This window comes from Haematobia irritans, chromosome 5 (genome assembly GCF_050003625.1).
Source record: "Haematobia irritans isolate KBUSLIRL chromosome 5, ASM5000362v1, whole genome shotgun sequence".
Taxonomy (NCBI): Eukaryota; Metazoa; Arthropoda; class Insecta; order Diptera; family Muscidae; genus Haematobia; species Haematobia irritans.
In genome coordinates, this window is record NC_134401.1 from 115,520,838 (window position 1) to 115,764,630 (window position 243,793).

The 243,793-nt window shown below is 32.6% G+C and overlaps 5 protein-coding genes across 5 annotated transcripts; 2 read left to right on the forward strand and 3 right to left on the reverse strand.

The window, feature by feature from the left end:
- Positions 1 to 2,899: 2,899 nt before the first annotated feature.
- On the reverse strand, positions 2,900 to 11,620 carry LOC142237842 (electron transfer flavoprotein-ubiquinone oxidoreductase, mitochondrial-like). Its single transcript, XM_075309284.1, has 7 exons — positions 11,513 to 11,620; positions 10,994 to 11,101; positions 5,089 to 5,202; positions 4,326 to 5,010; positions 3,894 to 4,255; positions 3,725 to 3,812; positions 2,900 to 3,653 (listed from the first exon to the last, which is right to left on the reverse strand). Exons 2-7 carry the CDS (start codon positions 11,028 to 11,030, stop codon positions 3,116 to 3,118), a joined length of 1,824 nt encoding a protein of 607 aa, XP_075165399.1. The 5' UTR covers positions 11,031 to 11,101; positions 11,513 to 11,620; the 3' UTR covers positions 2,900 to 3,115.
- Positions 11,621 to 24,400: 12,780 nt separating this feature from the next.
- LOC142241299 (uncharacterized) lies at positions 24,401 to 63,592 on the reverse strand. The gene is made up of 2 exons (XM_075313059.1): positions 63,362 to 63,592; positions 24,401 to 26,183 (listed from the first exon to the last, which is right to left on the reverse strand). Exon 2 carries the CDS (start codon positions 26,168 to 26,170, stop codon positions 24,812 to 24,814), a length of 1,359 nt encoding a protein of 452 aa, XP_075169174.1. The 5' UTR covers positions 26,171 to 26,183; positions 63,362 to 63,592; the 3' UTR covers positions 24,401 to 24,811.
- Positions 63,593 to 116,087: 52,495 nt separating this feature from the next.
- Positions 116,088 to 154,513, forward strand: LOC142240204 (putative fatty acyl-CoA reductase CG5065). The gene is made up of 7 exons (XM_075311905.1): positions 116,088 to 116,295; positions 144,796 to 145,034; positions 145,101 to 145,194; positions 148,106 to 148,269; positions 148,337 to 149,125; positions 152,625 to 152,882; positions 154,217 to 154,513. Exons 2-7 carry the CDS (start codon positions 144,865 to 144,867, stop codon positions 154,311 to 154,313), a joined length of 1,572 nt encoding a protein of 523 aa, XP_075168020.1. The 5' UTR covers positions 116,088 to 116,295; positions 144,796 to 144,864; the 3' UTR covers positions 154,314 to 154,513.
- A 3,579-nt stretch (positions 154,514 to 158,092) lies between these two features.
- Positions 158,093 to 243,506, forward strand: LOC142237669 (oxysterol-binding protein-related protein 9-like). The gene is made up of 15 exons (XM_075309063.1): positions 158,093 to 159,236; positions 179,585 to 179,713; positions 185,374 to 185,592; positions 185,655 to 185,732; positions 197,244 to 197,454; positions 207,723 to 207,849; positions 232,377 to 232,895; positions 232,985 to 233,136; positions 234,847 to 234,948; positions 235,016 to 235,190; positions 235,244 to 235,379; positions 235,451 to 235,537; positions 238,342 to 238,463; positions 242,088 to 242,193; positions 242,278 to 243,506. Exons 1-15 carry the CDS (start codon positions 159,069 to 159,071, stop codon positions 242,362 to 242,364), a joined length of 2,418 nt encoding a protein of 805 aa, XP_075165178.1. The 5' UTR covers positions 158,093 to 159,068; the 3' UTR covers positions 242,365 to 243,506.
- On the reverse strand, positions 169,139 to 179,287 carry LOC142237670 (very long chain fatty acid elongase 4-like). Its single transcript, XM_075309064.1, has 5 exons — positions 179,152 to 179,287; positions 178,987 to 179,080; positions 174,411 to 174,504; positions 169,612 to 169,855; positions 169,139 to 169,486 (listed from the first exon to the last, which is right to left on the reverse strand). Exons 1-5 carry the CDS (start codon positions 179,177 to 179,179, stop codon positions 169,170 to 169,172), a joined length of 777 nt encoding a protein of 258 aa, XP_075165179.1. The 5' UTR covers positions 179,180 to 179,287; the 3' UTR covers positions 169,139 to 169,169.
- Positions 243,507 to 243,793: the final 287 nt, after the last annotated feature.

A 243,793-nucleotide genomic window follows, 5' to 3' on the forward strand; every position in this document is an offset into this window, starting at 1 on the left:
TTTTTGGCTCTAGTGGCAACCATGATTATGAACCGATATGGACCAATTTTTGTGTGATTGGGCCAATTTTGGTATGGTTGTTAGCGACCATATACTAACACCACGTTCCTAATTTGAATCGGATCGGATGAATTTTGCTCCTCCAAGAGGCTCCGGAGGTCAAATCTGGAGAACGATTTATATGGGGGCTATATATAATTAAGGGCCGATATGGACCAATTTTTGCATGGTTGTTAGAGACCATATACCAACACCATGTACCAAATTTCAGCCGGATCGGATGAAATATGCTTCTCTTAGAGGCTCCACAAACCAAATCTGAGGGTCCCTTTATATGGGGGCTATACGTAAAAGTGGACCGATATGGCCCATTTTCAATACCATCCGACCTACATCTATAACAACTACTTGTGCCAAGTTTCAAGTCGATAGCTTGTTTCGTTCGCAAGTTAGCGTGATTTCAACAGACGGACGGACATGCTTCGATCGACTCAGAATTTCACCACGACCCAGAATATATATACTTTATGGGGTCTTAGAGCAATATTTCGATGTGTTACAAACGGAATGACAAAGTTAATATACCCCCATCCTATGATGGAGGGTATAAAAAAATCACTTATCCCATCCGATAGTACTCGATGAGAGGGGAAAAGTAAAAGTAAGCAAAATTGAGCCTCTATAGATTTTCCGCCAAATTCGATTTGAGCACTTTTTTGCAATTTTCTTCCATTTTTCGGAGGGCCATAACTTGGAAAATGCTGTGGATTTTTTTTTTTTTTTGATACATTCAGCGAAGTTGAAACTCTTGACCCGACAAACAACGATGCTGAATATATTAAGTCGAAAATTTTTCATCTTTATCCTCAAACCCCCACAACGTCGAAAAAATTAACACGCTGGGGTTCACCACAGCGCACAGTGGGGCAAAATCACAAAAAATTTAGATTAATTGAAAAATGATTTTTTTTTTTTTTGAAAAATACATAGTATCCGATTAAAGTATATAAAATTTTACATCACTACTGAAAATTTCAATGTCATATGTTGTTTAGTTGTCAAGCTGCATTGTGTTAAATCGCTACAAAATCTATAGAATCAAAATTTAAGTCGGCTAATGCACTAGGGTGGAACACAATGTTAGTAAAAAAATATGGGAAATATTTAAATCTGAAGCAATTTTAAGGAAACTTCGCAAAATTTTATTTATGATTTATCGCTCGATATATATGTATTAGAAGTTTAGGAAAATTAGAGTCATTTTTACAACTTTTCGACTAAGCAGTGGCGATTTTACAAGGTAAATGTTGGCATTTTGACCACTTTTGTCGAAATCAGAAAAACATATATATGGGAGCTATATCTAAAACTGAACCGATTTCACGGATAGCTACAATGCTAATTCTACTCCCTGTGCAAAATTTCAACTAAATCGGAGTTAAAAATTGGCCTCTGTGGTCATATGAGTGTAAATCGGGCGAAAGCTATATATGGGAGCTATATCTAAATCTGAACCGATTTCAACCAAATTTGGCACGCATAGCTACAATGCTAATTCTACTCCCTGTGCAAAATTTAAACTAAATCGGAGTAACAGATTGGCCACTGTGGTCATATGAGTGTAAATCGGGCGAACGATATATATGGGAGCTATATCTAAATCTGAACCGATTTCAATCAAATTTCGCACACTTGACTACACTACTAATTGTACTCCTAGTGCAAAATTTCAACCAAATTGGGTTAAAACTCTGGCTTCTGGGACCGTATTAGTCAATATCGGGCGAAAGATATATATGGGAGCTATATCTAAATCTGAACCGATTTCAATAAAATTTAGCACACTTGACTACAGTACTAATTGTTTTTCTTGTGCAAAATTTTAAGCAAATTAGGGTAACACTCTGGCTTCTGGGGCCATATAAGTCCATATCGGACGAAATATATATGGGATCTATTTCTGAATCCGAACCGATTTCTTCCAAAATCAATAGGGTTCTATTCTGAGCCAAAACACATACTTGTGCCAAATTTCTATAGAAAATTTTGTCAAAATTTTATTTTTGCAGAAAATGTTCTCAAAATTTTATTTCTATGGAAAATTTTGTCAAAATTTTATTTCTGTAGAAAATTTTATCAATATTTTATTTCTATAGAAAATTTTCTCCAAATTTTATTTCTACAGAATGTTTTGACAAAATCTTATTTCTATAGAAAATTTTGACAAAATTTTATTTTATTTCTATAGAAAATTTTATTTCTATAGAAAATTTTGTCAAAATATTATTTCTATAGAAAATTGTGTCAAAATATTTTGCAAAAACTACAAAAAACATCTACCAAACAGTAAAACATCCACCATTTTTGGTAGTATTCTACCAACTGAGGCAACCGTGTTTGCAGTCCTTGGACAGAGTTGAAAACCCTGTGTCCGCCCCGGGCCGTATGAATTCTGCAATGAGAGCGGATATTTGTTTTATTGTTGTTGTTGTTATTGTAACCATTTGGAGTTGTTTGTATTTTCGAGGTTTTCAGGAAGTAAACATACTCCAAATAGGGGTTTGCAGTCCTTGAACAGAGTTCAAAACCCTTTTTCAATATTCATATTTAGATAAAAGTCTCTACATTAAATTAACAGAAATCAATTGAAACAAAGGGAGAGTTCAGATTATGGGATTGTTTTTGAATGTTTCGGTAGTCTAAAGATTAATCTCTTCGGCACGCACAACCGGATTTACAAACTGATTAAAATGCGTACACAAATATAGAAACGCTATATTCCATTAATTAAATAATAGTTAACAGAATGGAGATATTTCAAATCATAAGAAGCAATTACTAAAAATTAAGGCATTTATATATTGTCTGAGATTCCTAATACAATAAAACACAGTGAAAATTTGAAAAAAATACAATTCTATAAAACTTTATTTATGCTAATTTTTTAAAACATTATTACAATAATATTTTTCTCAAAAATCTCGTTAATATAATTGGTTTTTATTACTTAGATCTAAAAGAAATGCAGCTGGTTTTTTGATTTTTTGTTAAAATTTCAAAGAAAACTTTCAAAGTTTTTCTAGACACCACCGTTCATATTTTCAACAAACACATTTTACATACCATTATAAGCTGGACCGCCACCACCCTCAGGTACAACCCAGTTAATATTTTGTTTGGGATCTTTAATATCACAGGTCTTGCAATGAATACAATTTTGGGCATTGATTTGTAGCTTCATATTTCCACCCTCATCGTTGGGAACATATTCATAGACACCGGCAGGACAGAAACGTTGTTCGGGACCTTCGTAAATGGCCAAATTGTGGTCAACAGGAACGCGATCATCTTTTAGAGTCAAATGAGCCGGTTGATCACCTTCATGGTTAGTGCCGGTCAAGGCTACCGAAGACAACAAATCAAAAGAGATTTTGCCATCAGGTTTGGGGTAGACAATTTGTTGACATTGGCTGGCTGGTTTCAATGACTTATTATCAGGTCCAGCATGTTTCAAAGTCCATGGTTCACGACCACCCATGAATATGGAGAAACCGCTGAGAACAAGACCACCATAAAGACCCAAGGGATTATGGAAACAAGGACGAACATTTCGTATTTTATGCAAATCGCTCCAGATAAAGGAATTTTTGATTCTTCAAAAAAAAAAAAAAAGAATAATTAGAACACTCGCCTTGATGAAAACAATTCTCTCCGAAGTACTTACTTATCTGGATAAGATTTTGGTGTATAACCGGCAGTCTCTTGAGATTCACCCATAATAGATTCCATAGCACTTTCAGCAGCCAGCATACCTTTGGAAATTGAAACGAATAATGAAGATCTTTGAGTACAAACATTCGTCTATGCCTGCTTCTTTGTGTTCCCTAACTTACCACTCTTCATGGCATAGTGAGATCCTTTGATTTTAGGCACATTAAGAAAACCGGCACTGCAACCAATTAAACAGCCACCGGGGAAAGTTAATTTACTGGGTAAACTTTGAATGCCACCCTCGTTAATAGCACGTGCTCCATAGGCAATACGAGTAGCACCTTCAAATGTTTCCCTCACCTTGGGATGGGTTTTAAAACGTTGGAACTCTTGGAAGGGACTAATCCAAGGATTTTGATAATCCAAACCAACAACAAATCCAACAGCAACGGTGGGTGTGGGTTCATTTAAATGATACAAGAAGGAACCACCATAAGTGAATTTATCCAAAGGCCAGCCAATTGTATGCTCAACTAATCCGGGTCTAAAAACAGTTTTGAAATTTCGATTAATTAAATTTCCTAGAGTAAATTTGTATGCTTTTGCCAACTCACTGGTGTTTCTCGGGTTGAATTTCCCAAATTTCCTTGAGACCAATGCCATACGTTTGGGGCTGGCTACCTTCGTTGAGATTGAATTTTTCCATTATCTGCTTACTCAGATGACCACGGCAACCTTCAGCGAAAATTGTTGTTTTGGCATGTAATTCCATACCACGGGCAAATGTGTCCTTTGGTGAGCCGTCCTTAGCAATACCTACATCATTGGTGGCAACGCCTTTAACACTACCATCTTCATGGAATAGAACCTCCGAAGCAGCACATCCTGGATAGATTTCCACACCCAAAGCTTCGGCTTGTTCTCCTAGCCACTTTACCAGGTGACCCAATCTTACCACATAGTTACCATGATTATCCATTGGCCACCCCTTGAAAATGGGAATAGACAAACGGCCAGTTTCCGTAAGGAAAGAGAATTTATCTGTAGTAACGGGAGTATTTAAAGGGGCGCCCATTTCTTTCCAATCAGGAAAGAGTTCATTCAAGGATATTGGATCCATAACGGCACCCGACAAAATATGACCACCAACTTCAGCAGCCTTCTCAACTACACAGACTCGAATTTCCTTTTCTTGTTCGGCAGCTAATTGTTTAGCTCTTATGGCAGCTGACATACCTGCTGGCCCTCCGCCCACAATAACAATGTCAACTTCATCGACGAAACGTTCCATATCGACTTCTATTTAAGGGATATTTTTATGGATAATGATGTTTGAAAATGTGAATTGTAGGTTTTGCATGAAAATAATATTATTACCTTTCCATCGCTCATCCTTTTCGCGGGGGCACACAGTGTAATGTGTGGTAATTTTTGGATATTTAGCAGCATCGGAAGCATTGCGTATTACAGCCGGTGTAAAGAGTTTTTGAACTGTAATGTGATTTGACATTTAATTTACAGTATAGACTAATGCGTGCAATGAACGTGTTGGATGTGAATGATATGGTGATGAAATATCTACTACAGAGCTCAATGAAATGTTTAAAACAAATCCCTGAATATTTTCTTGATGGAACTGTAACTTAACAGCTAATCTCAGATTTTTGCATAATACCACAATTCTAGCATCCTTTGTGAACTCCTTTATAGTGAAATTTTGCCATTTTGCAGAATCGAAATTTGGACGCCGGAGAATTGAGTGTTTGTGTCCAACCCTGTGATTTGATTTCATAACTGGAAAAATTTTTTTTAACTTTAAAAGACACCAAATTTCCGGAAGATTGCAGCAAAAATTGTTATACACCTATTCGAGGTGGTACAAAAGAACATCCGTCGGAAATTTTGCTTTCTTTCTATCAGTACACAAAGCTATCCTTTAAGACTTTTGAAACACTTGTCTAACACTAAAATCCAAAAAAACAAGTCATAGTTCTAATCGACCTTTATTTGCGTTATATTGCATCAAATTATATTTTTGAGAGACCGAATAGAAAAGAATTCTAAATTTAGTATTATTCCATAGAAACTATGCGTAGAGAACAGCTCAAAATATAGAAGGTAATCCGATATTAACTTAGCCTACCAAAAATTAAACAAATACATTGACAATGTGACAAATTAGGTTTCAACATAGTCTTCTTCTATCCCCATAAAGCAGCAGCAATGATCCAACTTTGATAACACCTCTAGAAATGCGTTTTCTGGAAGCCTGCAAAATATGCCTCCATGGCAGCGATAACTTTCACATTAAAATGATTCTACACCGAGTGACGTTTTAGTTTGGAAACAAAATCGCAATATACTAAATTGGGAGAATACGGTAAAAGGAGCAGAAGTTCGCAGCCTAATTCGGTCAACTTCACAATTCAGTTCACAGACAGAAGTGGAAAGATTCTATGAAAGGACAGTGAAGTGGAGCCTTTATTGCTTCATATAACTTTGAATCCACGTAATAATTCGGCATAGTTTTAATTTTATTTTGGTTATCAATGTGGATCACACCTTCGAGAAAACGACTGCAAACGCCTTTCCGATCAATGGAACAACTTTTTCGCTTTCTTCTGAATTCATACGTTGGGTGCAGGCAATAATTAGTTTTGACTTTTCCTTGGTCTCCTGTGTTTCCCAGTCGTTGCGATATAGGTTTTTTGACTTGCCTCGCAATGAGAGGATCTCTGCGAACCCTGGGTATTGCAACGAATAAATGACATATGAAATCTACCACCAAATGCCGGTCCTGGTTCCTCATGCTTAACGATTTGTGCAGGATATGATACACTTTACTCTAAATTATACGCACCAATGATGCCTTAGTATATATTTCAGTATGTAAATCGTTTTTGCAGTGGATCCAGGAGTCTATCCAGCTTTCTCATACCTATCGGTTACACTTCCAATTAGTGGTCTGCCAGTATGTGATCTTGGAGTTTGGTCCTTTATCCTCACTTTCATCGGGACAAGAATTATCTTCTCATGACCCAATGGTTAGAACAGAACAATTTTATCGACATTTTTAGACCTTTGTTCCGCCAGATCTATTGTGCCACAATTGCACTTTATACTTCGCCGTTGTCCTTTCGATTACATTATGAGTGAATAGGACGTTGCTTTTACGGAATCTATCAAAAGTAACAGTGTCATTGACATATGATTAGATTTCCAATGTCTCCGAGGGCTTCTTTTGTTTGTATTGATACACGATCGAAAATGGTAAGCCGCATATCCTGTATTTTGGGAAGGATTTGTTCGTCGATGTCCTAAGTCCCCGCTGCGAAATAACTTTTTACTTCAGTATCACGTGGTTTTAATATATGTATATAGTCAATCCTAAACCCTGCAAAAGATGACAAGCAAACTGGTGACGCGTGTCATCTGTCCCCTGGTTGCATATGTGACACATGTCTGTTAAGCAGTTACCAATCAGTGATAGGTAAGAATTGAGGCGGCTGTATTTGTCTGATCTTAATTGGGCCAAAACTGCCTTGCCGCGGCAGGTCTCTTTCCTGCAGTGCTATGGACGGTGTAGAAATCTGAGAACGGGATTAACCTTGTAGCTTCTCAAAGCTTCATGAATCTTGGTCAGACGTGGCTAGAATGCTGTCTGATCTAGAGGCTCTCTTTAAACGGTGAATATCACCCCTTACATCCCTATGTTGTGGTTTCCTATCCACAAGATGGTAATTTGGATGGTTATTGCGATAACAATAATATAATGTACAATAGGCCTTTATTAAATAAATAATTAAATACATAAAATAACAACACAAGAGATTCTGCTTTGACAACATATAATTGTGTCTACTGATAATCTTGTTCTCCACATAAAAGTGACCCAGAGGTGCACTATAGAGACCCCTGTCGCAGTTTTAAGCCATCTTCGGACAGGTCGATATGTTATTCCACTGTTTATCGCTTGTTTGAGGTGTCCACATTGACGCTGCATAGTATCCCACTGACCAGAGAATGAAGCCGGCAAGCCGAGCCGCTGATTTTAGCCGCCGACCATTTTTTGGCAGTCGACGGCACCGCCGAATATGACGGCTCATCTTGACTCAAATTTAGCCGCCAATTTAATCAAATATATTTATGAAAAATATAAAAATGTGCTAATAAATTCTGTAGTTTTTGCCAATATTTTGTACATTCGATCCACAATTATTCAATATTAGGTTCCTATATTTCGTAAAAATCTTGCTCAAAAGATTTGAATGATATGTAAATTTGACTGTAAGATAGGTTATACAACCAATTTCATAATCATTCGGATAACTTCAATTTGATTTTATAATGGATAAATGTCCACCGCCGAATATACAAATTTTTATCGGCTTAGCCGTGAAGCCGCCGTCGGAGGGAAAATTTTAGTATCATCCGCCGCCGATAAAAATGGGTCGGCTTCATTATCTGCCACTGACCGACCAACCGGCCTTATATGTAGTCAACAAGGTTTCTTTGTCCGCACCCCAAGTGCTGCCGGCAAACGAACACTTCCTCGGATTATTTATATCTATATTGAAGACCCCTACTATAAATCCAAAACCAGAATTTTGTTCCAGCCGGTAGTTCGAGCTATCGCTGTGCTTTACTGCGGAATCGATGTTAATTTCTAAAAATTTTAAAATTCTCCATTCTAGGGAGCAGTACTGTTTCAAGCAGGGTGAATGCAGCCAATGTGGTACAGGCTGGTTGTTGTTGTAACAGTTTTTAATGTAGTTTCATCCATTTTGTTCTATGCTTGTGTATTTCAGCTGGTAGCCAGATCAAGGAACTCTGCGACAAGCATGGGGTGTGTCCAGAGTGATCTGGTAGTGAGACGAGTAGGCTTAGCTGGGCAAGCAAAAAGGTGACGAGTGTCATGTGGCCATTGATTACAGATGGGACACACGTCAGCTACGCTGCTATCAATCACTGATAAGTATGAATTGAGGCGGCTGCACTTGCCTGATCTTAGTTGGCCCAAAACTACCCTGGTCTGCCGTGTGAAGTCTCTCTCCTCCGGTGCCATGGGCGGCAGTCGGACTCCGAGAACAAGATTAACCTTGTAGCTTCTCACCGCTTCAGCTACAGTATCCTCATAAATCCTGTTCAGACCTGTCTGGTATGCTGCCTGATCTAGAAGCTCTCTTTTGTAACGCTGGATCTCGGGCTCTAGAAGGTGAAGATCAACCCTTACATTCCTGGGTGGAGGTTGTCTACACAAGATTCGGATGACAACTTCGATGGCAACCCACGAGGTACTGCTTTGACAACATGTAATTGTGTCGATGCACTGGGATGATCTTGGTCTCCGAATAAAGGTGATCCAGGGGTGTACTGCGGAGACATCCTGTTGCGGTTCTAAGGGTAGCGTTCTGGCAGGTTTGTATGTTATTCCACTGCGTATCGCTCGTTTGAGGTGTCCACATTGGCGCTACATAGTTTACCACTGACCGGCCAATTGCCTTATATGTATTTAACAAGGTTTCTTTGTCCGCACCCCAAGTGCTGCCGGCAAGCGACTTGAGGACCTTGTTTCTACCGCGGAGCTTATCACAAATTGCAGTGGCATGGGCGGACGACTTAAAACGGCTGTCGAATGTGATCTTGGGGTAATTTGTCGTCGGAATTGTTTCGGCATCGACTCTTACATTCAACTGCCTGCGTACTTCCGCCGTCCATGTAGCGAACAATTTGGCTGATTTGGTGGGAGATATCCTCAAATTTCTTGCAGTGAAATAACTGGTAAGATCAGGCAGCTAATGTGGTCTAGTAGCATTATTTTCTATCTAATAACATAACGAATAACTAAATCAAGTTGAATAGATTGTGGCTTGTCAGAAAATGAAGCATGAAGTTTGATTTTTGCAACTCTTTCTTTGTGCCAGTTGAAAGAATTCAAATTTACCCGTGCGGTTTTTTTGCGGTTCCTAATCATTTCGTTTTGTGTGAAGGTATATTTTCAATTTATTAATTTTCGGATGTAAATAACTGCCGAGTACTAAAAATCTTTACAGAGAAAAAAATCTACATTATGGTTTACCATATTACCTGCACAATTTATGATTTCGTGCTTAATGTGTTTTTTAATAAATTTGCAAATATATCCGAAATTATGGGTTTCTTATTTTTCGCTCATAGTTGCGTGGATGGCTAACACTAGTAAAATGAATGTGTTAAAATCTTAACCTCGTTAGAGGAAAACAACAAATTTGGAACATTTGCTGCACCCAACCTATATTGACTACAGGTAAGACAAAAAGAGATGCCCACGTATGGTAGATTAAACTATCGGCAATTTTAATATATCATCCCACTGCCACAGTCTGTTGTAATCCACTGAAAATTCTACTCATACCAGCAGGATATTTTCACGTTATCTGATATTGAATGGCTCAATATCAGATAATGTTTCAGATGAAATATCCTCATATATGAAACGAATACTTTATCAAACATAACTATTGTAAACACGGCCGATCATAGAAACACAAGGCAATGCACATTACCATTTTAAACGTTCTTTAAGTTCCTAAATTAAATCAAAGACACACCTGTCCGCTCAACTTTGGAATACGACCTTTACCCGATGGTCCAAATTTTCGATGACGCTGACACAAAAATGAGGTTCCATCAATGCACCACTTTATGTTGGAGGTTAAATTCTTTAATTTCCTAAAATAAATCATAGACGCACCTGTCCGCTCAACTTTGGAATACGGCCTTTACCCGATGGTCCAAATTTTCGATGACACTGACACAAAAATGAGGTTCTATTCAGTCAATGCACCATTTTTTTATTGGAGGCCCGGTCTTGCATAAGCAAAAAGGTATAATACCAATTTCATTTAAGACTCGGAACCGACATTTCTGTAATAGTACCTTTTGACTTAGAAAAGTACTTTTTCGAAACCGAATTAGAACAATTTCAACTATGCTATTTATTACCATTGTTTTATTATAATTCTCTTTTTGTTTCTAAACAATCTATAGTTGAATTTTCCAAAGGTTGGATAATTTCCACATATCTCTACTATAAAGAAACTCTACCTCCACATAAGAGAATATTTGTTATTATTCTTGAAGACGATTGTCTTTCTTTTGTTTTATCAGTAGACAGTATTTCTTCACAAAATTATTTTATGAGTTATGTAATGAAGCAATGAAAATATAAATTAATTAAAATTCGCTGATAATGAATTATTTCTTGACGATGATCAGTGATCAATGGCCATAGCTGACTTACCTCTCGTTAATCTGCCCAATTTCAACAAAGCCGACATCGTTGCAGTCTAAACAAATCTTCCAATAAAATTTTATACTTCTTCACACATACACACAGTACAGTGGAAAACTGCAATATGAAATATTCTTGTTTAAATCACACAAGAAATATATGGAAATAATTTTACAAAAACGAAGTGTTGCTACTGTGCAGCCCCCACTTCACCGTATAAACACTATTGCCAGACTAAATACGATTGATAAAGAGACAATCGCGAGCATACACACACACACGTACGCACACTTTCATTCAAAACAGCATAATAGAAAGAAAGTAAACTAAGAAAAGCTAAACAAATACAATATGGGGGAAATGAGATTTTGGACTTTAGACTGGTTTCATTTGTCGCTAAGAGATTTTCCCATTCTTGTTCTTATTTGTTTTCTGCAGTTACATTTATGTTATTTTTATACCGACACCACACACATCATAAAAAAAAAGTTGTTCTTATACTTTATATCGATGCACTTTTTCTCTTACTTGTTTTGTTTCGATACAGAATCAAATGCAATTTAACCTTGATTTGCTTCCACTCTGCACTGTGCAACGACACGTTTCAAGCAATGACAAAATCAGCTGTTTAATGTGTTTGACATTTGCCGCATTAGACCTAAATGAAAGCAGCCGCAGACCAAAAGAATTATGAAGAATATAATGCATTTAATTTTAATTTATTTAGCATCTATGATCTTTGAATATAAATCAAATAATATATATAAATGTAAAAATAAAATAATGCAATTTTTTTGTGCTAAACTACATCATTTTTCATACCATTTAAATGCTTTAATATTAATTTGCTTATTAGGTAAAGGTCTATTCTACACTATTGTTGACTAAGCCACCTGTTGCATGTGAACTATTACCCGATAGATGGCTCTCATAGATGGTAGTTATTTAGTGGGTCATCTGTTGTAGGACCAACTATTAGCCAATAGATGGCACAAATACACCGTAACTTCTATTGTATGGGAAATTCTTTAGCAATACAGAACGCACAATTTGCCACAACCCCTATAAGAGCCGGTTTAGTAGGCGTTACCAGTTTGGTCCGATTGGTCGGACCAAATTGTCTATTGCGGTCCATTTTTTCAATTTGTTTCCGTTTGTTTAGTATTTTGAGTCACCATTTCAATTATCCACCAACTGAAATTTTCGAGCAATAAGCCGAGAATTCGGCTTATCAAACGTGTGTTTTCATAAGGTTGAGTTCTTGATTCGTCACTTTTAGACATACAGTCAAAATATAAAATACCTTAATGTAAAACTGATTTGAGATGTACTTTATCAGTAATAGTACCAAATATTAAAAATCGCAAAGCAAATTGGGTTGGGAAGCTCTGCCCTAAACCATATAGTTGTTAAGGGGGTATAATAACTTTTATCTGCCAAAAAATGATTTTAGAACTTTGATCTGCCAAAAAATGATTTTAGACCCCATACAATATATACCGATCGACTCAGAATCCTGAGTCGATGTCCTTCCATCCATGTTGGTGTTCGCAGGATTCCGGCCGCATTTATTAACCGATTTTGAGGAAATTTGGTACACGGTGTTTTTTTTTTTTGCACAAGGACGAACGCTATTGAATTTGCAAAAAATCAAATCAATTAAATTTAGATAAAGCTCCCAAATAGGGTCACATTGTGTTTTTTTTTTACTATCCGATCGTCGTCAAATTTGGCACAAAGTAATCTTATTCGCCATCGTTGAAGTGTGCTATATTAGGATAGGTTATGTGGCAGCCCGATGTATCAGGCTCACTTAGACTATTCAGTCCATTGTCATACCACAGTGGTGAACTTCTCTCTGAACTTCTAACTGAGTGCTGCCCGATTCCATTTTAAGCTGAATGAGAAGGGACCTCCTTTTTATAGCCGAGTCCGAACGGCGTTCCACATTCCAGTGAAACCACTTAGAGAAGCTTTGAAACCATCAGAAATGTCACCGCTGAAAAACTTTTTGGTGTTCGGTCGAAGCAGGAATCGAACCCACGACCTTGTGTATGCAAGGTGGGCATGCTAACCATTACACCAAGGTGGCTCCCGCCATTTTGCAGTATCAACATTTGAAAACCATTTCAGGCGCCGGAGAATTGAGTGTTTAGTCAACTATGTGAAACACAAAGCCGAGTCCGAACGGCGTTCCACATTGCAGTGAAACCACGTTGAGAAGCTTTGAAACCCTCAGAAATGTCACCAGCATTACTGAGGTGGGATAATCCACCGCTGAAAAACTTTTTGGTGTTCGGTCGAAGCAGGAATCGGACCCACGACCTTGTGTATGCAAGGCGGGCATGCTAACCATTGCACCACGGTGGCTCCCAAGTGTGCAATATTACATCGAAATCAGTTCATATGTATATATAGCTTCCATATATACATATCGCCCGATTTTCTCAAATTTGACCATAATAGGGATCTATAGTACAAACCAATAATCGATTTTTCGACGTTTCGATTATTGACTATTTGCTATAGTCTTGCCATTTATACTGGTGGGCATATTCATTTGTCATGCTCAAACTGAAATGTTTTGAAAACTGGTTTCGATGACTTCAACTTTACCACAAAAAAATATTTCAATCCTATTATTTTGCATAAACATAGAATTTTCATTTGAAAAATAAAGATCGAAAAAGCACAAAAATCATAAAAGTAAACAAAAACCTTTTTAAAAAGCTCTTTCGAAATTATACGACAAGATTTTTTAGAAAGGCCCCTGGCGAGAAGACTATGTCGCCTCCAGAAATTTGTATTTATTTGCTTGTTATTATGAAAAAAAAAAAACTGTTAGTAATAGATGGGAAGCGGATCTACACGAATGAAAATTCAATCAAAGGGAAGCGTCCTATTTTTATCACTAGCATTGTAGATTTTGTTGGCAGTCTTCTATTTTCAACGGAGTTTCAGAATATCTGCTTGATGCTCTGTATATCCTCGGCTTTCTATTTTTTGAGTCAAATTCGCCAAAATGCCTATAACCCTGCCAGCATTTCATAGTTCCATTTCATCTTCATCGCTACCACAGACTCGTAAATGTCACTACAACCATCCTACTGTGATGGGGGGCAGCATATCATAAAGTACAAAATGTACTTCATACATGTATTTTGCCATCACTACTTTTACAAAAGTCATTTTATTTTTTGTGAAACGCCAAGCGCAACCAGCTTGTTATATTTTATTTGAATAAAAACGAAAATAAAGTTCTGAAAACATAGATTTTACGCTTAAAATTGTGAAAGGTATATTGGTGAACAATTTTTGATTTTCCAAATGGAATAAAGTGATTGTTTTTCAAATATTTTACAGACACGCTGCCTCCATCGAAATAGACGCTGCAACATCTAACTCTACATCATCATTAATGCAAAAAATTATGTTAAATGTGATGTGATAGTGGCATAAATGTTATATTTTTAAGAATTTGTAAATGATTAATCAAATAAATATCTCAACAAACGTGTTTTACTCGACCACAATGATTCTTTTACCACTATCTTAAAATGAGCTTTTTCTGATTGTTTGGAGGGTCTCTTATTGGCGTCGTTCTAAATTGGTCTATAAAGGCACCTAATAATTGCACTCATGCGAAACCTTTTTGTAGTAACTTGGCGTGGTACAACTTCTCAATAGTGACGGCGCTTTTCCGACGAGTTTTTGATATCGTATATGATTGTTTTCGACGTACTGGGGATTCTCAGAAGCGCCCCCAAATTCAAAAAATGTTGGCAGGGAAATCGGCAAAATTGGCAGCACTGGTCTTAAATTTGTTATACTATGTAAATATTGTAAAGAATGTAATAAAATAAAAATAACCCATCTTCGAATTTGATGTGCATTATAAAGGAGAACAAAACCCAAAATTGCGAGTGAGAAAAGTAGAGCTCAACTTTATACTCTCTTTCGATAAAAAAAGAGAACAAACATACATTGAGAGAGCTTCCGTTACCATCAATATGAGTTGCACGCGTTTAATATCCGCTTACACTCCTTGCTCAACAGGTTATTTTATTATCATCTAAAAACTAAACTAACAGTTCGGTTTTTATGTTCGTACCGTATAGTTCGTGTTGTGTGTTATTATAATGTGCTATTTTTGTAGTGTTGTGTGTGTGTGTGTTTTTCTTATTTCTTCTGTGGACTATATAACAGTGTTAAAAAAAAAAACTATACCCATGACAAACATACTCGCCAAATAATTTTAATAAATCCAATTGTAAGTTTGTTTACTGTTAAAAGTTTTTAAAATGCTTACGTGCTGTACTTTTGTGGAAGTAGTTTTACTGAGTATGAAATTTTGCGTTATTTACTAGAAATAAAACATCAACCAATCTTCATACATATAAGCTTACACTAAATATGAGCATACATTGCTTGTGGTCTACCCTTCAACTCAATTCACCATTCCTTAACAGTGTTCTCCACAAAAAAAATTGTGGTGGATAAAGCAGAGGATTGATTAACAAAGCATCAACATCGTTGACAAAGCAAGAGCGGCAAAATAAATCTACAATGGTGTGGTGCAGGGATGGAAAATACAATTTTTAAGAAAGTACAAGAAACGGTATTTTTTGAACGAAAAATTACTTTTCATAAAATTTCAACAAAAAATCCATTGGAAGATTATCGCTTTAGACTAAATTTTAAAGAAAATAAAATTTTGTTTGTCAACTCCTCGATTTTAAATATAGATAAATAAAAATTCATTTTTGACAAAATTTTCTAAAAAAAAATAAATTTTTGAGAAAATTTTCTATAGAATTAAAAGTTTGAGAAAATTTTCTATAGAAATAAAGAAATAAAATTTTGCGGAAATTTTCTAAAGAATTACAATTTTGAGAAAATTTTCTATAGAAATAAAATTTTTACAAAATTTTCTATAGAAATAAAATTTTGACAAAATTTTCTATAGAAATAAGATTTTGACAAAATTTTCTGAAGAAATAAAATTTTGACAAAATTTTCTGAAGAAATAAAATTTTGACAAAAGTTTCTGAAGAACAGCGTTGCCAGAATTGTTTCACCAAAAACCGCTAGATTTGCCCAAAAAAATAGCTAAAAAAACTAAAAAATGCTAAAAAATAGCTAGAAAAAAAGCTAAATTTGTTTGTATCAAAAGTCACATTTTTGATTGAAATTTAACAAACTTAAAGGCTTTATTTCACTTACAATGCATATTATTTTCATTTGCATTGCATATTAGCTCTGTTTGCGTATTCGATACATTTTGATTACTACCACAAATTTTTTACTGGAAGTCCTTCGTTTTGTGGGAGCTACCTTCCCAACACCTCTATTTTATTTACTTGTTATTTTAAAATATTAAATGATCCAAGCATGCTTTGGATTTGGTAAAAAAATGATTTGTCATTTTTTTAAATAAAATTTTAGTTTGGTTTTGAAATTGTGAAAAATTCGAAATACGTTACTTTTATTTAAATTGTAGAAAATACCTATAGTTTACATTTCCCAGTAAAAACATTTTCCTTTTCTTCATGAGCTATCAAAGTGCTTTAAAAACGTGCTAACGCCAACTTAAATTTCCAAATTCAGACTCGACTTCAAGTAGAAATTATTGTATATATACATTTTTAAAATAAAGTGTTGAAAAACATCTATTTTTGAACGCTATTTTGGTTTGTGGTTAAGATGCAAAAACTCCTCACATTTAAAGACTATTTCATTAATTCTTCCTTCTTTCATGAAAACATACCAATTTTTAAATTGAATCACTTAATTATAAGGACAAAACGACTTTATCGTCTTTTGGACAAGGAAAACAGTTTATATAAAAGAAATTCACAAATGCTATTATAACCAAAATTCGCGTTCGTATTTTAAGGAGACGACAATATTTTTTCAGTGCACAAAGCTATTCACATCTACTATTTTAATTTAGTAATATCGTAATAACTTTAGAATATTATAATAACATAAAAAGGATAAACGAGTCAAATGATAATATTCCCAATAATTTACTGACAGTTTATCTAACAAATTTGTATGGTAATAGTAGATTTAAAGTTTACAATAACTTTTATGTATATAAAGAAAAAACTTTACAACAAGGTGTATTTGCTACAAAAATGCCCGCATTATGGCTGGACTCATTATTAATGTTTCAACTGAGCTTTGAAATATGTGGAAACCCTTATACTTGCAGCAAGGCTTAGATAAAAACGCCGATTTATCCATATTTCAATAGAAACATGTCGAAAATAAAAAAGCCACAAATAGCTCAAAGGGTCATGAAAAAAAGCCAGAAAAAAGCTAAATGCATTTTTTTCCCGCTAAACGTCTTCAAAAAAAAGCCAAATCTAGCGGGAAAAAAGCTAAATTGGCAACGCTGCTGAAGATATAAAATTTTGCCAAAATTTTCTATAGAAATAAAATTTTGACAAAATTTTCAAAAGAAATAAAATTTTGACAAAATTTTCCATAGAAATAAAATTTTCTATAGAAATAAAATTTTGACAAAATTTTCTATAGAAATAAAATGTTGACAATATTTTCTATAGAAATAAGATTTTGACAAAATGTTCTATAGAAATAACATTTTTACAAAATTTTCTATAGAAATAACATTTTGACAAAATTTTCTAAAGAAATAAAATTTTGAGAAAATTTTCTAAGGAAATAAAATTTTGGGAAAATTTTCTATAGAAATACAATTTTGACAAAATTTTCTATAGAAATAAAATTTTGACAAATTTATCTATAGAAATAAGAGTTGACAAAATTGTCTGATGAAATAAAATTTTGACAACATTTTCTGAAGAAATAAAATTTTGACAAGATTTTCTGAAGAAATAAAATTTTGACAAAATTTTCTATAGAAAACAATTTTGAAAAAATTTTCTATAGAAATAAAATTTTGACAAAATTTTCCATAGAAATCAAATTTTGACAAAATTTTCTATAGAAATAAAATTTTGACAAAATTTTCTATAGAAATAAAATTTTGACAAAATTTTCTATAGAAATAAAATTTTGACAAAATTTTCTATTGAAATAAAATTTTGACAAAATTTTCTATAGAAATAAAATTTTATTATTGTTTTTTTGTTTTTTGATCTCAGCTTAAAGCCATGCATTGACTAAACTACAAGTGTAGCTTAACCAACAGAGGAAAAGTATGCTTGTCAAATTTATTTGGGCAAAGCCCTAAAGACTGCAAGATGGTTGGATGTAAAGTAGAGGATGCTGATGAGGAATGTGGTAATTCCGAAACAGCTGTACATCCAACCATCTTGCAGTCTATAGGGCTTTGCCCAAATAAATTTGACAAGCATACTTTTCCTCTGTTGGTTAAGCTACACTTGTAGTTTAGTCAATGCATGGCTTTAAGCTGAGATCAAAAAACAAAAAAACAACAATAACGATTGAAGAGAAGCCAACAATAACAAACAAAACGAATGAAATAAAATTTTGACAAAATTTTCTATAGAAATAAAATGTTGACAATATTTTCTATAGAAATAAGATTTTGACAAAATGTTCTATAGAAATAAAATTTTTACAAAATTTTCTATAGAAATAACATTTTGACAAAATTTTCTAAAGAAATAAAATTTTGAGAAAATTTTCTAAGGAAATAAAATTTTGGGAAAATTTTCTATAGAAATACAATTTTGACAAAATTTTCTATAGAAATAAAATTTTGACAAATTTATCTATAGAAATAAGAGTTGACAAAATTGTCTGAAGAAATAAAAATTTGAAAAAATTTTCTGATGAAATGAAATTTTGACAAAATTTTCTGAAGAAATAAAATTTTGACAAGATTTTCTGAAGAAATAAAATTTTGACAAAATTTTCTATAGAAAAAAAATTTTGAAAAAATTTTCTATAGAAATAAAATTTTGACAAAATTTTCTACAGAAATAAAATTTTGACAAAATTTTCTACAGAAATAAAAATTTCTATAGAAATAAAAATTTGACAAAATTTTTAAAATTTTCAGAAATAAATTTTTGTAAAATAATATTTTTTTGGTAAGATTTGCTCCAAATGTTGGTGGTAGATAATTTTTGTCTCAAGTTTCAACCGTGACTGTAATAGTTCGCATTATGTAAGTACTCGATCGATAAGTTTTTATCTAGAAGGTGTTCGTGTGGAAGCGTAATAATGATTCCCATGCTTTTTCCGACCAAAGCTCTGACTTTTACAAAACCGAGATTTTCTTCCCGCATGAATTGGTCCTGTTTTGACAAATTTGTAACAGACTATTAGCAAATAAGTTTTTTAAAGACTTTCTCAAAATGTTTGTACAATAAATCTGATATCGGCACAAAACTGTATACACAAAAGGTACTAAATCATTCGCGGGGGTACTACGGTACTGACCGGGTGAAGAAGTATTGAAAAAAGTACTATAATACTGCATTTTCCATCCCTGATTTGAAGTGCATTATAAAAGAGAGCAAAACCCAAAATTGCGAGTGAGAAAAGTAGAGCTCAACTTTATACTCTCTTTCGATAAAAAAAAAAGAAAACAAGCATACATTGAGAGAGCTTCCGTTACCATCAATATGAGTTGCATAGGTCTAATATCCGCTTCCTCTCCTTGCTCAATAGGTTATTTTATTATCATCCAAAAACTAAACTAACAGTTCGGTATTTATGCTCGTACCGTACAGTTCGTGTTGTGTGTTATGATAAAGTGCTATTTTTGTAGTGTTGTGTGTGTGCGTGTGTGTGTTTTTCTTATTTCTTCTGTGGTCTATATAACAGTGTTAAAAAAATTTGCCCATGACAAACATACTCGCCAAATAATTTTAATAAATGCAATTGTAAGTTTGTTTACTGTTAAAAGTTTTTAAAATGCTTACATAGATTTGTTGTTAGATCACTTACGTGCTGTACTTTTGTGGAAGTAGTTTTAGTGAGTATGAAATTTCGCGTTATTTACTAGAAATACAACATCAACCAATCTTCACACACATAAGCTTACACTAAATATGAACATACATTGCTTGTGGTCTACCCTTCAATTCAATTCACCATCCCTTAACAGTGTTATCCACAAAAAAAAATTGTGGTGAATAAAGCAGAGGATTGATTAACAAAGCATCAACATCATTGACAAAGGAAGAGCGGCAAAATAAATCTACAACGGTGTGGTGCAGGGATGGAAAATACAATTTTTAAGAAAGTACAAGAAATCGTATTTTTTGAGCGAAAATGTACTTTTCACTAAATTTCAACAAAAACTCCATTGGAAGATTATTGTTAACAACTCATTTAGCCTAAATTTTAAAGAAAATAAAATTTTGTTTGTCAACTCCTCGATTTTAAATATAGATAAATAAAAATTCATTTTTGACAAAATTTTCTAAAAAAATAAATTTTTGAGAAAATTTTCTATAGAAATAAAGAAATAAAATTTTGCGGAAATTTTCTAAAGAATTACAATTTTGAGAAAATTTTCTATAGAAATAAAATTTTTACAAAATTTTCTGAAGAAATAAAATTTTGACAAAGTTTTCTATAGAAATAAAATTTTGACAAAATTTTCTGAGGAAAAAAAATTTTAACAAAATTTTCTATAGAAAACAAAATTTTGACAAAAATTTCTATAGAAATAAGATTTTGACAAAATTTTCTATAAAAATAAGATTTTGACAAAAATTTTCTATAAAAATAAGACTTTAACAAAATTTTCTATAGAAATAAAATTTTCACAAAATTTTCTATAGAAATAAAAATAACATTTTGACAAAGTTTTCTATAGAAATAAAATTTTGACAAAATTTTCTATAGAAATAAAATTTTGACAAAATTTTTTATAGAAATAAAATTTTGACAAAATTTTTTATAGAAATAAAATTTTGACAAAATTTTCTATAGAAATAAAACTTTGACAAAATTTTCTATAGAAATAAAATTTTGACAAAATTTTCTACAGAAATAAAATGTTGACAAAATTTTCTATAGAATTAAAATTTTGACAAAATGCTCTATAGAAAAAAAATGTTGACAAAATTTTCTATAGAAATAAGAATTGACAAAATATTCTAAAGAAATAAATTTTTGAGAAAATTTTATATAGAAATAAAAGTTTGAGAAAATTTTCTATAGAAATAAAATTTTGACAAAATTTTCTATAGAAATAAAATGTTGACAATACTTTCCATAGAAATAAGATTTTGACAAAATGTTCTATAGAAATAAAATTTTTACAAAATTTTCTATAGAAATAACATTTTGACAAAATTTTCTAACGAAATAAAATTTTGAGAAAATTTTCTAAGGAAATAAAATTTTGGGAAAATTTTCTATAGAAATACAATTTTGACAAAATTTTCTATAGAAATAAAATTTTGACAAATTTATCTATAGAAATAAGAGTTGACAAAATTGTCTGAAGAAATAAAAATTTGAAAAAATTTTCTGATGAAATAAAATTTTGACAAAATTTTCTGAAGAAATAAAATTTTGACAAGATTTTCTGAAGAAATAAAATTTTGACAAATTTTTCTATAGAAAAAAAATTTTGAAAAAATTTTCTATAGAAATAAAATTTTGACAAAATTTTCTACAGAAATAAAATTTTGACAAAATTTTCTACAGAAATAAAAATTTCTATAGAAATAAAAATTTGACAAAATTTTTAAAATTTTCAGAAATAAATTTTTGTAAAATAATATTTTTTTGGTAAGATTTTCTCCAAATGTTGGTGGTAGATTTTGAAAAATTTGCCCCTAATAACCTTATGTTTGACCAAAGAGGCCTCATTTTCCCGAATTTTGATTATAGATATATACAAACTCTCTAGGTGCAAAATCAACTACAGTTACAACCAGGGCTTTGGAGTCGAGCCAATTTTGCTCGACTCCGACTTCAGCATTTTTCATCACCTCGACTCGACTCCGGGTAATATAACTAAATCTCATTTTAATACCACTAATTTGTAGTTCTATTGTGGGGGTACCGTAAGTGGATCGATATAAAGTATCGTATTTATTTATGTGTGCAAACAAAGGTCTTAATTTCACATTAGATGCCAATTGAACTCTATATTTCAAATTTAGGGCAATGTCTAATAAATAAAATAATGATATAAATACCCATCATAATATGTGAAGATACCAACAGTATATGTATTTGTGGACCAAAATTATTGATACTATCTCAAATCCTTTAAATTTGTTGCGAGCTATATAAAGGTTTATATTCCCATATGCATGAATTTGAATCTGAATCGATTTAGACAAAATTGTGTATACTTCTACAAAATCTATGTATTTAAAATTTAAATCTAACGTTATGGGACGTAACACAATTTTAACAAAAAATAAAAATGCAAGGAAAGTCTAAAGTCGGGCGGGCCGATTATAATATACTCTGCACAACTTTGTATTTAGATCTACATTTTGATAAAATCTCAAATCAGACTTCTACAAAATCTCGGGCAATATTTGGGAAATATTTATAATTGTTTAGACAATTTCGCAAAAATGCATTTATGATTCATTCATTGAAAAATTTAAAAATTTGAGTTATTTCTACAAGTTTTTGACTAAGCAGTGAGTATCAGTGAGCATACAGTTTTGGAAAAATGTTTGTCTAGTAAAAAAAAAATTTTCTACAGAAACAAAATTTTGACTAAATTTTCTATAGAAATAAAATTTTGAATAAAATTTTTATAGAAATCAAATTTTGATTATATATATATAGAAATAAAATTTTGAATAAAATTTTTATAGAAATAAAATTTGGCAAAATTTTTTTATAGAAATAAAAGTTTGAAAAAATTATCAATAGAAATACAATTAAAAAAAAAAATTGTGTAGCAAACAAAATTTTGCAAAATTTTCTATAGAAATAAAATTTTGCAAAATATTCTATAGAAACAAAGTTTTGACTAAATTTTCTATAGAAATAAAATGTTGACTAAATTTTATAAAGAAAAAAATATTTTTATATTAATAAAATTTTGAATACATTTTTTATAGCAGTGAGTATCAGTGAGCATCAGTAAGAAAAAAATTTTGAGAAAATTTGCCAATTTTTTTTTTATAGAAATACAATTTTGAAAAAATTATCAATAAAAATACAATTTTAGAAAAATTTTTGTGTAGTAAATAAAATTCTGCAAAATATTCTACAGAAACAAAATTTCGACTAAATTTTCTATAGAAATAAAATTTTGACTAAATTTTCTATAGAAATAACATTTTGACAAAATTTTCTATAGAAATAAAATTTTGACCAAATTTTCTAATAAAAAAATCTATTACTATAAAATGTTGGCAAAAATTTCTATAGAAATAAAATTTTGACTTAAATTTTTATAGAAATAAAATTATCAATAGAAATAAAATTTTGAAAAAATTTTTGTGTAACAAACAAAATTTTGTAAAATTGTCTATAGAAATAAAATTTTGCAAAATATTCTATAGAAACAAAATTTTGACCAAATTTTCTAATAAAAAAGTCTATTACTATAAAATTTTGGCAACATTTTCTATAGAAATAAAATTTTGACTTAAATTTATAGAAATAAAGTTATCAATAGAAATAAAATTTTGAAAAACTTTTTGTGTAACAAACCAAATTTTGCAAAATTTTCTAAAGAAATAAAATTTTGACAAGACTTTTTATAGAAATAACATTTTGACAAATTTTTCTATAAAAAACAACTTTGAAAAAAATTTTCTGTCAATATTCCACATATGTATATGGCCTTAAAATAAAATTAAAAAAAAAATAATTTCGATTGTTCGAAATATTTCAAATAAATTGATACAGACATTAAAATGGATCGATCCAGCCCATCTGCTAGTCTAACATTCTAGGAAACATAAAAAGATAGTCGTAATTGGGAGTTGATTTTCATTTACAATCATGATGTACATTGGTCGAATGAATAACGCAATGGAAACTAATTTGCGTAAAAACTTGCTTAGTTACAAAAATGTGAAGTGTTTTAAAAAATTTGGTTTAGCCGGAGTAGAGCAAAATTTTTACGACTCCGACTCCAGCAAAATCTTGAGACTCCGACTCCAAGACTCCGACTCCGGCTCCACAGCCCTGGTTACAACTATATAATATCAGACATTTCTGCTCAGAGTGTGCCAAAACTCCCTTAACCAAAGTTATCCCAGAAATTCTAATCTTTTCTAATTCAGTAGGGGTGGTATAGGGTATGATATAGTCGGCCCCGCCCGACTTTCTGCTTTACTTACATGTTTTTTTTTTTTTTTTAATTTTTTTTTTATTTTTTTATATAGAAATAACATTTTGTAGATATAACATTTGTGCTCAAATTTTCTATTGAAACAAAATTTTGCAAAAAAAAAAAAATTCTGAGGAAAAATATGTTTGAATAATGGCTCGGTTTAAATGAAAGTCATAAAATTGCTTTTGGAAATATCAACTTAATTTCTTCAATTTTATTTATAATATTTTTTTCTGGTTAATAGTGTAAAGTATACAATGTTAAACATTTACATAATGTATAATTAAAATATGATCTGTTTTGAACATTAAAGTGAATTTTTTTTATCCAGCCCTGTTGAAAAAATTCACCCATTTTTGGGGATTTGTTTGTTCAAACATATTTAATGGAATTAAAATATTTCATTTTAAAATATCCATAAAAGTTTTTTTTTTTTGGTAATCTCTTCTACATTACATTTGCTATATATCAAGATTAGTTATTTATATAAAATATTTGTGATTTTTTATTTTTTTTCTATTATTTACAAAGGATCCCTAGTAGAGTAGATTCGGTTTTTTTTTTGTCATATTCTCCTGTTGCGGTGCCTATTAATTTGTCATTTTAAAAAAGTAATCCAATTCGGTATTCTGATCATCTGAAGGTCCTTCATGTTGTGTAGAATCGGCCGATTGTTCGTCATCATTATCGAAATGCTGCATTTGGTCGTTGCTTTGTTGTTCATGTTTATCGAAGAGCACTTTCATGGCTTTATCGACGGGGTTCTCATTATCGGCATTCTTATCAGCTTCATGTATGAGTTTAACTGCCTGTTTTAATTCGCTTTTTCCCAACTGCTGTTTTAATTGATTTGACACGGTGTTATTCTCGGATTTCGAAAGACTTTTGCCGAAACGCATGAAATCTGAATTTTGTAATGGGGTACGGCCGAAACGCATAAAGTTGTCGGGCCTACTGTAACGATCAAAATAACCTTTTTGAAGATCCGATGGAGAACTACGACCAAAACGCATAAAATCTTGCGGTGATGGAGCTCGGCCAAATCTCATAAAATCTTGAGCAGATGGTGTACGACCAAATCTCATAAAATCTTTAGACGATGGTGTGCGGCCAAATCTCATGAAATCTTGCTGTCCTGTCGCTGTTCTTCCAAATCGCATAAAATCTTGTCCTGCTGCCGCTCTTCCGAATCGCATAAAATCTTGCCCTGCTGCTGCTCGACCAAATCTCATGAAGTCATGGCCTGGTGCTCGACCAAATCTCATAAAATTATCTTGATTACCTCTTCCGAAACGCATAAAGTCTTGATTTGCAGCTCGTCCAAAGCGCATAAAATCATTGTTTCCACCCGAAGCTCGTCCGAAACGCATGAAATTATCATCGCCATTGCCATTGTTACCCACCGAACGACCAAATCGCATAAAATTATCACCCCTTGAGTCACGTACTACCTGATGACTATGGTGATAATCCATGCGTGTTGCTCCGGAGTTGCCAAATTCATTTCTCGACACCGGATAGTTCTCGTAAGATCGCTTGCCCCATCGTATAATATTTTCCTGTAGTGATCGCAGCCTTTTGATTTCTTCAGGGTCGAGTTTATTGTTGATTTTAGTTTGTTTGGGATTTTGAAATTTCAATAGTATGGCATTACGCAAATTGTTCAGAGTCACCCATTGAATGGGTTTGGGAAATTGCAACTCTTCAGTTTCATCATCTACAGATTGGATCACGGGAAAGTTATCGCCTCTTTCAGCAGCATTATTTTCCATATCTCCATCACTAGCGATATCTCCCAGTTCGTTTGCCAATTCATTATTATGGTTAGGAAAGAAGTCTGTATGTAGAGGATCGTCATCGTATTGTGGAGGTAAATTCGTAATGGAATTCGCCACTGTAGCTGTGTGACATAGTTGAAAAGCCAGTAAAAGAAACAGGAATGCCGTCATGCTTTGATATTACCTGCAATGATAAAATCATATAAATATTATTTCAGAGGCAATGATAAGAAACTTCTGCCGAAACTGAAAATTTAAAATTATTGAGGTTTAGAGAACAATTTCTTTGTTAAATAGTCCCTCCCTTATTTTGTTAAGATTTTTCGTGAAAGTATTGTGCATTCTTGCTTTAAAACTTCTTTGATATGAGGCAAAATTTGTTGAAAGTTTTCAAAATTTGCATCAAAAGTTTATCTCTCGTGAACTGTTCTAGCGTATTCCTCTTACATGCCGATAAAGCAGTTTTTCCATGTGTTTCTTATTCCCTTATTTTGTTAAGATTTTTCGTGAAAGTATTTTGCGTTCATGCTTTAAAACTTCTTTGATATGAGGCAAAATTTGTTGAAAGTTTTCAAAATTTGCATCAAAAGTTTATCTCTCGTGAACTGTTCTAGCGTATTCCTCTTACATGCCGATAAAGCAGTTTTTCCATGTGTTTCTTATGGGCGAAAATGTAAACAAGCTATAACATCGTCTTCTTGAACTGATTTTCGCGAGTGGTGCAAATTGTTTAATAAATATTACATGCTGATAATGCAGTACACATAGGTAGGTTCAGTTTTGAAGTTGAAAACCAGCTAATTTTCATGGTTACTTTTTTTAATCAATTAATTTAGAAATATTAAATGTTTCGCAATCTATATATTCTATATTTTCCATCCACAATTTGACAAGACTAGATAAAAATTTAATCGTCTTCATATATATTTTTTCACTTTTAATTTAATGTTTTGGTGAAAAGACCGAACATCTTCTCCCTAGAAATTCTACTGAACTACTAACATAAAAAATAGCAATAATTTTTTTTTTTGCAAAATTGAGTTACAATCGATTACATATGTTTTCTCCTTATAAAGCTGGATTCTAGATCACGATTGCCACTCGTGACATAAAAAATCTATCAAATTTAAAAAATTTAATTTATAAGGCTTTGATCAAAATTTTACCAAAATATTATTTCTATAGAAAATTTTGTCAAAATTTTATTTCTATAGAAAATATTGCAAAAATTTTATTTATATAGAAGGTTAGGTTAGGTTAGGTATAATGGCAGCCCACAGTGGTGAAATTCTCTCTTATCACTGAGTGCTGCCCGATTCCATGTTAAGCTCAATGACAAGGGACCTCCTTTTTATTGCCGAGTGCGAACGGCGTTCCACATAGAAGTGAAACCACTGAAAAGCTGAAACACACTAAGAAATATCATCAGCATTACTGAGGTGGGATAATCCACCCCTGAAAACTCTTTGGTGTGTGGTCGAAACTGGGTTCGAATCCGCGACCCTGTGTATGCAAAGCGGCCATTGCACCACGGTGGCTCCCATTTCTATAGAAAATTTTGCCAAAATTTTATTTCTATAGAAAATGTTGTCAAGATTGTATTTCTATAAAAAAATTTGTCAAAATTTTAGTTCGATAGAAAATTTTGTCAAAATTTTATTTCTATAGAAAATTGTGCCAAAATTGGATTTCTATAGAAAATTTTGCCAAAATTTTATTTCTATAGGAAATTTGGCCAAAATTTTTTTTCTATAGAAAATTTTGTTAAAATTTTATTTCTATATGAAATTTTGTAAACATTTTATTTCTATAGAAAATTGGGCCAAAATTGTATTTCTATAGAAAATTTTGCCAAAATTTTATTTCTATAGGAAATTTGGCCAAAATGTTATTTCTATAGGAAATTTTTTCAAAATTTTATTTCTATAGAAAATTGTGCCAACATTTTATTTCTATAGAAAATTTTGCCAAAATTTTATTTCTATATAAAATTTTGCCAAAATTTTATTTCTATAGAAAATTTTGTCAAAATTTTATTTCTATTGAAAATTTTGTCAAAATTTTATTTCTATCGACAATTTTGTCAAAATTTTATTTCTATCGAAAAATTTATCAAGATTTTCTTTCAATCGAAAATATTGTCAAATTTTTATTTCTATAGAACATTTCGCCTAAATTTTATTTCTATAGAAAATTTTGTCAAAACTTTATTCCTATAGAAATTTTGTCAATATTGTATTTCTATAGAAAATTTTGTTAAAATTTTATTTCTATAGAAAATTTTGTCAAAATTTTATTTCTATAGAAAATTTTGCCAAAGTTTTAATTCTTTAGAAAATTTTGTCAAAATTTTATTTATTTAGAAAATTTTGTCAAAATTTTATTTCTTTAGAAAATTTTGTCAAAATTAAAAAAACAACATCTTATTTCTATACAAAATTTTGGCAAAATTTTAAAATTTACGGGTTCCCGTTTACACTGATATGTAAGTCATGGTTAGGAATCCATGCGGGTCTTAAATCATATAAACTCTGCCTATTTTCAACTTAAAGTCCGGTATATCGCCTTTCCAATAATGTACTTATGCTTTCTTATGAGAGCTAAATTTAAACAATAGATAATATCGTCTTAGAGAAGGAATTCAATCATTGTTACAGTGCGATAAAATCATTTGTAAACCTCTATTTATTGTGATTGGGTAAGTAATTTATTATAAGATGGAACAGTTCGAGCTGAGATACTCAATACAATGAATACAATGAATACAATGATTTTTTCTCCAAGATTGGACCAAAATTCGTACCAGCGGACAATTTTTCCAAATTAAATTAATAGCATTAAAAAGTTAAAATTTTTCCAAAATTATACGTCAATAGAAAATTTTTTCAAATTTTTATTTTTATTCAAAATGTTTATTTCCATAGAAAATTTTGGCAAAATTTTATTTCTATAGAAAATTTGGGCAAAATTTTATTTTTATAGAAAAATTGGTATAAATTTCATTTCTATAGAAAATTTTATCACAATTTTATTTCTATAGAAAATTTTGTCAAAATTTTGTTTCCATAGAAAGATATTGCAAAATTTTATTTCTATATAAAATTTTTACAAAATTGTCGCATAATTTTGTTTCTATACAAAATTCTTTTAAAGTTTATTTTTGTACAAAATTTGGTCAAAATTTTATTTCTATAGAAAATTTTGTCAAAGTTGTATTTCTATTGAAAATTTTGTCACAATTTCATTTCTATAGAAAATTTTGTGAATAGTTTATTTCTATAGAAAATTTTGTCAACATTTTATTTCTAAAGAAAATTTTGTCAAAATTGTATTTCTATAGAAAGATATCGCAAAGTTTTATTTCTATACAAAATGTTTACAACATTTTCGCATAATTTTGTATCTACACAAAATTCTTTTAAAGTTTATTTTTGTACAAAATTTTGGCAAAATTTTATTTCTATAGAAAATTTTGTATTTTGTCACAATTTTATTTCTATAGAAAATTTTGTCAAAATTTTATTTCTACAGAAAATTTTGTCACAATTTTATTTTTATAGAACATTTTGTCAAAATTTTATTTTTATAGAAAATTTTGTCAAAATTTTATTTCTATAGAAAATTTTGTCAAAATTTTATTTCTATAGAAAGATATCGCAAAATTGTATTTCTATATAAAATTTTTACAAAATTTTCGTATAATTTTGTATCTATACAAAATTCTTTTAAAGTTTATGTTTGTACAAAATTTTGGCAACATTTTATTTCTATAGAAAATTTGGTAAAAATTTTATTTCTATAGAAAGATATCGGAAAATGTTATTTCTATATAAAACTTTTACAAAATTTTCGCATAATTTTGTATCTATACAAAATTCTTTTAAAGTTTATTTTTGTACAAAATGTTGTCAAAATTTTATTTCTATAGAAAATTTTGTCACAATTTTATTTCTATAGGAAAATTTGTCAAAATTTTATTTCTATAGAAATTTTTTTCAACATTTTATATCTAAAGAAAATTTTGCCAAAATCTTATTTCTAAAGAAAATTTTGACAAAATTGTATTCCTATAGAAAATTTTGTTATAGTTTAATTTCTATAGAAAATTTTGTCAAAATTTTATTTCTATAGAAAAATATCGTAAAATTTTATTTCTATATAAAATTTGTACAAAATTTTCGTATAATTTTGTATCTATACAAAATTCTTTTAAAGTTTTTTTTTTTGTACAAAATTTTGCAAAATTTTATTCGTATAGAAAATATTGTTAAAATTTAATTTCTATAGAAAATTTTGTCAAAATTTTATTTCTATAGAAAAATTTGTCAAAATTTTATTTCTATAGAACATTTTTTCAACATTTTATATCTAAAGAAAATTTTGTGAAAATTTTATTTCTAAAGAAAATTTTGTCAAAATTGTATTTCTATAGAAAATTTTGTTATAGTTTAATTTCTATAGAAAATTTTGTCAAAATTTTATTTCTATAGAAAGATATCGCAACATTTTATTTCTATATAAATTTTTTACAAAATTTTCGCATAATTTTGTATCTATACAAATTCTTTTAAAGTTTTTTTTTTGTACAAAATTTTGACAAAATTTTATTCCTATAGAAAATATTGTTAAAATTTTATTTCTATAGAAAATTTTGTCAAAATTTTATTTCTATAGAAAAATTTGTCAAAATTTTATTTCTATAGAACATTTTTGCAACATTTTATATCCAAAAAATTTTGTCTAAATTTTATTTCTAAAGAAAATGTTGTAAAATTGTATTTCTATAGAAAATTTTGTTATAGTTTAATTTCTATAGAAAATTTTGTCAAAATTTTATTTCTATAGAAAGATATCGCAAAATTTTATTTCTATATAAAACTTTTACAAAATTTTATTTCTATATAAAACTTTTACAAAATTTTATTTCTATATAAAATTTTTACAAAATTTTCGCATAATTTTGTATCTATACAAAATTCTTTTAATGTTTGTTTTTGTACAAAATTTTGGCAAAATTGTATTCCTATAGAAAATATTGTTAAAATTTTATTTCTATAGAAAATTTTGTCAACATTTTATTTCTATAGAAAATTTTTTCAACATTATATTTCTATAGAAAATTTTGTCAAAATTTTATTTCTATATAAAATTTTGAAAAAATTATCGATTTGACGAAAATGGACCAAAATCAACCAAATTCCATTTGGTCCGACCATTGGACCAAATTTAAAAATTAATACGTTTTTGGACCAATTTTGATCCGATCGGACCAAAATGGCAACCCTGGGGAAGATGCAATTATCCAGAAAAGTTTTTTTTGAGTTAGTCTTTATGAAATTGATTTAATATCCTGTAAAAGAATCAACGTTTATCACATAATAGTACACTGAAAAAAATATTGACCTAATATGGAAGATTATGCAACTTAAATTTTAGGATTCGAAATTTACGCATTGTTAAGGACAAAATTCTTTAAAATAGTGACATTTTAATTAAAAGAAACTTTATAATCCTTGCTTAAAAAAATTTTTTTTCAATAAATTTAGGACACAAATCTTGTATATTTGCGTCTCTCTGCTGAAGTTGTAGATCTTTGAAGTAAAGCAAATTTTCCTTAAAATAAAGAAAAAATTTTAATTTAAAGAAATCTTCTTTAACTCAACTGACATATTGAATTTTTAAATTTAAGATAAAAATGCTTTAAATATAGGCTAAGACTTATGTTAAGGATTTGCATCTTTGGTTTATAGTTTTTTTTTTAGCATTAAGAAAACTGTTTTTACTTTGATAATTGGTATTTTGAAATTGGAATTTGTTTGTACATAAATACCTTTATTAATATATCGCAAAAATAGAATAAAAATTCGATGAATGAGATCTGTATCCAATTTTTATTTTATTAATCCTAGAGCTAAAGCCAGGGAGGTCCGTAAAACTGTCTTTATTTTAAAGAAGCCGCATCTTTGGCTCGGAATCAATACCAAAATCCTTAAGGGAAGGTCAAAATCTTTGGATCAAAGTAAACTTTTTTTTTGAGTGTATATACTTTTCTTCCAAATAAACTTCCTTACAGCGAATAGCAAATGGGAAACAATATTTGTTTGTCTAAAATGTCTTTTGGAAGGAAAAAAAATTTTTTTTTGCATGTAAAACATCTCAAATTGTAAAGCATAAGCGTATGTTGTTTTAATTTGTTTTAGTGTAATTTCGTGTTTTTTTTTTAACTATGAACTTAAATGGCCTTACAAACTAAACAGTTGTTTTTATTAGTTAACAAAAACCAACCATTATCTTCAATTGTATACAAAGAAACCTTAATGGTTACCTTACATTAATAACTTCTCTATGTTTAATTTCTTGAATTTGTGTCAATAATTTTATTGTCATTGCAGGTAATGGTTAGTTGCCGAATTGTTTTCAAAAGCAAACACCAGTAGATTGAAATTGACACCAGTCACTTCAAAAATTCATATTTGTCAAGTCGTAAATTCAAATAGGCCGAATTTTATGACATTTACAACATTACACATCATAAATGTAAGTGGACGTGTCATAATTTATTTCAGTTTTTGCAAATGAAAATACACGTAATCCCAGTATGTATGACAATGTCTGAGGTTTTATAAAGAAGCCACCCAAAGAAGAGTTTTGTCCATTTTAATGCGTTTAGCAATTCATAATCGTCAGTGAATAATCTTCCATTACATACAAAGGTTATTTGATATTTGGCCTCACCAGCAGATTGAAGGGTAGGTTAGGTTAGGTTAGTCCATTGTGATACCACATTAACTACCCAGCAAACAAAATTGGAAGTTGTTACACAAACATTTCTTTTAAAGCGCATCCCGGAATTCGCCATCAAGTTTTTTCCACTTCCGATGCAGTCGTATTGGACAAGTCCACAAACATTTATTTTAAAGCTCATCCCAGGATCTCCTATCGAATTTTTTTTTAACTTCCAATGCAGTCCTTTTGGACAAGTCTTAAGCTACGGTCAGACTAGTCAAATATTTGATCAGAACTGTCAAATTTTTCTTTGCCATAGTCTGACCAACAAACTTTTGTTTGAAGCAAACAACAAAACAGCTGATTTTCGGCAAAGAAAGATGTTTGACATCAAATAAATATTTACCATGTTTGATCATAGTGTGACCACCATATGGCAAATATTTGCGCCACATTCCGTCAAATATTTATTTGATCTTACAAAAATTTTGCAAGAGCAAACACGGTCAAACAAAAATATAAGTTGTTTTATTTTAATGGAAAAGATGCATGTTTTTGATAAAAGATTAATGGTTATGCTCTATATGTGGAAGGCAACGATTCGTGGAATCAATCCCATATGGGTAAAATGTGGGTGATAGGAGTATTTATGTGAATATTTGACGGTTCATTGATATAGGAGATATGATTGAAATTTTGTACGTCCAGGAGCAGATTTTATTTAAGGTGTGTACGTGACACCAAATTGTTGTTACCTACGTAAATTGAGCTTATGGCAACAGCTTGAGTGTGTGTGATTAAAGGTCATGCGTGAGTGTGAGTCACGCAAATAATCTATTTGTGAGTGTGCGTGAGTAATAAAGAAATGCACTCACGCTTACCAATTGAATTCGCTTACAATTTTAGCCACACATATGTTATTAAAAGCTTAGTAACAATCTCGATTTCAATGCTTACGTTGTCAGCCAGAATCACCAGCTAAATTATTCTGACAAGAATATGATTGACCATAAAACTAATAACGTCTATTTCTTTTGTGAGGCGATAATTTCTAAGTCGAGAGAATTTTCTTGAGCCACGAGTATGTATGAGACTTTACAGAGATTTCGTGAATAACGACATTTCTGATCGTGAGTATGCGTGAATAAAATTTTTACACTTGTGGGTGTGCGGACGTGAGCCTTTAAAAGATTTGCCTGAGTGAGGGTTCGTGAAAGTGACTCGTACCAAAAATATCGTGCGTGAGTAAAAATCTTTCGTCCTAGATGTTCGTGACCATGAGTAAAATATTGCACACCTCTACACGCAAAGAAAAAAACGTTTGGAAAACGTGTACCGAAAACGTTTTTCTTTTGTTAGAGTTTTTTGAATTGCTTCGAAAAGTATACACTTTTATCACCAAAAAAATTCGTTTGTTACAAAATGTTAATTTTTTTAATAAAAAAGGTTATTTTTGAACCAACAACACAGTCCATTTCGTTTATATCAAACACTGTTCTTTTCTGACTTTAGGTCTTTAATAAGACACATTTTACAGTTTAAAATTTAATATACTACAATGTAATGTTGAACATTTTTTCGGAATATTCCTAACATATCTGGAATATATGTAAAAAAAAAACTTTGGTCGAAGCAGGGATCGAACCCACCACCCTTGGCATGCAAGTCAGACGTAGCAACCACTGCTCCATGGTGCCCAACTAAATGTATTTTTCTGTGAAATAAACTTTGTTTAATCGGCTCGTGGGCGCCGAAAGCTATGCTATATAAATATAATCTTATGTGGGTAATTGTCTATCGATGACAATAACGGCTACATAGCTCAGTGGATAGTGTGTTGGCGTACAAATTGCATGGTCCGCGGTTCCATTCTCCGTCCAGGCGAAAGGTAAAAAAAAATTTTAAAAATTTATAAAATCGTATAATTTCTTCTACATTGTTTGTATTACAGAAAAAGGTGCTAAAGAACTAAAAAAACTTCGTGGAAGTGAGAAAGATGTGAGGGAAAATGCAATTAGCCAGAAAAATTTTTTTTTCAGTTAGTCTTTATGAAATTGTTTTTACATCCTGGAAAAGAATAAACGTTTATCACAAAAAGTATATACTTTTCTTCCAAATACACTTCCTTTCATCGAAAAGCAAATGAGAAACGAACTTTGTCTAAAATTTCGTTTGGGAGGAAAGAATTATTTTTTTTGCGTGTACAATTTGTGCAGTTTAATATTTACCACTGTGTTGTAAAAAAGTATTTTTATTTTCTTACACCCTGCGACAAACAGGCTATTATAAATTAGTGCATATGGAAGGAGAAGAGATAGACACATAGAGTCTTTTACAATATTGCTCAGTGTCGGAATCTGAGCCGATCTAACCATGTGCGATTGTCTGTGAACACATTTTTGTAATTAAAGTCTAGGTCACAGGTTAAATCCAATCTATTTGAAATTTTGCACAAGTGTGTTTTGGAAGAAATCAGTTCAGATTTAGATATATCTCCCACATATATCCATATCGGTTCAGATTTAGCTAAAGACCCAATATATATGTTCTTCAAATAAGACCAAAATACTACGATTTTCCTTGTAAAATCACCACAATAATGACTCAAAATTTCCTATATCTCTAATATGTATGTATCGACCGATAAATCACAAATGCACTTTTACGAAATTGCATAAAAATGCTTTGTTTTCTAACATTGTGCTCCGCCCCAAGACATTAGCTAAAGCTTTTTCATAAATGAAATATTTTTTATTGGAATAAAGTATTTATTTAATTTCGTTGTAATTTTTCTTAATGTACACTTGGATATCGATATTTGAATTAGTTCCGCCTTATTCCCAATTAACTAGCTTTATTTATGTCACATCAGTGCTCAAAAACATTTGGTCAAACAAAATTATCCATTTTTATGGTTTGATCAAACTTTTGTTGCAAGAAAATATTTGCCATAGTGTGAACACAGGTCAAACTTGTTTTCCCTAACTTTTATTTGAACGTGTTTGATCAAATAAAAACTGTCAAATATTTGAACGCAGTGTGACCGCAAATAAAACTTTGTGTCAAACAAGTTCTGTTTGAAACAAATTCGATCAAACACATTCGTGTCAAATATTTGACTAGTCTGACCGTAGCTTTAGAAAGTACGGAATTATACCGTTTCAAGTGAAAATTTAAGTTATGGACAATTACATTTCGAAAAAAACAATAGAAAATCAATAAAAAGTAACAAAATAATAAAAAAAAAAAACAAGTAAGTAAAGTAGAAAGTCGGGCGGGGCCGACTATATCATACCCTAAACCACCATTACAGAATTAGTAATCATAAGCATTTGTGGGGTAACATATAGGTCTGGGAGATAAACCGCAGTTGCATATTTAAGAAAATTAAGGGGTACATGCACTGTTAGAAAAATATGTTTTTCATATGTTCCGATATAAACAAAATGTGTTTCGGGCACAATTTTTAAACACAATATATTTAAGTGCAAACATGTAATGTTCCTAAACTAACACAAATTGTTGGGACACATATGTTAATATGTTAGAATATATTATGTTTGGGGCATGAATGTTTCATAAAAATAATATGCGTGAATGTAAACATATATAAATTTACAAATTTCGAGTAAACATATATATGTTGTGATACTTTATTCAGAGAGCGACAGAGAGAGAGAGAGAGAGAGAGAGAGAGTTAGTATAGAGAAAGAAATATAGATGGAAACCGGGAGGGTTGAATAAAAAGATATCAACATAACACAGCGAGAGAATGAAATGAGAGCAATTTCTGTGAAACCGCTTGTATGTTGTTTCGGAAAACTGGCCAAAAATTTGGTATGCTTAAATCTAAATATTATTTAATTTGAATAGTAGATTGAGTATTCGGAATAAAGAGAATAGACATTCGGAACCAAGAAAATAGACATTTGAAAAAAACAGCATATTTGTATTACAGAAAAAGATGCGAAGAACTCAAAAATTTCGTGGAAGTTAAAAATATGTGAGGGAATGAACACAATCTTCTTTGGGGAATTATTCCAAGCATATACTATTTTTGGACTCAAAATGCTTCCAAACATATAATATGCTCACATAAAACAAACATATTAATGTTTCGGCGGTATCCAATAATATATGTGCTTCCTGCAAAATATGTTTGGAACATATGTTAGAGAAGCGATTTTTTTTAGGGTGTGTCTGTGGGTGCTTTGTGTCAATCTGACTATAGCTCATAGTCAATGTTGCCGGGGAAAATGTTCTGTTTACCCTACAAGGGCAAAAAAAGTTCCCTACTTTCCCATACATTCCCAAACAATTTTCCCTACTATATTTTTCGTTAAATTTAAAAAATTTTACAAAACAAAAATGGTTCTAAGTACTTTATTATCATAAAACATGAATATGCAACGTATATAACTTAGAATATAAATTTGTATTACCACCACGGTTGCCACAGTTAGTAGAATTCTACCCAAATCAGTATTTTTTTTTTTGTCAAATCTCTATAAAAATAAAATTTTGGAAAAAGTTTCTATAAACAAATTTTTGTGAGAAATTTTTCTATAGAAATAAAATTTTGACAATAAATTCTATAGAAATAAAATTTTGAGAAAAAATTCCACAGAAATAAAATTTTGAGAAAATTTTTTATAGAAATAATATTTTGAAAAAAATTTCTATATAAATACAACTTTGACAAAATGTTCTATAGAATTAAAATGTTGACAAAATTTTCTACAGGAATAAAGTTTACCACACATTGTTAAAGATCAAGCCTTGCCGGCTTCTAATTTCCTCCTCTAGAGCCACCAAAATGTAAAAATTATTACAAATTGTGTTGAGTGAAAATGTCCTACATTGTGGCCCTACGTTCCTACAAGACGCTAAATATTAGAAAAACCCTACATATAGGGAATTTCCCCTACTTCTAGCAACACTGGCTGTGTTGATATTGGGCGTACGGAGTTAGTATGCCACTAATATTGAACCCATTATTAAAAAAGAGAAAATCGTTAAATTAGTGTGGGTAATAAATACAAATTTGTAAAAATCGAGCAATATTCTTATGTAAGAGCTACAAGTACGTATAAGTACGATCGGCTAGTACATCAAAATTTGAAATTTGAGTAACATTGGTTAATAAATAAGAGTACTATGGCCAAATTTGGGAAAATCGAGCGATGCATATATATGGAAGCTATATCTAAATCTGAACCAATTTGCATAACATTTTGCGGGTTTGATTAATACCACAAAAGGTTACCTTGTGCAAGATTTGAGTAAGATCAGTTACGAAATGAGGCCTGTATGGTCAAACATAAGGTTATAAGGGCGAATTTTTCAAAATTCAATATGGGAGCTATATCTAAATTTGAACCGATTTCGATGAAATTTTGCACATATAGTTAGTACTATAGAGGACTGGATCTAGCCAACTCTTAGTAAGATCGGTTAATAAATAAGGGTTCTATGGCCAAATTTGGAAAAATTGGGCTATACATATATATGGGAGCTATATCTAAATCTGAACCGATTTCGATGATTTTTTGCACATATAGTTAGTGCTATAGAAGACTATATTTAGCCAAATTTGGGTAAGATCGGTCGATAAATAAGGGTTTTATGGGCAAATTTGGAAAAATCGGGCTATACATATATATGGGAGCTATATCTAAATCTGAACCGATTTGGATGAAATTTTGCAGACTTGAAGGGCGATGAAAAAGATTACCTTTTGCCAAATTTGGTGACGATCCGTTTGAAAAAACGCGCAATGTGACCCCCTTTGTCGAAATCGGGCGATACATATATATGGGAGCTATATCTAAATTTGATCCGATTTCTTCCAAACTCAATAGCGTTCGTCCTTGTGCCCAAAAAACTCCCTGTACCAAATTTCATCAAAATCGGTTAATAATTGCGACCGGAATCCTGTGAACAACAAATACATGGACAGACGGACGGACGGACACCAAGCGCTAGATCGACTCAGGAGGTGATTCTGAGTCGATCGGTATATATTTTATGGGGTCTAAAATCAATATTTCTGGTAGGCACATTTTTTGGCCGATCAAACTTATTATACCCTGACCACTATGTGGTTTAGGGTATAGAAATAATTCCCGCTGGGATTTGAATCTGTGCCGTTTCACTTTTTCACTTCCATAGAGGTTCTTTTGAGAAGACATGGACTTGTCATAGGACAGAAGGTTAAGATAGGTTAGGTGGCAGCCCGATTTATCAGGTTCACTATTCAGTCCATTGTGATACCACATTGGTGAACTTCTCTCTTATCACTGAGTGCTGCCCGATTCCATGTTAAGCTCATTGACAAGGGACCTCCTTTTTATAGCCTAGTCCGAACGGCGTTCCACATTGCAGTGAAACCACTTTGAGAAGCTGTGAAACCCTCAGAAATGTCACCAGCATTACTGAAGTGGGATAATCAACCGCTGAAAAAACTTGTGTTCGGTCGAAGCAGGAATCGAACCAACGACCTTGTGTATGCAAGGCGCGCATGCTAACCATTGCACCACGGTGGCTTCCGGACAGCCGTTGCACTGAATTTGCATCACTTTTTAAGGTGTGATCCGAATTCAGTTTTTATACCCTCCACCATAGGATGGGGGGTATATTAACTTTGTCATTCCGTTTGTAACACATCGAAATATTGCTCAAAGACCCCATAAAGTATATATATTCTGGGTCGTTGTGAAATTCTGAGTCGATCTAAGCATGTCCGTCCGTCTGTTGAAATCACGTTAACTTCCGAACGAAGCAAGCTATCGACTTGAAACTTGGCACAAGTACTTGTTATTGATGTAGTAGGTCGGATGGTATTGCAAATGGGCCATGTCGGTCCACTTTTACGTATAGCCCCCCATATAAACGGACCCTAAGATTTGGCTTGCGGAGCCTCAAAGAGAAGCAAATTTCATCCGATCCGGCTGAAATTTGGTATATGATGTTTGGTATATAGTCTCTAAAAACCATGCAAAAATTGGTCCACATCGGTTCATAATTATATATAGCCCCCATATAAACCGATCCCCAGATTTGGCTTGCGGAGGCTCTAAGAGAAGCAGATTTCATCCGACCCGGCTGAAATTTGGTACATGGTGTTAGTATGTGGTCTTTAACCATGCAAAAATTGGTCCACATCGGTCCATAATTATATATAGCCCCCATATAAACGGACCCCCAAATTTGGCTTGCGATTGCTCTAAGAGAAACAAATTTCATCCGATCCGGCTGAAATTTGGTACATGGTGTTAGTATATGGTCTCTAACAACCACGCAAAAATTGGTCCACATCGCTCCATAATTATATATAGCCCCCATATAAACCGATCCACCGATTTGGCTTGCGGAGCCTCTAAGAGAACCAAATTTCATCCGATCCGGCTGAAATTTGGTACATGGTGTTAGTATATGATCTCTAACAACCATGCAAAAATTGGTCCACATCGGTCCATAATTAAATATAGCCCCAATATAAACCAATCCAACGATGTGGCTTGCGGAGCCTCTAAGAGAAGCAAATTTCATCCGATCCGGCTGAAATTTGGTACATGGTATTGGTATATGTTCTCTAATGACCACGCAAAAATTGGTCCACATCGGTCCATAATTATATATAGCCCCCATATGAATCGATCCGCCGATTTGGCTTGCGAGCGTCTAAGAAACGAAAATTTCATCCGATCCGGCTGAAATTTGGTACATGGTGTTGGTATATGTTATCTAATGACCATGCAAAAATTGGTCCATATCTGTCCATAATTATATATAGCCCCCATATAAATCGATTCCCAGATTTGTCCTCCGGAGCCTCTTGGAGGAGCAAAATTCATCCGATCCGGTTGAAATTTGCAACGTGGTGTTAGTATAAGGCCGCTAATATCCATGCAAAATTGGTCCATATCGGTCTATAGTTATATATAGCCGATCCCCAATCACACAAAAATTGGTCCATATCGGTTCATATTCATGGTTCCCACTCGAGCCAAAAATAATCTACCAAAATTTTATTTTTATGGAAAACATTGTCGAAATGTTATTTCTATAGAAAATTTTGTCAAAATTTTATTTCTACAGAAAATTTTGTCAAAATTTTATTTCTTTAGACAATTTTGTAAAAATTTTATTTCTATAGAAAATTTTGTCAAAATTTTATTTCTATAGAAAATTTTGTCAAAATGTTATTTCTATAGAAAATTTTTTCCAAATTTTATTTATATAGAAAATTTTTTCCAAATTTTACTTCTATAGAAAATGTTGTCAAAATTTTATTTCTATAGAAAATTTTTTCCAAATTTTATTTCTATAGAAAATTTTTTCCAAATTTTACTTCTATAGAAAATGTTGTCAAAATTTTATTTCTATAGAAACTTTAAACTTAATTATATACGTATTTATTCGGCCTTTTTTAGTTTAATGTATACTACGTATGGACTACCTTGTAATTTAGAAGACGGTGTTAGGAAGTTTTAAAATACCTTGCCATCGGCAAATGTTACCGCAACCCAAATAATTCGATTGTGGATGACAGTCTTCAGTAGAAGTTTCTACGCAATCCATGGTGGAGGGTACATAAGCATCGGCCTGGCCGAACTTACGGTCGTATATACTTGTTTTTTAGTAAAATTGTGCACTATATTTGTATACAACTTTCTTATTTTTATTTCACGTCATTAAAGTTAGCAAAAAATAATTCAAATAAGGAACATTTACTCATATTGTGCAAAATTTAACTAAAATCAACTAATCTTCATGAACTAAAATAAAGCTTAGTTGGCATTAGAGCCCCTTTTTTCTGGATGTATGTTTAGTTCAATGAACATGTCAAATATGGAATAGAATTTCCTTAAATCTTCGCTCCTTTTTCGTTAATTTTTCAGTGTATTTCAGTATACTTTTTTCCCCTTAAACTATCGTTAATGTTGGATACCGTGCTTTTGGTTTAAAATGGATGACTAGGATCTAGTTAAGTTTTTCTTCAAGTGTAGCATAAATAGTATGAAATTTTGTTTTTGAGATTATAGGTCCATTAGTTTCAATACGGAAGTCATTATCCAGTGGATATGCAGGACCATATAAGCACATCACACACATATACAAATAGATACCATTAAAGACATAATAATTTCATATTTCCGGTGAGTACAACAGCGTTATTCTCTCTCGTACCCACAAATAAACTCACACAAATGCACCGCTATAAGGCAACCTATAAACAATCGTCTTGTATACGGTTGAAATAATAATACCCCTGGTGCAGGGTTACATTTTCGTTTTCTATAGAACATACGGTTGGTTGGTTGGATGGTTCGTTGGCGTGTAGGATTTTTATTAAAGTGCTAAATATTAATTAATTATCACAAATAATATTGTTATTATATGACGCCGCTATTGCCGTTGTTAGTAGACGGAATATGGACATAATGGTATGGTAAAGTCATAAAATGTGGGTGGTCGGTGGGTGAAACTCAAATGCAGATCTTCTTTACAATGTAAATTAGTTCAATGTGAATATGAGAAGTCTCTGCAGTTAATGCTAAAGAATTTCAAATTAATTTACATAATTTGTGTGTTATTCTCAGCAATGGGATGCATTAAGATGTCTGGGTGGGTAGCTTATTTTGGGTAGAGGTTATATATAAACTAATTTTGTCTAATCGTAAAACTATGTCAAGGACAGGGTCAATATAGTAGCACGAAATTCTGAAACCAGAATCTTAAGGTGTTCAAATAGGCCAATTTTATCACCTCATACTTTACATATTTTTGGCAACAAAATAAAGAAAACCGTGCGATGGGATATTTCCTGTGCTACAGTGAATAGAGATGGGACAAGCAGCCATCAATCTGGTTAGTGTTTTATTTCAAGCTAATCATTTAATTGACGTCACAAGCAGACTAAAAATTAAAAGCCCCAAAAAAAAACAAGTAAGGAAAGTCTAAAGTCGGGCGGGGCCGACTATATTATACCCTGCACCATTTTGTAGATCTAAATTTTCGATACCATATCACATCCGTCAAATGTGTTGGGTGCTATATATAAAGGTTTGTCCCAAATACATACATTTAAATATCACTCGATTTGGACAGAATTTGATAGACTTTTACAAAATCTATAGACTCAAAATATAAGTTGGCTAATACACTAGGGTGGAACACAATTTTAGTAAACAAATATGAGAAACATTTAAATCTGAAGTAATTTTAAGGAAACTTCGCAAAAGTTTATTTATGATTTATCGCTCGATATTTATGTATTAGAAGTTTAGGAAAATTAGAGTCATTTTTAAAACTTTTCGACTAAGCAGTGGCGATTTTACAAGGAAAATGTTGGTATTTTGACCATTTTTGTTGAAATCAGAAAAACATATATATGGGAGCTATATCTAAATCTGAACCGATTTCAACCAAATGCTAATTCTACTCCCTGTGCAAAATTTCAACTAAATCGGAGCAAAAAATTGGCCTCTGTGGTCATATGAGTGTAAATCGGGCGAAAGCTATATATGGGAGATATATCAAAATCTGAACCGATTTCAACCAAATTTGGCACGCATAGTTACAATGCTAATTCTACTCCCTATGCAAAATTTCAACTAAATCGGAGCAAAAAATTGGCCTCTGTGGACAAATGAGTGTAAATCGGGCGAAAGCCATATATGGAAGCTATATCTAAATCTGAACCGATTTGGCTGATATTTTGCAAGTTTTTCGAGACTCATAAAATATTCGGATGTACGGAATTTGAGGAAGATCGGTTGATATACACGCCAATTATGACCAGATCGGTGAAAAATATATATGACAGCTATATCTAAATCTGAACCGATTTTTTCCAAAATCAATAGGGATTGTCTTTGAGCCGAAACAGGACTCTATACCAAATTTTAGGATAATCGGACTAAAACTGCGAGCTGTACTTTGCACACAAAAATACATCAACAGACAGACAGGCAGACAGACAGACAGACGGACATCGCTAAATCGACTCAGAATTTAATTCTAAGCCGATCCGTATACTAAAAGGTTGGTCTATGATTACTCCTTCTTGGCGTTCCATACAAATGCACAAACTTATTATACCCTGTACCACAGTATTAGTGAAGTGAAGTGAAGAAATATGATCTCCTCTACAATAATTGAAGGGTATAATGTTACTTATTCATACACGCAAAAAAATAATTCTTTCCTCCCAAACGAAATTTTAGACAAACAAAGTTCCTTTCTCATTTGCTATTCGCTGTAAGGAAGTTTATTTGGAAGAAAAGTATATAATTTTTGTGATAAAGTTTATTCTTATCCAGGATGTAAAAACTATTTCAAAAAATAATAACTCAAAAAAAAAAAAAACAATCTTTTCTGGCTAATTGCATTTTCCCACACATCTTTCTCACTTTCACGAGGTTTTTATACCCTCCACCATAGGATGGGAGTATATTAACTTTGTCATTCCGTTTGTAACACATCGAAATATTGCTCTAAGACCCCATAAAGTATATATATGTTATTCTGGGTCGTGGTGAAATTCTGAGTCGATCTGAGCATGTCCGTCTGTTGAAATCACGCTAACTTCCGAACGAAACAAGCTATCGATTTGAAACTTGGCACAAGTAGTTGCTATTGGTGTAGGTCGGATGGTATTGTAAATTGGCCATATCGGTCGACTTTTACGTATAGCCCCCATATAAACGGACTCCCAAATTTGGCTTGGGGATCTTCTAAGAGAAGCAAATTTCATCCGATCCGGCTGAAATTTGGTACATGGTGTTCGTATATGGTCTCTAACAACTATGCAAAACTTAGTCCATATCGGTCCATAATTATATATAGCCCCCATATAAACCGATCTCCCGATTTGGCTTGCGGAGCCTCTAAGAGAAGCAAATTTCATCCGATCCGGCTGAAATTCGGTACATGGTGTTAGTATTTGATCTCTAATGACCATGCAAAAATTGGTCGAAATCGGTCCATAATTATATATAGCCTCCATATAAAACGATCCCCAGATTTGACCTCCGGTGCCTTTTGGAGAAGCAAAATTCATCCGATCAGGTTTAAATTTGGTACGTGGTGTTAGTATATTGTATCCAACAACCATGCAGGAATTGGTTCATATCAGTCCATAATTATATATAGCCCCCATATAAACCGATCCCCAGATTTGACCTCCGGTGCCTTTTGGAGAAGCAAAATTCTTCCGATCTGGTTGACATTTGGTACGTGGTGGTATTATATGATATTTAACAACCATGCCAAAAGTGGTCCATATCAGTCCATAATCATATATAGCCCCCATATAAACAGATCCCGAGATTAGGTTTTGGAGCCACTTGGAGGAGCAAATTTCATCCGAGTTGTGCTAGTATATGGCCGTTAACAACCATGCCTAACTAGGTCCATATCGGTCTATAGTTATATATAGCCCTCAGATAAATCGATCCGCAATCACACAAAAATTGGTCCATGTCAAGTTCACAATTGTATATAGCCCCCATATAAGCGACCCCCATATTTCAATTCTGGCTCTCGACGTACGTTATCGTGCAAAAAATCCATATCGATTCGTAATTATTTGTAGACTAACCTATACATAACTTTTTTGTCTAATATATACCACGAACTCTGAATTTAGAAAACGATGTTAAGAAATTTTAAAATACCACAACCCAAGTAATTCGATTGTGGATGACAGTCTTTCGTAGAAGTTTCTATCTTACACAATCCATGGTGGAGGGTACATAATATTCGGCCTGGCCGAACTTACGGTCGTATATACTTGTTAAATTATGACTTTAAGTCGATAAGGATATCAAATCGGTACAACCATCTATAAAAGGCCCATGTATTCTGTCCATACAAAACGAAAACTGAATTCAAAATTTGATTACACCAGACAGACGTACAAATTTATATCGTCTTTGAGTTATCAACATCAAACTGTCACATTACTGGTTGTTAGAAATTCGTGTAAGTCTTGTGTAGTCATCAAAGTGGTCCAATTATGTATATTTCCAATTGATGTCGTCACTTTCATATGTATTCCATTCTCAAATTATGACAACGCGTATATGAACCTTTTTAAAAGGAATGTTGAATATCGAAAAGAGAGAACATGGTAATCTAATATCTTTTCTTAATTTGGCTTTAAATAAATAAACCTACTAAAATATGAATATCAATAACAAGAAAGCAAGGTGTGTAGAGTAATTGATATCATATAAAATCTGGACAAAAAAACAATCAATAAACATAACAAGAATGTTGCGATTCGGTTTTCTTTGAAGTGAAAATGTGATCCTTTAAAAACGCCTTAATGACGCAAGCAAAGAAAATCGAAATTCATTAAGGATATATATTCTAAAATTCATAAAGTAAAAAAAGATAAAGAAATTGTGTGTGAACGATTACAGCAAATTTGGATTTCTCAAATATCAATGGAAAAAACATATATGGTTATCGTATCACATTTATTGTTTTAAATGCATAAAGTATTGGTAACGTTAGCTTGTATACTTCATCTTACCCCGATCATTTTATTGCTTTACAGGGGTATTCTAATTTCAGCATTGACAGGAAGGTGGTCTTGCGATTTTCTTTAGAAGCAATCTAAGAGCAAATTACGCAACATAAAGCCTCTAAACCCACTGAAAAAATAGAATACGTGTTCGTAGTCATGCTAGGTGGAAGCTCTTTATAATTCCAGCCTTGCTAGAAGATTTTCGGATGCGTAGAAAGTTGGTAAATGATTCCATTAGAATGGCTAAATGTAATTACTAATCAACAGAATACCAAAAATAAACTACCAAAATTTTAAGAAAATTTTACCAAATATCCACCAAATTTAAAAAATCATATAAAATTTTATTTCTATAAAAAATGTTGGCAAACTTTCGTCAAAATTTTATTTGTATAGAAAATATTGTCAAAACTTCATTTCTATAGAAAAATTTTGTTAAAATTTTATTTCTATAGAAAATTTTGTCAAAATTTCATTTCTATAGAAAATTTTGATAAAATTTTATTTTTATAGAAAATTTTGTCAAAATTTCATTTTTATAGAAAATTTTGTCAAAATTTTATTTCTATAGCAAATATTGTAGAAATTTTATTTCTATAGAAAATTTTGTCAACATTTTATTTATATAGAAAATTTTATCAGAATTTTATTTCTATAGAAAATTTTATAAAAATTTTATCTATATAGAAAATTTTGTCAAAATTTTATTTCTATAGAAAATTTTGTCAAAATTTTATTTCTATAGAAAATTTTGTCAAAATTTTATTTCTATATAAAATTTTGTCAAAATTTTATTTCTATAGAAAATATTGTCAAAATTTTATTTCTATAGAAAATTTTGTCAAAATTTTATTTCTATAGAAATTTTGTCAAAATTTTATTTCTATAGAAAATGTTGACAAAATTTTATTTCTATGGAAAGTTTTATTGAAATTTTATTTCTATAGAAAATTTTGTCAATATTTTATTTCTATAGAAAAATTTTGTCAACATTTTATTTCTATAGAAAATTTTATAAAAATTTTATCTCTATAGAAAATTTTGTCAAAATGTTATTTCTATAGAAAATTTTATAAAAATTTTATCTCTATAGAAAATTTTGTCAAAATTTTATCTCTATAGAAAATTTTGTCAAAATGTTATTTCTATAGACAATTTCGTCAAAATTTTATTTCTATAGACAATTTTGTCAACATTTCATTTTTATAGAACATTTTATAAAATTTTTATCTCTATAGAAAATTTTGTAAAAATTTTATCTCTATAGAAAAATTTGTCAACATGTTATTTCTATAGAAAATTTTGTCAAAATTTTATTTCTATAGAAAATTTTGTAAAAATTTTATCTATATAGAAAATTTTGTCAAAATTTTATCTCTATACAAAATTTTGTAAAAATTTTATCTATATAGAAAATTTTGTCAAAATTTTATCTCTATACAAAATTTTGTCAAAATTTTATCTCTACAGAAAATTTTGTCAAAATTTTATCTCAATAGAAAATTTTGTCAAAATTTTATCTCTATAGAAAATTTTGTCAAAATTTTATCTCTATAGAAAATTTTGTCAAAATTTTATCTCTATAGAAAATTTTGTCAAAATTTTATCTCTATAGAAAATTTTGTCAAAATTTTATCTCTATAGAAAATTTTGTCAAAATTTTATCTCTATAGAAAATTTTGTCAAAATTTTATCTCTATAGAAAATTTTGTCAAAATTTTATCTCTATAGAAAATTTTGTCAAAATTTTATCTCTATAGAAAATTTTGTCAAAATTTTATTTCTATAGAAAATTTTGTCAAAATGTTATTTCTATAGAAAATGTCGTCAAAATTTTATTTCTAGAGGAAATTTAGTCAACATTTCATTTCTATAGGAAATTTAATGAAAATTTTATTTTGTATAAGAAATTTTGTCAAAATTTCATTTCTATAGGAAACTTTGTCAAAATCTTATTTTTATAGAAAATTTTATCAAAATGTCGTTTCTATAGAACATTTTATCAAAATTTTATCTCTATAGAAAATTTTGTCAAAATTTTATCTCTATAGAAAATTTTGTCAAAATTTTATCTCTATAGAAAATTTTATCAAAATTTTATCTCTATAGAAAATTTTGTCAAAATCTTATTTCTATAGAAAATTTTATCAAAATGTTATTTCTATAGAAAATTTTGTCAAAATTTTATTTCTAGAGGAAATTTTGTCAAAATTTTATTTTGTATAAGAAATTTTGTCAAAATTTCATTTCTATAGGAAACTTTGTCAAAATCTTATTTTTGTAGAAAATTTTATCAAAATGTCATTTCTATAGAAAATTATGTCAAAATTTTATTTCTATAGAAAATTTTGTCAAAATTTAATTTCTATAGAAAATTTTGTCAAAATTTCATTTCTATAGAAAATGTTGTCTAAGTTTTATTTCTGTAGAAAATTTTGTCAAAATTTTATTTCTACAAAAAATTGTGTTGAAATTTCATCTATAGAAAATGTTGTCAAAATTTTATCTTTGTAGAGAATTTTGTCAAAATTTTATATCTATAGAAAATTTTATAAACATTTTATATTTATAGAACATTTTGTCAAAATTTTATTTCTAAAGAAAATTTTCTAAAAATTTTATTTCTATAGAAAATTTTGTCAACATTTTTTTTCTAATTTTATGTTAGCCTGATATCAACGCAAGCTGGTTTTTCGTCCAAATCAATTACTTTATGTTACATATTATTACAATTTTTAAATGCGAGCGAATTGGACATGAAAATTAAGGAATTGATATTATTATGCTATTGAAAAGAAAATGCCAGATACCCATCTTTCAAGCCTGACTATATGTTACATATGTTTCAGTGTCGGCCAAACCACATTTCCATAGTCTCTAGTAAGATCTAGAAAATTTTGTCAACATTTTATTTCTACAGAAAAATTAGTCAAAATTTTATTTCTATGAAAAATTTTCTCAAAATTTTATTTCTATGAAAAATTTTCTCAAAATTTTATTTCCATAGAAAGTTTTGTCAAAATTTTATTTCTATTGAAAATTTTGTCAAAATTTTATTTCTATACAAATTTTTGCCAACTTTTTATTTCTATAGAAATTTTTGTCAACTTTTTATTTCTGTAGAAATTTTTTTCAAAATTTTATTTCTATAAAAAACTTTATCGAAATTTTATTTCTATAAAAAACTTAGTCGAAATTTTATTTTTATAGACAATTTTGTCAAAATTTTATATCTATGTTATAGAAATTTGTTCAAAATTTTATATCTAGAAAATTTTGTAAAAAAATTATTTCTCCAAAAAATGGTGTCAAAACGCTATTTCTATAGAAAATTTTGTCAAAATTTTATTTCTATGGAAAATTTTATTGAAATTTTATTTCTATAGAAAATTTTGTCAACATTTTATTTCTATAGAAAGATTTTGTCAAAATTTTACTTTTTGGAGAAAAATTTGTCAAAATATTATCAAAATTTTATTTCTATAGAAAATTTTTGTCAAAATTGTATTTCTATAGAAAATTTTATCAAAATTTTTTTCTTATAGAAAATTTCGTCAAAATTTTATTCCTATAGAAAATTGTGTCAAAATTTATTCGTATAGAAAGTTTTGTCAAAAGTGTATTTCTACAGAAAATTTTGTCAAAATTTTATTTTTGGGCGCGATGTAACTGTCAGAATAATAGCAACCTAAAGGTTGCAATACATATCTCCCACCCTGTATTTTGCTTTTAACGTTGCAAGAAAAAAATAAAAAACACATTTACGCAGTAAAGTTTTAATCATAATTCTTAATTTTGTGTGTTTGTTTCGATTTGAATTATTCATCAATTATTCGCAATGCTTTAGCGAAAAACTGTATTTCGGTCATAACCACTATAGTTGGATGTCATACAGATGAAGTGTCTCTGTGATGATGTGATGCGACTGTTAGTTTTCGTTTTTTGTCACCTTTGAAAAATATGACGGAAATTGTGCCAGAGAATGTGAAAATAGACCACCTGATTGATGATGGTCACACAGGTAGGTGAATGTGCATTGGCTAACATCTGTCCAGGAATATCATACACAACAATATCTCTATGTAATCCAATGTCAGGATAATTTTGATGCATATGTGTGAAGTTTGCCAGTTTCTCGTTGAATCTTCTCCATAATCTTTCAACATGAGAGCGAAATAAATCAACCATTAGCCGCCTAGTCTTTAGAATCACAAACAAATGACTGTTGAATATTTTGCCAGCATTAAACTGTTGCGAAAATCTTAATAAATTGTTGTAGCGAATAAAACATGGCAGCCAGATGATATATTACGAGTTTCGAGGCAAGAAAAGAATCTCAAGATAGAATTTTATGATTTAAATGGTTTTTGGGGATTTTGTGCTGTGGTGCAGTGATGAAAAGGATTATCTTAGATAAAGTGTGATTTTTTTAAGAATTATAGGGAGTTAAAAAAACATACAGAAAATTTATATATTTATTTCCATATAATTTATGTCCATATAATTTAACGTTTAAAAATTATTGAGGTCCCTCTCTCACGAATAAATACTACAAGGCTGTCTTTCAATGCTTCAATTGAAGCGGGCGTGCCTTTATAGACATGAGCTTGAACATAGTTTCACACAAATAGTATAAAGGCGTTAAATCGCATGCAATAAAAAAGTCTTTTTATTTGCGGAAAACAACCTTAGGTCTGATAGCTTAATTAGATGGGAAAATTTTTGAAACTAATAAACGGACCAAAAATAATAATCAAAAAAAAGTGAAATAAAATGTTCAGCAAACTCGGTTCTCATAACTGAAACCACAAATCGTGCAAGTCAAGCTCTTGCATTTTAAAAAAATTTGCAGTGCTAGTAGTATTTGCACTGCTTCTGAATTTTAGCCAATATCAAAAGTTGATTTGGGTCTACTTTCAAAAATATCAAAAGTCGAATTTGAAGATTACAAATAGTCGACATCGACAAAAAGTCGATTACTCGAAAAGTTGATTTTCGATTTTGTATCCATTTTTCGAATTGTCAAGACATAACATTGTTTTTCTGTTATGTCTTGACAATCCGAATCTTATATTGCTAGTATCAACCTTGAAAGCAGTTATGTTGAGTAAAAAATAAAGAGTTTTGCAAAAAAAAAAAAAAAAATAAACTAACAAGTATATACGGCCGTAAGTTCGGCCAGGCCGAATCTGATGTACCCTCCACCATGGATTGCATAGAAACTTGTACTAAAGACTGTCATCCACAATCGAATTACTTGGGTTACGGTAACACTTGCCGATGGCAAGGTATCTTAAAACTTCTTAACACCGTCTTCTCAATTGTAAGTTAGTCCATACGCGGTATAATTAAACAAAAAAACTGGCCGATTAAATTCGTATATAATTCAGTTTGACAAAGTTTTCTATAGAAAAAAAATATTGAAAAATTTTCTATAGAAATAAAACTTTGAAAATTTTCTATAGAAATACAATTTTGACAAAATTTTCTATAGTAATAAAATTTTGACAAAATTTTCTATAGTAATAACATTTTGACAAAATCTTCTATAGGAATAACATTTTGGTAGATTATTTTTGGGGATCGGCTATATATAACTATACACAGATATGGACCAATTTTGGCATGGTTTTAGCGGACATATACTAGCGCAATGTACCAAAGTTCACCACGTACCGAATTTGAACCGAATCGGATGAAGTTTGCTCACCCATGAGGCTCCAGAGGTCAAATCTGGGGATCGGTTTATATGGGGGCTATATGTTATATAATTATGGACCGATGTGGACCAATTGTTCATGGTTGTTGGAGACCATATACTAACACAATGTATTACATTTCCGCCGGATCGGATGAAATTTGCTCCTCTTAGAGGCTCCGCAAGCCAAATCGGGGGTCGGTTGCTATGGGGGCTATATATAATTATGGACCGATGTGTACCAATTTTTGCGTAGTTGTTAGAGACCAAATACTTACACCATGTACCAAATTTCAGCCGAATCGTATGAAATTTGCTTCTTTTAGAGGCTCCGCAATCCAAATCTGTGGATCGGTTTATATGGGAGATATATATAATAGGGACCGATATGGACCAATTCCTGCATGTTTGTTAAATACCATATATTAACACCATGTACCAAATTTCAGCCGTATCGGGTGAAATTTGCTTCTCTTAGAGGCTCCGCAAGCCAAATCGGGGGATCGGTTTATATAGGGGCTAAATATAATTATTGACCGATATAGACCCCTTTTTGCATAGTTATTAGAAACCATATACTAACACCATGTACCAAATTTCAGCCGCATCGAATGAAATTTGCTTCTCTCAGAGGCTCCGCAAGCCAAATCGGGGGTCAGTTGATATGGGGGCTATATATAATTATGGACCGAAGTGTACCAATTTTTGCGTAGTTGTTAGAGACCATATACTTACACCATGTACCAAATTTCAGCCGGATCGGATGAAATTTGCTTCTTTTAGAGGCTCCGCAAGCCAAATCGGGGGATCGGTTTATATGGGGGCTATATATAATAGGGACCGATGTAGACCAATTTTTGCATGATTATTAGAGACCATATAACATAAAGGGTGATACGGTCAAAATTTGGTCAAGGGAAAACGGGTGTAAATCGGTGAAATCATTTATTTAAAAATCAAATTAAATTTCTTTTTCAAGTTCAATTAATATAAAATTCAGGAAAAATATTCAGTTAGGCTTTCGCTTTTCCAAATCCGAATTGCCGGGACTCACGCTTGACACCTGCCATCAGATTTTGTACAGCCACCTTGTCCACCTTCTTCGCCGCAGAAAGCCAGTTTGCCTTGAACTGCTGCTCGTCCTTAGCAGTTTTTTTGGTCTTCTTTAGGTTCCGCTTGACAATAGCCCAGTATTTCTCAATTGGGCGGAGCTCTGGCGTGTTGGGAGGGTTCATGTCCTTGGGAACCACCTGCACGTTGTTGGCGGCGTAACACTCCATGGCCTTTTTACCGTAATGGCAAGATGCCAAATCCGGCCAAAACAGTACGGATCAACCGTGTTTCTTCAGGAAAGGCAGAAGACGTTTATTCAAACACTCTTTCACGTAAATTTCTTGGTTGACAGTCCCGGAAACTATGAAAATGCTGCTTTTCAAGCCATAGGTACAGATGGCTTGCCAAACCAGATATTTCTTTGCGAACTTTGACAGTTTTATGTCCTCCATTACCACGCAGTCAAACTTCGTCAGCATCGTCGTGTACAGCCTCCGGGATCGCGCTTTGGCCGTCGTATTTTGTTTATCATCGCGATTTGGAGTCACTACCTTCTTGTAAGTCGATAGTCCGGCTCGTTTTTTGGCTCGATGCACGGTTGTAGACGATACACCCAGCTTATTTGCGGCATCTCGGAGAGAGAGGTTAGGGTTTCGCTTGAAACTACCGGCAACTCTCTTTGTCGTCTCAGCGGCTTCCGGTTTTCGATTTCCCCCCGATCCAGACTTCCTGGCTGTCGACAACCGTTCCCCAAACACTTTAAGTACATTTGTAACGGTTGATTTGGCAACTTTTAGCGATTTTGCCAGCTTTGCGTGCGAGTAGCTCGGATTTTCGCGATGCGCGAGCAAAATTTTGATGCGCTGCTCTTCTTGCTTGGACGGCATTTTGACAACTGAAGAGTGAATTCCAAAATCAAAATAGGAGCAACATTCTACATACACACACCTTCAAAACGAGGGGTGTTCAAGGGTTTTAAATGCAAAATTGAAAGAAATACGTTAAGTTTATATTGACCAAATTTTGACCGTATCACCCTTTACTAACATCATGTACCAAATTTCAGCCGCATCGAATGAAATTTGCTTCTCTTAGAGGCTCCGCAAGCCAAATCTGTGGATCGGTTTTTATGGGGACTATATATAATTATGGACCGATATGGACCAATTCCTGCATGTTTGTTAAAGACCATATATTAACACCATGTACCAAATTTCAACCGGATCGGGTGAAATTTGCTTCTCTTAGAGGCTCCCCAAGCCAAATCGGGGGATCGGTTTATATAGGGGCTATATAAAATTATTGACCGATATAGACCCCTTTTTGCATAGTTATTAGAGACCATATACTAACACCATGTACCAAATTTCAGCCGGATCGGATGAAATTTTCTTCTCTTAGAGGCTCCGCAAGCCAAATTTGGGGATCAGTTTATATGGGAGCTATATAATTATGGACAGATGTGGACCAATTTTTGCATGGTTTTTAAAGACCATATACTAACACCATGTACCAACTTTCAGGCAGATCGGGTGAAATTTGCTTCTCTTAGAGGCTCCGAAAGCCAAATCGGGGGATAGGTTTATATGGGAGCTATATATAATTATGGACCGATGTGGACCAATTTTTGCATGGTTGTTAAAGACCATATACTAACACCATGTACCAACTTTCAGGCGGATCGGGTGAAATTTGCTTCTCTTAGAGGATCTGCAAGCCAAATTTGGGGGTCCGTTTATATGGGGGCTATACGTAAAAATGGACCGATATGGCCCATTTGCAATACCATCCGATCACATCAATAGCAACTACTTGTGGCAAGTTTCAAGTCGATAGCTTGTTTCGTTCGGAAGTTAGCGTGATTTCAACAGACGGACGGACGGACATGCTCAGATCGACTCAGAATTTCACCACGACCCAGAATATATATACTTTATGAGGTCTTAGAGCAATATTTCGATGTGTTACAAACGGAATGACAAAGTTAATATACCCCCATCCTATGGTGGAGGGTATAATTATAGCAACTCACTTCACATTTATTATTGTAATTATGCTCGCTATGTTAAACACGCTCGCTAATCTAATCATCTACATTGGTATGCCGGTGAATCATTTATTATTTGTATTCACTTATGGTTCGTGAGTTGCGAAAATGTTCATTAGTGCCGACTACACCCAGACAATGAATATGATCACCTCAAACATGATCTAAGAGCAAATTGTTATTTTTGGGTGGTGACCATGTAACATGGTTTTCATGTTATTTTCTCGGAAATCATGTATCTGATTTCGGCAAGCAGGTTATATTTGACGAGAAAATAACATTTTAGTGACAAACATGTTACTTGGTGACCATACAAAAATAACATTTTGCTCTTGAAACATGTTTGAGGTGATCATATTCCCTCTCTGCTTGTAGGAAAAATTGCCGTCACGAAATTGGTCGTGAGTCCCAAGAATTTTTAAGTAGTTCTGAGGGATACCAGTATTGTTGCGAGACATGATAATTATCGTGAAGTGCTAAAACATTTATGTTATTTAAAATTAGCGTGTAAGTACGATTTTTCATTCCATAAGTTCGTATGAGCCTGCATTTCTAACATACCACACTTGAGCACAGACATTTTCCTTCCCGAGTGTGTACTCACGAGCTCATCCCTAATAGTTTTAATGGTAGCTTTCACATACAACAACATATAACAATGGATATGTATTTCTATGCTCAGGATAGTAGTTATAGTTTTTTTCTCTTGCCAATGTTTATTCAGTTTCAGTATAAAAGCTCTCTCTAAGTCAATTATATCAGAATTAGATGGTATTGATGATAATTGAACTATAAACAACGATTCAATTTTTCTACAGTTCTAATTGTTTGTGATTTTTAATTAGAGCTCTTACACTAGGTAAAAGGACACATATACGGGAAGAAAAAAAATCGTAAAGATACACAGAAAGTTAGGTAAACTAACTCCAAATTTAACTTATTTTTATTGCAAAAAAATTATTTGTTTGTAGTTCAATTTTATTATTTTTGGCGAAATTTTCCACAGTCCCATGAATTTTCTTTTAATGTCTCAAACATTTTATGAACTAAATGCGAGTATAAAGTTCAATGACCGTAGACATAAGTTAATTTTTAACTAAAGAAAATGAACATTTTCGTACGATTCCCAAAAATAGTAAGAATGAACTACTGTATGGTTAAAATGGTCATGATTTGGCGCCAATGATTTTCGTATTTACTTTTAGTTAATTTTTTCTTCAATGAGAGGGAGTAATTTCAAGAACAACAGTTAAAAAGTACAACATGGTACTAAATTTTCCTGGTTTTAACAACACTTCGTGGAAATCTCAAACCATGGAGTACAAAATAGTTCAATTTTCGCTCGAGGTAGTTCATTCTTCCTATAAAACAGTTTACTTTTTTTTCGGTGTACAAACGATTGAAGAGGATTGTAATGAGATCTAAAAAGTCGACAATACGTATTATAGATATTTTTTATTTTTAATTTGAAAAATTATATTAAAATTTTTATAATTTGGAACTTTGTACTTTTCTTTACTTTTTACTTTGGACTTTTAAAATTTTTGTAAAATCCTGCACAAAAAAATATTGACCTACACAGTAAAGAAAAGTAAACTACATTATGGGAAAAATGAACTATCTCGTGCGCAAATTGAACTAAATTGTATTCCAACTTTTGAGGTTCATTAAATTAACGAAAATTTTCTGACATTTTTGGAGTTTTAATTACCATTTACAAAATGCGAAAAAATGAACTAAAAATAATGAAAAATCTTAGATGCCAGATCATTCCCATTTTAACCACGCTGTGGTTCATTCTTACTATTTTTGAGAAGTGTACGAAGAACTTCTTCTGTTTTAGTTAGAATTGAACTAATTTGTATGTCATTGAAATTTTACTGCCATTTAGTTCATACAATTTTTGAGACATACTTGGAATCAAGAAAAAATCGTTGACTGGGGAAAATTTCTTACAAAATTTCAAACAAAATAAAAATTTTGCAATAAATATTAGTTCATTTTATCATCAGGTTTACAACAGACCTTTTTCTGTGTAATGTGAAAGATTGTTCAACCTAAATTTTAGGACACACAATTAACACAATATCAAGGACAAATTTCTTAAAAAAATGGAATTTGAATTAAAAGAAAGTTCATAGCATTTGGTTCAAAAAATGTTTCATTAAATTTAGGACACGACCCAGCAAAAAAAGCGTCGCCAAAAAGTAATGAAAATGTTCTTTTTGGATCCGGAAGTGGTGCAAAATTGATGCAGAAGCGATGAATTTAACATGGGCTTGTCATAGGATGGAAGTCCTCCATTTCAACAGCCGCTGCACTGAATTTGCATCACATCTTTAGGTGCACTGAAAAAAATATTGTCGTGAGGTCAAAGATTTCATGTCTTTAAAATACGAATACAAATTTTGCTTAGCATAGAAGACGCATTTCTCTAAAATAAAGTTAATTTCCTTGTCCACAAGTCGATAAACTTTTCAATGAAGTCGTATTGTCCTTATAATTAAGTGATTTGACTTAAAAATGGGTATCTTAACATGAAAGAAAAAACTTATAGGCTAAGGTCAACTTGACTTTAATAATTCAGAAAAATTCTTTAGATTTAATTAAATTGTCTTTAAATTTGTTGTAAAGTTGCCGTTAACTCGTTTTTAAAGGACTTTGATAGCATATGAAGAAAAAAAGCTGAGAAAGCGAAAAATTAAAATTTGCTTCCTAGAAGCAAGTACACAAAACCTAAATTTAAAAGGGAATTGTGTCTTAAAAGTATCCTTACTTGTATTCTCCGCTTCTTTGGCTCGGAATCAATACCAAATTTTTTAAAGTAAAGACAAAATCTTTGGAACCGAGTATGCTTTTTTTTCAGTGTGTGATCCGAATTCAATGTTTTGGATGTAAATTAAAAAATGCTGTGATATTTTGTCAAATAAATAATTTTTATAATTTGTTATAATTTTTAATGGATTCTACCTCTTGTCGGTAACGTTTGACCTCAAAAATTTTCAAAAATTCAGAATTTTTTCAGATTGGATTTAGCATTTTTTTTTCGACAAAATTTAAATGATTTGTACCATTCTATGAATTCTTACTCTGTTTTTAACCTATTTGAAACAAAAAAGTTTAAATTACCCATTAAAATTATGAAAAAACCAAGTTATAGAAAATTTAATTAAAAGAACTTCTTGGGTAGTTAAAATAAAGGACATCATTGGGAGTGCATCTTCTGGAAGGGCTTTTAAAGTTGTGCCTTTGAAAGAACTTCCAAATTTTTTTGCTGGGGAATATTGGAAATTTGCGTTCCTCCGTTAACAACAAAAAACACAGAGACAAAACCCTTCAAATATATGCTAAGATTTATTTTGAGGAATTTGCCTATTTGCCTCCTTGCCTCTTTTTTGGTATTAAGAAAACATTTTTTACTTTGACGTATATAATATTACTAGGATTTTTAAACTGACATTTATTAGTACGCGAATAGATATATTAATGAAACGCAAAAAAAGGAATACAAATTCAATAAATTAGACCTGTATCCTAATTTTAATTTTATGAAGACTAGATTTAAGGCTAGATAGGTCCCTAAAAATTTCTAAAAAATTGCACCTTTGGCTCGGAATCAATATCAAAATCCTTAAGGTAATGTCCAATTTTTTGAATCCAACCAAACATTTTTTAGTGTGGAAGAGATATCCACAATATAAACGAAGCTAGATTTGTGTGTCACAGAATCTCCATTCCCTATTTTCCAACATATAGCGAAATATAAAAAATATAAAATTATAAAATCTATATCATATATTATTACTAACAATGATGAGAATTAAATAAATCAATGGGAAATGAGGGACCTATTAGTCAGAAAACTCAAATGGTGTGAGTCGTCATTAAATTGTTTTCACACAACCTAATACCCCAGAATCTCTACGATACAGTATAACAAGATATTTTGTAGCATAGCTATGCAAAAATGCTCAACTGAATTTTAGTTTTTGTGAAGTTTAAATTACATCTAATTTACCTCCCAGGAGAGGGACAAAGCAGCACATTGATTTATGGAAAATTTTGCAGTTGATTAATTGAATATGGTTGGCTGACAGGAAGTGTTATATTTAATAATTTAATTATATATATTTTTTTCATGATGACCTTTTCCAATATTGTCAATCAAAATTAATTAATAGATATTTACGTATTTGAGATTATAAAATATTGTTTAAATTTTATACTTAATCCCAGTATTCAAAATATTTTACAAACAGGAATTTGTGTGGTAAAAAGAGGCTTAATGTGTTTAAATTTTAAGATTAAATCATCATTTAAAACCATAGCTGGTATTAAATGTGAATTGTAATCACGATTGCCACAGTTGGTAGAATTCTACCAAATATGGTAGGTTTTTTTGTACTGTTGGGTAGAATGTAGAATAGAACATCAAGATGTTTTGGTAGATTTTGCAAAGTATACCTCTCCAACTAAGAGCTACATTAATTTTCTATAGAAAAAATTGAAAAAATTTTCTATAAAAATTAAATTTTTATAAAATTTTCTATAGAAATAACATTTTGACAACATTTTCAATAGAAAAAAATTTTGACAAAATTTCCTGTAGAAAAAAAAAAGTTTGATAAAACATTCCGTAGCAATAAAATTTTAACAAAATTTCCTATAGAAATAAAATTTTTACAAATTTTTCTGTAGAAATAAAATTGTCATAAAATTTTCTATAGAAAAAAAATTTACAAAAATTTCTAAAGAAATAAAATTTTGACAAAATTTTGTATAGAAATACAATTTTGACAAAATTTTCTAAAGGAATAAAATTTTGACGAAAATTTTTTATAGAAATAAAATTTTGACAAAATTTTCTATAGAAATAAAATTTTGAGAAAATTTTTTATAGAAATAAAATTTTGAGAAAATTTTATTTCTATAAAAACAAAATTTTCTATAGAAATACAATTTTGACAAAATTTTCTATAGAAATAAAATTTTGACAAAATTTCCTAAAGAAATAAAATTGTGATTAAATTTTCTATAGAAATAAAATTGACAAAATTTTTTAAAGAAATAAAATGTAAACACAATTTTCTATAGAAATAAAATTTGAAAAAATTTTCTATAAAAATAAAATTTTGATAAAATTTTCTATAGAAATAAAAAATTGACAAAATTTTCTATAGAAATAAAATTTTGACATAATTTTCTATAGAAATAAAATTTTGACAAAAGTTTCTATAGATATAAAATTATGACAAAATTTCTATAGAAATAAAATTTTGACACAATTTTCTATAGAAGTAAAATTTTGACAAAATTTTCTATAGAATTAAAATTTGACAAAATTTTCTATAGAAATAAAATTTTGACAAAATTTTCTATAGAAATAAAATTTTGACAAAATTTTCTATAGAAATAAAATTTTGACAAAATTTTTATAGAAATAAAATTTGACAAAATTTTCTATAGAAATAAAATTTTGACAAAATTTTCTATAGAAATAAAATTTTGATAAAATTTTCTATAGAAATAAAATTTTGACAAAATTTTCTATAGAAATACAATTTTCACAAATTTTTCTATAGAAAAAAATTTTGACAAAACATTCTGTAGAAAAAAATTTTAATAAAATTTTCTATAGAAATAAAATTTTGACAAAATTTTCTATAGAAATACAATTTTCACAAATTTTTCTATAGAAAAAAATTTTGACAAAACATTCTGTAGAAAAAAATTTTAATAAAATTTTCTATATAAATAAAATTTTGTCAACATTTTCTATAGAAATAATATTTTAGGAAAATTTTCTATAGAAATAAAATTTTGATAAAATTTTCTAAAGAAATAAAATTTTGACAAAATTTTCTATAGAAATAAAATTTTGACAAAATTTTCTATAGAAATAACATTATGACAAACTTTTCTATAGAAATAAAATTTTGACAACATTTTCTAAAGGTATAAAATTTTCACAAAAATTTTCACAAAATTTTCTATAAATACAAAATTTTGACAAAAATTTCTATAAAAAAAATTTTTTTGATAAAACATTCTGCAGAAAAAAATTTAATAAAATTTTCTATATAAATAAAATTTTGTCGACATTTTCTACAGAAATAAAATTTTGAAAAAATTTTCTATAGAAATAAAATTTTGGCAAGCTTTAAAATATTTTTTTTAATTTGGTAGATTTTTTTTTCTTTTTTTTTTTGAGAAATTGTGGTAGATTGATTTTGGCGCGAGTGGCAATCATGATTGTAATACAATCTTTGCAATTAGTGTAGTCCATTTCCATTTTTGAGATATTTTCAAGTATTTTAAAAGAATTCAGTTACAAATTTCTATATTTGCTAGACGCAAAAGAAATATAAAATGCCGAAAATGGGTCTCACAAATGATTCCTTTGTTACATGTTTCGGGTTTTCTTCAAATAGTTAGGTTAAAGGTTAAAGTGGCAGCCCGATTAAGATTCAGGCTCACTTAGACTATTCAGTCCATTGTGATAATTCTTCAAATAGTTGAAAAATCTAAAAAAATGTGCTGTTACAACCAGGGCTGAGTCAAGCTAATTTCAATTTTATCATTTTTTTCGAAATTTTCTACAGCTTAATGAAATCTGACTTTTTTTAAGTATGTCTCAAAAATTTTATGAACTAAACGTAGCTATAAAGTTCAATGACCGTACACATAAGTTCTATATGAACTAAAGCAAACGAAGATTTTCGTACGATTCCCAAAAATAGTAAGAATGAACTACTGTATGGTTAAAATGGTGATGATTTGACGCCAATGATTTTCTTCTTTATTATTAGTTAATTTTTTCTTCTATGAGAGGATGTAATTTCGTGAACTGCAGTTAAAAAGTACAACAGGACATTAAATTTTCCTGGTTTTAACAACGCTTTGTGGAAATCTCCAAATGTGGAGCAAAATTTAGTTCAATTTTCGTGCGAGATAGTTCATTCTTCCTATAAAACAGTTCACTTTTTTTTCGGTGTATATGGGGGCTATACGTAAAAGAGATCCGATATGGCCCATTTGCAATACCATCCGATCTACATGAATAACAACTACTTGTGCCAAGTTTCAAGTCGATAGCTTGTTTCGTTCGGAAGTTAGCGTGATTTCAACAGACGGACGGACATGCTTAGATCGACTCCGAATTTCACCACGACCCAGAATATATATACTTTATGGGGTTTTAGAGCAATATTTCGAAGTGTTACAAACGGAATGACAAAGATAATATACCCCCATTCTATGGTGGAGGGTATAAAAATGTAAATATTTGATGATTTTTATCTTTAATCCAAGCATTCAATATATCAGTTAATTTAAATTTTATTTCTATAAATCAAAAGTTTATAGAATTTTCTTTATTTTAAGGAACATTTAACTTACTTCAATGACATTAACCTTCTTACTTCATCAACATACCCCTTTTACTTTCAAAAAAAAAAAATTAAACACACGTTGTAAACTGTATTTGGTTTATTTTAAAGAAATTTATCTGTAATATTGTGAAAATTGCATGTCCTTAAATTTAATGGGAAATATTCGAAAACAAAAATCGTAAACTCATTTACAATTTAAATTAAGAGAATATATATAAAAAAAAAAATTAGGTACTAACAAAGAAGGCTTTTGACCTAAGATTGTAAACTTTCTTTGATTTAACATTTATTTATTAAAAAAAATTGTCGTTAATATTGTGTAAATTGTATGTTCTTGAAGTTAGGTTGTACAACCTTTCGTATTAGGTCAATATTTTTTGAGTGTAAGATATTTATATTAAAGAAGCCTCGGCGTTTGCTCGGAATCAATACCAAAACCCTTTAGTGAAATTCAAAGGGATATTGAATTTTTAAGTCATAATTTTATTTGAATGTATTTTGTATATCATGTGCCCATGTAATAGAAATCATTTACAAATTAAAAAGAAATAAAATTTTCCTCTTTATGACTCCATTTTTTTAATGTATACATTTTGCCTGATACACTTTCGATATATACCGATGTAATGTTTTTAAATTCCGAAGTTTTTATTTTGCGATGGTGGTTTTATATTATTTTTATTTTTTTATATATTTCCCCTTGGAGACATTATAAAATAGATTTTTTGTAATATTTTCCTTTGGATAATTTTTAAAAAAGTTTTTTTTTGTTATGTCCTTGGATATTTTACAATATATATTTTTTTAATATTTCTTTTTGGATAATTTATAAGTTTTTTTTTGTTGTTTATTTTATAACACTATTATTGATTTTTTCTATTTAGTAGCTTTTATCACATGAACTTACCTAGCTATGATTGCACAAAGAAATTTAAAAAAAAATAGTTTTTTAATTGTCCAAATAACAAACACTTTCAAACTAAATTTCAATAATTTTCTGTTTTTAAATCCGAAGCAATGAGAAGACAATTCCCCAAAATAATTTTGAAAATTAGGAAAATCCGTTACAACGATAATTCAAATAAACAAGATCCGGAAAATCAATATCCGGGAAATGCCGACACTTGTTGACTGTGGTGAGACGTTGCAACTTCTGTGAATGCTGTGTAAACAAACAGGTCTTTTTATATGTGGCATAGGATAAGCCAATACCACCAACAACAGCATCCAACACTAACACCAACATAAGCACTCTGACAGACAACAGAAGGAACAGCTGTAGCAGGACTAACACCAATGACAATGATGATGGTGATGATGCTGGTGACGAAGACACCAACACGAATATCCTGTAATACCGTAATCATCATGGTGTTTATCAAACTTTGCGTTCAATGTTTTGTGTGTGTGTGTGCGTGGGGGTATAAGGTAACATTATCCTCTGAGTTGCAAATGGACCACCGAAATGTTTGCACACACAGCCATATAAAGAATGTTAAAATCATTTCGAAAACCAATGGACTTTTTTTAGATTTATGTGGGTATGTGTGGAGAAAAGTATGGAGGAAATCAGGAATTGAAAACTTTTAAAATATTATTTTTTGATTAAATTCTTCGTGTAATTGGGCCTAAGTATTTATTTATTTATTACAAGATTTACAATCATAAAAAATTATGAAAATAAATATAAAAAAATTAGGCCTAAGTAATAAATCTCAATTAGTAAAAAATAATTTGTGAATTTAAAAATTAAGGTTGTTTATATTTTTTCCCAATTTGAAGATGTTCATTTAAAAGAGATTATTTTTAATGTGTTAATAGCTCTGTTCGCGTAACCGATAATGTTTGATAATTATCACAATTTTTTTGTTTATGTCGATCGTTTACACAGTGTTGCCAGGATTTTTGCTGGCTCTTGTCCCCAAATTATGAAGATTTTATCCCCAAAGATCTCGAATTTAAACTTAAATTCCTCACAAAAATCCTCAATACATTTTTGACATGTCTTCTTTTTTCTTGACATGGCTCTGCGGTAGAAAATCAGTAATAATTTAAAAATTAAAATTTTGCAAATCCAACAAACTGCAATAAGATCATCATGGTGATCGTCTTCCAAACGCTGGAGATATGAAAATAGCAGTTCGGTCTCCTTGTATTTATGAACGAAAATTTACTCCTAAATATTCAAGTAGTAAAATTGAATGGTAGACACGTTGCCAAGTTGGTAGAATTCTACCACAAATGGTACATTTTTTATTGTTTGGTAGATTGGTAGTATTTTTGATGTTTTGGTAGATTTTGCAAAGAGATACTTCATAAATTTTCTATAGAAATAAACTTCTGACGAAATTTTCTATATATTAATACAATTTTGACAAAATTTTCTATAGAAATAAAATTTTGCAAAAAATGTATACAGAAATAACATTTTGACAACATTTTCTACATAAAAATAAAATTTTGATAAAATTTTCTATATAATAATAAAAGTTTGACAAAATTTTCTAAAGAAATACAATTTTTACAAAATTTTCTGTGGAAAGAAAATTTTGACAAAATTTTCTATAGAAATAAAATTTATAACGAAACAAATTATCAAGCTCGAGGTCTGATAAATTATTTCATTATATATTAATAAAGGTCGAATAAAAAGAAAATTAATAAATGAAATAAAATTTTGACAAAATTTTCTATCGAAATAAAAATTTTGACAAAATTGTCTATAGAAATTAAATTTTGACAAAATTTTCTATCGACATAAAAATTTTGACAAAATTGTCTATAGAAATAAAATTTGGACAACATTTTCTATAGAAAAAAAAATTTTGAGAAAATTATCTATAGACATAGAATTTGGACAAAATTTCTTATAGAAATAAAATTTTGTGTAAAAGAAGATTAAAACGATTTTTCGAAAAGATCCCCAAATAATAGAAATAATATTTTGAAATTTTTTTTTATGGAAAATGGACAAAATTTTCTATAGAAATAATATTTTGGAAAATTTTTTATAGAAATAAAATTTTGACAAAATTTTCTATATAAATAAAATTTTTACAAAATTTTCTATGGAAAAAAAATGAGAAAATTATCTATAGAAATAGAATTTTGACAAAATTTCCTATAGAAATAAAATTTTGTGTAAAAGAAGATTAAACCGATTTTTTGAAAAAAAAAGTTCTTATAGAAATAAAATTTTGTGAAAAAAAATTTGAGAAAATTATCTATAGAAATAGAATTTTGACAAAATTTCCTATAGAAATAAAACTTTGTGTAAAAGAAGATTAAACCGATTTTTCGAAAAAAAAGTTCTTATAGAAATAAAATTTTGTGAAAAAAAAATTGAGAAAATTATCTATAGAAATAGAATTTTGACAAAATTTCCTATAGAAATAAATTTTTCCTATAGAAATAAAAGATTAAACCGATTTTTCGAAAAAAAATCCCCAAATAATGGACAAAATTTTCTATAGAAATAATATTTTGATAAATAATGTTTTGGAAAATTTTTTATAGAAAAAAAAATTTTGAGAAAATTATCTATAGAAATAGAATTTTGACAAAATTTCCTATCGAAATAAAATTTTGTTAAAATAAGATTAAACCAATACTCGAAACAATCCCCAAATAATGGACAAAGTTTTCTATAGAAATAATATTTTGAAAAAAATTTTATAGAAATAAAATTTATCTATAGAAATCGAATTTTGACAAAATTTCCTATAGAAATAAAATTTTGTGTAAAAGGAGATTAAACTGATTTTTCGAAAAAAAATCCCCAAATAATAGACAAAGTTTTCTATAGAAATAATATTTTGAAAAAAATTTTATAGATATAAAATTTTGACAAAATTTTCTATAGAAAAAAATTGAGAAAATTATCTATATAAATAGAATTTTGACAAAATATCCTATAGAAATAAAATTTTGTTAAAAAAGATTAAACCGATTTCACGAAAAAATCCCCAAATAATAGCAACACTGCTTTTACAGCAAAAAACCGACAAAAGAGAGCACACCCAGAGAAGGAATATGATCACCTCAAACATGTTTTAAGAGCAAAATGTTATTTCTGGGTGGTGACCATGTAACATGGTTTTCGCAACCATGTTATTTTTTCGGAAATCATGTATCTGATTTCGGCAAGCAGGTTATATTTGACGAGAAAATAACATTTTAGTGACAAACATGTTACATGGTCACCATACAAAAATAATATTTTGCTCTTGAAACATGTTTGAGGTGATCATATTCCTTCTCTGCGTGCAAGAGAGAGATAGGTTAGGTTAGGTCAGGTTAGGTGGCAGCCCGATGTATCAGGCTCACTTAGACTATTCAGTCCATTGTGATACCACATTGGTGAACTTCTCTCTTATCACTGAGTGCTGCCCGATTCTATGTTAAGCTCAATGACAAGGGACCTCCTTTTTATAGCCGAGTCCGAACGACGTACCACATTGCAGTGAAACCACTTAGAGAAGCTTTGAAACCCTCAGAAATGTCACCAGCCTTACTGGGGTGGGATAATCCACCGCTGAAAAACTTTTTGGTGTTCGGTCGAAGCAGGAATCGAACCCACGACCTTGTGTATGCCAGGCGGGCATGCGAGCCAAAAATAATCTACCACAATTTGGAGAAAATTCTACCAAAAAACTACCAAAGAAAACAAAAATTTCTATAGAAAATGTTGTCAAAATTTTATTTCTATAGTTTTTTTTATCAAAATGTTATTTCTTTAGAATTTATTGTCAAAATTTTATTTCTATTGAAAATTTTGTCAAAATTTAGTTCTATAGAATTTTTTGTCAAAATTTAATTTTTAAAGAAAATTTTGTAAAATTTTTTTTAAAGAAAATTTTGTCAACATTTTATTGTTATTTTTTATTATGGTATTAATTTCGAGCCAAAGAAGCGAAGAATTGAAGTGAGGATACTTTTAAGACAGAATTCTCTTTTAAATTTAAAATTCTCTTTTAAATTTAACGCCAATATAAATTTTCAAATTCAGACTCCACTTCAAGTAGAAATTATGCTATGTCTCAAGTAAAAATCGTCTTTAAAATAAAGTGTTTAAAAACGTCTCCTATTTTTAAAGCTTTTTTGCTTTGTTGTCAAGATGCAAAAAGACAACAAATTTAAAGACAATTTCTTTAATATTGTAGATTTTTTCACAATTATTAAAGACAAGTTGACCTTAGCCAAACTAAATTTTCTTTCATTTTAAGATACCCTTTTAAAATTTGAATTACTTAATTATAAGGAAAAAACGACTTTATAAAAAAGTTCATCGCCTTTCGGGGAAGAAAAAAAAACCTTCTATTAGAGAAATGCGTCTTCTATGCTAAGCAAAAAACGCATTCGTATTTTAAGGACGTGAAATTTTTTCCCTCACGACAATATTTTTTCAGTGTATAGAAAATTTTGTCAAAATTTTATTTCTATAGAAAATGTTGTCAAAATTTTATTTCTACAGAAAATTTTGTTAAAATCGTACACGCAGAGAAGGAATATGATCACCTCAAACATGTTTCAAGAGCAAAATGTTATTTTTGTAGGGTGACCATGTAACATGTTTGTCACTAAAATGTTATTTTATCGTCAAATATAACCTGCTTGATGAAATCAGATACATGATTTCCGAGAAAATAACATGGTTGCGAAAACCATGTTACTGGTCACCACCCAAAAATAACATTTTGCTCTTAAAACATGTTTGAGGTGTATTTCTTCATAAAATTTTGTCAAAATTTTATTTTTATAGAAAATGTTCTCAAAATTTTATTTCTATAGAAAATTTTGTCGAAATCTTCCAAGACATCAAGAAATCTACCAAACAGTAAAAATATACCATTTTTGGTAGAATTCTACCAACTATGACAATCGTGCCAGACACACAGACGAAAAAGACTGTTTTTCATATGTTTGTGTGTAAAAATTATATATTTGGAACTCAAATTTGTTAACACAATATTTTTAAGTGCAAGTATATAATGTTTATAAATTAGCATAATATGTTTGGGACATATATGATAATATGTTACAACATATTATGTTTGGGACATAAAATGTTTGTAAATATAATATGCTTAGATGCAAACATACATTATATTAGAAATAGCCTACAAACATATATGTGTTTAGAAAGAGATTATGCTGCAAGTAAAATAATGGAAGTGACCAATTGGCGCCTTAGAAATATATCCACACAAAGAAAATTGCATTAAAATTTGTTTCTACCAGTGTATGCTCTAAGGTGAAACATAATATGTTTAAATAATACAAACAATATTCTGTTTGGACCAATCCTGAAAATATATATCCTTGAAGCAAAATGTGTTTGGGGTAACAGGTTGGCTGATAAGTCCCCGGTCTGACACATAGATGGCGTCGCTAGTATTAAATGCATATTATTTTTATAAATTACCAACCTTCAAATGATTCGTGTCAAAATTTGACGTCTGTAAGTCAATTAGTTTGTGAGATAGAGCGTCTTTTGTGAAGCAACTTTTTTTATTGTGAAAAAAAATGGATAAAAAAGGAATTTAGTGTTTTGATAAAATACTGTTTTCTCAAGGGAAAAAATACGGTGGAAGCAAAAACTTGGCTTGATAATGAGTTTCCGGACTCTGGCCCAGGGAAATCAATTGATTGGTATGCAAAATTCAAGCGTGGTGAAATGAGCACGGAGGACTGTGAACGCAGTGGACGCCCGAAAGAGGTGGTTACCGACGAAAACATAAAAAAAAATCCACAAAATGATTTTGAATGACCGTAAAATGAAGTTGATCGAGATAGCAGAGGCCTTAAATATATCAAAGGAACGTGTTGGTCATATCATTCATCAATATTTGGATATGCGGAAGCTCTGTGCAAAATGGGTGCCGCGCGAGCTCACATTTGACCAAAAACAACAACGTGTTGATGATTCTGAGCGGTGTTTGAAGCTGTTAACTCGTAATACACCCGAGTTTTTCCGTAGATATGTGACAATGGATGAAACATGGCTCCATCACTACACTCCTGAATCCAATCGACAGTCGGCTGAGTGGACAGCGACCCGTGAACCGTCTCCGAAGCGTGGAAAGACTCAAAAGTCCGCTGGCAAAGTAATGGCCTCTGTTTTTTGGGATGCGCATGGAATAATTTTTATCGATTATCCTGAGAAGGGAAAAACCATCAACAGTGACTATTATATGGAGTTATTGGAGCGTTTGAAGGTCGAAATCGCGGCAAAACGGCCCCATATGAAAAAGAAAAAAGTGTTGTTCCACCAAGACAACGCACCGTGCCACAAATCATTGAGAACGATGGCAAAAATTCACGAATTGGGCTTCGAATTGCTTCCCCACCCACCGCATTCTCCAGATCTGGCCCACAGTGACTTTTTCTTGTTCTCAGACCTCAAAACGAAGAGGTGATCGCCGAAACTGAGGCCTATTTTGAGGCAAAACCGAAGGAGTACTACCAAAATGGTATCAAAAAATTGTAAGGTCGTTATAATCGTTGTATCGCTCTTGAATGGAACAATGTTGAATAATAAAAACGAATTTTGACAAAAAAAATGTGTTTTTCTTTGTTAGACCGGGGACTTATCAGCCAAACTGTTATATGCTACAGAAGCAAAATTTTTTGAGGGTGCATACAATTTTGCACCAAGTAATGACTTTCCCTTGGTGGACATGGACAAGGCCATGTAAAAGTAATCACCATTTCGATTTAATATTAAGTATTTTTGATATAATTTACCACCAAAATTACTTGGTAATGAGAGTTTTTGCAGGGAGGCTTCTTTGGCCTAATTCACCTTTGGTCGCGGATTTTATTTCACACTTCTTAAAAACTAAAACTATATATTTTTGCCCGTCAACATTGGAATGTTTCTAAACATGTCATCCCTCAACATTTGATGTTTCTGAACATTTACTTAAATGTGACCACAATCTAATATAATAGATATTCTCTTGCCTTTTTTACCATTTTGATTATCCCCATGACTTATAATCTTTGGGGAGTGTTAACGCCTTTTTTACCCATATGATGACAGTACTTTGTTATTAAAAACCATAATCACATAGCAAAGAAGGACAATAACTGTGGCTACTTTGTGTTATCAAGTTTAACAACTGCTTGCTAATATACTCGTACTCGTTTGCAGAGAAAGCCAAGAAATCTAAACGCCTTATGTATCATTTTAGAGCTTAATATGACCATAAACACAGCTCTATGTTCATGTCATGGCCAAGGACGGTGAAAAGTTCTTTACATACCAAATTAGCTACCCTTGCTGTCTTCTTGCATGCATATCATCTTAGACATGGCATCATGCTACATTTTGTACATTTCATTCATTGTTTGTTATGAGTCTTTCCTTTGGAAAAAAAGGACCACGAGCGAATTTCCTCATTTTTTTTTCTCTGGGAGAAACGGGCCATATAAGTAATCCATAATCTATGCACGCTCACAAAAAATCGCTTCTGTAACATATACTCCCAAACATATTTTGCTTCAAGCATATACATTTTTGGGTATTGCCCAAACATTTATTTGTTTGATCTCTTCCAATATATAATATGTTTGAAAGCATATTGGTCTAAACAATATATGTTTGGGTAGTCTAAGTTCCAAATATTTTGTATTTTTGCATCCAAATTCAATAATGTTGTCTTCCAAAAAACAATATGTTATTATATGAACATATAATATGTTTGGAAGCATTTTGCACCCAAAATTATTATATGCTTAAAAAAAAATTCTCAAAATTTTATTTATTTATTTTTATATTTACAATCATAATGAATTATGAAAATAAACAGGTAATATAGGTGCTAACAACATAGGTTTTCGACCTGAATGCTCAAAATTTTGTTTCTGCCCAATTGTATATTCCCCCACATCTTTCTCACTTCCACGAGATTTTTTAGTTCTTAGTACCTTTTTCTGTAATACAAACATTGTAGAAGAAATTATTCAATTGTATGATTTTTTTTTATTTTAATTTTACCTTTTGCCGGACGGGGATTCGAACAGCGGACTACACAGTTTGTAAGGATCAAAGAAGTAGCTGATCAATTGCCCAAGGAAAAATAAAATGTTAATTTTGTAATAACAAGCAACAACCACCAACTTAATTCAATATCGCTCCCTGTTAAATAGCGCTCCAAGCTACTAAACACATATATGTTTATAGGCTATTTCTAAATTAATATATGTTTGCATCCAAGCATATTATATTTACAAACATTTTATGTCCCAAACATAATATGTTCTAACATATTAACATATATGTCCCAAACATGTTATGCTATTTTATGAACATTATATGCTTGAACTCAAAAATATTGTGTTTAAAAATTTGTGTTCCAAACATATAATGTTTATAGCCAAACATATGAGAAACAGTCTTTTTCATCCGTGTGGCTGGAGACATATGGAGCGATGTGGTACCGTTCGAGATAGGTGTCCCAAAACGAAGCAAGACCACACGGATAGAATATATGTTTTTTATACACAAAAAAAAAATATTGACCCAATATGAAAGATAAGGCAACTTAAATTTTAGGACACGCAATTTTCACAATATTGAGAACAAATTTCTTTAAAATAATGAAAAATGAAATCAAAAAATTTTGTCATTGAATTTAGTACACGAATCTTGAAAATGTGCATTCCTTCGCTAAAGTCTACGTCTTCGAACCAAGGAAAATTGTTCTAAAAATAAAGAAAAACATTTTTGCTTTAAATAAATCGTTTTGTAAATTAACTGATATATTGAATCTTTAGATTTAAGATATAAAGGCTTCAAATATAGGATAAGACTTATTTTGAGGATTTTGCATCTTTGGTTTAAAGTTGTTTTGGATTTAAGAAAGGATTTGTTACTTGGAAGAATCCGTCTTCTAAGTAACAAATCTTTTCTTTTGGATTTAAATATACAATATGTTAAATGGTAATAAAAGAACATCAGCACACCACTGTTTTATACCCACCGCCAAAGAATGGTGACGAGGGTATAAGAAGTTTGTCATTCCGTTTGTAACACATCGAAATATCGATTTCCGACTATATAAAGTATATATATTCTTGATCAGGGAGAAATTCTAAGACGATATAAGCATTTCCGTCTGCCTGTCTGGCTGTCTGTTGTAATCACGCTACAGTCTTCAATAATGAAGCAATCGTGCTGAAATTTCGCACAAACTTTTGTCTGCAGGCAGGTCAAGTTCGAAGATGAGCTATATCGGTCCAGGTTTTAATATAATTCCCATATAAACCGACCTCCCGATTTGGGGTCTTGGGCTTATAAAAACTGTAGTTACTATCCAATTTGCCTGAAATTGGAAATCTAGAGGTATTTTAGGACCATAAAGAGGCATGCCGAAAATAGTGAGTATCGGTCCATGTTTTGGTATATCCCTCATATAGACCGATCTCCCGATTTTACTTCTTGGGCTTATAGAAACCGTAGTTTTTATCCAATTTGCCTGAAATTATAAATCTATGGGTATTTTAGGACCATAAAGATGTATGCCGAAAATAGTGAGGATCAGTCCAAGTTTTGATATAGCGCCCATATAGACCGATCTCCAAATTTTACTTCTCTGGCTTATAGAAACCGTAGTTTTTATCCTATTTGACTGAAATTCGAAATCTAGAGGTATTTTAGGACCATAAAGAGGTGTGCCGAAAATGGTGAGTATAGGTTCATGTTTTGGTATATCGCCCATATAGACCGATCTCCCGATTTTATTTCTTGGGCTTATAGAAACCGTAGTTTCTATCCAATTTACATTAAATTCGAAATCTTGAATTATTTTAGGACCATAAAGAGATGCGCCGAAAATGGTGAGTATCGATCAATGTTGTAGTATAGAACCCGTATAGACCGATCTCCCGATTTTACTTTTTGGGTTTGTAGAAACCATAGTTTTTATACAATTTGCCTGAAATTGGAAATCTAGAATTATTTTAGGACCATAAAGAGGTGTGCCGAAAACGGTGAGTATCGGTCCATGTTTTAGTATAACCCCCATAAGAACGATCTCCCGATTTCACTCATTGGGTTTCTAGCCGTAGTTTTTATCCGATCTGCCTGAAATTGAAAATATACTGGTATTTTAGGCTCACAAAAACGTGTATCGGATTAAATTTTTATCGGTCCATTTGGTAAGGCCTCCATATAGACCGATTTTACTTCTTTTGAGGGTATAGAAGGCGCACTGACCATGAAAATTGCTTGAAACTAAATGTAAAATTTCCAGATTTTACTTTTCGTAATCATTTAATTAAATGGGGATAAAAATTTACAGATTTTATATTTCAAATCAAGGCGTTATTTCATCATTTTCTTGCACACCTACAAGAGATGTTAATGATTCCTCTAAAACACAAACAAAAATTAGAGTAGCACATTGCAATTCGTTACTTTGGCCTTTTAAAGGCTTTGAATTGCTTAAATAAATGGAAATAAATGGTTCTTATAAATCCAGAATCTGAAATAGTCTTCATACACACAAAAAAAATTTCTGATTCAATCACCAAATTAATTGATCCAATTAATTTTTTAATTGAAATGTCTTCAATCACGAAAATGATAGTATCAATCACAGTTTTAATTGGGCATAGAAACAATTCTTGATTAAAAAATTAATTGATTTATTCAGCAAATTTCAATTAATTTTTTAATTGATTCAATTAAAAATTTAATTGATGTTGATTGCAAAACTCAATTAATTTATTAATTAAAAAAGGTAAATATTTTTAATTACTCTTTGAATTGGCTTAGAGTTTTTATTTGGATTAACAAATGATTGTTTGAAAAAAATCAGCACTTTTTTAACTGAATTAGTCTTCCGAATTTGATTAAAAAGTTAATTGTATCAATTAATTTTTTTATTAAAAATTTTAAAATTTTCAATCATTGACTTAATTAACTTAATGTTTCTATCATGATTAAAATGTTAATTGTATCAATTAATTTATTAACTGACAAAATTTTCAACTTCAATTAACTTTTTAATTGGAAATATTTTGGTGATATTTTTTTCTGTGTAGGTAAAATTTTTAGATTTATCTTCGGAAAGTGTACTAGTTGAACTGCTCTATTTAGGAGAATATCTGTCATCGAACCCCCCTGAAATATTAAAGAAAACTATAATATTTGATTCATGGTGGTGGGTTTTTAAGATTCGGCCCGGCCGAACTTACTGCTGTATACACTTTTTTTTTTTTTTTTTTTTTTTTAAATAAGAAGAAAATTATGTGTTTTTTTAATAGTGGTTGAATTTTAATAAATACAGTGCGCATTAAACTAAGTTGTTTTTTTTCAAGTAAACAATTCGATTTAAGTAGAGAATATAGAATATTTATTATTTATTTTTTTTAACAACATTACTTTCATCTCTGGCAAATATTATTTAACTTCCAATTTGTAGTTTTTTGAATTTTTTGTCAAAATTTGATTTTCAAGTTTGACTGCAGATTACTCAGTATTACTACAAATTTTCCGGAAAATCACATTTTTAGAAATAGCGTGATGATGTTCTAAATGCAACACACTGAATTTCATAGAATTCGGTCAAATTTTTAAGGGTTAATATATCGCAAAGTGTGAATGAAAATTTCAAAAATGAGATCTGTGTCCTAAGTTCCTCGATTCATTTCTATAGCATAATGGCCACCAAAATCTCCGAAATATGGAGAGTGGAGTTGACACTACAACCCAGCAACAAATACTTCAGCATTAAGAGTTTAGTTACGCTTTTGGGCAGTGTTGCCAGTATTGGGGATTTTTTCCTCAAATCGGGGATATTTTTTCGTGAATGGGGACGAAGTTTCTGAGTTGGGGACTTGAGGATTTGGTGGGGAATTTCCATAAAATTGGGGATTTTTGTGGGGATTTTTACAAGAAATCGGTTTAATCTTTTTAAAAAATTTTATTTCTATAGAAAATTTTGTTTCTTTAGAAAATTTTGTCAAAATTCCATTTCTATAGAAAATTTTGTCAAAATTCTTTTTCTATAGAAAATTTTATTTCTATGTAGAAAATTTTCTCAACATTTTTTTCCATATACAAAATTTTCTCAAAATTTTATTTCTATAGAAAATTTTGAAGTACCTCTGCAAAATCTACCAAAACATCAAAAATCCTACCAATCTACCAAACAATAAAAAATCTACCATTTCTGGTAGAATTCTACCAACTTTGGCAACGTGTTTACTACACACAAAAAAATCACGAAATTTTTTCCAATTAAAATTTTAATTGAGTTTTAAAAAATATTCAATTAAAAATTTAATTGATTCAACAAATTTTTTAATTGAAACAAAAATCATACATTGAAATATTAAAGGAAACTATAATATTTGATTCATGGTGGTGGGTTTTTACGATTCGGCCCGGCCGAACTTACTGCTGTATACACTTGTTTTTTTTTCTTTTTTAAATAAGAAGAAAATTATGTGTTTTTTTAATAGTGGTTGAATTTTAATAAATATAGTGCGCATTAAACTAAGTTTTTTTTTTCAAATAAACAATTCGATTTAAGTAGAGAATATAGAATATTTATTATTTATTTTTTTAACAACATTACTTTCATCTCTGGCAAATATTATTTAACTTCCAATTTGTAGTTTTTTGAATTTTTGTCAAAATTTCATTTTCAAGTTTGACTGCACATTTTTAGAAATAGCGTGATGATGTTCTAAATGCAACACACTGAATTTCATAGAATTCGGTCAAATTTTTAAGGGTTAATATATCGCAAAGTGTGAATGAAAATTTCGAAAATGAGATCTGTGTCCTAAGTTCCTCGATTCATTTCTATAGCATAATGGCCACCAAAATCTCCGAAATATGGAGAGTGGAGTTGACACTACAACCCAGCAACAAATACTTCAGCATTAAGAGTTTAGTTACGCTTTTGGGCAGTGTTGCCAGTATTGGGGATTTTTTCCCCAAATCGGGGATATTTTTTCGTGAATGGGGACGAAGTTTCTGAGTTGGGGACTTGAGGATTTGGTGGGGAATTTCCATAAAATTGGGGATTTTTTATGGGGATTTTTACAAGAAATCGGTTTAATCTTTTTAAAAAATTTTATTTCTATAGAAAATTTTGTCAAAATTCTATTTCTATAGAAAATTTTGTCAAAATTTTGTTGCTATAGAAAATTTTGTCAAAATTTTATTTCTATAGAAAATTTTGTCAAAATTCTATTTCTATAGAAAATTTTGTCAAAATTCTTTTTCTATAGAAAATTTTGTCAAAATTTTGTTGCTATAGAAAATTTTGTCAAAATTTTATTTCTATAGAAAATTTTGTCAAAATTCTATTTCTATAGAAAATTTTGTCAAAATTCTTTTACTATAGAAAATTTTGTGAAAATTTTATTTCTATGTAGAAAATTTTCTCAACATTTTTTCCATATACAAAATTTTCTCAAAATTTTATTTCTATAGAAAATTTTGAAGTACCTCTGCAAAATCTACCAAAACATCAAAAATCCTACCAAACAATAAAAAATCTACCATTTCTGGTAGAATTCTACCAACTTTGGCAACGTGTTTACTACACACAAAAAAAATCACGAAATTTTTTCCAATTAAAATTTTAATTGAGTTTTAAAAAATATTCAATTAAAAATTTAATTGATTCAACAAATTTTTTAATTGAAACAAAAATCAGACATTGAAATATTAAAGGAAACTATAATATTTGATTCATGGTGGTGGGTTTTTACGATTCGGCCCGGCCGAACTTACTGCTGTATACACTTGTTTTTTTTTTTAAATAAGAAGAAAATTATGTGTTTTTTTAATAGTGGTTGAATTTTAATAAATATAGTGCGCATTAAACTAAGTTTTTTTTTTTCAAATAAACAATTCGATTTAAGTAGAGAATATAGAATATTTATTATTTATTTTTTTAACAACATTACTTTCATCTCTGGCAAATATTATTTAACTTCCAATTTGTAGTTTTTTGAATTTTTTGTCAAAATTTCATTTTCAAGTTTGACTGCACATTTTTAGAAATAGCGTGATGATGTTCTAAATGCAACACACTGAATTTCATAGAATTCGGTCAAATTTTTAAGGGTTAATATATAGCAAAGTGTGAATGAAAATTTCAAAAATGAGATCTGTGTCCTAAGTTCCTCGATTCATTTCTATAGCATAATGGCCACCAAAATCTTCGAAATATGGAGAGTGGAGTTGACACTACAACCCAGCAACAAATACTTCAGCATTAAGAGTTTAATTACGCTTTTGGGCAGTGTTGCCAGTATTGGGGATTTTTTCCCCAAATCGGGGATATTTTTTCGTGAATGGGGACGAAGTTTCTGAGTTGGGGACTTGAGGATTTGGTGGGGAATTTCCATAAAATTGGGGATTTTTTATGGGGATTTTTACAAGAAATCGGTTTAATCTTTTTAAAAAATTTTATTTCTATAGAAAATTTTGTCAAAATTCTATTTCTATAGAAAATTTTGTCAAAATTTTGTTTCGTTAGAAAATTTTGTCAAAATTCTATTTCTATAGAAAATTTTGTCAAAATTCTATTTCTATAGAAAATTTTGTCAAAATTGTTTTTCTATAGAAAATTTTGTGAAAATTATATTTCTATGTAGAAAATTTTCTCAACATTTTTTTCCATATACAAAATTTTCTCAAAATTTTATTTCTATAAAAAATTTTGAAGTACCTCTGCAAAATCTACCAAAACATCAAAAATCCTACCAATCTACCAAACAATAAAAAATCTACCATTTCTGGTAGAATTCTACCAACTTTGGCAACGTGTTTACTACACACAAAAAAAATCACGAAATTTTTTCCAATTAAAATTTTAATTGAGTTTTAAAAAATATTCAATTAAAAATTTAATTGATTCAACAAATTTTTTAATTGAAACAAAAATCATACACAAAAATAATAGTATCAATTAATTTTTTAATTGGATTAATAAACTTTTTAATTGACCTTCAATTAATTTTTTAATTGATACTATCATTTCTGATATTGAAGACATTTCAATTAAAAATTGGATCAATTAATTTCGTGATTGAATCAGAAAAAATTTTTTGTGTGTACCCAAATTTACTCCTTGAATATTTAGAAGCAAATTTTCGTTCATAAATACAAGGTGCCCGAATTCATATCTCCAGCATTGGGAAGACGATTACCAGTCTCTTGATGTTGTGGTCCGGAATCTTGATTTTATTGCAGCTTGCTGGATTTGACAAAATTTTAATTTTTATTCCTGATTTCCTACAGCAGGGCCTTTTGCTTTATTTTTTTATTATTTTTTTTTTAATGTCAAAAATGTATTGGGGATTTTTGGGGACGAAAACATCATAATTTGGGGACAAGAGCCAGAAAAAACTGGCAACACTGCTTTTGGGTATACAATAAAGTAAGCAGTGCATCCACATTGCATGAATCGGTGGCAATAACGTAAACAAGTATTCAAACCAGTTTATGATCATTCGTTTACGTTATTGCAACCAATTCATGCAGAGTAGATGCATGAAAGGTAGTGCTGCTTTCCTTCATACCAACAATGCTATAAAAAAGGAAACTCAGGATTATATATCATTTCTGAGTAATATTGCTATTAAAATAAGCAATTATATCAGCTCTATGTTGAAGCTGTTCTAAATTGGGACATCGTGCACAAACATCAGTGCTGATTCGGTTGTTTTGTAAACAGTTGGTACTGCCTCTCTCCCTTACATTCCTCCTGAAATAGTGCTCCATTTTTTGCTGGGAAAATACCAAAGTGTCAAATATCTCAAGACGACGATTCGGCCGTTTCAAGGTCATAATTTATGCCAAAGGTAGATCATTCGAACAATTCCAAACTGTTTCTAAAATTTGATGTTTGATATTATTTCCGACATTTTTTGCTTTTGAACAATATAATTAAAAACAAGTATATACGGCCGTAAGTTCGGCCAGGCCGAAGCTTATGTACCCTCCATCATGGATTGCGTAGAAACTTCTTCTAAACACTGCCACTCACAATCGAATTACTTAAGTTGCGGTAACGCTTGCCGATGGCAAGGTATCTTTAAACCTCCTACCACCATCTTCTAAATTGTAAGTCCATACGTGGTATATATTAAATCAAAAAAGATCGATCCAATACGTATATAATTCAGTTTGACAAAGTAGACATAAAATTTTGACAAAATTTTCTACAGAAATAAAATTTTAACAAAATTTTCTATAGAAATAAAATTTTCACAAAATTTTCTATAGAAATAAACATTTTCACAAAATTTTCTATAGGAAGAAAATTTTGACAAAAATGTCTGCAGAAATAAAATTTTAACAAAATTTTCTGTAGAAATAAACTTTTGAAAAAATTTTCTATAGAAATAAAATCTTGAACCGAATAAAATTTGAACAAAATTTTCTATAGAAATAAAATTTTGACAATGATGAACCGAATAAAATTTTAACAAAATTGTCTCTAGAAATAAAATTTTGACAAAATTTTCTATAGAAATAAAATTTGAACAAAATTTTCTATAGAAATAAAATTTTGGTAGATTATTTTTGGCGCTAGTGGCAACCATTATTATGAACCGATATGGACCAATTTTTGTGTGATTGGACCAATTTTGGTATGGTTGTTAGCGACCATATACTAACACCACGTTCCTAATTTGAACCGGATCGGATGAATTTTGCTCCTCCAAGAGGCTCCGGAGGTCAAATCTGGAGAACGTTTTATATGGGGGCTATATATAATTATGGACCGATATGGACCAATTTTTGCACGGTTGCTAGAGACCATATACCAATACCATGTACCAAATTTCAACCGGATCGGATGAAATTTGCTTCTCTTAGAGGCTCCGCAACCCAAATCTGGGGATCGGTTTATATGTGCGCTATATATAATTATGGACCAATGTGGACCAATTTTTGCACGGTTGCTAGAGACCATATACCAATACCATGTACCAAATTTCAGCCGGATCGGATGCAATTTGCTTCTTTTTGAGTCTTCGCAAGCCAAATCTGGAGATCGGTTTATATGGGGGCTATATATAATTATGAACCGATGTGGACCAATTCTTGCATGGTTGTTAGAGACCATATACCAACACCATGTACCAAATTTCAGCCGGATCGGATGAAATATGCTTCTCTTAGAGGCTCCACAAGCCAAATCTGGGGATCGGTTTATATGGGGGCTATATATAATTATGGACCGATGTTGACCAATTTTTGCATGGTTGTAAGAGACCATATACCAACATCATGTACCAAATTTCAGCCGGATCGGATGAAATTTGCTTCTCTTTGAGGCTCCGCAAGCCAAATCTGGGGATCGGTTTATATGGGGGCTATATATAATTATGGACCGATGTCGACCAATTTTTGCATGATTGTTAGAGACCATATACCAACACCATGTACCAAATTTCAGCCGGATCGGATGAAATATGCTTCTCTTAGAGGCTCCACAAGCCAAATCTGGGGATCGGTTTATATGGGGGCTATATATAATTATGGACCGATGTGGACCAATTTTTGTATGGTTGTAAGAGACCATATACCAACATCATGTACCAAATTTCAGCCGGATCGGATGAAATTTGCTTCTCTTTGAGGCTCCGCAAGCCAAATCTGGGGATCGGTTTATATGGGGGCTATATATAATTATGGACCGATGTCGACCAATTTTTGCATGATTGTTAGAGACCATATACCAACACCATGTACCAAATTTCAGCCGGATCGGATGAAATATGCTTCTCTTAGAGGCTCCACAAGCCAAAGCTGGGGATCGGTTTATATGGGGGCTATATATAATTATGAACCGATGTGGACCAATTTTTGCATGGTTGTTAGAGACTATATACTAACACCATGTACCTAATTTCAGCCGGATCGGATGAAATATGCTTCTGGTAGAGGCTCCACATGCCAAATCTGAGGGTCCCTTTATATGGGGGCTATACGTAAAAGTGGACCGATATGGCCCATTTTCAATACCATCTGACCTACATCGATAACAACTACTTGTGCCAAGTTTCAAGTCGATAGCTTGTTTCGTTCGGAAGTTAGCGTGATTTCAACAGACGGACGGACGGACGGACGGACATGCTTAGATCGACTCAGAATTTCACCACGACCCAGAATATATATACTTTATGGGTCTTAGAGCAATATTTCGATGTGTTACAAACGGAATGACAAAGTTAATATACCCCCATCCTATGATGGAGGGTATAAAAAACAATAAAACTTATTGCGTTGTATTTTGTGGTATTACATATCAGATACTCTGCTTTTGTTCACAGAAAACAAACATCATAATGTTTTGGCAGTATCCAAAACTATAAGTGTAGATGCACCGTCTGAAAGGCCTTGAGAATCATGTTCGGACACATCTCTATCGAATAGGATCAGCGAAAAATTATTTATTTAGGACGTAAGGTGAGGATAAGAAGACTTTGGAGGGTATACACTGAAAGAAATATCACGAAAATGTTTTCCAATTAAAATTTTAATTGAGTTTTAAAAGAATTCAATTAAAAATTTAATTGATTCAACAAAGCGTGTAATTGAAACAAAATGAATCACAAATATTAGGTGTGTCAATTAATTTTTTAATTGACTTAGGTGATTGACACTATCATTTCTGTGATTGAAGACATTTCAAGTAAATATTAATTGGATCAATTAATTTCGTGATTGAAGATAAAAAATATTTTGTATGTTTTTAGTTTCCACTTCTGAGAGGTACTATGATGTATAAAATCACCCATATGTTTTGAGCAACATTTCGCGAAAATGTTTTCAAAATACAAGCATATACGGCATAAAGCATACAGCATTGCTATCATCTTGTCAGTGATAATAAAAACTGGATATGATGAACTTATGTCGTCATTCAACAATTGTTACTGTCTTTTATTCCCAATGGTAAACAAATGACTATATTTCCATTGTTTATGTAATGGACAGCGAAATATTTAAACTTTTAGCAGTTATTAATATTTAAGTGCTTAAGCTTAATATGTGATTTGAGATTTGTAATTGAATTTCTGTTCTTATATTTCGATAAGGTTTCCATATAAAACAGAGCTGTGCCAAATTCCATTAAACCGGTATTGGAATTAAAATGTATACGAATTATCAATTATTTTATATTTATTTGTTTTGATTTTACAAAAAAAAATGGCATAATATGGATGATTATATAAAGCAAATTTTAGAAAACAAAACATTTTTTAAATAATTTAATTTTTTTTTAAACAAACATTATTTTAAAAATTGTTTCACTAGTTAAAACCGCGTGTCTTTGGTGTAAGCCAAAATTTTCTTTTAACATATATCAAAAAAAAATATTTAATTAAGTAGAAATTTGAATCTTTGTATTAAATATAAATATATAAGATTTATTCGAAGGATGATGAATCCTCAATGTAAAGTTTTATTTAATTTAAAAACAAAACTTTTTACTTTGAAATTTTTTATTTAATTTGGAATTAAAATTGATCCCCAAGAAAACAAACAAATAAAAAAATCGATAAATTAAAGCTGGATCCTAATTGGCTAATAAGTCCCCGGTCTAACACATAGATGGCGTCGCTAGTATTAAATGCATATTATTTTTATATAGTACCAACCTTCAAATGATTTGCGTCAAAGACGCGACGTCTGTAAGTCAATTAGTTTGTGAGATAGTGCGTCTTTTGTGAAGCAACTTTTGTTATTGTGAAAAAAATGTTCTATCAAATTATGAATGGAAAAAGTCTAAAAAAAATCATTACGAAACATTTTATATTTCTAAATTAAAATTAAATGGTTTTCAGCTTGAAAACTAAACATAGTACTTACCTTTTTAATACAAAATCGAAGCATACATTATTGCGAAAGCGGATGAGAATTTGTTATATTTAACTATTACTCTCAATATCGCTAGTGACGAACAAACTCGTTGTTTAGACAATGATTTAAATAATTGTCATAACAAGTTTCTCTCGGGTCAATATCTATTCACCTTGTCATGAGTCAGCCTAGGAAAATTTATTTTTCTTTTATGATAAAATAAAACGTCTATCATTAAATTGATTTATTTGATAGATATAAAAAATACCTACGTCATATACTGTGCGTTTTATTATTTCTAAGAATTCCGGTGATTTGCAAATTTTATTAACCCTTTCCGCACCGAATTAAACCTAACTACTTAAACTGAATTAATTTTTCATTCTGATTTACTTTCCGCTACAGAATATAGCAAAAATTATGAGGTTTTGTACCTCTATTGGTTGCAAAAGTAACTAGGTTTCTTCTGTTAATTAAAAAGATTGCGAAGTTTAATGAAAACTACAAAAAGTGGTAAAGGCAGATATATTTTCAATATGTTCTGAAGAGAAAGTAAGGTCCAGGCCTTACTTTCTTAGAATTATGACAAAATTTTCTATAGAAATAGCATTTTGGCAAAATCTTCTATGTAAATACAATTTTGACAAAATCTTCTGTAGTTTTGACAAAAATTTTCTATAGAAATTTTCACAAAATTTTCCATAGAAATAAAATTTTGATAACATTTTCTACAGAAATAAAATTTCGACAAAATTTTCTATCGAAATAAAATTTTGACAAAATTATCTATAAAATTTCAAAAAATAAATTTTCTATAGAAATAAAATTTTGACGAAAATTTTCTATAAATAAAATTTTCTACAGAAACAAAACATATACAAAATTATCTACATAAATAAAATTTTTTACAAAACTTTCTATAGACATAAATTTTCCTTCGTTTTGTTTGTTATTGATGGTTTTCTCTTCAATCATTATTGTTGTTTTTGATTTCTGCCCTTTTTCAACCTTTTTTCGGAAGGTTCAAGTGTAGTTCACTTTGGGTTTAGTGAATTACCTGAATTTATTCTAATAATTGGTTGATAGTTTTGCTGCAAGTAGAGGATGCTGATGACGAATGTGGTAATTCCGAAACGTGCGTCCATCCAACCATCTTGCAGTCTATAGGGCTTTGCCCAGATAAATTTAACATGCGTACATATCCTCTGTTGGTTAAGCTACACTTGTAGTTTACTTAATGCATGGTTTTAAGCTGAAATTATAAACAACAATAATGAGAAATAAATTTTTTACATAATTTTCTTTAGAAATAAAATTTTGACGACATTTTCTATAGAAATAACATTTTTTACAAAATTTTCTATACAAATAAAATTTTGACAAAATGTTATAGAAATAAAATTTTGACAAAATGTTCTATAGAAATAAAAGTTTGACAAAATTTTCTTTAGAAACAAAATTTTGACAAAATTATCTACAAAAATAACAATTTGAAATTTTGTATAGAAATGACATTTTTGCAAAATCTTCTATAGAAATAAATTTTTGGTGAAACTTTCTATAAAAATAAAATTTTTACAAAATTTTCTACAGAAATAAAATTTTGACAAAACTTTCTATAGATATAAAATTTTGACAAATATTTCTATAGAAATAAAATTTTGACAAAATTTTCTATAGAAGTAAAATTTCGACAAATTTTTCTATAGAAATAAAATTTTGACAAAATGTTCTATGGAAATAAAATGTTGACAAAATTTTATATAGAAATAAAATTTGGACAAACTTTTCTATTAAAATAAAAATTAGACAAAATTTTCTATAGAAATATAATTTTGACAAAATTTACTATAGAAATATAATTTTGACAAACTTTCTATAGAAATAAAATTTTGACAAAATGTTCTATAGAAATAAAATTTTGGCAAAATGTTCTATACAATCAATATTTTGACAAAATTTTCTATAAAAAAATTTTTCTATAAAAAAAATTTTCTACAGAAAAAAAATTTTGACAAAACTATATACAAAAATAAAAATGTTGACAAAATTTTCTATAGAAATAAAATTTTAACAAAATTTTTTAAAGAAATAGAATTTTCTACGGAAATAAAATTTTGTCAAAATTATCTACAAAAATAAAAATTTTAACAAAATTTTCTATAGAAATAAAATTTTAACAAAATTTTCTATAGAAATAAAATTTTGACAAAATGTTCTATAGAAATAAAATTTTTACAAAATGTTCTATGGAAATAAAATTTTGACAAAACTTTCTATAGAAACAAAATTTTGACAAAATTTTCTATAGAAACAAAATTTTGACAAAATTTTCTATAGAAATAAAATTTTGACAAAATTTTCTATAGAAATAAAATTTTGGCAAAATTCTCTATAGAAATAAATTTTTGACGAAATAAATAAAATGTTGAAAATTTTCTATAGAAATAAAATTTTGGCAAATTTTTTTTATAGAAATAAAATTTTTACAAAATTTTCTATAGAAATAAAATTTGTACGAAATTTTCTATAAAAATAAATTTTGTACAAAATTTTCTGTAGAAATAAAAATTTTTTATAGAAGTAAAATTTTAACAAAATTTTTTATAGAAATAGAATTTTCTACAGAAACAAAAATTTGACAAAATTTTCTATAGAAATAAAATTTTGACAAAATTTTCTATAGAAATAAAATTTTGACAAAATTTTCTATAGAAATAAAATTTTGACAAAATTTTCTATAGAAATCAAATTTTGGCAAAATTTTCTATAGAAATAAAATTTTGACAAAATGTTCTATAGAAATCAAATATTGACAAAATTTTCTACAGAAATAAAAGTTTGACAAAATTTTCTATTGAAATAAAAATTAGACAAAATTTTCTATAGATATAAAATTTTGTCAAAATGTTCTATAGGTAAAAAATTTTGACAAAATTTTCTATAGAAATAAAATTTTGCACAAAATTTTATATAGAAATAAAATGTTGACAAATTTTTCTATAGAAATAACAGTTTGGCAAAATCTTCTATAGAAATACAATTGTGACAAAATTTTCTATAAAAATAGAATTTTCTACAGAAACAAAATTATGACAAAATTATCTACAAAAATAAAAATTTTTACGACATAAAATTTTGACAAAATTTTCTGTAGAAATAAAATTTTGACAAAATTTTCTATAGAAATAAAATGTTGACAAAATTTTCTCTAGAAATAAAATTTTGATAAAATTTTCTATAGAAAAAAAATTTTGACAAAATAATTTGTTTGTTTTGTACTTTTTAGGAAAGATTTTCTCCCAATTTTGGTACATTATTGCCACTCGACATATTTTCTACATAGTAGTAATTTCCGATTTGTGTTAATTGTATAAACGGATATCCAATTTTATATTTTTGGCGATGACATTAGTCAACATCTGTATCAAATCAAAAACTCTACGCTAAAACGAATGTCTAGTCTATAACATAATACAGAAAGTCATTTTCAAAAAATAAGTCAAAATTGAATTTTGTCTACAAGTGTCTATGCATAGATTTCATGACCAACATTATGGCCATCAACATCACTAACATCATCATCTCCATTATCCTTGTCATTTACCACCAGCTACAACTACTGTACACATTATGGTCTCTCATCGCTTGTTTCATTCACTGTCCATTCGTTGGTGATGGAAGACGACTCCTCTTTATTTGGTTTTATAAACTTTTATGGGCGCAACAGAGTAACCGGATACACAATGACGCCTTTTAAATTGTTTTTATGAACTGCAAATTACATGGTTTCAAATTTTACTTTCTTAGTGGCTTAGTTTTTTGTCGCCTACATTTATGCGCCTTGTAAGTGCCCGCAAAGCAGGCGTGAAATGTTTGCAAATCTTATGGAAACTTATCATTAGAGATAAAATTGATGATAGAGATGTCGAAATGGGAAAGATGAATAAGTGAACGGGTATCCAATCCAAGCCAAGTAAAGATTTTCCAAAGAAGTGATTTGTGATAAACCGATTTATGTTAAGTTACATTGGCACACAATTCAGTTCAATGTAATAGAGCAGGTCGTGTATTCCTATATAATCAATGAGTACAGTCCAATTGTATATTATGACCGAGGCAAAGTGGCCCGTCATAATACACACTGAAAAAACTATTGACCTAAATTTTAAGAAACACAATGTATACAAATGTATAAAAACCCTAAATGCCTTGTAAATCTTTTCTATACTACATTATATAGAAAATATCACTTTGCCTAAATTTAATGAACGCAATTTGCACATAGTAAGGGAAATTTCTTTAAAATAAATAAATTTTCATGAAAGAATGTTCAAAATCTTAGCTTTATATTTTTTCATTAAATTTAGGACACGAATCGTTGAAATTTTTTAAAGTAAAGCAAGAACATTTTTTTTTGTGTTGAAACAACACCGGAAATAATCTGAAAAGTGAAGGTAAGATTTGGTTGAATTCCACGCTGAAATCTTAGAAAACTTGTTCTTGAGCTCAACATAACAGGAGAACGGATCCAATACATTTTGCAAAATGAGCTTAGACCAAAGCCATTATATGCACAAAAGTTAGAGTGGAAAGAGACAACAAGTTATTTCGCATTCAGAAAGTAGCCAGTTTCCGAATTTGGTTTTCTCTGATGAGAAGTAATTCCAAATTTAGTAGTGTGTGTGGATTAACAAAATCATTTCTTGCCAAAGGAGTCAGATGAAAATTTATACCCTCTAGTGGCCACTAGAACTCAAACGCCACCGATATTATTGGTGTGGACCGGCATAACGGCCTATAGTTGTTCCCTGTTCTTGTTGATCAACCTTGACATCTAGATAAATACCTTGAGATGAAAATAAATACCGAATATTAAAATTTTTCAGAGTTGGATTATCCCCTCTTAGTAATGCTGGTGACATTTGTGAGTGCTTCAAAACTTCTGTATGTGGTTCACCGCAATGTAGAACGCCAGTAAGACTCGGCTATGGAAATGAGGTCCCTTGTCATTGAGCTAAACATAGAATCGGGCAGCACTCAGTGATAAGTGAGAAGTTCACCACTGTCAGATCACAATGGACTGACTAGTCTAAGTAAGCATAACCTAATCTAACCCACTAATGGTTTAAAAAGGAGTTTACTCGCTTCATTTCTACCACGCAAAATCCACTAAAATCTCCGGATCTCAATCACAGTTGTCACTCGAGCCAAAAATAATCTACCAAAATTTGGAGATAAACAAAAAAAAAATATTTTGCAAAATTTTACTTCTATAAAAAATTTTATCAAACTTTGATCTCTATAGAAAATTTTGCCAAAATTTGATTTCTATAGAAAATTTTATCAAAGTTTGATCTCTATAGAAAATTTTATGAAAATTTGATTTTTATAGGAAATTTTGTCAAAATTTTATTTCTTATATTACATGTTAGCCTGATATCGAAACAGGCAATTGACGTCCAAATGCATTATATCTAATTATACAATTATTATTCGAGCTTTATGGACAGATATAGATTAAGGAACATGGTTAATAGAGCCATTGAAAAGAAAACGCCAGATACAAATCTATACACGCCTGGACTGTACATGTTTCGGTTCGGGCGAATCAAATGTTTTCTCCATAAGGAGTTAGCATAAAAGGCCCAAAATTGAGTTATCTCTCCCAGCCAGATCTATACTAAAGGCTGTGGAAAGGTTCATTCGCCCGAACCGAAACATGTACAGTCCAGGCGTGTATAGATTTGTATCTGGCGTTTTCTTTTCAATGGCTCTATTAACCATGTTCCTTAATCTATATCTGTCCATAAAGCTCGAATAATAATTGTATAATTAGATAAAATTTTATTTCTATAGAATATTTTGTCAAAATTTTCATTTCATTTATTTATTTTTAATCCAGAAGCCCCACCGGGCCTAAATGATTACAAGTACTACAAATGACACTAAACTAACTTAACTAAAAAAATCTTTAAAAAAGTGTCAAGATTATAACAACTTTTAACACGAATAAAGGCAAAATGTTTTAATTGGTAAAATATTGCTTATTTCCAAAGACAAGGATGAACAAATGTGAGCCAAAAGAGTTCAACTATATCAAAGCTTAGTTAGAATTGTTTCTTTGAATCCGCCACATGACAAAGAGAAATTTTGACGCTCATAGGGAACAAGCGAATTCCAAAGCTTTACAGCCTTTACCTGAAATGATCGCTGCATGACCAGTGATCGGAACAGAGGCATAACAAGGGCAGAAGTTCTAACCGAATTGCAAAAAAGCAAATTTAGAGCTCAAATACTGAGAACTATCGAACTTTATGATTCTGTACAACAATTGGAAAACTCTAAGATCGATAAATATCTGGAAAGAGCAGCCAAGGAATTGTATCGTGTAAGGCGTAACATGTTGACGGTAATCCAAATTGAATACGAAACGAACAATTCCATTTACTTCTATAGAAAATTTTATCAAAATTTGACTACTATAGAAATTTTGACAAAATTTTATTTCTATAGAAAATTTTGTCAAAATTTGATTTCTATAGAAAATTTGATCAAAATTTTATTTCTATAGAAAATTTTGTCAAAATTTTATTTCTGTAGAAAATTTTGTCAACATTTTAATTCTATAGAAAAATTTGTCAAAATTTGATTTCTATAGAAAATTTTATCAAAATTTGATCTCTATAGAAAATTTTATCAAAATTTTATTTCTATAGAAAATTTTGTCAAACTTTTATTTCTATAGAAAATGTTGTCAAAATTTTATTTCTATAGAAAATTTTGTCAAAATTTTAATTCTATAGATTTTTTTTTATTTCTATAGAAAATTTTATCAAAATTTGATTTCTATAGAAAATTTTATAAAAATTTTATTTCCATAGAAAATTTTGTCAAAATTTTATTTTTATAGAAAATTTTGTCAAAATTTTAATTCTATAGAAAATTGTGTCAAGGTTAGGTTAAGTTAGGTGGCAGCCCGATGTATCAGGCTCACTTAGACTATTCAGTCCATTGTGATCCCACATTGGTGAACTTCTCTCTTATCACTGAGTGCTGCCCGATTCCATATTAAGCTCAATGACAAGGGGCCTCCTTTTTATAGTCGAGTCCGAACGGCGTTTCACATTACAGTGAAACCACTTGGAGAAGCTTCGAAACCCTCAGAAATGTCACCACATTACTGAGATGGGATAATCCACCGCTGAAAATTTTTTGGTGTTCGGTCGAAGCAGGAATCGAACCCACGACCTTGTGTATGCAAGGCGGGCATGCTAACCATTGCACCACGGTGGCTCCCAAAATTTTGTCAAACTTTTATTTCTATAGAAAATTTTGTCAAAATTTTATTTCTATAGAAAATTTTGTCAAAATTTTATTTCTATAGAAAATTTTGTCAAAATTTTAATTCTATAGAAAATTTTTTTTATTTCTATAGAAAATTTTGTCAAAATTTGATTTCTATAGAAAATGGTATCAAGATTTTATTTCTATAGAAAATTTTGTCAAAATTTTATTTCTATAGAAAATTTTGTCAAAATTTTAATTCTATAGAAAATTTTGTCAAAATTTTAATTCTGTAGAAAATTTTGTCAAAATTTGATTTCTATAGAAAATTTTATCAAAATTTTATTTCTATAGAAAAATTTGTCAAAATTTTATTTCTATAGAAAATTTTGTCAAAATTTTAATTCTATAGAAAATTTTGTCAAAATTTTAATTCTGTAGAAAATTTTGTCAAAATTTGATTTCTATAGAAAATTTTATCAAAATTTTATTTCTATAGAAAATTTTGTCAAAATTTTATTTCTATAGAAAATTTTGTCAAAATTTTAATTGTAAAGAAAATTTTGACAAAATTTTAATTCTATAGAAAATTTTGTCAAAATTTGATTTCTACAGAAAATTTTATCAAAGTTTGATTTCTATAGAAAATTTTATCAAAGTTTGATCTCTATAGAACATTTTATCAAAATGTTATTTCTATAGAAAATTTTGTCAAAATTTCATTTCTATAGGAGATTTTGTCAAAATTTCATTTCTATAGAAAATTTTATCAAAATTTTATTTCTTTAGAAAATTTTATTAAAATTTTCTTTCTTTAGAAAATTTTGATAAAAGTTTATTTTTATAGAAAATGTTGTTAACATTTTATATCTTCTGTTTTTTATTGTTGGTTTGTTCTTCAATTATTTTTGTTGTCTCTATTTAAGCTTAAGACCATGCGTTGACTAAAATACAAGAGTTGGTTAACCAATAGAGGAAAAGTATAATTCAGCATCCACTACTTGCAGCAAAACTATCAACCAATTATCAGAATAAATTCGGCTAATTCTATTACCGTCAATCCGTTGGACTTTTGTGCTTAGGGCATTTTGGGGAATAGGCCAAAATACGGCGGAGCCAATTTCGGGCAGCGTGCACGCCGATAATGAATATGATCACCTCCTGGAGCTAAATGTTATTTATGGACTGTGAGCATGTAACATGTTTCTCGCAACCATGTTATTTCCTCGGACATTACGCATTTGATTTCGGCAACCATTTTATGTTTGGAGAGAAAACAAGATTTCGATCGAACCAGAATTTGAATTTGTAAACTGATTTTTTAGGACGACAAAAATAATTTTTTTAATTTTGACAAACCTGAAAAGTCAATAAGACGAATTTCGGAACAGGATTTTGGACAAAAACCAAAGGTCGTCAAAAAAGTAGTGAAAATGTTCTGTTTGCATCAGGAAGTGGTGCAAAATTGGGGCAGAAGCGATAAATTTAACATTGGCTTGTCATAGGATATTGGCTTCTCAGGTTGGCTGATAAGTCCCCGGTCTAACAACGAAAAACAAATTTTTTTGTCAAAATTAGTTTTTATTATTCAACATAGTTCCCTTCAAGAGCGATACAACGATTATATGGACCATCCAATTTTTTGATACCATTTTGGTAGTACTCCTTCGGTTTTGCCTCAAAATAGGCCTCAGTTTCGGTGATCACCTCTTCATTGCAGCCAAATTTTTTCCCTGCGAGCATCCTTTTGAGGTCTGAGAACAAGAAAAAGTAGCTGGGGCCAGATCTGGAGAATACGGTGGGTGGGGAAGCAATTCGAAGCTAAATTCATGAATTTTTGCCATCGTTCTCAATGACTTGTGGCACGGTGCGTTGTCTTGGTGGAACAACACTTTTTCTTCTTCATATGGGGCCGTTATGCCGCGATTTCGACCTTCAAACGCTCCAATAACGCCATATAATAGTCACTGTTGATGGTTTTTCCCTTCTCAAGATAACCGATAAAAATTATTCCATGCGCATCCCAAAAACAGAGGCCATTACTTTGCCAGCGGACTTTTGAGTCTTTCCACGCTTCGGAGACGGTTCACCGGTCGCTGTCCACTCAGCCGACTATCGATTGGACTCAGGAGTATAGTGATGGAGTCATGTTTCATCCATTGACACATATCGACGGAAACACTCGGTGTATTACGAGTTAACAGCTGCAAACACCGCTCAGAATCATCAAAACGTTGTTGTTTTTGGTCAAATGTGAGCTTGCGCGGCACCCATTTTGCACAGAGCTTCCGCATATCCAAATATTGATGAATCATATGACCAACACGTTCCTTTGATATCTTTAAGACCTCTGCTATCTCGATCAACTTCATTTTACGGTCATTCAAAATCATTTTTTGGATTTTTTTGATGTTTTCATCGGTAACCACCTCTTTCGGGCGTCCACTGCGTTCACCGTCCTCCGTACTCATTTCACCACGCTTGAATTTTGCATACCAATCAATTATTGTGGATTTCCCTTCCGAACGAAACAAGCTATCGGCTTGAAACTTGACACAAGTAGTTGCTATTGATGTTGGTCGGATGATATTGCAAATGGGCCATATCGGTCCACTTTTACGTATAGCTCCCATATAAACGGACCCCCAAATTTGGCTTGCGATTGCTCTAAGAGAGCATCCGATCCGGCTGAAATTTGGTACATGGTGTTAGTATATGGACTCTAATAACCATGCAAAAATTGGTCCACATCGGTCCATAATTATATATAGCCCCCATATAAACCGATCCCCCGATTTGTCTTGCGGAGCCTCTAAGAGAAGCAAATTTCATCCGATCCGGTTGAAATCTGGCACATGGTGTTACTATATGGTCTCTAACAACCATGCAAAAATTGGTCCACATCGGTCCATAATTATATATAGCCCCCATATAAACCGATCCCCCGATTTGTCTTGCGGAGCCTCTAAGAGAAGCAAATTTCATCCGATCCGGCTGAAATTTGGTACATGGTGTTAGTATATGGTCTCTAACAACCATGCAAAAATTGGTCCACATCGGTCCATAATTATATATAGCACCCATATAAACCGATCCCCCGATTTGTCTTGCGGAGGCTCTAAGAGAAGCAAATTTCATCCGATCAGGCTGAAATTTGGTAATTGGTGTAAGTATATGGTCTCTAATGGCCATGCAAAAATTGGTCCACATCGGTTCATAATTATATATAGCCCCCATATAAACCGATCACCAGATTTGACCTCCGGAGCCTCTTGGAAGACCAAAATTCATCTGATTCAGTTGAAATTTGGTAGGTGGTGTTAATATTTGGCCTTAAACACCCATACAAAAATTGGTCGAAATCGGTCAATAATTATATATAGGCCCGATATAAAGCGATCCCGAGATTTGACCTCCGGAGCCCCTTGGAAGAGCAAAATTCATCCGATTCGGTTGAAATTTGGTACGTGATGTTAGTATATGGAATCCAACAACCATGCAGGAATTGGTTCATATCAGTCCATAATTATATATAGCCCCCATATAAACCGATCCCCAGATTTGACGTCTGGTGCTTTTTGGAGAAGCAAAATTCATCCGATCTGGTTGAAATTTGGTACGTGGTGGTAATATATGATATTTAAGAACCATGCCAAAAGTGGTCCACATCAGTCCATAATTATATATAGCGCCCATATAAACCGATCCCGAGATTTGGTTTTGGAGCCTCTTGGAGGAGCAAATTTCATCCGAGTCAGTTGAAACCATGCCTAACTAGTTATATATAGCCCTCAGATAAATCGATCCCCAATCACACAAAATTGGTCCATATCAAGTTCATAATTCTATATAGCACCGATATAAGCGACCCCCATATTTCAATTCTGGCTCTCTACGTACCGTGCAAAAGTCCATGTCGATTCGTAATTATACCACGTATGGACTAATTCACAATTTAGAAGTTTTAAGATACCACAACACAAGTAATTCGATTGTGGATGACAGTCGTTCATAGAAGTTTGTACTCAATCCATGGTGGAGGGTACATAAGATTCGGCCTGGCCGAACTTACGGCCGTATATACTTGTCTTATGTTCCCATTGGGAAAATTTCCAATATTTAAAATCAAAAATTCTGGTATTTCCATTTCATATGCGTAGCTGGTATCCCTAGTTAGAGATGATGCTGTTGACTCATCTTCTTCATGTCTTATGCGCTGACCAGTAAAAAGGCGTGTATCACTAACACTAATTATATTAATAAAATAAATTCCAGGCACGTGGTATGCCATGGATAAGAAATTATTTACAGTCTTAAAAGATAAGTCAGTAGCAATTAAATATATGGTCTTACATACAGCATGAGTAATGTTCGAGGTTTACTATCTGTAAGACATGACAATATGGTTAACATATGTCAGTGTACCAAATAATAAAAAAAAAATCTATTATTCGCTAAAGGATATGTTTGGCATCATCAAAAATAATGTTCATAATTATTTCACGCAAAATAAGTATATGAATGTGAAACTGGCAACAAAAAAATGTATTTTTATATAAAAAGTGTATATCATAACATATAATATTGGGGAAGCAAACATATCGATGGTAGAGCATGGACTTACCAACAAGACTCGGCATTTTTTCTTTGTAAATTTGTTTAGAAATTTTTCGCACTTCATTTCGTCCAAACAGTGACTTTCTATAGAAGTAAAATTTGGAAAAAAATTTCTATAGAAATAAAATTTGGAAAAAATTTTCTATAGAAATAAAATTTGGAAAAAATTGATATGGACCAATTTTTGTTTGATTGGGGATCGGCTATATATAACTATAGACCGATATGGACCAATTTTGGCATGGTTATTTGCGGCCTTATACTAACACCATGTTCCAAATTTCAACCGGATCGGATGAATTTTGCTCCTCCAACAGGCTCCGGAGGACAAATCTGGGGATCGATTTATATGGGGGCTATATATAATTATGGACCGATATGGACCAATTCTTGCATGGTTGTTAGAGACCGTATACTAACACCACGTACCAAATTTCAACCGGATCGGATGAATTTTGCTCCTTTAAGGGGCTCCGGGACTGATATGGACCACTTTTGGCATGGTTGCTGAATACCATATATTTACATCACGTACAAAATTTCAACCGAATCGGGTGAATTTTGCTCTTCCAAGGGGCTCCGGAGGTCAAATCTGGGGATCGGTTTATATGGGGGCTATATATAATTATGGACCGATTTCGACTAATTTTTGCATGGGTATTTGAGACCATATACTAACACCACGTACCAAATTCCAACTGAATCAGATGAATTTTGGTCTTCCTAGAGGCTCCGGAGGTCAAATCTGGCGATCGGTTTATATGGGGGCTATATATAATTATGGACTGATATGGACCACTTTTGGCATGGTTGCTGGATACCATATACTTACATCACGTACAAAATTTCAACCGAATCGGGTGAATTTTGCTCTTCCAAGGGGCTCCGGAAGTCAAATCTGGGGATCGGTTTATATGGGGGCTATATATAATTATGGACCGATGTGGACCAATTTTGGCATGGTTGTTAGAGACCATATACTAACACCATGTACCAAATTTCAGCCGGATCGGATGAAATTTGCTTCTCTTAGAGTGTCCTCAAGCCAAATCAGGGGATCGGTTTATATGGGGGCTATATATAATTACGGACCGATGTGGACCAATTTTTGCATGGTTGTTAGAGACTATATACTCACACCATGTACAAAATTTAAGCCGGATCGGATGAAATTTGCTTCTCTTAGAGGATCCGCAAGCCAAATCGGGGGATCGGTTTATATGGGGGCTATATAATTATGAACCGATGTAGACCAATTTTTGCATGGTTGTTAGAGATCATATGCGGACACCATGTACCAAATTTCAGCCGGATCGGATGAAATTTGCTTCTCTTAGATGCCTCGCAAGCCAAATTTTGTTTATATGGGGGCTATACGTAAAAGTGGACCGATATGGCCCATTTGCAATACCATCCGACCTACATCAATAACAACTACTTGTGCCAAGTTTCGAGTCGATAGCTTGTTTCGTTCGGAAATTAGTGTGATTTCAACAGACGGACGGACGGACGGATGGACGGACATGCTCAGATCGACTCAGAATTTCACCACGACCCAGAATATATATACTTTATGGGGTCTTAGAGCAATATTTCGATGTGTTACAAACGGAATGACAAAATTAATATACCCCCCATCCTATGGTGGACGGTATAAAAAATACGTTCGTCTGTGATGAAGCAACACTCAAAAATATTGATTCACATCACTGACCTTTCAAAATATACTAAATAAAGTAATCCACCAAACTATATATTAGACTAATTCACACTCGATGCCATTTTCTACCAAAAAATACAGACATTGTTGCAATATTAACCATCAATGAGTATAATTTTGTATGGAGTTTTCATAAAGCCGCAAAACTTGCCACCGAAAACAATAAAACGGCAAAATAAAAACTTTATGACCATTACATGAGTATTTTCGCTCATGCGGAATATTTTAATAAAGAACCAGTTGCTCTTAGTGTTTTCAGTGTCAAATATGTGTGAATTGAATATTTTTTGCTGGTCTTCGCGCATGCGTTGTTATATGATGCAAGATATTTTTTTTTGTTGATTTAAATAATTAAAAAAAAAAAACAATACATATTGAATAAAAAAAAGATAAATAGAAAGGGATCCCCATTAAAAAGAGAAGATACTTCTAGTTTGAAATATATTCGAGGAACTTTAACAGTATATCTTATGAACACTGCAAATCTGACCATATTTAGTACATACAAAATCTCTCAGATTAAAGAATTTTATCCGAACCATACTAAGTGAGTGGACAGGAAGCTGAACTTTAAGCTTAATATTGAAGAAAGGTCGAGAAAAGCCACTCGTGAAAAAAGGCAATAGGAACAAGTATATACAGTAGTAAATTCGGCCGGGCCGAATCTTAAATACCCACCACCATGAATCAAATATTGTAGTTTTCTTTCAAATTTTAGGGGGGCTTTGATGAGAGATATTCTCCCAAGCAGAGCAGTTCAACCAGTACACTATCCCGAAAATAAATTTAAAGATTTTACCTATGAAGACTATATCAGATTCTGGATTTATAAGAACCATTTTTGTTTATGTTTTAGAGGAATCATTAGCATCGCATGACTTACAGACATCAAATTTTGACACGAATCATTTGTAGGTTGGTACTATATAAAAATAATATGCATTTAATACTAGCGACGCCATCTATGTGTCAGACCTGGGACTTATCAGCCAACCTGTTACCTATGAAGACTATATCAGATTCTGGATTTATAAGAACCATTTTTGTTTGAGTTTTAGAGGAATCATTAACATCTCTTGTAGGTGTACAAGAAAATTATGAAATAACGCCTTGATTTGAAATCTAAAATCTGTAGATTTCACCCCCATTATTTAAATGATTACGAGATGTCACAACTGGAAATTTTACATTCAGTTTTAAGCAGGGATCCGGAGCGGAGCGTGGAGCGGAGCGGAGCAAGCCCTTTTTTTGCCGGAGCGGGAGCGGAGCGGGATCGGCATTTCTAAAATCCGGAGCGGAGCGGGAGCGGAGCGGTTTCCAAATGAAAAACCGCTCCGCTCCGAATAAAATATTACTTGAATGAAATGTGTAACTTTGAAATTACACTGTGTAGGTAATTTCAAATTTAGCTAGTACTTAGCGTAGTGTGAGTAAACGTTTAAAATGTACGATATGTATTTTTGTACGTACGTACATTGGGGAAAACACAACGTGTTTTTTAGTAATTGTTTTCAAAAACGGCAAATGTCAAAATATATATCTAGTATGTGTTGTAAAAGTAACAACAGTACTTTCGATCAATTTCATCCCGTATTACTACAAAGATGTTTGTAATGAACGTCAAATAAATGCAATTAAACGATCTTATTTATATTTAATTTTTTAGTTTTCTACACTGAAAAAAATATTGTCGTGAAGTCAAAGATTCCATGTCCTTAGAATAAGAGTGCAAATTTTGCTTAACATGGAAGACGCATTTCTCTAAAATAAAGTTTTTTTTCTTGGCCAAAAGGCAATAAACTTTTGAATGAAGTTGTAATGTCCTTATAATTAAGTGATTTTACTTAAAAATGTGTATCATAACATGAAAGATACAATTTTTGAGGTAAGGTCAACATGACTTTAATAATTAAGAAAAATTCTTTAAAATTAATAAAATTGTCTTTAAATTTGTTTCCTTTTTGCATCTTGCCTACAAAGCAAAAAATCGTTAAAAAATAAGACATGTTTTTCAACACTTTATTTTAAAGACGCTTTTTACTTGTAACATAGCATAATTTCTACTGGAAGTCGAGTCTTAATATGGAAAAAAAATAACTCGTTAACTCGTTTTTAAAGGATTTTGATAACAACTGAAGAAAAAAAATCTAAAAAAATTAAAAATTAACATTTGCTTCCTAAAAGCAAGTACATAACCCCCAAATTTAAAAGAGAATTACGTCTTTAAAGTATCCTTACTTGTATTCTCCGCTTCTTTGGCTCGGAATTAATACCCAAACTGTTAAAGTAAAGACAAAATCTTTGGAACCGGGCATGCTTTTTTTCATTCACATTTGCTTTACTATTGTACTATATCCTAGCATTCTCTTATTTCTGATATTAGTTCTCGAAAATTTAATTAAAATTATGGATAGTTTCAATTTTGGTTGAAAAATGTGCGCATATACATTTATTATACAATAAAGGGGAAACAAGTACATACGGCCGCAAGTTCGGCCAGGCCGAATCTTATGTACCCACCACCATGGATTGCGTAGAAACTTTTACGAAAGACTGTGATTTAGTCCATACATGGTATATAAAGGGTGATTTGTTAAGAGCTTGATAACTTTTTTTTTAAAAAAAACGCATAAAATTTGCAAAATCTCATCGGTTCTTTATTTGAAACGTTAGATTGGTCCATGACATTTACTTTTTGAAGATAATTTCATTTAAATGTTGACCGCGGCTGCGTCTTAGGTGGTCCATTCGGAAAGTCCAATTTTGGGCAACTTTTTCGAGCATTTCGGCCGGAATAGCCCGAATTTCTTCGGAAATGTTGTCTTCCAAAGCTGGAATAGTTGCTGGCTTATTTCTGTAGACTTTAGACTTGACGTAGCCCCACAAAAAATAGTCTAAAGGCGTCAAATCGCATGATCTTGGTGGCCAAATTACCGGTCCATTTCTTGAGATGAATTGTTCTCCGAAGTTTTCCCTCAAAATGGCCATAGAATCGCGAGCTGTGTGGCATGTAGCGCCATCTTGTTGAAACCACATGTCAACCAAGTTCAGTTCTTCCATTTTTGGCAACAAAAAGTTTGTTAGCATCGAACGATAGCGATCGCCATTCACCGTAACGTTGCGTCCAACAGCATCTTTGAAAAAATACGGTCCAATGATTCCACCAGCGTACAAACCACACCAAACAGTGCATTTTTCGGGATGCATGGGCAGTTCTTGAACGGCTTCTGGTTGCTCTTCACTCCAAATGCGGCAATTTTGCTTATTTACGTAGCCATTCAACCAGAAATGAGCCTCATCGCTGAACAAAATTTGTCGATAAAAAAGCGGATTTTCTGCCACTGATTTTGGTAATAAAATTCAATGATTTGCAAGCGTTGCTCGTTAGTAAGTCTATTCATGATGAAATGTCAAAGCATACTGAGCATCTTTCTCTTTGACACCATGTCTGAAATCCCACGTGATCTGTCAAATACTAATGCATGAAAATCCTAACCTCAAAAGAATCACCCTTTATTAGACAAAAAAGTTATGTATAGTTAAGTCTACAAATAATTACGAATCGATATGGACTTTTTGTACGTAGAGAGCCAGAATTGAAATATGGGGGTCGCTTATATGGGGGCTGTATACAATTATGATATGGACCAATTTTTGATATGGACCAATTTTTGTGTGATTGGGGATCGATTTATCTGAGGGCCATATATAACTATAGACCGATATGGACCTAGTTAGGCATGGTTGTTAACGACCATATACTAGCACAATGTACCAAATTTCAACTCACTCGGATGAAATTTGCTCCTCCAAGAGGTTCCAAAACCAAATCTCGGGATCGGTTTATATGGGGCTATGTACGATTATGGACTGATATGGACCACTTTTGGCATGGTTGTTAAATATATACTACCACCACGTACCAAATTTCAAGCAGATCGGATGAATTTTGCTTCTCCAAAAGGCACCGGAGGTCAAATCTGGGGATCGGTTTATATGGGAGCTATATATAATTATGGACTGATAGGAACCAATTCCTGCATGGTTGTTGGATACCATATACTAACATCACGTACCAAATTTCAACCGAATGGCAAGAATTTTGCTCTTCCAAGGGGCTCTGGAGGTCAAATCTGGGGATCGGTTTATATGGGGCCTATATATAATTATGGACCGATATCGACCAATTTTTGCATGGGAGTTTGAGGCCATATATTAACACCACATACCAAATTTCAACTGAATCAGATGAATTTTGGTCTTCCAAGAGGTTCCGGAGGTCAAATCTGGTGATCGGTTTATATGGGGGCTATATATAATTATGAACCGATGTAGACCAATTTTTGCATGGTTGTTATAGACCATATACTAACATCACGTACAAAATTTCAGCCGTATCGGATGAAATTTGCTTCTCTTAGCGGCCTCGCAAGCCAAATCGGGGGATCCGTTTATATGGGGGCTATATATAATTATGGACCGATGTCGACCAATTTTTGCATGGTTGTTAGAGACCATATACTAACACCATGTACCAAATTTCAGCCGGATCGGATGAAATTTGCTTCTCTTAGAGGCCTCGCAAGCCAAATAGGGGGATCGGTTTATATGGGGGCTATATATAATTATGGACCGATGTGGACCAATTTTTGCATGGTTGTTAGAGACCATATAATGACACCATGTACCAAATTTCAGCCGGATCGGATGAAATTTGCTTCTCTTAGGGGCCTCGCAAGCCAAATCGGGGGATCGGTTTATATGAGGGCTATATATAATTATGGACCGATGTGGACCAATTCTTGCATGGTTGTTAGAAACCATATATTAACACCATGTACCAAATTTCAGCCGGATCGGATGAAATTTGCTTCTCTTAGAGGCCTCGCAAGCCAAATTTTGGGGTCCGTTTATATGGGGGCTATACGTAAAAGTGGACCGATATGGCCCATTTGCAATACCATCCGACCTACATCAATAACAACTACTTGTGCCAAGTTTCAAGTCGATAGCTTGTTTCGTTCGGAGGTTAGCGTGATTTCAACAGACGGACGGACGGACGGACGGACGGACATGCTCAGATCGACTCAGAATTTCACCACGACCCAGAATATATATACTTTATGGGGTCTTAGAGCAATATTTCGATGTGTTACAAACGGAATGACAAAGTTAATATACCCCCCATCCTATGGTGGTGGGTATAAAAAGCGAAATTAGGTAACACTAGATCTGAGTAAGAATATTCGTAGGTATACCACGGACTGATGTCGATGGAGGTTGTTGCAAACATAAACATACACACACACATTACAAATATAACAAAACCTCTTCTCTACGTCTGTTGCAAAACAAAAAAACTTTCGGAGAGTAGTTACTTATACTCTGTGTATAGACTTTCAATTCCAATCAGCGTTGCCGTTTTGGTCCGATGGGACCAAAATTGGTCCAAAAATTTCTCATTTTTAAATTTAGTCCGATGGTCAGACCAAACAGAATTTGGTCCATTTTGGTCCATTTTCATAAATTTGGTTTCTATCACATATTAAATAGTAGATGGTGCACCGCAAAGAATATTGTCGGGAGGCCAAATATTTCACATGCTTAAAATACGAATACGAATTTTGCTTAGAATAGAAGACGTATTTCTCTGAAAAAAAGTTTTTCCTTGTCTAAAAGTCTCTAAACTTTTCAATGAAGTCTGTTTGTCCTTATAGCTAAGTGATTCGACATAAAAATGTGTATCCTAACATGAATGCAAATTTCGTTTTAATGAAGTCAGAATGGATTTAATATTTCTGAAAAAATCTTCAAAATTAATAAAATATTTCAACACATTGTTTTAAAGTCATTATACCCTAAACCACATAGTGGTTAGGGTATAATAAGTTTGATCTGTCAAAAAATGTGCTTACAAGAAATATTGATTTTAGACCCCATAAAATATATACCGATCGACTCAGAATCACCTCCTGAGTCGATCTAGCGCTTGGCGTCCGTCCGTCCATCCGTCCGTCTGTCCATGTATTTGTTGTTCACAGGATTTCGGTCGCAATTATTAACCGATTTTGATGAAATTTGGTACAGGGAGTTTTTTTGGGCACAAGGACGAACGTTATTGAATTTGGAAGAAATCGGATCAAATTTAGATATAGCTCCCATATATATGTATTGCCCGATTTCGACAAATGGGGTCACGTTGCACTTTTTTTACTAACCGATCGTCGTCAAATTTAGCACAAAATAATCTTCTGTATCACCCTTTAAGTCTGAAAATTTCATCGAAATCGGTTCAGATTTAGATATAGGTCCCATATATATGTATCGCCCGATTTTGTCAAATTAGGTCATAAAACCCTTATTTATCAACCGATCTTACTCAAAGTTGGCGAAATGTAATCTTCTATAGCACTAACTATATGTGCAAAAAATCATCGAAATTGGTTCAGATTTAGCTATAGCTCTTATATATGTACCGCCCGATTTTTCTAAATAAAATAAAACTCAATTGAACAAATAATACAATGTTTGTACTATAATTTTCTCGAAGAGGAGCGGAGCGGACCGATTTTTTTTTTCTCGGAGCGGAGCGAGGAGCGGAGCGGTTTTTTTTTCTCCGGAGCGGGAGCGGAGCGGAGCGGAAAAAATGGACCGCTCCGGATCCCTGGTTTTAAGCAATTTTCATGATCAGTGCGCCTTCTATAACCTCCAAAAGTGAAATCGGTCTATATGGAGACCTTACCAAAAGGACCGATAAAAACTAAATTCGATACACGTTTTTTTTTTAGTGTAAAATTCAATTTACAATTTCATGCAAATCGGATAAAAACTACGGTTTCTTCTATACTATACTAAAACATTGACCGATACTCACCATTTTCGGCGAGCCTCTTTATGGTCCTGCAATACCTCTAGATTCCCAATTGTAGGTAAATTGGATAACAGCTACGGTTTTTATAAGCCCAAGAAGTAAAATCTCGAGATCGGTCTATATGGGGGCTATATCAAACCATGGACCGATACTCACTATTTTGGGCATACCTTTTTATAGTCCTAAAATACCTTTCTATTTCGAATTTCAGGCAAATTGGATAAAAACTACGGTTTCTATATTCCCGAGAAATAAAATCGGGAGATCGGTCTATATGGGTTCTATACTAAAACATTTATCGATACTCACTATTTTCGGCATACCTTTTTATGGTCATAAAATACCTCTAGATTTCCAATTTCAGACAAATTGGATAAAAACTACGGTTTCTACAAGCCCAAGAAGTAAAATCGTGAGATCGGCCTATTTGGAGGCTATACCAAAACATGGACCGATACTCACATTTTTGACACACCTCTATATGGTTCTAAAATACCTCTAGAATTCTAATTTCAGGCGAATTGGATAAAAAGTACGGTTTCTATAAGCCCAAGACCCCAAATCTGGAGGTCGCTTTATATGGGGACTATATCAAAACCTGGACCGATATAGCCCATCTTCGAACTTGACCTGCCTGCAGACAAAAGACGAGTTTGTGCAAAATTTCAGAACGATTGTTTCATTATTGAGGAGTGTAGCTTGATTACAACAGACAGACAGACGGACATGGTTATATCGTCTTAGAATTTCTCCCTGATCAATAATATATATACTATATATAGTCGGAAATCTATATATAGTCGGAAATCTATATATAGTCGGAGATCTATATATCGATGTGTCTATATATCATTATACCCGTCACCATTCTATGGTGATGGGTATAACAAATCCCAGCAATACTGTTGACTTGGGAATTACGCCTTACCAGCACTGGACGGTTTTGGTTACCATAAATCAGATTTTCATGAGTACTAGCCCACGCACTTGTTGTTTATTTCTCGCAAACTTTGTTTTTTTTTTTTTGCTCATATAACAAGTTGGCTGATAAGTCCCCGGTCTACCAAAGAAAACACATTTTTTGTCAAAATTCGTTTTTATACCCTCCACTATAGGATGGGGGTATATTAACTTTCCGTTTGTAACACATCGAAATATTGCTCTAAGACCCCATAAAGTATATATATTCTGGGTCGTGGTGAAATTCTGAGTCGATCTGAGCATGTCCGTCCGTCCGCCCGTCTGTTGAAAGCACGCTAACTTCCGAACGAAACAAGCTATCAACTTGAAACTTGGCACAAGTAGTTGATATTGATGTAGGTCAGATGGTATTGCAAATAGGCCATATCGGTCCACTTTTACGTATAGCCCCCATATAAACGGACCCCCAAATTTGGCTTGTGATTGCTCTAAAAGAAGCAAATTTCATCCGATCCGGCTGAAATTTGGTACATGGTGTTAGTATATGGTCTCTAACAACCATGCAAAAATTGGTCCATATCGGCCCACTTTTACGTATAGCCCCCATATAAACGGACCCCCAAATTTGGCTTGTGATTGCTCTAAAAGAAGCAAATTTCATCCGATCAGGCTGAAATTTGGTACATGGTGTTGGTATATGGTCTCTAACAACCATGAAAAAATTGGTCCATATCGGTCCATAATTATATATAGCCCCCATATAAACCGATCCCCAGATTTGACCTCCGGAGCCTCTTAGAGGAGCAAAATTCATCGGATCCGGTTGAAATTTGGGCTATATATAATTATGGACCGATTTCGACCAATTTTTGCATGGGTGTTTGAGGCCATATATTAACGCCACGTACCAAATTTCAACTGAATCAGATCAGTTTTGGTCTTCCAAGAGGCTCCGGAAGTCAAATCTGGTTTATATGGGGGCTATATATAATTATGGACCGATGTGGACCAATTTTTGCATGGTTGTTAGAGATCATATGCTGACACCATGTACCAAATTTCAGCCGGATAGGATGAAATTTGCTCTCTTAGAGTCCCCCGCAAGCCAAATTTGGGGGTCCGTTTATGTGGGGGCTATACGTAAAAGTGGACCGATATGGCCCATTTGCAATACCATCCGACCTACATCAATAACAACTACTTGTGCCAAGTGTCAAATCGATAGCTTGTTTCGTTCGGAAATTAGCGTGATTTCAACAGAAGGATGGACGGACGGACGGACGAACATGCTCAGATCGACTCAGAATTTCACCACGACCCAGAATATATATACTTTATGGGGTCTTAGAGCAATATTTCGATGTGTTACAAACGGAATGACAAATTTAATATACCCCCATCCTATGGTGGAGGGTATAAAAAACATTTAATAGTAATTGCTTATCACTCTTCAACTATCCTCTAAGATTTGGTAATGAGACCCAGCAAAAACTCCCATTACCAAACAATATTCGAGGTAACTTAGCAGACAACTGGTAACCAATTACCGTTAAAATGAAATCTTGTTTACTTTTGAATGTCCTATGGGGAAAAGTACTTCCCCATAGTATTGTTGAGAGTATGACATACAAGCCCTTGGTATGGAGTTTTTCACCTCAACTACTTATCCAGTTTTTACTGGGATATGTTATTTGAGGCAATAATAAACGTATTTGGCTTGATCGTTCGACGTCACTGTTTAAATTGCATATTCACATTCTCGATTCATTTTAAGAGATCAGCAAACACGACTAAGCTATAAAATTATATATTCACATTATATGTATGTATGTATTCATATATTCACACTTTATACTATATATATATATATGTATACATATTTCCATATAAGTATGCGCCTGCAATCATGCCCAACTATCAGCTGTTGCTTAAAAGTGGAAACCTGTAATACTGCCAAAATTAAAACAGACATACCCATCAGGCCTCCATTAGGCTGTCACCGGGGGTAGCAACGGTAAAAATACAAGAAAAAGAGAGTAGAGTAAACAAGAATGACGTGGTTCTCGTTGAAGCCATATTTATTTCACAATATTTTTTCGGGGACCAGATGCAATGATACAGCCGTAAATAACATCATTTGCAGAACGTCAACTAGTTGGTGTGTGTGTGTGTGTGTGTGTGTGTGAGTGGTGTGGCAAAATTCCTAACAACGCTTTGGAATTATAGTCGGGTCGTGAGTATGCGGTATGTCTTGAGATAGGTTCATTCGAAAATTATACTCACTGTCACAAACGTTCGGCGTTTGAATATTTGCAAGCGTTTGGCGCATGACTGCAGAGTTCATGCCATTCATTGTTAAGTGTGGTGGATAAAATTTGGCGAAACATTTTATAACGTCATGAATATATATTACACTCGCACACAAAATTGAGCATACATTACATAAATTTAGGAGAGAGTTTCCCCAAAAATTTAAATAAGAATTAAAATAAGTCAGATAGTGTCACTTAAGAAATATTCACGGGAATCACGTTTGAATCAATAGCGTGGGTGGAGAGTGATGATTGCCCTCCATGGATTGCGTAGAAACTTCTACGAAAGACTGTCATCCACAATCGAATTACTTGGGTTGTGGTAATACTTACCGATGGCAAAGTATCTTAAAACTTCTTAACATCGTCTTCTAAATTGTAAGTTAGACCATACGTGTCAATATTGTGACATAAAAGGTATATAGAAGTAAGTCTACAAATAATTACGAACCGATATGGATTTTTGCGCGGTAATTAGAGATCCAAAATTTTTTATCGATTTATCTGAGGGCCATATATAACTATTGACCGATATGGACCTAGTTTGGCATGGTCACGAATTATCGTCCTTTTCGCTCTAGGACGCTTAGTTTAGGAGATATGGCCAAAAGAAGTTTTTCATATAAAAATTAATTTTTTTTAGGATTTGGGTGGTTTTTTAATTTTTTTGAGGGTGGTCACGAATTATAGTCCTTTTCCATATACTAGCCATATACTAGCACAATGTACCAAATTTCAACTGAATCGGGCGAAATTTGCTCCTCCAAGAGGCTCCAAAGCCAAATCTGGGGATCGGTTTATATGGGGCTATATATGATTATGATCCGATCAATTTTTGCATGCTTGTTAAATACCATATTCTAACACCACGTACCAAATTTCAACCGGATCGGATGAATTTATATAGTACCAACCCTCAAATGATTCGTGTCAAAATTTGACGTCTGTAAGTAAATTAGTTTGTGAGATAGAGCGTCTTTTGTGAAGCAACTTTTGTTATTGTGAAAAAAATGGGGAAAAAGGAATTTCGTGTTTTGATAAAATACTGTTTTCTGAAGGGAAAAAATACGATGGAAGCAAAAACTTAGCTTGATAGTGAGTTTCCGGACTCTGCCCCAGGGAAATCAAAAATAATTGATTGGTATAAATAAAATAATTGAATGTGCACGGAGGACGGTGAACGCAGTGGACGCCCGAAAGAGGTGGTTACCGACGAAAACATCAAAACAATCCACAAAATGATTTTGAATGACCATAAAATGAAGTTGATCGAGATAGCAGAGGCCTTAAAGATATCAACGGAACGTGTTGGTCATATCATTCATCAATATTTGGATATGCGGAAGCTCTGTGCAAAATGGGTGCCGCGCGAGCTCACATTTGACCAAAAACAACAACGTGTTGATGATTCTGAGCGGTGTTTGCTGCTGTTAACTCGTAATACACCCTAGTTTTTCCGTCGGTATGTGACAATGGATGAAACATGGCTTCATCACTACACTCCTGAGTCCAATCGACAGTCGGCTGAGTGGACAGCGACCGGTGAACCGTCTCCGAAACGTGGAAAGACTCAAATGTCCGCTGGCAAAGTAATGACCTCTGTTTTTGGGATGCGCATGGAATAATTTTTATCGGTTATCTTGAGAAGGGAAAAACCATCAACAGTGACTATTAAATGGCGTCATTGGAGCGCTTGAAGGTCAAAATCGCGGCAAAACTGCCCCAAATGAAGAAGAAAAAAGTGTTGTTCCGCCAAGATAACGCACCGTGCCACAAGTCATTGAGAACGATGGCAAAAATTCATGAATTGGGCTTCGAATTGCTTCCCCACCCACCGAAACTGGGGCCCATTTTGAGGCAAAACCGAAAGAGTACCACCAAACTGGTATCAAAAAATTGGAAGGTCGTTATAATCGTTGCATCGCTCTTGAAGGGAACTATGTTGAATAATAAAAACGAATTTTGACAAAAAAAATGTGTTTTTCTTTGTTAGACCGGGGACTTATCATCCAACCTGTTATGATTATGGAGCGATCAATTTTTGCATGCTTGTTAAATACCATATTCTAACACCACGTACCAAATTTCAACCGGATCGGATGAATTTTGCTTCTACAAAAGGCTCCGGAGGTCAAATCTTGGAACCGGATTATATGGGGGCTATATATGATTATGGACCGATATGGACTAATTTTTGCGTGGTTGTTAGGGGCTCTATACTAACACCACGTACCAAGTTTCAACCGGATCCTCAAAGAGGCTCCGGAGATCAGATCTGGGGATAGGTTTATATGGGGGCTATATATAATTATAGACCGATATGGACCAATTTTTGCATGGTTGTTAGAGGCCCTATACTAACACCACGTACCAAGTTTCAACCGGATCGGATGAATTTGGCTCCCCAAAGAGGCTCCAAAGCCAAATCTGCGGATCGGTTTATATGGGGCTATATATGATTATGGATCGATCAATTTTTGCATGCTTGTTAAATACCATATTCTAACACCACGTACCAAATTTAAACCGGATCGGATGAATTTTGCTTCTACAAAAGGCTCCGGAGGTCAAATCTGGGAACCGGATTATATGGTGGCTATATATGATTATGGTCCGATATGGACCAATTTTTGCATGGTTGTTAGAGGCCCTATACTTACACCACGTACCAAGTTTCAACTGGATCGGATGAATTTTGCTCCTCCAAGAGGCTCCGGAGATTAAATCTGGGGATAGGTTTATATGGGGGCTATATATAATTATAGACCGATATGGACCAATTTTTGCATGGTTGTTAGAGACCATATACTAAAAACACGTACCAAGTTTCAACCGCATCGGATTAATTTTGCTTTTCTAAGTGGCTCCGCAATAGAGGTGTGCACGTGAGTAATATTTTGCTCACGCTCACGCACACTCACGACGGAGAAATCTTATTCACGCACACTCACGCACGATATTTTTTGGTAGGACTCACGCTCACGCACGCTCACGAAAAGAAAATTTGTACTCACGCACACTCATGCACGAAAATCTTTTAAATGTCGTGACTCACGAAAAATGTCGTGACTCACAAAAAACGTCGTTACTCACGAATAATTTTATGAGTAATTTACCTATAGAACCTGATTGAAAACATGAGTATGTGTAAAATCGAGAGCGTTATAAAACTCTTTACACCTAGGGTGTCACTAAAATTATAAATGACTCGTAACTCGTAAGCATTTGTTCGTACGCGAAATTATTTTCGTGAGTGTGTTAATCACACTCACGCCGTTGCCGTTAGCGTGAATCACGACTCACGCGTGAGTCACGAAAATTTTCGTGAGTCACGACAATTTCGTGTCACGTGCACACCTCTACTCCGCAAGCCAAATCTTGGGATCGGTTTATATGGGGGATATACGTAAAAGTGGTCCAATATGGCCCATTTGCAATACCATCTGACCTACATCAATAACAACTACATATGCCAAGTTTCAAGGTGATAGCTTGTTTCGTTCGGAAGTTAGCGTGATTTCAACAAACGGACGGACGGACATACTAAGATCGACTCAGAATTTCACCACGACCCAGAATATATATACTTTATGGGGTCTTAGAACAATATTTCGACGTGTTACAAACGGAATGACAAAGTTAATATACCCCTACACGCACGAAATAATTCTTTACACCCAAACGAAATATTAGACAAACAAAGATCGTTTCTCATTTGCTTTTCGCTGTAAGGAAGTCTATTTCGAAGAAAAGTATATACTTCTTGTGATAAACGTTTATTCTTTTCCAGGATGTAAAAACAATTTCATAAAGCCTAACTCAAAAAAAAAAACAAAATTTTCTGGCTAATTGCATTTTCCCTCACATTTTTCTCACTTCCACGAGCTTTTTTAGTTCTTAGCACCTTTTTTTGTAATAGAAGAAATTATTCGATTTTATAAATTTTTTAAATTTTACCTTTTGCCTGGACGAGAATCGAATCGCGGACCATGCAATTTGTAAGCCAACACACTATCCACTGGGCTACGTAGCTGTCATTGTCATCAATAGACAAACAAATTTTATTTAACGATTAAACAAATTTTATTTAACAGAAACATACATTTAGTTGGGCATCGCGATAGTAGGTACGTCCGCCTTTCATAAAAATGGTCGTGGGTTCGATCCCTGCTTCAACCGAACACCAAAAAGTTTTTTTGTTTCGTTTTTTGTACATATATTCCAGATATGTTCGGAAGATTCCGAAAAGGTTTTCAAAAATACTTTTTGTTATTGAAAAAATAACAATTTTGAAACAAACGAATTTTTTTGACTATAAAAGTTTAAAATTTTCGAAGAAATTAAAAAAAAACTCTAACAATAGAAAAACGTTTGCGGTACGTTTGCATTCTGCTTCAAGCATATATATTTTCAGGATTGGTACAAACAAAATATTGTTTGTATGGTTCAAACATACTATGTTTCACCTTAAGCATACAATGGTCTCTCGGTCTCTCTTTCTAAACACATATATGTTTATAGGTAATTTCTAAATTAATATATGTTTGCATTCACACATATTATATAAGAAAAATGTTATGTCCCAAACATGTGTAATGTTTCACGCTAATTGGTCTCACCATTTAGTCTATGTGGTCATATGTGTGTATATTAGCAGCTATATCTAAATCTGAACCGATTTCTTCCAAAATCAATAGGATTATATTCTGACCCAAAGTTAGTACATGTGCTAAATTTGAAGTTGAGTTGACCAAAACGGCGACCTTGACAGACGGACATGTTTAGATCGACTCTGGAGCCGACCCTAAGCCTTATTGCCAAAGACACCATGTGTCCATCTCGTCTCCTTCTGGGTGTTGCAATCATATGATCTAACATATCGATGCCCTCATTCCAGAGTACGCTAAATCGACTTAGCATTTTTTGATGGAGTTCGTTGTTGTTTATTCGGATTGATGTGAATTGCATTCTGTCAAAAGTTCGAATTTATTGGACACTGCTATCAAAAGTTATGGTTAATATTGTACGTAGACTGTGACTAAAGTTTTAAAAATTTCCAATCCAAAAAGGGCAAAAAGCTTTGTTCGGTCTAAATAGGTCTAAGTCATTTTTAGCCATGTTCTATTATCACTATTTTGAATTCGTACATACTGAAAAAAAAATCTACAATAAACATGATTTTAATACCGAAAAAAGTGAATTTATATCTTATACGGGTTTTGAGAAATTCCAAAAAAACAATTAAACTTGCTTCCTGTAAAATTCACTTTTTAGACTTAGAGTACTTTGGAATGGAGGTATCGATATAATGTGGGGCAGGATATAATGAATATTTTCACTATATGGACACATTTTTGTCTAAGTCTAAATCCTTAAAAAATCGGTGATCGGTTTATATTGGGACTTTATAGGAAATAAATGTTCGGTATACTCCATTTGCTTTATCCGGCAATATAGACGTTTTTATGATAAACTTCAAAAGCATGAACAAACGGTTACGGCTGGGTCTATTCAGAATTTTACTACAAGCATGAGAGTGTGTGAAGTAGTCAAACGGACAGTATCGTCTCCAAAGCACAGGTACCGTCTTGTCTGATATCGTCGTTCCCAAAAAACTAGGTTCGATGAATTAGGAAATTTTGTCCTTGGAGTAAATAAGCCTATTTCTTTCTTCTCCGAGTTAACATCCAGGCCTCTGGGTTTTGCCCAGTCATATGCCACCATCAGGACCCTTTCTGCCATCCTGCAGAGTCTGTTAGGATCTGTTTTTTGCAAAAGATTTATAAGATCATCTGCGTAACAGACGGGTTCACTAGAATCCTTAGTAGGCCGTCTATAGTTGTTACCCACAGTACGAGTAGTGGCGATAGTTTACCTCTCTGTGGAGTTCATTTTGACAAATTTTTCTATAGAAATACAATTTTGACAAAATTTTCTATAGAAATAAAATTTTGACAAAGTTTTCTATAGAAATACAATTTTGACAAAATTTTCTATAAAAATACAATTTTTACAAAATTTTCTATTGAAATAAACATTTTGACAAATTTTTCTATAGAAATAAACATTTTGACAAATTTTTCTATGGAAATAAAATTTTGACAAAATTTTCTATAGAAATAAAATTTTAAGAAAATTTTCTATAGAAATTAAATTTTGATAAAATTTTCTATAGTAATAAAATTTTGATAAAATTTTCTATAGAAATAAAATTTTGACAAAATTTTCGATTGAAATAAACATTTTGACAAATTTTTCTATAGAAATAAAATTTTGACAAAATTTTTTCGGAAGGTTCAAGTGTATTTCACTTTGGGTTGAGTGAATTACCCGAATTTATTCTGATAATTAGTTGATAGTTTTGCTGCAAGTAGAGGATGCTGATGAGGAATGTGGTAATTCCGAAACAGCTGTACATCCAACCATCTTGCAGTCTATAGGGCTTTGCCCAAATAAATTTGACAAGCATACTTTTCCTCTGTTGTTTAAGCTACACTTGTAGTTTAGTCAATGCATGGCTTTAAGCTGAGATCAAAAACAACAATAACGATTGAAGAGAAGCCAACAATAACAAACAAAACGAAATTAAATTTTGACAAAATTTTCTATTGAAGTAAACATTTTGACAAAATTTCTATAGAAATAAAATTTTGACAAATTTTTCTATAGAAATACAATTTTGACAAAATTTTCTATAGAAATACAATTTTGACAAAATTTTCTATAAAAATACAATTTTTACAAAATTTTCTATTGAAATAAAGATTTTGCAATATGTTCTATAGTAATAAAATCTTGATAAAATTTTCTATAGTAATAAAATTTTGATAAAATTTTCTATAGAAATAAAATTTTGACAAAATTTTCTATAGAAATAAAGTAGAGTCCGTCTCCACCGTTGTCTCCTTGTTTATTATAAACCTGTAATAATTATGTCTCAAAGACAACACCTTATAACAAATGGGAATCCCGTATTACGTAAAGAAATATTTTTTATAACAAAGGCGAAATTCGTTTGGGTATGTAGTCGAAATTCTTTTGTGTGTGTGTGTTTTTTTTAGTGTATGTAGTCAATGTGATCCAATCCGGACATTCATAGCCTTATTTTCTCAAACTTCCACAGCAATAGAACGCTTTCCTTTATAGTCTACTGTCACTGTGCCACCGTTGAATACACAAGGTCGTGGGGTTTCTGAGGGTTTCAAAGCTTCTCTAACAGGTTGGCTGATAAGTCCCCGGTCTGACACATAGATGGCGTCGCTAGTATTAAATGCATATTATTTTTATATATTACCAACCTTCAAATGATTCGTGTCAAAATTTGACGTCTGTAAGTCAATTAGTTTGTGAGATAGAGCGTATTTTGTGAAGCAACGTTTCTTATTGTGAAAAAAATGGAAAAAAAGGAATTTCGTGTTTTGATAAAATACTGTTTTCTCAAGGGAAAAATACGGTGGAAGCAAAAACTTGGCTTGATAATGAGTTTCCGGACTCTGCACCAGGGAAATCAACAATAATTGATTGGTATGCAAAATTCAAACGTGGTGAAATGAGCACGGAGGACGGTGAACGCAGTGGACGCCCGAAAGAGGTGGTCACCGACGAAAACATCAAAAAAATCCACAAAATGATTTTGAATGACCGTAAAATGAGGTTGATCGAGATAGCTGAGGCCTTAAAGATATCAAAGGAACGTGTTGGTCATATCATTCATCAATATTTGGACATGCGGAAGCTCTGTGCAAAATGGGTGCCGCGCAAGCTCACATTTGACCAAAAACAACAACGTGTTGATGATTCTGAGCGGTGTTTGCAGCTGTTAACTCTTAATACACCCGAGTTTTTCCGTCGATATGTGACAATGGATTAAACATGGCTCCATCACTACACTCCTGAGTCCAATCGACAGTCGGCTTAGTGGACAGCGACCGGTGGCCTCTGTTTTTTGGGATGCGCATGGAATAATTTTTATCGATTATCTTGAGAAGGAAAAAACCATCAACAGTGACTATTATATGGCGTTATTGGAGCGTTTGAAGGTCGAAATCGCGGCAAAACGGCCCCATATGAAGAAGAAAAAAGTGTTGTTCCACCAAGACAACGTACCGTGCCACAAATCATTGAGAACGATAGCAAAAATTTACGAATTGGGCTTCGAATTGCTTCCCCACCCACAGTATTCTCCAGATCTGGCCCCCAGCGACTTTTTCTTGTTCTCAGACCTCAAAAGGATGCTCGCAGGGAAAATATTTGGCTGCAATGAAGAGGTGATCGCCGAAACTGAGACCTATTTTGAGGCAAAACCGAAGGAGTACTACCAAAATGGTATCAAAAAATTGGAAGGTCGTTATAATCGTTGTATCGCTCTTGAAGGGAACTATGTTGAATAATAAAAATGAATTTTGAAAAAAAAATGTGTTTTTCTTTGTTAGACCGGCGACTTATCAGCCAACCTGTTAAGTGGTTTCAGTGCAATTTGGAACGCCGTTCGGACTCGGCTATAAAAAGGAGGTCCCTTGTCATTGAGCTTAACATGGAATCGGGCAGCACTCAGTGATAAGAGAGAAGTTCACCAATATGGTATCACAATGGACTGAATAGTCTAAGTGATCCTTATTCATCGGGCTGCCACCTAACCTAACCTATAGTCTACTGTGTTATGTTAGCACACTTTTAAACTCGACTGTATTACAACACTCACGAAATCCAAATTTAGCATTCAAACTTGTCTCTGCTGAAAATAAAGAAACAAACTCACATATGCACATATTCACACACATACAAATCGTGGATCTAGCTAGCTCCAGACTTTTCACTTAGTATTTATCTAGCACTTAATATTTGGTTACTCTTGCCGATTTAAGTATGCAGCTACCGTCAAGAGCAGAGCCACTGCAACGGCAATTGTTGCTGAGAGTATATTTCGCTGTGACGCAGTGGCCAGAGTTCAATCGGTGTTGCTGTTAGCAATTTTAGGAAGCATTTGAGTTTTCTGCTTAAGTATATCAATTTAATGCAATACAGAGGAGCTTAGATGTAACCAAAATTAAGTACTCTTATCAAATCAGTACGTCTCAAACAGTCTACAAGTGCGGTTGAGAATAACGAATTTTAATCTAAAGAAATAAAAGTGCAAATGTGAAGCACAAAAAGTGGATAAAAACTCGTTACAATATATTGTTAACAAAAAGTTAAATTTCAATACAATTTTGCCAAAGGATAGCAACAACAATAACAGACTTGTGTATAAATTTACGAAAAAGTATGTCAATTAAATTTTAAAATACCCTTTCGTCCAAAGGTTTTGTGTTGCCCAATTTGAAACATTGATTTTTTTTGTTTTTTTGCGAGCCAAACATCTTATATGCAATCGTATTGTGTTGTATGAACCGAGGTCATTTTGTAGAGTATCTCAATTTTATATTGATTCCACGTGAATGACGCGGAAGCCAGTCGACTTCAAGTCAAGGTTTAATACACTGGAAGAATTGTTATTGGCCTAAGACCAAAGATATACATTTTGATATACCAATATTTTAATTAAAACTGATATTTTTTTTTTTAATTTTTTTTTATTCAAATCTAGAGAACTCTTCTTTGGAAGCCGAGTTGCTTTAAATAAACTATATTTATAGGGAGGTAAATTGTCCATAATATTAAGAGAATTAAAACGTATTGTAAAATTAATATTAAGTTATATACCGACCAACCATAGTACCATCGTGGTGCAATTATGCTAACCATTGCTTGCATTTCATGCAAAGGGTCGTGGGTTCAATCCCAATGTCGCCCACAACACTACAAAGGGTTTTCTGTGGGGTATTATCGCCTCTTAGTAAAATTCTTAATTTTTTTTTCGTAGATTTTGCAAAATGTGCCTCTCCAACTAAAAGGTACTTCACAAATTTTCTATAGAAATTAAATTTTGACAAAATTTTCTATTGAAATAAAATTTTGACAAATTTTCAATGGAAAAAAATGTTCAAAAAATTTTCTATAGAGATAAAATTTTCACAAAATTTTCTATAGAAATAAAATTTTGACAAAATTTTCTATAGAAATAAAATTTTGACAAAATTTTCTATAGAAATAAACTGCTGACAAAATTTTCTATAGGAATAAAATGTTGAGAAAATTTTCTATAGGAATAAAATTTTGACAAAATTTTCTATAAAAATAAAATTATGAAAAAAAATTTTATAGAAATAAAAATTTGACAATATTTTCTATAGAAATTAAATTTTGACAAGATTTTCTATAAAAATAAAATCTTGACAACATTTTCTACAAAAATAAAATTTTGACAAAATTTTCTATAGAAATAAAATTTTGACAAAATTTTTTATTGAAATAAAATTTTGACAAAATTTTCTATAGAAATGAAATTTTGACAAAATTTTCTATAGAAATAAAATTTTGACAAAATTTTCTATAGAAATAAAATTTTGACAAAATTTTCTATAGAAATAAACTGCTGACAAAATTTTCTATAGGAATAAAATGTTGAGAAAATTTTCTATAGAAATAAAATTTTGACAAAATTTTCTATAAAAATAAAATTATGAAAAAAAAATTTATAGAAATAAAAATTTGACAATATTTTCTATAGAAATTAAATTTAGACAAAATTTTCTATAAAAATAAAATCTTGACAACATTTTCTACAAAAATAAAATTTTGACAAAATTTTCTATAGAAGTAAAATGCTGACAAAATTTTCTATAAAAATAAAATTATGAAAAAATTTTTTATAGAAATAAAATGCTGACAAAATTTTTTATACAAATAAAATGCTGACAAAATTTTCTATAGAAATAAAATTTTGACAATATTTTCTATAGAAATTAAATTATAACAAAATTTTCTATAGAAATAAATTTTTGACAAATTTTCTACGGAAATAACATTTTGACAAAATTTTCTACGGAAATAACATTTTGACAAAATTTTCTATAGAGATAAAATTTTGACAAAATTTTCTATAGAGATAAAATTTTGACAAAATTTTCTATAGAAATAAAATTTTGACAAAATTTTCTATAGAAATAAAATTTTGACAAAATTTTCTATAGAAATAAAATTTTAACAAAAAATTTCTATAGAAATAAAATTTTGAGAAAATATTCTATAGAAATAAAATTTTGAGAAAATATTCTATAGAAATAAAATTTTGACAAACATTTTCTATAGAAATGAAATTTTGACACAATTTTCCATAGAAACTTTGACAAAATTTTCTATAGAAATAAAATTTTGAGAAAATTTTCTATAGAAATACAATTTTGACAAAATTTTCTATAAAAATAAAATTATGAAAAAAAAAATTCTATAAAAATAAAATTATGAAAAAATTTTTTATAGAAATAAAAATTTGACAAAATTTTCTATAGAAATAAAATGCTGACAAAATTTTCTATAGAAATAAAATGCTGACAAAATTTTCTATAGAAATAAAATTTTGACAAAATTTTCTATAGAAATAAAATTTTCAAAAAATTTTCTATAGAAATAAAATTTTGACAAAATTTTCTACGGAAATAACATTTTGACAAAATTTTCTACGGAAATAACATTTTGACAAAATTTTCTATAGAAATAAAATTTTGACAAATTTTTTTACAGAAATAATATTTTGACAAAATTTTCTATAAAAATAAAATTATGAAAAAAATTTCTATAAAAATAAAATTATGAAAAAAATTTCTATAAAAATAAAATTATGAAAAAAATTTCTATAGAAATAAATTTTTGACACAATTTTCTATAGAAATAAAATTTTGACATAATTTTCTATAAAAATAAAAATTTGACAAAATTTTCTATAGAAATGAAATTTTGACAACATTTTTCGGTTTCGTCCTTGTGCCAAAAAACACCCTGTACCAAATTTCATCAAAATTCGTTGATAATTGCGACCGGAATCTTGCGAACAACAAATACATGGACAGACGGACGGACACCAAGCGCTAGATCGACTGAGGAGGTGATTATGAGTCGATCGGAATATATTTCAAAAATCGAAAATCAACGTTTCCACTAATCGGCTTTTTGTCATAGTCGACTTTTTTGTATATCAAATTAGACAAAACAGGGGGAATATGATGCAAATATTCCAATGGCATCTCTGAGAGTATATGTAACATAGACGATATCATTTATCTGAAAACTGGCAGACATACGTTGAATACGAATGTTTAAAATTATCCAAAAATTATCCAGTTGAAAAATAATAAGTAGTCAAAAAATCGATTTTTCAATGAATTTTTTCAAATTCAAAAAACTCGCAAAGTCAATTTTTTTCAAATTTTTCGAAAAATCGACTTTTCTTTTGTTTTTGAAAAAGTAAAAAATTGATTTTTACATTCAAATTACAATCCCTTCTAAGAAGAAAGTAAACCTCAAATCATGGAGTTTTGTCATAACATAATTTTCACCGTCTTGGTATTCTATGCAATGCTTCAACGACTTTTTCGGTCCCACAAACATAGAGTAGAGGTACAATGGAGTTAGTTAAATGTTTCTAAAATTAATTGGCATTTGCCTTTCTGGTGGGTTCAGTCGTTTTTTTTTTGAGTGTACTGCAACCATATTACATCCTTCGATATTAAGCTGAAATATAGCACAGAGTCTGCAATGTCTGCAATCTGCTGAAGCTCCAAGATGGGCTTTAGAAAAGCAGTTTTTTACCACAGTTGCTTTTCCGGATGAATTAATTTTAAATGATGGAATTGTACACAATCAATGCTTTTGCATTTCAATCCAAGTTTTGACAAGATTTGATCAAAATGGACTCGTTGTCATATATATTTTTATACCCTCCACCATAGGATGAAGGTATAATAACTTTGTCATTCTAAGACCCCTTAAAGTATATATATTCTGGGTCGTGGTGAAATTCTGAGTCGATCTGAGCATGTCCGTCCGTCCGTACGTCTGTTGAAATCACGCTAACTTCCGACCGAAACAAGCTCTCGACTTGAAACTTGGCACAAGTAGGTCGGATGGTATTGCAAATGGGCCATATCGGTCCACTTTTACGTATAGCCCCCACATAAACGGACCCAAAATTTGGCTTGCGGGGACTCTAAGAGAGCAAATTTCATCCGATCCGGCTGAAATTTGGTACATGGTGCCAGCGTATGATCTCTAACAACCATGCAAAAATTGGTCCACATCGGTCCATAATTATATATAGCCCCCATATAAACGATCCCCCGATTTGGCTTGCGGAGCCTCTAAGAGAAGCAAATTTCATCCGATCCGACTGAAATTTGTTACATGGTGGTAGTATATGGTCTTTAATGACCATGCAAAAAATGGTCCATATCGGTCAATAATTATATATAGCCCCATATAAACCGATCACCAGATTTGACCTCCGGAGCCTCTTGGAAGACCAAAACTCATCTGATTCAGTTGAAATTTGGTACGTGGTGTTAATATATGGCCTCAAACACCCATGCAAAAAATGGTCCATATCGGTCCATAATTATATATAGCCCCCATATAAACCGATCCCCCGATTTGGCTTGCGGACCCTCTAAGAGAAGCAAATTTCATCCGATCCGGCTGAAATTTGGTACATGGTGTTAGTATATGGTCTCTAACAACTATGCAAAAATTGGTCCACATCGGTGCATAATTATATATAGCCCCCTTATAAACCGATCACCAGATTTGACCTACGGAGCCTCTTGGAAGCCCAAAACTTATCTGATTCAGTTGAAATTTGGCACGTGGTGTTAATATATGGCCTCAAACATCCATGCAAAAATTGGTCGAAATCGATCCATAATTATATATAGCCCCCATATAAACCGATCCCCAGATTTGACCTCCGGAGCCCCTTGGAAGAGCAAAATTCATCCGATTCGGTTGAAATTTAGTACGTGATGTTAGTATATGTTATCCAACAACCATGCAGGAATCGGTTCATATCAGTCCATAATTATATATAGCCCCATATAAACCGATCCCCAGATTTGACCTCCGGTGGTCCATATCAGTCCATATTAATCATATATAGCCCCCCATATAAACCGATCCCGAGATTTGGTTTTGGAGCAAATCTTAGAGGAGCAAATTTCATTCGAGTCAGTTGAAATTTGGTACATTGTGCTAGTAAATGGCCGTTAACAACCATGCCTAACTAGGTCCATATCGGTCTATAGTTATATACAGCCCTCAGATAAATCGATCCCCAATCACAAAAATTGGTCCATATCAAGTTCATAATTGTATATAGCCCCTATATAAGCGACTCCCATATTTCAATTCTGGGTCTCTACCACGTATGGACCAGGGGTGGAAAATGCAGTACTACAGTACTTTTTTCAATACTTTTTCACCCTGGTCAGTACCGTTGTACCCCCGCGAATGATTTAGTACTTTTTGGGTAGACATTTTTGAGCCGATATCAGATATATGGTACAATAGTTTTGACAAATTATTTTAATATTTTGCCACAGTCTTTAACAAACTTATTTGCAATAGTCTTTTACAAATTTGGCAAGACAGACAAGTTCATGCGGGAAGAAAATCTCGATATTGTAAAAGCCATAGTCACAAATACGATTTGCTTGAATTTCAACAATGTTTTAGTCGAAAAAGCACGTGATTCTACATTACGCTTCCACACGAACACTATCTAGATAAGAAGTTATCGATCGCGTTCTTAAATAATGCAAAACATTACAGTTGCGGTCGAAACTTGAGACAAAAGTAATCTACCAACATTTGGAGAAAAATTTAACAAACGTTTTTATTTTGCAAAAATAAATAAAATTTGTCAAAATTTTATTTCTATAGAAAATTTTGTCAAAATTGTATTTCTATAGAAAATTTTGTCAAAATTGTATTTCTATAGAAAATTTTGTCAAAATTTTATTTCTATAGAAAATTTTGTGCAAATTTTATTTCTATTGAAAATTTTATCCAAATTGTATTTCCATAGAAAATTTTTGTCAAATTGTATTTCTATAGAAAATTTTGTTAAAATTGTATTTCTACACAAAATGTTGTCAAAATTGTATTTCTTTAGAAAATTTCGTCAACATTTTATTTCTAGAGAAAATTTTGTCAAAATTTTATTCCTATAGAAAATTGTGTCAAAAATGTATTTTTATTTATCTACAGAAAATTTATGTAGTACCATAAAGTATAGCTGTGGCAACCGCGATTACAACAATACTTTGTAAGCAAATATAAGGCTAAAAAAGAGAAAAATTAAAATTTAGGAGTTGACAAACAAAATTTTATTTTCTTTAAAATTCAATTTAAGGGAGCTCTTCACAATAATCTTCCAATGGAATTTTTGTTAAAATGTAGTGAAAAGTACTTTTTCGCTCAAAAAAGTAAATTTTTTGTACTTTCTTAAAAATTGTATTTTCCATCCCTGGTATGGACTAACTCACAATTTAGAAAACGATGTTAAGAAGTTTTAAGATACCACAACCCAAGTAATTCGATTGTGGATGACAGTCTTTCGTAGAAGTTTCTACGCAATCCATGGTGGAGGGTACATAAGATTCGGCCTGGCCGAACTTACGGCCGTATATACTTGTTTTACTTTTAGAGTTTTGGTGGAAATCCCGAATATAGAACCCACCCTAACATAACTCATTAAATTTGGTTTATATCGCTTCATATTCTGATAAAGCCCCCAAAATAGTCTGATCTCCAAATTTGACTTCTATTTTCATCAGATTTTTCTTTTTTGTTTTTACAAAATATTTTTGTGGAATTAAAATTTTAAAATTCTCCCAGAAACACGAATGTTTTTAAACTTGGAAAAAAAAGTTTTCTACATCCATTTTCCAAACATTGTTTTTTATGTATGTGCCCCACCATATAAATTTCTTTGAACCCCTTAACATTGTTCAGGTTTTTATTACAATTTTAAATTATTTAATTGAAATATAACGAACAGTTACAAACAACGAACGAACTTTGCATAGTGTTAAATGGTAAATGCTATGAAACTGATGAAAAAAAAAACATTCTAATAGCAAAATCACGATAAACAAAAAAAGGGAAAATTGGTTAATATTATGGTATGATTTTTTTACGGTGAATGTGTGAAGTTTCCTACAAATCTCTAAGCTACATCGGAAATAGTTAGTGGTGTATACTGGGAAGAGATTTCATTTTACTTTGTACTATTTAAAGATTTTATATCCGTTTTGAAATAAATGTCAGATTTCAAGATTATTTTACTTTTTATTAATATCGTGATTGGCTATTCAAAATCGTTTAATAGGCTCCATACATAGAGGTCTACAAAGTAAATTTGTATTTATAATTATGGGGAGTGTGATTTTTAAAAATTGATCCAAACTTTTATTTTGACGTGTGTTAAATTTCGTCACTCGTTACGTTTTACGTCAATATCATGAGTATTGTTGAAGTGATTCAAATGTTTGTGATATGATCGTAATACGACACCAAGGAATAACATTCTAATTGCTTCTCGAGATGTTATTTATTAGTATGAACGAAAAAATAAGAAACGCAAGTTAAAATCTCACAAGCGGCAATTTTTTTATCAACGATTTTTCTAAAAAATTATTTTTTTATGTCATGCATTGTTTTTACTTTTTATTTTCGGCATATATTTTCATATAAATATATTTTTTCCATTAAAAATCAACAAAAAAATAAAAATTCTAGTAATTTGCAAAACCTTCTCAAAAGAACTTCCATGGAAGCGAAAAAGTCAAACGGCACAGGTTCAAATCCCAACGGGGATGAAATTTATTTTTTATTATTTAATTTATAATTTTATAATTTAATTGTACAAAATTTGCACTTAAAATAGCCTGATTGCGTTCTTTCTAATACTTGTCCACAAGGACTGCATCGGAAGTAGAAAAAAATCATTGGGGGATCCCAAGATGGGCTTTTGAAGAAATGTTTGTGCAGTTGTCCAAAAGGACTGCATCGGAAGTGGAAAAAACTCGATTCTGAGATGGGCTTTAAAAGAAATGTTTGTGGAACAACTTCCAATTTTATTTGCTGGATAGTTACATTCTTAAAGACTGTAGCGTGATTACAACAGACAGACAGACGGACATAGTTATATCGTCTCCATGATCAAGAATATATATTTTTATACCCTGCGCCACACTGTGGAACATGGTATTATAAGTTAGTCCATATGTTTGCAACACCCAGAAGGAGACGAGATAGACACATGGTGTCTTTGGCAAAAATGCTCAGGGTGGGCTCATGAGTCGATTTTGCCATGTCCGTCTGTCCCTGAAAACATTTTGTAATCAAAGTCTAGGTCGCAGTTTTAGTCCAATCGACTACAAATTTGGCACAAGTATGTATTTTGGCTCAGAATAGAACCCTAATGAATTTGGAAGAAATCGGTTCAGATTTAGATATAGCTCCCATATATATCTTTCGCCTATATGGACTTTTATGGCCCCAGAAGCCAGAGTTTTACCCTAATTTGCTTACAATTTTACACAAGAAGAACAATTAGTACTATAGTCAAGTGTGCCAAATTTTATTGAAATCGGTTCAGATTTAGATATAGCTCCCATATATATCTTTCGCCCGATATTGACTAATACGTTCCCAGAAGCCAGAGTTTTAACCCAATTTGGTTGAAATTTTGCAATAGGAGTACAATTAGTAGTGTAGTCAAGTGTGCCAAATTTTATTGAAATCGGTTCAGATTTAGATATAGCTCCCATATAAATCTTTCGCCCGATATGGACTAATACTGTCCCAGAAGCCGGAGTTTTACCCCAATTCGGTTGAAATTTTGCACTAGGAGTACAATTAGTAGTTTAGTCAAGTGTGCCAAATTTTTTTGAAATCGGTTCAGATTTAGATATAGCTTTATATCGTTCGCCCGATTTACACTCATATGACCACAGTGACCAATCTTTTACTCCGATTTAATTGAAATTTTGCACAGGGAGTAGAATTAGCATTGTAGCTATGCGTGCCCAATTTGGTTGAAATCGGTTCAGATTTAGATATAGCTCCCATATATATCGTTCGCCCGATTTACACTCATATGACCACAGTGGCCAATCTTTTACTCCGATTTAATTGAAATTTTGCACAGGGAGTAGAATTAGCATTGTAGCTATTCGTGCCAAATTTGGTTGAAATCGGTTCAGATTTAGATATAGCTCCCATATATATGTTTTTCTGATTTCGACAAAAATGGTCAAAATACCAAAATTTTCCTTGTAAAATCGCCACTGCTTAGTCGAAAAGTTGTACAAATGGCTCTAATTTTCCTAAACTTCTAATACATATATATCGAGCGATAAATAAACTTTTGCGAAGTTTTTTTAAAATTGCTTCAGATTTAAATATTTCCCATATTTATACCCTGCGCCACACTGTGGAACAGGGTATTATAAGTTAGTGCATATGTTTGTAACACCCAGAAGGAGACGAGATAGACACATGGTGTCTTTGGCAATAATGCTCAGGGTGGGTCCCTGAGTCGATATAACCATGTCCGTCTGTCCGTCCGTCCGTCTGTCCGTATGTCTGTGAACACATTTTTGTGATCAAAGTCTAGGTCGCAATTTAAGTCCAATCGCCCTTAAATTTGGCACATGTTCCTTATTTGGGTCAGAATAGAACCCCATTGATTTTGGAAGAAATCGGTTCAGATTTAGATATAGCTCCCATATAAAGGGTGATTTGTTAAGAGCTTGATAACTTTTTTTTTAAAAAAACGCATAAAATTTGCATAATCTCATCGGTTCTTTATTTGAAACGTTAGATTGGTCCATGACATTTACTTTTTGAAGATAATTTCATTTAAATGTTGACCGCGGCTGCGTCTTAGGTGGTCCATTCGGAAAGTCCAATTTTGGGCAACTTTTTCGAGCATTTCGGCCGGAATAGCCCGAATTTCTTCGGAAATGTTGTCTTCCAAAGCTGGAATAGTTGCTGGCTTATTTCTGTAGACTTTAGACTTGACGTAGCCCCACAAAAAATAGTCTAAAGGCGTCAAATCGCATGATCTTGGTGGCCAACTTACCGGTCCATTTCTTGAGATGAATTGTTCTCCGAAGTTTTCCCTCAAAATGGCCATAGAATCGCGAGCTGTGTGGCATGTAGCGCCATCTTGTTGAAACCACATGTCAACCAAGTTCAGTTCTTCCATTTTTGGCAACAAAAAGTTTGTTAGCATCGAACGATAGCGATCGCCATTCACCGTAACGTTGCGTCCAACAGCATCTTTGAAAAAATACGGTCCAATGATTCCACCAGTGTACAAACCACACCAAACAGTGCATTTTTCGGGATGCATGGGCAGTTCTTGAACGGCTTCTGGTTGCTCTTCACTCCAAATGCGGCAATTTTGCTTATTTACGTAGCCATTCAACCAGAAATGAGCCTCATCGCTGAACAAAATTTGTCGATAAAAAAGCGGATTTTCTGCCAACTTTTCTAGGGCCCATTCACTGAAAATTCGACGTTGTGGCAGATCGTTCGGCTATTCATGATGAAATGTCAAAGCATACTGAGCATCTTTCTCTTTGACACCATGTCTGAAATCCCACGTGATCTGTCAAATACTAATGCATGAAAATCCTAACCTCAAAAGAATCACCCTTTATATCTTTCGCCCGATATGCACTAATATGGACAGCCAGAGTTTTATACCGATTTGCTTGAAATTTTGTACAAACATAAACAAACATAACACTTAGTCGTATAGTCAAGTATGCAAAATTTGATTGAAATCGGTTCAGATTTAGATATAGCTCCCATATATATCTTTCGCCCGATATGGACTTATATGGCCCAGAAGCCAGATTTTTGGCCGAATTTGGTTGAAATTTTGCACTAGGAGTACAACTAGTAGTATAGTCAAGTGTGCAAAATTTGATTGAAATCGGTTCCGATTTAGATATTGCTCCCATATATATCTTTCGCCCGATATGGACTAATATGGTCCTAAAAGCCAGAGTTTTGGCCCAATTTGGTTGAAATTTTGCGCAGGGAGTAGATTTTGCATTGTAGCTATGCGTGCCAAATTTGGTTGAAATCGATTCAGATTTAGATATAGCTCCCATATATATCTTTCGCCCGATATGCACTTATATGACCACAGAGGCCACTTTGTTGCTCCGATTTAGTTGAAATTTTAGAAGTGCCCATATGTAATATGTACTTTTAGTTAATGTGGTATCACAATGGACTGAATAGTCTAAGTGAGCCTGAATCTTAATCGGGCTGCCACTTTAACCTAACCTAACCTAACCTAGCCCCCAATACATTTGACGGATGTGATATGGTATCGAAAATTTAGATCTACAAAGTGGTGCAGGGTATAATATAGTCGGCCCCGCCCGACTTTAGACTTTCCTTACTTGTTTTTTACTAACATTCTGTTCCACCCTAGTGCATTAGCCGACTTAAATTTTGAGTCTATAGATTTTGTAGAAGTCTATCAAATTCTGTCCAGATCGAGTGATATTTAAATGTATGTATTTGGCACACACCTCTATATATAGCCCCCAACACATTTGACGGATGTGATATGGTATCGAAAATTTAGATCTACAAAGTGGTGCAGGGTATAATATAGTCGGCCCCGCCCGACATTAGACTTTCCTTACTTGTTTTAAAAAAAATTTTGTTGGCTTCAAAGGAAATCTTTGTTTGTCTAAAATTTCGTTTCGTTGAAAGGAAAACTCTTCTTTCAGTGTATTTACAAATAAATCTTACGCATTTCAATCACTATTTAGTATAAGTAAGAGTTTATTACAAGCTCATGGCATTGAAACAAGTTGCTAATATAATACATTGCATCTAGGGCCCAGTATAAATATTGTCGAAAGGGCGAAAGGGCAGTCATAAAGGAACGTGTAAGTTCACCAGCCACTTAACTTGATAACCCATATTTTGTTTAAATTTAAATTGCTCCACACATGCGCACACATAACGTCTTGATTAAGAATTTCTTAAAGTTTTCTCTATCCTATTAATCTCTAACCTCTGTAGTACTACTAAGTGGCCATTTTACTAATGACTTAGTTACAAGTGCATGTGCACACTTAACACATTAACCTGTTTTCATGACTGGACAAATGGCTAAAATGATGAAATGCCAACTTCATAATTTTTTTTTTATTATTGCCAGAGTAATTTTTTGCTATCTAACATAGATCCCCATGCCTATGGTGATGACGATGATGATGGTGATCTTGGCCAACACCATCATCATCACCATCATATCCCGACAAATAATAGATGGTATAGACTTAACAGCCGACAAGACCTGTCTGCAGTTACATCATAACTCCTGCAATTAACTAACATAATCCACAACAACAATAAAAGTTCAGACAAGTTTTATTTAATAGCGGCCACAATAAACCCCATGCTGATGAATGTAACCAGCTAACTTTATTTGTACAGGGCTATTAGCCATGATTATTGGTATTGCCACTTCTAATTTCTAGGCTTCAAGACCATTGTGGTAACAAATTCCAAAGTAAACGAAGTGTATGTATGATAAACTTAAGAAAATCATTGACTAAATATACAGAAATGCATGGATGCACTTGAGTGAAGGAAACCAAATAGGCCTTATGGTAGGCGACATTTGGGGATCACTACTGATATATAACACAAAGGAACAAAATTGAACTTTTTTGTGTTGATTTGAAATTTATAGCAAATTTTTACAAAATATGAGGTCGTTGAATCCAAATCTGTTTTTATACCCTCCACCATAGGATGGGGGTATATTAACTTTGTCATTCCGTTTGTAACACATCGAAATATTGCTCTAAGACCACATAAAGTATATATATTCTGGGTCGTGGTGAAATTCTGAGTCGATCTGAGCATGTCCGTCCATTCGACCGTCCATCCGTCCGTCCGTCTGTTGAAATCACGCTAACTTCCGAACGAAACAAGCTATCGACTTAACTTGGCACAAGTAGTTGTTATTGATGTAGGTCGGATGGTATTGCAAATGGGCCATATCGGTCCACTTTTACGTATAGCCCCCATATAAACGGACCCCCAAATTTGGCTTGCAGACCCTCAAAGAAAAGCAAATTTCATCCGATCCGGCTGAAATTTGGTACATGGTGTTAGTATATGATCCTTAACAGCCATGCAAAAATTGGTCCACATCGGTCCATAATTATATATAGCCCCCATATAAACCGATCTTCAGATTTGGCTTGTGGAGCCTCTAAGATTTGGCTTGTGGAGCCACATCGGTGCATAATTATATGTAGCCCCCATATAAACCGATCACCAGATTTGACATCCGGAGCCTCTTGCCTATCGACTTAACTTGGCACAAGTAGTTGTTATTGATGTAGGTCGGATGGTATTGCAAATGGGCCATATCGGTCCACTTTTACGTATAGCCCCCATATAAACGAACCCCCAAATTTGGCTTGCAGACCCTCAAAGAAAAGCAAATTTCATCCGATCCGGCTGAAATTTGGTACATGGTGTTAGTATATGATCCTTAACAGCCATGCAAAAATTGGTCCACATCGGTCCATAATTATATATAGCCCCCATATAAACCGATCTTCAAAACAAGTTTTGAGCCAAAAGTTATTTTGGGCAAAAAACATAATGGACCTCATGACAGAGAATGATGTTGGCCCTCTTGAGATAGTCTCGAAAAATCATTGGATTGGGAAAACGGATTTGAATTTACAATCGAAACATTTTAATTATCATATCGGAAAAGCCACTGAGACTTCCAGATTTTATAGCAAGCTTGATCCAATGGCTGGCTCTTTATATATAAATAACAATTTAACTCCAGACGAAATAATGTGGATATTAAAAGCAAGAAGCAGCATGATTAAATTAAATGAAAATCGCTTTCATCAAAATGGAAATCCCCTTTGTTCAATGTGCAACTTAAATGAAAATGAAAATTTGCAGCATTTCTTATGCAAATGCCCAGCATTAAATGAATTTCGATACCAATATTTCCAACAGGTTTCGCTTAATGAGAATGAGCTAATACAAATTTTGAATGGTTTCGTGATAAATTGGAAAGTACTTGCAAGCTTTATAAAAACTTGTGTAAATTACAGAAAAGAATTGATGTACGAATTCAATTTTTAATCTTTAAAATTTTTCTAAGAAATAATGAAACATATAAAGGGACTGACGACCATAGGTCATAGTCTTCGGTTTATATCAATACAATTCTTATTTTCTATCTCACTAAACATATATTGCACTGTTTAAATTCAATCAAATAGTTTGTAAACAATTTTGGATAAAATAAAGAATTACTACTACTAAACCGATCTTCAGATTTGGCTTGTGGAGCCTCTAAGATTTGGCTTGTGGAGCCACATCGGTGCATAATTATATGTAGCCCCCATATAAACCGATCCCCAGATTAGACCTCTGGAGCCCCTTGGAAGAGCAAAATTCATCCGATTCGGTTGAAATTTGGTACGTGATGTTAGTATATGGTATCCAACAACCATGCAGGAATTGGTTCATATCAGTCCATAATTATATATAGCCCCCATATAAACCGATCCCCAGATTTGACCTCCGGTGCCTTTTGGAGTAGCAAAATTCATCCGACTGGTTGAAATTTGGTACGTGGTGGTAGTATATGATATTTAACAACCATGTCAAAAGTGGTCCATATCAGTCCATAATCATATATAGCCCCCATATAAACAGAACCCGAGATTTGGTTTTAGAGCCTCTTGGAGGAGCCAATTTCATCCGAGTCAGTTGAAATTTGGTACATTGTGCTAGCAGACCCTCTAAGAGAAGCAAATTTCATCCGATCCGGCTGAAATTTGGTACATGATGTTAGTATATGGTCTCTAATGACCGTGCAAAAATTGGTCCATATCTGTCCTTAATTATATATAGCCCCCATATGAACCGATCCCCCGATTTGGCTTACGGAGCCTCTAAGTGAAGCAAATTTCATCTGATCCGGCTGAAATTTGGTACATGGTGTTAGTATATGATCCTTAACAGCCATGCAAAAATTGGTCCTCATTGGTTCATAGTTATATATAGCCCCCATATAAACCGATCCCCAGATTTGGCTTGCGGAGCCTCTAAGAGAAGCAAATTTCATCCGATCCGGCTGAAATTTGGTACATGGTGTTGGTATATGGTCTCTAACAACTATGCAAAAATTGGTCCACATCGGTCAATAAATATATATAGCCCTCATATAAACCGATCCCCCGATTTGGCTTACGGAGCCTCCAAGAGAAGCAAATTTCATCCGATCCGGCTGAAATTTGGTACATGGTGTTAGTATATGGTCTCTAATGACCGTGCAAAAATTGGTTCACATCGGTCCATAATTATATATAGCCCCCATATAAACCGATCCCCAGATTTGACCTCCGGAGCCCCTTGGAAGAGCAAAATTCATCCGATTTGGTTGAAATTTGGTACGTGATGTTAGTATATGGTATCCAACAACCATGCAGGAATTGGTTCATATCAGTCCATAATTATATATAGCCCCCATATAAACCGATCCCCAGATTCGACCTCCGGTGGAGAAGCAAAATTCATCCGATCTGGTTGAAATTTGGTACGTGGTGGTAGTATATGATATTTAACAACCATGTCAAAAGTGGTCCATATCAGTCCATAATCATATATAGCCCCCATATAAACCGATCCCGAGATTTGGTTTTGGAGCCTCTTGGAGGAGCAAAATTAATCCGAGTCAGTTGAAATTTGGTACATTGTGCTAGTATATGGCCTAACTAGGTCCATATCGGTCTATAGTTATATATAGCCCTCAGATAAATCGATCCCCAATCACACAAAAATTGGTCCATATCAAGTTCATAATTGTATATAGCCCCCATATAAGCGACCCCCATATTTCAATTCTGGGTCTCTACGTACCGTGCAGAAGTCCGTAATTATTATTTGTTCACTTACCTATACATACATTTTTTGTCTAGTATATACCACATATGGACTAACTCACAATTTAGAAAACGATTAGGTTAGGTTAGGTTAGGTTGTAGAGGGTGACACCAATGTTCTTGTATTGATGCCCACTTAGACCAGTATAGGTCCATTGTGATCCCTCGATGTGATTTTTCAATCTTTCTTCTTCCGATGCGGCCGCTTTGTCCCAGAAACTTCCACCTGCTCGTTCTCTTTGAGTAACCAACCAGAGGCCCTGATGAATGCAAGTATGTTCCTTAAGGTGCACTCCCGTAGATCAGTGAGAGTCTGAAAGAAAAAGGAGCCCAGTGTCTTGTTTCTTCTAAAGGATAAAGCTGGGCATGGACACAGGAAGTGGTACGAGTCCTCATAACTTCCGGGTCCAGGCACCATCTACAGATATCATCGTCTTTAAGTCCTATTCTTACCATGTGTTTCCCAAGTGTGTTGTGTCCTGTTATGATACCAATCAATGGCCGTAATTCCTCTCTGTTCATCGACAACAAAATTTCACAGTTCCTACGTTTCTTTTCATCCCATATCAACTTGGTTTGCTCGCAACCATCCGAAGAGACCCAGCGTCTTCGCCATTGCTCATCATATTTAACCTCTATCCTGTAATGATAAGAAGACAGTGGAGGAAAAACGTCCGCTAGGACGTTGTTCGTTCCACGAGCACCCTCCGCCAGCACATCCGCTTTCTCATTTCCTATTATCCCATAGTGCCCAGGTACCCAGCACAGAGTTATATTATGCTGTTGAATGAGACCCTTGAGTTCTCGACGACAGCGGCTGACTACCCTAGACCTTTTGTCAGCACTGCACAATGCCTTTATAGCCTGACTGTCGATGAAGAAGCTGATATCGCTTCTGAATAACGGCCTCATCAACAGCGACTCAGCAGCCTTCGTGATCGCAGAAATCTCAGCCTGAAAAATCCTGCAATCACTATCCAGCGTGTAAGACTCCCTTATTCCTAGTTCACTACAATAGATTCCGCTGCCCGTTCCTTCCTCCATCTTTGATCCGTCCGTATACATGTTCAGGGTTCCGAAGGGTATCCTCCTGTCTTCCCACTCTTCCATACTTGGTATAATGTATGTCGGTTTGTGATGATAAACATGCTCCGTGGCCATATGGTCCGTCTCTCTATACTGCCCGGCCAGAATTTCAGTATGCCTGCAGGCTGTGTTCAAGCTCCTAAGTCTCAGAAGTGTCAGTTCAGCCGTCTTCCTTACGTGTAAATCGAGTGGGATAAATGCCATCAGTACCTCCAGAGCGGCAGTGGCTGTGGCCCTCATGGCACCTGTCATATAGATGAGTGCAGTCCTATTTACCCTATTTATTCTCGATATATGATTTTGGTGTTTCACGACCGTCCACCAAACATGACAGCCATATGTGGCCACAGGTCTTACAGAAAACGATGTTAAGAAGTTTTAAGATACCACAACCCAAATAATTCGATTGTGGATGACAGTCTTTCGTAGAAGTTTCTACGCAATCCATGGTGGAGGGTACATAAGCTTCGGCCTGGCAGAACTTACGGCCGTATATACTTGTTTTATTTTTATTCGTTATCAAGCCTTTGCTATATGCTCCATGTAGGGTGTTGGGTCCCATCCATTTAAAGCACATTCACTTTTATTTGCAGTAGATGTGATTGTATATTGTTGCACATTTCCTTTCGTATGATTTGTATCAATTGTGGCCGTCAAGATATGTGGCATGCCCCTTCTTCATACTTGTCCGAGAACAGACAGACAGACAGCATAACCAATATTTTAAAATCCCCAACAACACTGCCTGCCATCGGTGGTCATCGATGGCAAATGTAGCAGTAGCACCATGGATAATGTTGCAACATTAAAAACAAAAACCACAAGTGTGGTGTTGTTTTTCGCTGATTTTGACCAAGTCTACATTCATCACTTCTTTGATAGACTTTGGCTCGCGGGGCATGGAGCATAACAAAAATTGTAGACCACACCATAAAAACCTGGCATAGCTGCGTCTACGCTAACTGCCGCAGTACTGGGTAATAACATTGGCTAATTTTGCGTAATATTTGACCTAGTTCCATGATAGTGAGCTTGTAGTTTAATTGAAGTAGAAATATTCCAACTACCAATGCTCTCTTGCTGTCGATATGCTCCATGGATACAATGTACGTAAGTTGTTTGTTAGCCCACATACTCGCAAGCTAGGAGTAAATATGTCTACAGAGCCATGTTTGTTTGCAATGGATGACGGCTACTGATGTTGAGTATGGAAAACGTTACAGCAAACAATCCATTGCATTAAATATCTGATGGCCTACTGGGTCGACCAACGTCATAACATATGGCAATGTGAGATCTCTTTTTTTTAGTGGTTCAGCTAACTTGGAAAATGTGCGCATGCGCATACGTGAACGTCATCGGACTTGTTTATGTTTACATTTTTTGTTTGCTTTTGGCCAAGTTAATAACAGTTAACAATATTCCGAGATCAAGCTCAAATCGTTTTTCCACGCTAGAAAAACAAACTTTCGGTTTCGCGAGGTTTTCTTTTTCCTCCATCTTTAAGGAGGGTATTCCAAACAAATGTGCGACCATGGGTGTTTTTTTTTTTTTTCTTTTTTGTTAGCTTTATTCGGTCTTGTTTGTTTGCTTAGAAAAAGATCTAGAACGAGGCAAACAAAACGATTAACCAATTCGTGGTGAAATAAGTATATCACAGTTTTGGAAAGTGTTTTGATAACTGATGTCTGTTTATCCATTAAACTTGAAAGTAATGAGGTTGTGTCCTAAAAATGAAAGACCAACTTTACTGGACCTGATATTTTGCCCAATATATCGATCGAGTTTTTTTTTTGTGCAAGATGATATCAGTGACTGATAAACAAAAGGACTTAGGAATCTTATGCAGGAAACTGAATTGGAAGAGCCACATCAAAGGGAGGCCTAGGAAAGCCTACAGATGTAGGGTACTGTTCAGAAGAGCGGTGGGCTCTAAATCGGACCCGACTCTAAAGGTGACACACTGCATATATAAGAGCGTAATTAGGCCAATCCTTACATCAGCGTCGATAGTCTGATGGACATCGATGGAGAGGAAGTTCAACATAATCATTTTACAACGGGTCTAACGGACGTGTTGTCTTGGCATAACTGAGGCAATAAAGACCGCGTCAACCAGACTATAAGAGGTGATACTGGACTGGATAAGACCTATATAAGACCTATAGACATGATCGTATACCTGTGGTGGCTATAGCTGCCGAGTTTGACAACGGGTCAATCGGACGTGTTGTCTTTGCATAACTGGGGCAATGAAGACCACGTCAACCAGACCCTTAGAGACGACATTGAAAGCCAAATGACGAACCATCAAGGGATAATAGGGAAGACGGTGGGTGTAATGACGGACAGTGTTACCGTTGGAAATTTTGAAAAAGTCCCAAAAAAGTCGCATATTCAAAAAAGGTCGCACAAAATATAGAAATAAAATTTTGACAAAATTTTCTATAGAAATAAAATTTATTCGTTTTGTTTGTTATTGTTGGCTTCTCTTCAATCGTTATTGTTGTTTTTGATCTCAGCTTAAAGCCATGCATTGACTAAACTACAAGTGTAGCTTAACCAACAGAGGAAAAGTATGCTTGTCAAATTTATTTGGGCAAAGCCCTATAGACTGCAAGATCACCAATGTGGTATCACAATGGACTGAATAGTCTAAGTGAGCCTGATACATCGGGCTGCCACTTAACCTAACCTAACCTAACCGGATCGGATGAATTTTGCTCCTTCAAGAGGTTCCGGAGGTCAAATCTTGAGATCGGTTTATATGGGGGCTATATATAATATGGACCGATTTGGACTAAGTTTTGCATGGATATTAGGGACTATATATAAAAACACCACGTACCAAATTTCAACCGGATCGGAGGAAATTTGCTCTTCGAAGAGGCCCCGGAGGTCAAATCTGGTGATCGGTTTATATGAGGGCTATATATAATTATGAACCAATTTGGACCACTTCTGGCATGGTTGTTAGAGACCATATACTAACACCACGTACCAACTTTCAACCGAATCCGATGAAATTTATTCCTCTAAGAGGCTCCGGAGGTCACATATGGAGATCGGTTCATATGGGGGCTATATAATTATGAACCGATGTGGACCAATTTTTGCACGGTTGTTAGAGACTATATACCAACATCATGTTCCAAATTTCAGCCGGATCGGATGAAATTTGCTTCTCTTAGAGGCTCCGCAAGCCAAATCTGGGTATCGGTTAACATGGGGGCTATATATCATTATGGACCGATATTAAGCAATTTTTGCACGGTTGTTAGAGATCATATACTTACACAACGTACAAAATTTCAACCGGAACAGATGAATTTTGCTCCTCCAAGAGGCTCCGGAGGTCAAATCTTGATATCGGTTTATATGGGGGCTATATATAATTATGATCCGATATGGAGCAATTTTTGCATGGTTGTTAGAGACCATATACTAACACCACCTACTAAGTTTCAACCGGATCGCATGAATTTTGCTCTTCTAAGAGGATCTGGAGGTCAAATCTGGGGATAGGTTTATATGGGGGCTATATATAATAAGTTTGTTAGAGACCTTATACTAACACCATGTACCAAATTTCAACCGGAACAGATGAATTTTGCTCCTCCAAGAGGCTCCGGAGGTCAAATCTTGAGATCGGGTTATATGGGGGCTATATATAATTATGATCCGATATGGAGCAATTTTTGCATGGTTGTTAGAGACCATATACTAACACCACGTACCAAATTTCAACCGGATCGGATGAAATTTGCTCTTCGAAGAGGCCCCGGAGGTCAAATCTGGTGATCGGTTTATATGAGGGCTATATATAATTATGAACCAATTTGGACCACTTCTGGCATGGTTGTTAGAGACCATATACTAACACCACGTACCAAATTTCAACCGAATCCGATGAAATTTATTCCTCCAAGAGGCTCCGGAGGTCAAATATGGGGATCGGTTTATATGAGGGCTATATATAATTATGAACCGATGTGGACCAATTTTTGCACGGTTGTTAGAGACTATATACCAACATCATGTTCCAAATTACAGCCGGATCGGATGAAATTTGCTTCTCTTAGAGGCTCCGCAAGCCAAATATGGGTATCGGTTAACATGGGGGCTATATATAATTATGGACCGATATTAAGCAATTTTTGCACGGTTGTTAGAGATCATATACTTACACAACATACCAAATTTCAACCGGATGGGATGAATTTTGCTCATCCAAGAGGATCTGGAGGTCAAATCTAGGGATCGGTTTATATGGGGGCTATATATACTTAGGTTGTTAGAGACCTTATACTAACACCACGTACCGAATTTCAACCGAATCCGATGAAATTTATTCCTCCAAGAGGCTCCGGAGGTCAAATATGGGGATCGGTTTATATGGGGCTATATAATTATGGACCGATTTGGACCAATTCTGGCATGGTTGTTAGAGACCATATACTAACACCACGTACCGAATTTCAACCGAATTCGATGAAATTTATTCCTCCAAGTGGCTCCGGAGGTCAAATATGGGAATCGACTTATATGGGGCTATATAAAATTATAGAGCTATATGGACCAATTTTAGCGTGAATATTAGAGACCACATACTAACGCAACGTACCAAATTTCAACCGTATCGGATGAAATTGGCTTCTCCTAGAGCCTCCGATATGGCCCATTTGCAATACCATCCGACCTACATCAATAATATCAATAACTACTTTTGCCAAGTTTCAAGTCGATAGCTTGTTTCGTTCGGAACCCAGAATATATATACTTTATGGGGTCTTAGACCAATATTTCGATGTGTTACAAACGGAATGACAAAGTTAATATACCCCCCATCCTATGGTGGAGGGTATAATGGCGAACCATCAAAGGATAATAGGGAAGACGGTGGGTGTAATGACGGATGCCTCAACTCAATCCATGATCGTATACCTGTATTGTGTCGTTCAGTTAATCCGAACAGTAAAGAAAAGTAAACTAAATTATGGGAAAAATGAACTATTTCGTGCGAAAATTGAACTAAATTGCATTCCAAATTTTGAGATTTATTAAATTAACGAAAATTTTCCGACATTTTTGGATTTTTAATTACCATTTACGAAATGCATCTTTCTCGAAAAGAAAAAATTAAAGGAAAGTCTAGTAAAAAGTAAGGAAAGTCTAAAGTCGGGCGGGGCCGACTATATTATACCCTGCACCACTTTGTAGATCTAAATTTTCGATACCATATCACATCCGTCAAATTTTTTGGGGGGGCTATATATAAAGGTTTGTCCCAAATACTTACATTTAAATATCACTCGATTTGGACAGAATTTGATAGACTTGTACAAAATCTATAGACTCAAAATTTAAGTTGGCTAATGCACTAGGGTGGAACACAATTTTAGTAAAAAATATGGGAAACATTTAAATCTAAAGCAATTTTAAGGAAACTTCGCAAAAGTTTATTTATGATTTATCGCTCGATATATATGTATTAGAAGTTTAGGAAAATTATAGTCATTTTTACACCTTTTCGACTAAGCAGTGGCGATTTTACAAGGAAAATGTTGGTCGAAATCAGAAAAACATATATATGGGAGCTAAATCTAAATCTGAACCGATGTCAACCAAATTTGGCACGCATAGCTTCAATGCTAATTATACTCCCTGTGCAAAATTTCAACTAAATCGGAGCAAAAAATTGGCCTCTGTGGTCATTTGAGTGTAAATCGGGCGAAAGCTATATATGGAAGCTATATCTAAATTTGAACCGATTTGGCTGATATTTTGCAAGTTTTTCGAGACTCATAAAATATTCGGATGTACTGAATTTGAAGAACATCGGCCAATTATGACCAGATCGGTGAAAAATATATATGGCAGCTATATCTAAATCTGAACCAATTTTTTCCAAAAACAATAGGGATCGTCTTTGAGCCTAAACAGGACCCTATACGAAATTTTAGGACAATCGGAGTAAAACTGCGAGCTGTACTTTGCACACAAAAATACATCAACAGACAGACAGACGGACAGACAGACAGACAGACGGACATCGCTCAATCGACTCTGAATTTAATTCTAAGACGATCGGTATACTAAACGATGGGTCTCAGACTTTTCCTTCTTGGCGTTACATACAAATGCACAAATTTATTATACCCTGTACCACAGTAGTGGTGAAGGGTATAAATATGGGAAACATTTAAATCTAAAGCAATTTTAAGGAAACTTCACAAAAGTTTATTTTGATTTATCGCTCGATATATATATATATTTATATATATATATCGACCATTTTTGTCGATATATATCGACAAAAATGGTGAAAATACCAACATTTTCCTTGTAAAATCGCCACTGCTTAGTCGAAAAGTTGTAAAAATGACTCTAATTTTCCTAAACTTCTAATACATATACATACATATATATATATATATATATATATATATATATATATATATATATATATATATATATATATATATATATATATATATATATATATATATATATATATATATATATATATATATATATATATATATATATATATATATATATATATATATATATATATATATATATATATATATATATATATATATATATATATATATATATATATATATATGTATGTATATGTATTAGAAGTTTAGGAAAATTAGAGTCATTTTTACAACTTTTCGACTAAGCAGTGGCGATTTTACAAGGAAAATGTTGGTATTTTCACCATTTTTGTCGAAATCAGAAAAACATATATATGGGAGCTATATCTAAATCTGAACCGATTTCAACCAAATTTGGCACGCATAGCTACAATGCTAATTCTACTCCCTGTGCAAAATTTCAACTAAATCGGTGTTAAAAATTGGCCTCTGTGGTCATATGAGTGTAAATCGGGCGAAAGCTATATATGGGAGCTATATCTCAATCTGAACCGATTTCAACCAAATTTGACACGCATAGCTACAACGCTAATTCTACTCCCTGTGCAAAATTTCAACTAAATCGGAGCAAAAAATTGGCCTCTGTGGGCAAATGAGTGTAAATCGGGCGAAAGCTATATATGGGAGCTATATCTAAATCTGAACCGATTTGGCTGATATTTTGCAAGTTTTTCGAAACTCATAAAATATTCGGATGTACGGAATTTGAGGAAGATCGGTTGATATACACGCCAATTATGACCAGATCGGTGAAAAATATATATGGCAGCTATATCTAAATCTGAACCGATTTTTTCCAAAATCAATAGGGATCGTCTTTGAGCCGAAACAGGACTCTATACCAAATTTTAGGACAATCGGACTAAAACTGCGAGCTGTACTTTGTACACAAAAATACATCAACAGACAGACAGACAGACGGACAGACAGACAGACAGACGGACATCGCTAAATCGACTCAGAATTCAATTCTAAGACGATCGGTATACTAAACGATGGGTCTCAGACTTTTCCTTCTTGGCGTTACATGCACAAACTTATAATACCCTGTACCACAGTAGTGGTGAAGGGTATAATAAAGAAAAAATCTTAGGCACCAGACCATTCCCATTTTAACCATGTTGTAGTTCATTCTTACTATTTTTGAGAAGTGTACGAAAAACTTCTTCTGTTTTAGTTAGAATTTAACTATCTACTGTCATTTAGTTCATACAATTTTTGAGACATGCTTGGAATAAAGAAAAAATCGTAGGGAAAATTTTTTACAAAATTTTAAAAATAAACTAAAACAAAATTTTTTGCAAAAATTACTTACCCAACAAAAAAATCCAATTTTTGGATATACTAGACTAACTCCATCGCTTACCTAAGTGATATAAGTTAATCTGTGCTTTATTTTTCGGTTATAGCGTAAGCGATATCCAATTTTTTAATGTGAAACATATTGGAACTGTATTATCGACATTCAAATAAATGGTTTACTTTAGGTACATACCGGGTTATTGTCATGCAACAGTATTGTTTTTTGGGTTTAGGACTCCATACACAGTGTGGCTGATATGTATTGCAACCAACTTCTGGTTACTAATATTTCTAAGTTGTAACAAGCAATTGTGGTACGCGATATTGGCAGTACTGCATCGCGTCCAAAACATGGACAATAAAAACGATAACAAAGCCCGAAATTATCCGAGAAGTGAAGTTCGTAAACTGAACATATCACGAAAGGCATTGAAGTTCCAAAACGTGCACAAAAAAGTTAGAATGAGTCGGGATTCTTTGCCGAAGAGGTCAGCTGAAAATTTACAACTTCGATTGCCCACCAAAACTCTCCGGATCCCAATCTGTTGGACTTTTTCGCATGGAACATTGCAGAGAAGGGTTAGCACTACGATAGAAGGGGAATGGGCCGAAATACCGCTGAACCACTTTCGTGCAGTATGTGATGGTTTTATGGCCAAAGGTGGTCAATTCGAACAAATCTAAATTGATTCTAAATTCGATCTTATTTCCGACATTTTGTACTTTTGAAGAAAAATAAAAACAAATAGAAAATATAGTGCTTTACTTGGTTGCATTACATCAGCCAACCTCAACTAGGCTTAAAACCTTGTATGCACAACTGGCGAGCTTGTCGTAGTATTTCGGCAAAAAACTTTGCCCTGTGTTTCGTATGAAAAGAAAATGTAAACAAAACTATAAAAATTTCTCCGACATTTTCACAAAAAAAATCGTTACGTCTGCATCTCTGTCATTTAAAGTCCATTATTCGAGTGAGTTGCAAATAAATCATTGTGCGTGGTCGATAAGCGCAGCCCACAGAATTGTCGCTTGGATTAAATGGCATTTTCTTTATAACACGTGTTCACTCACTCAATTCGCAATTCATGGAGTTCGAACATACCAAGTTGGTGTTGCATGAAAAGTCATTTTATCACATAGGCTTTTAGAAAAGAAATTTAATAAGGAAATCCAAAGAGGGTTGGATTTGATATAAGCACGCAACTGACGCTTCATTTAGAACCTTTTGTATAATTTTCCACGAACTTTAATATTAGGTATATTTTATTTTAGTATCGGAAATTTTTCATATATAAAATGATCAAGTGATATTATGTAGGTGTTGGATTTGCTAAATTATGGCACAAAAATTTAATTACTTCACTTTACTACCCAGCAAAAAAAAAGAACTTCCAAAAAAGTAGTTTGGATCCCCAATTTGTGATCCGGAAGTAGTGAAAACTTGGATCATCTCCAATGAATTTTACATTGGCTTGTCATAGGACCGAAGTACTCCTTTGCATTGCTTTAGAAGTTGTGCCTTGGAAGTTCTTATATTTTTGTATAAAAATATTTTTTCCATTAAAAATCAAAAAAAAAAATTACCATAACCTTCTGAAAAGAACTTCCATGGACGTGAAAAAGTCAAAAGACACAAGTTCAAATCCCAGCGGGATTATTTATTTATTTTTATACCCTAAACCACATAGTGGTCAGGGTATAATAAGTTTGATCGGCCAAAAAATGTGCCTACCAGAAATATTGATTTTAGACCCCATAAAATATATACCGATCGACTCAGAATCACCTCCTGAGTCGATCTAGCGCTTGGTGTCCGTCCGTCCGTCTGTCCATGTATTTGTTGTTCACAGGATTCCGGTCGCAATTATTAACCGATTTTGATGAAATTTGGTACAGGGAGTTTTTTGGGCACAAGGACGAACGCTATTGAATTTGGAAGAAAACGGATCAAATTTAGATATAGCTCCCATATATATGTATCGCACGATTTCGACAAATGGGGTCTCGTTACGCGTTTTTTCAAACGGATCGTCACCAAATTTGGTAAAAGGTAATATTTTCCATCGCCCTTCAAGTCTGCAAAATTTCATCCAAATCGGTTCAGATTTAGATATAGCTCTCATATATATGTATCGCCCGATTTTCCCAAATTTGGCCACAAAACCTTTATTTATCAACCGATCTTACTCAAAGTTGGCTAAATATAATCTTCTGTAACACTAACTATATGTGCAAAAAATCATCGAAACCGGTTCAGATTTAGCTATAGCTCCCATATATATATACCGCCCGATTTTTCTAAATTTGGCCATAAAACCCTTATTTATCAACCGATCTTACCCAAATTTGGCTAAATGTAGTCTTCTATAGTAATAACTATATGTGCAAAAAATCATCGAAATCTGTTCAGATTTAGATATAGCTCCCATATATATGTATAGCCCGATTTTCCCAAATTTGGACATAGTACCCTTATTTATTAACCGATCTTACTAAAAGTTAGATCCAGCTAGATCCAGTCCTCTATAGTACTAACTATATGTGCAAAATTTCATCGAAATCGGTTCAAATTTAGATATAGCTCCCATATATGTATCGCCCGATTTTGAAAAATTCGCCCCTAATAACCTTATGTTTGACCATACAGGCCTTATTTCGTAACTGATCTTACTCAAATCTTGCACAAGGTAACCTTTTGTGGTATTAACCAAACCAGCAAAATATTATGCAAATTGGTTGAGATTTAGGTATAGCTTCCATATATATGCATCGCTCGATTTTCCCAAATTTGACCATAGTACTCTTATTTATTAACCAATGTTACTCAAATTTCAAATTCTAATGTACTAGCCGATCGTACTTTTAGCTCTTACATAAGAATATTGCTCGAAACTTTTTCCAAAATTTTATTTTTATAGAGATTTAACAAAAAAGATTACTAATTTGGGTAGAATTCTACCAACTGTAGCAACCGTGGTGGTAATACAAATTTATATTCTAAGTTATATACGTTGCATATTCATGTTTTAAAATAATAAAGTACTTAGAACCATTTATGTTTTGTAAAATTTTTTAAATTTAACGAAAATATAGTAGGGAAAATCGTTTTGGAATGTATGGGAAAGTAGGGAACTTTTTTTGTCCTTGTAGGGTAAACCGAACATTTTCCGTGGCAACATTGACTATGAGCTATAGTCAGATTGACACAAAGCACCCATAGACATGTACCCCTTAATTTTCTTAAATATGCAACTGCGGTTTATCTCACAGACCTATATGTTACCCCACAAATGCTTATGATTTCTAATTTTGTAATGGCGGTTTAGGGTATGATATAGTCGGCCCCGTCCGACTTTCTACTTTACTTACTTGTTTTGTTTATTATTTCTTTCATCTATATTGATTTTCTATTCTTGTTTGGGAAATTTAATTGTCCAAAATTTAAATTTTCACTTAAAACGGCCTAATTCCGTACTTTCGAAGACTTGTCGAAAAGGACTGCATCGGAGTGGAAAAAATCGATAGGGCATTCGGGATGCGCTTTAAAAGAAATGTTTGTGGAACAACTTCCAATTGTTTTTGCTGGGTATTTTTGAATTACATCATATATCTCAACTCATTCAATAGCATACTATTGTGAATTGAAATTCACAATGATTTTGTTTGTTTGCAATGCGCACTGAATTGTGCAATCAAGAGTCTTATAAAAATTGCATAAATGCTATTTGCACTGATAAGCTATTCAAGAAAGACCATCAGTGTGTAACGTTGTTATCGATAGTCTATAGAAACGTTGTAATCAATACTATGGGCCGATACTTTGCTCGGTTTTCGCATTGGAAATCAATATATTTTCGCAATTATTTTTTTTTAAATAATTCAAAATATAAAATTAAAGCTATATAAAATGCAATGCGAAAACCGAACATAGTAACAGTCTTACAAAAAAAAAATCTATTATTGCTACTTCATAAACTATGTTAGCTATTCATATTTCACTTTATTTTTTCGTTTTTTTTTTAGAACTTAATGAAATAGCACAGATTCATAGACTTCTAATAACTTATATCATAAATATCGAAATCATACAAAATGACGGCAAGGCCAAAATTGGCATTTGAAAAAGATCCAGGTTTCGTCAAAATTGATTCAATCGATGAAACGGAAGTTGATCGCATAGCCTTATGTTTTGCTGGCCGCACCCTTTTCGTAACAGGTGGTACTGGATTTTTGGGTAAAGTGTTGATAGAGAAAATATTAAGGTATAGTTCATAAAATATCACATATGTGTAGTTGAAGTTAATTATTATTTTTTTTTATTTTTGCAGATCATGTAGCGATGTGAAAAGGATTTATCTTTTGGTGCGACCAAAGAAAGGAAAACAACCTGCAGAACGTATTAAAGACATGTTGGATAATGTGGTAAGTTTCCCAAGAAATACATAATTCAAGTATTTAACGAAATTGTAATCTCCAAATATCTCTCATTCCATAAATACGTTACCTCGTCGATTTGCATTTTTCATATCGAAATTTTCGTTGAAACTATGTTATCGACTGTATACTGTTTATACCCTTCGCCACTACTGTGGCACAGGCTATAATAAGTTTGTACATTTTTATGTAAAACCCATAAAAACATTAACCAATTTTCCTTGGAACTATATTACCGACTGTATGCTGTTTATACCCTTCACCACTACTGTGCCACAGGGTATAATAAGTTTGTGCATTTGTATTTAACGCCAAGAAGGAGCAGTCTGAGAGCCATCGTTTAGTATACCGATCGTCTTATAAATAAATTCTGAATCGATTTAGCGATGTCCGTCTGTCTGTCCGTCTGTTCATGTATTTTTGTGTACCTAGTATAGCTCGCAGTTTAAGTCCGATCATCCTGAAATTTGGTAGATGACCTATTAATTATGGCGTTCAGATTTAGATATAGCTGTCTGCAATAAGAGAGTTGGCGAATTGACTGAGAAGTAATGTTCCAACAAATGTCCGCATTCATATATACTCAGACAGTCAACCTGCAATAAAATCCTTGGACTCTGCGTTCCATAACTCGAAAACGGCCATCGACTGCCGCAAATCTCTCAACGTTATGGCTGAGCAGCACCATATTCACGTAACAACCTTCTCACGCAGTATAAGCTTGCAGGTAGCCAGAGGCATACCAACAGATTCTATTTCCCCTGGAATATGTAATACCCCATTCACATTAGGCTCGAAATCTACTAAAAGTAGATTTGAAATCCATTTTTTATAAAGCAAATGACAGTTGAAATCTAGTTAAAGTGGATTTTAGAAGTGAATGAGGTATAAGGTAGTTCCTAGCCTTGCTCATTCTCTTCGCAGTTCCCCGGTATGTTCCTACACCCAGAGAAGGAATATGATCACCCCAAACATGTTTTAAAAACATGGCTGAGCAGCACAATATTCACCTAACCAAACTTCTCACGCAGTATAAGCTTCCAGGTAGCCAGAGGCATACCAACAGATTCTAGTTCCCCTGGAATATGTAAGGTAGTTCCTAGCCTTGCTCATCCTCTTCGCAGTTCCCCGGTATGTTCCTACACCCAGAGAAGGAATATGATCACCCCAAACATGTTTTAAGAGAAAAATGTTATTTTTGGACAGTGAACATGGAATATCTTTGTCCATCGGTCAAAAATAACATTTTGCTCTTGAAACACGTTTGGGGTGATCGTATTCCTTCTCTGGGTGTAGGAACATACCGGGTAACTGCGAAGAGGATGAGTTAGCAAGGCTAGGAACTACCTAACATATTCCAGGGGAACTAGAATCTGTTGGTATGCCTCTGGCTACCTGCAAGCTTATACTGCGTGAGAAGTTTGGTTAGGTGAATATTGTGCTGCTCAGCCATTTCGTTGAGAGATTGGCGGCAGTCGATGGCCGTTTTCGAGTTATGGAACGCAGGATTTTATTGCAGGTTGACTGTCTGAGCTCACAACCATACAATATAACAGGCATCAAAAGTACCCTTATAGGCAAAGGCGTCAACATCTGTGTAAATCAAAGATTCCTGAGTCTGGCATAAATCTGACCACTAATATAGTTAACGTGATCAGTCCAACTAAATGGGCTGTTCAGCATGATGCCAAGGTTCTTAGCCGACGTTACAATACTAATTCGTTGATCATTTATCTTAATCTGGGGATCAATGTTAACCGTTATACTACGCCTATGTATCATCAGAAATTTGGACTTTTCAGGGTTAAGACATAGTCCATTCGCCTTTGCCCAATTGTGGACAATGTCAAGATCATCATTGAGCCTATCAATACATTCATACAAAGTGTCTATAGTGCCACTACGATATATCTGCACGTCATCAGCATACATATGTATCTTGCTGTCCCTAATAAACCTTGGCAGATCGTTTATATAAATAGAAAAAAGAATAGGGCCAAGTGTGGATCCCTGAGGAACTCCTTTTAAATTACTGGCTGACCTGCAAAACTTTAACTTAAGCAGTCTGCTAATGTTTTTGGAACAATCAGGTTGGTTTAACAGAAGAAAAAATCGGGTGAGTTCAACGGTAAAAAAGAACTAGAAGTGCCTATATGCAATAGGTACTTTTTGCTATTTTATGGTATCACAATGGACTGAATAGTCTAAGTGAGCCTGAATCACATCGGGCTGCCACTTTAACCTATCCTTACCAAACAACAGTGTCTGCATTGCACATTGAAGGAAGCAACAACAAATGAAGCTCCTTTTTAGCAATTATAAGCCAGAACATACACGGCCCTGTTCAGTACAAAGACTGCATGCAGTCTTGGTCCATCCACTTCATCCAAACGGCCAACCTTCCAATCAGCTGTAGGAAGATCTGGATTGTATTGTTTCAGTCTATTTAAAATAGATTCAGGGTCAGGAGGGTTTGCAGGTACCCACGCATGTGCTCTAGATCTAGCCGGTATGTCTTTCTTCTCGACTAACTCTAGAGCACCACCGTGGTTCAATGGTTAGCATGCCCGCATCGTGGGTTCGATTTCTGCTTCGACCTAACACCAAAAAGTTTTTCAGCGGTGGATTATCCCACCAAAAGGAGGTCTCTTGTCATTGAGCGCCCAAGCGCGCGCAAATTCTTTTGGGGAACCCCACAACTCTTTGGTTGTAGAGCCTGATAACCCATAGCAATTTTTTCATTTCTGAAATGAAGTTTTTATTTTTGATTCCATCGTACTATTATCTTCACATTTTGGACAGTTTTCAGAAAAAATACTGAAAAAATATTTCCATTTCGCCAATTTTCTTCTCTCCAAGAATATATTGTGAATTTACTAACTACTCTCAATCTTATCAGCTTTTCGATAAAGTTAAGGAGCAACATGGTGCAGACTGGGTTCTTAATAAACTGGTGCCAATATGTGGAGATGTTATGCTTCCCGAATTAGGCATATCTGCTGAAGATGCAGAAACCCTACGAAATGAAGTATCACTTGTAATGCACTGTGCTGCAACTATTAGGTAAGCCATACAGACCCCGCCTGAAAAATCTATAAATAAAATAACCGCTCTATTCATCTTCTCGTAGATTTGATGAACCTTTGCGCAAAGCCGTATTTATGAATGTTCGTGGAACAAAATATATGCTCGACCTTGCAGCCACTTTTAAACATTTGGATTTATTCTGCTATGTTTCCACGGCCTATTGTCATTTGCATGTTAAAACATTATACGAGAAACCCTATGATCCTCCAGGTGATCCTTATGCAATAATGAGTGCCTGTGAATGGTTAGACGATGATGCCATTGCATCTATTGAGAAACGTATATTGGGTGATATACCTAATACATATGCTTATACCAAATCTTTGGCCGAATCATTAGTAGTGGAGAGATTCGATAAGATTCCATCGGCCATCCTTCGTCCCTCGATTGTTATACCGATTTGGCGTGAACCTGTACCCGGATGGACAGATAATATAAATGGACCTACCGGACTCTTAATTGGTGCTGGCAAAGGTGTCATACGTACCATGTATTGTCAGCAGAGTGGTTATGGTGATTTTCTTCCCGTTGATGTTGCTGTTAATGCCATGCTGGTGGCCACTTGGCGTTTTCTTTCGCCGGAATTGGGATCCCCAATCAGTCGTGTGGCACATTTGACCAGTTCAAATGAGATTAAGGTGTCGTGGTCGGAAATTATTGAAATTGGACGATGGGTTATTGAGAATCGTGTACCCTTAAATGGTGTCGCTTGGTATCCTGGAGGATCAATGAAGTCAAATTATTTTGTACATTGGATATGCATGATACTCTTCCATTGGATGCCGGCTATATTTGTTGATCTTCTTCTAAGAATATTGGGTTATCCTCCAGTGTAAGTATACATAATAATTAGAAAATATGTAGTTGTACATGTGCTATAATTATTTAGATATTTAAGTGAATGAAATTAAGCAAATAGGGTGGAATATTTGGCAACGTCGATTCTCTCTCACGTAAGGATGAAGTTCTTCCATAGACAAAACATGGATCATACCTTTTCCAGTAGGATAGCTTCTTGGGATTCTCTCATTTTCTCGTCTCCCGATTTTTTATTGGCTTACCTATCGATTTAGCCTCTTCGCCTTTATTGGTTGACTTTTGGGGAGTCCCATCGCCGGCCATTGGAAATGCAGGCCCGATCACAAAGAAAGCGTAGCCTTGGGTATTGGTAGTGCCTTGGAGCCACCGTGGTGCAATGATTAGCATGTCCTCCTTGCATACACAGGGTCATGGGTTCAACCCCACTTTCGACCAAACACCAAAAAGTTTTTCGGTGGTGGATAATTCCCTCTCAGTAATGCTGGTGAATTTTCTGAGTGTTTCAAAGCTTCTTTAAGTAAGCTATAAAAAGGAGGTCCCTTGTCTTTGAGCTAAGCATAGAACCGGGCAGAATTCAGTGATAAAATACTGTGGTATCACAATGGACTGACCATGGTCTATACATCTACCGCAATAATTGGCCAGGTTTGGCAATGAGCTCTTTTCTAGACCTAACGCAAAAAGAGTTCCATCTGCTTCCTCCTTTCTCCACATCCAGTCCTATATTCTGTTGACTCAATCCTCCATAATGTGTTTTGAAGTACAGGACTTTAGGTATAGTGGACAGCGGAGTGCTGTTTCCTCCACGTAGTTCAAAGTTCCAGTCATCGTTTTTCTATTGGCTTAGATTGCTTAGCTATCGACCTAGCCTCGTATTCAGGATTGATAAGGAGCTCTTTTTCGAACCTAACACAAAAAGCTTTGAGCTGCCCTCTCCACATCTCGTCCTATATTCTATCAAACCAATCCTCCTCCTCGGTCTTGCTGTCCCATTTATATAAACTGTAATCTTCAACATTTGTGGGATATCCATAATCGCTAGTTACTGTATGGTATTCATACTAGCCTGCAACGCAGCCTCTACACAATACAAGATTTTATCATTGACCAGTTCAACCTGCTGGTCTTTAGATATAGCTGGCAGCAGAAAGCTGTTTCTTCCTCATGTTTCAAAGCTTCACTCACGGTTTCTTTAGTGGCTTTCATTGCTTACCTTTCGACTTAGCCTTAGTTTTTAGGAGGCTCACAGCCCACCAATGGAAAGGCAGGACTGGACAAAAAGATATTAAAGACTTTGGTGTTGATCAGACCAACTCCTTATAAGGAGCTCTTTTCCAGACCCGACACAATAATTGTTTCATGTGTTCCTCCTTTCTCCACATCCAGTCCTATATTCCGTTGATCCAATAATCAACAGTGGAGTGCAGTTTCTTCCTCTGGTTTCAAAGTTTAACTAATCGTTACTCTGTTGCCTCTAATTGCCTACCATTCGGCTTTACCTCGTTGCCTATCTTAGTTTACATTTTGGGAGGCTCACCGACAACCATTGGAAAGGCAGACTTGGGCACAAAGAAAACAAAGGCTTTGGTGTTTGGTAGCCACCGTGGTGCGATGTTTAGCATGCCCTCCTTGCATACACAAAGTTGTGGGTTCGATGCCTTCTTTGACCGAACACCAAAAAGTTTTTCAGCGGTGGATTATCACACCTCAGTAATGCTGGTGACATTTCTGAATGTTTAAAAGCTTTTCTAAATGGTTTCACTGCAATGTAAAACGCCGTTCGGACTCGGACTCAATGACAAGTAGGTCCCTTGTCATTGAGTTTAACATGGAATCGGGAAGCACTGCAAGACTTGGTAAGGAGCTGTTTGCCAGACGCAACACAAAACGTGTACCATCCGTTCCTACCCTCTACATATCCAGTCCTATGTTCTGCCGACCCAATCCTTCACAACGGAGTGTTATTTCTTCCTCATAACAGGTTGGCTGATAAGTCCCCGGTCCAATAAAGAAAAACACATTTTTTTGTCAAAATTCGTTTTTATTATTCAACATAGTTCCCTTCAAGAGCGGTACAACGATCATAATGACCTTCCAATTTTTTGATACCATTTTGGTAGTACTCCTTCGGTTTTGCCTCAAAATAAGCCTCAGTTTCGGCGATCACCTCTTCATTGCAGCCAAATTTTTTCCCTGTGAGCATCCTTTTGAGGGCTGAGAACAAGAAAAAGTCGCTGCGGGCCAGATCTGGAGAATATGGTGGGTGGGTAAGCAATTCGAAGCCCAATTCATGAATTTTTGGCATCGTTCTCAATGACTTGTGGCACGGTGCGTTATCTTGGTGGAACAACGCTTTTTTCTTCTTCATATGGGGCCGTTTTGACGCGATTTCGACCTTCAAACGCTCCAATAACGCCATATAATAGTCACTATTGATGGGTTTTCCCTTCTCAAGATAATCGATAATAATTATTCCATGTGCATCCCAAAAAACTGAGGCCATTACTTTGCCAGCGGACTTTTGAGTCTTTCCACGCTTCGGAGACGGTTTACCGGTCGCTGTCCACTCAGCCGACTGTCGATTGGACTCAGGAGTATAGTGATGGGGCCATGTTTCATCCATTCTCACATATCGACGGAAAAACTCGGGTGTATTACGAGTTAACTGCTGCAAACACCGCTCAGAATCATCAACACGTTGTTGTCTTTGGTCAAATGTGACCTCGCGCGGCACCCACTTTGCACAGAGCTTCCGCATATTCAAATATTGATGAATGATATGACCAACTCGTTCCTTTGATATCTTTAAGGCCTCTGCTATCTCGATCAAATTCATTTTGTGGATTTTTTGATGTTTTCGTCGGTAACCACCTCTTTCGGGCGTCCACTGCGTTCACCGTCCTCCGTGCTCATTTCACCACTCTTGAATTTTGCATACCAATCAATTATTGTTGATTTCCCAGGGGCAGAGTGCGGAAACTCATTATCAAGCTTCCACCTTATTTTTTTCCTTTCAGAAAACATTTAATACTAGCGACGCCATCGATGTGTCAGACCGGGGACTTATTAGCCAACCTGTTATTTCAAAAATCCACTCATTTTTGTTTTATTGCTTTGATTGCATATCTGCCGACTATACCTGGTTGCCTTTGCTAGTTTCTTTTCAGGGAGGCTCACAGCCGACCATTGGAAAGTCAGTTATAGTCACAAAGAAATCAAAGCCTTTGCTTTGGGACAGGCTTGGTTATGATCGGTTTTTCAGTATAAACACAAAAAGCGCCCCATCTGCTTCTTCCTTTCTCCACATCTTGTACTACCTTCTGTCGAGTGCTATATGTTCCTCGTGTTTCAAAATTCTACTCTTCCGGTAATCTTTCCTCATGGATCGGTCACGATCCATCTAAATGTCGAGGGAGAGTGACTATCCTCTCCAGACTAGTGACATCCTCTCCAGATTTCTAGCGGAATAAACCATCATATTTCTATTAAATTACGCCTATTTTTCTTTACAGCTTGATGAAAGTACAAAGGCGTATTTCGAAGGGATTCGAAGTTTTTGAATACTATGCAAATAACATATGGAACTTTGACAACCAACAAGCGATCGAATTTCGAAAAGTGATGAATAAAAAGGAACGCCTCACATATGTCATAGAGAAAATCGAATTCGATTTGATCGACTATTTTACTGAATGTGTTCTATGTGCTCGAAGGCTCATTTTGAAAGAAACCGATGATACTATACCCGCTGCAAGGAGACATATGAGAGTGTAAGTAATATGAATATAATCAGCATATATCCATACAAAGAAATCTCAATCAATCTCAAATTCTGCATTTTTGAGGATTCTAAAAATTAATCGCCAGATATGTTACCGAAAATATCTCAATTCTAGCCAATAATGACAATTTTTCTACCCACACCAAACGCGTATATCTTTATACAACAATTGGCTGGCGAAATTTTCATTAGAACAATGTTTGCATGTTCTCCAATAAAACGGGATATGCAACTCTAACGAAATTTCCGCTACCCATAAGAAATGCATTGATATGTTTGGTACCGAAATTTCCCTGAGATGTTGTTATCGATTTATATTTTGCTTATTGTATTATTGGTATTAAAAGGAATTTTTGGGAAGAGCTATATATCGGACTTAAGAAACAGAAAAAAAAACCGTATTATCGGCATACTGGGGTTTAAACCAGTTATGAAGCTCTAGCCAAATCGGTGCTACATCCCAGTATGCAACTCGTATTCAACACTGGATTTCTTATGGGAGCAAAATGGAAACTCTCCAAACAACGCCTCACGGAATTTTCGATTGCTAAAGTACCAATTTCTTATGAGCGACGGAAACTTCGGAAATATCCATAAGAAATACATACCGAGGTTTAGCAAAACGCTTTTCACATAAAACAACAATGATCTAGGGTATTACATGCAAATAATCGATAAAAACATGAGTAATTTTCAGTATATTCAAAAAGTCGATAACATTGTCGTATCGGAATTTTCTGTCGCCAAAATACCAATGCAATCCCTAAGATATAGTGGAAATTTCGTTAAAGGTGCATACCGGGGTTTCCTCAGGTATTTCCTATGTGAGAATATGACGACAATCGATAACACTACCTTCTGGATTTCTAAAGCCCAATATGAAGCTCATGCGAAAATTCCAAGCAATTCGCATGACAATTGGGCAATTATACCTTGAAGTGGGTACTAGATGCGGGGTTTCCACCAAAATTCTATATTAAAGGTGCAAAAATGCACATTGCGCAAACCCTTAGAAAGAAATGTTTAAAAAAAATCATTCGTTGGAAAAGCTGCTTCTGGGTTCGAAAGCCGAGCATAGTACTCATCTTTATGAGAGGAAATGTCAACCGTCGATAACACGGTTATACGTTTTTGTTTTTAATGTCTATGAATTTCTTATGCACAATAAAAATTTCGTTATAGATACATACAGTTCTTTAGATTATTTCAATACTAGAATATAACTTGAATATAAACTTGAATTGTCTTCTTTAAACAGAATTAACAAGTCTTCACTATAATCTAATATAACCTATTCTGTTTTTTTTGTTTTTTTTTTTTTAGAATGTGGTACGTGGATAAAATATACAAAGGACTGTGGCTGTTCGGTTTATGCTATGCTGTCTATCGATATTTCTTAGCTGATTTTTTTAAGGTGTAACGCAATTTGCTTGCAAAACAATTGGAATTGTTGTTAATAAACAAGTACAATTTAAATTAATTTGCGATTTCCTAGAAATTATACCGTAGTTATGTTTTTTTTTTAATTGTCTTATTGTTATTAGATCTATTTTGTCCTTAGATATTAAGATTTTTTTTATAAAATATTAGGTTGCAGCAATAAAAATCAAATTAAAACTATTTTATAAATCATTAAATTATAAATTTAAAAATTCAGGTGGATGTTAAGTTCGAACTTAGCCTCTAAACCGGAAATTAAATCGGTAAAAACAGTATAAAATTTTACCTCTTTGATGCAAATTTGATTAAAACTTGATGGGAAATACCTCAAAGCAATTTTTAACAAAGTTTATATTCTTTTTATTATGTATTATTATTATGTGCTTTACAGACTATCAGTTATTCCGGACGACAGTGCTCGTGTCGAACATATCCCATATATTGAGCACATTATAAGTTAAGTCCGAAGGCATAATCGATACTGCTGCATGTTTATGGGATCGATATCACATTTACCGATTATTTAGTAATCGCCGACAAGTATCGATCCGACACACTGTAAGATTCTTTACACCGACATTCCGTTCGGAATAACTGATAGTCTGTAAAGCGCATTAGAGAAAGGTAATCGTGAAAAAATGGCGATTTTACCCATTAAAGGTTTTTATTAAGTTCGAGTTTAGCCGCTTAAATCGTCATTTTTCACGATTACTTTTCTTTAATAATCCATTTTAAGGAATACAAACTTTGTGAAAAATTGCTTTGGGCTATTCCCTATCAAGTTATAATGAAATCTGCAACAAATATGTATAATTGTATGCCTTTTTTAATGATTTAGTTTTCACTTTAAGGTGGGTATTAAGTTCGAGTTTAGCAGCTAAAATCATCATTTTTTCATGATTACTTTTCTTTAATAATCCATTTTAAGGAATACAAACTTTGTGAAAATTTGCTTTGGGATATTCCCCATCAAGTTATAATGAAATCTGCAACAAATATGTATAATTTTATGACTTTTTTTACTGATTTAATTTTCACTTTAGTGAAAATTAGCGGCTAAACTCGAACTTAATACCCACCTTTAGTGAAAAAATGACTGTTTTAGCGGCTAAACTCGAACTTAATACTCACCTTTAAGGTGAGTGTAAAATTATGCAATTGTGTCGCAAATTTTGTTGTAACTTAATGGGTATTGATCCAAGCCAATAATTCAAAAAGTTTTTATTTAATAAAATGTTTTTTTTTTTTTTAACAACTTTCACACTCGATAATGCGAACTAAATACGTAAACGTAACATCACGTTACGTATTTCTCAAACTTTCTGAACATTCATTCGGTCATCGATTTATCTAAACAATTGTTGCTCCATTCCATCTCTAGTCTGGCAAAAAGTAGCTAAAAATGGTACTATAATATATTGTGCCACAGGGTTGATAAAGTTAACACTTTTGTACTCTTTTTGATACATTTCGACTGCCAAAATCACCGTGGCACGACCGCGAGCCACTTGGTACTTTTTCATCACAATTATTCAATTATTATGAACGGATATTTTAGTTTTTATCACAGGATCTCAACATTTTTGAGAGGAATATTGTCTATACCACACTCGTCCGCAAATATGGAACAGAGTATTATAAATTAGTGTACATATATGAAATGCCCAGAAGGAGACGAAATACACAAATGTTGTCTTTAGCAATAATGCTTAGAGCCGGCCCTGAGCCGAATGCCCAAATAAATTTGACAAACATTCTTTTCCTCTGTTGGTTAAGCTACTCTTGTAGTTTAGTCAATGTATGGTTTTAAGCTGAAATAAAAAAACAACAACAATGCTTAAAGAACAAAACCAACTATAACAAAACAAAACAAATGGAAAAAGAAGAGGAGGCACGCTCAAAATAAACCCAGCCATGTGAATTCAAATCGATGATTTGACAGTGGCATAGGAAAAGAGATATGTTTGTTTCGAATTTATTTGGCATAAGCCGGCTATCAATGTAAAACCTTTTTTCGGAGGGTTCAAGTGTGGTTTTTGTTGGGTTTAATAAACTGCCTGAATTTATTCTGATAATTGGTTGATAGTTTTGCTGCAAGTAGAGGATGCTGATGAGGAATGTGGTAATTCCGAAACGTGCGTCCATCCAACCATCTTGCAGTCTATAGGGCTTTGCCCAAATAAATTTGACAAACATTCTTTTCCTCTGTTGGTTAAGCTACTCTTGTAGTTTAGTCAATGTATGGTTTTAAGCTGAAATAAAAAAACAACAACAATGCTTAAAGAACAAAACCAACTATAACAAAACAAAACAAATGGAAATACATTTTTGACAAAATTTTCTATAGAAATAAATTGTTGGCAAAATTTTCTATAAGAATGAAATTTTTCCTATAGAAATAAAATTTTGACAAAATTTCCTATAGAAATAAAATTTTGACAAAATTTCCTATAGAAATAAAATTTCGACATAATTTTTTATAGAAATAAAATTTTGACAAAATTTTCTATAGAAATAAATTGTTGACAAAATTTTCTATGAAAATAAAATTTTTCCTATAGAAATAACATTTTGACAAAATTTTCTTTCAAAAAAAAAAAAAAAAAAATCTATAGAAATAAAAATTTGACAAAATTTCCTATAGAAATAAAATTATGACAAAATTTCCTATAGAAATAAAATTTTGACAACATTTTCTATAGAAATAAATTTTTGACAAAATTTTCTGTTGAAACAAATTGTTGGCAAAATTTTCTATGAGAATAAAATTTTTCCTATAGAAATAACATTTTGACAAAATTTCCTATAGAAATAAATTGTTGATAAAATTTTCTATACACCCAAAGAAATTTGTTAGTAGGGACAGAAGAAAAGTCTGCTAAAACAGCAGAAAGTCTGCTGAAAAAGGGACAGCAGTCACTGTTTGCTGAAATAGCAAACATTTCCTGCTATTTTTTAACCTCGATTACACTAAAATTTGTTTTATTTTGGCAAAATGTCAACATAGGAGCTATCCTAACAGAATTAACACAATATTTTATGAATATCTATAGTATTTGACCAAAAATCTGAATATTTATCGAATTGAGGCATAACAACAAACAAAATGTTTGCTGATCGTATTTAGGAGCTTGTAAGTATATTACAGAGCAAAAATATACCAAAAACTACTTTTGGTTCTTAAATATGCTTTGGGGAAAATTTTATAACCTAAAAATTTTATAAATTGTTATTCATTAGGCCCTGAAGTACAAAAATATAACAGCAGACATCGACTGCTGTTTTTAGCAGACTTTTTTCTATGAGTGTAGAAAAAAATTTTTCAAAAAATTTCTATAGAAAAAAAAATTTGACAAAATTTTCTATTGAAATAAAATTTTCTATAGAAGTAAAATTTTGACAAAAACTTTCAATAGAAATAAAATTTTGACAAAATAAGACTTTTTTAGAAAATCTAAAAAAAAATGTCCAAATCGGTCTATATTTAATTATACGTATACTTTTACAATAGGCTTTAAATGTGACGTTATGTAAATTTAGCACCTTTTGGCTTCAAAGTTTTAATACAGTTTTGTTACTTTTTGTCAATATCATGCCATCACCAAGAGTAGAAAAAGCCGGGGTACAAATAAATGACGGCGTTAATAGTATCAATGTTTGGAACGATTTTCATATTTACTTGGAACGACTTTAATGTAGATTAACAGAACGTATGAACGCTTTTGACTTTTGTTTACTCCTATATCCATCTGTCATCTGTCGCAAGTAGAACTTTGAAGAATCGAGGAAGTCCTAAGTTTCCTTGAATTTGTAAAAAGAAAGCAAAAATCCAAAAATAATAGTAATTCAAAAGAAAAACATGTGAATATAAGAACAATGTGCTCAAAGCCTTTGTTTGTTTAAAACCGTATAATAGCATTTGTTTCCTGGACAATAACGAATGCTGGAAAGATTTGTCATTGGAACGGGTTATTGTACCGTGTGTGTGTTTGTGTGTTAAGGACTAAACAAAGAACCACCGAAATTGTTAAAGGAAACACAAAACCCAATAACTTGCCTTCGTTGACCTTTGGTGAATTTGTGAGGAAACCTCGAAATGGAGAAAATTCTGTGAATTTTGTAAATTAGCGACATCATTGTCACCGCTACGTACATACAAACATGACTAAATTTATATAATCTAAACAAACAAATGATAATCGTATGTGAATTGAGTGTACATATAGTAAAATTATCGTAATATCATTGAATATATATAGAAAATATATAACGACATATGGGACAAACAATTCTTTAACGCAGTTTGTCATCATTATCATCGTACGTAGTGCAAGAAATTCTTAATAACATTTGTGTGTCAAGAATTGAAGAGAAATTCCTTATCTAGCTTGGGGGACTTCTACAATTTTGTTATTGTGTAGAGCCACCAAGACTTTGGGGCAAAAGTGTTGGAAACCACTTTGTGTGCTCTATATGTTTGTATAAAAGTGTATGTGTGCTAAAGGGTATTATTAGGTATCTCTTGTGACAAAAGTTTTACCTACCAACAACCTCCATTGACTGCGACGATAAGTCATCCACCGAACCGAAATCAGCTGATAAATATTGGTTTGTTTATTTGTGCGGTGCTGGGGACTGACTGTCGTCACCAAACCAAAGCACACCACCCCGCCCCAACCCACTGGACCCTGGATTACTTTCATACCAAGATACCAACACACTATTAATCATATCGATGGCCTCCACAACCTCCGCTACCAATTCTGCAATATCATCCACATTTACCCATATTGGCAGTGGTACCATGGAAGGTACTCTAAGTAAATGGACAAATGTGATGAAAGGATGGCAATATCGTTTTTTTGTATTGGATGAAAATGCCGGCCTCTTATCATATTATACGGTATGTATGATTGTTTACTCGTAAATATACACCCTCACACGCGCACACACCCATTCACACAAGTGTGCCCACAGTAAGATGTTTGTTCTTTTGTTTAAAAAAAATCATTATAGGTTTATCTAAATGTTAGCACAACAATTTGGTCATAAAGATAGCAGAACACTTTTGATTTTTTCTCTTTGCTGTTGCTATTGTCGTTAAACTCGAGGTCTGATCTCTAAATCTTTTGGTTGTTGTTCTTGTAGACTACTTGTGGGCAATAACAGCTGTATACGATTTCATTGAAATTATTGCATTGTTGAAAGGCATATTATGAATTAATTTGCAAATTAAGGAATTTTAATTTTGTGCATCATTCTCAATTGTTAATTTTATTTTTAACAGACTATTGTAGTCAACAATTATGTAGATAAATGGACAATAGGTTTTATTTATGGATGATTCAGTATTTCTATGTAATGACATAAGAATATTCTAAAAGAAATGTCTGTGCGAAAAGCATTTTGAAGTCCATAATAAAGAGTTGGCAGGTTTTAGCTCGGAACGGATTAATTCCGTAAACTAGTGCTACTCTCTTGGAATATAGACGTGTAGATTCCCGGATCTAAAATAACCATAACGTATATATAATAAAATTTCAAAAAGGAAAAAAATAAGAAAACACATGTAACAGGTTAGCTGATAAGTCCCCGTCCATTTTGGTAGTACTCTTTCGGTTTTGCCTCAAAATAGGCCTCAGTTTCGGCGATCACCTCTTCATTGCAGCCAATTTTTTTTCCCTGCCAGCATCCCTTTGAGGTCTGAGAACAAGAAAAAATCGCTGGGGGCCAGATCTGGAGAACACAGTGGGTGGGGAAGCAATTCGAAACCCAATTCATGAAGTTTTGCAATCGTTCTCAACGACTTGTGGCACGGTGCGTTGTCTTGGTGGAACAACACTTTTTTCTTCTTCTTATGGGGCCGTGTTGCCACGATTTCGACTTTCAAACGCTCCAATAACGCCATATAATAGTCACTGTTGATGGTTTTTCCCTTCTCAAGATAATCGATAAAAATTATTCCATGCGCATCCCAAAAAACAGAGGCCATTACTTTTCCAGCGGACTTTTGAGTCTTTCCACGCTTCTGAGGCGGTTCGCCGGTCGCTGTCCACTCAGCCAACTGTCGATTGGACTCAGGAGTGTAGTGATGGAGCCATGTTTCATCCATTGTCACATATCGACGGAAAAATTTCGGTGTAATACGAGTTAACAGCACCGCTCAGAATCATCAACACGTTGTTGTTTTTGGTCAAATGTGAGCTCGCGCGGCACCCATTTTGCTCAGAGCTTCCGTATATTCAAATATTGATGAATGATATGAACAACACGTTCCTTTGATATTTTTAAGGCCTATGCTATCTCGATCAACTTCATTTTACGGTCATTCAAAATCATTTTGTGGATTTTTTTGAAGTTTTCGTCGGTAACCACCTCTTTCGAGCGTCCACTGCGTTCACCGTCCTCCGTGCTCATTTCACCACGCTTGAATATTGCATACCAATCAATTATTGTTGATTTCCCTGGGGCAGAGTCCGGAAACTCATTATCAAGCCAAGTTTTTGCTTCCATCGTATTTTTCCCCTTCAGAAAACAGTATTTTATCAAAACACGAAATTCCTTTTTTTTCATTTTTTCACAATAACAAAAGTTGATTCACAAAAGACGCTCTATCCCACAAACTAATTGACTTACAGACGTCAAGGTTGGTACTATATAAAAATAATATGCATTTAATACTAGCGACGCCATCTATGTGTCAGACCGGGGACTTATCAGCCAACATGTTAATCTCCGTGAGAAGGGTCCTCCTCCTTTTTATAGCCGAGTCCGAACGGCATTTCACAATGTTGTGAAACCACCCTACGGGAAATTGGTGCAAATTGCCATTGACGGACCTATCACAGGACTGGTACCGGTGATCCAGTTTGTGGCAGTTTTTAAATAGTGTTAATTTAATGATTTCCATATTCGCTTGATATAAAAATCTTATTGCATCTACACATTTAGTGAAGAAGAATTACCGGAATAAACTATTGTTCAACATTTTTTCAAAAGTTTTTAATTTCTGGTGCGATTCGTATAAACAAACTGAAACAGATTTCTAAGAGTTTGTCCGAGAATGGTTCATGAGGACCTGCTACTACTAAAATGCCCCAGGACATGTCCTTAGGAACGAGTCCAAGGAGTGTCCTAAAGTGTAAATTTACCCCGTCAATGACAAACCCATTTTAAAGTGACCGGTCCCTTCCATACGTCTTGACCAGAACTAGGACTGGTCCATGCACACCAGGGACTAGTCCTGTACCGGTCCTGTGGTGGTTGTTGATGTTGTTGTAACAGTTTTTAATGTAGTTTCATCCATTTTGTTCTATGCTTGTGTTGTTCAACTGGTAGCCAGATCCAGGAACTCTGCGACAAGGATGGGGCGTGTCCAGAGCAATCCCACGGCGGCGGGTTCTGTGTACCGGATTGACCCGATGGACCCCATCCATTGGCCAGCGGCTGCCACATCAGTGTACGTGTTGTTTCGTACGTGTTGGTCATGTGGTTGATCCATTTCCCGTAGGACAATTAGAGAAGCTTTGAAATACCCAGAAATGTCAAAAGAATTATGCACCGCTGAAACACCTTTTTGGTGTTTGGTTGAAAATGGGAATGAACCCTAGTATGAAAGGCGTGCATGTTAGCCATTGTACCACGGTGGCTCCCACAAAAGATAATTTCATACAAATGTTGACCATGACTGCGCCTCAAATGGTCGATCCTCTTAGTCCAATTTTGTCATACTCTTTGCAACATTTCGACCGGTATCTCACGAATGAATACTTCAATGTTGTCTTCCGATGCATCAGTTGAAGATTTGTCTCTATAGACATGGGTTTTAAGTCCCACCAAAAAATCGAAAAGCGTAAAATCGCATGATCTAGGCGGTTAATTGACCGGTCCCGAACATCAAACGAAAAGTTGACCGAACTTTTAGGTTAGGTGGCAGCCCGATGTATCAGGCTCACTTAGACTATTCAGTCCATTGTGATACCACATTGGTGAACGGTGGCTCCCACCGTGGTGCCGAACGCGTCTGTGTGGTACGTGGAACTTAAAAAACGCTTTATTAGGTCTGTTCGCGTACTTTTCCAGTAAAAAAACATCCAGTAAAAATTGGCAAGAGAATAAGACTGTATTTTACTATCTTTGCTTAAAATTGCTGAAAAGTACTCGAACGACATCTAGTAGATATTTTTTTGGGAGCCATCGTGGTGCAATGGTTAGCATGCCCGCCTTGCATACACAAGGTCGTGGGTTCGATTCCTGCTTCGACCGAACACCAAAAAGTTTTTCAGCGGTGGATTATCCCACCTCAGTAATGCTGGTGACATTTCTGAGGGTTTCAAAGCTTCTCTAAGTGGTTTCACTGCAATGTGGAACGCCGTTCGGACTCGGCTATAAAAAGGAGGTCCCTTGTCATTGAGCTTAACGTGGAATCGGGCAGCACTCAGTGATAAGAGAGAAGTTCACCAATGTGGTATCGCAATGGACTGAATAGTCTAAGTGAGCCTAATACATCGGGCTGCCACCTAACCTAACCTAACCTAGTAGATATTTGCACATTCAAATTTTCAGCTTCTAAAACTTTAAAAACAAAAAACAGATCCTCTTTTTTTAAGTTGTAGTTGTGGAACATGTACATTGTACTGGTGCTTTGTTTGTTATCAACAACCAGCTGGCAACGTATGTTATGGTTTGCAAGATTTTACTGGAGAAGAAACTCTAGTAAAAACTTGCAATTTCTCTATCCGATAACTGTCAAATGTAGTCTCTCTCCGGCTCTCTTTTGTTGGATTTTTTGGTGTAAACGAACGACTTCCAGTAAAAATTTGTGATAATTATCAAAAATTATGGGGTTCTCGACGGAGCTATTGTTTGTCAAAATATTCCCCATTAAGGTCTATACACTATTGCATGCGTTTGAACCAATTGTCGAAACACTTTTACCGCTCTTATTCAGGTATCTTCAAAACATGCCTTCTGAACTCATCAATCGCTTCTTCAAGTCTCAAACTGACGACTGCTGCTTACGTTCGGGTTCATACGCGTAAATCCACGATTCATCGTCAGTCACGATGTCATTGACACCGCAATCGTTTGGGATCCAACGCTAATATTTTTTTTGACGGACAAATGTTCATTCAAAATTCATTTTCACGATAGGTCACATGAATATCTTGCAATATCAGTTGGCGCACATCATCAATGGTTTCCGGAACAAGAACTGATTTTGGACGACCTTCACGAAATTCGTCTAAGATTGAACTACGAATTCTCCATATCATCGATACAGACTGATCCTTGACGGAGCTACATAGCCAAAAATTTAATAAGGTTCATTGATGCACTGTCGTTAAGTTAATCCTCATCGAAAGTTGTAAAACAAATAATCGCACGAAAGTGTTCACTATTTAATTTTATTTTTTGGCGAGATGAAGTTGCTTTAAACAATATAAATAGCGCTTGTATGTCAAAACGTTCAGAGTACATATAATCTCAAGTATCAAGTTTTGGCAGATGGCATATTGCACCACTCCCCGGCATTTCGCCTTTTCAATATACAGGTTTCCCAAGTAATGACATTCGGTAATAAAAGTATGTTAACTGAATTAAATTTTGTACATAATTTTATTAATTGAACTGTTATCTCTATCACCAAATGATCCTTTAGGAATAGTGACTATTTCGAAAAACATGCATATCAAAATTACGTGGTGGCATAATGCGTTGACCATTGCCAATTTGATCATTTTCCGTAATATTTCTGTTTCCTAATTTATCATATGGATGCTCTGCTGCCCTGCTTTGATATTCTTCAGCAGGTTGAGGTTCACTATAATATTCTGTAGCTCGACGGCTGGGATAAAGTTCAATTTGTTGAATAAATGGTTGGTGGCCAAAAGTATTCTGAAAATGAATTGTACAGTATTAAATTTCGCTTTAAAAATTATATATCCAACATACATTGGAGGGAAACATTTTGCGAAAATATAAAAAAAAACGAAATATACTATTGTTCAAAATTTTGATAAAAACGAAATAGAAAAGTTCCTGATGGCCAAAAAATAAATTAAAACTAAAAATATTTTGAGTGATATTTGTATTAGGACATATTTTTCAAAGCAATATATACAAGATATATTTAGGAAGGTAGTTTGAAGCTATCAGATGATTACAATTTTTTCATTTGGGCAGAACTTTGATTGTCGGTATTTGCTTAATGGCATAGGCGTAGCTAAAGGGGTTTTATGGGTTTGTCATCTCCCGCTACCAAATATCATGCAGTATTTCTTTAAACTATGATTATATATCACTGAATTAAATATTCTGGTTTCTTCCCATTTATAAGAATTTATTTTTTCTCTTTTTGAGGTTTCTTTACAATGAGCACACTTTGTTTTACCCCCTTCGAAAATTGATAATTGTGACAAAGAAAAATAAAAATTCAAGATAAAATTATTTTATACCAAAAATTTTGAAATTTTCAATTTGCTTTAAATTTATGACAGAAAAGTATCGAAATATATTGTCCTCATAATTGATGGTAAGAATTGTTTCAATTATTCTTCCGAACCGTAACATATTTCCTCATATTTCAAAGCATAAATCGATACATTTCCAGATTTTCACTATTTTAAATTTCCCACTTGTTGAACGTAGTGTTCAACAAATGAGAAATTTAATTTGATTTGACTGACAATCAAAGTTTCAATATGGCGATTGGCATTTTTGTTTTTGTAATACTAAAACTACCTTAGGTTAGGTTAGGTTATATATAATATAATAATATAATATATAGATAGAACGCATTACACAAATCGGTTGTACAACATATATAATTGTAGTTCATTGTAAATCTATTAGCTATACCTACCTTCTGTGATGCGAAATTGCCATGACAAGCGTGACTCAAAGTAGTAGCCGGAGATAGTCAACACGGTTACCACAGTAGGTAGAATTCTACCAAAAGTGGTCGATTTTTTTACTGTTTGGTAAATTGGTAGAGTTATTTATATCTTGGTAGATTTGAAAAACATGCCTCTCTCGCTAAGAGGTACTTGAATTTTCTATAGAAATAAAATTTTGACATTTTCTGTAAAAAAAAAAAATTGACAAAATTTTCTATGCAAATAAACTTTTGACAACATTTTCTATAAAAATAAAATTTTGATAAAATTTTCTACAGAAATGAAATTTTGGCAATATTTTATATAGAAATGAAATTTTGACAAAATTTTTTTATAGAAATAAAATTTTAACAAAATTTCCTATTAAAATAAGATTTTAAGAAAATTTTCTTTAGAAATACAATTTTGACAAAATTTTCTATAGAAATAAATTTTTGAGAAAATTTTCTATAGAAATAAAAATTTGACAAAATTTTCTATAGAAATAATATTTTGAGAAAATGTTCCATAGACAAAAATGTTGAAGCATTTTGTGTAGAAAATAAAATTTGGCAACATTTTCTATAGAAATAAAGTCTTGACAAAATTTTCTATAGAAATAAAATTTTGACAAAATTGTTTATAGAAATAAATTTTGACAAAATTTTCTATAGAAATAAAATTTTTTCATTTTCTATAGAAATAAAATTTTGACCAAATTTGCTATAGAAATAAAATTTGGACAAAATTTTCTATAGAAATAAAATTTTGACAAAATTTTCTATAGAAATAAAATTTTGACAAAATTTTCTATAGAAATAAAATTTGACAAAATTTTCTAGAAATAAAATTTTAAAAAAATTTCGTATAGAAATAAAATTTTGACAAAATTTTCTAAAAAAATAAAATATTGACCAAATTTTCTATCGAAATAAAATGTTGACCAAATTTTCTATGAAAATAAGATTTTGAGATAATTTTCTTTAGAAATAAAATTTTGACAAAATTTTCTATAGAAATAGAAATTTGCGAAAATTTTCTATAAAAATAAAATTTTGAGAAAATTTTCTATAGAAATAAATTTTTGACAAAATTTTCTATAAAAATACAATTTTGAGAAAATTTTCTATAGAAATAAACTTTTGACAAAATTTTCTATAGAAATAAAATTTTGACAACATTTTCTATAGAAATAAAATTTTGACAAAATTTTCTATAGAAATAAAATTTTGACAAAATTTTCTATAGAAATAAAATTTTGACAAAATTTTCTATAGAAATAAAATTGTGGCAAAATTTTCTATAGAAATAAAATTTTGACAAAATTGTTTATAGAAATAAAATTTTGACAAAATTTTCTATAGAAATACCATTTTGACAAAATTTTCTATAGAAATAAAATTTTGGCAAAATTTTCTATAGAAATAAAATTTTAACAAAATTTTCTATAGAAATAAAATTTTAAAAAAATTTCGTATAGAAATAAAATTTTGACAAAATTTTCTAAAGAAATAAAATGTTGACCAAATTTTCTATAGAAATAAAATGTTGAGCAAATTTTCTATGAAAATAAGATTTTGAGATAATTTTCTTTAGAAATAAAATTTTGACAAAATTTTCTATGGAAATAAAATTTTGACAAAATTTTCTATAGAAATAAAATTTTGACAGAATTTTCTATAGAAATAACATTTTGACAGAATTTTCTATAGAAATAACATTTTGACAAAATTTTCTTTGGAAATAAAATTTTGGCAAAATTTTCTATAGAAATAAAATTTTGACAAAATTTTCTTAGAAATAAAATTTTGAAAAAATTTCGTATAGAAATAAAATTTTGACAAAATTTTCTAAAGAAATAAAATGTTGACCAAATTTTCTATAGAAATAAAATGTTGAGCAAATTTTCTATGAAAATAAGATTTTGAGATAATTTTCTTTAGAAATAAAATTTTGACAAAATTTTCTATGGAAATAAAATTTTGACAAAATTTTCTATAGAAATAAAATTTTGACAGAATTTTCTATAGAAATAACATTTTGACAGAATTTTCTATAGAAATAACATTTTGACAAAATTTTCTTTGGAAATAAAATTTTGGCAAAATTTTCTATAGAAATAAAATTTTGACAAAATTTTCTTAGAAATAAAATTTTGAAAAAATTTCGTATAGAAATGAAATTTTGACAAAAGTTTCTAAAGAAATAAAATGTTAACCAAATTTCCTATAGAAATAAAATGTTGACCAAATTTCCTATGAAAATAAGATTTTGAGATAATTTTCTTTAGAAATAAAATTTTGACAAAATTTACTATAGAAATAAAATTTGGCAAAATTTTATTTCTATATAATTTAATTTCTATAAAGTGTAATTCACTTTGTGTTTAGTGAAGTGCCCAAATATATTCTGATAATTGGTTGATAGTTTCGCTGAAAGTAGAGGAGCTAATGCGGAATGTGGTAATTCCGAAACGGCCGTCCATCCAACCATCTTGCAGTTTATAGGGCTTTGCCCAAACAAATTTGACAAATAGGCTTTTCCTCTGTTGGTTAAGCTACTCTTGTAGTTTAGTCAACACATGGTTTTTAGCTGAAATCAAAACTACAAAAAAAATTTCAAATTTTCTATAGAAATACAGTTTTGACATGTTCTATAGAAATAAAATTTTGATAGAATTTTCTATAGAAAAAAGTTTTGACAACATTTTCTATAGAAATGAGATTTTGAAAAAAAATCTATAGAAATGAAATTTTGGCAAATTTTTTTATAGAAATAAAATTCTGACAAAATTTTCTGTAGAAAAAAAAATTGACAAAATTTTCTATAGAAATAAAATTTTGACAACATTTTCTATAGAAATAACATTTTGACAAAATTTTATATAGAAATAAAATTTTCTAAAGAAATAACATTTTGACAAAATTTTCCATAGACATAAAATGTTGACAAAATTTTCTATAGAAATAAAATTTTGACAAAATTTTCTAGAGAAAAAATTTTGACAAAATATTCTAGAGAAAAAAATTTTGGCGTAATTTTCAATAGAAACAAAATTTTGACAAAATTGTCTATTGTCATTCATTAATTCGAAAAGAAAAAACTTTTTCGTACGTTAGGTTAGGTTAGGTGGCAGCCCGATGTATCAGGATCAATTAGACTATTCAGTCCATTGTGATACCACATTGGTGAACTTCTCTCTTATCACTGAGTGCTACCCGATTCCATGTTAAGCTCAATGACAAGGGACCTCCTTTTTATAGCCGAGTCCGAACGGCTTTCCACATTGCAGTGAAACCACTTAGAGAAGCTTTGAAACCCTCAGAAATGTCACAAGCATTACTGAGGTGGGATAATCCACCGATGAAAAACTTTTTGGTGTTCGGTCGTAGAAGGAATCGAACCCACGACCTTGTGTATGCAAGGCGGGCATGCTAAACATTGCACCACGGTTGCTCCCATACTAACCACAAAAATTTAATCAAAAATTTCAAAATAGGATTTTTTAAATTGGGTAGATTTGTGGTTATGTGTTGGATGTATACGATGTACACGCGCTAAAGCATGTTGGCAATTTTTTTGTTGGGTAACCTATCCTAAAAATTTGTAATTTTATAATATATCTTTTTTTTTTTTTAGTTTTGAAGTTTTTGTTTGCTAACAATCCTCATTTTTTTAATAATCTCTTTAACATTTTACTGTTTTCTTGTGATTCAGGGAAACTTTAATCTATTTAGTTACGTGTCACTTTTAGATAAGAAATATTTCCAACTGGGCTAATCTGAATGAAATTCCCACCTCTCCCCATAATAACAAAAATACGCTAAACTTTGATTTACCAATTAACGTTAATTAAAATCACTTAGTTATCTACAGTATAAAATGTGGTTATCGTAATTCATTGGACTTGAAATAAAACAAAATATCGTTGAGTGGTCTATATTTTATTTTACTTTAAATTATTTCTTCTTAATTTTTGTATCATTGTTTTCCTGATAGGATTTTTTATAAAAATCATAGAAGCCATAAAATATAATTGTGACTATAACTAAGAAATAGGCTGTGAGAGCAAATGAAATCTTACAATATCGCCACGTGACCAAAGTATGCGTTAATATGAGCGTAAACTGTATCATCTGTAGAGTAGTAATCGACTTTTTGATCACTATTAGCCGTTTCATAAATTCAGGACCATATATATTTGCCAGCAAATAGTACGAATACATAATTATGTGAATGACACTATTCACAAATATGGGAAATAGAGCTGATTGTCCTGTTGATGATAATAGAAAGAGGAATATGTGTAAATTTAATATATATCAATTTACATTTATTTCTTATAATAAGTGTTACAAGTAAAATTTTGCTTTGAAATAATACCGAATAATACACGCTTACCTTTATGATATACGGCCCCCAAATACACTAATGTCATTGTAACCGTGTGATGAAAGACATGTAATGGAGTTATTTGGTTTTGTTTTTTCTTTAGCACAAAACAAATTGTATCGGTTAATTCTACAATTTTGAGCCAAAATGTGAATGATAACACATCTTCGAATCTCTTGCGTATTGGAGTATTTCTTTCGTATAAAGTACATATGGTGAAATCGAAAATATCTGATGATGTCAAAATCCAAACCTGGAAATTACAAAAAAATATAGGTCATCATTATTATTTTGTCAATATAAATAAAACCTACAGACTTTCGAGAACGACTATAACTAGGATTCCAATGACTTTTCGTATACATACATCTAATGCCTTTATAGAACTTCTCATTATTTTCACTTTATTTTCTATGCAATAAATAAATATTGGAAGTGGATTTTTTCAAAAGTTTTTTGAATTTATTCCGAAAAAATCGTAACAGACTGATTAACCGAAATATTGGTCATTGCTATCCACTACTTTATCCCATCTTTCTGGCAATATATGGATGCCGTTACGAAAAAACCCAAAAACTCAATACGGAAACCAACTCAATTTTTGTATTCCTAATAAGACCACTATTGCCACTCGAGCCAAAAATAACTTACCAAAATTTGGAGAATATTTGAGCAAAAATCTGCCAAATACAAAAAAAAATATTTTACAAAATTTAATGTGGATCTCGTTATAAAAATCACAAAATGAGAGCCCCCTATATGTCACATTTGGAACTAAAGTTACATTATAATGGATTTATGGTCAAACAATAATTGTGACAAAATGCACAAAACGCGCAAATTAGTTAAAATAACATCAAATTGTATAATATAGGTCGAAATCTATCCAAAAAGGTGTACCAATACTCCATAACAATCAGTGGTATGGAGATATGGCCACTTTTATACAGTGGGTCACAGACTGACAAGTGTGGGTTGCCAAACCAACTGGGAATGGAAGTAGAAATCGGGATCTACCAACCAACACAAGCCTTGTGTTCCAGGCCCGCTGGAGATCCGAGATATTGGCCACTTTGTGTTATGAACTACTCATCCTGGAGAGAAATTTCCAAATTTCTTCCAAACGGAAATATGTGGGCTGACCAAACCAACGTGGAATAGAAGTAGAAACCGAGATCTACTCAAGAACATAACTCATGTGTTCCAGACCCGCTGGGGAGCCGAGATATTGCCCACTTTGTGTTTTGACCCACTCATCCTGGAGAGAAATCTCAAAATTTCTTCCAAATGGAAATATGTGGGTTGACAAAACCAACGGGGAATGGAAGTAGAAATCTACATCTACCGAAAAACACAAACCTTGTGTTCCAGTCCCGCTGGGGAGCCGAGATATTGACCACTTTATGTTATGGGCCACTCATCCTGGACAGAAATCTCAAAATTTCTTCCAAACGGAAATATGTGGGCTGACCAAACCAACGTGGAATGGAAGTAGAAACCGAGATCTACTCAAGCAAATAACTCATATGTTCCAGACCCGCTGGGGAGCCGAGATATTGCCCACTTTGTGTTAGACCCACTCATCCTGGAGAGAAATTTCCAAAATACTTCCAAATGGAAATATGTGGGCGGGTCTGGAACACAAGGCTTGTGTTGGTTGTTAGATGTTATTTAACTAATTTGCGCGTTTTGTGCATTTTGTTACAATTACTTTTGGACCATAAATCCATTATAATGTAAATTTAGTTCCAAATTTGACATATAGGGGGCGCTTATTTTGTGATTTTATAACGAGATCCATTATAATTTATTTTCACACACATAAAATGTTATATCTATGGACAATTTTATATCTATCACAAATAGAAAATTTTGTCCAAATTTTATTTCCACAGAAAATTTAGTCCAAATTTTATTTCTATAGAAAATTTAGTCCAAATTTTATTTCTATGGCAAATTTTGTCCACATTTTATTTCTATCGAAAATTTTGTCAAAATTTTCTATAGAAATAAAAAATTTTATTTCTATAGAAAATTTTGTCTAAATTTTATTTCTATATAAAATGTTGTCAAATTTTTATTTCTATAGAAAATTTTGTCAAAATTTTATTTCTATAGACAATTTTATTCCTATAGAAAATTTTGTCAAAATTGTATTTCTATAGAAAATTTTGTCAAAATTTTATTTCTATAGAAGATTTTGTCAAAATTTTTATTTTTATAGAAAATTTAGTCCAACTTTTATTTCTATAGAAAATTTTCTCAAAATTTTATATCTATAGAAAATTTTGACAAAATTTTATTTCTATAGATAGAAATTGTCAAAAGTTTATTTCAATAGAAAATATTGTCCAAATTTTATTTATAGATTTTTTTCCATATTTTGTCCAAATTTTATTTCTAAAGAAAATTAAGTGAAAATTTTATTTCTAAAGAAAATTAAGTGCAAATTTTATTTTTATAGAAAATTTTGTCCAAATTTTTTTTCTATAGAAAATTTTGACAAAATTTTATTTCTATAGAAAATGTTGACAAAATTTTATTTCTATAGAAAATGTTGTCAAAAGTTTATTTCTACAGAGAATTTTTTCAAAAGTTTATTTCTATAGAATATTTTGTCCGAATTTTATTTATAGAAAAATTTTTCCACATTTTATCCAAATTTTATTTCTAAAGAAAATTAAGTGCAAATTTTATTACTATAGAACATTTTGTCAAAATTCTTATAGTATGGATGTTTTTATTATATTCGAACTGTATATAGACTTTTCCGTCTATATACTCGAGGTCGTTTTTATCAACAATTATCAATTAAAAAAAAATTATTTCTATAGAAAATTTTGTCAACATTTTATTTCTATCGAAATTTTTGTCAAAATTTTATTTCTATAGAAAATTTTGCCAAAATTTTATTTCTATAGAAAATTTTGTCAAAATTTTATTTCTATAGTCAATTTTATTCCTATAGAAAATTTTGTTAAAATTGTATTTCTATAAAAAATTTGGTCACAATTTTATTTCTATACAAAATTGTATTTCTATACAAAATTTTATTTCTATACAAAATTGTATTTCTATACAAAATTTTATTTCTATACAAAATTTTGTCAAAATTTTATTTTTATAAAAAATTTAGTCCAAATTTTATTTCTATACAAAATTTTGTCAAAATGTTATTCCAATAGAAAAATTTGTCAACATTTTATTCCTAAAGAATATTTTGTCAAAATTTTATTTCTATAGAAAATTTTGCCAACATTTTCTCCAAATTTATAGAAATTTTTTTCCACATTTTGTCCAAATTTTATTTCTTAAGAAAATTAAGTGCAAATTTTATTTCTAAAGAAAATTTTGTCAAAATTTTATTTCTATAGAAAATCTTGTCAAAATTTTATTTCTATAAAAAATTTTGTCAAAATTTTATATCTATAGAAAATTTTGTCAAAATTTTATTTCTACACTGAAAAAACAGTGAACCCACCAGGAAAGATAACTTTCGATTAATTTTAGAAAATTTTGAATTTTTTAAGAAAATTTTAACTAAACAGTATTACAAGCGCTGGCATCACTCCGATATGGTAAAAATAAGTAAATATTTTTCGACAAATTCAAGAAAATTTATTAGACATAACTAAGTTTTTGCACTTGTTAAAGAAAATTTTGTAGTTTTAAGAGAAATCTTGGAGTTCAAAATTGCAAGAATGTCTTTAGTGCCATACGAAGTTCATGATGGACACATTTTTGGTAAAATTTACAAATTTAAAGAAATAATGAACTATTTTGTGAGAAATACGAAATTAGGAAACCTTTATGCTTTATTTTTGTATAATTTTTTCCTGTGTTTTAGTTCATTTAACTAACGTACGCAAAAAATTATTTGAGTAAAGTAAACTTTTTCCAAACATAATGATTCTATGAACTAATATAAAGTTAAATTGGCTTTAGTGAAATAGAGAGTTCACTTTTTTTTGAGTGTATAGAAAATTAAGTGCAAAGTTTATTTCTATAGAAAATTTGTAGTCGATGTTCAGATTTGACCTGGGTAACAAGAGCTCTGGATTCGGAACCGGAGTCCTAGAAATTTTGCTCGACTCCATCGAAACGAAATTTTTTAAAGCACTTCAAATGTTTGTAACTGAAGACATATTTGCATAAATTAGATTCTATTGAAGATTTTTTTGTAATTTTCAGACCATATGGGTGAAATTCCACCGTGATATAGAAATGGAAAGTTGACTGTAATCGCGCTGCAACTTCCAATGATGGAAATTTGTTTTTTATCTACTAGATGGTTAATGACCATACATTGCATTTGTAACATATTAAAATATCGGTTTCTACCATAGAATTCTCTTGATTAAGATACAATTTAAAGAATTTTAGGTGGACATCTTGCGATTTGGCTTGAAATATAGAGTTCTTTTAGAGATAAAGTTAAGACTTGCTAAGAAATTAGTGTCCTCTTGGACACATACATTTTTGGAAGCCTTTAACATAGAATTACCATTAGAGTGGAGATTGGATTTAGTTACATTACCCGGAGTCGGAGTCGAGGCTAATGAGAAATACTGGAGTTGGAGCCGGAGTCGTACAAAAATGGCTCGACTACACAACCCTGGTGTCTACAAAAATTTTCCTTGGGTTAACTTACCAACCAATATGAACAAAATTGAAAAAAATATATTCATTTCGATCCACTCACATTGTTAATCACAATCAATGATAAAAAATTACCCTTCAGATACACTATTATGTTTAAAACTTGGCTCTATCGTAATAAGAAAAAATAAAAATCTTTAAAAACTTACCTGTTGAACAATATATATACATGCTAATACTTGGAATGCATTATAAACCGATATGAATGTTTTGAGTTTGTATGGTTCCCGATTTTTCATATATCTAAAATAAGAAAGCATGAATTAATTAGGAAATATGTAATATTAAAGTTTATTTATATTCAATATCGATAGCCAAAGTCTCTACTATATAAAATGTCAGGTTCGATGGGGGATAGTTCACCATCATCAAAACCAGATTCGGACAAATACACGAAACCCTTCAGTAATGCTGCTGTAGAGATTTCAAGGCTTATCTACCCTTATCAGAAATAGCGTTTACTGCTTTTTTCTTCATTCTGCAGAATTCAGTGAAGAATTATATGAATGAACTGGGTCAGAGCCCTTTTAGAATTTTAACTAGGACTTAGGCCTATAACATATATGTCGGACAAGGTCACTATTATACATGGTACGATATTTACTCGTAAATAGTTGAATACAATTTGGAAAGAAATTGAAAATATTTATTTAAATTATTTTATTTCATCGTAGTCTAAATTATTAAATTATTATTGATGGTAATATTTTATATAAAATATTTATTTATTTATTTAATCAACCAACACCCTTCAGGACAACATGTTGATAGAATTCAATCAATAACAGGCTGGCTGATAAGTCCCCGGTCTAACAAAGAAAAACACATTTTTTTGTCAAAATTCTACTATGTTGAATAATAAAAACTATTCAACATAGTTCCCTTCAAGAGCGATACAACGATTATAACCTTCCTTCCAATTTTTTGATACCATTTTGGTAGTACTCCTTCGGTTTTGCCTCAAAATAGGCCTCAGTTTCGGCGATCACCTCTTCATTGCAGCCATCATTTTCTCTGCGGCCATCCGTTTGAGGTCTGAGAACAAGAAAAAGTCGCTGGGGGCCAGATCTGGAGAATATGGTGGGTGGGGAAGCAATTCGAAGCCCAATACATGAATTTTTGCCATCGTTCTCAATGACTTGTGGCACGGTGCGTTGTCTTGGTGGAACAACACTTTTTTCTTCTTCATATGGGACCGTTTTGCCGCGATTTCGACCTACAAACGCTCCAATAAAGCCATATAATATTCACTGTTGATGGTTTTTCCCTTCTCAAGAGAATCGATAAAAATTATTCCATGCGCATCCCAAAAAACAGAGGCCATTACTTTGCCAGCGGACTTTTGAGTCTTTCCACGCTTCGGAGACGGTTCGCTGTCCACTCAGCCGACAGTCGATTGGACTCAGGAGTGTAGTGATGGAGCCATGTTTCATTGCCACATATCGACAGAAAAACTCGGGTGTATTACGTGTTAACAGCTGCAAACACCGCTCAGAATCATCAACACGTTGTTGTTTTTGGTCAAATGTGAGCTCGCGCGGCACCCACAGAGCTTCCGCATATCCAAATTTGATGAATGATATGACCAACACGTTCCTTTGATATCTTTAAGACCTCTGCTATCTCGATCAACTTCATTTTACGATCATTCAAAATCATTTTGTGGATTTTTTGATGTTTTCGTCGGTAACCACCTCTTTCGGGCGTCCACTGCGTTCACCGTCCTCCGTGCTCATTTCACCACGCTTGAATTTTGCATACCAATCAATTATTGTTGATTTCCCTGGGGCAGAATCCGGAAACTCATTATCAAGCCAAGTTTTTGCTTCCACCGTATTTTGCTTCCACCACGAAATTCCTTTTTTCCATTTTTTCACAATAACAAAAGTTGCTTCACAAAAGACGCTCTATCTCACAAACTAATTGACTTACAAATTTTGACACGAATCATTTGAACGTTGGTACTATATAATAGAGGTCTGCATCGAATAACTTTTCAATACATGTATGCAATTCGCTGTCGAATATAGTACATACTAGAGGTCTGCATCGAATAACTTTTCACTACATCTAAGCAATTCGCTGTCGAATATAGTACATACACTGTTTTTCCCTCAGAGCGCAAGTAGTGAAGTGAAGAGAACACTTGCTTGTCAAATACCACCAAGTACTTATCCGAAACAATATGTGTTCCGAAATAAAGGAACAATACAAATGTAAGTACTTGAGAAAAAGTACAACATGGATTCTCTTCACTTCACGTGGTACCACAAGTATTTCTCAGTTATGTGCGAAGCAAAACTTTTCATTATTATTAATCATAGATATGTATGTATTTCACATATTTCATATATTTATGTATGTCACACACCTACCTTAACGTTTGCCGTTCTTTAAACAAACCAAAAACATATATTATGGAGAGTAACTTTTTTTTTGTATTTCTGAAACTGCACATGGTACATGGAGTACTCTATGAAGTTTTGTTCTCGCAACATACTCGACGTGATCACTCTGTGTACACTCCAATAAGAGAGAAAGAGGAATATGTGCTTGTTGGTGTGAAGACATCAGAGTAGCAACAAGAAGTTACTCGTGGCTTTTGGTGTTCATCAAAATGTGTACCAATTATTTTGCGACTCTCTCAAATAGATGTACTCATGTAGCAAGTACACATGTACTCTGCATTTACAAATGGAATTGTGCAGACCTCTAGTACATACACTGTCTTTCTCTCAGAGCGCAAGTAGTGAAGTGAAGAGAACACTTGCTTGTCAAATACCACCAAGTACTTATCCGAAACAATATGTGTTCCGAAAAAAAGGAACAATAAAAATGTAAGTACTTGAGAAAAAGTACAACATGGATTCTCTTCACTTCACGTGGTACCACAAGTATTGCTCAGTTATGTGCGAAGCAAAACTTTCCATTATTATTAATCACAGATATGTATGTATGTCACATATTTCATATATTTGTGTATGTCACACACTTACCTTAACGTTTGCCGTTCTATATTTCAATCCGAAAACATATATTATGGAGAGTAACTGTTTTCTTGTATTTCTGAAACTGCACGTGGTACATGGAGTACTCTATGAAGTTTTGTTCTCTCAACATACTCGACGTGATCACTCTGAGTACACTTCAATAAGATAGAAAGAGGAATATGTGTTTGTTGGTAGTGAAGGCATCAGAGTAGCAACTAGAAATTACTCGTGGCTTTTGGTGTTTATTAAAATGTGTACCAATTGTTTTGCGACTCTCTCAAATATATGTACTCATTTAGCAAGTACACGTGTACTCTGCATTAACAAATGGAATTGTGCAGATCTCTACTATATAAAAATAATATGCATTTAATACTAGCGACGCCATCTATGTGTCAGACCGGGGACTTATCAGCCAACCTGTTACGCTGAATACGATGGTGCTAATAACTCGAGTTAGGCTGTTAAGGGTTGTGACCACAGATTTTAGTATAGCCCCCATAAGAACGATCTCACGATTTAACTCGTTGGGTTTCTAGATACCGTAGTTTTTATCCGATTTGTCTGAAATTGTAAATATTCTGGTATTTAAGGCTCACAAAAATGTGTATCGGATTAAGTTTTTATCGGTCCATTTGGTAATGCCACCATATAGACCGAGTTCACTTCTTGAGGGTATAAAAGGCGCACTGATCATGAAAATTGCTTGAAACTCAATGTAAAGTTTCCAGAGTTTACTTCTCGGGTGAAAATCTACAGATTTAAGATTTCAAATCAAGACGTTATTTCATAACTATCTTGCACATTTACAAGAAATGTTAATGATTCCTCTAAAACTCAAACAAAAATGGTTCTAATAAATCCAGAATCTGATATAGTCTTCATAGGTAAAATCTTTAAATTTATCTTCGTGAATTATACTGGAAGGGAGCCACCGTGGTGCAATGGTTAGCATGCCCGCCTTGCATACACAAGGTCGTGGGTTCGATTCCTGCTACGACCGAAGACCAAAAAGTTTTTCAGTGGTGGATTATCCCACCTCAGTAATGCTGGTGACATTTCTGAGGGTTTCAAAGCTTCTCTAAGTGGTTTCACTGGAATGTGGAACGCCGTTCGGAATCGGCTATAAAAAGGAGGTCCCTTGTCATTGAGCTTAACATGGAATTGGGCAGCACTCAGTGATAAGAGAGAAGTTCACCACTGTGGTATCATAATGGACTGAATAGTCTAAGTGAGCCTGATACATCGGGCTGCCACATAACCTAACCTAACCTAACCTAACCTAAGTATACTGGTTGAACTGCTCTGCTTGATCTGTCCTCAAACCCCCCTGAAATACCCCGTATGGACTAACTTACAATTTAGAAGAAGACCCCAACCATCAATGATCTAAAATATGAATTCGAATAAAAATAAGGGCAACATTTCAATAAAAATAAAAAAAATATTAATTTGATTTGAAAAAGTTTCAGGATCCATTGGATTTGAAAAAGGATTCAATTGACATTTAAAAGGTTCTATTCGAATTGAAAATTCTTTATATTCCATAGACTAAAAAAAAAAATAAATATAAATAATAACTACATATCTTGCAAATATAACATTTTAATGTGGTAATATTTTTCAAAAATTGTCCCCAGTTATTTCGGAAATATGTTTGCCCCAAATTTTTTGTCAAATATTAGCCCAATACGATCACACCCTTAGAATATTTAATTGGTTTTAATGTGCTTACCTGGGTCCAATTTTATAAACAAACAGCAAATATGCGCTTATTGTCCATAACATTAATTTTGGTGAACCCAGACCGAAACGTTCTTCTTGCATTTCTTTAAAATAAAATAAATAAAATAATATATGAAACATTTAAAAAATTGTCTTTGTTTTTCTCCATACAAACCGGGAAATTCATTTGGTAATGTGGTCATGTTGTTTTTTTTTATTATCCAATTATCGCAAGGATTGGAACGAATCACAACGGAATACTAGAGCATAGGGTAGGCGAGTATAATTAGGTGTTATCTCATAGCTTAATTTTTAACAACTAAAAACTTCGATTAAACCTCAATTTAGTGAACCATATTCAATATGTGCGGCAAGTATGTTGTTCGCCAAATACAAAAAAAAAAATAATTAAAGTACAAATTGCTACCACTAAATACATTGACAAGAAATTGTAATACAATGATATTCTGCATACAAATATAAAATGGGTATTTTTAAAATATTTACACATAGGATATTTGCATTAAGTACATAATTTTACACAATTACAATTATCAAACTAAAGGTTAATAACATGCTTTTGTTTTTTTTTCATGTTTTCCTTACAGTCTAAAGAGAAAATGATGAAAGGCGTACGACGCGGTTGTGTTAGGCTGAAAGATGCCGTCATAGGCATTGATGACCAAGAAGATAATACATTTACCATTACTGTAGATCACAAGACATTTCACTTTCAGGTAAGTCCAAAGAAGTATAGAAAATTTTGTCAAAATTTTATTTCTATAGAAAATTTTGTCAAAAATTTATTTCTATAGAAAATTTTAAAATAACTTTGCCAGGTATATTCTGATTGTTGGTTAAGCTACACTTGTAGTTTAGTCAATGCATGGGTTTAAGCTGAAATCAAAAACAACAATGATTGAAGAACAAACCAACAATAAATTTATAGAAAGCATTGTTAAAATTTTATTTCTATAGCAAATTTTGTCAAAATTTCATTTCTATAGAAAATTTTTTCAAAATTTTATTTCTATAGAAAATTTTGTCAACTTTTTATTCAATAGAAAATTTTATTCCTACAAAAACTTTTTTCAAAATTTTGTTTCTATGGAAAAATTTGTCAAAATTTTATTCCTGTAGAAAATTTTGTCAAAATTTTATTTCTATAGAAAATTTTGTCAAAATTTTATTTCTATAGAAAATTTTGTCAAAATTCTATTTTTTTGTAAAAAATTTTGCTCAAATTTTATTTCTATAGAAAATTTTGTCCAAATTTTATTTCTATAGAAAATTTTGTCGAAATTTTATTTCTATAGAAAATTTTGTCAAAATTTTATTTCTATGGAAAAATTGGTCAAAACTTTACTTCTATAGAAAATTTTGTCAAAATTTTATTTCTATACAAAATTTTGTCAAAAGTTTATTTCTATAGAAAATTTTGTCAAAATTTTATTTCTATAGAAATTTTTGTCAAAATTTTATTTCTATAGAAAATCTTGTCAAAATTTTATTTCTATAGAAAATTTTGTCAAAATTTTAGTTCTATAGAAAATTTTGTCAAAATTTTATTTCTATAGAAAAATTTGTCAAAATTTTATTTCTATAGAAAAATTTGTCAAAATTTTATTTCTATAGAAAAATTTTTCAAAATTTTATTTCTATAGAAAAATTTGTCAAAATTTTATTTCTATAGAAAAATTTGTTAAAACTTTATTTCTATAGAAAAATTTGTTAAAACTTTATTTCTATCGAAAAATTTGTCAAAAATTTACTTCTATAGAAAATTTTGTCGAAATTTTATTTCTATAGAAAATTTTGTCAAAATTTTATTTCTATGGAAAAATTGGTCAAAACTTTACTTCTATAGAAAATTTTGTCAAAATTTTATTTCTATACAAAATTTTGTCAAAAGTTTATTTCTATAGAAAATTTTGTCAAAATTTTATTTCTATAGAAATTTTTGTCAAAATTTTATTTCTATAGAAAATCTTGTCAAAATTTTATTTCTATAGAAAATTTTGTCAAAATTTTAGTTCTATAGAAAATTTTGTCAAAATTTTATTTCTATAGAAAAATTTGTCAAAATTTTATTTCTATAGAAAAATTTGTCAAAATTTTATTTCTATAGAAAAATTTTTCAAAATTTTATTTCTATAGAAAAATTTGTCAAAATTTTATTTCTATAGAAAAATTTGTTAAAACTTTATTTCTATAGAAAAATTTGTTAAAACTTTATTTCTATCGAAAAATTTGTCAAAATTTTATTCCTGTAGAAAATTTTGTCAAAATTTTATTTCTATAGAAAATTTTGTCAAAATTTTATTTGTATAGAAAATTTTGTCAAAATTATATTTTTTTGTAAAAAATTTTGCTCAAATTTTATTTCTATAGAAAATTTTGTCCAAATTTTATTTCTATAGAAAATTTTGTCGAAATTTTATTTCTATAGAAAATTTTGTCAAAATTTTATTTCTATGGAAAAATTGGTCAAAACTTTACTTTTATAGAAAATTTTGTCAAAATTTTATTTCTATACAAAATTTTGTCAAAAGTTTATTTCTATAGAAAATTTTGTCAAAATTTTATTTCTATAGAAATTTTTGTCAAAATTTTATTTCTATAGAAAATCTTGTCAAAATTTTATTTCTATAGAAAATTTTGTCAAAATTTTAGTTCTATAGAAAATTTTGTCAAAATTTTATTTCTATAGAAAAATTTGTCAAAATTTTATTTCTATAGAAAAATTTGTCAAAATTTTATTTCTATAGAAAAATTTTTCAAAATTTTATTTCTATAGAAAAATTTGTCAAAATTTTATTTCTATAGAAAAATTTGTTAAAACTTTATTTCTATAGAAAAATTTGTTAAAACTTTATTTCTATCGAAAAATTTTTCAAAAATTTACTTCTATAGAAAATTTTGTCGAAATTTTATTTCTATAGAAAATTTTGTCAAAATTTTATTTCTATGGAAAAATTGGTCAAAACTTTACTTCTATAGAAAATTTTGTCAAAATTTTATTTCTATACAAAATTTTGTCAAAAGTTTATTTCTATAGAAAATTTTGTCAAAATTTTATTTCTATAGAAATTTTTGTCAAAATTTTATTTCTATAGAAAATCTTGTCAAAATTTTATTTCTATAGAAAATTTTGTCAAAATTTTAGTTCTATAGAAAATTTTGTCAAAATTTTATTTCTATAGAAAAATTTGTCAAAATTTTATTTCTATAGAAAAATTTGTCAAAATTTTATTTCTATAGAAAAATTTTTCAAAATTTTATTTCTATAGAAAAATTTGTCAAAATTTTATTTCTATAGAAAAATTTGTTAAAACTTTATTTCTATAGAAAAATTTGTTAAAACTTTATTTCTATCGAAAAATTTGTCAAAAATTTACTTCTATAGAAAATTTTGCCAAATTTTATTTCTATAGAAAATTTTGTCAAAATTTAATTTCTATAGAAAATTTTGTCAAAATTTTATTTCTATAGAAAATTTTGTCAAAATTTTATTTCTATAGAAAATTTTGTCAAAATTTTATTTCTATAGAAAATTTTGTCAAAATTTTTTCAAAATTTTATTTTTATAGGTTAGGTTAGGTTAGGTTAGGTTAGGTTATGTGGCAGCCCGATGTATCAGGCTCACTTAGACTATTCAGTCCATTGTGATACCACAGTGGTGAACTTCTCTCTTATCACTGAGTGCTGCCCGATTCCATGTTAAGCTCAATGACAAGGGACCTCCTTTTTATAGCCGAGTCCGAACGGCGTTCCACATTCCAGTGCAACCACTTAGACAAGCTTTGAAACCCTCAGAAATGTCACCAGCATTACTGAGGTGGGATAATCCACCGCTGAAAAACTTTTTGGTGTTCGGTCGTAGCAGGAATCGAACCCACGACCTTGTGTATGCAAGGCGGGCATGCTAACCATTGCACCACGGTGGCTCCCTATTTTTATAGAAAATTTTGTCAAAATTGTATTTCTATAGAAAATTTTGTCAAAATTTTATTTCTATAGAAAATTTTGCCAAATTTTATTTCTATGGAATTTTTTTTTTAATTTTATTTCTATAGAAAATTTTGTCAAAATTTTATTTCTATAGAAAATTTTGTCAAAATTTTATTTCTATAGAATATTTTGTCAAAATTTTATTTCTATAGCAAATTTTGTCAAAATTTTATTTCTATAGAAAATTTTGTCAAAATTTTATTTTTATAGAAAATTTTGTCAAAATTTTATTTCTATGGAAATTTTTTTTTAAATTTTATTTCTATAGAAAAGTTTGTCAAAATTTTATTTCTATAGAAAATTTTGTCAAAATTTTATTTCTATGAAATTTTTTTTTTTTTTTAATTTTATTTCTATAGAAAATTTTGTCAAAATTTTATTTCTATAGAAAATTTTGTCAAAATTTTATTTCTATAGAAAATTTTGTCAAAATTTTATTTCTATAGAATATTTTGTCAAAATTTTATTTCTATTGCAAATTTTGTCAAAATTTTATTTCTATAGAAAATTTTGTCAAAATTTTATTTTTATAGAAAATTTTGTTAAAATTTTATTTCTATAGAAAATTTTGTCAAAATTTTATTTCTATAGAAAATTTTTTCAAAATTCTATTTCTGTAGAAAATTTTGCTCAAATTTTCTATAGAAAATTTTTCAAAATTTTATTTCTATAGAAAATTTTTATCAAAATTTTATTTCTATAGGAAATTTTGTCAAAATTTTATTTCTATAGAAAATTTTGTCAAAATTTTATTTCTATAGAAAATTTTGTCAAAATTTTATTTCTACAGAAAATTTTGTCAAAATTTTATTTCTATAGAAAATTTTGTCAAAATTTTATTTCTATAGAAAATTTTGTCAAAATTTTATTTCTATAGAAAATTTTGTCAAAATTATATTTCTATAGAAAATTTTGTCAAAATTTTATTTCTATAGAAAATTTTGTCAAAATTTTATTTCTACAGAAAATTTTGTCAAAATTTTATTTCTATAGAAAATTTTGTCAAAATTTTATTTCTAGAGAAAATCTTGTTAAAATTTTATTTCTATAGAAAATTTTGTCGAAATTGTATTTCTATAGAAAATTTTGTCAAAATTTTATTTCTATAGAAAATTTTGTCAAAATTTTATTTCTTAGAAAATTTTGTTTAAATTTATGACCCAACACGAAAATTTCAATTTTTTAAGATATTGAATTTATAGAAAATTTTCTGAAAATTGTATTCCTATATTTTTTTTGTTTTTAATTTTATTCCTACAGAAAATTTTGTCAAAATTTTATTTCTATAGAAAATTTTGTCAAAATTTTATTTCTATAGAAAATTTTGTCAACTTTTTATTCAATAGAAAATTTTATTCCTATAGAAAATTTTGTCAAAATTTTATTCCTATAGAAAATTTTGTCAAAATTTTATTTCTATAGAAAATTTTGTCAAAATTTTATTTCTATAGAAAATTTTGTCAAAATTTTATTTCTATAGAAAAATTTTTCAAAATTTTATTTCTATCGAAAATTTTGTCAAGACTTTATTTCTATCGAAAATTTTGTCAAAATTTTATTTCTATAGCAAATTTTGTCAAAATTTTATTTCTATAGAAAATTTTGTCAAAATTTTATTTCTATAGAAAATTTTGTCAAAATTTTATTTTTATAGAAAATTTTTTCAAAATTTTATTTTTATAGAAAATTTTGTCAAAATTTTATTTCTATAGAAAATTTTGTCAAAATTTTATTTCTATAGAAAATTTTGTCAAAATTTTATTTCTATAGAAAATTTTGTTTAAATTTATGACCCAACACGAAAATTTCAATTTTTAAAGATATTGAATATATAGAAAATTTTCTGAAAATTGTATTTCTATATTTTTTTGTTTTTAATTTTATTCCTACAGAAAATTTTGTCAAAATTTTATTTCTATAGAAAAATTTGTCAAAATTTTATTTCTATAGAAAATGTTGTCAAAATTTTATTTCTATAGAAAATTTTGTCAAAATTTTATTTCTATAGAAAATTTTGTCAAAATTTTATTTCTATAGAAAATTTTGTCAAAATTTTATTTCTATAGAAAATTTTGTCAAAATTTTATTTCTATAGAAAATTTTTTCAAAATTTAATTTCTATAGAAAATTTTGTCAACATTTTATTGTTATAGAAAATTTTGTCAAATTTTTATTTCTATAGAAAATTTATGTTCCTCTTAGTTGGAGAGGTATATTTTGCAAAATCTACCAAAACATCAAAAATTCTACCAATCTACCAAACAGTAAAAAATTTACCATGTTTTGTAGAATTCTACCAACTGTATAATAGGCTACTCCCTTTCTTAGAGACCACCAACCATTTCCAACATTAATTATTCTCCCTCTCCGATCCGATTACTTTCAGGCTCAGCACAGTGAGGAACGTGAAAAATGGGTGCGTCGTTTGGAGGACACAATTCAACGACATGCAAATCGCTCTCGCCTGTGGGAAAATCAAAGTGCATTCTACCTTGGTGGCTACAATAAGGATCTGACAAATAGAAGGGCAAACTATTTAGAGATATTTGGTAGACGCGTTTCTGAGGCAGATGCTTATTTGCAACTAATGATTGAACAAACAAATGTAAGTTGCAATGGCTAAGCACAATAAATTCATGGTTTTAATTAAATTTCTTTACATTACAGACATTAGAAAGGCGTATCAACGATATAGCGGATCCAGATGAAAAGGCCAAATGTAAATCATTACAGGATAACGCAAGTGTGAGTTTTAAAATAGTATAGGAATTTTAAAATTATAATTGTCAATTGAATACAAAAACCAAATTTCTCCTTAGTTTATTGATTCTCAAAATTTAATTCAGTCATAATATGATATTGACCAATGTCCTGTGCCTGTGTAATCGTACGAAACCATTTTCTAAAGAAAAGCAGTCTCTCGGATTCAAATGAATTTTTCTATTTTTGATAGATTAGTTTGTTTGTTTGAGAAAGGTTGGTTGCCAGGTTGAGGGTTTCCCCCAAATTTAGGGTTTTACATTTGATATATTCTCAACCAAATTCGGAACAATTCTGTCATGAATTTGGAGAAAAACAGATGCGGAAGGTCAACCAAGTTCCTAAATAACTTATTGCACAATTTGTACACTAGAACTGCAGACGATTTAGGAATTTTCTATATATTTACTGAGTTTTATTTTTGTTTATTATTATTTTTCCAATTTTTTTTGAATTATGTTGTTTAACAGTACTTTTTCTCAACATTTGGAAACCCATTTTGTACGTATTTATGTTCTAAAAAAATTGTTGGGGGTTTTTGAAAAAATTAGAACAATTTAGGGTTTTTTTTTCTTAAAATTTGGGGGGGAAGGCTCAAACCACACCTGGTAACATTGGAACAGGGCATAAACGTTTGCATGCAATCAAAACGATCATGGAAGATTACCCTATGTCATATATCTTTTTGGGATAAATTATTATGTCTCTGACGACAAAATAGAGATTTATCGGCTAATTTAACTATATGTAGCGAGTCGGGCTTCGGAGATCGATTTTTGGCTGAATGCCTAACCTTGTAAATTTGAATGCTGTAGGATCTTTAGCTTATGAATTAAGCATTTGGGGTAAATCAATTTTTGAAATTTTGCTAAGCCGAAACGACTTCATTGTATATTTTATGGACTTTTGGACAAGGAAAAAATTTTATATCGAACACATGCGTCTTCTATGTTAGGCAAAACTCGCATTCGTATTTTAAGGACAAGAAATCTTTGGCTTCAACTATCCAAATTGTACTTAAGTGAGCAAAAGCAAAATCATTTTTGGGAGTTCAATCCACGACCCAACCACAACGACATAGAGAAAATAGGATTCTCATATCTAAACCCAAAGAAAAAATACTTTCCACCGGAACAATATTTTGGACAAATGAAATTCCACTTTCTTAAGCAAATAAGCTTGCTGCTATAATAAGTGATTCAACGATTGCCTCTTAACTTTTAAATCTATTTTTGAGCACCAGGAGAAAACTTTGCTTGTTTGAAATTTCGTACCTTTTCCGGTGGTAGATACTAAGTACAAGCACGGGAGCCACCGTGGTGCAATGGTTAGCATGCCCGCCTTGCATACACAAGGTCGTGGGTACGATTCCTGTTTCGATCGAACACCAAAAAGTTTTTCAGCGGTGGATTATCCCACCTCAGTAATGCTGGTGACATTTCTGAGGGTTTCAAAGCTTCTCTAAGTGGTTTCACTGCAATGTGGAACGCCGTTCGGACTCGGGCTATAAAAAGGAGTTCCCTTGTCATTGAGCTTAACATAGAATCGGACAGCATTCAGTGATAAGAGAGAAGTTCACCAATATGGTATCACAATGGACTGAATAGTCTAAGTGAGTCTGATACATCGGGCTGCCACCTAACCTAACCTAACCTAAGTTCGAGCTTGGTTACTAAAATCGAAAAAGAATCAGTAAAACAATAAAGTTATATATTTTCGGTAAATTTTATTGTAACTTGAAAGCGGAATGCTCCAAAGTTCCAATTCAAAAAGTTTATTTTCTTTAAAATTACCCTATGGGAAATGGATCAACCCCAGGACCGGTACGAGACTAGTTCCTGGTGTGTATGGACCAGTCTCAGCATAGAATTTAATAAATTATTTGAAAATTTTAAAAAATTTTTGGTTAACTGGAACAACGGCCCTAGTCCTGATGGGTCCGTCAGTGTTAATTTACACCGATTTCCCGTAGAGTAATTATTAAAGAAAATTAATTTTGAAACAATTACTTTTTCTACCCAATATTGCGAACCAAATATATGGACGGGTACCGTCCTCAACGAAATTAAAAAAAATTCACCAATTATTGAATACATCGTTGGTCTAAATTTTCGTTTCCCAGAAAAGAAATTAAGTTTTTTCGTGTGGTATTCGCCTGATGTCTTTTTACGATTTTTGCATTCCCCAAATATGCTTATTTCTCAGGTTTATATATCTGGATCTTATTTCGATTCACAAACTCACGTGCTAGATTTTAATTTGTTTGCCCGTTCCTTTAAAAGTTTTTTACGGTATACATAAAATAAGGTTTTGGAATTAAAAGGCATGACGACTAAAACAAATTCTACCGATAAATATTCTGGGGGCTTAAAATTTTCTTGGGGATGTTTTAGCCCACCCAGGACCCCTAGATACGCTAATGCTTTTTACTCTTGTAAAATACTTGTTCTTAGGGATGTCGCTTATGGTTGAAGAATCGGGTAGAATTCGAACTAAAAAATAGAAAAGTTCACCAATTAGTCTGCAGGTAAATAACGTTTTTGAGTATACAATTGAACCGAATACATTTTATTTGCACAATTAATTGTACATTAATTAAATTTACATTTGCATGTTATTAAAATGCATTCTTAATTTACTCGGAAACAAATATACGATATGCAATTGCAATATATTGACAGGTAGAATATAAAAATATAATGTATAATGTATGTTTGACTAAGGAAGGAGGAAATTCAGAATACTGTAAAATAAGTTAATTATATTTTTTATTCAATGGATTGTTTCTAATTAAGGGCGCTTAGATTGTTTTGCATGTGGCGAATGTGAATGAATGAATTTGGGCAGACAACTTTAATTGCCGGGTTCAGAAGGGGGAGATAACTGTTCAAATACCTGGAGATGCCAGATCTTTGCTGTCACCGTCAGCCGTCTCTCGTTATCGTTGACAGGTGGTAGTTCTCCATCCAGTATAACGCTGCATTGGTAGAATGCTATAGCTTTCTGAATCGGTGCCGCATGTGCCGGCCTCAGTGCCGCCGCATTCTCGATAAGGGGACGACCAAATAACTCATAGGCCTTTTGAATCGTTTCTTTATCTTTTGCCCATGTGCTATCAGCCAATGTGTTCAGGATCTTGTATCTACTCATAAGCGTAGGAAGGCTTCTGGGGAGTAAGAAAAAATTTAGCCCCCCCAGAATTTAAAAACCTATTTACAATTTTTCATTGCTTTTATATAATATTAAAGAAGTAAATACAACCGCACAAAGTTCCGCTAAAGATTTCCATGGTAGCAGTTGGCAATATATAGTTTTATTTTTATATAAGTGAATGTTTGAAGTCTGATATTTATGAAATAAAACTGTGGTTGAACATATGATTTAAGTTCGTAAATCTATGTTTAGTTTAATAACTAAAGCATCGCTAAAAAAGCAAAGAAACTGATCTTTTTGTGTCCGGAAGTGGTGCAAAATTGGTGCAGAAGCGATGAATTTAAGATGGGTATGTCATAGGACGGACGCCCACCCTTTCAACCGTTGCACTGAATTTGCATCAGTCTTAAGGTGTGATCCGAATTCAGTGTTTTGAATGTGAATTAAAAAATTTTGTGATATTTTCTCAAATAAATAATGGGAAATGGGAACGTTTGACCTAAAATATTTTCAAAAATTCGCAATTTTTCTAGAATGGAATTAGCATTTTTCCGGCATAATTTAAGTAATTTGTAGCAAAATTTCAGCCGGATCGGATGAAATTTGCTTCTCTTAGAGGAACGGCAAGCCAAATTTGGGGGTCCTTTTATATGGGGGCTATACGTAAAAGTGGACCGATATGGCCCATTTGCAATACCATCCGACTTACATCAATAACAACTACTTATGCCAAGTTTCAAGTCGATAGCTTGTTTCGTTCGGAAGTTAGCGTGATTTCAACAGACGGACGGACGGACATGCTCAGATCGACTCAGAATTTCACCACGACCCAGAATATATACTTTATGGGGTCTTAGAGCAATATTTCGATGTGTTACAAACGGAATGACAAAGTTAATATACCCCCCATCCTATGGTGGAGGGTATAAAAATGAATTAAAACACTTCCTGTGAAGTTAAAATAATTTTTTTCTTTGTGAGGACATTTTTGGGAGGTGTTTTAAAGTTGTGCCTTTATAACAACTTCCAATTTTTTTGCTGGGCAAAAGTGTTGAACTACTTTTAGCTGCTTTATTATAAATTAATTGTCTATTTATGCTGAAGTCTGAATTTTTATTTATTTTTATAAAATAAATCATTAATTGCACCTATAACTTCAGTCCACCAATTTTTAGCTAGGGGGACTATAGCCCCCCCTAGGAAAATTGTCTAGCCACGCTAATGTATCTACTACAAGCGTTATTTGCAACCATTTCCGCATGCTCTACAAAAAGAAACAAACTATCAAACGAACCCTAGGGTTCTTGCATATGGGAATGCTCTGGACACTAATGTTGATATTAAGCTCCACACCCTCAGAAAAAAATCTCTTCTATAACATATAGCCACATATACACATTTTGCTTCAAGGATATATATTTTCAGGATTAGCCCAAACAAAATATTGTTTGTATTCAAACATATTATGTTTCACCCATACACTGGTAGTAAAAATTTTAATGAAATTTTCTTTGTATATATATATGTTTAAGGCGCCAATTGATTACCTCCATACTTTTACTTGCAGCTTACCCTCTAGGTTTCTCTTCCTAGACGCATATATGTTTATAGACTATTTCTAAATTAATATATGTTTTCATCCAAACATATTATATTTACAAAAATGTTATGTCCCAAACATAATATGTTCTAACTTACTAACATATATGTCGCAAACATGTTATGCCATTTTATGAACATTATATGCTTGCACTTAAAAATAGTGTGTTTAAAAATTTGAGTTCCAAACATATAATTTTTACACTCAGACATATGAAATGGTGGCCAGAAAGGTTATCAGGTGGAAATCTTATGGCGGAAGAGGAGCTCCACGTAAAAGTAAAAACGGAGTTGGGCAGCACTCCGCTTTGAGGTACACCTTGTTTATTCCTCCTCCACCCTAAAAAAAATCTTATCTGTAACATATACTCCCAAACCTATTCTGCTTCAAGTATATGTATGTTCAGAATTTGTTCAACCAAAAAAAGGTTTGTACTGTGCAAACATGATATGTTTCATCCTAAGCATATCATTTTTTAAGGCCCCAATAGTTAATCGACTAATCTAAACACTGACAATGTTTTTCAAAACTGCATTTTTTAATCATTCAATTGTGAACATTATATGCTTGCACTCAAAAAAATGTGCTAAAAATTTGAGTTCCAAACATATAATTTTTACACCTAAACATATGAAAAACAGTCTTCTTCGTCCGTGTGAATTACACATAAGACTGTCTGCCTGCTTGGATCACACATTCCTGGCTGTCCGGTCTAAGTGCACAGAGGACTCGCCTTAGCCTTCTGCTTACACGCTCTGTCTGGGGGTGCTCGACGAATTATCTTCAGAAAGCATTCGTTACACGGATATCGTCCTTTGGAGTTGCATACTCCCCACAAACGAAATCGACATGCAGTTTATCCGGTTGGGACTCGAGACGTTCCCAATCGTAGACCACAACCGTCTGGATTCAAGATCGGACTCCCCCAAATGCTTGTACGACATTTGTCGCTTATGGGTGGCCCCAAGCCGGTCGATCTCATTAGCGAGACTCGGAATTCTGCAATCAAGTGGATCGAAAACTTTCCGGATCTTGTTCCTCTTATCTGCTAACCTAGATGCTTCCATAAGGAAATTCGGACGGATGTTCGGGATCCAACTAGCTGGTATACATCTGTTGCATGCCCTCTTCAAGACGTACATGAAGAAATTCCCTTCAAGACTTACGCTGATGTTGGCAGTGTTAAACTCATAAACGTTCTTTTCTCTGGAATAACGGTGTCTGTCCCTAGATAAATTTTCATTGCGGTCGGGAGGTGGTCAGAGTTCAGGCTATGTCTACATGACATAAAGTCTGAGTTAACCATGGTGGCGTGCGGAGATCTTCGGTATGCGATTCAGTTGGTCTTCATTTAACACACAGAAATCTGTGTCATCTTCCTGATCCGCAATCTGTTCTTCTCTGGCGTCACATCCAAGTTCTGAGTCCCAACGGTCAAGATGAGCATTCTTGTCGTTTAACAGGATAGTTTGGAATCGGGAAGGAATATATAAGATTAGCACACAGTCGTGATAAATGGCATGGGTCTGTATCTCACAGAATCATGGACAATGAAGGCTATTCCCCCACCGGCATTCCCTTCTCTTTCCTGCCTTAGAACAGAGTAGCAGGATAATCCAGAGATACCATTCCAACTGGAGCGCGGCAATGAGAATACCCTTTTCTATTCAGTGAAATCTGTGATTTCAGAATTTTCCTTGTCAGTCCATTGTAGATTCGAACTCAGACGTTAATGGTTTTGGTGACTTGTAAAACAATATAATTCGCTGTTAATAAAATATATATGTATTACTGTCAATCGCACTGTTACGCTTGAACCCGATCAGGAACAAATTTTTTTAACGAACTCAGAATTTGTTGAATTAGTGTATATCTAGAGTGAAGTAGGTGTCAAATCTGTTGCTTTTGCAGGACACGCGAAGAGCTGCACAGTTGTGTGAGGCGAATATCCACAATTTGTGCCGACATCTTTAATTGCCGGGTTCAGAAATACCTGGAGATGTGAGATCTTCGCTCAGATAGCATCGACGTGGTCTTTAGACAGCCGTCTCTCAACATCGTTGACAGGTGATAGTCTCCAGCACAACGCTGCACTGGTAGGAAGCTATTGCTTCCTGAACCGCTGCTATATGAAGCGCGGCAATGAGAATACCATTCTTGTCCATGAAATCTGTGATTTCAGTCTCATGAAATTTTCCACATTTGGGACTTGTCTACATTTAATTGTGCCAAATTTTGAGGTTTCCATATGCCTGAATATTATCCAAGACACTTGCCTTGCCCTTCACATAGGTTACTTGTTTACTACAAATGAATTCCTGGATATGTAATCCTTATCTTCTATGAACACTTCCGCCTATTTCATTGATACATTGTAAGGACTATGGTAGGTATAGCATATTAATCCCACCCACTGAAACCGACACCTGTTAATTGGCACACATTGTGTGCAATTTTGGGGACAAGCCTGTATGCCATTCGATTATGATATCGTATTCATTCAGTTCAGTCCTCTAAACGAAAGACATGAGATGATAAAGAGAGCGAATAGAACGTAGAAATGGAGAAGAAGAATTTTGGGGTCAAATTCGTGGTGTGGGCAGGAAAAAAACTTAAAGTCAACAATATGAGCAGTAGCATTCGAACAATATTTCCATAAATAGCCTTGCCAAGGGTCATGAGAAATAATGAGCTGCTATACACATGTGTTTTGTGCCTATGCCTGTAGACCATAGTGTGTAACCAATATGGAAAATGGGAATTAATAGTAAATATCATATATGATGCTATAATAGGGTGAAACGAATTCTGTGTGGACGACATTCGGATTGTAGAAAGGAATATGACGACAACCTTGAAGGAGTATATATTAACGTAAATCTGACTTCAATAATTAAGGCTATTATTGTCAACTTGAATTGTTGATTATAAGGTTTATAGGAAATATTTTCTTTTTTACAATCGCCTTGAGACGAAAGAATTGTCAAGAATCACTCATTTACATCACGAGAACAAGATTCTCGCAATTTAAAGTTGTTTTGATACTAAACCATAAAAGGATCACATATCAACATTTGGTATCTTTCTTCAAAGATACCCCTAAAAAAAAAGAGTTTCCAAAAACTGATTTTGATCCCCAACTTGTGATCTGTAAGGAGTTAATATTTGGATTATCTCCAATGATTTTACAAGGGTTTGTCGTAAAGCTTAAAAACCCCGTTTTCGGCTCCTGCATTGCTTTGGAAATTTAAAAAAATCACCATATTTTTATTACACTTTTATTTTCTAATATTTACAATTTGGAAATTTTTTTTGCACTATGACCGTTTGATATATTGTACTATGAAGTCTTCGTATGACTGGAAAATAACCAAAGTACGTTCTAGTACACACAAAGAAAATTTCATTAAAATTGAGCCAATCACATTTTTCCTTGAAATAGTGAAAATTATACATTAAGATAATGACAAAATGTCATTAATAGTATGAAATTGTCTTTCGACTAATAACAAATTCATTACAATAATGAAAACATTCATTATAGTTATGAAATTGTTTCATTGGCGCTGTCTTAATGATAAATTTCGAGAAAAAGGTGACGCGTGTCATGTGACCCTTGACGGAAGACATGTCAGCTACGCTGCTATTAGTCACAGGTAGGAAATTGAGGCGGCGTGACTTGCTTGATCTTAGTTTGGCCAAAACTACCCTAGTGTGCCGGGAGAGGTCTCTCTCCTCCGGTGCTATGGGCGGTGTTCAGAATCCTAGAACAGGATTAAGCTTGTAGCTTCTCACTCCGTCAACTACAGTGTCCTGATGAATCCTGTTCAGGCCTGCCTGTAATGCTGCCAGATCTTGAGGCTCTTTTTTGTAGAGCTCGATCTCGTGCTGTAGATAAGGTAGATCCAACCTTATATTGCTGGGTTGTGCTTGTCTATCCGGTGAGGCGTATATGGAATGTATGGGGGTAGCAGTCAAGCCTGAGGCTGCCGAGATAGAGCTATACAACGTATATATACCGCCGGTTGGTAGCTGTGCTCCAGGTTATAGCCCAAACATTGAGTGGCTGTTGTGCGGGCATACCCGATTGGTGCTAGGAGACTTTAATACCCAACATGAACTTTGGCATTCTCTCCTAGGTAATGACCAGAGAGACATAGTTTTGGCAGAGAATATAGGTGACTCCACATTTTGCATGGTGAACGAACAGGCCCCACGAGAATTATGGGTGATTGCAGCAGTTCGCCAGACTTATCATTACCGTCGCCTGGTCTGATAAATGACGTTTCCTGGCAACCCGTCATTTCATTGGTATCAGACCACCTCCCTATAATTCTCACCATTATCAATGTCATCAACAGCGCGAAACCATGCAAGGCGCTGGGCCCCGACGGAATTTCAATGCTAATGCTGAAGCATCTGGGAATATTGGGAGTTGAGTACCTGTCCAGACTCCTCAATTTGTCCTTGGAGTCTCTCATTATACCCGATATCTGGAAGATGGGTAGGGTGATTCCACTACTGAAACCAGGCAAAGATTCGAGTAAAGGCGAATCGTACAGACCGATATCCCTTCTCTCGCCAGTAGCCAAAACACTTGAGGCACTACTCCTCCCCAGCCTTGTGGAGAATTTTCCAGCTGCCCACCATCAACATGGATTCCGTAAGGTACATAGTACGATGACAGCCTTGCATGCCATTTCAGCACATATTAATATTCTACTCAATCAGCCCAAGCCGTGTCATAGGACGGTCCTCGTGGCGCTTGACCTATCGAAGGCATTCGATACGGTCAACCATGCCACACTATTCGAGGACATCGAGAATACGTCCCTACCGGCAGGAACCAAGCGTTAGGTACTGAATTACCTGTTCGGACGCCAGTCGTACGTGGAATTCAGGGACAAGAAGTCAAAACCCCGTAGAGTTAAACAGGGAGTTCCTCAGGGTGGGGTGATATCTCCGGCACCATTTAATCTCTACCTGTCTTCGATTCCACCCCCTCGTGACGGCGTCGAGATTGTATCATATGCGGACGATTGTACAATCATGGCATCCCGGCCCATTGTTGATGACATTGCGAGCGATTGAAATCTACCTCGCTGATCTTACCAGTTATTTCACTGCAAAAAAATTTGAGAATATCTCCCACCAAATCCTCAGCCGCACTATTTTCAAAGCAGTACCTCTTGAGTTGCTATCGAAGTTGTCATCCAAACCACCATCTTGTGGATAGACAACCTCCACCCAGGAATGTAAGGGTTGATCTTCTTCTAGAGACCGAGAACCAGCGTTATAAAAGAGAGTCAGGCAGCATACCAGACAGGTCTGAACAGGATTCATGAGGATACTGTAGCTGAAGCGGTGAGAGGTTAATCCTGTTCTCGGAGTTCGACCACCGCCCATAGCACCGGAGGAGAGAGACCTCCCACGGCAGACAAGGGTAGTTTTGGACCAACTAAGATCAGACAAGTGCATCCGCCTCAATTCCTACTTATCAGTGATTGATAGCAGCGTAGCTGACGTGTGTCCCATCTGTAATCAAGGGTCACATGACACTCGTCATCTTTTCGCTTGCCCAGCTAAGCCTACACGTCTCACCACCAGATCACTGGGCACACCCCATCCTTGTCGCAGAGTTTCTTGATCTGGCTACTAATTGAACTAACTAAGTATAGAACAAAATGGATGAAACTACGTTAAAAACTGTGCCACCGTGTGCAATGGTTAGCATGCCCGCCTTGCATACACAAGGTCGTGGGTTCGATTCCTGCTTTTCAGCGGTGGATTATCCCACCCAGTAATGCTGAGAACCAGCGTTATAAAAGAGAGCCTCTAGATCAGGCAGCATACCAGACAAGTCTGAACAGGATTCATGAGGATACTGTAGCTGAAGCGGTGAGAGGTTAATCCTGTTTTCGGAGTTCGACCACCGCCCATAGCACCGGAGGAGAGAGACCTCCCACGGCAGACAAGGGTAGTTTTGGACCAACTAAGATCAGACAAGTTCATCCGCCTCAATTCCTACTTATCAGTGATTGATAGCAGCGTAGCTGACGTGTGTCCCATCTGTAATCAAGGGTCACATGACACTCGTCATCTTTTCGCTTGCCCAGCTAAGCCTACACGTCTCACCACCAGATCATTGGGCACACCCCATCCTTGTCGCAGAGTTTCTTGATCTGGCTACTAATTGAACTAACTAAGTATAGAACAAAATGGATGAAACTACGTTAAAAACTGTGCCACCGTGTTCGGACTCGGCTATAAAAAGGAGCTCCCTTGTCATTGAGCTGAACATGGAATCGGGCAGCACTCAGTGATAAGAGAGAAGTTCACCAACGTTAAAAACTTTTACAACAATAACAGAACCTTATTTCCACCGCAAAACTTTTCACAGATTGCAGTGACATGGGCAGACGACTTGAAAAGGCTGTCCCACGGCGGCGGGTTCTTTGCGCCGGATTGATCGATGGGGTCCTACTCATCGGTCAACGGCTGCCACATCTGTGTATGTGTTATATTAATGTCATATGGCAGTAATTGCCTTTGCCCAAACAATATTCCGTAACAACGCTATAGTATGCAAAACAGCAGGGGAAATCGAGCAGTACTCATTGGAATACCAGATTTCCAAAACCATTGTTTCAGTTTTAATCGTGTTTTTTGTATATTATTCTAAAAAAAATTTTGTCATTTTTTTCCCTCATTATTTATTATTTTCTTATATCTTCTCTTTGCAGGCTATGCTAGATCATATAAAACACTCCATTGTCAGCCTACAAATTGCCAAAAATATGGCGCATCCTATTAATGGCATTTATAATGGCCCCACTAATGTGATGGGGAAAAATAGTCACGAAACTGCACTGACGGCCACACCCACATCTTTAGCAAGTATTAATATCCTAAAATCGGGATTGGGCGATGATGACGATTCCGTTACAGCTAATTGTAAGTTTAAATCAGCAACTTTTTCATTAAGCTTATTTACTGCTAGTTCACAAGAGGTAGAGTCAAATTCTCTCATATCAATGATTATAGCCTGATTCGCTGTTTCATCTCGAAGCTAAGGGAACTCGTTCAAGCCAAGTTCAAAAGGCTGACCACATGGAGATTTATAAAGTTAGTAGTACTCAGAAATATAGCCAGAATTTCCCTAGGGGTAATTTTGTAGCCACTTGTGATAAATGGTTATTTTCGTGTAATTTAATAGCATAGAAGAAAATATAAAAATATCGATTAACTTAAAACAAATTGAATCGCCGATCGATATGTCTCTTTTCCATTTTTTCTCTAGACATTCTCTCTTATATGCACCATAGAATATCATAGAAGGCGACCAATTTTTTTCGACGGCGGCTGGCACTTCATTTTTACTTTTTTATCTGTAAGGGCTCCAGAGTGAAACAGTTTTCCAAGGTGATGTAATATCTCCGACACTGTTTAACCTTTACCTATCCACTATTGCACACCCTACTGACGGCTTTGAGATTGAGATCATATGCGGACGAATGTACAGTCATGGCATCCGGGCCCATTGTTGATGACATATGCAATCGATTAAAAATATCTACCCTGCTGAATATATCTACCACTACTAGAAATTTGAGAATATTCGCCACCAAATCCTCAGCGAAACGATTCACTATATGGACGGGAGAAGTACCCAAGCAGTTAGCGTCGACGGCGAGATAATTCCGACTACAAACTACCCAAGATTCAAGTCGTTTATCTAAAAATATGGATTTTGACAAAATTTTCTATTGAAATAAAATGTTGACAAAATTTTCTATCGAAATGAGAAATAAAATTTTGACAAAATTGTCTATAGAAATAAAATTTTGACAAGATTTTCTATAGAAATAAAATTTTGACAAAATTTTCTATAGAAATAGAATTTTGAAAAAATTTTCTATAGAAATAAAATTTTGAAAAAATTTTCTATAGAAATAAAATTTTGACAAAATTGTCTATAGAAATAAAATTTTGACAAAATCTTCTATAGAAATAAAATTTTGACAAAATTTTCTATAGAAATAAAATTTTGACAACATTTTCTATTGAAATAAAATTTTGACAAAATTTTCTATGGAAATAAAATTTTGACAAAATTTTCTATAGAAATAAAATTTTGACAAAATTTACTATAGAAATAAAATTTTGACAACAGTTTCTATAGAAATAAAATTTGACAAAATTTTCTATAGAAATAAAATTTTGACAAAATTTTCTATAGAAATAGAATTTTAAAAAAATTTTCTATAGAAATAAAATTTTGAAAAAATTGTCTATAGAAATAAAATTTTGAAAAAATTTTCTATAGAAATAAAATTTTGACAAAATTGTCTATAGAAATAAAATTTTGACAAAATTTTCTATAGAAATAAAATTTTGACAAAATTTTCTATAGAAATAAAATTTTGACAACATTTCCTATTGAAATAAAATTTTGACAAAATTTTCTATAGAAATAAAATTTTGACAAAATTTTCTATAGAAATAAAATTTTGACAAAATTTTCTATAGAAATAAAATTTTGACAAAATTTTCTATAGAAATAAAATTTTGACAAAATTTTCTATAGAAATAAAATTTTGACAAGACTTTCTATAGAAATAACATTTTGACAACAATTTCTATAGAAATAAAATTTTGACAAAATTTTCTATAGAAATAAAATTTTGACAAAATTTTCTATAGAAATAAAATTTTGACAAAATTTTCTATAGAAATAAAATTTTGACAAAATTTTCTATAGAAATAAAATTTTGACAAAATTTTCTATAGAAATAAAATTTTGACAAAATTTTCTATAGAAATAGAATTTTGACAAAGTTTTCTATGGTAATAAAATTTTCTATAGAAATAAAATTTTGACAAAATTTTCTATAGAAATAAATTTTTGACAAAATTTTTTATAAAAATGTATACAATGTTTTCCTAATTGTTTCTCTGACAAGTTTAGGGATGAACATCGACGTATTTCGTTCTCCATTTTATTCATTCATTGAAACACCTACCAAAAGTTAACAAACCCAAAATAAATTGAAATTTTACCGGTATACCCTTAAGTAACTGGACTAGAATTTTCCAAAAATGCCTACTTCGGCATATCTTCTACAGTCATTCTCATATGTCAATGTTTTTGTTTCCGTTCGCAGTTTTGGCAATTGAACTGATTTTTCTATTGTGGTAGCCCACATATTTACTGTTTTTTTTTTTTTTTTTTTTTTTTTGAGAATTGTTAGCTCTACATTGCAATTGCAAGTCATTATTTTGCAAGAACCTATATCTAATGCATTCCCCCAATGGTGGTAGAGAACATGCGCTTGACCACCAATCATTCTACGTAGTCCTTTGGTTGTACTACCACCACCCCATCTATATATATATATATGGCATAATTTGTTTGCGAGCAAAATTCTTAGGAGACATATGCCAATGTGAATTTTCGATTTGCAAATTTGTAAACGTCATGCAAAGTGAACTTAGTGTTTAGTTTTGTTAAGTTGGTGACATTGTTAAGTTTGTGTAACGGTTGCTTGTCTCATTTTCGTTCCTACCGCCAATCATTTGTCACAAGGCCTAAAGGACATTTCATACACATGTGTGACATTAGATAAATATTTGGTGATTTTCCGGAGAGGAATAAATACGCTTCGAGAAAACCTTGAGACAACTACTAAATTCCCAATAAGTAAGTCGGGGACATTTAGGATGGCAAATGTTCGATTCAATTGATGGATAGATGAGATTGTCTCTTCCATTTTACCATGATTGCTCGGGATTGCAAGAAATTCGTTTCAATTTGTCTTTAAGTGAGTGTCATTGAATGAGTGTATACCGGGAAGCCCACTATGTTACTCCGTCTTCAACTTATAGACATTTAATTCACATCCCATTTAGAAGTGATTTAGTTGCGTTGTCATATGAGTGTTAATCCTGGAATGATTAATGATGACGATTCTTTCGTAATAATGTCAACTGCAAATGGCTTTCTAAACAGATCAACTGAAGTTCATAGACAAATATGATTAATAGTATTGCGAAAATATGAAACATATTCCCATGCCCTAAGTAAAACTTAGATAAATAGACAACAACAAAAAAGTATATCATTCCTCCGAAACGAAATTTAATACCAATGAAGTTTAGGTTAGGTTAAGATATGTTATGGAGGATAACACCAATTATTGAATCGAATTGATGCCAACTTGGATCACTACAGGTCCATTGTGATTCCTCGAGATACTTTTCTCATCATCATCTTCGTGATGATGAGAAAATTAAAATTATGGTATTCTTGAAAGTTGCTCAAGGACTTCCATTTATCCGTCCTCGGAAGTTGCTTAAAACATCCAACCAGAGACCCCGAAGAAGGCGATTATGTGTATTTAAGCTACACTCCCGTAGATCTGTGAAAACCTGAAAGAAAAATGGAGACAAGTATCTTGTTTCTTCTAAAGGATAATGTGGGTCACTGGCACAGGAAGTGCCAGTACGAGTCTCCGTAACTTCCATCGGCAAATGTCATCATCTTTAAGGCCTATTCTTACCATATGTTTTTTAAGTGTGTTATGCCTAGTTAGAATACCAATCAAAGGCCACAATTCCTATATGTTCAACGTAATTTCAGTCCATGTTTTATAATATTCTTTTAGAGCTTATCTTCTTTCCGAAAAAAAGCGTCTCGCTGCACTGAACAATTGTTCGCTGGCCATATTTTTCTGTGGAGTGCTTAAATATTTTATCAAAGCTGCTCTTAAATGATGGAAATGAATACTCATTCTGTTTACGTACCCATCGCTGAACACAAAGTTTCAAAAAGCAGCGCGCGATGAACTTTCTTATCAAAATAAAATTAAAAAATTTGCAAACGTTATTCGTTTGAAAGACGCTCCATGATTAAATTATTGTACAAACTGAAGATATTTGGCAGTGAAATACGAAACGTGCGTTAGGTGTTTAAACCAGTGTTGCCAAAAAGATAAGCTAAAAAATCACCGTGCGCAAGGATGACACGCAAAATCGTGAAGCGTTCCACATTTTTTTTTATCACAATGGTATTAGCGCTTGGGTCGCTAATAAAAGCATGTGTCCGTTTCTAGTCCAAATGCTACATTTGCACCTTATAAATGACGTGGAGTAAAGTTTCTGTTTTCATATTTTGAGGATGCACTAGTGTTGGGAAAGTAACGAGTATTTGATTACAAGTACTCGTTACTGACTAATTTTTTGAGTACTCGTTACTAGTAAAAGAGTACTCAATATCTTCAATGCCAGTTTTTTTCTTCTGACGGTAAGTAAGTTGGCGGTTTGGAAGTAAAATTCTTGACTTCTTGGAAAATATTAATTGAAGTTTTCGAAAATCGTTTTATCAGTTAAAATAACACGAAAAGGATATATGGCTTCACCTTTGAACAAAGTGAAAAATTTATCTGATTTCTTAAAAACGTTTGCATTTGAAAAAATTTGCATTGGGTGTAGGTGGGAGCTATAATTTAAAGCATCACATGGATCACGTCTCATGCGAATAGTATGAATAATAATGTCGTTGATTTCAGCTGGTTCAATCCAATTGTTTTCAGAGAAGGTACCCAAGCTTATTCAAAAACCCTTGGAAAATTTCAACATTGGGTCTCACGATAAAAATGATCGCTAAATATTTTCATCCACTGTCAATGGTGGATTTAAAAAGTTTGCAAATTGCAAGCATCAGTAATACACAATGCCATTTAGATATACCCTGACGAAAAAATTCCAAATAGTGAATACGAAATTGGCTCTAAAAATTTGAATGATTGGTGAAAATCTTTTTCTAACGAGACCCATATATCTACAACACCACATTTTAGAACACTAGAATAAAACTGGATAATGTAATTTGCTTTTCTATACTGTTTTTAAATTTAAAAAAGTGGAAGATATTATTAAAAAGTGCCCACAATGTCTTTTTTAATTTTTTTTTACAAAAGTAACGAGTAGTAACGAGTACTCAATTGAAAAGTAACGAGTAGTAACGAGTAGTCAAAAGTAATCAAAATTTACAACACTAGGATGCACTGTACCTGTTAAGCCGTTTTTAAGAATATTTAAGATTTATTATACTGAAGAGATTCGGAAAAGTCCCCACAAAAAATCCAAAAAAGTCCCCACAAAAAATCAAAAAAAAAAAACAAAAATTTCCCACCAAGTCCATAACTGAAAAATTTCGACCCCATCCCCAAAAAATATGCCCAATTTGGTAAAAATCCAAATCCCAAATACTGGTAGAACGTTGCAGACATATAGCCCTAGCAATCTGTCCGTCCTTTGCTCTGTCCTTATTCAATATTTTCATAAGACGACATATAGATCTCGTTATTGTGGAAGAGGCATGCTACCGAAAGTAGATCTACTCGGCATATGCAGGGGACATACTACTATGAGCAAAAAGAAAGGTGAATTTTAATGTAAAAGAAAATCTTTATTCTTTAAAATGAAGTTCATGCCTTTTAATGTAATCCTTTTCCGAAAAATAACCAATAGGTTAGTTATGGTGGAAGTCCGATATTTCAGGATTCACCATTGTGATACCACAGTCGTGAACTTCTCTCATATCACTGAGTGCTGCCCAACAATGTTTGTGAAGCACCAGAGTTTCCTTGGCGTCGTGTGTAAAGATCCTCCGGGAAATTTGTGCAAATTGCCATTGACGGATCTGTCACATGACTGGCACCGGTGCTCCAATTTCGCAAATTTTAAATGTCCACGATTTCTATACTCTCTTGATATTAAAATCATTTTTTATCTACACATTTACTGAAAAAAAAACAGTTATTTGAAGAATCTATTGCTTAATATATTCGAAAATTGTTTCCTTTCTGTTGCAATTCTGTCGTCTCAGACTGATTCTACTAAACAGCCCTTGGACGTTTTCGTTGGAATGATTTCAAGTCGTGTTCTAAAGTGTAAATTTATCCCGTCAATGACAAATTCATGTGACCGGCCCCTTCCATACCTTTTTACCAGAGGCATCTACATTGGAACAGTGACTTTGTTCTTCCTCCTTACACTTCTAGATTGAGGCTTATTCATTTACCCACTCCTACACGCTCACAAAAAATCGCTTCTGTAACATATACTCCCAAACATATTTTGCTTCAAGCATATACATTTTTGGGTATTGCCCAAACATTTATATGTTTGATCTCTTTCAATATATAATATGTTTGAAAGCATATTGGTCTAAACAATATATGTTTGGGTAGTCTAAGTTCCAAACATTTTGTATTTTTGCATCCAAATTCAATAATGTTGTCTTCCAAAAAACAATATGTTATTATGTGAACATATAATATGTTTGGAAGCATTTTGCACCCAAAAATATTATATGCTTAAAAAAATTCTCCCAAACAATATTGTGCTCAAAATTTTATTTATTTATTTATATATTTACAATCATAATGAATTATGAAAATAAACAGGTAACATAGGTTTTCGACCTGAATGCTCAAAATTTTGTTTCTGCCCAATTGTATATTCCCCCACATCTTTCTCACTTCCACGAGATTTTTTAGTTCTTAGCACCTTTTTCTGTAATACAAACATTGTAGAAGAAATTATTCAATTGTATGATTTTTTTATTTTAATTTTACCTTTTGCCGGACGGGGATTCGAACAGCGGACCACACAGTTTGTAAGGATCAAAGAAGTAGCTGATCAATTGCCCAAGGGAAAATAAAATGTTAATTTTGTAATAACAAGCAACAACCACCAACTTAATTCAATATCGCTCCCTGTTAAATAGCGCTCCAAGCTACTAAACACATATATGTTTATAGGCTATTTCTAAATTAATATATGTTTGCATCCAAGCATATTATATTTACAAACATTTTATGTCCCAAACATAATATGTTCTAACATATTAACATATATGTCCCAAACATGTTATGCTAGTTTATGAACATTATATGATTGCACTCAAAAATATTGTGTTTAAAAATTTGTGTTCCAAACATATAATGTTTATAGCCAAACATATGAAAAACAGCCTTTTTCATCCGTGTAGGAGCCGTCGGACGATGTTGGGCTAGTTAGTGGTGATGTTCCATGCTCGGAATTGATATCTAGGATTACGTTCGAATTATGCTTCGGTAGAGCCTATTCGTAGGATGTGCATTAATTTTAATTCAATCTATTGACACTAATTTAAGTATTGATGTGATAAAGTCCAGAATTTTACCATATTTGGATAACTAAAGCATTTTTTTGTTGAATATGTTAGTAGTTAGTCTTGGAATGTAATATATCCGGCGAAGTTACAAGCAGTGACTGACAGAATTATCCGCTGGTTGTCGGCGATATATACAGGATGTATCAACTTAGCATATATACCTGGAAAGTGGAGGGAAACAAAAGTCGTTTTCATACCTAAAGCGGGAAAAGCCTCTCACTCGAGTGCGAAGAATTTCCTACCAATCACCTTATCCTAATTCTTACTTAAGATTCTGGAGAGGATGGTAGATATTTATGTTAGAACTAGCGTCTATTCAAGTTTGCTCTCGAAACGACAGCATGCATACTCGAAGGGCGGTCTACTGAGACCGCATTACATGAACTAGTCAGCTTTATTGAAAGCTCACTATCTGTCAATGAATACACAATCGTGGCGTTTCTAGACATCGAAGGGGCGTTCAATAGCGTCCATCCGAGCTCGATATTAAATGGACTGACAACTCTGAATGTTGATCCAGGTATACTTAGGCTGTTAGACGAACTTCTAATGAAGAGACGTATTTCGACCACACTACGACAAGCAAACATACAAAGGTATGTGAACAGAGGCACTCCCCCAAGAAGGAGTTCTATCGCCTCTTCTTTGGAATGTTGCTATAAACAACCTTCGGGTTTCCCTAGAAAAAGAAAAGATAAAAGTGGTGGCATACGCAGTTGATGTTGCTTTAGCAGTCAGGGGAAAATTCCCATCCACAATCATAGATATTATACAGAGAGCCCTCCGGATGACTGAGAAATGGGCGAAAGAGAATGGTTTTGGGGTAAATCCTGCAAAGACAGAACTAGTCATGTACTGCAAAGATCGCAAAACTCGCACGGTTAGGCCCATTTCCTTAGGGGGTACTGAAACTCCCTTTGGTGAGTGTGCAAAATATCTTGGCGTTATTTTGGACAGGAAGCTGAATTTTAGGCTTAATATTGAAGAGAGGGCGTGAAAAGCCACGGTAGCTTTGTACTCGTGCAAAAAGGCAATAGGGAAATAGTGGGGACTAAAACCAAAAATTGTGCATTGGCTATACACGGCAGTAGTTAGACCTATAATGCTATATGGTGTTGTAGTGTGGTGGCCGGCACTTCAGAAACCGACTTTTTTAAATAAAGTTCAGCGTATGGCGAGCTTATGTATCTCAGGCGCATTTAGTAAGACAGGAACAGACTCCCTTAATGTCATGCTACATCTATTGCCTTTAGACATTTTGGCCAAACAGTCAGCTGCAACAACGGATGTGCGGTTGCGCGAGCTATCGCTGTGGTCGGAAAAAATGTACGGTCATAGTTCGGTCCTCAAAGAAATGCCAGATGTGCCTAACGTAGTGGATTACACCCTGGCAAAACCACTTTTCGATAAAAAGTTTGAAACTCTAATTCCCAACAGTGAGGCGTGATGCACACGGGCCCCGTGGAATAAACTATATATAGATTTCTACACTGATGGCTCCAAATTGGATGGACGAGTGGGTTTCGGAGTATATTCTAAAGATCTGGAACTTCGTATTGCGAAAAGATTACCTAATCTCTGTAGTGTTTTTCAGGCTGAAATATTAGCAATAAGAGAGGTGGTGAATTGGCTGAGAAGTAATGTTCCAAAAAATTTTGGCATTAATATATACTCAGACAGTCAACCTGAAATAAAAACCTTGGATTCTATGTTTCTTAACTCGAAAACGGCCATCGACTGCCGCAAATCTCTCAACGAGATGGCTAAGCAGCACAATATTCACCTAATATGGGTGCCTGGCCATAGGAACATACCGGGGAACTGCGAAGCAGATGAGCTAGCAAGGCTAGGAACTACCTTACATATTCCAGGGGAACTAGAATCTGTTGGTATGCCTCTGGCTACCTGCAAGCTCTTACTGCGTGAGAAGGCTGTTATGATGGCAAATGTTCGATGGGAGAATTGTAAGGGTTGTAACGACACCAAGCAAATATGGCCCCATTTAAACTTAAACCGAACACTAGATATGCTAGTGTTTCGAGACGTCAGATGTCACTCCTGATATCTGCTATAACAGGTCGCTGCCTGATAGGCGATATTGCAAAAACTATTGGCGCGAAGTATAATTACTATTGTATGAGCTGTTATGATGCGAAGCAAATTTTAGGGGCATACAGATTTAGAATACTGGCGGACCTGGAAAACGTTAAGCTAAGCTAATGTTTTTGGAACAATCTGGTTGGTTCAACAGAAGAAAATGATCGAGAAGGTTTATCGGTTAAAACTAGAAGTGCCCATATGTAATAGGTACTTTTAGTTAATGTGGTATCACAATGGACTGAATAGTCTAAGTGAGCCTGAAACTTAATCGGGCTGCCACTTTAACCTAACCTAACGTGGTGTGTACGCTGTTCCTACGTTATGGGGACGAGGTCCTCACGGTCGGAAGTGGCGGGAATGTGGGCAATGGGACCGTTTGAAAAAAAAATGGGACTAGTCATATACTGGTCCTGGGGTTGATGAATTTCCCGTAGGGGAGTTCCACTTCAAGAGTGTATGCGAGTGAAATTTCACTCACATAATCTCCCCCACCGGAATGGTGTAGCACTATCTTTTCTTAATGTATGGTACATTTATAGGAAATCATTTTACTTCCAATACATGTTCAGTTCTTAATTTCGACGAATAGAAACGAGTAAAGTCCTACTTTCTCAGACATTGACCGTAAATTTTAACTACTTTTACAGTCATATTTTCTACACAATAAATGACTGAACCTCTTTGCCATATTCCACACTCAAAGTTGACATTGGTTTTATATCCTGTCACGTATGAAAGAATAGATCTTTTACAATTGCTCCATGACAACAATCACAGTTCAATGTCGAAAACAACGACATCATTGACACATATTTCTAGGATATTTGCTCTTTTTATTTTGTTTCCCATTTTGATTACCTGTTTATGTTTTTTCTTTTTGTTTTTGTCGGTCTCTTTGCAGTGACAACAGCTCCCCTAGCTATGGTTGTTGTACCGGAAACATCCTATTCGAGTAGTGAAGGTGAAGAAGATTTTTATGATGCAAATGATGATCCATTTACCAGCATTGTTAGTTCACCGGTTGGATGGTAAGTTATTATTTTATATTACTATACATCACGAAGAGTATTTACGAGATGAATGTATAAATTTTTAAAAAGCCCTTTATCATGGAAATATGGGTAACCACATCTAGAATGAAAACTTGGGAAATGTTAAATATTACACTCAAGAAAGGTTGAAAGTTTCCTTAGTGCAATGAAAAACATTTTTGATTTAAAGAAGTATACCCATATTCAAGAGAATTTACTGTCAGTTCAGGAAATTGTATGGGTTCTGGGGTTCGAAGAGCAAATTGGGCAATGTAGAGTTCTATGTTAACAGTGGCCTTTCATTCGAACATTTCCCAGTGTACCATGTCATCCCAATCCGTCCAAACGCAGATCAGGATATGTTCTGGATAAAGATCTTGCTTGACACTCGGCTTCGGTGCCTCTCTCTCTCCAAAAATATCTGCGGCGTCTTCATCCTCTCGCTTCTAAAGATTGTCATTGCACTGATGTCCGTTTTTTCGGCCAATTGACGAGATGTTTGACGACCACCTTCCTTCACTCTAAATGGGGCCTGAATCCAAAGATGGCGCACAGGATATATGCGAGCGCAATAAGGTGAATCGTGCCATACGTGTCGATAGTCTGGTGGATATCAATAGAGAAGTGCCAAATAGCAATTTTACAACGGGCCCAAAGGATATGTTGTGTTGGCATAACTGGAACAATGAAGACCACGCCAACCAAAGCCCTGAGGACGGTACTGGACTTAAGACCTATAGAGGTTCACATTATAGCGTGGCCGCTATGAGATTGAAGATGTTGGGAAAATCGACAGAAACATGAGGAACTATCAAAGGATAATAGGGTAGACGGTGGGAGACATACCGGAGGCCGCAACAATCCATGATCATCTACCTGACATTATGAAGCCAGTAAGATGGTCGCGGGACAATGTGACCCCAGAACAGATACTAGAGGAAAATAACGGCTACACCGATGGCTCGAAGATAGGTAAGAGGACGGGACTAGGCGTATGTAGGTAGGGCCCAGACACCAAGATCCTATTCTGATTACCAGACTACAGCACAATCCTGCAGGTAGAAGTATGTCCCATTTTGACGCCAGTAAGATGGTCGTGGGAGAATGTTACCCCAGAACAGATACTAGAGGGAAATAATGGCTACACCGATAGCGTGTCCGCTATGGCTGCTATGAGATTGAAGATGTTGGGAAAATGGACAGAAATATGAGGAACTATCAAAGGATAATAGGGGAGACATACACCGATGGATCGAAGATGGGAACGGGACTGGGCGTATGTAGGTAGGGCCCAGACAACGAGATCATATTCTGATTACCAGACTAAAGCACAATCCTGCAGGTAGAAGTATGTGCCATTCTGACGCCAGTAAGATGCTCGTGGGAGAATGTGACCCCAGAACAGATACTAGAGGGAAATAACGGCTACACCGATGGATCGCAGATAGGTAAGAGGAGGGGACTGTACGTATGTAGGGAGGGCCCAGACACCGAGATCCTATTCTGATTACCAGACTACAGCACAATTCTGCAGGTAGAAGTATGTCCCCTTCTGACGCCAATAAGATGGTCGTGGGAGAATATAACCCCAGAACAGATACTAGAGGGAAATAACGGCTACACCGATGGATCGAAGATAGGTAAGGGAACGGGACTGGGCGTATGTAGGGAGGGTTCAGACACCGAGATCCTATTCTGATTACCAGACTACAGCACAATCCTGCAGGTATAAGTGCGTGAAATTCTGACGCCAGTAAGATGGTCGTGGGACCCCAGAACAAATACTAGAGGGAAATAATGGCTACACCGGTTGGATCGAAGATGGATAAGAAGACGGGACTGGGCGTATACAGGAAGGGCCCAGACACCGAGATCTTATTCTGATTACCAGACTACAGCACAATCCTGCAGGTATAAGTGCGTGTCATTCTGACGCCAGTAAGATGGTCATGGGACCCCAGAACAAATACTAGAGGGAAATAATGGCTACACCGGTTGGATCGAAGATGGGTAAGAAGACGGGACTGGGCGTATATAGGAAGGGCCCGAGATCCTGTTCTAATTACCAGTCTACAGCACAATCCTGTAAGCAGAAGTGCGTGCCATTCTAACGCTAGTAAGATGGTCGTGGCACCCCAGAACAGAATACTAGAGGGAAATAATGGCTACACCGGATGGATCGAAGATGGGTAAGAGGACGGGACTGGACATATATAGGAAGAACCCAGACACCGAGATCCTATTCTGACTACCACACTATAGCACAATCCTGTAGGCAGAAGTGAGTGCTATAACGGAATGTAATAAATGACTCGGAAATAACACGAGGCCACAGAAGGTACATACATATATTCACAGATTGCCGGAGGGCAATAGCAGACATTACGGTTCGATCGCGAACGTATTGGAATGCAAAAACATGATCGGAATAGGACATTATTCGCATTATATGAGTACTGCACACAGAAAACAAATTTGTTGTGCCAACCAATTTTTTTGCCAACCAAATTATTTGGTCCCATCTACTATCAGAATATAACCGACAAAATTTGTTGAAGCAACCAATTGTTGTCTGACACAACAGTATATAAAATAGTTTGAAGAACTACATTTTGGGCACATTAACAGTATAATTGGCAATCACAACCAATAAAATTGCATTCGTTTGTTAAAACAACTAACTATTTGCCCGATAACCAATGCTTGCGAATTTAAAGAAAAAATCCGTTGAATTCATTTTAGTTTTTATTTTATTATATATTAATGTATATTGTAGTTATTGACCAAAAAGGATCTTGTAAAAAGCCTTTTATGAAGGGTAAAAGATAACCCCATGAAATAGCTAAGGTGGAGATTTGCAAAATCTTCAAAAGCACTATCAAATATTTCCAGTTGTTGTTGTAGTACCATATTATCATTATTAGAAGCGTCCCATAGCAAATGAATAACATTGATTTTCCCAACTTCCGCCAATACTCACGCCCATACATTAACTTTGTTAGTTCGACCACTCACAATCACGTGGTCAATTTTCAGTATGACTTGGGATTCAATCAGGCTCATGTAGTTTTTCTTATATATCGGCAGCAGGGGAATGTTGAGATTTTGGGACCGATGATGAGGCAGACAAACCATATATTTTCCTTTCCCAACCTCGGTAATGGTCACATTTGCTAAGATATCTCTATATATTTTATGGAAATTAAGAGAAATGGTGAAGAGTGAGTTGCAATTTGATGTTTATCTTACTTACCTTGAAAAAAAAATCTAACTTGACTTTTACAATTTTATGTAATTAATGAAACAAAAGATTATTTGTTGTCATATATGTAGTCCGTAGCAACAAGTTCCTTTATAACTATCAAATCTGTTAACACAACCAACTTATTGGCCAGACAGACTTTCTGTTGGGTTTGGTGACACATTGGCAAAACAAATTAGTTATCACAACAATATGGAATAAATTGAAATGGTTGCTTACTTCAATATATAAATAACGACCAATATTTGGTCGGGTGTACGAACTTTTAGTCACACGGCTATTATATTGGTTATAGAAACCATTAAACAAGAGAAGTAACTAACATTTATTCCAAACAACTAAAAATTGTAGGTCTCCACTATCTATTTATTGTCGTACTCGAATTCCAACCAATCATTTCTCTGGGTGTGGGACATGCCGGAATAAGAGGAAATGTAATGACAAATGAACTGGCGATAAGATCTGGGGCACATAGGGAAGTGAACTTTGTGAACTACTCAAGGGAAGTAGGACGTCAATCAGGAGGGTTGTGCGATTAAATATTCGAAAATATCATGAGGCCGCAACGTGAACATTTTCACACATTGCCGGAGGACAATGACAATAGCAAATCGATCGCAAATGCAAAAGCATGATCAACGAATACTCGGAATACTGAAGGATCTGCATCATAGGGGTTCCGGGACATGCAGAAATAAAGCAAGTGAACTGGCGATAAGAACTGGGACACATAGGAAAGTGAACTTAGAGAGCGTAAAGCCAATAGAGGCATTAAAGCGATGTACACCTATACAACGGTCGGAAGAGCTACGAAAATACTATGGGGTGACCCAGACAAGAAAAAGACTGGATAACTACTGAAGGATAGTAGGACGACAGTTAGGAGAACCGAGGGAATAATGATCCGCACCTTGAATTGAGAGCACATCTGCACCAAATAGGAGCACTTAAGAATGGAACATGTAGGTCGTATTCTGGTGATGATGAGACCTTGAGACTACCTTTATCTCTGTCCTGCCTTTACTAGGCAAAGAGTTAAGCATATCGGTTTAGAGGTGAGTCAGGACTTGGTTGAGCTGGCAAACGTGGACTGCAAACAAATTGGGGAATTCGTAAGAGTCGAAGTTCGAATGCACAACAAGCCGAATACTGGCTTAGGTGTATGTCAACCGACATGAGATACGGCAAAATGAATCCTCTTTTTTAAAGTAACCTAACGCCCAATAACTTAGATTTTTAACCAACATTTAACTGTACGTGAATAGCTTTGTTAATATATCGCATAAAAAGAATGAAATAAGTATCCCAATATGAGCCTAGACTGAAATTTAGGTAGCTTCCTAAAAAATCTTTATTTTAAAGAAACGGCATCTGTGCGCTCAAAGAAAAAATACTTTCCTCCGGAACGGAATTTTAGACAAACAAATATTCCCTTCCCTATATTGTATTATCTCTTAGAACGAATTTACCACAGTTTATGAGGAACAATTTACTATCGATTGTCTATAATATGTTTCGGATGCCTTTAAAGAAATTTGCTACGGACAAAAGAAAATTTTGTTTGTCTAAAATTTCGTCCTTTCGAAAAGAAGTGTTAGCTTTCAGTTTGGCTCTGAACCAATACAAAAATTTAATGACGAACATGTTTGTCCTAAAATGTAAATTATTTAATCTCTATTATCAAATCAATATATATATATTTTTTTTCAATGCAATCCAAAGCAACAGAAACCCAAAAAGTGTCCAAATATTAGAATAAAAAAGTTTTCATGCCATCCAAAATTACTTGGAAATTGTGAACTTCATTTTAAATTTAGGGTGGCAAAAGTAATAACAATGTTACCCAAAATACATAAAACTTTTCGATATACGAAAGCTATTGGGAAAACGTGTGCCAAGACCTCAAACCACTATGAAAACAATTTCAAATGACACCACCTCAATAGTAATAGCATTAAAGGTAAATAAAGCAAAACTTGAGCCTATTCGAAATCAGCAATCTTTGGGAGAGATTTGAGTGATGGTGACATGTTTACGAGAATAATAACGACATTAGGGCAACAATAATTTATGATTTCTTTCTTTCTTTGGTTTGTATGGGTGAACTCTTTACTGAGCAAAACAGAAACAACAGTGCCTTCCTTTGGCTTGAATTTGTCACATGAGGAGGATATTTGTTGGCAAAACATTCTCTCAATGGTCATGCGTTCTTTGGATATTATAACAAAATCTCTTATATTGTTCTGGTTCTCTTTTTTGTCATCTAATGTCGAGGATTTACTTTAACCGGGTTTTATAAACTCTTCACCAAACATACAATGAAAGCGAGCATTGTCTGAATTTTAACTCTAATTAAGAATTCTATCCAAAAGGGCATTTTAATCCAGACGATATTGTAATTTTGATGCAAAAATTTGCAGAGATTTGATCCATTTATCTAATGAATATTCAAAGGTACTTTATAAAATTTCTATAGAAATAACATTTTGACAAAAATTTTCTATAGAAATAAAATTTTTCTAAGAGCCAAGGAGAAATGAAATTTCGACAACGTTTTCTATAGAACTGAATATTGAATGAAATTTTGACAAAATTTACTATAGAAATAAAATGTTGACAAAGTTTTCTATAGAAATAAAATTTTGACAAACATTTTCCATTAAAATAAAATTTTGACAAGAGCCAAGGAGAAATTAAGTTTTGACAAAATTTTCTATAGAAATGAATATTGAGTGACATTTTGAAAAAAAATTCTTAGGAATAAAATTTTTACAAAATTTCTATAGAAACAAAATTTTGCCAAAATGTTCTATAGAAATAAAATTTTGACAACATTTTCTATAGAAAAAAAAAATGTTGACACATTTTTCTATAGAAATAAAGTGTTGACAAAATTTTTTGTAGAAATAAATTTTGACAAAATTTTCTATAGAAATAAAATTTTGACAAAATTTTCTATAGACAAGAGCCAAATTTGGCAAAATTTTCTATAGACAAGAGCCAAATTGAAATTTTGACAAAATTTTCTATAGAAATGAATATTGAATGAAATTTTGAAAAGATTTTCTATAGGAATACATTTTTTACAAAATTTTCTATAGAAATAGAATTTTGACAAAATTTTCTATAGGAATAAAACTTTGACAACATATTCTTTAGGAATAAAATTTTGACAATTTTTTATATTGGAATAAAATTTTGACAAATTTTTATATTGGAATAAAATTTTGACAAATTTTTGTTTTGGAATAAAATTTTGACAAAATTTTTTATAGAAATAAAATTTTGACAAAATTTTCTATAGAAATAACATTTTGGTAAAATTTTCTATAGAAATAAAATTTTGACAACATTTTCTATAGAAATCAAATTTTGACAACATTTTCTATAGAAATCAAATTTTGACAAAATTTTCTATAGAAATTAAATTTTGACAAAATTTTCTATAGAAATAAAATGTTGACAAAAAAGTTTTTATAGAAATAAAATTTTGACAAAATTTTCTATAGAAATCAAATGTTGACAAAATTTTCTATAGAAATAAAATGTTGACAAAAAAGTTTCTATAGAAATAAAATTTCGACAAAGTATTCTTAAGGAATAAAATTTTGACAAATTTTTCTATTGGAATACAATTTTGCCAAAATTTTCTATAAATTTTGACAAAATATTCTTTAGGAATAAAATTTTGACAAAATTTTCTATAGAAATAAAATTTTGACAAAATTTTCTATAGAAATAAAATTTTGACAAAAAAGTTTCTATATAAATAAAATTTTGACAAAATTTTCTATAGAAATAAAATTGTGACAAAATTTTCTATAGAAATAAAATTTTGACAAAATTTTCTATAGGAATAAAATTTTTACAAATTTTTTTTATAGAAATAGAATTTTGACAAACTTTTCTGTAGGAATAAAATTTTAACAAAATAATCTTTAGGACAAATGTTGTCAAATTTTTCTATTGGAATAAAATTTTGAAAAAATTTTCTATAGAAATAAAATTTGGACAAAATTTTCTATAGAAATAAAATTTGGACAAAATTTTCTATAGAAATAACATTTTGACAAAATTTTCTATAGAAATAAAATGTTGACAATATTTTCTATAGAAATACAATTTGGACAAAATTTTCTATAGAAATAAAATTTGGACAAAATTTTCTATAGAAATAACATTTTGATAAAATTTTCTATAGAAATAAAATTGTGACAAAATTTTCTATAGAAATAAAATGTTGACAAAATTTTCTATAGAAATTAAATTTTGACAAAATTTTCTATAGAAATGCAATTTAAAAAAAATCTATAGGAATAAAATTTTTACCAAATTTTCTATAGAAATAGAATTTTGACAAAATTTTCTATAGGAATAAAATTTTGACAAAATATTCTTTAGGAATAAAATGTTGTCAAATTTTTCTATTGGAATAAAATTTTGACAAAATTTTCTATAGAAATAAAATTTTGACAAAATTTTCTATAGAAATAAAATTTGGACAAAATTTTCTATAGAAATAAAATTTTGACAAAATTTTCTATAGAAATAAAATGTTGATAAAATATTCTATAGAAATAAAATGTTGACAATATTTTCTATAGAAATAAAATGTTGATAAAATTTTCTATAGAAATAAAATTGTGACAAAATTTTCTATAGAAATAAAATTTTCTATAGAAATAAAATTGTAACAAAATTTTCTATAGAAATAAAATTTTGACAAAAATTTCTATAGAATTTAAATTTTGATAAAATATTCTATAGAAATAAAATGTTGACAATATTTTCTAAAGAAATTAAATTTTGACAAAATTTTCTATAAAAATAAACTTGTAACAAAATTTTCATATAGAAATGAAATTGTGACAAAATTTTCTAGAGAAATAAAATTTTTGGCAAAATTTTCTACAGGAATAAATTTTTGATATAACTTTCTATATAAATAAACTTTTGCAAAAATTTCTATAGAAATAAATTTGTTACAAAATTGTCTATAGAAATGAAATTGTGACAAAACGTTCTATATAAATATAATTTTGACAAAACCCGAATTTTGCGTCTTTGGTTTCTATTGACCGGTCTTCAATTTTCTTCATCAATGATGAGCCAATAATACTATCCGGTTACTCTTATCACTGTTACTCCCACATGAATTTTAGAGAATTGTAATGACTCTCTTAAGGGTTTTTTTATACTGATAACTAGCATCAAATACAAGCTCTTAAATAAACATTCTGCTCGAATTTCTCTTGGTATAAACAAAAGGATGCATTAAACTAAACTAGACCATACGGAAAAGAGGAGAATTTGTATATAATTTGAGTATCCCCCAAAAAAAGAAAAACAAAAACTATGAAAGAGCAAAACATACAGGCAAATCACACGAGTACACCATTACATTGTCTGTAATTGGACGTTCTGGTATAAGGTTGACTGATTGTCACCATTCGAAAGGAAAATAACTTTAGGCCAAAAAACCACCAACGAAACCAAAAATTCTGCTTGTAGGAAAATAAAGGAAAAATTAAAAATTCACATAGTAATTAAAACCTGAAAACTTTTACGCTTAAGAATTCGCATATAAATAATTTATCAAAATGTGAAAAGTCGACGATGATGAAATCCCAAATTGTGATAGCGCCTTAAACTTGCAATGGCATGGTTTTCATCTATCATTGGTTATACTATATGGAGAATGTGATGGCGAAAATGATGTGAAAATCCAAAAGAAGAAGAACAAAGCATTATTTTATAACTTAGGCCATTAGTTGAGATATCAGTTAAGCTAAAAGTCGGAAGTGAAAGTGTGGCAGAATACATTGCGTACATTGCAAATTTATGACGCATCTTTGAATTTGAAATCTAAAACACTGTGTGCTTTTCAACGTCATTGATTTTATACTCTAAACGCAATAGACGAAATACAAATACGGGTCATAGTTTTCCAATAAAGTGTCAAAAAAATACATATTCGGTTTCTCTATTACCGATTACAATAATCCCAACCCTTCTCAAAATAAATAATAATTAATACGTCCCGTCCAATCCTCTAGAAAAGGATAAAAAATATCCCTGTAAAAAATAATAAACTTGCTAGTATACAAATTCATACAATAATTAAACCACCATATACTTTTAACAAAACAACAACCAAATTTTTTCTTCATAAAAATTAATAAAAACAAAGTTGCTGCTAAAAATATGTTCCGAAAGTGGGTTAAACGTGTCAGCATAACGTAAGTCATGTCATATTTTTCTCCCTCAGTCCAAATCTCTACCACTTTTGCAAATGATTTATATATTATTTAGACTCTCCTCCCTCATGTCCACATTTCATTAAAAACAATCGCACATTTCTAAATCAAATGAATGAAACAGTGAAACATAGACGTTAACGTCAAGTATCCTTATGGATACATGACAAAGGAGTCATCATTGTTTTTTGGTGTCTGTATATTATCCATGACATTTATTGCATACGTATATAATTACTCCTCCCTCTACCAATACATTTGGTCTTAGAGATGACATTTGAGCCGGAATTAAATTCGAATCTAAAAATCGCTATGAGACCACAATTTTATTTCTATCGAAAATTTTGTCAAAATTTTATTTCTATAGAAACTTTTTGTCAAAATTTTATTTCTATAGAAAATTTTGTCAAAATTTTATTTCTATAGAAAATTTTGTCAAAATTTTATTTCTATAGAAAATTTTGTCAAAATTTTATTTCTATAGAAACTTTTTTGTCAAAATTTTATTTCTATAGAAACTTTTTTGTCAAAATTTTATTTCTATAGAAGATTTTGCCAAAATTTTATTTCTATAAAAAAATTTGTCAAAATTTTATTTCTATAAAAAATTTTGTCAAAATTTTATTTCTATAGAAAATTTTGTCAAAATTTTATTTCTATAAAAAATTTTGTTAAAAATTTATTTTTATAGAATCTTTTTGTCAAAATTTTTTTCTATAGAAAATTTTGTCAAAATTTTATTTCTATAAAAAATTTTGTCAAAATTTTATTTCTATAGAAAAATATGTCAAAATTTTATTTCTATAGAAAATTTTGTCACAATTTAATTTCTATAGGAAATTTTGTCAAAATTGTATTTCAATAGGAAATTTTGTCAAAATTGTATTTCTATAGAAAATTTTGTCAACATTGTATTTCTATAGAAAATTTTGTCAAAATTTTATTTCTATAGAAAATTTTGTCAAAATTTTATTTCTATAGAAAGTTTTGTCAAAATTTTATTTCTATAGAAAATTTTGTCAAAATTTTATTTCTATAGAAAATTTTGTTACAATTTAATTTCTATAGGAAATTTTGTCACAATTGTATTTCTATAGGAAATTTTGTCAAAATTGTATTTCTATAGAAAATTTTGTCAAAATTGTATTTCTATAGAAAATTTTGTCAAAATTTTATTTCTATAGAAAATTTTGTCGAAATTTTATTTCTATAGAAACTTTTTGTTAAATTTTTTTCTATAGAAAATTTTGTCAAAATTTTATTTCTATAGAAAATTTTGTCAAAATTTTATTTCTATAGAAAATTTTGTCAAAATTTTATTTCTATAGAATATTTTGTCAAAATTTTATTTCTATAGAAAATTTTGTCAAAATTTTATTTCTATAGAAAATTTTGTCAAAATTGTATTTCTATAGAAAATTTTGTCAAAATTTTATTTCTATAAAAAATTTTGTTAAAATTGTATTTCTATAGAAAATTTTGTCAAAATTTTATTTCCATAGAAAATTTTTGGCAAAATTTTATTTCTATAGAAAATTTTGTCAAAATTTTATTTCTATAAAAACTTTTTTGTCAAAATTTTATTTCTATAGAAGATTTTTTCAAAATTTTATTTCTATAGAAACTTTTTGTCAATTTTTTTCTATAGAACATTTTGTCAAAATTTTATTTCTATAGAAAATTTTGTCAAAATTTTATTTCTATAGAAAATGTTGTCAACATTTTATTTCTATAGAAAATTTTGTCAAAATTTTATTTCTATAGAAACTTTTTGTCAATTTTTTTCTATAGAACATTTTGTCAAAATTTTATTTCTATAGAAAATTTTGTCAAAATTTTATTTCTATAGAAAATTTTGTCACAATTTTATTTCTATAGAAAATTTTGTCAAAATTTTATTTCTATAGAAAATGTTGTCAACATTTTATTTCTATAGAAAATTTTGTCAAAATTTTATCTCTATAGAAAATTTTGTCAAAATTTTATCTCTATAGAAAATTTTGTCAAAATTTTATTTCTATGGAAAATTGTGTCAAAATTTTATTTCTATAGAAATTTTTTTCAAATTTTTATTTCTATAGAAAATTTTGTCAAAATTTTATTTCTATAGAAAATTTTGTCAAAAATTTATTTCTATAGAAAATTTTGTCAAAAATTTATTTCTATAGAAAATTTTGTCAAAATTTTACTCCTATAGAAAATGTTGTCAAAATTGTATTTCTATAAAAAATTGAAGTACCTCTTAGTTGAAGAGGAATATTTTGCAAAATCTACCAAAACATCAAGAATTATAGCAAACTACAAAATTTCAATTTCAGTATTTCGGATTTCATATAAAAAATAAGGAAAAACTTAAGAAAAATAAAATTTTCTTATGTTTTCCGACTTTTATATCTACGTAAAAAGATTTTGAATAATACTAGCCTATATTTTATTGAAAATTTTAAGTCTGCCGAGAAATGGATCGGTACACTTTTCAAATATTTTTTGGAAATGTCTATTATAATTGTTCCTGCTGTGTTTTATGCAGAGTAAAATGCAGAAAATTTATTGATAATACTGCGTAAAACAAAAGGGAACTTCTTGTGAATTGAAAATTAAGTCAATTTCTAGCAGAGTATTTTTGGATGTACTTTAAAAAGTAGGGACTTAGGAAGAACTTCTAATTTTTTTTTCTGGGTAATGATGCCAATTCAGTGCACCGGTTCCCAGCAAAAAAATTTGGAAGTTCTTCTCAAGGCACAACTTTAAAATAACTTCCAAAAATGCCCCCAAAGATGTTCTTTATTTTAACTGTACAGGAAGTTCATTTGAGTCAATTTTTTTATAAACCGCTTTTTTCATATTTTTAATTTGAAATTAATTTTTTTTTTTTTTTGTTTTAAATAGGTTAAACATATATTAAGAATTAATAAAATGGCATAAATTATTTAAATTTAGCCGGAAAAAAACGTTAAATCCTTTCTATGAAAATTGCGAATTTTTGAAAATATTTGTTGACAAACGTTCCAGACATGCGTTAAAATGCATTAAAAATCATAAAAAAAAATTTAAATTATTTATTTGTCAAAATATTACCAAAAATTCTTAAATCACATCCAAACCCCTGAATTCACTTCACATTTTAAGAAGTGATACAAATTCAGTGCAGCGGCTGCTGAAATGGAGGACATCCGTCCTATAACAAGTCCATGTTAAATTCATCGCTTCTGCGTCAATTTGGCACCACATCCGGACCCAAAAAGAACATTTTCACTACTTTTTTGGCGACGCTTTTTTTGCTGGGTTGTTGAAATGGTGGACAACCTATGAAAATTTATCGCTTCGCCGCCAAATTTAAACGACTGGTGCATTTTCACTACACTTTTGGCGATACTTTTTTGCTAGGATTGCAAAAGACCAATGAAACAAAAACAACTTTTCAGTGAATTAATATCAATTGTTAGCTGCAAAAAAATCTACCACAGACATCCCTAAATGGACATCGAGTAGAGCTATTAAATTTTATTGTGACATTTTGTTTTCCCTTCATTTGCCATCGTAAGAAAATAAATTTTTTGAAATTAAGTGCGAAAGCAGTGGGGGTTATTTCTCCATGATTTCATGTGGCGAATTATTCATGATTTCTGACATTTTATTTATGCAAGTGCTTAGTTATGGTGAGGGAGGTCATTTAACTTAATTTCATTGAATTATATCAGAGTTAAGTTAAGAAACCATAGCATTTAAATGTAACATAATTTATTTTGAGAGCAGCATATGGGATTATGAGCAAATTTTGTAAAGGAAAAATCAAAAGTAAGAAGACACATAAAATGACTAAGTTTCCGTGTATAGAGAAAAGGAATATTATTACCTGAATATTTGTGAGCAAGTCAAAACTGTGCCGAATACTATATGTGACACAGCCCTGCTTTCACAAGATATATATCTTTTGAATTCGGCATTCGCTGTCCTTTTGAATTCGGCATTCGCTGTCCTTTTGAATTCGGCATTCGCTGTTTTGTTTTCGCATTAGTTTTTCAGATTTCATTTAAAAAAAAGGAAAAACTTAAAAAATAAAATTTTTCTTAACCTTTTCGAATTTTATCTCTACATAAAGGCGTTTTATCGCGAATTCAAAATGGTAAATAAATGGATCGATAATGCTTTTTTTTTTTGAAATTTCCATTAATTTGTTTATCCTTATTATGTTTCATACACAGTATAATTCAGGAAATATATTTTTTTAACAATTTTGTAAAACAAAGGGATTTTATAACACATTAAAAAAACTCCTGTAAAGTGAAAATTAAGTCCATTTCTATAAGAACATTAAAAGTAATTGCTTAGGAAGAACTTCCTGGGGTGGAGAAAGATCTAAATCGACTCAGAAGGTGATTCTGAGTCGATCAGTAACCATATAATGTGGGGTATGAAGCCAGAAGTTGACGTAGATCAATGACACTGATGACACAGTGGTTTGGTTTATAAGTAGGGTTTTCTTTTTCCCGGACTTTTATAATACAAAACATTTTGACAATGGTTAAGGCAGTCTCTTTCGGTATAGTTTTCGGAAGAACACTATTAATATAGTGGGATTTTTTGTAACACTAAAAAACTGTTTGGAAATGTAAGAAACTTATTTCGATTTCACCATGGTTAAACGGGGTCAATAAATGCACATGTTCACTCAATATTCCCAAAAGGGAAACACTACAACTAAAGGGTGATTCTTTTGAGGTTAGGATTTTCATGCATTAGTATTTGACAGATCACGTGGGATTTCAGACATGGTGTCAAAGAGAAAGATGCTCAGTATGCTTTGACATTTCATCATGAATAGACTTACGATCTGCCACAACGTCGAATTTTCAGTGAATGGGCCCTAGAAAAGTTGGCAGAAAATCCGCTTTTTTATCGACAAATTTTGTTCAGCGATGAGGCTCAGCTCTGGTTGAATGGCTACGTAAATAAGCAAAATTGCCGCATTTGGAGTGAAGAGCAACCAGAAGCCGTTCAAGAACTGCCCATGCATCCCGAAAAATGCACTGTTTGGTGTGGTTTGTACGCTGGTGGAATCATTGGACCGTATTTTTTCAAAGATGCTGTTGGACGCAACGTTACGGTGAATGGCGATCGCTATCGTTCGATGCTAACAAACTTTTTGTTGCCAAAAATGGAAGAACTGAACTTGGTTGACATGTGGTTTCAACAAGATGGCGCTACATGCCACACAGCTCGCGATTCTATGGCCATTTTGAGGGAAAACTTCGGAGAACAATTCTTCTCAAGAAATGGACCGGTAAGTTGGCCACCAAGATCATGCGATTTGACGCCTTTAGACTATTTTTTGTGGGGCTACGTCAAGTCTAAAGTCTACAGAAATAAGCCAGCAACTATTCCAGCTTTGGAAGACAACATTTCCGAAGAAATTCGGGCTATTCCGGCCGAAATGCTCGAAAAAGTTGCCCAAAATTAGACTTTCCGAATGGACCACCTAAGACGCAGCCGCGGTCAACATTTAAATGAAATTATCTTCAAAAAGTAAATGTCATGGACCAATCTAACGTTTCAAATAAAGAACCGATGAGATTTTGCAAATTTTATGCGTTTTTTTTTAAAAAAAAGTTATCAAGCTCTTAACAAATCACCCTTTAGATTTCAGTTGTCGTAGGCCGTATAAATAAGGGCTTTAAACCCAAATATTAATAGATTTAAAGCCTAATGTGTATGAAATTAAAGTAACTATCTTAAAAGGATTGGAATTTTCTTATTTCATAAAAAACATCCTTGCAATAATTATGAAATTTTGAAATTATGCAATTGCCAACGTGGGTTACATAAGGTAAAATGTCCCGTTGTTTTTAAAGTTTTACTCAGTCTACCAGTCTATCAAAATGTCGGTTTACAGAAATATGACAATCATAAATTAGGAAGTGCAAACTTCTTTTTAACAATTGGAGAGCCCGTTGGATTCTGGATTAGAGTTGAGTTGAACATCCTGTTTATTTCAATGTCTTAAATGTCAGATGTCTTATGTTAAATTAACATTTTCCAGTTCTACTAGTTCTCCAAAACGATAAGCCCCCAAAAGTTCACTAATGTCCTATCCATAAAGAAGGGCATTCTCACACTCACAACAAAGGAATATGATCATCCCAAACATGTTTTAAGAGCAAAATGTTATTAAATAAATAACAATAGTTTGTTAAACTTGAAATCTTAGTTTTTCCTTTATTTACTTTTAATTCATCCTTCCTGATATTTCGCGATTTCACTGAATTGCTTCTTCAGAGGCATTCGATATATAAGACAATGATTACACAAAAGTTCTTATTAGAGCTAATGGAGATTCACTAATCTCGCCTGATTTGTCTATTGCACTATATGTTATTTTTGTACGGTGAACATGGAACATTTTTGTCGCAAAAATGTTGTTTTCTCTGGTTGCAGAAATCAGATACATAATTTTCGAGAAAATAATATGGTTGCCACAAACATGTGGCATGTTCACTCTTGAAACAGGTTTGGGCTGATCATATCTCTTCTCTGGGTACAAGAAGTCCTTGATTTTGTCCATCCCCACAGCTCATACTAGTCTGGTAAAATATCTCTTTGAAAGATTTGTGGCAACATATGATTGGTTTCGAGTTGGTTGCTAATATTTCTACCTGAAAAACGCAACAGTAATAATTGCGCGATATTGTTAGCACACTGAAAAAAATATTGTCGTGAGGTCAAAGATTTCATGTCTTTAAAATACGAATGCAAATTTTGCTTAGCAAAGAAGACGCATTTCTCTAAGATAAAGATTTTTTCCTTGTCCAAAAGCCGATAAACTTTTCAATAAAGTCGTATTGTCCTTATAATTAAGTGATTTCACTTAAAAATGGGTATCATAACATGAAAAAAAAATGTTTGGGCTAAGGTCAACTTGACTTTAATAATTCAGAAAAATTCTTTAAATTTAATGAAATTGTCTTTAAATTTGTTGTCTTTTTGCATCTTGACTACAAAGCAAAAAATCGGTCAAATATAGGACATGTTTTTCAACACTTTATTTTAAAGACGTCACGACGTTTTTCGGGAGGTTCAAGTGTAGTTCACTTTGGGTTGAGTGAATTACCCGAATTTATTCTGATAATTGGTTGATAGTTTTGCTGCAAGTAGAGGATGCTGATGAGGAATGTGGTAATTCCGAAACAGCTGTACATCCAACCATCTTGCAGTCTATAGGGCTTTGCCCAAATAAATTTGACAAGCATACTTTTCCTCTGTTAGTTAAGCTACACTTGTAGTTTAGTCAATGCATGGCTTTAAGCTGAGATCAAAAACAACAATAACGATTGAAGAGAAGCCAACAATAACAAACAAAACGAAAGACGTCTTTTACTTGAAACATACCATAATTTCTACTGGAAGTCGAGTCTTAATTTTAAAAATAAGGTTGTCGTTAACTCGTTTTTAAAGAACTTGATAGCATATGAAGAAAAGAAGCTGAAAAAGAGAAAAATTAAAATTTGCTTCGTAGAAGCACGTACACAAACCCCAAATTTAAAAGAGAATTGTGTCTTAAAAGTATCCTTACATATATTCTCCGCTTCTTTGGCTCGGAATCAATACCAAAATTTTTAAAGTAAAGGCAAAATCTTTGGAACCGGGCATGCTTTTTTTTTCAGTGCAGATTTGGAATTGTTTTGAACACAAGACTGCATTCGTGTTCTTTTTCTGACCACAGTGATAGTGTGGATACCCTGACGGTCGTTCTTGTTGCAGACTATTTGGCCAATATATGTAAAGGCAATAGATACAATATGGCATTAAGGGCAGCTGTACAAATTTTATTGATTGAGTCGGAGATTCACAAGGACACCATTTGTCTAATTTTTGAGTCAAAATCTGGATACAAGTCATCCAGAATCCATGCCACTGGCGGAAAAGATATACAAAAAGCTTACAACTTCAACTTGGTGTGTCCCCAGTGGCGCCTCTTGCCATTACCTTATAGTGTTGGCCATTCGCAAACGAATCCACTATGGCACAGAAACATTTTGCTATTAGAGTACGCGTTTAAGCAATTTCTAAAACAAGCAATTACATATTTCAACACAATAAAATTGATTGGAAAATTTGTATAAAGAAAAATTCATACAAGCAAATCAATGCATATACATATATACGTATATGAATATAAAATTATTAATGCAAAGTACAAATTGTGTAAAGTACAAAATGTAACTCGAACAATTTCTATGAGTGCAAAAAAAATCCAGTGGGATGCCCCCGGGCCGACCCGCTTCACCACTGAAGTGAAAAACCCAAACGGCATAGAATTAAATCCCCGATTATGTTTTTCTACATTTAATAGGCCAAAAATTAATTTTTCATCAGTTGTGGCCAAGTATGGATAGACGATCTCGAGATGTGCTTAAAGAGAAATGTTTGTGGAAAAAATATTTTTTTAGTTTACTCATGGTAAGGAATTTCTTTTTCTAAATTCTGTCCTCTTATCACACTTTTATCTCTTTTTATTTCTACTTTTCAAACAACGCCTCTATTCCACGAGAAGGGGACGTATACATATATTGTTGTGATATCAACAACACATATCCTATTTAATATTAAATGCACGCATTATTCAAGTATGAGCAGTATGTTGCGTCGCTATGCCGCAAACATTTCTTGTTAGGAATATTCTATGTGAAAGGACAACAATTAAGAGCCTCCAAAAGAGAATATGTGTGTGGTTTGTCGTTTCGCAGTCATGCAAATGTTAATCGTTAAAATATTCCAGGCACGTATTGAAATTGTGAATTTATTTGAGAATACTACAATTGTATTTGTCATCTAATATTATATCATCAAAATTAAACAAATATAATAAATTTAAAAATACGAAAGATGTTAGGATTTTAAGTGAGAAATAGCGTGTACTCTGCTAACATCTTAAACAATCAAAGAAAATTGTTATGTAATTAAAGGCAGGAAATGATGATACCGGAAATACCAGAGACAAATATGAGCACTGTGCAATTTATCGAACACGTAGTGGAGAGGATTACTAAGGCCTTCAACATTTCACTGAAAGCTGCATGCCCTAAAGGGACAGTGTTGCCAGGTGATTTTTGATTCTTCCCCCAAAATCTTAAGAAAAAAACCCCTAAATTGGTCTAAGCTTTTTTCAAAAACCCCCAAAAATTTTCAGAATATAAAAGTACAAAAAGTGGTCCCAAAATTACGTGAAAAAAATCCTGTAGTGATACACTTTAAAAATTAAATTTAACACAAATATATATCCTGAAAGAAGAGTTCTTTCCTGAGAAACGAAATTTTAGAAAAACTAAGTTTTCTTTTGATGCTAAATTTTTTTTTCGTTTGAAGTAAATAAAAAATAAAATTTGCTATTTAAGAAAATACTTTAAAACAAAAGAGATTTTCGTTAGTTTAAAATTTCATCCCTGAGGAAATTATTTTTTCTATGGATATAATAATACAATATGTATATCAATTTAAAAAGCGGGCTTACTCTTAAAAAGCTTTCAGCTGCTAAGTTAAAATACGATTGTTTTTAATTTTGTCAAATATTAAAAATGCCCTTTCAACAGAAGAGTTTAAAAAAGATAACGAAAATAATGCTATTGGATACTAGTTTGTATTTAGATCTTCTTGTTGACTTTCCGCATCTTTTTTCTCATAACTCATGCGAGAATTGTTCCGAATTTGCTTGAGAATTGCACCACTTTATAAGGTCTGAAATAATTTTTTACCCCTAAAAATCCCCCCAAATAAATTTTACCCCTAAAAACCCCCTAAACGTGAAAAAACCCCCTAAATTTGGGGGTAAAACCCCTAACCTGGCAACACTGTAAAGGGAAGCCAAGGGGGAAAATCGACCACCATGGTGGTCTACGGAGTTAGGTAATATGAGGAAATCGTGCAGGAAGCTCTTTAACAAAGCAAAGTCCACCAGAGCTCATGTGGATTGAGACGCTTACAAGAAGAATCTGAGAGGATACAAGCGAGAACTGAGAAAGGCTCAGCATAACTCTTGGAATGATTACTGCAGCAGCATTGAGAATACGTCCGAGGCTTTCAGACTACGGAAGGTGCTAGCATCCACGAGCTCCGCTCCAGGTTTCATTAAAACATCGGAGGGCAATTGGACAACGTCCAGTGAGGAGACGCTGGAGGTACTATTGGACACACATTTTCCCGGAAATCAGACGGTTGAACCATGCACTGGCGGTGCCACAGTGGCTCAGCGGTCGTTTCCTATCGAGGAAATTGTATCAGAATCTAGAATAAAATGGGCGTTAAATAGCTTTGGATCATTCAAATCCCCCGGACCTGATGGAATTACTCCGGCGGAGTTACAAGCGGTGGCTGACAGAATTATCCCCTGGTTGTCGGCGATATATATAGGATGTATCAACTTAGCATATATTCCACGAAAGTGGAGAGAATCAAAAGTCGTTTTCATACCTAAAGCGGGAAAAGCCTCTCACTCGAATGCGAAGGATCATTCCTACTTAAGACTCTGGAGAGGATGATAGATATTTATCTTAGATCTAGCGTCGATTCAAGTTTGCTCTCGAAACGACAACATGCATACTCGAAGGGCAGGTCAACTGAGACCGCATTACATGAACTAGTCAGCTTTATTGAAAGCTCACTATCTGTCAAAGAATACACAATCGTGGCATTTCTAGACATCGAAGGGGCGTTCAATAACGTCCATCCGAGCTCGATATTAAATGGACTGACAACTCTGAATGTTGATCCAGGTATACTTAGGCTGTTAGATGAACTTCTAAGGAAGAGACGCATTTCAGCCACACTAGGACAAGCAAACATACAAAGGTATGTGAACAGAGGCACTCCTCAAGGAGGAGTTCTATCACCTCTTCTTTGGAATGTTGCTATGACCTTCTGGTTTCCCTAGAAAAAGAAAGGATACAAGTGGTGGCATACGCAGATGATGTGGCGCTAGCAGTCAGGGGAAAATTCGCATCAACAGTTAGAGATATTATACAGAGAGCCCTCCGGATGACTGAGAAATGGGCGAAAGATAATGGTCTTGGGGTAAATCCTGCAAAGACAGAACTAGTCATGTACTGCAAAGATCGCAAAACTCCCACGGTTGGGCTCATTTCCTTAGGGGGTATTGAAATTCCCTTTAGGGAGTGTGCAAAATACCTTGGCGTTATTTTGGACAGGAAGCTGAACTTTAAGATAAATATTGACGAAAGGGCGAGGAAAGCAACGGTAGCTTTATACTCGTGCAAAAAGGCAATAGGGAAAAAGTGGGGACTAAAACCAAAAATTGTACATTGGCTATACACGGCAGTGGTTAGACCTATAATGCTATATGGTGTTGCAGTCTGGTGGCCGGCACTTCACCAGCCGACAAGTTTAGACAAAATTCAGCGTATGGCGTGCTTGTGTATCTCAGGTGCATTTAGCAAGACAGGAACAAACTCCCTTAATGTCATGCTACATCTATTGCCTTTAGACATTTTGGCCAAACAGTCAGCTGCAACAACGGCTGTGCGGTTGCGCGAGCTATCGCTGTGGTCGGAAAAAAGTTACGGTCACAGTTCGGTCCTCAAAATAATGCCAGATGTGCCTAACGTAGTGGATTACGCTTTGGCGAGTCCACTTCTCGACAAAAAGTTTGAGACTCTAATTCCCAACAGTGAGGCGTGGTGTACACGGACCCCGGGGAATAAAAGATATATAGATTTCTACACTGATGGCTCCAAATTGGATGGCCAAGTGGGTTTCGGAGTATATTCTAAAGATCTGGAACTTCGAATAGCGAAAAGATTACCTAATCACTGTAGTGTTTTTCAGGCTGAAATATTAGCAATAAGAGAAGTGGTGAATTGGCTGAGAAGTAATGCTCCAAGCAATATTGGCATTAATATATACTCAGACAGTCAACCTGCAATAAAATCCTTGGACTCTGTGTTCCTCAACTCGAAAACGGCCATCGACTGCCGCAAATCTCTCAATGAGATGGCTGAGCAGCACAATATTCATCTAATATGGGTGCCTGGCCACAGGAACATACCGGGGAACTGCGAATCAGATAAGCTAGCAAGGCTAGGAACTACCTTACATATTCCAGGGGAACTAGAATCTGTTGGTGTGCCTCTGGCTACCTGCAAGCTCTTACTGCGTGAGAAGGCTGTCATGATGGCAAATGTTCGATGGGAGAATTGTAAGCGTTGTAACGACACCAAGCAAATATGGCCTCATTTAAACTTAAACCGCACACTAGACATGCTAGTGTTCTCGAGACGCCAGATATCACTCCTGATATCTGCTATAACGGGTCGCTGCCTGATAGGCGATTTTACAAAAACTATTGGTGCGAAGTATAATGACTATTGTATGAGCTGTCATGATGCGGAGGAAAAGGAATCAATAAAACACCTCTTGTGTGAGTGTCCTGCATTTTGTGTAAGGCGTAAGCAAATTTTAGGGGCATATAACTTCAGATTACTGGCGGACCTGGAAAACGTTAACTTAAGCAGTATGCTAATGTTTTTGGAACAATCTGGTTGGTTCAACAGAAGAAAATAATCGAGAAGGTTCAACGGTTAAAACTAGAAGTGCCCATATGTAGTAGGTACTTTTTGTTATTGTGGTACCACAATGGACTGAATAGTCTAAGTGAGCCTGAATCTTAATCGGGCTGCCACTTTAACCTAACCTAAGGCAGGAAATTACTGTCTCTAATTCGGAAAACTATATGCCACGAAGCCACTGTGGTGCAATGGCTAGCATGCCCGCCTTTCATACTGAGGGTCGTGGGTTCAATTCATCCTAAAAATGAGGATGTGCTAAACATGGAATCGAGCAGCATCCAGTGATAAGAGAGGAGTTCACAACTGTGGTATCACAATGGACTGAATAGTCTAAGTGAGCCTGAAATATCGAACTTCCACCTAACCTAACCTAACGGTTGCCACAGATGGCAGTTTTTTTTTATTAGTAGATAAAATTTTGACAACATTTTGACAAAATTATACATAGAATAAAATTTTGACAAAATTTTCTATAGATATAAATAAAATTTAGACAAAATTTCCTATAGAAATGAAATTTTGACAAAATTTCCTATAGAAATGAAATTTTTGAAAAAATTTCCTATAGAAATGAAATTTTGACTAACTTTCCTATAGAAATGAAATTGTGACAAAATTTCCTTTAGAAATGAAATTTTGACAAAATTTTCTATAGAAATGAAATTTTGACAAAATTTCCTATAGAAATGAAATTTTGACAAAATTTCCTATAGAAATGAAATTTTGACAAAATTTCCTATTGAAATCAAATTTTGACAAAATTTCCTATAGAAATGAAATTTTGACAAAATTTCCTATAGAAATGAAATTTTGACAAAATTTCCTATAGAAATGAAATATTGACAAAATTTCCTATAGAAATGAAATATTGGCAAAATTTCCTATAGAAATGAAATTTTGACAAAATTTCCTATAGAAATGAAATTTTGACAAAATTTCCTATTGAAATGAAATTTTGACAAAATTTCCTATAGAAATGAAATTTTGACAAAATTTTCTATGGAAATGAAATTTTGACAAAATTTCCTATAGAAATGAAATATTGACAAAATTTCCTATAGAAATGAAATATTGGCAAAATTTCCTATAGAAATGAAATTTTTGAAAAAAATTCCTATAGAAATGAAATTTTTGAAAAAAATTCCTATAGAAATGAAATTTTGACTAACTTTCCTATAGAAATGAAATTTTGACAAAATTTCCTATAGAAATGAAATTTTGACAAAATTTCCTATAGAAATGAAATTTTGACAAAATTTCCTATAGAAATGAAATTTTGACAAATTTCCTATAGAAATGAAATTTTGACAAAATTTCCTATAGAAATGAAATTTTGACAAAATTTCCTATAGAAATGAAATTTTGACAAAATTTCCTATAGAAATGAAATTTTGACAAAATTTCCTATAGAAATGAAATTTTGACAAAATTTCCTATAGAAATGAAATTTTGACAAAATTTCCTATAGAAATGAAATTTTGACAAAATTTCCTATAGAAATGAAATTTTGACAAAATTTCCTATAGAAATGAAATTTTGACAAAATTTTCTATGGAAATGAAATTTTTAAAAAATTATCTATAGAAATAAAATTTTGAACGAATTATCTATAGAAATAAAATTTTGACAAAAGTTTCTATAGAAATAATTTTTTGACAAACTTTTTTTGGGAATAAAATTTTAGTAAATTATTTTTGGCTCGAATGGCAACCGTGTCTGAGATACGTCATATGCTTAGTGCACTCAACAAAAAGTTTACTTGGATTGATTCCAAGCCAAAGATGCGGCTTCTTTAAAATAAAGACATTTTTAGCGACCTATATGCCTTTCAATCTAGGATCAATAAAATAAAAATTAGGATGTAGATCTCATTTATCGAAATTTCGTTGCGTGTTTATCTTAAATCTAAAGATTAATTCTAAGATTATAAACTTTCTTTCAATTAAAATTTCATTATTTTAAAGAAATTTGTTCTTAATATTGTGTAAATTGCATATCATAAAAAATTTTATCAGTGTAGATGATGTGTTCCATTATCAAAACATTAATTTGATAATAATGTTCTATTCTTCCGCAAGTGGGAAGGAAAATCGTTGTAGACTTACAAAATCATCACAACAAAATTCTGAATTTTTCTACGACACGATAAATAGAGTTCTATCTCGGATCCGGTTTCAAGACATCTAAATATCCACTTAATTATGAATACAAAATTGAACCTCTAAAAACTAAGATTCTAAGTTATCAGATATATTCTGCAGTATTCCTTTATATTGTAATACGTAAAAGTAAAATACACATGCGATACTCGTATTTCCCTAAACCTAAAAGGATTTTTTTAAGAGCACCACACTATACGAATTTACATACATTAGAAATTCCAATTTATCTAGCATTTGATTCATTTTTGATGTTTCTCTTCTATTTTAGTGCAACCCGTGGCTTTTCAGTGGATACATCACCACCGGCAGAAGAAAAACCACCAGAGATAAATTTCTCAACGACAACGACCACAGCAACAGCCAATGTCCCAACGTCGTCGTCACCTTCAGTGCCTGAACAAGATGAATATCAAACAGCATCAAGTACGTTTAGTGATTTTGGCAATGGAACTGGTGGAGGAGGTGCGATAACAACGGGTATTGGTGGGAGTGCAAGTGGTGTTGCTGGCACTGGAGTTCGAGGGAGCCTTAGCGGTGATGGTAGTGTAGTTGTCGATAGCAGAAACTCATCACTTCGTGATTCAATAGACTATGATGCCCTCTATGAGGAAGAAGAGGATTCAAGTATTAGCATGGAAGCACATGGTTCAATGATATCACATTTACTATCACAAGTTAAAATTGGTATGGATTTAACGAAGGTGGTGCTGCCAACATTTATATTGGAAAGACGTTCCCTATTAGAAATGTATGCCGACTATTTTGCCCATCCAGATTTATTTTTAAAGTAAGTGTGTCTTATGGCAATGTGTTACAATGCATAACCATGGATGATAAAAACCAAATTGATGACATTTTTCTCTTCTTTTATTGCAGAATTGCGGATTTAGAAAATCCACGTGATCGTATTGTTCAGGTTTGCCGTTGGTATTTAAGTGCTTATCATGCTGGACGTAAAAGTGCTGTGGCCAAGAAACCCTATAATCCCATATTGGGTGAAGTGTTTCAATGTTATTGGGATATTCCTGGTAAGTGAATAAGCCGATAATGAGAAAATTGTATTTCTATAGAAAATTTTGTCAAAATTTCATCTATAGGAAATTTCGTCAAAATTTCATTTCTAATACGAAATTTTCTCAAAATTTCATTTTTATAGGAAATTTTGTCAAAATTTCATTTCTATAGGGAAATTTTGTCAAAATTTCATTTCTATAGGAAATTTTCTCAAAATTTCATTTCTATAGAAAATGTTGCCAAAATTTCATTTCTATAGGAATTTTTCTCAAAATATCCTTTCAAAAAATTTTATTTCTAAAGAATATTTTCTCAAAATTTTATTTCTATCGAAAATTTTGTCAAAATTTCATTTCTATAGGAAATTTTGTTAAAATTTCGTTTCTATAGGAAATTTTGTCAAAATTTCGTTTCTATAGGAAATTTTGTCAAAATTTCGTTTCTATAGGAAATTTTGTCAAAATTTCGTTTCTATAGGAAATTTTGTCAACATTTCGTTTCTATAGGAAATTTTGTCAAAATTTCGTTTCTATAGGAAATTTTGTCAAAATTTCATTTCTATAGGAAATTTTGTCAAAATTTCGTTTCTATAGGAAATTTTGTCAAAATTTCATTTCTATAGGAAATTTTGTCAAAATTTCGTTTCTATAGGAAAATTTCATTTCTCTAGGAAATTTTGTCAAAATTTCATTTCTCTGGGAATTTTGTCAAAATTTCATTTCTATAGGAAATTTTGTAAAAATTTCATTATATACGAAATTTTGTCAAAATTTCATTTCTATAAGAATTTTTCTCAAAATTTCCCTTCTCAAAATTTAATTTCTAAAAAATAATTTCTCAAAATTTTATTTCTAACGAAAATTTTGTCAAAGATTTATTTCTCTAGGAAATTTTGTCAAAATTTCATTTCTATAGGAAATTTTGTAAAAATTTCATTTATATACGAAATTTTGTCAAAATTTCATTTCTATAGGAATTTTTCTCAAAATTTCCCTTCTCAAAATTTAATTTCTAAAAAATAATTTCTCAAAATTTTATTTCTATCGAAAATTTTGTCAAAGATTTATTTCTGTAGGAAATTTTGTCAAAATTTCATTTCTATAGGAAATTTTGTCAAAATTTCACTTCTATACGAAATTTTGTCAAAATTTCATTTCTATACAAAATTTTCTCAAAATTTCATTTCTATAGGAAATTTTGTCAAAATTTCATTTCTATAGGAAATTTTGTCAAAATTTCATTTCTATAGGAAATTTTGTCAAAATTTCATTTCTATAGGAAATTTTGTCAAAATTTCATTTCTATAGGAAATTTTGTCAAAATTTCATTTCTATAGGAAATTTTGTCAATATTTCATTTCTATAGGAAATTTTGTCAAAATTTCATTTCTATAGGAAATTTTGTCAAAATTTCATTTCTATAGGAAATTTTGTCAAAATTTCATTTCTATAAGAAATTTTGACAAAATTTCATTTCTATAGGAAATTTTGACTATAGGAAATTTTCCCCTAAATTTTATATCTATAGAAAATTTGGAATCATGTTATTTCTATAGAAAATTTTGCCAAAATTGAATTCCTATAGAAAATTTTGCCAAAATTTTAATTCTGTAGAAAATTTTGTCAAAGTTTTATTTCTATAGAAAATAAAAAAATTTGTCGAATTTTTAGTATACAGTATACACTCAATTAATTTGTTTTTACTTTTTTCCTAACCCTATATAGGTGAATCACCCGAAGGAGACAAAGTTACCGATGGACCTGTACCTTGGTGCCGGAGAAATCAATTAACATTTTTAGCCGAACAGGTTTCACATCATCCGCCAAGTAAGTTCAAATAGGACTCCAAGTCAACAAGATTTTAAGCATTTCTTATTCTCTTTCATATTAACAGTATCTGCATTTTATGCTGAACATTACGATAAAAAGATAACATTTTCCGCACACGTCTGGACAAAATCGAAATTTCTTGGCCTATCAGTGGGTGTACACAATATCGGTGAAGGTGTAGTGACTCTGGTTGACTATGGCGAAGAATATATTGTTACGTTTCCCAATGGTTATGGAAGGTACGCTATAAAATCTAAGTATATTCGGTTTTCTAATATAAAAAAAATCTTAGATCTATATTAACAGTACCTTGGATTGAATTGGGTGGATCGGTGGAAATCAAATGTCCACAAACGGGTTTTTATGCCAATGTAGAATTTCTGACAAAACCTTTCTATGGCGGTAAACGCAATAAAGTAACTGCTGAGGTAAGTCTTCAATACTTTGAAGAAAACTGCAAATTTGAATTAATTGTTTTTTTTTATGTTTTGTATTTCAGATTTACTCGCCAAATGAAAAGAAACCCTTTGTCTCAATCGCTGGCGAATGGAGTGGTTTAATGGAAGCTAAATGGCATGACACAAATGTAATGTATACAATAGTTTTTTTTTTTTTTTTGAATGTATGTTTCTATTTATGTTCTTGTTAGCCTATTTATATCCATATTGACGTCTTAAGTATCTAAACACGAAAATTATCAAATGTATTTATGATTCCTTGGAAGCATGATGTTAAGAATATAATAAGGCAAACTATTTTGTTATAAATAGGCTATCGTAATAAGTGTAGTAAATGCTTGGAATATAACTCCCAAAGTCGATTCCAATTGTAAGGAGGAAATCATGGAGAAAAATCATTGATACATTGTACTATCGAATAGACAGACAACACGGGTACCGCTTAATCTGCTTCTTCGTAATCTGTGTGAAATCCTAATATGTTTCCTTTTTGCGGTTCTTCAGAAAATTAAAGCGACCCCAGGAAGATGACTGAATTTAAAGCATGCCGTGACTCACAAAAATTTTCGCTCCTACGATTTTAATCATGCTCATGTTCTCAGTTAAGCCCCAGCTGTATAACTTAACAAGTAAGGAAAGTCTAAAGTCGGGCGGGGCCGACTATATAAATCTGAAACCGATTTCAATAAAATTTGGCACACTTGACTACACTACTAATTGTACTCCTAGTGCAAAAAATTGGCCTCTGTGGTCATATGAGTGTAAATCGGGCGAAAGCTATATAAATCTGAACCGATTTCAATAAAATTTGGCACACTTGACTACACTACTAATTGTACTCCTAGTGCAAAATTTCAACCAAATTGGGGTAAAACTCTGGCTTCTGGTACCGCATTAGTTCATATCGGGCGAAAGATATATATGGGAGCTATATCTAAATCTGAAACGATTTCTTCCAAAATCAATAGGGTTTTATTCTGAGCCAAAACACATCCTTGTGCCAAATTTGAAGTCGATTGGACTAAAACTGCGACCTAGACTTTGATTACAAAAATGTGTTCACGGACAGACGGACATGGCTGTATCGACTCAGGAGCCCACCCTGAGCATTTTTGCCAAAGACACCATGTATCTATCTCATCTACTTCTGGGTGTTGCAAACATATGCACTAACTTATAATACCCTGTTCCACAGTGTGGCGCATAAAAATTCGAGGATTGTCCTTATATCTAATAACGACTTCTAAATTATGTTGCGTTAGTTCGGATTTTCGTTTCGTGAGTGTGCGTGAGTCCTACCAAAAATAACGTGCTTGAATAAAATTTTTCCGTCATGGGAATGACCATATGACCCTTTGTATGCAAGGCGTACGGATGGTGTTGCCAGTATTTTTCTCTACTCCTCAAAAATCCCCACTTTAAATAAAAAATTCTCAATTCTATATTTATGGGATATATTTTCAAATCAATGATGAGCACTGAAAGGTGTGCAAAATATACGACCGAATTCTCACAAAATGATTTTCCCAATTGTAAAAATATATCTTAGTCAAGTTGAGTAACATTATAAAGTAGCCCTTGTACCTTTACAATAAAATCCTGTGTCCGTTTCTAGTCGAAATGCTCCATTTGGGCCGTATTGTATGCAGTGGAATAAATAGGAGAAACGTTCTCTATTTAAAATTTTGAAGATGCGCTATGCTTCTTTTTTAATAATGTGTGTAAATAAATAGCATTTCATGCAAACCTAATTTATTATACTAAACCGTTTTTGATTGAAAAAATTTCAACAATAATCCCCACATTTATAGAAATTCCCCACCGAATCCCCAACTCAAAAATTTCGTCCCGATTCACGAGAAAATAATACCAATTTGGGCAACACTGCCCGCCTATACATTTGAAAATCCCAAATATCAGCCGATATGACGGATTAAATTAATATATTAATATTAAATTAATATATTAAACATATCGGCTGATATTTGGAATTTTCAAATTTTCAAAAAAGTGGAAAATCAACGTTTTCATTTGTAATTCTTAGATCCGATTCCTTAATGTGTTGGTATTATTTATGGTGTCGATAAAACTGCTGATCTCATACAGAAAATCCGGTCTATCTTCGGGTTAAGTAATATTTGGAGAATGAGAAACTGGTCATTAGTCTGCCATAAACTCCATTTTAAAATCTAATATGTGCACTGAACTCATTTTTAGTGGGTAATCAACGACATATATTAATATCGTTTCAATATAATTACAATCGATTTTTTTATTATGGATGTATATAATTATATAAATGTATGACTTTATGTATGCTTATATTTAATATATATTGAATGTTATTCCAATTATGCCCATGTATCATATATGTAAGGCAATTGAAGTAAAAATTATTTTTTTGTTTATTTTGCAATTTTTTTTTGGTTTGTGTAGTTATTGTATACGTAATTCCCACTAATGCCTTTCTTTGTTCTATCTTGTGTACCTTACCTGCTCCTCTATTATTTATTACCCAAAACATAAACTAATATTTCATCCTTTGTATGCTCTAACAAAGGATTTAACCTACTGCAAAACTATCCATAGTCTATATCATCAATACTCTCCATCAACGTCATCCTGTAACTGTCGATTACTTGTACTTCTCTCTTAAATATTCTGGTCAAATTTCTCTATGTTTATCTAGAAAATTAAATATATTTTTTTTAAGACTTTTTGGTGGTCCTCTATTGTGTAATGTGATGTTGTGTTGGATTTTTAGTTACATCTGTATTGTCTTTTGATCCGTCGTATTTGTAATTGTATTTAAACAAAATATATAGTAATATTTGTATTTTATCGCAACGTACTCGTATGTCGAAAAATTTACAAAAAGAATTTTTGCAATTTGGTTTTTAATTTTTACTCGTCAAAATTTTTAATTTTCTAGAAAACTGAAGTGTTTGTTGATGTAAATCGTATACCAATATTTAAGAAACAAGTTCGGCCAATCGTTGAACAAGAAGAATATGAATCACGTCGTGTATGGAAGGAAGTTACCGCTGGACTCAAGTAATACTCATTTTATTTCACATTATTTTTAAATTGCATATACATATATAGAAATATTATGATTGTTTACGATCTAAGAAGAGAAGAAAATTCTTTTTTTTTTTTTTAATTTTACATTGTAATCTTTTGTATATAAACCATAATTAGTTTCGGATCGTAATCAAATCATTTCATTTCGTAATATGTATTTTTTAAGATATGAAGTTATTTATAAATTTAAAATTTAATAATATTGTGAGACAGTTTTCGTCGATTTACAAAACCATCCTTATTGGGAGCGCAAACTGATAATGACGGGTAGTTTTTATTTTCCTCTTTCATTTGGAGAAAAAAAACCAGCTGATACGCAGCGATTACTTGCCAAAGCTTGTCCGGAGTGTTGTCCTTTGGTTTCAAAGTGCGAGTGGTTGTTTGTGTGATTCAGAAGTAGTGATTTTGATGTGGAAGATAAAGAACGCAAAAAAGCATTTGCCAAATCGTTCGAAGTTACACGCCAAGCCATTTCCCATCGATACTATTGGCAATGATTCAAAAGCTATGAAATTGGTTACCGTACGAGATGAAGCCGAGATACGTCAGAAGCACGGTTGTCACTCAAAACAAAAATATTCTACCAAAATTTTTGGGTTATTCTTGCAAAAAATTTTGAAATTTAAAATTATCTCATTTTGAAGGTTTTGGTCAAATTGTGTCGTTGGTATGAAAAAAAATAACTTCTTTCAAAGAAATATTTTAGAATTTTATTTCATCAACTTGAATTTTTTTTGTGAGAATAAATATCCCTTGATTTGTTATTTTTATTTTGCGTCATTAAGGGAAAGTTACTACATCGACAAAAAAATAAAAATTCACATTAGAAATTAAAAAATAAATTCTTTTAAAAATATTGATTTAATAGTTCGTTAATTCAAGAAGTACCTTCATGAAATATTTCGGGAATACAAGGCTACCTTAGTACCCCCAGATATCTCCCTCTGAACATAGTTATTACTGCATATGTATATTGAGGAAAAATAATACAAATGGAATTGGCCTATATCCTCATTTTCCTGCACAGAAATTTGGTAAACATAGCCCCATGTTCTGGTTTACGAATTAGGCACAACAAAGGCACAACTTTAAAAGCACTTCTAGAAGATGCACTCCCAATTATGTTCTTTATTTTAACTACCCATGAAGTTCTTTTAATTCAATTTTTCATAACTTGGTTTTTTCTTACTTTTAATGGGTAATTTTAACTTTTTTTGTTTTAAATAGGTTAAAAACAGAGTAAGAATTTATAAAATGGTACAAATCTTTTAAATTTTGTCGAAAAAATGCTAAATCTAATCCGAAAAAATTGTGATTTTTTGAAAATATTTGAAGAGAAACCTTTCCAACAATCGTTAGAATCCATTAAAAATTATAAAAAATTATAAAAGTTATTTATTTTACAAAATATCGCAGAATTTTTTGATTTACATCCAAAACATTGCATTCGGATCACACCTAAAAAAGTGATGCAAATTTAGTGCAACGGCAGTTGAAATGGAGAACTTCCGTCCTATGACAAGCCCATGTTAAATTCATCGCTTCTGCGTCAATTTTGCACCACTTCCGGATCCAAAAAGAACATTTTCACTACTTTTTTGGCGACGCTTTTTTTGCTGGGATATTGCAAAACCCGTAAAAACTTATTTTGAAACGCTCAAATGGGAAGTCCCACCCCACCCGTCTTATAGCCCACACCGAAAAAATATCACCAAAATATTTCCAATTAAAAAAAGTTGATTGAAACTGAAAATTTCTTCAATAAATAAATTAATTGATACAATTAACCTTTGATTCAAGATAGAAACATTAAGTTAATTAAGTCAATAATGGAAAATTAAAAAATTTTTAATTAAAAAATTAATGGTAACAAATTTAAAAGTTTGTCATTAAAAACTTAATTCATACAATAAAATTTTTAATCAGACTCGGAAGACTAATTCAGTTAAAAAAGATGGACATTTTTTAAATAACTTTTTTTCAACAATCAATTGTAAATGCAGAAAATAAAATTAATTAAATAAAAATTAATTAAAAAATTAATTAAGTTTTGCAATCAACATCAACTAAAATTTGCTAATGAAATCAATTAATTTTTTTCCCCCAATAAAAGTTGTGATTATAACAGGTTGGCTGATAAGTCCCCGGTCTAACAAAGAAAAACACATTTTTTGGTCAAAATTCGTTTTTATTATTCAACATAGTTCCCTTCAAGAGCGATGCAACGATTATAACGTCCTTCCAATTTGTTGATACCATTTTAGTAGTACTCCTTCGGTTTTGCCTCAAAATAGGCCTCAGTTTCGGCGATCACCTCTTCATTGCAGCCAAATTTTTTCCCTTCGAGCATCGTTTTGAGGTCTGAGAACAAGAAAAAGTCGCTGGGGGCCAGATCTGGAGAATACGGTGGGTGGGGAAACAATTCGAAGCCCAATTCATGAATTTTTGCCATCGTTCTCAATGACTTGTGACACGGTGCGTTGTCTTGGTGGAACAACACTTTTTTCTTCTTCATATGGGGCCGTTTTGCCGCGATTTCGACCTTCAAACGCTTCAATAACGCCATATAATAGTCACTGTTGATGGTTTTTCCCTTCTCAAGATAATCGATAAAAATTATTCCATGCGCATCCCAAAAAACAGAGACCTTTACTTTGCCAGCGGACTTTTGAGTCTTTCCACGCTTCGGAGACGGTTCACCGGTCGCTGTCCATTCAGCCGACTGTCGATTGGACTCAGGAGTGTAGTGATGGAGCCATGTTTCATCCATTGTCACATATCGACGGAAAAACTTGGGTGTATTACGAGTTAACAGCTGCAAACACCGCTCAGAATCATCAACACGTTGTTGTTTTTGGTCAAATGTGAGCTCGCGCGGCACCCATTTTGCACAGAGCTTTCGCATATCCAAATATTGATGAATGATATGACCAACACGTTCCTTTAATATCTTTAAAGCCTTTGCTATCTCGATCAACTTCATTTTAGGTCATTCAAAATCATTTTGTGGATTTTTTTGATGTTTTCGTCGGTAACCACCTCTTTCGGGCGTCCACTGCGTTCACCGCCCTCCGTGCTCATTTCACCACGCTTGAATTTTGCATACCAATCAATTATTGTTGATTTCCCTGGGGCAGAGTCCGGAAACTCATTACCAAGCCAAGTTTTTACTTCCACCGTATTTTTCCCTTCAGAAAACAGTATTTTATCAAAACACGAAATTCCTTTTTTTCCCATTTTTTTCACAATAACAAAAGTTGCTTCACAAAAGACGCTCTATCTCACAAACTAATTGACTTACAGACGTCAAGGTTGGTACTATATAAAAATAATATGCATTTAATACTAGCGACGCCATCTGTGTGTCAGACCGGGGACTTATCAGCCAACCTGTTACTATCATCGTGATTGAAGACATTCCAATTAAAAAATTAATTTCGTGATTGAATCAAAAACAAAATTTTTTTTGTGTAAATTTCACCGCCATCACTGAGCTTAGCTAGTTTATAAATAACTTCATCTCTTGTTCATTAAATTTTCACGAATTATATTTTATTTTTTGACTAATTTATTTCTTTTTTTACACTTAACAAGATTCAATGACATTGAAAAGGCAACAAATGCTAAATGCAAAGTCGAACAAATACAAAGAGATGAAGCGAAGACCCGTAAGGAAACAGATGTTTCATGGGATCACAAGGTGAGTAACTAAACTTTTGATTAAAATCAATAAATTAGAAATAAAAACAATATTACCAAAAATCACATGTATTTTTTCTTTCAGTATTTCAAACCAGTTGGTGAAAATTGGATATACACCAAACCACTTAGTCAACGTCTGTATCTTCAGGAGAAAGAAGATCAGAGATAATAAATCGAGTCTCAGAAGTATGCGTTGTTTATAGAGGACAATGAAATGATGAGAATGCTGTAAAGCACACTAGACATCGATACACATTTCCCAGGCCCAGTCTATAACACCACTTCAATTCTATTGAAGAATCGTACTAAACTCTACTTCTTCACCTCTATCTCTTTCATATCACTTTTTATGAATGCCGCCAAACCAAAAAAAAAACACGAATCTAGAAGATAAATATTGAGGAAATGTTGGTAAAATATTTTAGGTAAAACAAAATTATTGTAGTATTGAAGAGGAACCATGAAAAAAGACATCGTCACCCCAAAATTATCATAAAAACAAACACCATTTAAATTATTGTTAAATATACGATATATACATAAAAAATAACAAAAAGAACACCATCCCTGCATCCCTTTTATTTTTACGATGAAAGGGCAAGAGGGAGGAAAACCGTATCTACAGTTATTGTTAACAACAATCAGCCACACAACAACAACAACAATATTAGTATTAATGTAAATCTCAAAGAAAAATGCTATTAAAGTTTAAACTATACAATAATAAATAAAAAGCAACAACAATAACACACACACATACTCAGAACGAAAATAACAAAAAAATATAAAAGTTTACTTTATTCACACACCTACTACACAGCCGCCTATACAACACAATACTGAAACTGATTTAAAATAAAACTTTATAAACTATTTTCTATTCTAAGAATACACATGAAATGCTAACACACAATTTTTCCAAACACTCAATTGTATAATTATACCCTTTTCCAAGGAAAAAAACAAACAAAAAACAAAACACCTGCCTCCCCTTTTATCAATCTACACACATAACACATTCCTAGTAAATCCTCTTTACTCCCACACTCTTAATTAAGTCTATATACAACAACAATAAGCAAACAATATAAAGTCTAACTAACAAACGAAATACTAGAAAATATATATATACATATTCAAAACCAAATTAAACTTAAAAAAAACGTAAAAATAAAGAAAACAAAAACACAAATCACAAAGCTATTTTTTCATAGAAACATAAAATTATATCGAAGTAACTTAATTTAAATGTTAGTTTAGAACTCCTATTACAATTTAAACAAATAAAAATGAATTAAAGAAAAACTAAAATTTAATTTGCTATTGTTGTTGAGTATGGGTGGAGAACAGAGAACGGCTGCGATCTACCTTAACCGACCAATGTATTTAGTAAACACCAATATTTGCAATCTTAAAACACCAATTGGTAAAAAAATTCAACCACCAATATCCAATGCAACCGGCGACTGTCGGTGTTTGTTAATATGAGTGTTGGTCTCTCGAAAACACCGTAGTAAAGCAATCACACAAATTGGTTACCCATATCTCAGCAGTTTGGTATTCTCTTATTTGGTACTCTCTCAATTCCCTTGAGCTAA

Bases quoted from the DNA above. Each gene is read 5' to 3' on its own strand.
- LOC142237669 (XM_075309063.1), top strand. From the start codon at position 159,069: ATGGCCTCCACAACCTCCGCTACCAATTCTGCAATATCATCCACATTT. The intron at 185,733-197,243 runs GTGAGTTTTAAA...TTCTCTTTGCAG, and splicing joins CATTACAGGATAACGCAAGT to GCTATGCTAGATCATATAAA. The intron at 235,191-235,243 runs GTACGCTATAAA...AAAAAATCTTAG, and splicing joins TTTCCCAATGGTTATGGAAG to ATCTATATTAACAGTACCTT.
- LOC142240204 (XM_075311905.1), top strand. From the start codon at position 144,865: ATGACGGCAAGGCCAAAATTGGCATTTGAAAAAGATCCAGGTTTCGTC. The intron at 145,195-148,105 runs GTAAGTTTCCCA...CAATCTTATCAG, and splicing joins AAGACATGTTGGATAATGTG to CTTTTCGATAAAGTTAAGGA. The intron at 148,270-148,336 runs GTAAGCCATACA...ATCTTCTCGTAG, and splicing joins CACTGTGCTGCAACTATTAG to ATTTGATGAACCTTTGCGCA.
- LOC142237670 (XM_075309064.1), bottom strand. From the start codon at position 179,179: ATGACCACATTACCAAATGAATTTCCCG. The intron at 179,081-179,151 runs GTTTGTATGGAG...TTTATTTTAAAG, and splicing joins ATTACCAAATGAATTTCCCG to AAATGCAAGAAGAACGTTTC. The intron at 169,487-169,611 runs GTAAGCGTGTAT...TATCATCAACAG, and splicing joins GGGGGCCGTATATCATAAAG to GACAATCAGCTCTATTTCCC.
- LOC142237842 (XM_075309284.1), bottom strand. From the start codon at position 11,030: ATGTCGGCTTTGTTGAAATTGGGCAGATTAACGAGAG. The intron at 3,813-3,893 runs GTAAGTTAGGGA...CAATTTCCAAAG, and splicing joins TCACTATGCCATGAAGAGTG to GTATGCTGGCTGCTGAAAGT. The intron at 3,654-3,724 runs GTAAGTACTTCG...TTTTTTTTGAAG, and splicing joins CCAAAATCTTATCCAGATAA to AATCAAAAATTCCTTTATCT.
- LOC142241299 (XM_075313059.1), bottom strand. From the start codon at position 26,170: ATGACGGCATTCCTGTTTCTTTTACTGGCTTTTCAACTATGTCACACA.